The sequence below is a fragment of the Ranitomeya imitator genome, chromosome 6 (genome assembly GCF_032444005.1).
Source record: "Ranitomeya imitator isolate aRanImi1 chromosome 6, aRanImi1.pri, whole genome shotgun sequence".
Classification (NCBI taxonomy): domain Eukaryota; kingdom Metazoa; phylum Chordata; class Amphibia; order Anura; family Dendrobatidae; genus Ranitomeya; species Ranitomeya imitator.
Genome location: NC_091287.1, coordinates 533,027,773 through 533,316,130, shown reverse-complemented (window position 1 = coordinate 533,316,130; position 288,358 = coordinate 533,027,773).

Sequence of the window (288,358 nt, the reverse complement as noted above, 5' to 3'; positions counted from 1 at the left end):
GCACACCAGACAAATCTAATGCGAGAAAAACGCAAGAAAAACCAAGGAAAACATGCTTTTTTTCTGCAGCCTTATTCCTGTCAATTGATCAGGTTTTGCTGCAGAAAAAACACTGAAAAAACGCCTTTGTACAGCATATTTTTTCATGCATGCAAATTTCGAGGACCCATGTGACTAGAGGCACGGCGATCCATTCACGTAATGCGACTGCACATATCGCACTCCTCTAAGGCTGACCGACCCCATATGTCTTGCTGTTTACCATGATCACATATGTGCCCATGCAGTCTCAGGAGCTGAATGCGCCATTTCCTTTCGGTCCTACTATCTGCTGCTTCCTGGGTTTTCAGTGCCAACGTGTTATATGAACCTCAGCAGCGGTATCTTTGTCTTTATGGGGTATTGCAATATTATCTGATATGGCTTCTACAGTATACAGTATACTGCCCTGGAGATACATTGTTGTGGCTGCTCCCAGGCTCTCTAGGGTTAATCTCTAATCTTTTTTCCTTTCCGTTCGATTGAACGCTGCGGTTCCTGTGATTAACGTGGAACGTCAAAGCAGTTCCTGTGGTATTTGCTCATAAATGAATTTGGCAAAGACTCAATAGTCGGTAAAAGCTGCACTGTTTGTTTAACGTGTCCTAAAATGCACTGTCACCTTACGTGCGGTGGAGCTGAATGGGCACGAACCTCAACTCACAATGAAAATATTAGCGAGGAACTATTTTTGCTTGCTGTCGGCACCCCGATAATTTTTTTTTTCGAGAAGCGCCGGAAAAAGACACTTCTGATGTATGTGTGGTGCCCCTGAGGGTCCAGTCGCCACAGAGGTACTGCACCTCATCCAGAGGTGTTGTGCACTAGCCAGGACACTAACACCCAACACACACCATTACAGTCGGGGCACCTGGGCGTACCCTTAGGGAGCAAAGAAAGGGGGTAAAACCACACAGATACGAATAATCCACAGATGGTAAGTATAATAATAATTTGGTAAATCCAAAAAATAAAAAGGAAATAATTTGTGAAGTGTGGTTTAATAGGCAGTGGAGACCACTACATTACAAAGAAAAAACACCAAACCCAGAAAAAGAAACTAAAGAAGAGAGAGAGATACAAACAAGGAGTTCATATAGGTGTATCTTTATTGAAGTAGCAGCAAGTCAAATTACAAAAAATGACAATAATATATAAAAATTAAATACAAAAAAAATATATAAAAAAAGAAGTGCAACACGAGACAACCAATAAGGTACAAAATGATTAATTTACATAGAAAGGCCTGATATTTTTTATATATTATGCCATATGTCCGGAATAAAGATGATAAAACCGATCTCAGGACGTAAAAACGGTGAACAAGAAATACTTGTTAAAATATGTATATATTTTATAAAAAAAAGCAAGTGATAAACAGCTGTATAGTGCAATATCTAGCAAAAAATAAAAAATATAAAGTGCATAGGTGCCACAGCAAAAAAAGGGGGAAGGGGGACAGTCTATGTTGGTAAAGCACAGAAGTCCCACAGTGTGTTCAGAAGAATGTGGCTGATGCCTGTGACAAATGTCACAAAATAACCGCTGTGTAGCAGTATTGCCTATGAAGCCAATAAAGTGAAATAGTGCCACAACTAAAAAGAGGGGGAGGGGGAATAGCGATGTGAATATAACACAGCTATCCCAAACGTACCATAGATCAAAAGGAGGTAAAATTGTTGTAATGGTCCGGACATATAAAGTACCTTATAAAATTGGTGTCAGCGTGCACACGCGCCCCGACGCGCGTTTCGGTAGAGATTCCTTCGTCAGGGGGAATGTCCTCATCTCAGACTGTATAGGACTGGGTGGTGGGGTAGGTAGGAAAAGGGGAGGAGCTTAGAAGGCGGGAAGGACAGTGTTGAGGAGTAGTTAGTCCTTGGAGACCGAAGGAAGTGAAGAGTGTATCTGAGGAGAGAAGTGTGAGAGAGAGACAGAAAGAAGCTCACGGGAGGACAGAAGGGGTCCTAAGGGCATGTGAAGTGCAGAAGCCACCCATGGAGCCCGCATCCAGACTGACCAGTGTAAGGCGGAGGGACCAGGTCACAGTCAGAGGACCGGCCTCAATTTAGTGGAAAATCTTCAAGGTTCAGCTAAGAAACCGGAGGCTATGACATCTGTAAGAGTCACAGCAACATCTACCCATAGCTGGCTAAAAAGGCAGCCGTATAGTTTCCAGAGGACCCAGAGGACGTCGCCCGACCAGGTTCGTGGCTGCTGGCTTGGGACATTGTGAGTGAGACGCTGGGCAGGAGAGGTGAAAGCCAGTGTAGCGAGACGACCAAAGAAAGACTTAAGTGAGGAGTCCTGGAATAGTGCACCCCAATTTACCTGGGAGTTTTCTGGGCCACTGACCTAGCGAACACAGCACCCAGCTGGCGTTTGCAGACTGGTGAACTGTGAGTAAAAGTGGAAATTGCACCCTGCTGTGTCCTTCGAGTTATTGCTGCGTCACCTACCCAGCATTACTAGAGCTGTGATCTTAACACTTAACCCTACAACTGCCCTGGGGTTAGCTCTACCTGTGGAGAGTTGCACCATCTTTGCTGTGCCACCATCGCCCCAGAGAATCTGACCGCAGAGTTGTAGTCAAAATGACTATACCAGTAGTCCTAGTGTTAATTGGACGCCGAGAGCCATGGACCAGGTCACCGCTGCCGTGACTTCCCCTTTAAGAACTGTGCTGACCCGGTTCCGAGTACCCCACAGCCCTATGGGGCACTCCATATGTAATAAAAACAGCTTATGACATTGCAAAACATGACCACTGTTGTCCTTAAACAGAGATACTTTGGTTTTTGTGGGCATCCATGGCAGCCATTATTGGGGTATTTATGGCCAGCACTAGTGAGGGCATCTATGGCAGGTATTAATAAGATATTTGTGGCAAGTACTAATGTTGGCATCTATGGTTGGCACTCAGAGTAGCTTGACCACCTTACTTTCTTTAGGAACAGTTAGAGATAAGTGGGATATACATTCTTTTCCCCATTTTGTCCAACATGATATCAAGATCTGATGCCTAGAGTATCTTCTGATGCTTCCACTCCAGACCTCCTGCTGTGACAGCGTTGCAATCCTTGGCCAAGGCTAGCCCTTTCCCAGAGTGGCCTCAGACTCGGTACTGATATGCCAGGCAGTATGGTAGAGAGTCGCTACTGTCTGGCCTGCAATGACAAAGGCTGGGACCAACTGTATTGCCAGAGATATTGGCACAACTGGAAATGGAGTGATTTCCCATGCGATTCAAAATCTCCAACCTCATTAAAAACTATTCCAGTTTTGACGTCCTACCTTAAGGACCCCATCAACATTAAAATCAGCTAAACCCACTGATTTCTGAGGAACAAGGCTTCACCAATTAAGGTCAGTTTGGGTCTCCTGACTTTCCCTCAACTGATGATGTTGGAGGAGAGAAGGATTTGGAGATAACCTGCCACCAGAGGTGTCTGGACATCTGCTTACTCTAATCTCTACCCATTCAAAACACATGAATGCTCAATCGAGCCAAACGAAGTTGGGGTAGGTACCAGAAGGCCAAGAAAGAGCATTGAGGCCCACATTTGTCATCTGACTGCCTAATGTGTATAGAGGATTCTCCCTGATGGATGATGCAAAAAGAGATCATGGGACACACGTTAAAATATAAACACTTGATCATTTTGTTTTGAAGGGAGATAAACTGCAGACAGAAATGTTGAACCCTTCTGCCTATAGAAAACACATAAACACTTGGCTGAGACGAGAGTCTGCTGACGGCATAGCTGCCAATATTTTTGGAGACGTTTAAACCACACAAAACAAAACCCCTCTAGGTAATGCTTCTCCTCCATTGGGATAATGCCCACCCTTTTTTCTGAGAAAATTGGAAAATTGCCAATTATGGTATGGGGGAGTTGGAGAACATTGGTGGCGGCCAAAAGTAGAGTTCGGCTGCCTTCAATGTAAGATGTGTGTGCATGATTAATTTTATTTATGTACTAAATACAAGAAAAAACCTTAGGCACAAGGATATATCTAAACCTCTAGAATTCACAAGATAGCCAAACATGAAGCAAAGCATTTGATAAAGAATCTCATACCTCAAAATCTCAAAAATGACCAATTATTGGATTGACAAAGCTATGGTAAGGTGGATTCATAGCTGGCTCATTGATTGTACTCAAAGAGTGGTAATAAATGGTTGCACATCCAATTGAAATAGTGTTTCAAGTGGGGTACCCCAAGGCGCTGTCCTGGCCCCAGTGTTGTTCAACATTTTTATAAATGATCTAGATAAGGGAGCTGAAGGTAAACTAATCAAATTTGGAGAAAATGCAAAGCTAGGAGGAATAGCTAACACTAGAGAACACAGAGAAAGGATTCAGAAGGATCTAGATGAGCTTGAACAATGGGCAGTGACTATCAGAATGGTATTTAACGGAGAAATGCAAGATTCCACATCTAGGCAAGAAAAACGAAACTTAGATCTACAGAATGGGAGGAATAGAACTAAGCAACAGCACGTGTGAAAAAAGTCATGGGTATACTAATAGATCACAGACCGCACATGAGTCAACAGTGTGATGCAGCAGCAAAAAAGGCAAACACAGTTCTGGGATGTATTAAGAGAAGCATAGAGTCTAGATCACGTGAAGTAATTATCCCCCTCTACTCCTCCTTCGTCAGACCTCATCTGGCATACTGTGTCCAGTTCTGGACACCACATTTTAAAAAGGACATTGAAAAACTGGAGCAAGTTCAGAGAAGAGCTACCAGGATGGTGTGCGAACTGCAAAGTGTGTCTAAGATGGTTTAGTGATTCTTGCATTGAGCAGGGGGTTGGACACAATGACCCTGGAGGTCCCTTCCAACTCTAACATTGTATGATTCTACTAAGTAATGAGAAGAAGGGAGTAAATGAAGGTGAAAGATTCTGATTACTTAGTGCAGATGGATAACCGGGTGCCAAAAAGCAGTTCTCCATAATCTCCAAAATGGAGGACATAATTTACTTGTTTTCCACAAATGAATGATTTTGGAAACCAAATTCTGTAGCTGCTAAAATTTCAACTTTTTGCTACAATTGGTGACTTTTGCTGAACTTTATGCCAGTTTTGCCTTTTTCCCACAATACATTGGACTGGAGTCGACTCGTTACACATCGGTATAAAAATGTTTTTGTTGCAGAGATAATGAAGAAAAGCTTCTTTCATTCCAACAGAGAGAAATGTGAGAATTTTTCCAACCTAAATTACCGCGCTCATTGCTTTGTTTTTCTTTTCTACATGATTTACTTAGAAGAAATTATCCAGAGGAACCGGATTCAGGTGTAATTACTATGAACTCTAAATACCTGCTTTTGTCATTAGGAATTAATGGCCGTTGCCACTAAGCCTCGATGTGACCTTATCTTCACAAAGGCTGGCTATTCATTACAATCTATTGCCATCATTCACTGGTTAATCCCTTTGATCGCTGGTCGGAGTTATTCACCTGCAGCGTGTCATCGTGACATCTTGGAGTAGTTTTCTTTTTGGGAATGTTTTTGTTTAGCTTATATACAATGGCAGCTTACATCTCCATTTCACAAGACTTGGCTTTAATCCTCCTTAAAATTATGAAAACGTAGAAATTATGTTAGAAATATCTCTGTCCTATTAGGTCAAAAGTCATTTACGCCATAAATCCTGTAATAGGACATCTCAGCTTTTTATGGGGCCTTGGGACATAAGCCATACAGAATTTGGCTACCAAATCCACAAATTCATGCGCGCTGCCTATCAATTATTTCTAGTAGGAGCGCCAAAGATCAGCCGACCGCTGCACTCGGCAATCTCCGATGTTCCCACGAAGAATCAATGAAGAAGCAGTGCGCATGATCGACCTCTGCTCCTTTCAATGGTTCTCGGAATGGGTGGGATGACAATGGCTGGACCCCAAAAATCATTAGGCTATCAACTATCCTGTCAATTGGGGTTAAGTTTTAAACTTGAGAAAATCCCTCTATAAGAGTCTTGTGAAAAAGGGTTCCTAGAAATCCTCGGTTTGCGATAATTGTGCAGGGTGAACTACTCGTTCGTTGGGTGAAATTATCTTTTGGTTTGCCCAAAAGATCGTCATTCTCGGCAGCAAATCATCCTGTGCACTCAGGTCCTGCACTGCCGAGAACAATGGCAGTTCTGCCTGTGAAGACCGGTTTATTTTTTTTATTGTCCTTCTACTCGATTTTGAGTCATGACGACTTGATGGATGAATGCTTTGTAGGAAGATCGATCTTGTGTAAGTCTAGATAGGTCCACCAGGGTCTTCTCCTCCGTTATCTTGATTGTATTAAGCCATCAGGTTCCCGGTCTTCCTCTTTGCCTTGTTCCTTCTATTCTTCCGACCATGATGTCCTTCTCCAGTGATTGCTCTCGTCATATGTTGAGTCCAAAGTAGACAAGTCATAGCTTGGTGATCCTTGTTTCGAGTGACATGTCTGGCTTGACTTGTTCCAAAATTGATCTTTTTTTTCTTCTTGCCATGCATGGTATTGATAACATCCTTCTCCAGCACCACACATCGAAGGCATCAATTCTTCTCCTAAGCAAAGAAAATTGGCTATTAAACGCAAACAAGTAGCTAATCCGTGGTCGTTTAGCAGCTCCTGTCGGTTCGAATAATTTGGCTTTTTGAGTGCAATGCAAATTCTAAAAAGTAAAATTCAATAGAGTACTTCTACGGCTGGAGCTACAATCGGTGACTACACCTAAACTGAGCTGCCTATTGCAGTCTATGGAGGTTTTGAATCCTTTTGTTTCATCAGAGTCTTAAGGATTATCAGTGCTCATCAGGAACACTCATTTCATGATAATCTTGCAGGGGAACCAGGCTGACGATTACCTAGTGAAGGAGAAAATTTTTCTTTTGTTGAGTGAAATTATTTTTTAAGCTTGCTTAAAAATCATTGTTCTCGGCAGCACTTCATCCTGTGTAAACAGCACATGTGCTGGCGAGAACAATGACAGTCTACGTGCCCTCAACAATCTATTACAGATCAGTGCGCATTGTTGATCGCGGTCTGCCAGTGTGAACATCGCAGATCGTTTAGTTCCTCCAGTCGGTTTGTGTAAATGGACCCTTCTACTTTTCGGCTTTTATTCTCCTGGATATGAGAAAAACCTGAGCAGGATGTCAGTGCACACAGAGGGGAAATATTTCCATTTCTGCAAGAATTGGATAATTATAAGTTACGTGTAAGTCCTACCCGTAGACTGGAGTGAAACATGGAGTCACACCTACGACTAGACACATCATAGACAATTCTTGCTTCTCCAGCAGCTGCATCGTCTGTCTGCAGCTTCCTCCTCGGTGACTTTTATAGGATAATACTGACAAGTTGATGACTACTTTATTTGCCCCTCTGGTTAGATCTTTTCATGGGAGTCAATAATTTATAAATATTGACCCAACAGATACAAAATAATCCGGGATGTAAATTCTGATATTTATGATCGTCTGCGCAACTCCTGGGAGATAAATCTGTTGAGATAGACGCTAATAAAATCCAAGTTCTAATAAAACTGTAAATCACAAAACTTCAACTTGTAAATATCGCTTTTTTGGACAAACAACAATTACGAACACTATAACATGCCCTTCATGATTGGCAGCTCTGAGCCCAGACTCCACATGTCACATAATTATAAGACATGGCTGCTAAAAAAAGAAAAATATGGATGTGGCAGTGCGTTCCTGAAGATTAACAATTTTGGCCAGTGACTTCGTGCCGCTGGTCCAAACTGTGCACTCTTCTATGCTGTAAGCTGTGCCTGAGTAGCAACCAGCAATCTGGTCAACTTCAAAGCAGTGTTTGTAGGTGCACACTGCTTGCCTAGGTAACCGGCCACCTCCAAAGAGTTGGTGTTAGGTTCACTAGGTGAGGTGGATTCTCAAAGCCCTAGTTCCAGGTGGCCACATGGGCCACTGGCGTTGGTGCAGCAGACAGTTGGTTGAGGCATGTGGAAAACAGGTAGCAGATGTATGAGAAACTGCAGGCAGACAGAAGTCCTGAAACAGGTAGCAGAGGTCCTGGAGATTGCAGACAGGTAGCAGATTTCCTGGGGACTGCAGACAGGGAATGGAGGTCTTAACGGCTGCAGACAGGTAGCAGAGGTCCTGGAAGACCGGGAAGAGGTAGAAGAGGTACTGGAAGCTGCAGGTGGACAAGAGATGTCCTGGAAATTACAAGGTGGACATATCGGTGAGTTCCTGGAAGACAGGGAACAGGTGTTAGGGCTAGCGGAACGCACCAAATAATAAACCAGATAGAGTATGGTGCGTTCGCAGCCCGGGGTCCACCGTGCAGAGATGGAACCTGCTGCTAAGTAATGACGGACAATATGGCGGTACTAATAATATACACACGAGGGTTAAACCTCACCCTGCGTGAAGGAAGCGATCCTGTTGCGTCACAGGACCGCGGTACCGCACATAGAGCGCGAGCAAGTAGTCAGCGAACTTAACCCCAACTGGAATTGAAGTCCGATTAGACCCTTGCTGGCACAACACCGCAACTGGGTGTATAAGGAAACTTAATAATAATATATAAGCACAAGAGTGCGTGCGATGCCGCACTGACGGACGCCACTAACCACCCAGGCTTGGGTATGGAAAGCGCAAGGCAAGCGCACGGCGCCGTACTGGCGGACACAGCAACTGGACGCTGTGATGTGTGTTACGTGCAGATGGCAAGTCGGGCGCTAGATAGCTACCATCATCCGCAAACAGTCAACAACACTAGGGAGGGATATTTAGGAGCTTTCATCCTTCGACATACATCCATCTACACACACACATAATATCAAAGACTATACTAGCGCATGGCCGTGCGGTCATGCGCAGTTTATATAGCTGCAGCACAGGAAGTGGCTACAGAAGTTCTGCCCTTCCAAGACCTGCCAAAAGGACCAATGGAATGTGCTGCAGAGCCTGAGCACCTGACCCTCGATCTCCAACGGGAGATCTCGCCCTGGGCATGCTCAGTGTGTGCAGACAAGGACTTAGTCCCAGAGAAGTCCGCTCGCTGCTGACCAGCACTAGCTTTAATGGCAGAAGCTGGAGAAGCAGCAGTAACTCTTAGTACAGAGTGAGACCGAGCAAGACGCTGGGACCGACGTCCCTGCTGAGCAGACTCCGCTGCGGCTGGATAAGAATGGGAGACCGCAGCGGAGATGGCTCGAGATTCCCCCTGTGCAGAAGCGGAAACTCGAGACCTAACATTACCCCCCCTCCTAGAGCCCCCCCCTCCTTGGGCCTCGCTACGCTCGAAGGCAGCAATGAGCTGTGGGGCCCGAATGTTCTCAGCAGGCTCCCATGACCTGTCCTCTGGACCATAACCCTTCCAATCCACCAGATAGAACTTTTTGCCACGTACCACCTTGCACCCCAAAATAGCGTTCACCTCGTAATCGTCCGTAGACGAACCCGATGTCCCGGCAGATGACTCAGAAAACCGGGACATGTATACGGGTTTCAGGAGGGACACATGAAAGGTGTCGGTGATACCCAAGCGTGGAGGAAGAGCCAGACGGTAGACCACAGGATTAACCTGTTCGAGGACCTTGAAGGGACCCAAGTAGCGAGGAGCAAATTTAGTGGACTCAACTCGCAGCCTGATGTTACGGGCGGAGAGCCACACCAAGTCGCCAGGAGCAAAGGTCGGAGCGGGACGCCGATGAGCATCAGCGGAGGACCTCATTCTCTCCTTGGAGGCCCGAATGGCATCCTGTGTGCGGTCCCAAATGTCCTGTGCCTCCGCAGCCCAGTCTGCCACCCTGGAGTCAGCAGAAGACAGAGGCATGGGCACAGGAACACGCGGATGTTGGCCGTAATTTAGGAGGAATGGAATTTGACCGGTGGAGTCGGCTATGGCATTGTTAAGCGCAAACTCTGCCCACGGTAGCAAGGATGCCCAGTCATCCTGCCTGGCAGACACAAAATGTCGTAAATATGTGACCAAGGTCTGGTTGGCCCTCTCTACCAACTCATTCGTCTCGGGATGATATGCCGAAGAGAGATTCAACTCAACACTAAGTAGACGACATAGCTCTCTCCAGAATCGAGACGCAAACTGGGGACCCCGGTCACTAACAATTTTGTCTGGCATACCGTGTAGGCGAAAGATATGTTTGATGAACAAGACAGCCAACGCCCGTGCAGAAGGTAGCCGTGGAAGAGGCACCAAATGCACCATTTTGGAAAAATGGTCGGTAATCACCCAGATAATGGTGCAATTACGAGACTTGGGTAAGCCCACCACAAAGTCCATCCCGACCATCTCCCAGGGCCTGTCCGCCACCGGCAGAGGGTAAAGCAAACCAGCTGGCCGTTGCCGAGGAGTCTTGTTCTTGGCGCAAGAGACACATGCCCGAACATACTCTGCGACATCACGAGCCATATGCGGCCACCAGTATGTCCTCGCCAGTAACTCAGATGTCCTCTTGGAACCAAAATGTCCACCCACCCTGGACGAGTGTGCCCAAGAGAGAACCTCCGGTCGTAAACTGGATGGAACAAAAGTTTTGCCCGGAGGCACAGACTCTAGCGAAACCGGAGCCACAGTTCTCAAGCTCTCGGTGGGGACAATAAGCCGAGGCTCCTCCTCCTCCTCCGCAGAAGACACAACGGAGCGAGAGAGAGCGTCGGCCCGAATGTTCTTCTCCCCAGGAAGAAAATGGAGGGTGAAATGAAACCGGGAGAAGAATAAGGACCATCTGGCCTGGCGAGAATTCAACCGCTGGGCTGTCTGCAGGTATACCAAATTTTTATGGTCTGTGAAGACTTGGAAGGGAAAACGTGCTCCCTCCAAGAGATGTCTCCACTCAGAGAAAGCCAACTTCATGGCTAGCAACTCCCTGTCCCCGATGGAATAAATCCTCTCTGCTGGTGAGAAGGTCTTGGAAAAAAAGAAGCAAGGATGCTTCCGACCTTGAGCATCCTTTTGGAAGAGGACTGCTCCAGCACCAACAGAAGAGGCATCCACCTCCATGATAAATGGCTTATCAACATCGGGGCGATGTAGGATGGGAGCGCTAGCGAAGTGTGACTTTATAGAGTTAAAGGCCTTGGAGACCTCCTCAGACCACAATTTGGGATTTGCCCCCTTCTTGGTGAGGGCAACCAAGGGAGCTACCAAAGTTGAGAAGTGCGGAATGAACTGGCGGTAATAATTAATTAACCCCATAAAGCGCTGCACCGCTTTAAGAGAATGGGGTTCCTGCCAGTCCATCACAGCCTGTAGTTTGGCAGGATCCATAGCCAATCCCTGGGCAGAGATGATGTAGCCTAGGAAAGGTAAGGACTCCTGCTCGAACATACACTTCTCCAACTTGGCATAGAGGGAGTTTGCCCGTAGGAGGTCGAAGACTTTGCAAACATCTCGCCGGTGGGAGTCTATATCTGGAGAGTAGATGAGAATATCATCCAGATAGACTACGACCGAGGTGGAAAGCATATCCCGGAAGATATCGTTCACAAAGTCTTGGAAAACGGCTGGGGCATTACAGAGCCCGAAGGGCATCACCAGATATTCATAGTGCCCATCCCTGGTGTTAAAAGCCGTCTTCCATTCGTCCCCCTCACGGATGCGAATCAGGTTGTAAGCACCCCGCAGATCTAACTTAGTAAATACCCTAGCTCCCCGAAGCCTGTCGAAGAGCTCAGAAATCAAGGGCAAAGGATACTTATTCTTCACGGTGATAGCATTAAGACCCCTGTAGTCTATGCATGGACGCAATTCCCCATTCTTCTTCTGCACGAAGAAGAACCCTGCCCCAGCAGGTGACACTGACTTCCTAATGAATCCTCTTGCCAGATTTTCCTGGATGTACTGTGACATTGCCTCCGTCTCCGGGAGAGATAGTGGATAGACTCGACCCCGGGGAGGCTCAGCACCAGGCAAGAGATCAATAGGACAGTCATAGGGGCGATGGGGCGGAAGGATCTCCGCCGCCTTTTTGGAGAACACGTCTGCATAAGACCAATACTGCTTGTGGAGAGAGGATAGATCTGCGGATACCTCTGTAGTAGCAACCTGAACGCACTCCCTCTGACACCTACCCCCACAAGATTCGCCCCATCCCAGAATTCTGCCTGAGGACCACTCGATATGAGGAGAGTGGTACAGTGGCCAAGGTATTCCCAACAGGACCTCATCAATTCCCTCAGGAATGACGAGCAGAGATATAATCTCTTGATGAGATGGCGACATGGACAGAGAAAAAGGGATGGTCTGATGTGTTATCTGTGAGGGCAGTGTTGACCCATTCACCACTCGTACCGTTACTGGTTGAGCTAGCATAACCAGAGGTATTGCGTGACGTTGGGTGAAGGCAGAAGACATGAAATTGCCCTCCGCCCCAGAATCCACGCAGAGCTCTACCGAGTGGGAGAATGAGCCTATAGTAATTGTCCCCTTAAAGGACAATTTAGAGGCAAACGTCGCCGTGTCTAGTGTACCTCCACCTACTACCACTAGACGCTGACGTTTCCTCGACCGCTGAGGACATCTGGTGGCTAGATGTCCTGACTGCTGGCAAACATGACAGACCTTGAGTGCACAAGCGGTCCGGGACTTAGATCCCGCTTGTGACACTTCCCTGGCCTCATGTGACTCAGGTACCAGGACCGGAGATTCCAGAGGTTTGGTGAAGGTAGGAGCCAACCGAAACCTCTGCCTACACTGGGCTCGCTCTAACCTCCGCTTGTTAAAACGGAGGTCAATTCGAGTGGAGACAGTTATTAACTCCTCCAGTGTGGCAGGAATCTCCTTAGTGGCCAGAGCGTCCTTAACGTGGTCAGCCAGGCCCCTCCAAAATATGGGGATAAGAGCTCTATCCGACCAATCCAGCTCAGAAGCTAACGTGCGGAATTGGACGGCAAAATGACTGACCAAGGACTCACCCTGAGTTAATGCCAGCAGTTGGAGCGCAGTATCATGGGTGACTTGAGGTCCTAAAAAGACCTGTTTCAGAGTGCTCAGAAACAGCGGAGCACTCTGCACCACAAGATCGCCACGCTCCCACAGCGGCGTAGCCCATTCCAATGCCCTGTCCGACAAAAGAGACACTATAAATCCCACCTTAGCCCGCTCTGTGGGAAAACGTGCAGCCAGGAGCTCGAGGTGAATAGAGCACTGACTGACAAATCCCCTACAAAATTTGCTATCACCAGAAAATTTTTCTGGCAGCGGGAGGCGAGAAAATGTCGGAACAGGGGTGGCAATGGACAAGGTTGCTGCAGCCACGCTTGCAGCCTGTACAGCAACTGCGGTAACATCCACAGCTGAGGTTGCGCTCTCAAGAGCTGCCAACCTACCCTCCAGCTGCTGGATATACCGCAGGGATTGCTGTTTGTCCGTCATTACTAGCCAGACCCTGGCGCTAGTATAATGTTAGGGCTAGCGGAACGCACCAAATAATAAACCAGATAGAGTATGGTGCATTCGCAGCCCGGGGTCCACCGTGCAGAGATGGAACCTGCTGCTAAGTAATGACGAACAATATGGCGGTACTAATAATATACACACGAGGGTTAAACCTCACCCAGCGTGAAGGAAGCGATCCTGTTGCGTCACAGGACCGCGGTACCGCACATAGAGCGCGAGCAAGTAGTCAGCGAACTTAACCCCAACTGGAATTGAAGTCCGATTATACCCTTGCTGGCACAACACCGCAACTGGGTGTATAAGGAAACTTAATAATAATATATAAGCACAAGAGTGCGTGCGATGCCGCACTGACGGACGCCACTAACCACCCAGGCTTGGGTATGGAAAGCGCAAGGCAAGCGCACGGCGCCGTACTGGCGGTCACAGCAACTGGACGCTGTGATGTGTGTTACGTGCAGATGGCAAGTCGGGCGCTAGATAGCTACCATCATCCGCAAACAGTCAACAACACTAGGGAGGGATATTTAGGAGCTTTCATCCTTCGACATACATCCATCTACACACACACATAATATCACAGACTATACTAGCGCATGGCCGTGCGGTCATGCGCAGTTTATATAGCTGCAGCACAGGAAGTGGCTACAGAAGTTTTGCCCTTCCAAGACCTGCCAAAAGGACCAATGGAATGTGCTGCAGAGCCTGAGCACATGACCCTCGATCTCCAACGGGAGATCTCGCCCTGGGCATGCTCAGTGTGTGCAGACAAGGACTTAGTCCCAAAGAAGTCCGCTCGCTGCTGACCAGCACTAGCTTTAATGGCAGAAGCTGGAGAAGCAGCAGTAACTCTTAGTACAGAGTGAGACCGAGCAAGACGCTGGGACCGACGTCCCTGCTGAGCAGACTCCACTGCGGCTGGATAAGAATGGGAGACCGCAGCGGAGATGGCTCGAGATTCCCCCTGTGCAGAAACGGAAACTCGAGACCTAACAACAGGTAGCAGAGGTACTGGAAGCCACAGGTGGACAAGAGATTTCCTGGAAATTACAGGGTGGACATATAGGTGAGGTCCTGGAAGACAGGGACCAGGTAGAAAATGAACTGGAAGCTGCAGGTGGACAAGAGATGTCCTGGAAATTACAAGGTGGACATATCGGTGAGTTCCTGGAAGACAGGGAACAGGTAGCAGAGGTACTGGAAGCCACAGGTGGACAAGAGATTTCCTGGAAATTACAAGGTGGACATATAGGTGAGGTCCTGGAAGACAGGGAACAGGTAGCAGAGGAACTGGAAGCTGCAGGTGGACAAGAGATGTCCTGGAAATTACAAGGTGGAAATATCAGTGAGTTCCTGGAAGACAGGGAACAGGTACCAGAAGACATCCTAAAAGCAGCAAGCGGACACATGGCAGAAGTCCTGGAAGACCAGGAAAAGGTAGCAGTGGTACTGTAAGCCACAAGCAGACAGGAGATGTCCTGGAAGGTGGACATGCCGAGACAGATGCTCAACTGCAGATTTTTAGTAAATCGTATTTTCAGTAAATATTTGTAATTTTAAAGTAAATTGCAAAGTTGCTTTTCTTTTACAAATAATTTGCAAATTTTGACCTTTAAAGGGACACTGTCACCTGAATTTGGAGGGAACAATCTTGAGAATTGAAGTTCATTTTCTGTCCTCCATAGTAAACGCCTGTGCAAAGCAATCTTGCCTTGCCCAGGCGTGTACTATGAAGGACAGAGAATGAACTTCAATCCAATATTGCAGCCAGCATGCAGCCAGCGGGTAAGGAAAGGGTGAATCAAAAACCCCAAAACCCCGCCTCCATGGCTGAAGATTGTTCCCTCCAAATTCAGGTGACAGTGTCCCTTTAATAAGTTGAGACACCCCCTTTAACACATTGCAGTAATAGCCAGCCATGATCACAAGTGTGCACATACACAATGAACAAGCATCTAGATTAAATTTAGGAATGCAATAATCAGTTCTTTTCCTTGCAGAAGACAAGTTACACCAGCAAATCTCCGGAGCACACTCGCACTAATGCATTTCCTTTCTTAATCCTTTTCTATTCATTTGATCCTATTTTGGCTCATATTACAATTAAAACTGAGGAATAGATATGGAAATCTTCAATTTTTATCTCAGGAGCTCAGTCATGTCCCCGTCCTCTCAAACTCTGTGCCTGATTGTAAGACAACTGGCTGCAGCAGGAGCCTCTCCCCTCTGCCTGTCTGTGCTAGGACAAATTATGTTTATGCCTTTTAGCCTACCTTCGGATCATCAGAATGAGCTCACTAGCGGATAGTCAGTTAACTCATTCTTCACGTCAGAAATACACAGTGCAGCAGAGACTATAAAAGGCACACAGCGCAATATTTTTATAGCATCTGTTTGCAAAAATAACTTTACATTACCCAAAAAAATAATAATAATTGTCCCAAAAGTAGGACAATCCCTTTAATAAAAGGGATCCTCTGTTCAGGAGACTTATCACTTGGCCAGAGTAGAGAGTGGTTACAGAGACAGTATCTCACCCTGTGTCACGAATCTAAAACTCATGGTGTCCTAAGGACCGTGTGAGTGACAGCTCAGCCATCCTAAAGGGTCATGGGCATGCTGGACCGTTAGTATTGTGATTGGAAGCCCAGCTGTCCAATCTGGCTGGGCCTGTGGGGTTTCCTACAGGTGTCACCCATTCAAGATGACTACCTGGCTGTTTAGCTGACTGGCAGTGGTCAGATCATTGCAAGTTGCAGCCTTGCTCGGTGGTGTGATTCTCTGTACTCTGTGTTCTGATTTCCTAATCTTGGTCTCCAGACCTTGGATTTGCCTTTTGACTACTCGTTTTGTATTACCATTTTTGCCTTCGACGCACTCTGCCTTTAGTTACCTGATCCAGACTTTGCCTCTGACCATCCTCTTGTCTTATCCCTTTTGTCCTTGATGCACCTTTCTGGCTTTTGACCTTGGACTTCTTGACTTCCCCGCCTTGGGGCTTGCCCATGAGAAATGACTCAGGGTCACCCCCTGGAGGCCCTATCCTGCATTACATACACAACCCATTGATGTTAATGGATGCGTTGTAATGCTTCATTTCCCCTGCGGAGGTGCTGCAGGAAAACAGAACACACAGATTCTGCACAGAGTACAGTTTTTTTGATCAGCTTTATCTTTTTTATTTTTTTTAAATGTTATGTATTCAAAATGAATCAGCACGGAAGTCACTTTCAGGGTTTGTTATTATTGTTATTGTAGTTGTTATTAATGACTGTTATTAAACAGTAAAAATCCAAATATTTCCATCCTTTTATCAGTTGCTACAGAGACAGCAAAGCAAATAATATGATATTGCAGCATTTTTTGGCATGTTTTGGTGCCAGTTATCTCCGGCAACTCTTGCAATTAGTTTTATTGCTCTGTGACAAGTCAGCACTATGAGCGGAACACGTGCGCTGCGTGTCACATTTACATTGCAGCACCGCAGTACGGTATAGTCACTTTTGACTTCTATTTAGACATTGCATAACTTTGACACTGCCCTGATAATTAGGATGATGAATTATCAGGCCTCGTTATTACAACATATGAAACAGATTTAACCCTGGGACAGCGGCCCAGAAAAGTGATGCGATAGTAAGTAAAAGGTGATGGAGCCGAGCTGAGCCGCCTGAGTGTGGCCCGTCATGGCCACAACTACAACTCATCAGAACTTTCTAGACTTCTATAGACACATAAGCAGCCGTGTGTTTGGGATGTAAAGTGATCTTCCAGCTCAGATTTCTGCTTCTGCTATTCCCAAGTGCTGCTGCCGCTTCCTCTCTGTTCAAAATGGCCGCTGCAATCAATCGATGAGCACAATGGTAAGTCTGAATCATACCACCGATAAGGGCAGTGCTGACGTCATCGACACTGGTCCACTCAATGGCAGTAGACATGCGGTGGAAGTGTGCTTCAGATATTCCACTGTGCTGCCTTTGTAGATGTGAGCATCAAAAAAGGAGAAGACCAGGTAAAGCATTAGTTATTTATAGAGAAAAGTAGGCTGGAGGAACTCTTTTAAAGCATAATGTAAGGGCAAAGAGCCTGATTCCGGAGATGCGTCACTTGCTCAGCAATTTTCTGTAGTTTCAGTATAATCAGTATTTTATCAACAGGAGATTATCACTGCGATACTAGGTGACATGTGCCAGATTGTCCAGCTAATCTGTGTAACCCCGCCCCCACCACTGATTGGCTGCTTGCTGACAGTGTACTCAGGAAGCTGCCAACCAGTGGTGTGGGCAGGGTTATACACAGCTCATCATTACGAGCACTGCAACATCTGCAACAGGGATTATATCAACACTGCACCAAACAGCTCAGTAAGTGACACATCGCTGGAATCAGGGTCTCTGCCCCTACTTTATGCATCCCTCAGATTACATAGTAAAAACCTGATGACGGATTCCCTTTATATTGATTTTTGAACTTCTCGTCTATCTAAGTCAGTCTGGAAAGGTTTTTGCTTCTGACCACTATAACATAATTTAATAGGGCAGATTTCCAATGTGTATTGGGAGAGGTTTATGGCAAATTAGATGGTGGCCCGATTCTAACGCATCGGGTATTCTAGAATATGTATGTCCACGTAGTATATTGCCCAGCCACGTAGTATATTGCCCAGCCACGTAGTATATTGCCCAGCCACGTAGTATATTGCCCAGCCACGTAGTATATTGCCCAGCCACCTAGTATATTGCCCAGTAACGTAGTATATTGCCCAGCCACGTAGTATATTGCCCAGTAACGTAGTATATTGCCCAGCCACGTAGTATATTGCCCAGCCACGTAGTATATTGCCCAGCCACGTAGTATATTGCCCAGCGACATAGTATATTGCCCAGTGACGTAGTATATTGCCCAGCCACGTAGTATATTTCCCAGTGACGTAGTATATTGCCCAGTCACGTAGTATATTGCCCAGCCACGTAGTATATTGCCCAGTCACGTAGTATATTGCCCAGCCACGTAGTATATTGCCCAGTCACGTAGCATATTGCCCAGTGACGTAGTATATTGCCCAGTCACGTAGTATATTGCACAGCCACGTAGTATATTGCCCAGCCACGTAGTATATTGCCCAGCCACGTAGTATATTGCCCAGCCACGTAGTATATTGCCCAGCCACCTAGTATATTGCCCAGTAACGTAGTATATTGCCCAGCCACGTAGTATATTGCCCAGTAACGTAGTATATTGCCCAGCCACGTAGTATATTGCCCAGCCACGTAGTATATTGCCCAGCCACGTAGTATATTGCCCAGCGACATAGTATATTGCCCAGTGACGTAGTATATTGCCCAGCCACGTAGTATATTTCCCAGTGACGTAGTATATTGCCCAGTCACGTAGTATATTGCCCAGCCACGTAGTATATTGCCCAGTCACGTAGTATATTGCCCAGAAACGTAGTATATTGCCCAGTCACGTAGCATATTGCCCAGTGACGTAGTATATTGCCCAGCCACGTAGTTCACGTAGTATATTGGCCAGTCACATAGTATATTGCCCAGCTATGCACAGAGCCACGTAGTATACAGCACAGAGCCACGTAGTATACAGCACAGAGCCACGTAGTATACAGCACAGAGCCACGTAGTATACAGCACAGTCACGTAGTATATTGGCCAGTCACGTAGTATGCACCATATTCCTGTTAAAAAAAAGAATTAAATATAGTTACATACTCACCTCCTGGAGCCTCCGGATCGAAGCGGCCGGTTCTCGATGCTTGTCGCGCGCTCCAGTCTGAAGATTGCATCGCGGTCTCGCGCGATGATGACATAGCGGTCTTGCGAGACCGTACGTCCTCATCTCGCGAGACCGCAATGCATGCAGCGGTCACCGGGGCGTCGTGCGGAACGGAAAAGGCCGGTTCCTGATCCGGGGGGCCACCGGAGGGTGAGTATGTAACTATTTTTTATTTTTTTATTATTTTTAACCTAAGATATTTTCACTATTCATGCTGCATAGGCAGCATGAATAGTAAAAAGGTGGTCACACAGGGTTAATAGCGGAGGTAACCGAGTGCGTTACACCACGGTCAACGCTGCCATTAACCCTGTGTGAGCGCTGACCGGAGGGGAGTATGCGGACGCCAGGTACTGACTGCAGGGAGGAAGGAGCGGCCATTTTCTTCCGGACTGTGGCCGTCGCTGATTGGTCGCGGCAGCTATGACAGGCAGCTGCCGAGACCAATCAGTGAATGAATAACCGTGACAGAAAGACAGACAGACAGATGGACAGACGGAAGTGACCCTTAGACAATTATATAGTAGATTAACTCGATTTGAGAGAGGATTGTGGCATCATATTGTAGCCGAAAATAAATTTACAGCCATCGTTATTAAGGGTAACATCTTCGAAAGGGTTTACGAATATCTCACTGTATTAAAAACTTCAGAGAGATGGAGGATGGTGGAGATTAGACTGGTGGCCGCTGAGTCGTTGGGACTAATGAGTTAACGGCCGACTGATAAAGCTGAGGCGAAGCGTCAAGAATCCCCGCGATGGAACGTGGTGTAATGACTCGCTTGTAAAATGTTACCGAAGCCATACTGGTTGTGGAGGAATCAGCGATGTCCACATGTACTAATGTTGATGCTCCTCTTACTGGACCATTATATTCCCAGATGTGACCCGATAGCGGGACGACCATTGTGAATATTTGGCAGTAGTAAGCACTCATTCATAAAGTTAAAAGCCTGTGATAATGGCGACGCTCGTGAAATAAAACTTATCAGCCGTCTTGTTGTAAACTATAAACTTTAGTGGGAAGCAAAGACGAGAGTTCCACAAGGACAGGGAAACAGCAGTGTGAGACTTAAAGGCGATGTCCATTTTGAAGATTCTCTGGGTAGGTGCACCAAAGTCTTGTTCTGCACTGCCGGTTGCAATCAATGGTGTATTTACTTTTGGTTCCTCTCAGGGAGCTGTGTTTGTGCCCTTGGTGGGAGGGACCCCTGGTATAAATAGTGCCTAACTCTCTTCTTCAATGGAACTGCAGTTTTAGTAAATGAGAGGGGTGGGAAATGGCCTGAAGGTCACTTAAACTAGTGTCCACTCCTGGAAACTTCTTCTTAGGAGACACAGTCTACAGAATAAAATAACAAAAAAGTGCATACATCACTCCAGGCCTAGAGCTTCTCATACAGCCAAATCAGATCTCTTGATTTGCACTGAGGAAGCGCAACACCCCGAAATATGTGTCTACAAATTGAGCTTCTGGTTTGGCTTTGTGACAAGGGTCAATAAAGGCTCGATATTAACTTTTAGGATCGCTACTTCCAATGGATAGCATTAGAGATCAAGTCCTCTTTCTCTCTAAAGATACAATATGCATATTTAATTTCCAAGAGGAATACGGTTTATAAGTCTCCTTACATTGGCATCGCAGGAATGTCACTCCTCACAAGGAGAAATGTTGTCCCTTAGATCAAGGGCCTCTCATACAGCAAAGTTAGGCCTCTTGATTTTTACTGAAGAGGAGCAACACCCCGAAACATGTGCCTGCAAACTGAGATCTGGTTTGGCTTTTATCTTAAGTCATGTGACAAGGCTCGTTAAAAGGGTCCATATTGACCTTTAGGATTGCTACTGCCAAACAGTGACACTGGAGTTCAAGTCCATTTCTTCTCTGAAGAGACAATTTGCTTGTAAGGCCGATCACTTGCCTCAGTGCTGAAAGAACTTCCCCAAGGCACACACTTTCTGGTCTCTTCTTCATTCTTCTCTGCTAGTTCAGGTGCCGACTAGGCGTTGACGTTGATGTAAAGTCCCAAGTGGTCCTCATCACGTCATAAGTAACCTCGAAGCCTGGATGGAGGCCTGAAGTGCCAAAGAAGAGTGAAGAGGAGCCAGAGCATGATATTTTACCGTTTTTCAACCTTAACTTGCCCCTTCTGTCTATTATGCTTTGGAGTCGGAAGGTCTTAGAATATAATAAATGGCTTTTCAAGGCAATTGGGGCACTCATTTGACCAAAGGAATAAAGAATTTGTCCGGTTTAGAAAAGTGGAGAATGGTTACGAAGTGCGTCTTGCCTTATACACACAACCCGCTAATATGAAATGACTCTGTGTAATGCTTCATGTCTCCTGCGGAGGCGCTGCAGGGAAAATGAACACTTCCTGTCAGTTTTTCCTACAAACTACAGCAGAATGCTCGCTGGGGATCCCAGTAGAAGGACACTTTGCGATCTGTTAACCCCTTAACCCCCAAGGGTGGTTTGCACGTTATGGACCAGGCCAATTTTTACAATTCTGACCACTGTCCCTTTATGAGGTTATAACTCTGCAACGCTTCAACGGATCCCGGTGATTCTGACATTGTTTTCTCATGACATATTGTACTTCATGATAGTGGTAAAATTTCTTTGATATTACCTGCGTTTATTTGTGAAAAAAATGGAAATTTGGCGAAAATTTTGAAAATTTCGCAATTTTCCAACTTTGAATTTTTATGCAATTAAATAACAGAGATATGTCACACAAAATACTTAATAAGTAACATTTCCCACATGTCTACTTTACATCAGCACAATTTTGGAACCCAAATTTTTTTTTGTTAGGAAGTTATAAGGGTTAAAAGTTGACCAGCAATTTCTCATTTTTACAACACCATTTAGGGACCACATCTCATTTGAAGTCATTTTGAGGGGTCTATATGATAGAAAATACCCAAGTGTGACACCATTCTAAAAACTGCACCCCTCAAGGTTCTGAAAACCACATTCAAGAAGTTTATTAACCCTTCAGGTGCTTCACAGGAATTTTTGGAATGTTTAAATAAAAATTAACATTTAACTTTTTTTCACAAAAAATTTACTTCAGCTCCAATTTGTTTTATTTTACCAAGGGTTACAGGAGAAAATGGACCCCAAACGTTGTTGTACAATTTGTCCTGAGTACGCTGATACCCCATATGTGGGGGTTAACCACAGTTTGGGCGCATGGCAGAGCTCGGAAGGGAAGGAGCACCATTTGACTTTTCAATGCAAAATTGACTGGAATTGAGATGGGACGCCATGTTGCGTTTGGAGAGCCACTGATGTGCCTAAACATTGAAACCCCCCACAAGTGACACCATTTTGGAAAGTAGACCCCCTAAGGAACTTATCTAGAGGTGTGGTGAGCACTTTGACCCACCAAGTGCTTCACAGAAGTTTATAATGCAGAACCGTAAAAATAAAAAATCATTTTTTTTCACAAAAATTATCTTTTCGCCCCCAATTTTTTATTTTCTCAATGGTAAGAGAAGAAATTGGACCACAAAAGTTGTGGCACAATTTGTCCTGAGTACTCTGATACCCCATATGTGGGGGTAAACCATTGTTTGGGCGCATGGGAGAGCTTGGAAGGGAAGGAGCGCCGTTTGACCTTTCAATGCAAAATTGACAGGAATTGAGATGGGACGCCATGTTGCGTTTGGAGAGCCACTGATGTGCTTAAACATTGAAACCCCCCACAAGTGACACCATTTTGAAAAGTAGACCCCCTAAGGAACTTGTCTAGATGTGTGGGGAGCACTTTGACCCAATAAGAGCTTCACAGAAGTTTATAATGCAGAGCCGTAAAAATAAAACAAAAATTTTTTCCCACAAAAATAATTTTTTAGCCCCCAGTTTTGTATTTTCCCGAGAGTAACAGGAGAAATTGGACCCCAAAAGTTGTTGTGCAATTTGTCCTGAGTGCGCTGATACCCTATATGTGGGGGAGAACCAGCGTTTGGGTGCATGGGAGGGCTCGGAAGGGAAGGAGCGCCATTTGGAATACAGACTTAGATGGAATGGTCTGCAGGCGTCACATTGTGTTTGCAGAGCCCCTAATGTACCTAAACAGTAGAAACCCCCCACAAGTGACCCCATATTGGAAACTAGACCCCCCAAGGAACTTATCTAGATGTGCTGTGAGAACTTTGAGCCCCCAAGTATTTCACTACAGTTTATAACGCAGAGCCGTGAAAATAAAAAATAAAAATTTCCCCTCAAAATTATTTTTAGCCCCCAGTTTTGTATTTTCTCGAGGGTAAAAGGAGAAATTGGACCCCAAAAGTTGTTGTCCAATTTGTCCTGAGTGCGTTGATACCCCATATGTGGGGGGGAACCAGCGTTTGGGCGCATGGGAGGGCTCGGAAGGGAAGGAGCGCCATTTGGAATACAGACTTAGATGGAATGGTCTGCAGGCGTCACATTGTGTTTGCAGAGCCCCTAATGTACCTAAACAGTAGAAACCCCCAACAAGTGACCCCATATTGGAAACTAGACCCCCCAAGGAACTTATCTAGATGTGTTGTGAGAACTTTGAGCCCCCAAGTGTTTCACTACAGTTTATAATGCAGAGCCGTGAAAATAAAAAATCTCTTTTTTTCCCACAAAAATTATTTTTTAGCCCCCAGTTTTGTATTTTCCCAAGGGTAATAGGAGAAATTGGACCCCAAAAGTTGTTGTCCTATTTGTCCTGAGTACGCTGATACCCCTGGGTTGGGGTAAACCCCTGCTTGGGCACACGGGAGAGCTCGGAAGGGAAGGAGTACTGTTTTACTTTTTCAATGCAGAATTGGATGGAATTGAGATCGGTCGCCATGTCGCGTTTGGAGAGCCCCTGATGTGCCTAAACAGTGGAAACCCCCCAATTATAACTGAAACCCTAATCCAAACACACCCCTAACCCTAATCCCAACGGTAACCCTAACCACACCTCTAACCCAGACACACCCCTAATCCTAATCCCAACCGCAAATGTAATCCTAACCCTAACTTTAGCCCCAACCCTAACTGTAGCCCTAACCCTAACCCTAGCCCTAACCCTAACCCTAGCCCTAACCCTAGCCCTAACCCTAGCCCCAACCCTAACCCTAGCCCTAACCCTAGCCCTAACCCTAGCCCTAGCCCTAACCCTAATGGGAAAATGGAAATAAATACATTTTTTTAATTTTTTAATTTTTCCCTATCTAAGGGGGTGATGAAGGGGGGTTTGATTTACTTTTATAGTGGGTTTTATAGCGGATTTTTATGATTGGCAGCCGTCACACACTGAAAGACGCTTTTTATTGCAAAAAATATTTTTTGCGTTACCACATTTTGAGAGCTATAATTTTTCCATATTTGAGTCCACAGAGTCATGTGAGGTCTTGTTTTTTGCGGGACGAGTTGACGTTTTTATTGGTAACATTTTCGGGCACGTGACATTTTTTGATCGCTTTTTATTCCGATTTTTGTGAGGCAGAATGACCTAAAACCAGCTATTCATGAATTTCTTTTGCTTGAGGCGTTTATACCGTTCCGCGTTTGGTAAAATTGATAAAGCAATTTTATTCTTCGGGTCAGTACGATTACAGCGACACCTCATTTATATCATTTTTTTATGTTTTGGCGCTTTTATACGATAAAAACTATTTTATAGAAAAATTAATTATTTTTGCATCGCTTTATTCTGAGGACTATAACTTTTTTATTTTTTTGCTGATGTTGCGGTATGGCGGCTCGTTTTTTGCGGGGCAAGATGACGCTTTCAGCGGTTGCATGGTTATTTATATCCATCGTTTTGATCGCGTGTTATTCTACTTTTTGTTCGGCGGTACGATAATAAAGCGTTGTTTTTTGCCTCATTTTTTTTTTTTTTCTTACGGTGTTTACTGAAGGGGTTAACTAGTGGGACAGCTTTATAGGTCGGGTCGTTACAGACGCGGCAATACTAAATATGTGTACTTTTATTGTTTTTTTTTTATTTAGATAAAGAAATGTATTTATGGGAATAATATTTTTTTTTTTTCATTATTTAGGATTTTTTTTCTTTTTTACACACTTGGAAATTTTTTTTTTTACTTTTTTACTTTGTTCCAGGGGGGGACAATACAGATCGGTGATCTGACAGTTTGCACAGCACTCTGACTGATCACCGATCTGTCAAACAGCGCTGCAGCAATTGCCTGCTCTGAGCAGGCACTTGGTAAGCCACCTCCCTCCCTGCAGGACCCGGATCCGCGGCCATCTTGGATCCGGGACTTGCTGCAGGGAGGAGGTAAGAGACCCCCGGAGCAACGCGATCACATCGCGTTGCTGCAGGGGTTTCAGGGAAGCCTGCAGGGAGCCCCCTCCCTGCGCGATGCTTCCCTGCACCGCCGGCACATCGCGATCATGTTTGATCGCGGTGTGCGGGGGTTAATGTGCCGGGGGCGGTCCGTGACCGCTCATGGCACATAGTGCCGGATGTCAGCTGCGATAGGCAGCTGACACCCGGCCGCGATCGGCCGCGCTCCCCCCGTGAGCGTAGCCGATCGCGCTGGACGTAATATTCCGTCCTTGGGAATTAAGGCCCACCCCACATGGACGGAATATTACGTCCAATGGCAGAAAGGGGTTAATTGTCTAGGGGCACGTCTAAAAAGTTTTGCTCTAAGCGGAGATCTCCTCTAAGCAATGGTTTAATACTACAACCCCTGGGAAAAATTATGGAATCACCGGCCTTGGAGGATGTTCATTCAGTTGTTTAATTTTGTAGAAAAAAAGCAGATCACAGACATGGCACAAAACTAAAGTCATTTCAAATGGCAACTTTCTGGCTTTAAGAAACACTAAAAGAAATCAAGAACAAAAAATGTGGTAGTCAGTAATGGTTACTTTTTTTAACACGCATAGGGGAAAAATTATGGAATCACTCAATTCTGAGGAAAAAATTATGGAATCATGAAAAGCAAACAAACAAAAAAAAAACCCTCCATCACATCACTAGTATTTTGTTGCACCACCTTTGGATTTTATTACAGCTTGCAGTCTCTGAAGCATGGACTTAATGAGGGTCACACAGGACTCTTCATCAATCTGGCTCCAACTTTCTCTGATTGCTGTTGCCAGATCAGCTTTGCAGGTTGGATTCTTGTCATGGACCATTTTCTTCAACTTCCACCAAAGATTTTCAGTTGGATTGAGATTCGGACTATTTGCAGGCCCATGACATTGACCTTATGGGTCTTTTTTCATGGAATGTTTGCACAGTTTTTGCTCTATGGCAGGATGCATTATCATCTTGAAAAATGATTTCATCATCCCCAAACATCCTTTCAATTGATGGGATAAGAAAAGTGTCCAAAATATCAACATAAACTTGTGCATTTATTGAAGGTGTAATGACAGCCATCTCCCCAGTGCCTTTACCTGACATGCAGCCCCATATCATCAATGACTGTGGAAATTTGCATGTTCTTTTGAGGCAGTCATCTTTATAAATCTCATTGGAACGGCACCAAACAAAAGTTCCAGCATCATCACCTTGCCCAATGCAGATTTGCGATTCATCACGGAATATGACTTTCATCCACGATTGCTTTTCCTTAGCCCATTGTAACCTTGTTTTTTTCTGTTTAGGTGTTAATGATGGCTTTCGTTTAGCTTTTCTGTATGTAAATCCCATTTCCTTTAGGCGGTTTCTTACAGTTCGGTCACAGACGTTGACTCCAGTTTCCTCCCATTCGTTCCTCATTTGTTTTGTTGTGCATTTCCTGTTTTGGAGACATATTGCTTGAAGTTTCCGGTCTTGACGCTTTGATGTCTTCCATGGTCTACCAGTATGTTTGCCTTTAACAACCTTCCCATGTTGTTTGTATTTGCTCCAGATTTTAGACACAGCTGACTGTGAACAACCAACATCTTTTGCAACATTGCGTGATGATTTACCTTCTATTAAGAGTTAGATAATCCTCTCCTTTGTTTCAATTGACATCTCTCATGTTGGAGCCATGATTGATGTCAGTCCACTTGGTGCAGCAGCTCTCCAAGGTGCGATCACTCCTTTTTAGATGCAGAAAAACGAGCAGATCTAATTTGATGCAGGTGTTAGTTTTGGGTATGAAATTTTACAGGGTGATTCCATAATTTTTTCCTTTGAATTGAGTGATTCCATAATTTTTTCCCTATGCTTGGTTAAAAAAAAGTAACCATTACTGACTACCACATTTTTTGTTCTTGATTTCTTTTAGTGTTTCTTAAAGCCAGAAAGTTGCCATTTGAAATGACTTTAGTTTTGTGCCATGTCTGTGATCTGTTAACAACTGAATGAACATCCTCCAAGGCCGGTGATTCCATCATTTTTTCCAGGGGTTGTATAATCTTTAAAAAAGAGAATAAATTGCATAGTCATTTTTGTATTAATCTTTTTTCCAGTTTTATTACATTTCATATTTTATTGTTATTTCTTTTCCTTATTTTTTTCATTTTAAAACTAACAGATTAGCCAGAAAGTAAAAAGTTCTGTATCTCCTCTGTGCAACCTCTGGGACCATGTGAAATATACAGAAAGCCGTCATTGCCTAATATTGTAGGAAGGAAAGAAAAAAAATTCTCCGAATCCAGTTGTCTCTGCTTGTCATGTAGGAGAACAAGCTGCGTTATTTCCAAGAAACAGAATCCCGGCTTTGAAGCTTTGTGTGAGATACAGAAGTCCCAGTGTGTCAGCCTGACAGATATGACATATTTCACATGTTTCGTTACCCGTCATGCGGCCTTATCCACCGTATACTCAGAAAACCTCAATTAAATCACTATTATTTATTGCGCTACAGAAATATTTGCTCATATTTTTTATACCCTTGTCCCCTTGAGGTTCGGAGCAGGAAATATCCGGACGCTTTCGAGCAAAAGATATTGAGAATATTCAGAATAATTCCAATCACGTCACACCTCCCTGGACTGGCATTAAAGGGGTTGTCAGATTCGGACAATCGGCAGCGATCAGTTGAAAAAGAACGTGGAAAAATAGCGTTTGATTTCCCAACAGCACCACTGCAGGAGAAAAGAGGAATTGCACAGTTCCAAAAAAAAAAAATGAATTTGTGTGTGATGGAACAACATCAACTTCCTTCTTCTAGCTACTCTCTCAGGCTGAAACATGCGACCAAAAAAAAAAAAGCATCCAGTTTTATTTCTATTAATTTATTGCTTGCCTGAGTTTTCCGCTTTTTGTTTTTTTTTCTTAATCCGCCATACGGTTTAAGAGATATGGGCCTTTTTTATTTAATACTTTTTTTAACCAAAGATACTCAGGGGCGTGTCTTTAGGTTGATTTACATATTTATCATGCAAGCCACGCCCCTTTAATAAAAATTAGCACTGAATAAAAAATCCCATATCTCTGGGGCCCATGGCATATTTGCAAAAAACAAACCCTGTTTTCTCAGCGGTAGATGTAGCAGTGATCAGAATGCTAATGTATTTAAACTACAGTAAACTGCTGAGCAAGTGACACATCACTGGAATCAGGGTCTCTGCCCCTAAATTATACTGTTCTCAGATTAAAAAGCAAAAACTTGCTGACAGACACTAACATTCTCAGGAATGTGGGAGGTCAAGATCACCCTCAGAGGTCACATTGGTGTAGTACCATAACCAGGCCGAAAAAAAAAGTCCCCTAGCCATTCTAACTGCAACAACTTTTCTCTAATGTTCCTCTGTTGCACATGGCAGAACTCTGGATGACAAGTCTGTGCAGCATGGAGAGGCAGTATGTTGTAAAGCTGGTAAAGCATACTGTGACTTGACTTCTCGTGTGCATGTAAGACTACATACAGGCGCTTCTCACAAAATTAGAATATCATTAAAAAAAATGCAAAAAGTGAAACTCATGTATTGAGAATTTCAAGTGTTTATTTCTGTTAATGTTGATGATTATGGCTTACAGCCAATGAAAACCCAAAAGTCATTATCTCAGTAAATTAGAATACTTTATAACACCAGCTTGAAAAATGATTTTAAAATCTGAAATGTTGGCCTACTGAAATGTATGTACTGTAAATGCTCAATACTTGGCTGGGACTCCTTAATTACTCCATCAATGCGGCGTGGCATGGAGGTGTCAGTGACTGCCTTCTGGACATCTGTCAAGTTAGAGTCTTCCCCATGATTGTGGAGCTACTTTAACAGACTAAGGGACCTTTGTGAATGCTTAGAAAGCTTTTTAAGGTGTTTTTTTTATTAATTATTTTAATTTACTGAGATAATGACTTTTGGGTTGTCATTGGCTGTAAGCCATAATCATCAACATTAACAGAAATAAACCCCACTTGAAATAGATCACTCTGTAATGACTCTATAGAATATACGAGATTCACTTTTTGTATTGAAGAACCGAATTAAAATAACTTTTTGATGATATTCTAATTTTGTGAGAAGCACCTGTGTATATACACTTTTGCTTAATTCTTTTCTGTGCTGTCCTCTTGGAAAAAATGAAAGAAAAAAATAAGAAAGAAATAATAAACAAAAAAAAAAAAAGAAGAAAAATGATTACAGTTGAAAGTGATGATCCCGGACAAACAGGCGAAAACACCCAACACTCAGGCAAATATGGAGGGATTTACTGTGCGCAAACATTTGCTTTTCCGCCTTTCTCCCCGGGATTAGCTGTACAGTATTATTATTATTGCTGTCCTATACGTGGGTGTGAATATGAATAAATATACAGCAGATATCGGAGGAGATTACAAAGGGCTGACATCGGCGGCGCTGAATTATTGAGCGTTAACTCGGATAATTCAACCTCGGAAAGTCAGCGAGTACGGAAAGAAACGCCTTATAACAGAATTATAGGGCAATGCTTTATCTTTATCCTCTGAAAGCCCCACAATGTCACTCCCAGGCCGCTCCATTTGCATTATTTCTAGACAACATTTGCAGGAGAACAGGCCAGAGATGTTATTTACTGCAAATTTTCAGTTCCACATTAACCCTGATTTTTGCATTTTTTTAATGCTTTCTATTTATGCGTTTTCTATTTTTTGTTTTTGTTGTATTTTTGACACAAAAATAGAAAAAAAAAAGTCCACTTAGGCTGGTTTCACATTTGCATTTTTTGCCGCTGCGTTTTAGCGCAAAAAAACGCATGTGTTTTTTTTCCTATACTTAACATTAAAAACGCATGCGTTTTTTTGCATGCGTTTTGACGACGCATGCGTCGTTTCTACGCTTGCGTTTTGTTGCAGAAATGCAACATGTAGTAATTTCTAGCGGCGTTTTTTTGCCGCAAAAAACGCATGCTTTTTTTGCGGCAAAAAAACGTATTGCTGTCTGTTAGGAATCGAGTTTCCTCTGCTGCACAGGGGGAATCTCGATCCGTCTCCGCTGCGGTCTCCCATTCTTCTCCAGCCGCAGTGGAGTCTGCTCAGCAGGGACGTCAATCCCAGCGTCTCGCTCAGTCTGACTCTGTGGGAAGAGTTACTGCTGCTTTTCCTGCTTCTGCCATTGAAGCCAGTGCTGGGCAGCGGCGAGTGGACGTTTCTGGATCTAAGTCCTGCTTTTCTCTGTCTGAGCATGCCCAGGGCAGGATCTCCCGTTGGAGATCGAGGGTCACATGCTCAGGTACTGCAGCACATCCCATTGGTCCTTTTGGCAGGTCCTGAAAGGGCAAAACGTCTGTAGCTGTTTCCTCTGCTGCAGCTATATAAACTGCGCATGACCGCACGGCCATGCGCTAGTATTGTCTTGTAAATATGTGTCTGTGTTGTGAGTGAAAGTCGCTCTTTAAATAACCCTCCCTATTGGATGACTGTTCGCGGAAGGTGTATGTTTGCTATCTAGCGCCCGACTTATCCAACAGCACGTAACACACATTACAGCTACCTATTGCTGTGTCCGCCAGTACGGCGCCGAGCGCTTGCTCTGCGCTTTCCTGACCCAAGCCTGGGTGGTTAGTGGCGTCCGTCAGTGCGGCACCGCATGCACTCTTGTGCCTTTATATTATTATTATAGTTACCTAACACACCCAGTTGCGGTGTAGTGTCAGCAAGTGGTCTAATCGGACTTCAATCCTGAGTCTTGGGGTTGTGTTTGCTGACTTCTTGCTCGCGCTCTATGTGCGGTACCGCGGTCCTGTGATGCAACAGGGTCGCTTCCTTCACGCTGGGTGAAGTTAACCCATGTGTGTATTCTTATAGTACCGCCATGTAGTCCGTTCTTACTAGCAGCAGGGTTTTCACCTGCACGGTGGACCTCGGACTGCGAACGCACCTAGTTTCATATCTCCTTTTACTTGGTGCGTTCCGCCAGTCCCTAACAGAATACTAGCGCCAAGGTCTGGCTAGTAAATGGCGGACGATCAGTGTATACAGCGGTACATCCAGCAGTTGGAGGGTAGGTTGGCGGCTCTAGAGCGTGCAACCTCAGCTGTGGACGTTACTGCTGTCGCTGTTCAGGCTGCAAGTGCAGCTGCAGCCAGTTTGTCCACTGCCACCCCTGCTCCGACCTTATCCCGTCTCCCGCTTCCAGACAAGTTTGCTGGTGACAGTAAGCAATGTCGGGGATTCGTGAGCCAGTGCTCCATACATCTCGAGCTGCTGGCTGCACGTTTTCCTACGGAACGGGCGAAAGTGGGATTCATTTTATCTCTTTTGTCGGGCAGGGCGTTGGAGTGGGCAACGCCGCTTTGGGAACGTGGTGATCGTGTGGTACAGAGTGCTCCTATCTTCCTGGACGCTCTGAGGCAGGTCTTCTTGGGACCCCGTGTCACCCACGATACCGCGCTCCAATTGTTGGCAATTACTCAGGGTTCGTCCATGGTCAGCCAGTTCGCCATCCTATTCCGGACTCTAGCTTCTGAGCTGGAATGGCCGGATAAAGTCCTTATTCCGGTGTTCTGGAAAGGACTGGCAGATCATGTAAAGGACGCCTTGGCCACCAGGGAGATTCCTGCCACACTGGAGGAGCTTATTACTATTGCTACCCGCATCGATCTCCGTTTTAACGAACGGAGGTTGGAGCGGACCCAGTGTAGGCAGAGGTTTCGGCTGGCTCCCACCTTTGCCAAACCTCTAGAATCTCCTGTTATGGCGTCCGACTCCCATGAGGCCATGGAGGTTTTTCGAGCGGGACCTAGGTCTCAGACCGCTCGAGTACCTGTGGTGTGTAAAAATTGCCAGCAACCGGGACATTACGCTAATAAATGTCCACAGCGGTCAGGAAAACGGTCGCGTCTAGTGACCATTGGAGGAGGTTCACTGGACACAGCGGCATTTTCCTCCAAATTGTCCTTTACAGGGACAATCCTGTTAGGCACATCCACTCTTACAGTAGAGCTTTGTGTGGATTCAGGAGCAGAGGGAAATTTCATGTCTTCTGCTTTTGCTCTGCGCCACGCAATACCTCTGGTTATGCTTGCCAAACCAGTAACTGTTAGAGTGGTGAATGGGTCGACACTTCCGTTACAGATCACACATCAGACTGTCCCTTTCACGTTAGCCATGTCCCCATCCCACCAGGAGATTATTTCCCTTCTTGTCCTTCCCGAGGGAATGGATGAGATTCTGCTGGGAATACCCTGGCTCCGTTTCCACTCCCCACATATTGAGTGGACCTCTGGGAGGATATTGGGTTGGAGTGAATCCTGTAAGGGCAGATGTGTGAAAGAGTGCATTCAGGTTTCCACTACTGAGATACCCGCAGATCTCTCTAGTCTCCCCAAATACTATTGGTCCTATGCAGACGTCTTTTCCAAAAAGGCCGCAGAGATCCTTCCGCCTCACCGTCCCTATGACTGTCCTATAGATCTCTTGCCTGGAGCAGAACCTCCTCGGGGACGTGTCTATCCTCTCTCTCTCCTGGAAACGGAGGCTATGTTCCAATACATCCAGGAGAATTTGGCAAGAGGGTTTATTAGGAAGTCAGTGTCACCAGCAGGGGCAGGGTTCTTCTTTGTACAGAAGAAGAATGGAGAATTGCGTCCTTGCATAGACTACAGGGGTCTTAACGCCATCACCGTTAAGAATAAGTACCCGCTGCCTCTGATTTCTGAGCTTTTTGATAGGCTACGGGGAGCTAAGGTATTTACCAAATTAGACCTGCGGGGAGCTTATAACCTGATTCGCATCCGTGAGGGGGACGAATGGAAGACGGCGTTTAACACCAGAGATGGGCACTATGAGTATCTGGTGATGCCCTTCGGGTTCTGTAATGCCCCAGCCGTTTTCCAAGACTTTGTCAACAACATCTTCCGGGATATGCTTTCCACCTCAGTCGTTGTCTATCTGGATGATATTCTCATCTTCTCACCAGATATTGACTCCCACCAGAGAGATGTTGGCAGAGTCTTCGACCTCTTACGGGCAAACTCTCTTTACGCAAAGTTGGAGAAGTGTGTGTTTGAGCAGGAGTCTTTACCTTTCCTGGGCTATATCATCTCTGCCCAGGGATTGGCTATGGATCCTGCCAAACTACAGGCTGTGATGGACTGGCAAGAACCCCATTCACTTAAAGCGGTGCAGTGCTTTATGGGGTTCATTAATTATTACCGCCAGTTCATTCCCCATTTCTCAACTTTGGTAGCTCCCTTGGTAGCCCTCACCAAGAAGGGAGCAAATCCCAAAGTGTGGTCTGAAGAGGTCTCCAGGGCCTTTTCTTCTACTAAGTCTCATTTTGCTAGCGCTCCCATCCTACATCGTCCCGATGTCGATAAGCCATTTATAATGGAGGTGGATGCCTCTTCCGTTGGTGCTGGAGCAGTCCTCTTCCAAAAGGATGCTCAAGGTCGGAAGCATCCGTGCTATTTCTTCTCCAAGACCTTCACACCACTTGGTGTGGCTCTCCGCCCGTAACATCAGGCTGCGAGTTGAGTCCACTAAATTTGCTCCTCGCTACTTGGGTCCATTCAAGGTCCTCGAGCAGGTTAATCCTGTGGTCTATCGTTTGGCCCTTCCGCCACGCCTGGGTATCACCGACACCTTTCATGTGTCCCTCTTGAAACCCATGTATATGTCCCGGTTTTCCGAGTCATCTGCTGGGACATCGGGTTCGTCTACGGACGATTATGAGGTGAACGCTATTTTGGGGTTCAAGGTGGTACGTGGCAAAAAATTTTATTTGGTAGACTGGAAGGGTTATGGCCCCGAGGACAGGTCCTGGGAGCCTGTTGAGCACATTCGGGCACCGCAGCTCATTGCTGCCTTCGAACGTAGCGAGGCCCAAGGAGGGGGGGGCCCTAGGAGGGGGGGTAATGTTAGGAGTCGAGTTTCCTCTGCTGCACAGGGGGAATCTCGATCCGTCTCCGCTGCGGTCTCCCATTCTTCTCCAGCCGCAGTGGAGTCTGCTCAGCAGGGACGTCGATCCCAGCGTCTCGCTCAGTCTGACTCTGTGCGAAGAGTTACTGCTGCTTTTCCTGCTTCTGCCATTGAAGCCAGTGCTGGGCAGCGGCGAGTGGACATTTCTGGATCTAAGTCCTGCTTTTCTCTGTCTGAGCATGCCCAGGGCAGGATCTCCCATTGGAGATCGAGGGTCACATGCTCAGGTACTGCAGCACATCCCATTGGTCCTTTTGGCAGGTCCTGAAAGGGCAAAACTTCTGTAGCTGTTTCCTGTGCTGCAGCTATATACACTGCGCATGACCGCACGGCCATGCGCTAGTATTGTCTTGTAAATATGTGTGTGTGTTGTGAGTGAAAGTCGCTCTTTAAATAACCCTCCCTATTGGATGACTGTTCGCGGAAGGTGTATGTTTGCTATCTAGCGCCCGACTTATCCAACAGCACGTAACACACATTACAGCTACCAGTTGCTGTGTCCGCCAGTACGACGCCGTGCGCTTGCTCTGCGCTTTCCTGACCCAAGCCTGGGTGGTTAGTGGCGTCCGTCAGTGCGGCACCGCACGCACTCTTGTGCCTCTATATTATTATTATAGTTACCTAACACACCCAGTTGCGGTGTAGTGTCAGCAAGTGGTCTAATCGGACTTCAATCCTGAGTCTTGGGGTTGTGTTCGCTGACTGCTTGCTTGCGCTCTTTGTGCGGTACCGTGGTCCTGTGATGCAACAGGGTCGCTTCCTTCACGCTGTGTGAAGTTAACCCATGTGTGTATTCTTATAGTACCGCCATATAGTCCGTTCATACTAGCAGAAGGGTTTTCACCTGCACGGTGGACCTCGGACTGCGAACGCACCTAGTTTCATATCTCCTTTTACTTGGTGCGTTCCGCCAGTCCCTAACAGCTGTCTATGTAAACGCATGCATTTTTAAGCACATGCGTTTGCATGTGTTTTTAAACGCATGCGTTTCAATAGAAAAACACAAGAATACACACTGATAAGCAACCCCCCAACCCTAACCCTAAGGGATCCTAACCCTAACCCTAATCCTAAGGGTTAGGGTTAGGATCCCTAGGGTTAGGGTTAGGATCCCTAGGGTTAGGGTTAGGGTTAGGATCCCTAGGGTTAGGGTTAGGGTTAGGATCCCTAGGGTTAGGGTTAGGATCCCTAGGGTTAGGGTTAGGGTTTTTTTCACCACATGCGTTTGCGTTTAAAACGCTGCGTTTTTAAACGCAAATGTGAAACCAGCCTTACCCATCAATGAAGAGACAATGCCGAGGAACTTGGGTTGCCGCTGGATGCATTAGAAAGGAAAGAAGGGAATTCCAGGATCCGAATCTTCAGTAAAAGCACTTTTTATGGGCAATGCTGGGGTCCTGGGTTCAAATCCCACCAAGAACAACATCTGCAAGGAGTTTGTATCTTCTCCCAGTGTTTTTGTGGGTTTCCTCCGGGTTATCCGGTTTCCTCCCACACTCCAAAGACATACTAATAGGGAATCTACATTGTGAGCCCCGACAGGTACAGTGATGATAATGTCTGTAAATCGCTGTGGATTTAAGTGAGATAAATAAATAACTAAATATTAAAAAATAATTTAAAAAGTGGCTGATTCAGTACCAACATTTACTACCAAACGCGTTTCAGACTTCTGTCATTAATATGCAACAATTGCATACAGCTGTCTGAAACGCGTTTGTTAGTAAATGGCGGTAGTGGATTTGCCACTTTTTTAATTATTTTTCAATAAAGAGTATACTTTTACTGAATATTCAGATGCTTGAATTCCCATCTTCGCGTTTTTTAACACTTTTTTTCAGTACAAAACTAAATCTTATAAAAATTGCACGTAAAATACACATTTGCAGCTTAAGTGTAAAATCAAAGTTCTTCTGTTCTATAACAAGCAATTTTAAAAACTCTGCTTTACCCCCATTAACCCTCAAGCCTGTTTTCTCCTTCTTGACCATGCCATATTTTACAGTTCTGACCAGTGTCACTTTGTGTGGTAATAGCTGGAACACTTCAACGGATCCCGCTGATTCTGAGATGGTTTTTTCATGACATGTTGTACTTCATGAGAGTGGAGAAACGTATTCGATATGACTTGTGTTTATTTAAAAAAATCTGAAATTTAGCAAAAATTCGAAACATTTAGCAATTTTCAAACTTTTCATTTTTATGCCCTTAAATCAAAGAGTTATGTCACACAAAATACAGTATATACTCGAGTATAAGCCGACCCGAGTATAAGCCGACCCCCTTAATTTTGCCACAAAAAACTGGGAAAACTTAATGACTCGAGTATAAGCCTAGGGTGGGAAATGCAGCAGCTACCGGTAAATGTCAAAAATATAAATAGATACTAATAAAAGTAAAATTAATTGAGACATCAGTAGGTTAAGTGTTTTTGAATATCCATATTGAATCAGGAGCCCCATATAATGCTCCATACAGTTCCTGATGGCCCCATAAGATGCTCCATATTAAAATATTCCCCATATAATGTTGCACAAATGTGGATTATGGCCCCATAAGATGCTCAATACATATATTTGCCCCATATAATGCTGCACATGGCCCCATACAGATATTTGCCCCGTATAGTGCTGCACATGGCCCCATACAGATATTTGTCCCATATAATGCTGCACATGGCCCCATAAAATGCGCCATACAGATAATTGCCCCATATAATGCTGCACATGGCCCCATAAAATGCTCCATACAGATATTTGCCCCATATAATGTTGCACATGGCCACATAAGATGCCCCATACAAATATTTGCCCCATATGCTGTTACTGCGATTGAAAAAATAAAAAATGACATATTCACCTCTCAGGCCCCCGGCACTTGCTATACTCACCTTTCCCGCCCCACCGCCGACCGCCGCTGTGTCTTCCCCGTCCTCTGCACTGACGTTCAGGCAGAGGGTGGTGCACATTAATTGCGTCATCGCGCCCTCTGACCTGAGCGTCACTGCAGAGGACGCAGAAGACACAACGGTGCCGACGGTGTAACGGGGAGCAGGTGGATATAGCGCACTGAGTTATACTCACCTGCTCCTGGCGCAGTCCCTGCACATCTGTTCCCCGGCGCCGGCAACTTCTTCCTGTAGTGAACGGTCACATGGTACCGCTCATTACAGTAATGAATATGCAGCTCCACTCCTATGGGAGTGGAGTCGGGTCCATATTCATTAGTGTAATGAGTGGTACCATGTGACCGTTCACTACAGGAAGAAGCTGTCAGTGCCTGGAGAACCAGGGACCGCGCTAGGAGCAGGTGAGTATGATTACACAGCTCCGCTCCCCCTTCCCTGCTGACCCCTGGGTATGACTCGAGTATAAGCCAAGAGGGTTACTTTCAGCCCAAAAAAGTAGGCTGAAAATCTCGGCTTATACTTGAGTATATACGGTAGTTAGTAAATAACATTACCCACATGTCTACTTTACATCAGCACAATTTTTGAAGCATAATTTTTTTGTTAGGAAGTTAGAAGGGTACAAACTTGACCAGCGATTTCTCATTTTTCCAACAAAATTTACAAAACCTGTTTTTTAAGGACCACATCACATTTGTAATGACTTTGAGTTGTCCGTACGACAGAAAATACCCAAAAGTAACACCATTCTAAAAACTGCATCCTTCAAGGTGTTCAAATTCTCATTCAAGATGTTTATTAAAGGGAACCTGTCACCCCCAAAATCGAAGGTGAGCTAAGCCCACCAGCATCAGGGGCTTATCTACAGCATTCTGGAATGCTGTAGATAAGCCCCCGATGTATCCTAAAAGATGAGAAAAAGAGGTTATATTATACTCACCCAGGGCCGATCCTGGTCCCGGTCCGGTCCGGTCCGATGGGCGTCACGGTCCGCTCCGGCGCCTCAAATCTTCATCAGATGACGTCCTCTTCTGGTCTTCACGCTGCGGCTTCGGCGCAGGCGTTCTTTGTCTGCCCAGTTGAGGGCAGAGCAAAGTACTACAGTGCGCATTCGCTGGGCCTCTCTGACCTTTCCCAGCGTCTGTGCACTGCAGTACTTTGCTCTGCCCTCAACAGGGCAGACAAAGTATGCCTGGGCCAGAGCCGCAGTGTGAAGACAGCAAGAGGACGTCATCCTGTGACGATGGGAGGCCCCGGACCGGACCGCGGCGCCCATCGGATCGGAACGCCTGCCCAGGTGAGTATAATCTAACTTCTTTTTCTCATCTTTCAGGATACATCGGGGTCTTATCTACAGCATTACAGAATGCTGCAGATAAGCCCCTGATGCCTGTGGACTTAGCTCTCAGCTCACCGTCGATTTTGGGGGTGACAGGTTCCCTTTAACCATTCAGGTGCTTCACAGGAATTAATGGAAGATGGAAGGAAAAAATTAACATGTAACATTTTTCACAAAAAATTTAAATGTATACCTTTTTTTCTTATTTTTCACAAGGGTAACATGAGATAATGGACCTCAAAATTTGGTGTACAATTTCTCCTGAGCACACCGATACCCCATATGTGGGGGAAAACCCCTAATTGGTCACATGGCAGAGTATGGAAGGAGCGCCGTTTGACTTTTTGAACGCAAAATTGTCTGGAATAGCGCGGTGGCACCATGTAGTGTTTGGAGAGCTCCTAATGTGCCTACACAGTGTAAACCCCCCACAAGTGACCCCATTTTGGAGACTGGACTCCTTAAGTAACCTATATAGATGTTTGGTGACCCTGAGCCCCTGAGATGTCAGAACAGTAGAAACCCCCCACAAGCGACATCATTTTACAAGCAACATTCCCCAATGAATTCTTCTAGGGGTACAGTGAGCATGTGGACACCACATGTGCCTCATAATTTTATACAATTGGGCGGTGAAGAACATTTTTACCACTAAAATGTTGTTTTAGCCACAAGTTTTTAATTTTTATAGGGGCTAATAGAAAAATGTGTACCTCAGTTTGTTGTAAAAAATACTCCTGAGTACGCCAACACTATACATGTAACCTTGGATAATACTTTAGAGGCACAGTTCAAAGCTCAGAAGGGACGGAGCGCCTTATTACAGTGCAGATTTTACTGCTATGGTTTACGGGTGCAACAACCTACTAGGACAGCCCCTAAATTGCAGACAGCAGAATCCCTCAAAAGTGACCCAATTTTACAAACTACACCTGTCAATGAATTAATCTAGGGGTGTAGTGATCATATTGACACTATAGGTGTCACAATTCATTTTTGGATTCATGACAGCTCTGATTCTGCTATAATTTAAACATAGATTTTTTCCTTTTGAGCCAACAAGGGTTAAGGTCAGTTTCTTTGCTGGCAGCTGGTTTGTTGTTGGTCAGCTGATGTGGGTGATGACCGGACCCGCCATCCTTTAAATTGTCACATTATGCATCATCGGACTGTTAGTAATAGAGTTTCTATGAAGACCAGCCAAGGAGTTTGTTGCTCCCTGGTGCCAGTGATGTATCTTCTGCTTTTGTTGAGTTCAGGTTCCAGGTGAGGCTGGAGCTAAGTATTGGTTTCCCTTTCCTTGTCTGTCTCGTGCTGGTCTCTTCCCCTGTATTGCTACCAGCTGCAGTGGAGAGACCAGCATTCTTGCCAGCCAGTGTACTAGCCAGGGTACCATGAGGTGACAGCTAGGGACTAGGCATGTGACGCGGTGGAGGGAAGGACCCACATAGGGCATTAGGGGGGCTTAGGGATAGGCACAGGTTGGAGTCAGGAGGTGCCCATCCCTCGCTCCCTAATGTTAGGGCCTTCCTCTCCCTTTTTCCATTCCGTTGTTTGTGTATGTTGTGTTATATGCCAGACATACCCATCCCGAGCATGACAATAGGTGTGTGACAAAATTTTATACCATTGGGCAGTGAAAAAAAATACATTTTTGCAACCAAAATTTTGTTTTAGCCCCAGATTTTATATTTTCAAGCAAGCAGGTGGGTAAAAGTGGCACCAAAATTTGTTCCATAATTTCTGTTGAACGTGACAATACCCCATATGTAATAGTGAAATAAAATGACGGTCTAAGGAGCGCTAGGAAATACTGGACACAGGTGATTTGGGTGAATCCACAATGCGTTTCAACGGTACCCCATCTTCATCAGGTAGAGACTCCACTTGATGAAGACAGGGTACCGTCAAAACGCTTTGTGGATTCACCCAAATCATCTGTGTCCTGTATTTCTTAGAGCTACTTAGACCGTCATTTTATTTTACTATTACATCCATCCACCATTGGAGCCACACGACTGGAGCTGCAGGGGAATATTCATCTAGCCGAACCATCTGCCTCCTATGCGCTCCCCTGAGACCGCAATTCACCTAATATCCCATATGTGGCTGTACAGTACTGCTTAGCCATATGGTGAGACTCAGGAGGGACAGAGTGCTGTTTGCCTCCTTGAGCACAGATTTTTCTAGAATAGTTTGTCGACACCATATTTCCAAGCCCCTAAGTGCTAGAAGAGCATAAGTTTCCCTCAAGTGACCCCATTTTGAAAATTATACCCCTTTGAGAATTTATATACAAGTGTAGTGATGATTTTGACTCCATGAGTGTTTTCCAGAAACAAGCAGCAGTGGATGTCCGGCGCCCCAGGGTCCTCGTCATCGCAGTGGTATTGCTTTCCTCTCGTGGAGAGTGATGCTACGTTTGGAGGCAAGGAAGGATAACTGCATCCAGGTATCACAAACATGCAACACACATTCACACTCCAGGCCACCAGGGGGAGCTTCTGCTCCTATTTATTAGGTCACTCCCTATATATATATATATATATATATATATATATATATATATAAATATATATATATATATATATAACTGGTAGTCTGTAGGGAAAGTCAGTCAGTTCCAGACAGAAGTTGGTTGCTGGCTGAGCTCAGCTCAGTTAGTTCCAGACAGTAGTCTGAGGAGGACATAGAGTCCACGGAGCTGTGCATGCCCTCAGAGCTGCAGCTCCCAGACAGAGACATTTAAAGGCAGAATTGTATTGCAGGGAGCATGAAGGAAGTCGAAGCAAAGGAGAGGATAACAGAATGGGACCAGCCCCGCTCAGACTGCCTCCTTCTGAGGCGCAAAATCCCGGTAGCCGGAACACAGAGGGAGTAAGGACCTCTACACCTTATTTCAGAGACCAGCAGGACAGCTAATTGCAGGTTACCTGTCCGCACCTACACTCAGGAGGCACGGTGACACCCACAGAGCTGGGTTATCTAAGAGACCCTATAAACAGGCTCAAGTCACCAGTCATGCGGGTTTTGTCCTATCCTATATGGGGGACAGAGAGAAAGAAACATTGCATCTGTGAGACCCTTATGTGAAGCCATAGACAGTAAGGGATTACACCACCGCAGCCCAAGGAAAGGCTACTGATTTCCATCTGGACAGGGGGACTCTGGATTTGCCTCCAAACCAGCCAGACTCTGCCTTCCCTGTGGTCTGGTGCCCTGGACTGTAGATGCTGAAGTCGTCAGTAAAGGTAAAGAGACTGCAACCTTGTGTCCTCGTTCTTCTCTGCGCCTCTCACCATCCACCATCTACACACCGGGAAGCCCTGGGGACATACTTCTCCTGTGGGAAGGTATACCATCTAGCTGCCATAACATCACCCCAGTGGACCCCTTAAAGCAGCGTCGGTCACCCTGACCGAATACCACAGGTGGCGTCACGAACATAAACTTTATCCCTGTAGAGACCTTTCCCTTTTACATGGGCGCCCAGGGCCACGGACCGGGTGACAGCCACCGTGACATCCCCCTGTGAAACAGCAGGACCCAGTACCGAGTACCCCTTGCCCGCGGGGCGAATCAGATGTTGCTGAGTAAAAATTGTAAATGGTCATTGTAGTACCCAGTACGTTGTAATGCCCAGTGCATTGTAGTGACAGGAACATGATAGTGCCCAACTCATGCTTCTGGAGACATGCACCTGTATATTAGGCAGACTCTCATCGCTACAAAATGCCAAACATGTGGACGCTAAATGTGGTTTAGGCACACTGGGGCTCAGAAAGGAGCGGTCATTTGGATTTGGGAGTGCAGAATTCATTCGATTTCTTTTTGGAGCAAGGAGCCATTTTGCTTTTACAGAGCCTTTATGCTTCCAGTATTGTGGAAGTCCCCTATATTTCCATTAACAAATGACAGACCTGAGTGGAGACTTGATTTTTTCTGTATTGATTTGAAGTTTTTGTTGAGATGTTTACATAGCATTTATGATCACATTTATCCAGCGCACTACGCTGAGCACTTATATCTAGGCTTCCATCTAAGTCTCCAAGTGACATGATTCAGATGAAACCCCTGAAGGATCCATTCAATAGAATGAGGCAGCAGAGTTACTCTCTCTTAAGGTACCTTCACACATAACGATATTGTTAACGATATCGTTGCTATTTGTGACGTAGCAACGATATCGTTAATGAAATCGTTATGTGTGACAGCGACCAACGATCAGGCCCCTGCTGGGAGATCGTTGGTCGCTGAATAAAGTCCAGAACTTTATTTCGTCGCTGGACTCCCTGGAGACATCGCTGGATCGGCGTGTGTGACACCGATCCAGCGATGTCTTCACTGGTAACCAGGGTAAACATCGGGTAACTAAGCACAGGGCCGCGCTTAGTAACCCGATGTTTACCCTGGTTACCATGCTAAAAGTAAAAAAAAACAAACACTAGATACTTACCTAACGCTGTCTGTCCCTGGCGCTGTGCTCTGCACTCCTCCTGTACTGGCTGTGAGCCGGAGAGCAGAGCGGTGACGTCACCGCTGTGCTTTCCGGCTCCCAGCCAGTACAGGAGGAGAGCAGAGAAGCAGAGCGCAGTGCTGGAGGACAGACAGCGGTAGGTAAGTATCTAGTGTTTGTTTTTTTTTACTTTTAGGATGGTAACCAGGGTAAACATCGGGTTACTAAGCGCGGCCCTGCGCTTAGTTACCCGATGTTTACCCTGGTTACCGGCATCGTTGGTCGCTGGAGAGTGGTCTGTGTGACAGCTCTCCAGCGACCAAACAGCGACGCTGCAGCGATCCGGATCGTTGTCGGTATCGCTGCAGCGTCGCTTAATGTGAAGGGGCCTTTACTCGTCTGACCGCTGTTCAGTGTTGTCCTTTTTTCATAGGTGCACAAAACTGTGGCCAACAAAACTTTTATACACACCTAAGAAGATGGACACCACCAGATCACAAGTGATCTGCCTCATTATATTGAATATTTCACCGGTGGTTCGGTCTGAATCATGTCTTTCAGAGATTTACACGAAAACCCCGCTGTAAGTGCTCACCGTAGAGCACAGGATGAATGTGAGCCAAGCCTTCCAAGATCTCAGGGAGGCAGGAAGAACAAATTAACAGCAGGTGAAGAATTGGTTTTATTTATTTTTTATGCTGTTCCTCATACGGTATAAGTGATAAGTCTATTTAATTATTTGGGGCTGTGCAATTACAGTGATGCCAGATTTATATTTTTTTATGCTTGACACTTTTAAACAATAAAAACTATTGCTTTTATTGTTAGATTTGATCGCTTTCTTTTATGATTTTGCCCGACGTTGCCATTTCCATGTGTGGTTCTACCATTACTCCCAAGCTACATGCCTGCTGTCTTGGAGTCATCCTTGATTCAGAGCTTTCATTTACCCCCCACATCCGATCACTGGCTCGCTCTTCTTATCTGCATCTCAAAAACATTTCTAGAGTTCGCCCTTTTCTTACTTTCGACTCTGCAAAAACTCTTACTGTTTCTCTTATTCATTCTCATCTGGACTATTGTAACTCTCTACTAATTGGTCTCCCTCTTACCAAACTCTCCCCACTCCAATCTGTCTTGAATGCTGCAGCCAGGATCATATTCCTCACCAATCATTACACTGATGCCTCTACCCTGTGCCAGTCATTACACTGGTTACCCATCCACTCCAGAATCCAGTACAAACTTATTACCCTCACCCACAAAGCACTCCATGGCTCAGCACCACCCTACATCTCCTCTCTTATTCCTCCCACTCCCGTTTCCAAAACTTTTCACGTGCTGCACCAATTCTTTGGAATGCACTACCCAGGTTAATATGATTAATCCCCAATCACCACAGTTTTAAGTGTGCCCTAAAAAAACATTTGTTCAGACTGGCCTACCGTCTCAATGCATTAACCTAACTATCCCTGTGTTGGCCATTCAAAATTTTTACCATAACCAGGTTCCTCGCATCACGTTCTCATACGTTTAAGCTTTTAATAGCCCTCTGTGTCTGTATTGTTACATACTTAGGCTGATTACTGGCTCAAGCAGCATTACATGAGCACCCAATTCTTACACTATGGCTGGTCTGAACAACGAAAGCAATTGTTACCATCCACCTCTCGTATCTCCTCTATTTCCGCATAGATTGTAGCTTGAGAGCAGGGCTCTCATTCCTCTTGGCATCTGTTTTGTTCTATGTGTTTATTGTTATGCCATAATGTCTATTGTATGTACAAGTCTGTTCTGAATGGCAATTCAGTATCACAATGGACATGGAGGTCAGAGCACATACAGTGATCTGACAATAACCCAAAATAACAGAACGAGCTCTGAGACGTGGGAACTCTGCAGACCGCAATCCCTGATCCTCTCCAAACACAACTAGAGGCAGCCGTGGATTGCGCCTAACGCTCCCTATGCAACTCGGCACAGCCTGAGAAACTAACTAGCCTGAAGATAGAAAAATAAGCCTACCTTGCCTCAGAGAAATACCCCAAAGGAAAAGGCAGCCCCCCACATATAATGACTGTGAGTAAGATGAAAAGACAAACGTAGGGATGAAATAGATTCAGCAAAGCGAGGCCCGATATTCTAGACAGAACGAGGATAGGAAAGATAACTTTGCGGTCTACACAAAACCCTAAAGAAAACCACGCAAAGGGGCAAAAAGACCCTCCGTACCGAACTAACGGCACGGAGGTACACCCTTTGCGTCCCAGAGCTTCCAGCAAAACAAATAGACAAGCTGGACAGAAAAAATAGCAACAAATAGCAAAGAAGCACTTAGCTATGCAGAGCAGCAGGCCACAGGAATGATCCAGAGAAACACAAGTCCAACACTGGAACATTGACAGGAAGCATGAATAAAAGCATTAGGTGGGGTTAAGTAGAGAAGCACCTAACGACCTCACCAGATCACCTGAGGGAGGAAACTCAGAAGCAGCAGTACCAGTTTCCTCCACAAACGGAAGCTCCCAGAGAGAATCAGCCGAAGTACCACTTGTGACCACAGGAGGGAGCTCTGCCACATAATTCACAACAGTACCCCCCCCTTGAGGAGGGGTCACCGAACCCTCACCAGAGCTCCCAGGCCGACCAGGATGAGCCACATGAAAGGCACGAACAAGATCGGGAGCATGGACATCAGAGGCAAAAACCCAGGAATTATCCTCCTGAGCATAACCCTTCCATTTAACCAGATACTGGAGTTTCCGTCTTGAAACACGAGAATCCAAAATCTTCTCCACAATATACTCCAATTCCCCCTCCACCAAAACCGGGGCAGGAGGGTCAACAGATGGAACCATAGGTGCCACGTATCTCCGCAACAATGACCTATGGAAGACGTTATGTATGAAAAAAGAATCTGGGAGGGTCAGACGAAAAGACACAGGATTAATAACCTCAGAAATCCTATAAGGACCAATGAAACGAGGTTTAAACTTCGGAGAGGAAACCTTCATAGGAATATGACGAGAAGATAACCAAACCAGATCCCCAACACGAAGTCGGGGACCCACACGGCGTCTGCGATTAGCGAAACGTTGAGCCTTCTCCTGGGACAAGGTCAAATTGTCCACTACATGAGTCCAAATCTGCTGCAACCTGTCCACCACAGTATCCACACCAGGACAGTCCGAAGACTCAACCTGTCCTGAAGAGAAACGAGGATGGAACCCAGAATTGCAGAAAAATGGCGAAACCAAGGTAGCCGAGCTGGCCCGATTATTAAGGGCGAACTCAGCCAAAGGCAAAAAGGACACCCAGTCATCCTGATCGGCAGAAACAAAGCATCTCAGATAGGTTTCCAAGGTCTGATTGGTTCGTTCGGTCTGGCCATTAGTCTGAGGATGAAAAGCCGAGGAAAAAGACAAGTCAATGCCCATCCTACCACAAAAGGCTCGCCAAAACCTCGAAACAAACTGGGAACCTCTGTCAGAAACGATATTCTCTGGAATGCCATGCAAACGAACCACATGCTGGAAGAACAATGGCACCAAATCAGAGGAGGAAGGCAACTTAGACAAGGGTACCAGATAGACCATCTTAGAAAAGCGATCACAGACCACCCAAATGACTGACATCTTTTGAGAGACGGGAAGATCTGAAATAAAATCCATAGAGATATGTGTCCAAGGTCTCTTCGGGACCGGCAAGGGCAAAAGCAACCCACTGGCACGAGAACAGCAGGGCTTAGCCCGAGCACAAATCCCACAGGACTGCACAAAAGAACGCACATCCCGCGACAGAGATGGCCACCAAAAGGATCTAGCCACTAACTCTCTGGTACCAAAGATTCCAGGATGACCAGCCAACACCGAACAATGAACCTCAGAGATCACTTTATTTGTCCACTTATCCGGGACAAACAGTTTCTCCGCTGGACAATGATCAGGTTTATTAGCCTGAAATTTTTGCAGCACCCGCCGCAAATCAGGGGAGATGGCAGACACAATTACTCCTTCCTTGAGGATACCCGCCGGCTCAGATAAACCCGGAGATTCGGGCACAAAACTCCTAGACAGAGCATCCGCCTTCACATTTTTAGAGCCCGGAAGGTACGAAATCACAAAGTCAAAACGGGCGAAAAACAGCGACCAACGAGCCTGTCTAGGATTCAAATGCTTAGCAGACTCGAGATAAGTCAGGTTCTTATGATCAGTCAATACCACCACGCGATGCTTAGCTCCTTCAAGCCAATGACGCCACTCCTCGAATGCCCACTTCATGGCCAGCAACTCTCGGTTGCCCACATCATAATTCCGCTCAGCAGGCGAAAACTTCCTGGAAAAAAAAGCGCATGGTTTCATCACTGAACAATCAGAACCTCTCTGCGACAAAACAGCCCCTGCTCCAATCTCAGAAGCATCAACCTCGACCTGGAACGGAAGAGAAACATCGGTTGACACAACACAGGGGCAGAAGAAAAACGACGCTTCAACTCCTGAAAAGCTTCCACAGCAGCAGAAGACCAATTGACCAAATCAGCACCCTTCTTGGTCAAATCGGTCAATGGTTTGGCAATACTAGAAAAATTGCAGATGAAGCAACGATAAAAATTAGAAAAGCCCAGGAACTTTTGCAGACTTTTCAGAGATGTCGGCTGAGTCCAATCATGGATGGCTTGGACCTTAACAGGATCCATCTCGATAGTAGAAGGGGAAAAGATGAACCCCAAAAATGAAACCTTCTGCACACCAAAGAGACACTTTGATCCCTTCACAAACAAAGAATTAGCACGCAGGACCTGAAAAACCGTTCTGACCTGTTTCACATGAGACTCCCAATCATCCGAGAAGATCAAAATGTCATCCAAGTACACAATCAGGAATTTATCCAGGTACTCTCGGAAGATGTCATGCATAAAGGACTGAAACACTGATGGAGCATTGGCAAGTCCGAATGGCATCACTAGATACTCAAAATGACCCTCGGGCGTATTAAATGCAGTTTTCCATTCATCGCCTCGCCTGATTCGCACCAGATTATACGCACCACGAAGATCAATCTTGGTGAACCAACTAGCCCCCTTAATCCGAGCAAACAAATCAGATAACAAAGGCAAGGGGTACTGAAATTTAACAGTGATCTTATTAAGAAGGCGATAATCTATACAAGGTCTCAGCGAACCATCCTTTTTGGCTACAAAAAAGAACCTTGCTCCTAATGGCGACGATGACGGGCGAATATGCCCCTTCTCCAGGGATTCCTTCACATAACTGCGCATAGCGGTGTGCTCAGGCACGGATAAATTAAACAGTCGACCCTTTGGGAATTTACCACCAGGAATCAAATTGATAGCACAATCACAATCCCTATGCGGAGGTAGGGTATCGGACTTGGGCTCATCAAATACATCCCGGTAATCAGACAAGAACTCTGGAACCTCAGAAGGGGTGGATGACGAAATTGACAAAAATGGAACATCACCATGTACCCCCTGACAACCCCAGCTGGACACCGACATGGATTTCCAATCCAATACTGGATTATGGGCTTGTAGCCATGGCAACCCCAACACGACCACGTCAAGCAGATTATGCAACACCAGAAAGCGAATAACCTCCTGATGTGCAGGAGCCATGCACATGGTCAGCTGGGTCCAGTATTGTGGCTTATTCTTGGCCAAAGGCGTAGCATCAATTCCTCTCAATGGAATAGGACACTGCAAGGGCTCCAAGAAAAACCCACAACGCTTAGCATATTCCAAGTCCATCAAATTCAGAGCAGCGCCTGAATCCACAAACGCCATGACAGAATATGATGACAAAGAGCAGATCAAGGTAACGGACAGAAGAAATTTTGACTGTACCGTACCAATGGTGGCAGACCTAGCGAACCGCTTAGTGCGCTTAGGACAATCAGAGATAGCATGAGTGGAATCACCACAGTAGAAACACAGCCCATTCAGACGTGTGTTCTTGCCGTTCAACTCTGGTCAAAGTCCTATCGCACTGCATAGGCTCAGGTTTAAGCTCAGGTAATACCGCCAAATGGTGCACAGATTTACGCTCACGCAAGCGTCGACCGATCTGAATAGCCAAAGACATAGACTCATTCAAACCAGCAGGCATAGGAAATCCCACCATGACATCCTTAAGGGCTTCAGAGAGACCCTTTCTGAACATAGCTGCCAGCGCAGATTCATTCCATTGAGTGAGCACTGACCATTTTCTAAATTTCTGGCAATATACCTCTATCTCATCCTGACCCTGACAAAGAGCCAGCAAATTCTTTTCTGCCTGATCCACTGAATTAGGCTCATCGTACAGCAATCCGAGCGCCAGGAAAAATGCATTGATATTACTTAATGCAGGATCTCCTGGCGCAAGAGAAAATGCCCAGTCCTCAGGGTCGCCGCGCAAAAAAGAAATAATAATCAAAACCTGTTGAACTGGATCACCAGAGGAACGAGGTTTCAAGGCCAGAAATAACTTACAATTATTTTTGAAACTCAGAAACTTAGTTCTATCTCCAAAAAACAAATCAGGAATAGGAATTCTTGGTTCTAACATAGATTTCTGATCAATAGTGTCTTGAATCTTTTGTACTCTTGCCGAGAGCTGATCCACAAATGAAGACAGACTTCTAATGTCCATCGCTACACCTGTGTACTGAACCACCCAAATGTCTAGGGGAAAAAAAAGACACAACACAATGCCAAGAAAAAAAAATGGTCTCAGAACTTCTTTTTTCCCTCTATTGAGAATCATTAGTACTTTTGGCTTCCTGTACTGTTCTGAATGGCAATTCAGTATCACAATGGACATGGAGGTCAGAGCACATACAGTGATCTGACAATAACCCAAAATAACAGAACGAGCTCTGAGACGTGGGAACTCTGCAGACCGCAATCCCTGATCCTCTCCAAACACAACTAGAGGCAGCCGTGGATTGCGCCTAACGCTCCCTATGCAACTCGGCACAGCCTGAGAAACTAACTAGCCTGAAGATAGAAAAATAAGCCTACCTTGCCTCAGAGAAATACCCCAAAGGAAAAGGCAGCCCCCCACATATAATGACTGTGAGTAAGATGAAAAGACAAACGTAGGGATGAAATAGATTCAGCAAAGCGAGGCCCGATATTCTAGACAGAACGAGGATAGGAAAGATAACTTTGCGGTCTACACAAAACCCTAAAGAAAACCACGCAAAGGGGCAAAAAGACCCTCCGTACCGAACTAACGGCACGGAGGTACACCCTTTGCGTCCCAGAGCTTCCAGCAAAACAAATAGACAAGCTGGACAGAAAAAATAGCAACAAATAGCAAAGAAGCACTTAGCTATGCAGAGCAGCAGGCCACAGGAATGATCCAGAGAAACACAAGTCCAACACTGGAACATTGACAGGAAGCATGAATAAAAGCATTAGGTGGGGTTAAGTAGAGAAGCACCTAACGACCTCACCAGATCACCTGAGGGAGGAAACTCAGAAGCAGCAGTACCAGTTTCCTCCACAAACGGAAGCTCCCAGAGAGAATCAGCCGAAGTACCACTTGTGACCACAGGAGGGAGCTCTGCCACAGAATTCACAACACAAGTCCCCTCTAAAATGTAAAGTGCTGCGGAATATGTCGGCGCTATAGAAATAAAATTATTATTATTATTATGATTAAAATTGTTGATATAGTTCCACCTCTGTAGTGTTAGAGTTGTGCCCTACCAAAAAAACTCCTCTGAGTGCCTTCCAACATATTGTACAGGACATATCATCAAAAGGCTGAAACCTTCCCAGCCTATTAATATCAGCCCCCAGCTGTCTGCTTTACTTTAGCTGGTTAAGTCTGAGTTCAGCACCGGACACCAGGTGTTCAGTGCAAACCCCAAACTTTACGGTTGGGGGTTCACTCATCCCTACTCTGGAGTACAAAATGCAGTTCTGGCAAGAGAAATGTTATGCAAATAGGAGGACAGGTATCTTTTATTTCATTCATTTAATGTTGATTCATAACACATTATAAAGTCCTAAGACTTTACCAAAGACTGGTTCCCGCAACCTCCATTCATTCTTACATTACTCCTACTGAACCTCTCGAACACTGCCATGTTACTAATGATTTGAAGCTTTTTGTTTGTTTTCATGACGGGTTCAGTTCCATTAGGCAAATGAGCAATTCTCTTAAAGTAGAGCGAGACTCTTTGTTCCTAAAAAAAATACCATCTATCAATGCAAAAGTTCTTGGCAGTCCGGACTTATCTATCAGTCAATGACAGCTCACAATATTAAAATTATGATTTGTGAGTCCCCAGCTGGCCCTCTATAATTCACATCAAGCATGTAGAATTTGCAAAAACTAATTCAATTTCATAGAAGAATTTGGATCTGTAAGGAATCTAGTCTAGGTATAAAGTAAAGCTATTGTCCATCACTACTAATACAATGGATTCACTGGGGTGCATATGGATAGACTATGGGGGGGCATGCATTATACTATATGGAGGACTATGGATAGTGCATTATACTATATAGAGGACTGTATGGTGCATTATACTATACAGAGGACTGGGGGTGGATTTTACTATATGGATGACTGGGGGTGTATTATGCTATATGAATAATTGGGGATAAATTTTACTATATGGGGAAGTATGGGATGTATTATACTATATGGTGGGGTGCATTATGCTATATAGAGGACTGGGAGGTACATTATACTATATGGAGGAGTATGGGGTGCATTATACTATACAGCGTACTGCGGGGTACATTATGCTATATAAAGAACTGGGGGGTGCATTATACTATTTGGAGCACTGGTGGGGTTTCTATATGGAGGACTATGGGGTTCATTAAAACATATGAAGGAATATGGAGTACACTATGTTATATGGAGGACTATGGGGCTATGGAAGTGCATTATGCTATATGGAGGACTTTGGGAGTGCATTATACTATATGAGAGGACTACGGGGTGTATTATACTATATGAAGTACAAAGGTGATGCAGTACATTTATGGAGGGCTATTGGAAGTCTATCATACTACATGGAGAACTATGGAGGGCGAATAATAATATGTGGAGAACTATGAGGGATGTAAAGAGGACTATGGGGTGCATTATACTATAATGAAGACCATGGGGGTGCATTATATTAAATGGAGGTCTATGTGCGGTATATCTTACTACATGGAAAACTACGGGGTGGGGGGGTTCCACTTTAGTATATGGAGGACTATGGGTGGTGCATTTTACTATATGGAGGACTATGTGGGGCATCATACAATATGGATGATTTGGGGGGATCATTATACTATATTGAGGACTATGGAGGTGCATTACACTTTATGTAGAACTGGGGGTGCATTACACTATATGGAGGACTATGGAGAGTGCATTATACTACATGACGGACTGTAGGGTGCATTATACTATATGGGGGACTGGCGGTTGTATTACACTATATAGAGGATTGCGGTATGCATTGTGCTATATGGAGGACTAGGTGGTGCATTTTACTATATGGAGATCAATAGGGGTGTATTATATTACATTAAGGAGTATGGGGACATTATACTATATGATAGGATATGTGGGGGCCATTATAATATTTGGAGGGCTATGTGGGAGCCATACTTTGTCGAAGGCGGGTTAAGTAGAGGGTACAGTAGGGTCATCATACCGTGCATGTGGAGGGTGCTGTGGAGGAATTCACTGTTGTGACAAAATACAGTGTTTGTGGGGAACTTTTTTTTGCATCATACTCTATGAGTGCAATCAAAGGAGAAACAAGCACTTCAGTAAGAGGATAATTATTTTGCGAGGGCTGCAAAGTTGTGAGCTATGCTCTTCTGTGACCCTGTCAAGCACATATTTTTTGGGTTGATGGGGAAATTAGAACTTCTCATATTGAGATTCCTATGTGTTCGTTTGGGTAGAACGGCAACAGAAGGAACAAACGGGAGTCAGGGATCAGAGAAAACAGTTAAATGGGTTGTCCTGTCAAAGGAAATTGATGTTCTATCCTTATAGTAGATCATCAATATCAGATTGTGACGTTCTGCCAAGCACTGCAGAACATCTACTAAGCGGTGGGCGTCAAAGATGTCTGGCCCCACCAATCTGATATTGATGGACCTATCTTAAGGATAGAACATCATTAGCTTCTGATAGCAATTGCAGAATTGAGAAAATCACAAAGTATAATTTCGAGTTGGTGATGGTAAAGCAGATTTGACTCAGTCATAGCACAGCTGTGACAAAATTTATTGTAGAGCTGGTTCTCATGCAGCAGAGTTAACCATGAACCAATGTCTCCAAACCTAACCTGTAATTTGTGAACAGTTTTGCCACTTTTATGATTTCCTGCAACACTTGGGTTGTGGAGAAGTATGATCAAAATAAAACCTTTTCCTCAAAGAGAGAAAGCTCCTTTCAAGACATGCCTTTACGAAGAGTTGCTATATGAGTCAGTGCCGAATGGTTTTGGCACCATTTTTAGCCTTGAGGGTGCACTGTACAGATGTAACCTAGGCTCTGTCCATACTTGTGTTGAAGTTACCATTTATAATGGAAACCATAACACATTGATGAATCTGTCATACCACAGATACCATCAACATTTATCACTTATCCACAGGATAGGTGATTGCTGGAGGTGCGACCACTGGGATTCCTACTGATCTTGAGAATGGGTGTCATAAAGTTCCCTGAGTGATTGGTGTGCCTGACCTCACTCTATTCACTGTCCATCAGACTGATGAAGATAGCCAAGCTCTATCACTGTCAGTATGATTTCCCCAGGTAGAACATTCCAGAAACCAGGTACAGCATAAGAAAAGTCTTGGAGACAGAAGGAGAAAGTCTAGATTATGGAGAATTTGAAGGAGAGATTTGAAGGAGAGATATAATTAAAGAAGTAATGTGATATTCATTCCAGCTAGAATAGTTTGATTTAGTCGGCAAACTCCATTTCTTCAATTTAAAGTTCGGCATAAAATAATGTACCCTGATTGCCAGGAAATTACATTTATTATGCTTCCCTGGACTCCAAAACATAAACATAGTAAATAGAGGGGAGGGAAGGGAGTCAAAACATAAAATAAAAAAACACATTATATTCACTTCACTTGTACTAGCAGCCTTCACCTGTCCTTACATTGCACCCGTCGCCGCTCCCTAATTTTTCACATGGATTTCTTTGATTCTACCAATGCTGTGACCCACTCATTCCCACGTCATTGACATCATACCTCATGTCACTGTGGGGGCCCTCACCACCAGATGAACCAAAAAGACCCTTTGCTAAAGACCGGGGAGCAGCTGAGGCAGCGTAAGCAGTCAGGTAAGGGACTAGGACAAGTAATTATCTTTTTTTTTCTCATTATAACATCTTTTTAGCTCATGCAAAAACTAGAAAAATGGCAAAATTCATACAATTTATACCTGAAAAATTTCATAATGAATTCAATTCAATTGATTCGCTCATCTCTTTCCAGTGATGTGAGTATGCAAATGGTTACACGGATGATAGTGGAAACTGAGGTTCAATTCTCTACAAACCCTACAAGTATCAGCATCCGTGTGCCACATCAGTGGTCTCTATCAAGTAACTACCATTACCAGCAGACCTTGAGATCCTGGTGGTAGTTTCGCAACAGCTGACAAGCGACAGGTTTGGAGAGGGCTGCACATTAGAAGGAAGCCACTGTGCTGTGCATTCGCCCATTGATTCGTACTGTTACCAATAAATTGTAAACCCTGCGGAGTTCTGTCCATCAGACGGTGTAATCCTTACATTGTAACAGCCTCTTGTGTAATCGCAATATCCTTCTTTGCAGTAGGGCCAAGTTTAGGAGAATACGAGGGAAGGGTTCTGGCATTTTTCCACAATGTACAAAGTGTACAGTCAAGTTTTAACAAGAATTAGTTTTGATCTTTCCTCATTCCTAATGTCAATTTGAATTGTCTAGCGAGGGAGCACTAGGAGAAAGGTAATTGTAATTTGGCCGCCCCCGATCTTTGCATTCGTTGCGGTGTGTAATCGAGTATTGTTTAGTGACAAAATCTTCTACATGTTCTCAGGAATATTAAGTTATAGAGGATTCACTGCTGCCAGAGGAGGGTTTTCGAAAGTTTTTGCTTCAAAAACGAAAAAAACTCAAAAATGGACCTGGCTCTTGTTCTGCCATTTCACATGTTAATCGTTCTTTGGTTTACCCATTACATAATTTGGAATTGTGAAACCAAAAAAAGATTTATGTCTAATAAAAAGAAAAAAAAACATAGTTCAATGGGTCGTCTTCTACTGTCAAGCACAAAAAGTACTTTTCTCTTGGCAATGGACTTCCATATCCAAGAGTCATATCCCCTAGGAGACCATACAAGGAGAAGTTGGTCAGCCACAATGCCTGGGCAAGTCCTGTCCGAACATCCATCCACAGAGAACAGAGGAGCTAGGGTGTGCCAAGAAAACTTTCATTACTACATTACTCCACCTTCAAAAGCCAGAGCTGTTCACAGTGGACAGGAAGGGGCTTCGATTCCTGCTACTTGCCCTAAATTCTTATCCTCCTATCAGAATGGTGCAACAGAAATCTGAACTCATCTGACCAGGCTATCCTTCTCCACTGCTCAGTGATACAATGATTTAGTGCGAAACGCTGTTTTTATGGGGCCCATTTTTTACTTAAAAAAATCAATAAAATATTAACTTTATTTGTGTAGGCAATGGGTTATCTTAGCTCAATATAGTTGACTTTTTGGAATAGAATTTTTAAAGAGGGCCAGTCACTTGCTCAAAAAATTAGAGTTGACTACATTGTAAAAAAAAAAAATCCATGGTCTTCTCTGATTCTGACGGTCTTTTTAGTTTTGCAATGTATTACTCCATTGCAGAGATATTCACATTTGTTGCTTTTGGAGCACAGCATGTGAAATCTCTGTTTGCAGTCCATATAGATGTTTCTTCAGAGTCTATCTATCTATCTATCTATCTATCTATCTATCTATCTATCTATCTTTCTATCTATCTAAGTACAGTATCTATCTATCTATCTATCTATCTATCTATCTATCTATCTATCTATCATCTATCTATTGTCCATCATCTATCTATCTAATATCCATCATCTATCTATTATCTGTTTATCTATCTATCATCAATCTATCTATCTATCTATCCATCATCTATCTATCTATCTATCTATTATCTATCATCTATCTATTATCTATCTATTATCTATCTAATATCCATCATCTATCTATTATCTGTTTATCTGTCTATCATCGATCTATCTATCTATCATCTATCTATCTATCTATTATCTATCTATCTATAATCTATCTATTATCTATCTATCTATAATCTATCTATTATCTATCTATTATCTATTATCTATCTATAATCTTTCTATTATCTATCTATCTATCTATCTATTATCTATCTATCTATAATCTATTATCTATCTATTATCTATCTATTATCTATCTATCTATCTATTATCTATCATCTATCTATCATCTATCTATTATCTATCTATTATCTATCTATAATCTTTCTATTATCTATCTATCTATCTATCTATCTATCTATCTATCTATCTATCATCTATCTAACATCTATCTATTATCTATCTATTATCTATCTATAATCTTTCTATTATCTATCTATCTATTATCTATCTATAATCTTTCTATTATCTATTATCTATCTATTATCTATCATCTATCTATTATCTATCTATTCAGCCATCCATTGATATGTTGTAAATATACATATTTATACACTTCCTATAATCTTCTGTAGTCAGTTCCTTTTCATTACCTTCTTACATGGAGTCTGTAAACACATGAAATATTTTACTTTGATGAATTCACTCACTCAGTATGCAAAATCCTATGTAAAATGACCTTTTTATTTTGGGGCCCTTGATACATATTCCAATTTTTTTTGTTAATTTCCACTACAATAGCTCTGTGTATTAATAAATGATGCATAGAGAAGACATATGCGCCTAATTTTGAGCATTAACAGCGCCATAAATCCAGGTAACAGTCCTCTCGGGAATCGCGGTGGTGTAATTTCCTCTTTTTCTCTTGTTATTCAACCATTTTAAATTAATAATGATACCAAATGGTCGTTCAAAGTTAAAGGGAGGGAGAGGATGAGTGATGGCGGCCGTAGTGAAAGTTCACATGTCGTGATAGTGTCTCAGATCGGATTGTTACTATATGTGATCCATTTTATCAGATGATTGAGAATGTTGTGGGTCTTTCTGGTATCCATAGGATAAGTGGTAAGTTACGGATTGATTGGCATCTGACTGCTTGGACTGACACTGAACCCAAGAACTGGGGCTCTGCAGAGCAGCGGACATCGAGCATGTGCACTCCCGCTCCACAGAAACCAAAGTACTGTGCCCCCTTTGACCATGTCTACCAGTTTCCAAGGCCCTTTCCACTTTTGTGTAATCACGTGGCACCTGGATGGCAGATTCTGAGAAAAAATGGTGACGGGGCACAGCAATACACCAAAACCTTGTGACTTCATTGTCAGGTTGGTGGAGGCACTAGTGGTCAAACCTCTACGATCATTAAGTAATGAAGGAGCTGAAGTTGGAGCTTTCAGAAAAGTTTGGTTTTCCGACTCCATGGTTCTGTTTTTATGTTGATTTGTAAAGCCATCAACATGCGATCGGTGGAGTCTAATGTCATAGATCAGTCGTGCCCAACACAGTGACGCATTCATCCATGCAACGGTGGTGGCTCAGACACAATCACTGAGTCAACAACGCGGCTCTACCCATGGATTTATTGGGTGAATTACTGGGTCCTTCATGACTACAGTATTGAAGAGTTGTCCGATGTGTACACAGCAATACTGGGAAGTCCCTCATGTAATGGCAACCTCTCCATATCACCTTTTTTTGCGTGCCTACTGGCTGCCTCCACACTGTCAAATATTACATCCATGAACCCTTATCCAATGGCCAAAGTATTGAGAATTAGAACAGATAGGTGGGCAAGGTGTTCATGGCCCCTGAAAGAAATCCTCCTCCATGGTCTAGCTTCAGCTCCATCGATCCACCCTACTCCGCCAATTCTCAACCTGATGCCCACTTTTACTGCCTCCAACCCAGCCTTTGCCATCATGCTGCACCCCACTCCGTCTCTTTCTTCTCTGACAGTTGGGTTTCTTGGGGGTCAGACACCCAACAATCTAAGTGGATATTAGAATGGAAGGAATCGCTTCAACGTGAATCGAATTTGCCTAAAATTTCACAACAAACTTGGATTTGATTCAAAGGGGGGGTATAAAACCAAAAATAATGGTTGGCCTTCACCTTGTTTCCACAGTTCCCCAATTGATCATTCCGGTATCGTGTTCATTCAGGCCACTAGTCTTCACGCCCCCTTAATTCCTGAATGTATTATTTGCATTGTGCTTACTAAACAAATTATCTGTATCTTGAATTAAGGAGCCTATTCTGCAGTTTTACCAACAAATCCTTTTCCCGACCATCCTATTTCAGATTGTTAAAGCCAGCTGCTGGGAAAGAAATGACACGAGCAACATAGATCAGGAATCTAGAGCAGGTTTTCTGCCAAAAAGGGAACAAAGATTGTGTAGTCGTCTCCCCGGCGGATGCATGGTGTCTGATGGACAGACGCTGCTGGCATCTGAACTTCATACATTTCTATGGGGTCATAACGGATGACCGTTACTCTGCACATTATCCACTCAGCGCTCCTTTACTTTGTCTTTCTCTATCAGCATCGCATTTTGACATTTTCTGCGTCTATTTGACAAGTTCCCCAGTCTTATTAGAGTATGTTAAAAGGACAGCCCGAGTTTGTAACGAACCCAGCAATCATCTGATCATCGTGAATCAGGAGTCAGAAACAACCGATCTAGAATGCCCACCAGGGCCGTGGGGTATACGGTACTGGGTCCGGTACTTAAAGGGATGTGTAACGGTGGCAGTGACCTGGTCCGTGGCCCTGGGCACCCATGTAAAAGGGAAAGTCTTTAAAGGGGTTTTATGAATAAAGTTTGTGTTCGTGACGCCACCTCTGGTATTCGGTCAGAGGTGACCGACGCTGCTTAAAGGGGTTCTCTGGGGTGATGTTGTGGCTGCAGGGATGGTATGCCTTCCCACAGGTGAAGTTGAATCCACAGGGCTCCTGGTATAGTAGGGACAGGTGGTTGGCGGTAGAAAGAAACGGAGGACACAGGGTTGCAGTCTCTTTACTTTTTTACTGTAGAATTCAGGCAGCCACTGTCCATGGTACCGGATCACAGGTGTCGATGGTCCGGCCGGCTTGGAAGCGAATCTGGAATCCCCCTTACCAGGTGGAGTTGGAAGTCTTCCTTCTTGCGGTATCATGTAGTCCCTTGCTGCCTTAGGCCTCACACAAAGTCCTCACATGTTCTCTCTGTCCCCTTTTAGGTAGGACACTACCCGTACGACAGTTAGCTCGAGCCTTTTTACAAGATCTCTAACACGACTCGGGCTCTATTTGCTACTGTGTCCTCAGGTGTTAATGGTGGACAGGTAACCTAAAATCAGCTGTCTGCCAGTTTCTGCCGTGTGGCATAAAGTTAACCCCACAACCTCGGTCTTCTGGCTACCGGTATCTGCGCTCAGCATGTAGGAAGCCCAGTCGCAGCTTCTCTCTCTAGCTCTTCACTCTCCTGTGTTTCTTCTCCCTCTCAGTCTCCTACAGACTGCTCTGCTTTCTTTTTCCTTCCCAGGAGCCACAGAATCATTCATCTCCATGGCCCCAGCTTTCCTTCCTCCCTCTTCGCTCTCCTCTCACCATCTGTGTAACTCCAACTGCCTAGCAACTGCCTAGCAACTGACTCCTCCTCACGACCAGAGAGAGCAGCTTCCCTGAAGTTGGGTGTAGAGCTCCATCTTCTGGCCTGGAGTCAGAACAGTGTTGCACGTGCTGAATACCTGTCAAAGGGATCCTTCCTCGAATCCAAGCATGAAATCACTCTCCCCATGAGGAAAGCAATGCCACTGTAACAATCGGTTACCTGGGGTGTTACAGATCCATCTAGATGCTATCTGTATCTTCCACCACATACGTGAGAACTCGGCCAAGTGTAAGGTGGCGCATAGTGGCTAGCCGTTGGCAAGGTACTAATCTCCTGTTCCTCGGCACATTTCATGAAGGTTGGGGTCCTGGCTGGGTGTGTGGACTTTGTCTATGGAGCGCTATGCCCTTGTAGGCAGTATGATGCTGATGGCTTTGGCTGGCCAGGAACAGGTCTTGTGAAGTTCAATGATGGGAGACGACCACTTTAAAACAAACTTTTTTTTACTGAACAATAACTTAGTGGGTATTATCTTCAACAGATAGCAAGTGAATAACTTCATGAACACTTAGTGCATGGAACATCTTCATAGACATTCCCTCGGTCCTTCCCAGAATGACTCAGTTCTGCCTCACTCATTCCTATATCTTTTTCACCACTACCCTGCACAGTACTTCAGAAACTTCCCTCGACCCCAACAACGGCATTACAGTCAGTAAGAGAGAGTCCTGTAATTTAATCCTTTTCCCCTTAGGGGAGCTACTTTGCCCTTATGGCCATTACTGAGCTTATCTGCTCGCCAATGCCTTGGAACTACCACCCGGGGCACTCTCTTTGTTTCACCTTCCCTGCTGTGACCAGTCTCCTTACCTCCTGGGCTTGCACACTCAATTTTAGTCTAGAAGGCTTCGTAGCCCAAACCTCATCTCCTTTTTGTCGCTTTCTCTTGTCTCTTCACTGGATCATGCTATCTCTCCTTTCTGTCTCCTGTCACTTTAGGGACACCCATATGCGGCATTGATGAGTAATCAGACCAATGGTCTTCTCTAGCTGCAAGCTAGGTCCTCTCTGATCTTCCTACATTACGCCTTCCTCTCTGGGCTAGTCCCATCTCTTAACTCTATCCATACCTACTCACTACCTGTTGCTGGGCAGATTACAACACCAACACTTAACAACCATACCATACTACACACTGTACTCATGTCTTCAAGGGGACACATGGGCAGTTTGTACATCTCCTTACGCAAGAGTTCATATGTTTTCAACAACAAGAGAGGAGAATGCTGCAATGAGATATGCCTTCTTTCCCCCTTAAAATAATAGGGATCAACCATTGAAACGCCAGCCGCCTAAGTCTTCTCTTTTCGAAATAATATCTGGGTGGGGAAGCTCCGTTACACATCAGATGGCCGGCCGATCCTGCGGAAATCAACAGATTCAGCTGACTTTCATCTAATGTGTTTGGGGGGTCTTAAGTGATGTGCCATTTTTAATGAGTACAAGTCACTTGCTCAATAAATTTGAATTAAATACCTTGTAAAAATCCCTGAGCTACCCTGATCCTGCTGCATTTCTCCATTGCAAAGATATATACATGTGTTGGTTTTGGAGCACAGTATGTGAAATTAAAGACCAACTGGGTATTTCTTCAGACTTCTTTGGGGAATGCACTTTCACCTGTCCATCCCAGATGCCGCCAATTACAGCTAGAAGAGACAGGGAGGGAGGGACAAAATCGTAAACCCCCGGAGAAAACTCTGAAGAAATGTCCAGTTGGTCTGTAAGAAGAGATTTCTCATATTGCACTTCATAAGACATGTAAATTTCTAAATTTTTTGAGTGAGGGACAGGTCCTGTTTATATGGCGACTGGCGAGTTGATTTTGTGATACTTATAGTACAAAAAGGCAGGAGGTGGTTGCCCACACATACGTGGGATGCCAAGCAATCTAGTCACAAGGCATGCTATAACCGGCAACTCTTTGCCATGATGAGAAAAATAATGTGATGCTTGGATGGTCCCAATGTAATGGACAGTGGCTTAACTAGAGTCTGAAGGGCCTGTCACAAAATTTGTACCTGGACCCCCACATGCATGTTGGTCAGATGTACTGTATAGGCCCATGGAGCATTCTAGATCCTATAGAGACACGCATGTTCACCCCAGATGTCCCAGATCCTGTAGTAATGTCTCCAATCCTGGCCCCTTCGTGCCTCCCAACATTAGTTCCTTCCTGTAATAATATGCCCTTTTAGTAATAATGTCATCCATCCTGGGCCATTCATAGTATAATATCCACCCACCCATGGGCCCCTCCCAGTAATAATGTTTACCATTCTGGGTCCCTTCCTGTAATAACATCCCTTATCCTCGGACCCTTCCTGTAATAATGTCCCTCATACCGGACTCCATCCTGTGATAATGTTCCCTATCCTGGACCCCTTCTTGCAGTAATGTCACCCCTTCTGGAATAAAGTTCCCCACCCTGATATTATGTCCTCCATCCTGTGCCCTTTCCAGTAATAATGTCCCCTATACTGGTTCCCTTCCAGTAATAATGTCCCCCATCCTGGGTCCCTTCCAATAATGTCTATTGCACTGGGCTCTTTTCTGTAATAATGTCCTTCATCCTGGGCTCATTCTTGTAGTAATGTCTCCCATCCTGGTGTAATGTCCTCACCTGAGCCTCTTCCTGGTTTAATGAATCCTATACTGGTTTAATGTCCTCCATCCTGAGCCTCTTCTTGGTATAATTTCCCCCATCTTAGGCCACTTACTATTATAATGACTCCATTCCTGGTCCTTTTCTGTAATAAAGTCCCCCATCCTTAAGCCTTTTGTAATAAAATGTCCCCCATCCTGGGCCCCTTCCTGGCACAATATCCTTCCATCCTGGGCCCTTCTTGGTATAATGTCACCCATACTGGGCCCCTTCCTGGTATAATGTCCCCCATACTGGGCCCCTTCCTGGCACAAAATCCTTCCATCCTGGGCCCTTCCTGGTATAATGTCCACCATTCGGGGCCCATTCCTGGTAAAAGGTCCTCTGTCTGCCACAGAACATTTAAAAAAAAATGAACAATTCTTCTTGCCTTCCTCCACTCCCACGATGTGTGGCGTGACGTCCTCTACCATAGCTGGCGCAGAGGCAGGCAGCTGACGTTGGAGCGCTTACCAAGGCGCAAGACGCCAACGCCATGCACCACCTGTGACAGGCACGTAGACGTCAGCTGCCGGCCTCTGATTGGCTGGCTCCATGTATTGCCACTTCCTGCAAGGACCCGTTCACGGTCACGCCCTCTGCGACCATGACCGTTTCGCCCCTGATAATGTGGCCACCACCTACCATGTTCCATTTATATGGCTTGTGTCTTTTTATGCGGCAGAGAGGTTTTTGGGCGCTCATCACCCCCCTATAGTTATACCCCAGAAATCAGAGATTTCTCGCTGTTATCAGCCATAAATTTTCCTTATTGTTCCACATATCTGTGACCGATATAAGCAGCTCTTAGTATAAGTCATCTTACTACGAGGTCCCCAGTTTGGGTTTATTGTCCCTTTAACTCTGTGTTTCGCACTTTCCTGCCTTATTCCATTCATTTTCTAGGCAATATTACAGCTAATTGCTTTTACGTGTTATTTTGCACCTACAGGCAATGTTTGCCTGACGTAATTACCGGACTGAATAATTTATGTTCTGATCGGTCGGGTCTTTTAATTATTGTATTCTGTATCTGACGAGCAAAGCAAAACCGCTGTTACTTTACTCTCTGCTCCGCTGGGCTTTATTTTTTTGCTGCATCGCCAATATAAAAAATCTTCTCGGTTCTCAAGGACGGAGGAATTTTCAGATCTATAGTTTACGGCATGTTGCCTATATTACCGGCTATCTCTACAGTCTGTTGGAGGTGGTCTGTTTATTAGCTCAGCGCTTACAAGTTCTTTACTATAGAGCTAGTAAGTGCTGCACAGAAGAGTCTCCATCCGCTCCTCCGATTCTGCAGTGCAAAGCTGGCATCATTGGCGAGTGCACAGTGAGCCAGTGACCCAACCATCCGCTTGTTGTAGCTGTCAGTCTTCAGTAGGGCACTGCCCATCCCACCCAAACAGGAAGTAGGAAGGCAGTAGAGACGTGCCCTCCTGAAGACAAAACCTTAAAAGAAACCCAAATAAGAAATAAATGTTTTTGAGATTAAATGTATTTATTTATTTTTTTATGTTGGCAATGTTTTTCTTTCTATACTTTTTTCTATGCTTTTCTTACTATCTGCATTAAAAAAAGAAATTTTGCAATTCTCACAATGGCCACTGGGGATTATTTTAGACTCTAACTTTATGTTACTTCTGGAAATATAAATGTACATTAAACGCAATGTATTTTGTATTAAAGCATCTAAGGAGTGGAGGAGGTGAGCTGTGACATCACCTATTGTGAATGGTGGATCCTGCATCATCTACTGTATATAGAGGTTTTATCAGTCATTGTACAGGAGGAGGAGGTGAGCTGTGACATCACCTATTGTGAATGGTGGATCCTGCATCATCTACTGTATATAGAGGTGTTATCAGTCATTGTACAGGAGGAGGAGGTGAGCTGTGACATCACCTATTGTGAATGGTGGATCCTGCATCATCTACTGTATATAGAGGTGTTATCAGTCATTGTACAGGAGGAGGAGGTGAGCTGTGATATCACCTATTGTGAATGGTGGCTCCTGTGTTATCTACTGTGTGTAGAGGTGTTATCAGTCATTGTACAGGAGGAGGAGGTGAGCTGTGACATCACCTATTGTGAATGGTGGCTCCTGTGTTATCTACTGTGTGTAGAGGTGTTATCAGTCATTGTACAGGAGGAGGAGGTGAGCTGTGACATCACCTATTGTGAATGGTGGATCCTGTGTTATCTCCTGTATATAGAGGTGTTATCAGTCATTGTACAGGAGGAGGAGGAGGTGGTGAGCTGTGACATCACCTATTGTGAATGGTGGATCCTGTGTTACCTACTGTATATAGAGATGTTATCAGTCATTGTATAGGAGAAGGAGGTGAGCTGTGACATCACCTATTGTGAATGGTGGATCCTGTGTTACCTACTGTATATAGAGGTGTTATCAGTCATTGTATAGGAGAAGGAGGTGAGCTGTGACATCACCTATTGTGAATGATAGATCATGTGTTATCAGCTGTATATAGAGGTGTTATCAGTCATTGTACAGGAGGAGGTGAGCTGTGACATCACCTATTGTGAATGATAGATCATGTGTTATCAGCTGTATATAGAGGTGTTAGCTGTAATTTTAATCCTGTCTGTGATGATTGGTAAACTGCTGTAAACTCTTCCTGAAAATACGGAAAGTTAGTCGAAAGTATAAAAAGTGTCAAAATGGTACAGGATTACTATGTTTTTCAATAAGATCATAATATGAAAAAAAAGAAAATAATGGCGATTAAAAAAAATAATAATAATATAAAAACTTGATTTAACAATAGGTCAATTTTCTGAAAACCCATTTCTCTTACAAATAGCAAATAGTAAGTTGTGGCCCCGGAGCTTGACATTAAGACTGAGTATATAACTCTACTAACTCCATAGATGGGATTTACAGAGAGAATATTGTAACTGTGATTAGTATATTCAGGAAGCCACCGGTGAAGCTTTCTGGACCCCCCTTTACAATATTCCTCCTCCTGCTATCCTCAGGGCATTTGTTGTGCTCCATCACGGCACCAGCCATGGGCTGCATGTGATGCATAGGCCATTCATGGTGCCGGCATCCCTCCGCTGAGTGCACACAGTGCTCTGTTGTTTCCCAATTTGCCCCGGCTCATTTATGCCTTCGTCACAGCTGGTTGTGAACGGCTGTTGCATCTCCCCATGCTGTCATCCAATACATTCCAGCCAAAGCCAAAGCTGCCCATTGTCTTGGCTCGTGACGCCTGCTAAGTCACACTTCCCCCTTGGGGTCTTTTGTGAGTCCCTCGGGGTACATCTGTTACACAGATCAGTTCATTTGCCCAAAAGCAAACAGATGATCGCCAACATGACTTCAACACTGGTTCCCTGTGTGTAAAATGGAACAGCACCCTCTAAAAAGCAGGAATAAAGCCCCCAGAGGTGCGAAAAGCTTCATCCGTATGTCACAGAACATTAGCCAGTTTCCTAGAAGAAGCGACATCAATTCTCGTGTATTATAACTAAAGAAAAGCCTGGAATTCAATGCCACTTGATCTGATAATCCAGAACATTTGATAACTCAGCCCTGATATATAATTTACAGGTGCTGTGAATCGCCGTCAAAGGAGCGCTAGGAAATATCGCAGGGGATGAATTCTTTATTCCACAAAACATTTTGATGGCCACAACCTTCTTCATCAGGTGGCAACAAGTTCCATCCCTCCCAGAGGGCTCACGGCAGGAGCCGCCATGGACTTATCGCCAATTTTATCCATTAACTCCTTCTGGCCCTGTCCTCAGCGCTCCCTAGAGACTATATTTCTTATTCTCCCCTGACATATAATTTGTCATAATCGCATCAAATTGTCAATAATTATTAGTGATAGGCGAACCCGTGGTCCGCCGGGTTCAGCTGAATTTTAAAGAAAAAAGTTTGGTTTGGGTACCAGAAGTTCTGGCGTTTCCCACGCTGTCATCTGTATGACAGAGCTAGAAACACCGACTCTGATCAGCAGTGATGTTACACAGCGCTGCGCTGTAACACACATAACAGCATGTGAATTAGCAGCTGCGACTGGTGGTAAAAAGGTTACCGCTGGTCACAGGCATCAGCTGCTGAGAGTAATACTCTCATCATCGTACTCCTGGTCTTGCTGAGAGAAGTGAGAACAGGCGACACTGATGAGAGTATTCACCAGCCATCGCATATCCATTTATCTAATAAATTAAACCAAAAAAATGGACTGTGGGTCCCCTGTATTCTTGATAACCAGCACCTATATGGCTGGTTATCAAAAATAGAGGGGTTCCAACACGTTTTTTTGAAAAATTTAAAATAAATAATAAAAATAGGAGTGAGGTCCCCGCATTTTTGATAACCACTCCTGTTAGGTCTCGAGTTCCCGCTTCTGCACAGGGGGAATCTCGAGCCATCTCCGCTGGGGTCTCCCATTCTTATCCAGCCGCAGTGGAGTCTGCTCAGCAAGGACATCGGTCCCAGCGTCTTGCTCAGTCTCACTCTGTACAGAGAGTTACTGCTGCTTCTTCAGCTTCTGCCATTAAAGCCAGTGCTGGTCAGCAGCGAGCGGACTTCTCTGGGACTAAGTCCTTGTCTGCACACACTGAGCATGCCCAGGGCAAGATCTCCCGTTGGAGATCGAGGGTCATGTGCTCAGGCTCTGCAGCACATTCCATTGGTCCTCTTGGCAGGTCTTGGAAGGGCAAAGTTTCTGTGGCCACTTCCTGTGCTGCAACTATATAAACTGCGCATGACCGCACGGCCATGCGCTAGTGTACATTTGCTTACGTGTGTTTGTTGTGAGTGCAAGTCGTCCTTGGATACCCCTTCCCTATTGAATGTCTGTTCGCGGAAGGTGTATGGTTGCTATCTAGCGCCCGACTTATCCTACAGCACGAATCACACATTACAGCGTCCAGTTGCTGTGACCGCCAGTACGGCGCCGTGCACTTCCTCTGTGCTTTCCTTACCCAAGCCTGGGTGGTTAGTGGCGTTCGTCAGTGCGGCACCGCATGCACTCTTGTGCCCTAATATTGTTATTTAGCTTCCTTACACACCCAGTTGTGGTGTTGTGCCAGCAAGGGTCTAATCGGACTTCAATCCTAGTTGGGGATGAGTTCGCTGACTACTTGCTCGCGCTCTATGTGCGGTACCGCGATCCTGTGACGCAACAGGATCGCTTCCTTCATGCTGGGTGAAGTTTAACCCACGTGTGTATACTTATGAGTACCACCATATAGTCCGTCATTACTTGGCAGCAGGTTCCATCTCTGCACGGTGGACCCCGGGCTGTGAACGCACCATACTCTATCTGTCTTATTATTTGGTGCGTTCTGCTAGCCCTAACAACTCCAGCCAAGCTAAAGCAGACAGCTGGGGGATGGTATTCTAATAATGGGAAAGGGTCGTGGATAGTTGCCCTCCCCTGAATAAAAATAGCAGCCCGCAGCCACCTCAGAAGAGGCATATCTATTCAATGTGCCAATTCTGCTGCTTTGCCCGGCTCTTCCCACTTTCCCTGGTGCACAAGCAAGTGAGGTAATAGTTGCGGGGTTGATATCAGCTGTTTAATGGCTGCTGACATCAAGCCCAGGAGTTAGTAATAGAGATGCATCTATCAGACAGCCCCATTACTAACCCCATAGTCAAATTTAACAAAGACATAGACAGAGTAAAGTCCTTTAAGTAAAATATCATACAGATCCCTTAATGTGAAATAAAAATTCCCTGACCCTCTTTTACCCATTTACTCACCAAAAAATAAAAATAAAACAGCAAAGTTATACTTACCTTTCCACTGATAATCCACTCATGCCCATGATCCATGACAATCCGGATAGTTTGGTCAGCTGCCACATCGGGTCAGCTGCAACCTCTCACCATGCCAGCCGGGAGACACTGAGAAGAGCATGAGAATACGGCTGCAGTGATTGGCAGTAACCTTAATGACATCACCAGCTCAGTGTGTTTTGGCTGCTTTATTTAAATAATTCAAGGAACGGTGTGTGGACCCTTTATTTTTAATAACCAGCCAAGATAAAGTTGACAGCTCAGGATTGTAGCCCTCAGCTGTAGGCTTTGCCTATGATGGTTGTCAAAAATATACAAGACCCCACTCATGCCATAACTTGACACACAGGAAAAGCTTGTTTATTGGCTGCCTTTCAAAAAGCTTTGTTCGAGCTGGTGAACCCGAACAGTAACGTGGACTTCCAGGAGAAGTCCGTGTTAGGGGTTCATGCATGGACACTAGGTGTTTGGTACAGACCCCGAACATTACCATTCGGGTTTGCCCAGCTGTAACAATTATCTATGAATGATAATAGAATGTATGTGATGATCCAGCATGAAACCAAGCTGAATTACAGAGATTTTACTGCATTAAATACTTTGACTTCAAGATTACCATAAACATGAGAATTTTGTTGAAGATGCAGTCAATTTTGTAGCTGATGTCTAAGATCTACAACATAATGTCAGTGAATCCCTCAAAGTTTGGCTGGATATGTCGATAAACCTTGATGCCTATAGTGACCCATACATTCCATAATTAATTGTTTGCCATATTTCTATTGTACGAAGAATATAACTACTATAATACTGCCCGATATGTCCAAAAATATCACTGCCATAATACTCATTCTATGCAAAAGAATATAACTACTATAATACAGCCCCCAATGTGCAAGAATTATTATTATTATTATTATTATTATTAGGAATATCTACTATATAATTGTCTAAGGGTCACTTCCGTCTGTCTGTCTGTCCTTCTGTCACGGTTATTCATTTGCTGATTGGTCTCGCCAGCTGCCTGTCATGGCTGCCGCGACCAATCAGCGATGGGCACAGTCCGGAAGAAAATGGCCGCTCCTTACTCCCCACAGTCAGTGCCTGGCGTCCGCATACTCCCCTCCAGTCAACGCTAACACAGGGTTAATGCCGGCGGTAACAGACCGCATTATGCCGTGGGTAACATTACCGCAGCTATTAACCCTGTGTGTCCCCAACTTTTTACTATTGACGCTGCCAATGCGGCATCAATAGTAAAAAATGTAATGTTAAAAATAATAATAATAATTTTAAAAAAAGCTGCTATACTCACCCTCCGTAGCCGCTCGCGCCGGCCGCCAACTTCCATGGCAGGTTCCGGTGGCAGAAGGACCTGCCATGATGTCACGGTGACCGCGACGTCATCACAGGACCTGCGCTCGGTATGACCTGGGACCGGAAGCTGCCGTGGACTACAAGGGCTCCCTCAGAAAGGTGAGTATATGTTTATTTTTTTATTTTTTAAACTGTTACAAACCTGGCTGGGCAATATACTATGTGACTGGGAAATATACTACGTGACTGGGCAATATACTGCGTCACTGGGCAATATACTACATCACTGGGCAATATACTACGTGACTGGGAAATATACTACGTCACTGGGCAATATACTACATCACTGGGCAATATACTACGTGACTGGGAAATATACTACGTCACTGGGCAATATACTACGTGACTGGGCAATATACTACGTGACTGGGCAATATACTACGTCACTGGGAAATATACTACGTCACTGGGAAATATACTACGTCACTGAGCAATATACTATGTGACTGGCCAATATACTACGTGACGGGGCAATATACTACGTGACTGGGCAATATACTACGTCACTGGGAAATATACTACGTCACTGGGCAATATACTATGTGACTGGCCAATATACTACGTGACGGGGCAATATACTACGTGACTGGGCAATATACTACGTCACTGGGAAATATACTACGTCACTGGGCAATATACTACGTGACTGGGCAATATACTATGTGACTGGGCAATATACTACGTGACTGGGCAATATACTACGTGACTGGGCAATATACTACGTCACTGGGCAATATACTATGTGACTGGCCAATATACTACGTGACGGGGCAATATACTACGTGGCTGGGCAATATACTACGTCACTGGGAAATATACTACGTCACTGGGCAATATACTACGTGACTGGGCAATATACTATGTGACTGGGCAATATACTACGTGACTGGGCAATATACTACGTCACTGGGAAATATACTACGTGACTGGGCAATATACTATGTGACTGGCCAATATACTACGTGACTGGGCAATATACTACGTGACTGGGCAATATACTACGTGACTGGGCAATATACTACGTCACTGGGAAATATACTACGTCACTGGGCAATATACTACGTGACTGGGAAATATACTACGTCACTGGGCAATATACTACGTGGACATGCATATTCTAGAATACCCGATGCCTTAGAATCGGGCCACCATCTAGTAACTACTATAATACTGCTCCTATGTACAAGAATATAACTGTTATAATAATGCTCCTGTGTACAAGAATATAACTACTATATTACTGCTCCTATGTACAAGAATATAACTACTATAATACTGCCCCTATGTACAAGAATATAACTACTATAATACTGCTCCTATGTACAAGAATATAACTATTATAATAATGCTCCTGTGTACAAGAATATAACTACTATAATACTGCTCCTATGTACAAGAATATAACTATTATAATAATGTTCCTGTGTACAAGAATATAACTACTATAATACTGCTCCTATATACAAGAATACAACTACTATAATACTGCTCCTATGTACAAAAATATAACTACTATAATACTGTCCCCTGTGTACAAGAATATAACTACTATAATACTGCCCCCTATGTACAAGAATATAACTACTATAATACTGCTCCTATATACAAGAATATAACTACTATAATACTGCTCCTATGTACAAAAATATAACTACTATAATACTGTCCCCTGTGTACAAGAATATAACTACTATAATACTGCCCCCTATGTACAAGATTATAACTACTATAATACTGCTCCTATATACAAGAATATAACTACTATAATACTGCCCCCTATGTACAAGAATATAACTACTATAATACTGCTCCTATATACAAGAATATAACTACTATAATACTGCCCCTATGTACAAGAATATAACTACTATAATACTGCTCCTTTATACAAGAATATAACTACTATAATACTGCTCCTATATACAAGAATATAACTACTATAATACTGCCCCTATGTACAAGAATATAACTACTATAATACTGTCCCCTGTGTACAAGAATATAACTACTATAATACTGCCCCTATGTACAAGAATATAACTACTATAATACTGCTCCTATATACAAGAATATAACTACTATAATACTGCTCCTATATACAAGACTATAACTACTATAATACTGCTCCTATATACAAGAATATAACTACTATAATACTGCTCCTATGTACAAGAATATAACTACTATAATACTGTCCCCTGTGTACAAGAATATAACTACTATAATACTGCCCCCTATGAACAAGAATATAACTACTATAATACTGCTCCTATGTACAAGAATATAACTACTATAATACTGTCCCCTGTGTACAGGAATATAACTACTATAATACTGCTCCTATGTACAAGAATATAACTAATATAATACTGCCCCCTATGTACAAGAATATAACTACTATAATACTGTCCCTATATACAAGAATATAACTACTATAATACTGCCCCATATACAAGAATATAACTACTATAATACTGCCCCATATACAAGAATATAACTACTATAATACTGCTCCTATATACAAGAATATAACTACTATAATACTGCCCCTATGTACAAGAATATAACTACTATAATACTGTCCCCTGTGTACAAGAATATAACTACTATAATACTGCCCCCTATGCACAAGAATATAACTACTATAATACTGCTCCTATATACAAGAATATAACTACTATAATACTGCTTCTATGTACAAGAATATAACTACTATAATACTGCTCCTATATACAAGAATATAACTACTATAATACTGCCCCCTATGTACAAGAATATAACTACTATAATACTGCCCCCTATGTACAAGAATATAACTACTATAATACTGCTCCTATGTACAAGAATATATCTACTACTAGATTGTGGCCCGATTCTAACGCATCGGGTATTCTAGAATATGCATGTCCCCGTAGTATATGGACAATGATGATTCCAGAATTCGCGGCAGACTGTGCCCGTCGCTGATTGGTCAAGGCAACCTTTATGACATCATCGTCGCCATGGCAACCATTATGACATCTACGTCGATACTGTGCCCGCCGCTGAATCAGAAATGTGGGATGTCTACGTCCTTTATGACATCATCGTGCCCGTCGCTGATTGGTCGAGGCCTGGTGGCCTCGACCAATCAGAGACGCGGGATTTCTACGTCGATACTGTGCCCGTCGCTGATTGGTCGAGGCAACCTTTATGACATCATCGTCGTCATGGCAACAATTATGACATCTACGTCGATACTGTGCCCGTCGCTGAATCAGAAATGTGGGATTTCTACGTCCTTTATGACATCATCGTCGCTGTGCCCGTTGCTGATTGGTCAAGGCCTGGCGGCCTCGACCAATCAGACGCGGAATGTCTACGTCCTTTATGACATCATCGTCGCTGTGCCCGTCGCTGATTGGTCGAGGCCGCCAGGCGCGGGATTTCTACGTCGATACTGTGCCCGTTGCTCAGAGACGCGGGATTTCCAGGACAGACAGACAGACAGACAGACAGACGGAAAAACCCTTAGACAATTTTATATATAGATGGTTGCCAAAGTGACGAAGATGTCATAATAAGTTGCCATGGTGATGATGATGTCAGAATGGTTGCCATGGCGAAGATGATGTCATAATGGGTATATGGGCCTGGCGGCCTCGACCAATCAGAGATGCGGGATTTCCTGGACAGACAAACAGACAGACAGACAGACGGAAAAACCCTTAGACAATTATATATATAGATAGATAGATAATACTGCCCCTATATACAAGAATATAACTACTATAATACTGCCCCATATACAAAAATATAACTACTATAATACTGCTGATATATATAATAGTAAATCTTGGTATTAGCTTGAGAAGGATTTAGACATCTATTTGCTGTGATCAGTGGATCCCTAACACCTACGAGTAATAAAGCTAAATGACCCTCTGGACCCTTCGTATTTGAGGTTTCTAGCAGATCTTATAACGTTTTGTAAGATGAAAAACACGCACACCAATTACCGTAGAATGTGCACCCTGTACAAAGAACCAAAACATGGACCAAAATAGAGGACATTTTAAATGACCCTTGTACACAATGCAGATATCATACATCAAAGTAAAGGCCGGCAGTTCATTCCGAGGGCGAGGATTGTTTTCAGATGAAAGTGAAATGCTATAGATGGAATATCTATATTTATGACACTGTTGCTGGAAGTGAGCCTTGGGTTTTATATCGTTTCACAAAGGCAGTTATGTTATTACAGGAAATCATGTCCTCTTGTTATCTTTATGGATGAAATGAAACCTTAGATATATTAGGTGTTGGTTCCACCTTCCATATTGCATCTGTGGCAATATGGTGCCTCACCTGAATCGCCCTGTTATGATGGGTATCACCAGATGGTGAGTCTTGAAAATGACTGGTGGCAATGTGGTGCCCTGTATCTGTTCATGGAGGAGACACATGTGCTCTCTCCAGGGACAGTGCTGAGAAGGATCAGGTCATCAGCCCCTAGGCCATCCAGGCTTCCAGATTAGGGTGGTAAGCTGAGGTTCTGTGTGGTTTTCATAACCATCAGTAAAGTTTTTTTTCCCAGGAGCTCCATAGCAGCAGAGAATCGGTGAGGGATTGCGCAAGAACAAACATGTGCTTCACATAGGATTCACGCTGCCGGCTGCCGCGAGAGAAAACACAGTGAGTAGTTGGCTGTACTGGAAGTTTCAGACTCCAGGAAACCTTTGTCCCAGGAGGGACTAGAGCAGCAGGGAGTTCATACTGAATCACAGCAGAGAGAGATAATTCCCATCATACAGAGCAGACTGTATACCTGGTGAGAGTTGTATTCCATCCTCTGAAACTGCATGTGGACTGCAGTAAATGGTAAAGTGACTTTCCCTGTCTCCTGCCTTATTACTCTGCACCATCTACTTCCATCACTATCCCTGGGGGCCAGCCCTAGTTGGAGGGGGTTAAACACCTGCACTGCCAACATCACCTACCCCCCAGGGATCATCTGCAGTGCCGGCCATCTTACAGCCGGACACTCCAACTAGCGTCACAAACTCTTCTTTTTTAATTTTTGTTTTCCTTTTTATCTTTTTATTTGTAACCCCTATTTCACTGTCTCCAGAGCACAGGCACCGGGCACGACTGCCATCCCCGTGACCCTCTGAATCCAACGCTGCCCGGCGACCTGAGTACCCCGCTCTGGGCGATACAGCAACATCCATGAAAATAAGAGATTGCTGATTTTAGATATAATTCAAGATTTCCTGGGTAGAGCAACATGTAGATCAGAGCCGAGGCAACATGTGTGCCTGGGGAAAGTTTGAATGAACACCTTGAATATTTTGTTTTGTCAAAGTTGCCAAATGGATGAATAGATGCAGATGCACAATGTTATATCTGACTCTTATACTCAATTCATTAAAGGAGTTTGCACATGAACAAAGTACATTTTAAATAATAAATCTTGGAATAATAATAAGTTCCACTATTGTAAATGTACTCCTGCTGTCTACTGTGTTATGGCTGTGTCTAGCCATGCAGGGACATGGTCTGATCATACCTCATCTCCTATGTAGGGAAGCAAGCAAAAGAGTACACAGACAGGACAGTACAGGATTGCATGACAGTATACAGACAGGGGCAGTACAGGATTACATGAGAGTATGTAGACAAGACAGTATATGATCGCATGAGAGTATTCAGAGAGGACAGTACAAGAACACATAAGAATACATAGATTAGTACAGGATCAGATGAGAGTACACAGACAGGACAGTACAAATCACATAATATTATACAGACAGGACAGCATAGAACCACATGAGAGTATACAGTCAGGACAGCGTGGGATCACAAGAGAGTGTACGGACAGGACAGCATGGGATCACATGAGAGTATACAGACAGGTCAGCATGGGATCACATGAGAGTATACAGACAGGACAGCATGGGATCACATGAGAGTATACAGACCGGACAGCATGGGATCACATGAGCGTATACAGACAGGACAGCATGGGATCACATGAGAGTATACAGACATTACAGCATGGAATCACAAGAGAGTATACAGACAGGACAGCATGGGATCACATGAGAGTATACAGACAGGACAGCATGGGATCACATGAGAGTATACAGACAGGACAGCATGGGATCACATGAGAGTATACAGACATTACAGCATGGGATCACAAGAGAGTATACAGACAGGATAGTATGGGATCACAAGAGAATATACAGACAGGACAGCATAGGATCACATGAGAGTATACACACGGGATGGTACAGGATCACATGATAGTATACAGACAGGACAGTACAAATCATATGAGATTAGGCAGACAGGACAGCATAGGACCGCTTGAGCATATACAGACAGAACAATACAGGAGTACATTAGGGTACCGTCACACAGTGGCACTTTGATCGCTAGGACGACACGATCCGTGACGTTCCAGCGATATCCTTACGATCTCGCTGTCTGACACGCTACTGCGATCAGGGACCCCGCTGAGAATCGTACGTCGTAGCAGATCGTTTGAAACTTTATTTCGTCGCAGGATCTCCCGCTGACATCGCTGAATCGGCGTGTGTGATGCCGATTCAGCGATGTCTTCACTGGTAACCAGGGTAAACATTGCGTTACTAAGTGCAGGGCCGCGCTTAGTAACCCGATATTTACCCTGGTTACCAGTGTAAATGTAAAAAAAAAAAACACTACATACTTACCTTCCCGGTGTCTGGTCATGTCCCTCGCCTTCAGCTTCCCGCACTGACTGGTGAGCGCCAGCCAGCCGTAAAATACAGCGGTGACGTCACCGCTCTGCTTTCCGGCTGTCCGGCGCTCACTGTCAGTGCAGAGAAGCACAGCGCCAAGGGACATGACAGGAATGTAAGTATGTAGTGTTTTTTTTTTTTTTAAGTTTACGCTGGTAACCAGGGTAAACATCGGGTTACTAAGCGCGGCCCTGCGCTTTGTAACCCGATGTTTACCCTGGTTACCAGGGGACTTCGGGATCGTTGGTCGCTGGAGAGCTGTCTGTGTGACAGCTCTACAACGACCAAACAGCGACGCTGCAGCGATCGACATCGTTGTCATATCGCTGCAGCGTCGTTTTAGTGTGACGTACCCTTAGAGTATGCAGACAGGAAATTACAGAATCAAATGAGAATATACAGACAAGACAGTAGAGGATTGCATGAGAATATATAGACAGGACAGTACAGGATCACATGAGAGTATACAGACAGGACAGTACAGGATCACATGAGAATATATAACCAGGACAGTACAGGATTGAATGAGAGTATACAGAGAGGATAGTGCAGGAACACATGTATAGAGTATACAGACAGGAAATGAAAGAAGTCTAGCAAACAAAATGGATGAACAGGAGACTCTTATGATGGTCACAGAATATGATATGGTGGGCATCACAGAAACCTGGCTTGACGAGAACCATGACTCATTAACAAACATAGAGAGTTAAGATACCGTCACACTAAGCGGCGCTGCAGCGATACCGACAACGATGTCGATCGCTGCAGCGTCGCTGTTTGGTCGCTGGAGAGCTGTCACACAGACAGTTCTCCAGCGACCAACGATCCCGAAGTCCCCTGTAACCAGGGTAAACATCGGGTTACTAAGCGCAGGGCCGCGCTTAGTAAACCGATGTTTACCCTGGTTACCAGCGTAAACATAAAAAAAACAAACACTACATACTTACCCTCCGTGTCTGTCCCCCGGCGCTCTGCTTTCCTCTGCACTGTCAGCGTCGGCCAGCCGGAAAGCAGACACCGCTGTGCTTTCCGGCTGGCCGGCGCTCACAGCCAGTGCAGGGAAGCAGAGCGCCGGGGACAGACACGGAATGTAAGTATGTAGTGTTTGTTTTTGCGGCCCTGCGCTTAGTTACCCGATGTTTACCCTGGTTACCAGTGAAGACATCGCTGGATCGGTGTCACACACGCCGATCCAGCGATGTCCACGGGAGATCCAGCGACGAAATAAAGTTCTGGACTTTGTTCAGCGACCAACGATCTCCCAGCAGGGGCCTGATCGTTGGTCGCTGTCACACATTACGATTTCCTTAACGATATCGTTGCTACGTCACAAAAAGCTTTGATATCGTTAACGATATCGTTATGTGTGAAGGTACCTTTACACTACATTTAGAATTGACAGGAAAGATAAAAAAGGTGGAGGGGTGTGCATCTTCGTGAAGTCCACATTAAAACCTGTGCTCAATGAAGACATTGGGTGGAGTTACAGCAATGTAGAGTCACTATGGGTAAATGTACATCGGGATGGCAATAATGGAAAGCTGCTAATTGGAGATTTCTACAAGCCTCCCAATATAGCTGAACAGGTAGAGGATGAAATGCTGCAGCAAATTAAAAAGGCAGAAGACAGTAATAAGGTTCTTATCATGAGGGATTATAACTATCCAGACATTCAATGGGTAAATACCACACAGTATACCCTTATTTTATCTAGAAATTTTTTTTTTATATATTCAACCCTATATCCAGAAGAATAATGTGAGATAGGTTAGTGATTAGGGTGTACTGTGAAAAAACAGTGATAACCACTGCAAAGAAGCGACCAAACACCGAACCACCATGGAATATGGAATCACCAGATAGTCAAAAGACACGGGAATATTGCGAAATATGCCTTTATTTATCAAACTGGCAACAATACAAATACTAAAAAAAGTATAATAAAAGATATTTTCAAAGTTACCGCAGGGACAGGATTCCACAATAGTCGTACTCAGCCAAATAGCCTTCCAAAAATTTTTTTGGGGAAATACATACTTTTAATTGTACATATCATAAAGTGCAAGAGGTATCAAAAATGAAGTAAAATTAATTCCATAAAAAATGTGCACAAAATACGTGCAAAATTTACATAGAAGGAGGCTCAAAAAACATTATATAAAAAGTGCCCAGGAGTGCAAGATACAAAATAAAATACAATACTAGCGCACACAAATCGCAATAAAGTTGTGTTAACAAGTGCCCAGGTGCATAGACCTCTATGAAGGTCCAAAACCATGTGACCAATAACAAGGATTATGATGGTACAATATATTACTTATATATACCTGGGGGGTAGGCTGAGACCTGGACCTGCGGGCGCCCGACGCGCGTTTCGGTGGTATATCCTTCGTCAGGGGGATAGAAGGATATACCTCCGAAACGCGCGTCGGGCGCCCGCAGGTCCAGGTCTCAGCCTACCCCCCAGGTATATATAAGTAATATATTGTACCATCATAATCCTTGTTATTGGTCACATGGTTTTGGACCTTCATAGAGGTCTATGCACCTGGGCACTTGTTAACACAACTTTATTGCGATTTGTGTGCGCTAGTATTGTATTTTATTTTGTATCTTGCACTCCTGGGCACTTTTTATATAATGTTTTTTGAGCCTCCTTCTATGTAAATTTTGCACGTATTTTGTGCACATTTTTTATGGAATTCATTTTACTTCATTTTTGATACCTCTTGCACTTTATGATATGTACAATTAAAAGTATGTATTTCCCAAAAAATTTTTTTGGGGGGGCTATTTGGCTGAGTACGACTATTGTGGAATCCTGTCCCTGCGGTAACTTTGAAAATATCTTTTATTATACTTTTTTTAGAATTTGTATTGTTGCCAGTTTGATAAATAAAGGCATATTTCGCAATATTCCCGTGTCTTTTGACTATCTGGTGATTCCATATTCCATGGTGGTTCTGTGTTTGGAGACATTCAATGGGACATAGAATCTTCTGGTTGTGCTAAAAGCCGCAATTTCATATTCACAGTTCAGGACAATTACCTCTTTCAGCTGGTTGATGAATCAGCCAGGGGAGGAAATCAAATGGATCTGGTTCTGTCAAATAAGCCAGATACAATTTCATATCTACAGGTCAGGGAGCATTTGGGAAGCAGTGACCATAAGGCTTCTTTTACACTTGCCTTGTTTTTGTGGCCCGTTTTTGCGAGCCCAATAGATTTCTATGGGGCCCCAATAATGGGCCGCAAAATTTGTCGGAGCTCCATACACCGTATGGCCGTGAGGGCCATATTTACGGCCATGAAAAAAATATCAAGCCTGCTTGATATTTTTCACGGCTTACAGACACGGCCCCCATTGAAAATCAATGCAGCAGCAAAAACAACGGAAGCTTGTTTTTGCGGCGCACCGTAAAGAATGTATTTGCAGAATGCAAATTTTTTCCCCTACTTTTTCCCTACTATTCGAAACCAGAAAAACGGCGATCCGCAAGATTTTTGCGGCAGACTGTGAAAATTATGGTAAGATGACCAGCAAAAAAGGCCGGCAAAAATGGGCCGCAAAAATCACGGCAAGTGTAAAAGACTTTTTTTCTCCACTGTGTCTTAGCACACAAATCTCCAAGGGTGACCAAACTTTTGCATCGACCCATTTTCCTTTTTGTAATTTTTAAAATGTAAAAGATAAATAAATTTGAAAAAATAAATATATCTAATATATAAAGCTGAATGTGTGTGTGTATGTATGTATGTATGTATGTATGTATGTATGTATGTATGTATGTGTGTATGTCCGGGATTGGCATCTGCACCGTTGCAGCTACATCCACAAAATTTTGCACAGTCACACGTCTGGACCCAGAGAGCGTCATAGGATATGTTGTGAGGCGAAATTTTAACCCCGCGCGTTCCAATTCACCAAACAATTTTGCCCCTATCTACATAATGGGGAAAAAGTGAAAGGAAAAGTGTTGGAGGCGTCGCAGCTACAGCCACAAAATTTTGCACAGTCACACGTCTGGACCCCCGAGAGCGTCATAGGCTACGTTGTGAGGTGAAATTTTAACCCCGCGTTTTCCAATTCACAAAACAATTTTGCTGCTATCTACATAATGGGGAAAAGTGAAAGGAAAAGTGTTGGAGGCAAATTGACAGCTGCCAGATGTGAACAAGGGGGACTTAAAGAGTGAAAGCGATGGCGCCAAAGAGTATATACCGATCAGTTGCTAAGGTGGGGCCCCGACATGGGATACTCACCACACACGGGGATATGAACACACACAAAATGCGCCACACACTACCACGTGCTTGAACACATATTACCCTCAGCACATACAGTGGGGCAAAAAAGTATTTAGTCAGTAATTTACATTATAGGTAGACCTCAACTATGGGAGACAAACTGAGAAAAAAAAATCCAGAAAATCACATTGTCTGTTTTTTTATCATTTTATCATTTTTTTTGCATATTATGGTGGAAAATAAGTATTTGGTCAGAAACAAACAATCAAGATTTCTGGCTCTCACAGACCTGTAACTTCTTCTTTAAGAGTCTCCTCTTTCCTCCACTCATTACCTGTAGTAATGGCACCTGTTTAAACTTGTTATCAGTATAAAAAGACACCTGTGCACACCCTCAAACAGTCTGACTCCAAACTCCACTATGGTGAAGACCAAAGAGCTGTCAAAGGACACCAGAAACAAAATTGTAGCCCTGCACCAGGCTGGGAAGACTGAATCTGCAGTAGCCAACCAGCTTGGAGTGAAGAAATGAACAGTGGGAGCAATAATTAGAAAATGGAAGACATACAAGACCACTGATAATCTCCCTCGATCTGGGGCTCCACGCAAAATCCCACCCCGTGGGGTCAGAATGATCACAAGAACGGTGAGCAAAAATCCCAGAACCACGCGGGGAGACCTAGTGAATGAACTGCAGAGAGCTGGGACCAATGTAACAAGGCCTACCATAAGTAACACACTACGCCACTATGGACTCAGATCCTGCAGTGCCAGACGTGTCCCACTGCTTAAGCCAGTACATGTCCGGGCCCGTCTGAATTTTGCTAGAGAGCATTTGGATGATCCAGAGGAGTTTTGGGAGAATTTCCTATGGTCTGATAAAACCAAACTGGAACTGTTTGGTAGAAACACAACTTGTCGTGTTTGGAGGAAAAAGAATACTGAGTTGCATCCATCAAACACCATACCTACTGTAAAGCATGGTGGTGGAAACATCATGCTTTGGGGCTGTTTCTCTGCAAAGGGGCCAGGACGACTGATCCGGGTACATGAAAGAATGAATGGGGCCATGTATCGTGAGATTTTGAGTGCAAACCTCCTTCCATCAGCAAGGGCATTGAAGATGAAACGTGGCTGGGTCTTTCAACATGACAATGATCCAAAGCATACCGCCAGGGCAACGAAGAAGTGGCTTCGTAAGAAGCATTTCAAGGTCCTGGAGTGGCCTAACCAGTCTCCAGATCTCAACCCTATAGAAAACCTTTGGAGGGAGTTGAAAGTCCGTGTTGCCAAGCGAAAAGCCAAAAACATCACTGCTCTAGAGGAGATCTGCATGGAGGAATGGGCCAACATACCAACAACAGTGTGTGGCAACCTTGTGAAGACTTACAGAAAACGTTTGACCTCTGTCATTGCCAACAAAGGATATATTACAAAGTATTGAGATGAAATTTTGTTTCTGACCAAATACTTATTTTCCACCATAATATGCAAATAAAATGTTAAAAAAACAGACAATGTGATTTTCTGGATTTTTTTTTTCTCAGTTTGTCTCCCATAGTTGAGGTCTACCTATGATGTAAATTACAGACGCCTCTCATCTTTTTAAGTGGTGGAACTTGCACTATTGCTGACTGACTAAATACTTTTTTGCCCCACTGTATTTCACCACACATACACCAACCTCGCCACATAAAAGTCGAAACACAAAAGTCACCGCTCAAAACTCGCCACGCGCAAAACTCGCCACATGCATAAACTAGGCTCACGCAAAACTCGCCACAAGTGCAAAACTCACCTCATGGAAAACTCGCCACACGCAAAACTTGAACACGCGGAAAAATTGCCACATGAACAAAAGTTGCAACACATGCAAAAGTTGCCTCACACAAAACTTGCGCGTACTCAAAAGGCACCACACATAAAACTCGCCACGCGCAAAACTCGCCATGCGCAAAACTTGTTGCACACAACTTGCTACACTAACCTGTCACATGCAACTCGACACACAAAAAGTTGCTACACGCATGTTGCCACACAAAACTCATCTCACAAAAGTCGCTACATGCATGTCGCCAAACGCAACTCAACACACACAACTTGACAAACGAAACTTGCCGTAAAACCTGACCTCACCTCCTTACTTACCAAAATCCCGCACTGTCTGTCTGCTATTTAAGCCTTCTTTTCTGCTTGCTTTCTACAACTGAACATGGACAAAACAGAATCCATCATCTTTCCCCCATCTCACTCTACCCCTCCACCAGACCTATCCATCAATGTCAATGGCTGCTCACTTTCCCCAGTCCCATACGCCCGGTGCCTCGGGGTGATCCTCGACTCTGCCCTCTCTTTCAAGCCACATATCCAAGCCCTTGCCTCCTCTTGCCGTCTCAAACTCAAAAATATTTCCCGGATCCATGCTTTCCTTGACCGTGACACCGCTAAAACGCTAGTGCATGCCCTTATCTCCCGCCTCGACTATTGCAACCTCCTGCTCTCTGGACTCCCCTCTAGCACTCTGGCACCACTCCAATCCATCCTACTGCCCGACTAATCTACCTGTCTCCCCGCTATTCCCCAGCCTCTCCCCTATGTCAAGCCCTTCACTGGCTTCCTATCGCCCAGAGACTCCAGTTCAAAACCCTCACAATGACATACAAAGCCATCCACAACCTGTCTCCTCCATACATCTGTGACATGGTCTCCCGGTACCTACCTACACGCAACCTCTGATCCTCTCAAGACCTCCTTCTCTACTTCCCTCTCATCTCTTCTTCCCACAACCACATCCAAGACTTCTCCCGTGCTTCCCCCATACTCCGGAACTCTCTACCCCAACACATCAGACTCTCGCCTACCATAGAAACCTTCAAAAAGAACCTGAAGACTCACCTCTTCCGACAAGCCTACAGCCTGCAGTGATCCTGAAGTTACTGAACCACCGCACAACCTGCCCTACCCTCTCCTAGTGTTTCATCACCCATCCCCTGCAGACTGTGAGCCCACGTGGGCAGGGTCCTCCCTCCTTATGTACCCGTGTGCCTTATTTGCTCATGTATAATGTATTTGTCTATATTTGCCCTGTATTCACATGTAAAGCGCCATGGAATAAATGGCGCTATAAAAATGTATAATAATAATAAAATAATAAAACACACACAAGTATGGTATTATCCTTCAAAAATAAAAATCTGATTAATAAGCAGACAAACTACAAGAGCAACAAATGTACCATATAGGAAATACGGCAGCTGTCAGTCACATGACCTGTCTATTATGTGTATGTGTGAGCTAATATATACTGCCAGGGGGAGGGCTTCCTGTTGGCTGGGGATTTATCAGGCTGCCAATTTAGCTTACAAATACTGAGGTAAAAATACTAAGCAAATAACTTGTGAACGAGGTATAATACAGGAGGAGATGACACACAGGTATATACTATATACAGGGGAGATGACACACAGATATATACTAGGTACAGCAGAGATGACACACAGGTATATACTATATAGAGGAGGAGATGACATACAGGTACATACTATATACAGGAGGAGATGACATACAGGTATATACTATATACAGGAGGAGATGACACACAGGTATATGCTATATACAGGAGCAGATGACCTACAGATATATACTATATACTATATACAGGAGGAGATGACATACAGGTATATGCTATATATAGAAGATGACATACAGGTATATACTATATACAGAAGGAGATGACACACAGATACAGTATATACTATATACAGGGGAGATGACACCCAGGTATACTCTATATACAGGAGGAGATGACATACAGGTATATACTATATATAGAAGGAGATGACATACAGGTATATACTATATATAAGAGGAGATGACATACAGGTATATACTATATACAGGGGAGATGACACACAGCAGGTATATACTATATACAGGGGAGATGACATACAGGTATATACTATATACAGGAGATGACATACAGGTGTATACTATATATAAGGGAGATGACAAACATGTATATACTGAGGTGGAAATGAGAGGTGCTGGCTGCAAGGGTGCTGTATCTATTATAGCCAGCGCCGCACTCAGGCAGTAAGTACAGCCACCCCAGCACAGCCACAGCCACCCCCAGCACAGCCACAGCCACACACAGCCGCCCCCAGCCACAGCCACAGCCACCCCCAGCACAGCCGCCCCCAGCACAGCCACAGCCACACACAGCCGCCCCCAGCCACAGCCACGCACAGCCACCCCCAGCACAGCCACAGCCACAGCAGCCCCCAGCACAGCCGCCCCCAGCACAGCCACAGCCACACACAGCCGCCCCCAGCCACGCACAGCCGCCCCCAGCACAGCCACAGCCACGCACAGCCTCCCCCAGCACAGCCACGCACAGCCGCCCCAGCACAGCCACGTACAGCTGCCCACAGCACAGCCACGCACCGCTGCCCCAGCACAGCCGCCCCCAGCACAGCCGCCCCCAGCACAGCCACAGCCACGCACAGCCACCCCCAGCACAGCCACAGCCACAGCCGCCCCCAGCACAGCCACAGCCACGCACAGCCGCCCCAGCACAGCCACGCACAGCCGCCCCCAGCACAGCCACAGCCACGCACAGCCGCCCCCAGCACAGCCACGCACAGCCGCCCCCAGCACAGCCACGCACAGCCGCCCCCAGCACAGCCACGCACAGCCGCCCCCAGCACAGCCACAGCCACGCACAGCCGCCCCCAGCACAGCCACGCACAGCCGCCCCCAGCACAGCCACGCACAGCCGCCCCCAGCACAGCCACGCACAGCGGCACCCAGCACAGCCACCCGCACCCAGCACAGCCACCCGCACTCGGGCAGTAGAGCCGAAGAGAGAAAGATGGGAGCAACATATGGCAGAAAGGAAACAGGAACAGGCAGAATGGGTGCAGCACATTACAACAGAATGGGGACACAGGATGGGAACAGCACATGACAGAATGGTTGCGCACCATGGGAGCAGCACGTTACAGAATGGGGGTGCACGATGGGAGCAGCATATGACAGAATGGGGGCGCACACATGACAGGATGGGGTGCAGGATGGGAGCACATGACAGGATGGGGTGCAGGATGGGAGCACATGACAGGATGAGGGTGCAGGATGGCAGCACATGACAGGATGGGGGTGCAGGATGGGAGCACATGACAGGATGGGGGTGCAGGATGGGAGCACATGACAGGATGGGGACGCAGGATGGGAGCATATGACAGGATGGGGACACAGGATGGAGCAGCACATGACAGGATGGGGGTGCAGAATGGGAGCAGCCCATGACAGAATGGGGGCGCAGGATGGGAGCAGCACATGACAGGATGGGGGTGCAGGATGGGAACAGCACATGACAGGATGGAGACCATATACTAATATAAATGTTCGCCATCCGGGCGTAGAACGGGTTCAATAGCTAGTATATATATATATATATATATATATATATACAGTATATATACATATATTGTGAGGCTGTGGCCTCTGATACAGCTAGGGGGTGCTGTTTGTTCTCCCCAGAATGTGCATGCAGACGGATGAAGTCCATAGGTGTGCATGAGAGTCACGGATCTCCGGTCCGGGTTTTCCAGGTGGCTGAAGGCCACAGGTTTGTGTGTGTTTAAAAGCCCTGCAGTAAGGGGTATGGGTGTGTCAGGCCATGCAGGCCGTGTCAGGTGTCTGGCCAGGAGAAGCCTGGTGTGCGAGATGCACGTCAGAGTCAGTCTGGTGTGTGCTGGTCTGCCGAGTGCATGGAGGCCAGCAGAGCCAGCACCCAGGGCAGCTGATAGCCTGGCATCCGCAGCGTACACAGAGATGCAAGTCGTCCATGGTACTGGTCTCGGATGTGGACAGTCCTGTGCCCGGAGGTGGATATCCTGTGCCCGTAGGAGTCGGATGTGGATAGTCCTGTGCCCAGAGGTGGATGTCCTGTGCCCGTAGGAGTCGGATGTGGACAGTCCTGTGCCCGGAGGTGGATATCCTGTGCCCGTAGGAGTCGGATGTGGATAGTCCTGTGCCCGGAGGTGGATGTCCTGTACCCGAAAGAGGACTAGCATGTGTAACGATTGTAGACAGGTGGATATGGTGCCCAGCTGCTATCCGGAGGATATCCTGAACTGTGTACGACTGTGTGAGTGATGAGTCTGTAAGAGACTGTGATACAGCGATGCTGGACACCCACGAGAACTAGTCAGAGGAGGGCTGGCGTGTGTAGTGTCTGCAACATATGAGGCTGTGTGTACGGAGACGTATAGAGACTGTGAGATGGCGTGTGGTCACCCAGGGAAACTGGACAAGGGAAGTCTTGCCTGTGTAGGGACCACAAATCTAAAGCCATGTGATATGATGCATTACTTTGAACTGGTGTAAACTGATCACTGAAGTTATATGCAGTTATGTGAATTGGACTTTAATGCTATGAAGAAACACATTAAAAGAGACTTTTGTGTTTGAATTTGTGGGTTACTGCTTCTTCACTGCGTACGAAGCTGCTGCAGCTTTACAATATATATATGTATATGTATATATATATATATATATATATATATATATATATATATATAGTAGAGAAAAGGAACAGCACAGCACTTATACTTATCTTCGGGTGCAGGGCCCCAAGCAACCAGTCCAACGATTGCACCAGGTTCACAGAGACTCAAAAAAGAGGCAGCACTCCATTACTTTAGTGAAAAAATGTGGAAGGTTTAATCGACCCACATAGCCGGGCGACGTTTCAGCTCCATCTGAGCCTTTATCAAGCAGTGGGTAACCATACCTAGTGTCTATTTATATGTGTCTCAACAAGTAACATTGGAATTAATGTATTATTTGTTGAGACACATATAAATAGACACTAGATATGGTTACCCACTGCTTGATAAAGGCTCAGATGGAGCTGAAACGTCGCCTGGTTATGTGGGTCGATTAAACCTTCCACATTTTTTCACTAAAGTAATGGAGTGCTGCCTCTTTTTTGAGTCTCTCTCTCTCTATATATATATATATATATATGTATATACACATGGTATAAAACTACGGTTCCAAAGTTTAGGGTCACCCAGACAATTTTGTGTTTTCCATGAAAACTCATATTTTATTAATCAAATGAGTTGCCAAATGAATTGAAAATCTAGTCCAGACATTGACAAGGTGGAAAAAAAGATTGTTATTTGAAATAATATTTTTCTCTTTCAAGCTTTACCTTTGTTACAGAATGCTCCTTTGCAGCAATTCCAGCGTTGCAGACCTTTGGCATTCTAGCAGTTAATTTGCCGAGGTAATCTGGAGAAATTTCCCCCCCATGCTTCCAGAAGCCCCTCCCACATGTTGGTTTGGCTTGATGGGCACTTTTTGTACCATACGGTCAAGCTTCTCCCACAACAGCACAATGGGGTTGAGCTCTGGTGACTGCGCTGGCCGCTCCATTACAGATAGAATACCAACTGCCGGTTTCTTCCCTAAATAGTTCTCACATAATTTGGAGGTGGCTTTGGGTCATTGTCCTGTTGTAGGATGAAATTGGCTCCAATCAAGCGCTGTCCACAGGGTATGGCATGGCGTTGCAAAATGGAGTGAGAGCCTTCCTTATTCAAAATCCCTTTTCCCTTGTACAAATCTCCCACTTTACCAGCACCAAAGCAACCCCAGACCATCACATTACCTCCACCATGCTTGACAGATGGCGTCAGACACTCTTCCAGCATCTTTTCAGTTGTTCTGCGTCTCACAAATGTTCTTCTGTGTGATCAAAACACCTCAAACTTGGATTCGTCTGTCCATAACACTTTTTTCCATTCTTCCTCTGTCCAATGTCTGTGTTCTTTTGCCCATATTAATCTTTTCCTTTTATTAGCCAGTCTCAGATATGGCTTTTTCTTTGCCACTCTGCCCTCAAGGCCAGCATGCCGGAGCCGCCTCTTCACCTGGGCGGGCGGTCCGATCCGGTGGGCGTCGGGGTCCGGTCCAAGGCCTCCCATCTTCGTACGCTGACGTCCTCTTCTTGTATTCACGCTGCGGCTTCGGCGCAGGCGTTTTTTGTCTGCCCTGTTGAGGGCAGAGCAAAGTACTGCAGTGCGCAGGCGCCGGGCCTCTCTGACCTTTCCCGGTGCCTGCGCACTGCAGTACTTTTTTCTGCCCTCAACTGGGCAGACAAAGTACGCCTGCGCCAGAGACACAGCGTGAAGACAAGAAGAGGACGTCATCTGACGAAGATGGGAGGCGTCGGACCGCAACACCCATCAGACCGGACCGGGACCGCCCCTGGGTGAGTATAATCTAACCTTTTTTTCTCATCTTTTAGGATACTCTGGGGGCTTATCTACAGCATTCCAGAATGCTGTAGATAAGCCCCTGATGCTGGTGGGCTTAGCTCACCGTCGATTTTGGGGGTGACAGGTTCCTTTAACTGTTCACAATAACAGTAATTTTGGCCAGGGGTGCACAAACTTTTACATGCCACTGTATTAGGAATTGGCACAGCTTAGTGAATCCATTTAGTAAAAAAAGACCATATAAAGATCGACATTTGTATAGAAGAAGACGTTATTCTACTTATGAGTTGTGAACTGCGATGAGCCACAAGCGCCTACGTCCTAATTGCCATTTACGCCTCCGGCAAGATCTCTTTTATTACAGGTAGTAAAAGAAGACTCGTCGTCACAATGGCTTCTTATAAACCGTCTTTTACAATTGTTTAAACTGTGAATATAAAATATTTAACGCTCCGTATAATTCACAGTATTCAGCAGCACCAGGTCCTCGGAAGGACCAGACACTCTCCATGGTGCTGAGAGCGGAAAGCTGGACAAGGTCCTACACTGAGATTTACCACAGCTGGGAACTTCTTTCCATTTTTTGGATTTTAATTCACTAATTTTTATGGGTTTCAGATTGAAACAAATAAAACTTTAATAAAATAAAATGCATTGTAGCCAAAAAAAGTCAACAAATAGTGTGACCCCATTCAGGGCAGGGCACTGTGTAACCTCATATAATGCCAGCCAAAGTGTGCTTCACACAGTACCGGTGACTGTGTCTTCTATGCAGTGTCAATCGTAGTGTGCTCCATACAGTGAGTGACTGTCAGAGTGAGCTCTACACAGTATCAGCCGCTCTTGGAAGAACTCCACTACACATTAACAGTTCCCATCAAACACCAGGTCATATACATAGCCAGCAGCTTTTGTTTTGGCTAAAGGATTTTTACATCACCATGACTAGGTTTATTTTTCTTTAAGGGAATTTGTCACATACATTTTTAAAAATGACCAATAATACCACATACAATGAACAATTACCACCACATCAAGAACAGACAGCATATTACCACCACATAGTGACCGAATACTACCACATATAAGAGAGAAACACTGCCACACCATGACCAGACCACAAATTACCACCACATAGGGATGAATAATACCCCATACAAGGCACAAATACTGCCACACCATGACCAGACCACATATTGCCACCAAATAGTGACTGAATAATACCTCATACAAGGGACAAAAACTGTCACACCATGACCAGGCCACATATTACCACCACATAATGACTGAATAATACAACACACAAGGGGCAAATACCGTCACACCATACATATACTACATATTACCACTACAATACTGATCACTAATAAAAAAAAACACAATTCTAATACTGCCATAAGTGACATTATACAGATTGGCTTTGTATATAGTATACAGTATATAGTGTAAGTGTACAGGTAACACACTGGCTCATTTGTGACGTCTCTAGTTGAAGTATTTCATCTTCACTTTTCTTTTTCATCCAGCACAGACCACCATATCTTCTTCCAGCCAGGACTCGTCTCTGCAGAAAATAAGACATAGTCACCTAGTGCACCACTTCCAGAGCAGATTTCCCACTTTTTCTCCAACTTTTACACTACTCAGCTGAATACAAACGTGCATCCACAATTAATGTATAATTAGTTATTATGCAATTCATCATTGCAAATATAAATTGCAATCCATTATTGTGCCTCCCTCTAACTATAAATAGCCACTTTCACCATCCAATAAATATAAAAATTAATTAGCCCCTGTACTCTTTCCCCAATTCATTATCAGTCACACGCTTGCATCATCAACGACCCCCACTCTGTACCTCGCGCTCTCCCAATTCATTATATTTACATGCCCACCTCTGCCCCAATTCACTATGCAATGTCCTCTCTCTCACTTCATCTCATCATTTGCTCTCCCTCACCCTCAGTTTATCATTATTTGCTGCCCCCACCTTTAATTCATCAGCATTTGTTGTACCCCAGTCTCAATACATCATCATTTACTCCCTCCCCCCTCAATTCTTCATCATTTGCTTTCCCCCACCCACTATTCATTATCAACTGCACTCCCTCACCCTCAGTTCAGCATTATTTGGTCTCCCCCACACTTAGTTCATTGCTCACCCCACCTTCAATTCATCATTTGTTCTCCCCACTCCCACCTTCAATTCATCATTTGTTTTCCCCACCTTCCACCTTCAATTCATCATTTGTTTTCCCCACCTTCCACCCTCAATTCATCATCTGCTCCCACCAGACCCATTTAATTTATTTTGTTAATTAAAAAAATCCCCCCACTTTGCCTTTTCTCACCGAGCGCCATACACCAGTAAGGGCAGTAACGCCCTGATGGCAGAGACCCAATCAGTATTTCTCCCAGTTTCAGGCATAGATTAACCTCACATTGTGCCAGCCATAATTAGCAAGATTGCCAACCAAAGCCCACAGTCCGCGCCCCAGTCCTCTTGACGATACATATGAATTGGGTTTTTCCCAAATCACATATTTAGGGAATGTCCATAAATTCCTGAAAAATGCAGTCCTCTCTCTAGGACCTACACTTTTCTATGAATAAAGAGGTGGTTGCACATGGGCAGCTCTTTCCATTAATATCTGTGGGAGTTCCCATGAAATTATTTTCGCAATTCCTAAGCATATGAGAGGCACATGTGGCACAAGAAGGAGCTCTATTGTCAAGAAATGAGACCAGCATAATTACATAGGTTGGGCACCTCTTGAGTTCGGCATTCCACAGTCTGACTGCTCTAACTGTAAAGAACCCTTTACTTTTATCTGCCGGAATTTAATTTCCTCCACACGTAATGTGTGTCCTCTGGTCCTTTGGAAGATCCTTGGAAAAAATAAATGATGTGCTAGTTCTTTTTTATTGACCACACGTGTATTCATACATATAAATGAGATTTCTTTTTTCTAAGCAGTACAAGCCCAACTTTTCCAACCTCTCATCCACAGGAGAGGCCTCCATCCCGTGTAATAATCTAGTTGCATTTCTAGTTGCCTATTGAACTTTCCAATATTCGTTTTAAAATGTGGAGCCCAAAACAATTTCCAGGAAAGTGAATTAAGAGTTTTGATGAGGATTTTGGAGTGGATCTGAGAAAAAAGTCTTCAAAAACCTCAGTGAGAACATAGCCTAACTACCTCAAATAAATCCCTCCACCCCAATAGCAGAGCAACATTTACCATTTACTTACCTGTGTCCATTGACCGCCTTTATCTTCTTCATTGTGGCATTTTGTCACGAGGATGATATTTATTGGGACCCTTGCAGGATTTGGGACTGTGGAACAATGAGGATGAAGACAGAACTAATGATGCATGGTGGGGCTGGCACTGTTATTGGGGGTGAGTTGGACTATGGAGTTGAGCTGTATGCCTACTACCAATACCAAAATTACTTGAAACTGAAGCATTTTTTTACAGTGGGCCCAAATCAAAGAGCAGTCCTTGGCTGCCGGACCAGAGCCCTGCAACCCTTCTCCTACCTGCAGCTCTCCGGCACCTTTAAGTAGCATTGCAACAATTGACATGCTAATCAGAAGATGCACCAGAGATCCTGGTATCTAGGAGGTGGTTCACAGGGCTCTGGTCCAGCGGCCACAGACTACCAACATGGCCAAATCTTTTTGCTCAACTCTAGTCAATTGGCTAAAAATGTGGTAATTTCCGTACAAATTCCACCTCCAGTTGAGTAATGCAGCATCAGAGATGTTCTACAGGCCTTCATGTCCTTTAAATAGCAGCTTCATTAATCCATGCCTCACATTTCCCCTTCAGTTTAGTTCAAGGCCATGACCTGTTGTAGAGTCTCTGCTTATCGGAAACCTACTTCCATCCTGTTCTTTGTTACAGCCCGGAGTAAACAGTGGGAGGCAGGAGCTCAGGAAAGTGATCTTGGCCTTGTCATAGACGCTGGCCAAAAGGGATCAGCTGAGAGCTCAGCAGTGGAGGAACATGGAGGAAATGACCCTATACAACGAGAACAACAAGCAGATAAATGTCGGGAACAATCATTGACCCGTAGAGCATAATTATCGTCTGCTCTTTGGTTGATACAAGCCGGAATATGATTTTTTGTCAAATAATTTTTTTTATACTATATCTATGTATTTTTGCCTAAAATGCATTTTTCCAATAGAGTCTCATTAAGCATTTTGGCTTCTACAGCCTCCATGTGTCACAATACAATTGTGATACCCCCACAAAGTATGATGCCTCCACTTTGCCCGCCACACAGTTATGTCCTAACATTTCCTCCAAAGAGTGTAATGCCTTCAAAGTACCCACCCACAACAAAGTATGATGTCTCCACAGTGCGAAACAGACAATGATGTCCCTACAATCCTCACTCACACAGTGTGATCTGCCCACACTGCCAAACACCCAATGTTGTCCTGACAGTCCCCATACAGTATAATACCTCCAAATTGCCCACCCACAAAATATGATGTGTTCACAGTGCACAACACACAATGATGTCCAGACAGTCCACCATACAGTATAATGCCCCCAACATGCCCACTTACAAAGTGTAATGTCCCCACATTGCCCAACACACAATGATGCCCTGACAGTCCACCATATAGTATAATGCCCCCAAACTGCTCACCCATAAAATATGATGTGTTCACAGGGCACAACACACAATGATGATCCAACAGTCCCCCATCTATATATATAATTGTCTAAGAGTTTTTCCGTCTGTCTGTCTGTCTGTCTTTCTGTCTGTCTTTCTGTCTGTCTGTCCTGGAAATCCCGCGTCTCTGATTGCGGCCTCGACCAATCAGCGACGGGCACAGCGACGATGATGTCATAAAGGACGTAGAAATCCCACGTTTCTGATTCAGCGACGGGCACAGTATCGACGTACATGTCATAATGGTTGCCATGGCGACGATGATGTCATAAAGGTTGCCTCGACCAATCAGCGACGGGCACAGTCTGCCGCGAATTCTGGAATCATCATTGTCCATATACTACGGGGACATGCATATTCTAGAATACCCGATGCGTTAGAATCGGGCCACAATCTAGTACAGTATAATGCCCCCAATGTGCCCACTTACACAGTGTAATGTCCCCACAGTGCCCAACACACAAAGATGTCCTGACAGTCCCCCATACAATATAATGCCCCCAAAGTGCCCACCCACAAAGTATGATGCCTCCACTGTGCCCAACACACAATGATGTCCAGACAGTCCCCCATACAATATAATGCCCCCAACATGCCCACTTACACAGTGTAATGTCCCCAAAGTGCCCAACACACAATGATGTCCTGACAGTTCCCCATACAATATAATGCCCCCAAAGTGCTCACCCACAAAGTATGATGCCTCCACTGTGCCCAACACAAAATGATGCCCATGCACACAGTATGATCCCTCCTCACACACAATTTTGCCCCATCCACAATTATTTCCACCACAATGCCCACACACATATTACGATGCCCCAAGCACCCATTCTGGGACTGCCCCATTGAATCCAGGACAGTTAAGAAGTATTCAGGTGGACTATTGAAATTTATTTCCAATTTTCCATGCCTTTCACAAGCCAAAAGGAAACCATGTAGATTACCATTGGAAGACAATAAACTGATTGTGGAGCTATAAATCTCAGTTACCTACAAAGTCAAGGAAATGGACTGAAATATGAATTAGGCTTCATTCGCCTCCTTCTTCCTGCAGTTTGGACAGCCAAGTTGTGATTTCATAAGAACTGAGAATTGAGATGTAATTTCCTCGAATATCTTTCTCCTGCACGGAGAACAATGGCCGTCATGTAATCGATGCTTGAGCTTTATTAGAACGTCTGTATCTTTGTCTTGGGGTCATTAGAAGGTTTTGCATTTACTGACTTGTTTCTCTTGATTTGCACTTTCTTCCTTCTAGTCAATAGATCCTGACATAATAGGAAATGTAGGAGCTAATTGTGGATGCAGAGCAGAAATGTGCTTTATCACGGGTACTTGACCCTAAATGTAGGAGGAAATTGGTTAACACCGGCACACGGACAGTCACAGGGACGGCAGAAAATATAATGGCATGGCCAAGTTTTTACTATAAAGCAATAGTTCCTTGTTCATTTATTATGATGCAATGGGGACATTGACTATCATGGTCAACTACATCTTGCTGTCCACTTCCAGTTGGCATAAACGACCAAAGTGATGCATAGCAGAGCACACTGCAACATTATACAGTGGCATGTAAAATTTGGGCACCCCTAGTCATAATTACTGTTATTGTGAGCAGTTAGGGAAGTTGAAGATGAAATGATTTCTAAAGGCCTTAAAGTTAAAGATGACACATTTCCTTTGCAATTTGGTGGGGGTATATATATATAAATATATATATTACATTTTGAAAATTACACAAGGAAAATGGGCCAAAGCAAAAATGTGCACCCTTAGAGATTTGTGTGTTTAGATAACTTTGACCAAGGTTTCAGACCCTAATTAACCTATTAGGTCAGGGGCTTGGTCATTATGATCTTTAGAAAAGGCCAGGTGATGCAAATTTCCCACTCAAACTCAACCTCCTCTAACCTTGTGCCAAAAAACACACAAAGCAATGGGTTCTTATAAGCAGCTGCCTAGCACTCTGAAAATGAAAATGGTGGAGGCCCACAAAGCAGGAGAATGCTATAAGAAGATAGAAAAGCATTTTCAAATTGCACTTTAATCAGTTGAAAATGTAATTACGAAATGGCAGTTATCAGGAACAGTGGAGGTCAAGATAAGGTCTGGAAGACCAAGCAAAATTTCAATGAGAGCTGCTCCTTGGAATTCTAGAGAGGCAAATCAGCACCCCTGCTTGACTGCAAAAGACCTTCAGAAAGATTTAGCAGACTCTGGAGTTGTTGTACATTGTTCTACTGTTCAGAGACACAGGTAAAAATATGGCCTTTATGGAAAAGTCATCAAAAGAAAACCTCTCCTGTGTTCTCTCCATAAACTTCCGCATCAGAAGTATGCAATGGAACATCTAAACAAATTCAATGGTTCTGTTGGAGCATATGCCTGAATCCTATTTTGAGGGGTTCAGAACCACTGAATATAGGGCCAAACCCCGCCTTATGTGCATAAAATGCTGTACAGACCCATCCAGTTTAGGCTGCAAAAATTTTTAAAAAATGTAAAAAATGTTGTGGGATTTTATGTCAAATTCTGCACAATTTTTTTATCATACATGTTCAAAGACAAAATTACACATCAAAAGAGCCATGACAACTTGGTGGATGAACAATCTATTGGAAGTTCAATCTTGTGCAAGTCTAGATAGGTCTAACAGGGTCTTCTCTGCCGTTATATTGATAATATGAAGCATTGGGTTTCTAGTCTTCCTCATTTCCTTGTTCCTTCTATTCTTCCAACCATAATGTCTTTAATGGGGGGGCACAGGGGCAGTATGTTGTGGGCCAGAACTGAGTTCACTGTGCCCTAAAACCCCTCTTCTAAACAAGAGTCTGTCAGGTGTAGGGTGTTCCTTCAAGAGTACCTTCTACCTTTCCGTCCATGTGATTGGGTCTGGCTATAGCTTCAGACATTACAGGAGACCTTTTGTCCAGGTTAATACATTCAGGTTTACTGTGCAATTTGGTTACATACAGCTGCAGCATAGAGAATCCTTCTATATTATTTCAAAACACTCTTTTTCTGTGATTCCTTTGTATCTCTATTCATTCTGCACCCACACACATACTGTACACCATTTGAAAGGTAAACTTGCCCCCTTCAGCAAGAAAATAGCGAAACAAACCACACATCCATGATGTGATCACAAAATACAGTTTAAACATTAATTTTCATAAAACTGCAGTAAGGAAAAACTACCTGCAGGTGGCACCACACTACCCCAAAGCACAATACCACAAAGCTGAAACAAATCCTAAGATTTGCCTTGGGGGCATTCCAGCTTGCCAAACTCCTTGCCCAGCCGATTTCAGGCATGTACATATAAAATATTTGCTACATATGTGGAAGTAGAATAAAAGTAAAACTTTACCTGTTCAAGACTTCAGCTTTAAAACTGAAGATATAAATGAATGCAGCCTAAAAGGGATCTGACAGGTTCTGAACAATCAGATTTTCCGTATTATTGGACAGTCATTGAAAAGTCTATCTAAGGTTGCAGCTTATTGGTGACCTCTGATTCCAAGTAAAAAACTGCAGCGTTGACATAACTCAGACTGTACATTGTTTCCCGATGGGAGAGATTGGTGGAAACAACCTTGCAAAAATGGAAAAAAAATTCCAACCGTAGGGAAAAAAAGGTACAATAATCTGCAGATATTACTTTTTTTTAAAGGGATATTCCCAATTATACAATAGTAAAAAAACACAGAAGTGACACCTTATTAATATGTGTGATAATAAAATAATATCTATTCTATATTCTCTTCAATATAAATAAAAGGTCACCAACAGTGCCATGATTCTAGTGGAAAACCACTAGAAAAACAAAAAAAGCTCTAACCCCGAAAGTAGAACCAATGAGAAAGTGACAGGGAATGAAGTATAAAAGTCAATTTTTATTGGATAGCAGTAGTGACAAGAATATTAAAAAATATTTAAAAAATATATAGAACGATATAATCCAAAAAAATAGTACATATGTGCACAATTCAAGCTGCACATGACAAGGTAGGCCGAATCATGATAAAATATCAAAGAGTAAAATGGCAATCTGTGGCATATGCACACAAGGAGTGAAAAACAGGTGTATACTAAATAGCCTATACAATATAATATAAGCATAGGAAAAATCCTCAAACAACGTGTAAAACAATGGTAGAAATTTATCAATAATAAAGTGCTAAGTGCAGTGAACAAATTACCACCTAAGGGGCTTGATGTGCAATATGCTGAAGAAAAACAATCCGATGCAAAGTGCTATGTGCAAATGCTATAGGGATGCCAGTTACTCACAATGAATGAAGGGAATATTCCCAGGCCACCAGCAGCGAGATGATGTGCACCCCGACGCGCGTTTCAGACACGCAGTCCTTCGTCAGGGGGTGTGGCCTCGACCAATCAGCGACGGGCACAGGCCAGCCGGCCTCGACCAATCATAGACTGTGCGCGTCGCCTGGCGGCCTCGACCAATCAGCGACGCGGGATTTCCAGGACAGACAGACAAACCCTTAGACAGTATATATATATATATATATACTAGATTGTGGCACGATTCTAACGCATTGGGTGTTCTAGAATATGCATGTCCCCGTAGTATATGGACAATGATGATTCCAGAATTCGCGGTAGACTGTGCCCGTCGCTGATTGGTCGAGGCAACCATTATTACATCATTGTCGCCATGGCAACCATTATGACATCTACGTCGATACTGTGCCCGTCGCTGAATCAGAAACGCGGGATGTCTACGTCCTTTATGACATCATCGTCGCTGTGCCCGTCTCTGATTGGTCGTGGCCTGGCGGCCTCGACCAATCAGAGACGCGGGATTTCCAGGACAGACAGACAGACAGACAGACAGACGGAAAAACCCTTAGACGATTATATATATAGATATATATATACTAGATGGTGGCCCGATTCTAACGCATCGGGTATTCTAGAATATGCATGTCCCCGTAGTATATGGACAATGATGATTCCAGAATTCGCGGCAGACTGTGCCCGTCGCTAATTGGTCGAGGCAACCTTTATGACATCATCGTCGCCATGGCAACCATTATGACATCTACGTCGATACTGTGCCCGTCGCTGATTGGTCGAGGCGAATTCGCGGCAGACTGTGTCCATTGCTGGTTAGTCGAGGCAACCTTTATGACATCATCGTCGCCATGCTGTGCTCGTCGCTGATTGGTCGAGGCCTGGCGGCCTCGACCAATCAGAGAAGCGGGATTTCCAGGACAGACAGACAGACAGAAAAACCCTTAGACAATTATATATATAGATGTCAGTGACACACATACCTCTCTGTGTTCATCATCTCATTAAATACATTTACATTTGACCAGCTTGATATTCCTGAAATTGCCTACGCCCCGTACAACCAATTTGCAAAAATTGTGCATGGGCCAACTAATAACACATAGTCCCATGTTAGTGATATTTCCTTTGTTTCGTAGCCTGTCAGTTGCCTCCTTTCTGCCCAACTTGTCCCTTGCCCAACTGTCCTAGCTGGCCTTAGGGACCCTTCTCCTGGCATAATAATTTTCTTGTGGATTACAATCTTTTCCTTTCTCTGCGTCCCGGCCCGACATTTTCCGCACAAGGGGCACAGGGGTATGACTGTCAATAAGCCTTCTGGACCTCAAGCCCAAGACTGTTCCGGTGTCCAGGTGAAACTTAGAACTTGTCCTCACGCTGTGGGGAAACCTGGATTGACAGCACTCATTCAGCTTAACCGCATCTGCCTCCTCTTGCACCTCGTTAAACTTTCTTGCCTAGCTTGGCTCTCCACTCCAGTCTCTTTCACTGACTAGACCCCACTCTGGACTTGTACTTGTACTGAGTCCTAGACTCTGACTCTGACTGCCCCTCTTAACCTGGAAAATTTTCTTATAAAAATTGGTCTAACCCTTCCCAAACTGTAGGCGAGTCCCAACTCTATTAACTATCTAATTCCTAGTGTAGTGCAAGCTATATTCCTGTACTAAGTGTGGTTCACCTAGTGGACAGACCTCCCTCATTCCCAGGGACGGCTTTAGGAAAAGCCTGTAGGAGAACCGAACACACAACCCTGGCCATAGGGATATAAGGGATATAATAAAACCCTTTTTATCACACATATAAATATTCAAACATCAACATCGGTATACCAAGTTAGAAAACAACCTCATAACAACCCCCTTGTTGCCACAAAGTTTTCATCAACCCTGCCTCCCCCATACATCTTCTCCAGTGATTGCTCTCTTCGTATGATGTGACCAAGGTAGACAAGTTGTAGCTTGGTGCTCATTTCTTCCAGGGACATGTCTGGCTTGATTTGTTCCAAAATTGATTTCCTTGTTCTTCTTGCCATCCATGTTACTGATAACATCCTTCTCCAGCCCTACAATTCGAAGGAGTAGATTCGTCTTCTGTCTTGTTTCTTTATCGTCCAGGTTTTGCATCCATATGTTATCGCAGAAGACACCTGACAATGTACGAGCTGTGTTTTCATCTCCAGTGAAATGTTCCTCGATTCGAAGACCTTGTCCAGTGACTTCATTGATGGTTTGCCCATAGCTCTCCTCCCATTGACTTCCCGTTTCGTCACTGCATCTTGAGAGATTGTTGATCCAAGTAGGTCGAGGCCCTTTACAACTTCCAGCTCATCGCCGTCCATTTCAAATGAGTCCCGGTTGTACCTGGCAATAGTCAATATCTTTGACTTCTTTTTATTGAGTAGCAGTCCAATGTTCAAGCTTTCCATCTTGACACTTCATAATATTTTATTTGGCTTTTTCAGGCACTATGTTTTCCTTTATATTGAACTTTGATTTGGTTATAAGTCAGCTCCGACAAAGACGGAGAAGAGATCAACAAACTCTCTACTAAGACTGTTAGAAAACGATCACTGATGGATTCTCAGTTACTGAATTCTGTAGTCAGCAATTGGCAGTGCAACACAGTGTCTATAGAAAGCAAATGGTGCAAGGCAAGATTTTCATAAAACCCAGTTGCGAAAATTATTTTTTAGCCCCAAATATAATGCAGTTCAGCAAAAAAAAAAATTGTTCTCAAAAGTGGACAAACCCACCCCTCCGTCTCTTTAAGGACACTTTAAACAGAAAGTTGATAAAAATTGACATAAGAAGACAACAAAATAATGAAATACGTCAGACGAGAAAGATAAAGTTTAATCAGAAATGTCTAAAATTTGGATCTTGCGCCAGAGATTTAAGAAAATAAATAAATGTTTAAAAAGTGAAATAAAATTTGGCACCATAGTAAATATATTGGGGCAGTGTTTGTCTCCAGTGTTTGCCTTGTCATTTTACTCATTTGGTTGCAGATTACAACGGATTAAGGGATTATTTCTACGAACAATTAAAAAAAAAAATTAAATATAATAAAAAATTGCTAATGGCTTTTTCTTCCCTATTTACTTTATTTACTTCTTTGATTGTCTATTGACCCTGTTTGGTAATCAGAGAAGTACAGAACATCCCGGACATCGACATCATTGATTTATGCGCTGGCAACTGCTCTTTAAAGATGAGCAATGTCTGAACGGTCCCATCTGGCTCGGCAGAAGTCTTCATTCCATATGGCTCAGTCCTGGGGACTCGGCACTTTGTAAAACAATAGTCATCCTCCTGCCGAGGTAGAGATGTATTAGCGCCCCGCTGAGATAATTGACTGCAAAATCAGTTAGATTGCTAACAGGACGGTGATGAAAGGACGACTGTGCGGGGACTATTGGCATGTGGTCAACTCAGACCACAAAAGAGTCAATGACGGCATTGTTTTTTCAACTGGCCTTTTTGTGTGTGTGTGTGCTTTTATACCTATAACCTTTCCATCGGCAATTTTTATGTTTTTTTTCTTTTTATGGATGTCTCTTTGGACTATATTATATCTGTGACATAAGACCCCATAAACACTAGATAAAAGTCTACCCAATCCAACGGTTGTGGCAGGACCAGATAATCTGATGTGCATGGGGATCTCCCGACTCTCTCCCAACATATGAGGACAGTTGGAATTTCAATGGTGTTTATTCGAGAGAGGTGTCTACAGGGCCCATGAAAAAAGGGGTATGCCGACACCAAAACCTTTGCTCGCTGGATGTGAGGGCCATCACCGTACGGCACAGAGAGCCATTAGCTCACTGCGCTGAAATGGCGATACAGACCGCTGACTTTGCCGGCAGCTGACGTTGGCGTGCCCTTGGGGGCAGTGTAATATGTCAATTTCATGCGCCCACCCCCTTTTACGACTATGATAGAGCAGGAAGAGGAAACACTGGAAATCGAGAAAGGAAAGAAGAACCTTTTTTTTTTAATGTGTTGGAGAGGAACGCCAAACAGGGGACATCGTAATATAAAGGGGCCTGGATGGGGGACATCATTAAATGAAAGGGTTTAGGTAGGGGACATCATTACATGAAGGGGCCAAAGTAGGGGAAATCATTAAATGAAGTGGCCTGGGCAGGAGACATCTTTAAATAAAGGGGCCTGGACGGGGATCATCAATAAATGAAGGGGTCTTAATGGAGAACAGCATTAAATAAAGGGGCTTCGAAGGGGTACATCATTAAATCAAAGTAACTTGGCTAGGACATCATTAAAAGAAGGTGACTGGATGGAGGACATCATTAGCTGAAGAGACCTGGACGTGGAACATCCTTAACTAGAGAGCTGTGGACGGGGGACATCATTAAATAAAGGGACCTGGGAGGGGATATCATTAAATGAAGGGGCTGGGCAAAGGACATCATTAAATAAAGGGGTCTGGATGGGGGACATTATTAAGTTAAGGTGGGGACCATTAAATGAAGGGACCTGGGTGGGAGCCATTTCAAGGGTCATGGATGGGGGACAATCATTAAATGAAGTGGCCTTGATTGGAGACTGGACAAAAGACTTTCTGAAATAAAGGGGGCAAGATTGACAACATTATTAAGTAAAGAAGCCAAGATGGGGGACATTATTACAACACTGGGGCCAAGATGTTGCACATAATTACAGGATGGAGGACATCACAGGAAGGAGGCCAGAGAAATTAACATTTTAATAGAATAAAGAGACATTATTAATGTGGCCAGGACAGATTATGTTATTACAGGATGGGTGATAATATTACTGTGTTGGGGGTATTATTGCACTTTTGTTCTTCATCTGGTGCAGTGTGAAAGTGAGGAAAAATTGTGGAGGTTGCTGTAAAACTGACCAGTCACATATGTGTGTTTTACTTCCTGCAGATATAAGTCCTTGCTAGAAGAACTGTTGCATGCTCGCCACTCAGTATATAAAGGCGATACAAAGGAAACATACTTTTTTTTGAATCATTGAGGAAATCTTACTCAGGGTGACAATTAATTATAATTCTTCACAGTAGAGGGGAGGTAACAGTTTACAGACACACAGCTATGACACAGTTCTTAGCTGAAGTTGATCATAGGGGTTTTATTCAAGTTTCTTTTCATCACACAGAATCACTTCTCTTCATGCAATGCTTCATCAACATATATGAAAGTCTCTTCACGGATAATTTCTTTTCACACACAGTGACTTAAGCTAAGCCGAACTGTGCCTTGCTCATGCAATGAGGTGGGGTTAGGGGGATAAGTCTGGTGCTGCAGCTCTCTCAGCTTTATCTTGAGGTAATAAAGATGCTCCTGCCTGTCCTGACTGCTTCTATGATAACAGCAATCATTTTCCAGGAAGAACTGGTCTACGCAACTTGTCTGATTTCAGTCTGACAAGAGACTCTCTTACACACACACCTTACTCTTGGATCTCCTGGACACAGTAGCAACTTTCCCAGTATCCCCTGGGGCTGAGCTAACCACTTCCTCTCTGCTATAACCATTTTAAATGTCATAGTTGCTGGATGATTCTAAGTTAAACATTGTTCATTTATCATTCAATATTAAAACATTAACATCAAACTTATCCTAACTAACTCTTGCTTGTAGATCTCCTTCGAGAAGTAAAACAACTTAAACAATCAGCATCTCCTCAGCTGTAGCTTTTCGTCTATCTTCAACCAGCTAAAGTTAACTAGTCTAAAGTATGAGATGAGCGAACCTTTCAAGGTTTGGTTCGGTTTGCCGAACGTCTCAATGTTCGCCGAACATGTTCGCCAAACGGTTTGACGAACGTCCCCGAACCTCATAAGATTCAATGGGAGGCCAAACCAAACGTATACTCAAAACCTTAAGGGGTGACAAAAAGCTTCCCAAACAGATAAAATTACAGGCAGACACCATGAAAAGTGGCATCAATTAACCCACAGTAGAAATTTGCTAATGGCACAGCAGCAGTCAGCCATGGGCCATGCATGAGGTATCAGGGCCTGACCCAACATTTACAGATTGGAATTGAAGTTTCAATGAGGACCTGGTGGTTAAGGGAGCGGTGTAAGTCTTCTTAGCTGGGAGCCCTGATACCTCATGCAACACCTCGAAATATTTTTTTTCCCAGCCACATTCAGGTGGCTCAAACATCAGTTTTATACAGTAATATTGGTAGAAAAATGTAAGCGAAGTAACACAGGTAGTTGAGTGAAAGTAAGGAAAGGCCTGCCTGTCTGGGAGCCCTACTTACACGGGCAACTCACCAGATGGAGAGCGAACTTGAATTCTCCACATTTCAAAAAGATATTGTCACACACCACTAAAGTGGCAGCAATTTATATAGAGTGGAAGCAGTGTAATAGGCCTCTGACACCCCTTCCACTACAGGCAACCCGCCAGACGGAGACCCAATATGGAGTCTCCACATTTCCAAGAATCATTGTCACACACCACTAAAGTGGCATCAATTTCCACAGAGCGGAAGCATGGTAATAGGCCTCTGACCCACCTTGCACCACAGGCAACCCGCCAGATGGAGACCCAATATGGAGTCTCCACATTTCCAATATTTTTTGTCACACACCACTAAAGTGGCATCAATTTCCACAAAGTAGGAATAGTATAATGGCCATCTGCTGTTTTTCTATGAGATTCATATATTTTATCCGTAGAGTTTTTTTTTAATGGGGAGAGAATCAAACACATATATCTTTATAGGATCTAGAATGCCACAGAGGCCCATACAGCAGACCACCAGGCTGGTGGAGATCCAGCCCCAAAGTTTGCACTAGGTGTTTTGGACTCTAGTTATGCCACTTGGTATATGCCAGTGGCTTTCTCCTCTCTCCCCATTGAAAATATAAGAATGTTTGGCTCTTTTGAGGAGTTTGGAGAGATAACTGGATGGCAGCTATCCCATCTGTACGAACAGCCACAGGCCGGTCACACACGCATGAAATCACTGTTGGTGAATGCCTATTCCAACTGACATCAATTTTCCCCTCTCCGACATAAACAGAAATTATTAACTTAACCCCTTTCTGCCAGCTGACGGAATAGTACGTCAGCTGGCAGATCCCCCGCTTTGAGGTGGGCTCCGGCAGTGAGCCCACCTCAAAGCCGCGACATGTCAGCTGTTTTGTACAGCTGACATGTGCGCGCAATGAGCGCGAGCGGAATCACGATCCGCTCGCGCCCATTAACTAGTTAAATGCTGCCGTCAAGCGCTGACAGCGGCATTTAACTAGCGCTCCCGGCCGCGCGACTGGATGTGCTCGCACCGCTGACCCCCGTCATATGATCGGGGGTCAGCGGTGCATTGCCATAACAACCAGAGGTCTCCTTGAGACCTCTATGGTTGTTGATGGCCGATTGCTTTGATCGCCACCCTGTGGTCGGCGTTCAAAGTACACCTGCCTTTCTGCTACATAGAGGTGATCTGTACTTCACCTCTATGTAGCAGAGCAGATCGATTTATGCATGCTTCTAGCCTCCCATGGAGGCTAGTGAAGCATGCCAAAGTAAAAAAAAAAAAGTGTTCAAAAATATTAAAAAAATAAAAAATATGTAAAAGTTCAAATCACCCCCCTTTTGCCCCAATCAAAATAAAACAATAAAAAAAATCAAAAATACACATATTTGGTATCGCCGCGTTCAGAATCGCCCGCTCTATCAATAAAAACAAAGGATTAACGTGATTGATAAATGGCGTAGCGAAAAAACTAATCAAAACGCCAAAATTAGGGTTTTTTTGGTCGCCGCAACATTGCATTAAAATACAATAAGGGGCGATCAAAAGAACGTATCTGCACCAAAATGGTATCATTAAAAACGTCAGCACGGCACACAAAAAATAAGCCCTCACCTGACCCCAGATCACGAAAATTGGAGACGCTACGGGTATCAGAAAATCTCGCAATCTTTCTTTTTTTTTTTTTAGCAAACTTTGGAATTTTTTTTCACCACTTAGATAAAAAAATTAACTTAGACATGTTTGGTGTCTATTAGCTCGTAATGACCTGGAGAATCATAATGGAAGGTCAGTTTTAGCATTTGGTGAACCTGGCAAAAAAGCCAAACAAAAAACAAGTGTGAGATTGCACTTTTTTTGCAATTTCATCACACTTGGAATTTTTTTCCCGTTTTGTGTTACACGGCATGGTAAAACCAATGATGTCGTTCAAAAGTACATCTCGTCCCGCAAAAAATAAGCCCTCACATGGCCAAATTGAAGGGAAGGAGTGGAGCTAAAAACGGAAATGAAAAAACGGAAAAAGCTCCGGGGGTGAAGGGGTTAACCGGACATAGATCTTTATTTCCATAGGGATAGAGGACTAATCTGTAGGAGCAAAGAATCAGACATATTAGGATCCAGAATGTTCTATCCTTTTATTCCATGACGTGACCCATCTAGGAAGAGTCAGTCCCGTGAAATACTCAATGGACCCATTTGACCAGTAGTGTTCGACACAACTGCCAATGAAGCTAAAATATAAATTAAGACTCCAGGAATAGTTTAGAAAGAGTCTTAAGGTTCTCATACACCTTCAGCTGAACGCTATGCACGCTCGCTTTGGTCGACCATGCATGTGGTTTTTTGTATAAAGAAAGGAGAATGCTGGATCCTTCCACCATCTGCCGTCTACACATTCGGTGGTTGTCAGACACCTTAAATATCAGTGTGTCCGGCCACTTAATGTGTATGTCATCGTATGCTTGTGACGGAGCTGTTCTGCCATGTTATGATTATGAGTGTATATGATTTGGTAATACTAATGATTTATGGTCACATCCTGGGAAAATAATGAAGTGTAGGATGTTGATAGAAATATTTCCAGGCATGATGTGACTCGTAGTTACTCGGGACTTGGGGTGGTTCCCATGCTAAAATAATTAATCTGGATTAACTCACCGGTTCCACACTAATTACTCAGGATTTTACATGTGGTACTCTATGTACATTGTAAAGCCTATAACAAATCCAATAGATTTCGGATGCCAATTCTAATGGGTGGGAAGTGATATTATGACAGATCCTGGGACATTTACACAGCGCAGGTTGATCTGTCAGGTTTTTGCCGGAAATTAAAATTAAGGCAGTTTTTGTAGCAACTCTTTTAAAACGAGTTTATTTTTCGCATCTAACACACTTTGGGGCAAATTATTAAAATGTCACTTGGTATAAATAACTGTAGCCCAGTTCTCTTCCCTGTATTTCCTTAAGAGTTATTTTCTCTGATGAAGCCCCCATCAGACTGTTTGGGACATCTGGAAGAATGATTGTCCTTAGAAGAAAAGGTGATGCTATCAAGAGTCCTGTGTCTGCCATAAGTAAGCTTCCTGAGACCACTCTTGTAGGGGTTTTCATCCGTTGAGGTGGCTTCCTCACAATTTTGCGTAGAAACACGGCCATGAATAAAGAATGGGATCCAACCTACCTCCAAGAACAAGGTGGTGATGCTGCTTTGTCCATCATGATGGAGACCAAGTCACAAGTCAAAACCGATAGTTAAGTGACTCGGTGAGAAAAACATTCACATGTTGGGCCAATGGCCAAGAAACGTCCTATTGAAAACCTGTAGTCAATTATGAAAAAGCGGGCGGACAAACAAAAACCCAAAAATCATGATAAACTCCGAACACTGATGGTGGTCGTCGTCCTTCAGGATTTGACCCATAAAATGATACCCAGTTTCTGCGAAGGGCAGAAGAAAAATAAGGGTCAACACTAAATAAAAAGTAAAAGTTTTAAAACTTTTAGAATGTTTATAATTGTACTTCAGCAACCGTAGAAACATCCGACTAAAAGATCAAAAAACACCGAAACGGCAAAACCAAAATTTGTGTCAGTCTCAAAACTTTTGGCCAGGACTTTACATTTTTTATCAGTTTTACTTTCTCAATCTTAACAGTTATGACTCGTCCACTATGATTCAGCAGTTCAAGGAAAATCCTTTATGTGTTTTATCTGTCAAATAAAAATGAAAAAGAAACTATTGAGCTGAATATTCCATTTATAAAAATATCAAATGTCAAAATACACATGTCGGTGATAAATTCCTCATCTCCTACTTTCTCTTAATCCAGTGTATTATTTATCGGCACTCTGTGTGACGCCACCGTCCTCTCATTCCCACGCCTGCTATGTTAGTTTTGTATTACACAAATCTCATTCCTCAATCAGACTTTCTTGTCCAATCTTGCAAAATCTTCCCTCTCCGGACTGCCAGCATTTTTAAAAAATTATTAATACATTCTAAAATGTTTCCGCATTGGCCACCAATGTAGTACAGGAATATGTAGAGAAATAATGGTCATCGTAAAGAGTGAGTGACAACCGGGGAGAGAAAGGGGAATTATCGGCGCGCATCGGTGACATCATGGACAACTACGCTGTAAACACGGGATGCGGTGCACAGAAGTTTTCTTAAACTTTTGGCCCAACTAATGATGTAAAGCTACTCTTGGAGCCAATTGTAAGTTGCAGTTTTTCAATACTTTCAGACCCCATAAGTTGGAACCTACTGCTAAAACGTGACATTCAGTGCAGTCAGGGGTGCAGGTTCCAAATAGTAGGTGATTACTCTAGGAAGCCAGGGGTGTATTAGTAGCAAAGATGCTAAACGGAGCTCCAGAAGACACCAGTAGACTGGGAGTCCTGTAGTAAATGGTTATGCTCGTAGGGTGCCACACTGTGGAGAACATATTTACAGGCTGCACAGAGCATTGAATCAGATTATTGGGTGTTATTAGCACATTGGTTCCATTTTTAGAGTGCTTGTAATGGGAGGAGTCACATTCACTAAGTGCTTCTACTGGAGGAGTCACATTTATGGAGTGCTTTTAGTGGGAGGAGTCACATTTTTAGAGTGCTTTTAGTGGGAGGAGTCACATTTATAGAGTGCTTTTAGTGGGAGGAGGCACATTTATAGAGTGCTTTTAGTGGGAGGAGTCACATTTATAGATTGTTTGTAGGAGGAGAAGTCAAATTTATAGAGTGCTTCAAGGAGGAGAAGTTACATTTATATATTGCTTGTGGGAGGAGGAGTCACATTTATAGAGAGCTTGTAGTGGGAGGAGTCACATTTATAGATTGTTTGTAGGAGGAGAAGTCAAATTTATAGAGTGCTTCAAGGAGGAGGAGTTACATTTATATATTGCTTGTGGGAGGAGGAGTCACATTTATAGAGAGCTTGTAGTGGGAGGAGTCACATTTATAAAAAAGTTTTAGTGGGAGGAGTCACATTTATAGAGTGCTTGCTGGAGAAGTCGAGAAGTCACATTTGCTTGTAGGAGGAGGAGTCACATTTATAAAGTGCTTTTATGGGAGGAGTCACAATTGTAAAGTGTTTACAGTGGGCGGAGCCATGCTTACATACTGCTGTCAGTGAAGGAGTCATATTTATAGAGGGCTTTCAATGGGAGAAATTATGTTTATTGAATACTTGCAATGGGAGGAGTATTGAGTATTTACAGTAGGAAGAGTCACATTTATAGTGGGAATATCTGGGCAAATCCCCATAGGTACCCAACATTTTAGCATTGCTGTTTGAGTGTCAGACATACAAAGACTTCTGAGCAAGTAAATATGTGTATATAAAAAAAGGAAATAAAAAACACTTGGGCTTGGGTATGTTTCTGTATGGGCCTCTATTTTTAATGACTCTTTCCCATCATTACAGAGGTAATGTAATACTGTATCTACATTCACAAAAATCAATGGAGAGGTGCATGAGCGGTCTTGATCGTGGCCATGGGACATGTCAGGCCTTGGGGTCAGGGTACTCCCATTCTTTAAATAGTTTTTTGTCCCAGTGACATAACTTGCATCTATCAGATATTTATGGCATATCAATTGTGCTGGCTACTCAATGCTGTAAAAAACCACCACACATAACTATATCAATAAAGATATACACTATATTTTAGGCATACCAGGTGAGATGTATCCACTAGGATGGCAAGTTGGGGCACACACACAGACTGAGAGCGATGGTACAACAGTGAAGACCAGAAAAGCAGTCTATGGTGGACAGCAAGCAAGCAGGCTGAGTAGAAATCACTGAAGTGAATAGTCTCTCAATAATTGTTTGTAATGCTTATGGCAAACGATAGGTTAGCCAGCAGTTCTGAACAGAAGATACAAGTTGTAGAAACATAGGAGAATGCAGAGATGATTGCAGAGTTATGTAAATGATCTCTACATCACAGTTGCAGCCAACAAAATTTGTTTATCTAGCAGGTCTGAGGAGTAGTATATACAAATTGCAGACGCACATGAGAATGTAGAGTCGATTGCAGTGTCATGTAAATAGCCTCGAAATATCAGTTTGTAATGCTTACAGCAAACAATTGGTTATCCAGCAAGTCTGTGGAGCAGTAGAAGCAAATTTAAAAAAACACAGGAGAATGCAGAGATGATTGCAGCATAATGTGAATAGTCTGTAATTAACAGTTCGTAAAACTTACAGCAAACAATGGTTTAACCAGCAGGTCTGAGGAGTAGTAGATGCAAGCTGTAGACATCAAAGGAGTTTGAAGAGAAGACTGGCTGGTATAACTGGATCATGGCAAATTGAAAACCAATAGCAAACACTGACTAGATACTCAGATACCTCATGTGTGTCTAAGTGGACCATAGAAGACACTGGATGATGAGGTCAATGAGAACGCTAATAAACTTGTGAAATCCAGCGTGGAGCACAGCAAATGGTGGTAGCCATACGAGAAGGTAGAGGAGCCCAACCATAGTCAAGAAAGGTGTGTAAAATTAGAAGTTCTGAGAAGTCTAAAGAAATCTTCTAAAATATATTTTACACATGCTATCAGTTTTATAACACCTTGTTGACTGAAGCAGTATTTGGAGCCCCAATCTATTTTTGGCACGGGCAAAACTGTCTAAATTCCGCCCCATGGCTCTGCTGCGTTTGCATCTCATCAAAAAATGGTTACACTAGTTTTACTTGGTATCTGAGAAGTTAAAGCAGCATTGACTATCATACAACTTGGCCAGTTGTCAAGGAAGACTTTGTTTCCCCCTTCAAAGAACAATGGACCTTCTGCTGAATTGTCATCCGAGTGCCATAACTAATTACCAAATATGAAAATCTGGAAGACCTTGGGTTATTGCATGAGTATAAAGCCGATGCAGGAGAGGGATGACAGATGTCCTCTTCTTTTATAGGAGTCCTCAGATACCCTCAAACTTAAGAAAACCAACAATGAACATCAGATCCACTTGTCATCGCCCTTTTTTTTCCATCTTCTTACCTAATAGTCAAAGTCTTAGTAATAGTAATGATCAAATGTGCAGAATGTCTCTGCTGTCATTACTTTAGCATGGGAACTCAATCTGATGTGTGCAAATAAACGTCTTTCGTTAAGCGGCGTCTTTGCAAGTTGTTTCCATGTCATAATGTACTCCTATCTTTAAATGAAACCCAAGCTCTTCTGGCTCTTTGTGAGATTCTAGAGATGGATTATTAAAAGGACGGTAACATGAAATTTCATGAAGGGTACTTAGCGAAAAGCTGATCTATTTTGCTGTAAAATTGTAGATTCTTGACATAAGGCACAAAAGTGAATCGAGCAATCTGTCAGCGCAGGAACAGGCAGCCTAATTTGCCCTAACTGCCAACATTCTTCCTTTTCAACGATCTGACAACTTCTGTCAAGTGTTAAGCTTAGAACGTAAACAAGTAATACAATGGGCAACATTTGGTTTTTATGAAGTTCTTGGGAATAACACTTAGCTGTAGTAAGGAATACGGGTCAGTCACCTGAAAAGAGGGCTAAGGATCTGCACCTGACGTTCATCTCCTTCTGCACCACCGATGGCCATTGAATTTCCTCTAACAAATGAATATCCCGTTTCTAGAACTTGACCACAAGTCCCATGTAGATGCACGTCCCTGTGACAATTTTTTCATTAGGGCTTGAGAACTTCTTGTGACATCTTTGTGTCACCTTCTACGTTCGGTGGACTAGTTAACACACCTCTCTCCAATGTTGGCCAGGTTTCCATGCTTCGGAAATTACCCACCACAATCTCAAAGTCGTTTCCCACCTTTGGTCTCCATTTAACCTCTTTAAATAGACCAGATTTTCTGTAACAGGTTGACATTTCATCATATAGTTTTCATACTGTTCTTCAAAATGATCCTATTAAAGAAAAATTTACAGTTAGGGCATCAATCGAAAATTAGAAATCTACCCCATAAAAAATTGATTTTATTAATTCTTGTTAAAAGCAACCAACCTGTGGTTCCACATTAAAGAAAATGACACCCAGTGAAAACCTTTTGGGGTTTTTTTTGGGAGTCCCTAGTCTGGTGCCTATACTTGCACCTTCCTGACTGCGGAGGTTGGCACCCTTGTTGTGAATTCCGCTCTTGGGCTCCCTCAGGTGGTTGTAAGTGGCACTTTTGTGAGTTCTGCTCTTGGGCTCCCTCCGGTGGTTTTAAGTGGAATGGCTGCTCCTTGGATTTAGTAGTCTGCAGCTGCTTCCACTAATTGTCTTTCTGCTCGGCTTTTATTCCTGGCTCTTCCCTTCAGCCAGTGCCACTTGTCAATGTTTCCTGGCTGGATTCACATCTCGGCTTGGATTTCCCTGGTTTCCTGACCAGCTCAGCAAGATAAGTCCTGGCTTTGCTCATTTCAGTCCACATGTTGTGGAATTATTGTTCTGTGCATTCTATATTTTGTCCAGCTTCTCAGTATGGATTATTTCTGTTAGCTGGTAGCTCTGGGAAGCAGATTTACCCTCCACACCTTTAGTCAGGTGTGGAGATTTTTAGTAAACTCTGCGTGGATTTTTGTAGAGTTTTATTACTGACCGCACAGTATCCTTTCCTGTCCTATCTATCAAGCTAGACTGGCCTCCTATGCTAAAATCTGATTTCATTTCTGCGTATGTTATTTTCCCCTCCTCTCACCGTCAATATTTGTGGGGGGCTATCTTTCCTTTGGGGATTTTCTCTGAGGCAAGATAGGTTTCCTGTTTCCATCTTTAGGGGAAGTTAGATCTTAGGCTGTGCCGAGGGGTCTAGGGAGCGTCAGGTACCCCCACGGCTATTTTTAGTTGCGCTGCTAGGTTCCGGGTTTGCGGTCAGTACAGATACCACCTCCTTCAGAGCTTGTCTCATGTTGTTCCTAAACCACCAGATCATAACACACCCTATGGGAAATGTATTGGCGCCCCCGCTCATCGATGACTGCCCCTAATGGCCCTAGATATCTTTTTGATGGTCCAGGTATTCCCTCCCACTATGTATATATGTATTTAAAGGGCACTTCTATATCTAGACAATTGTCACTCCTACCACTAGGGAGACCTTTCTTCAAAATGATCCTACCTCAAAAGACCATTTTCAATGCAACTTCAAAGAGGTTTTATATATTAAATATTACACTAAATGACCATTTAACCTCACTGACCCAAAACTGCCATACCATACACAAATAATACCACTATAAAATACCTAAATAACGATAATATTGATGTGACGGTCCCGGGTGGTCTAGGGCAGCAATGGGATTCTTTATAAAGTCCTTGGTGTTCTAAGGCAGTAAAAGCATTATTTGTAAGTTCCTGGTTGGCTAGGGTAGTAAAAAGTATATTTATAAAGTCTCTGATGGTCTTGAGCAGTGGATGATTGTCCTTGGTGGTCTCGAGTAGTGAGGGGAATATGCATAAATTTCCTGATGGTCTTGAGTAGTGAGGGAATTATTTATAAAGTCCCTGGAGGTCTTTAACAGTGAAGATATTATTTAAATACTAGATGTTGGCCCGATTCAAAAGTATCGGGTATTCTAGAATATGCATGTATGTATGTATGTTGCGCTGTCAGTGGTGTTTAAATCCCACACTAATATCGCTGATTGGCTGATATCCGAGACAGACAGACAAATAGACCCTTAGACAACACAATGGCGGCACTTGACAGCAGTGGAGGACAATGATGATTCCCGAATTTGCGGCAGACTGTGCCCGTCGCCAGCCGGCCTCGACCAATCAGAGACTGAGCCCGTTGCTGATTGGTCGAGGCCTGGCGGCCTCGACCAATCAGCGACGCGGGATTTCCAGGACAGACAGCCAAACCTTTAGACAATTACCGTATATATATATAGATTCCGTGGTGGTCGTGAGCAATTAGGGGGTTAGTTATAAAGGCTCTGGTGGTCTTGAGCTGTGAGGAAATTATGTATTAAGGTCCTGGTGGTCTTGAGCAATGAGAGGGTTATTTTATCAGTTCCCTGGTGGTCTTGAGAAATGATGTATGCAGTTTCTGGTGGTCTTGAGTAATGAGGGGGTTATTTATCAATTCCCTGGTGGTCTTGAGAAATGATGTATTAAGTTTCTGGTGGTCTTCAGCAATGAGTGGGTTATTTATCAATTCCCTGGTGGTCTTGAGAAGTGAAGAAATTATGTATTAAGTTACTGGTGATCATGAGCAATGAGTGGGTTATTTATCAATTCCCTGGTGGTCTTGAGAAATGATGTATGCAGTTCCTGGTGATCTTGAATAATTAGGGGGTTATTTATCAATTCCCCAGTAGTCTTGCGAAGTGAAGAAATTATGTATTAAGCTCCTGGTGGTCTTGAACAATTAGGAGATTATTTATATATTTCCTGGTGGTCTTGAGCAGTGAAGAAATAATTTATTGAGTGCTTGGTGGTGATGAGTAGGGTTGAGCGAAATGGGTCGTTCATTTTCAAAAGTCGCCGACTTTTGGCAAAGTCGGGTTTCATGAAACCCGATCCGACCCCTGTGCGGGGTCGGCCATGCAGTACGCGACTTTCGCGCCAAAGTCGCGTTTCAATGACGCGAAAAGCGCCATTTCTCAGCCAATGAAGGTAAACGCAGAGTGTGGGCAGCGTGATGACATAGGTCCTGGTCCCCACCATCTTAGAGAAGGGCATTGCAGTGATTGGCTTGCTGTCTGCGGCGTCACAGGGGCTATAAAGGGGCGTTCCCGCCAACCGCCATGTTACTGCTGCTGATCTGAGCTTAGGGAGAGGTTGCTGCCGCTTCGTCAGAAGCAGGGATAGCGTTAGGCAGGGTCCATTAACCACCAAACCGCTTGTGCTGTAGCGATTTCCACTGCCCAACACCACCTTCGGTGTGCAGGGACAGTGGAAGCTACATTTTTTTTTTTCCTCAGCGCTGTAGCTCATTGGGCTGCCCTAGAAGGCTCCCTGATAGCTGCATTGCTGTGTGTACGCCGCTGTGCAAACCAACTGCTTTTTTCAAAGCACAAATCCTCTTGTTCCTTCCTTTCTGCACAGCTATCTTTTTGGTTTGTACACACTTTTTATTTAATTTGTGCATCAGTCCACTCCTTATTGCTGCCTGCCATACCTGGCTGAGATTACTGCAGGGACATAGTAATTGAAGGACACTCCCTGTTTTTTTTTTTTTGTGGGAGATTAAGATTGACATTTCTGCTAGAGTGCCATCCCTGTCTGTGTCATCTCTCACTCAGTGGGTCATAGAAAGCCTATTTATTTTTTTGCTTGATTTTGGTTATAAAATCTACCTGAAAAAATCACTACATCAATCAGTGGGAGATAAATATTGGCCTCTGGGCTTGTGTGCCACTCCTGACTCCTGTGTGCGTCATCTCTCACTCAGTGGGCCATAGAAAGCCTTTTTTTGTTTTATTTGTTTTCTAAATTCTCCCTGAAAAAATCATTTTATTTTATTTGGTTTCTAAATTCTTCCTGAAAAAATCATTTTATTCTATTATTTTTTTTTCCTAAAGTCTCCCTTAAAAAAAAAAAAAAATCAAATCAGTGGGAGATTAATATTTACATTTGTGCTTCAGTGACAGTCCTGCGTGTGTGGCATCTCTCTCATTTGTTGCCACCAACAACAGAGTGTGTAACATTGTGCCTGATTTTCGTTGTGGTCTCACTCACCTGTAAAGGGGTAGCTAAATCATACTGAAGTTATAGCTCACCGTGTAATTTGTGTGACAGCAACAAATACCGTTAGTTTGTTTACGTTTTTAAAACAATGAGGAAGTATGGTGGAAGAGGTCGTGGCCGGGGGCGTTCATTGTCAGCTGGTAATGAGGGTAGTGGTAGTGGTGGAGCATCAGCTGGTCGTGGGAAAAAAAATATTGCACCTAAGTCTGGAGCTGTGGAGCCAGGTTCGTCGTCTGGCTACACAAGGCCTCGAACGCTCCCTTTTCTGGGAGTAGGAAAACCGCTTTTAAAGCCGGAGCAGCAAGAGCAAGTTTTGGCTTATCTTGCTGACTCAGCCTCTAGCTCTTTTGCCTCCTCTCGTGAAACTGGTAAATGTCAAAGCAGCGCGTCGTTAGTGGATGTTCACGGTCAGGGACAAGTCGCTTCCTTGTCCTCTTCAGCAAAAACAACAACAGAGAAGTATGCAGCAGGCGACACAACGGGTTACTCCATGGAGCTCTTTACACATACCGTCCCTGGCTTAGAAAGTGAAGCAGTTAACAGTCCATGCCCATTACAAGTTGAATCTGACATGGAGTGCACTGATGCACAGCCACAGCCAGACTACTATGCTGGTCCTTTGACTCAGACCACAACATTGCCCTCGCAGGGTGCTGATCAAGAATCAGACCCTGATGAGACTATGTTGCCCCATCACGAACGCTATACCACCGACCGACACGGTGAAGTTGCACACGAGCTACAAGAAGAGGTAATAGATGACCCAGTTCTTGACCCTGATTGACAGCCATTGGGGGAACAGGGTGCAGGCGGCAGCAGTTCTGAAGCGGAGGAGGAGGGGCCGCAGCAGGCATCAACATCGCAACAGGTTCCATCTGCCGGGCCCGTATCTTGCCCAAAACGCGTGGCAAAGCCAAAACCTGATGGAGGACAGCGTGGCCATCCGGTTAAAGCTCAGTCTGCAATGCCTGAAAAGGTATCCGATGCTAGAAAGAGTGCAGTCTGGCATTTTTTTAAACAACATCCAATTGATCAGCGCAAAGTCATCTGTCAAAAATGTTCAACTACCTTAAGCAGAGGACAGAATCTGAAAAGTCTCAATACAAGTTGCATGCATAGACATTTAACCACCATGCATTTGCAAGCCTGGACTAACTACCAAACGTCCCTTAAGGTTGTAGCACCCTCGGCCAATGAAGCTAGTCAGCAACGCAACATCCCTTCCGGCAGTGTAGGGCCACCATTTTCCGCACCACCTGCAGTATCTGTGCAGGTTTCTTTGCCAGGCCAAAGCAGTCAGGGTCAGGGAATCACCAGTTTCGTAGTAGGAAACACTGCATCTAGGGCACCGGTGGCAACAATACCATCTCCCACCGTCTCTCAGTCTGCCATGTCCACCGGCACCCCCGCTAGTTCCACGATCTCCAGCTCTCCAGTCCAGCTCACCCTACATGAGACTATGGTTAGAAAAAGGAAGTACTTAGCCTCGCATCCGCGTACACAGGGTTTGAACGCAAACATAGCTAGACTAATCTCGTTAGAGATGATGCCCTACCGGTTAGTTGAAAGCGAAGCTTTCAAAGCCCTGATGGACTACGCTGTACCACGCTACGAGCTACTCAGTCGACACTTTTTTTCCAGAAAAGCCATCCCAGCCCTCCACCAGCATGTTAAAGAGCGCATCGTCCATGCACTCAGGCAATCTGTGAGCACAAAGGTGCACCTGACAACAGATGCATGGACCAGTAGGCATGGCCAGGGACGTTACGTGTCCATCACGGCACACTGGGTAAATGTGGTGGATGCAGGGTCCACAGGGGACAGCAAGTTTGGGACAGTTCTGCCTATCCCACGGTCTAGGAAACAATTGGCTGTAGCCGTTCGCACCCCCTCCTCCTCCTCTTCGTCCTCCTGCAGAAGCGAGAGCTCGTCCACAGACCGCAGTCGCACAACCACTCCATCCGCAGCTGCCACTGTTGCACACCAGGTCTCCCATTATGGGGCAGCTACTGGCAAACGTCAGCAGACTGTATTGGCTATGAAGTGTTTGGGCGACAACAGACACACCGCGGAAGTTCTGTCCGAGTTCTTGCAGAAAGAAACGCAGTCGTGGCTGGGCACTGTAGATCTTGAGGCAGGCAAGGTAGTGAGTGATAACGGAAGGAATTTCATGGCTGCCATCTCCCTTTCCCAACTGAAACACATTCCTTGCCTGGCTCACACCTTAAACCTGGTGGTGCAGTGCTTCCTGAAAAGTTATCCGGGGTTATCCGACCTGCTCCTCAAAGTGGGTGGACTTTGCTCACATATCCGCCGTTCGCCCGTACACTCCAGCCGTATGCAGACCTATCAGCGTTCTTTGAACCTTCCCCAGCATCGCCTAATCATAGACGTTGCAACAAGGTGGAACTCAACACTGCACATGCTTCAGAGACTGTGTGAACAGAGGCGGGCTGTTATGTTTTTGTGAGAGGATACACATACACGGGCAGGCAGTAGGATGGCAGACATGGAGTTGTCACTTGTCAGGTGTGCAGTGGTCGAAGATTCAAGACATGTGTCAAGTCCTTCAGTGTTTTGAGGAATGCACACGGCTGGTTAGTGCAGACAATGCCATAATAAGCATGAGCATCCCCCTAATGCGTCTGCTGATGCAAAGTTTGACGCACATAAAGGATCAGGCGTCTGCAGCTGAGGAAGAGGAAAGCCTTGATGACAGTCAGCCATTGTCTGGTCAGGGCAGTGTACAGGACGAGGTAGCGGGCGAAGAGGAGGTGGAGGATGAGGAGGATGATGGGGATGAGTATATTTTTAATGAGGAAGCTTTTCCGGGGCCACTGGAAATTGGTGGCGCGGCAAGGCCGGGTTCTGGTTTTTTGAGGGACACAAGTGACGTGGATTTGCCTGAAACTGCCCCTCAACCAAGCACAACCGCAGATTTGAGAACTGGAACTTTGGCCCACATGGCGGATTATGCCTTACGTATCCTCAAAAGGGACACACGCATAACTAAAATGATGAATGATGACGATTACTGGTTGGCCTGCCTCCTTGATCCTCGCTATAAAGGCAAATTGCAAAATATAATGCCACATGAGAACTTGGAACTAATATTAGCAACCAAACAATCAACTCTTGTTGACCGTTTGCTTCTGGCATTCCCTGCACATAGCGCCCGTGATCGTTCTCACACGAGCTGCAGGGGGCAGCAGGCCAGAGGAGTTAGAGGGGCAGAAATCAGAAGTGGCGTTGGCCAGAGGGGTTTTCTGACCAGGTTGTGGAGTGATTTTGCTATGACCGCAGACAGGACAGGTACTGCAGCATCAATTCAAAGTGACAGGAGACAACATTTGTCCAGTATGGTTACAAACTATTTTTCATCCCTTATCGATGTTCTCCCTCAACCGTCATTCCCATTTGATTACTGGGCATCAAAATTAGACACCTGGCCAGAATTGGCAGAATATGCATTGCAGGAGCTTGCTTGCCCGGCAGCTAGTGTCCTATCAGAAAGAGTATTCAGTGCTGCAGGTTCAATACTAACAGAAAAAAGGACTCGTCTGGCTACCCAAAATGTAGATGATCTAACCTTCATTAAAATGAACCACAACTGGATTTCGAAATCTTTTGCCCCACCTTGCCCGGCTGACACCTAGCTTTCTTATGAAAAGGTCTTGCCTGTGGACTATTCTGAATGCCTTTTCCAATCTCGTAATTTTCTGCACCTGATTGTCCAGCATACGACATGTTTACACCTCACTAAATGGCCAAACTCCCCACACGGGGCCGTGGTATCGACACTCGGCGACAGCACCCGTGAGAGTGCAGTTTGTCTGAAGAGGTGGGTGAGCCCGCTTTTGGTCGACAGCACTGCCACTGGGTCCCTCCTAGTACAATAAAGTGTCTCTGGCGGTGGTGGTGTGCACCCAACGTCAGACACACCGTTGTAATATGAGGGGCCCTGGGCCTGTACCGCCGGCCACAAGACAGTTTCCCCCCACCCCAGCTCAAACAGTGCTCTACCACTTGCAAAATTATCTCACAGCTCCACCAATGTTTAGTCTATGCGCTGACATCCTTCAATGCCTGCCACTGACAATACCATTGTATTGACATTTTTGTTATGTTAGGCCTTCGATGCCTGTCTGTGGTCACTCCTTCCACTAGGCCTCCACTGACCACACCACTGCTGCCCGTGTACCCCTGGAACCAATTTAAAATTGCCTACAGCCATGTGTTATTATTTTAGGCCTTCGATGCCTGTCTGCGGTCACTCCTTCCACTAGGCCTCCACTGACCACACCACTGCTGCCCGTGTACCCCTGTAACCAATTTAAAATTGCCTACAGCCATGTGTTATTATTTTAGGCCTTCGATGCCTGTCTGCGGTCACTCCTTCCACTAGGCCTCCACTGACCACACCACTGCTGCCCGTGTACCCCTGTAACCAATTTAAAATTGCCTACAGCCATGTGTTATTATTTTAGGCCTTCGATGCCTGTCTGCGGTCACTCCTTCCACTAGGCCTCCACTGACCACACCACTGCTGCCCGTGTACCCCTGGAACCAATTTAAAATTGCCTACAGCCATGTGTTATTATTTTAGGCCTTCGATGCCTGTCTGCGGTCACTCCTTCCACTAGGCCTCCACTGACCACACCACTGCTGCCCTTTTACCCCTGGAACCAATTTAAAATTGCCTACAGCCATGTGTTATTATTTTAGGCCTTCGATGCCTGTCTGCGGTCACTCCTTCCACTAGGCCTCCACTGACCACACCACTGCTGCCCGTGTACCCCTGTAACCAATTTAAAATTGCCTACAGCCATGTGTTATTATTTTAGGCCTTCGATGCCTGTCTGCGGTCACTCCTTCCACTAGGCCTCCACTGACCACACCACTGCTGCGCGTGTACCCCTGTAACCAATTTAAAATTGCCTACAGCCATGTGTTATTATTTTAGGCCTTCGATGCCTGTCTGCGGTCACTCCTTCCAATAGGCCTCCACTGACCACACCACTGCTGCCCGTGTACCCCTGTAACCAATTTAAAATTGCCTACAGCCATGTGTTATTATTTTAGGCCTTCGATGCCTGTCTGCGGTCACTCCTTCCACTAGGCCTCCACTGACCACACCACTGCTGCCCGTGTACCCCTGGAACCAATTTAAAATTGCCTACAGCCATGTGTTATTATTTTAGGCCTTCGATGCCTGTCTGCGGTCACTCCTTCCACTAGGCCTCCACTGACCACACCACTGCTGCCCGTGTACCCCTGTAACCAATTTAAAATTGCCTACAGCCATGTGTTATTATTTTAGGCCTTCGATGCCTGTCTGCGGTCACTCCTTCCACTAGGCCTCCACTGACCACACCACTGCTGCCCGTGTACCCCTGGAACCAATTTAAAATTGCCTACAGCCATGTGTTATTATTTTAGGCCTTCGATGCCTGTCTGCGGTCACTCCTTCCACTAGGCCTCCACTGACCACACCACTGCTGCCCGTGTACCCCTGGAATAATTTAAAATTGCCTACAGCCATGTGTTATTATTTTAGGCCTTCGATGCCTGTCTGCGGTCACTCCTTCCACTAGGCCTCCACTGACCACACCACTGCTGCCCGTATACCCCTGTAACCAATTTAAAATTGCCTACAGCCATGTGTTATTATTTTAGGCCTTCGATGCCTGTCTGCGGTGACTCCTTCCACTAGGCCTCCACTGACCACACCACTGCTGCCCGTGTACCCCTGTAACCAATTTAAAATTGCCTACAGCCATGTGTTATTATTTTAGGCCTTCGATGCCTGTCTGCGGTCACTCCTTCCACTAGGCCTCCACTGACCACACCACTGCTGCCCGTGTACCCCTGGAACCAATTTAAAATTGCCTACAGCCATGTGTTATTATTTTAGGCCTTCGATGCCTGTCTGCGGTCACTCCTTCCACTAGGCCTCCACTGACCACACCACTGCTGCCCGTGTACCCCTGGAACCAATTTAAAATTGCCTACAGCCATGTGTTATTATTTTAGGCCTTCGATGCCTGTCTGCGGTCACTCCTTCCACTAGGCCTCCACTGACCACACCACTGCTGCCCGTGTACCCCTGTAACCAATTTTAAATTGCCTACAGCCATGTGTTATTATTTTAGGCCTTCGATGCCTGTCTGCGGTCACTCCTTCCACTAGGCCTCCACTGACCACACCACTGCTGCCCGTGTACCCCTGGAACCAATTTAAAATTGCCTACAGCCATGTGTTATTATTTTAGGCCTTCGATGCCTGTCTGCGGTCACTCCTTCCACTAGGCCTCCACTGACCACACCACTGCTGCCCGTGTACCCCTGGAACCAACATCAGAAAATATAAAAATAAGTATTTTGCTTATAAAAAAGAAAATACTGGAGAGATATCAAATGCAGACATTTTAACATTAAAAACAAACACATACAACGAAAATCTGGTACAGTACTAAAAATGGCCACCAGCTACAATAACTTTCTCCTGCAAGTAGTTAACTGAAAGGTTTTTTCAATTTTAAACACAGATATGGAATCCACCGAGTGTTGTCCTGTCGCGTCTTCTTTATATTATTGCCAAGAAGATGCAAAACAATGAAAATAATAAAATCATTATTTACCAAAAAAATAGAGTAAGTCAAAACCACATTGCAAATAAACATTCATTACAAATAAAGAAGCAGGGCGCGTCCGAGGGTGAGTATATACCTAATAAGAATATAATCACCCTCGGACGCGCCCTGCTTCTTTCCGACAGCCTTCCTTCCTAAGAATCAGCCCTTCCGTGGTGTAGAGAGAGGGTTTGTTACACTCCAAGGTGTTCCCCAGGTTGCCTTTCCTGAGCTTCGATCTTCCGGCTCTCGTTTAGTAGTTGTTGGAAACTACGCTGCATTAGGCCTACAAATTGGGTATGGGGTGTAGAGAGATGGTGTGTTCCACTGTAGAGAGATGGTGTGTTCCACTCCAAGGTTCCCCAGGTTTCCTCGCCAATGCTTCGATCATCATACTCTCGTTTAGTAGTTGTTGGAAACTACGCTGCATTGGGCCTACAAATTGGGTATGGGGTGTAGAGAGATGGTGTGTTCCACTCCAAGGTGTTCCCCAGGTTGCCTTTCCTGAGCTTCGATCTTCCGGCTCTCGTTTAGTAGTTGTTGGAAACTACGCTGCATTAGGCCTACAAATTGGGTATGGGGTGTAGAGAGATGGTGTGTTCCACTCCAAGGTGTTCTCCAGGTTGCCTTTCCTGAGCTTCGATCTTTGAGAATGAACTTCAATCCAATATTGCAGCCAGCATGCAGCCAGCGGGTAAGGAAAGGGTGAATCAAAAACCCCAAAAACCCCGCCTCCATGGCTGAAGATTGTTCCCTCCAAAAGCAGGTGACAGTGTCCCTTTAACTTTAGACCGTATAGAGATCATTTCATCTTCAACTTGCTTGACTGTTTACAATAACAGTAATTTTGACCAGGGGTGCCCAAACTTTTAATTGCACTTGTATATTTTTCATCCTACAAAAACATATATATATATATATATATATATGTATATATATATATACCTGTATATATATATATATATATATATACACACAGGTATATATAGGTATGCGCTGGAAAAATAGCAGAAAGGAATGGCAAAAATAGGAAAGTCCTTTAAAAATAAATTGCCACTTATAAAATGTCCCAATGTTGTAGTCTAGTACCTAAAGCACCGCGGGTATATCCCCGGTGTGCTCCCTTCATATAGCCAAGGAGCTCATGAAAGACACTTAAAAAGTTTTCCTACCTCCGTTGCTGGCTGGAAGTCTGTTCCTATTCCAAAGGCATTCAGGCATAGAAAAATAATGTGAACAGGTGGCTGCCCCGGCCGGCGGCAAGCCACCACCAACTGGCCTCCGAGTGGAGACGGGATCCTGCAGAGCCGACGCCGCGTGTGATAGCAGCGGTGAGTACACGCGGTGCGCAGGACCTGCGTGACGTAGTTTGTCACGTGACCGTAACCCCCAGGGGAGTGAGTGCGAAGTGCAGCTAGGACCAAACAACCGATGCGTTTCGGAGACGCCTGTCTCCTTCCTCAGGGTCCCAGGGTATTTTTCATCCTGGTACACATATCCCTTATCCTGGTATATATATTCCTCATCCTGGTACACGCTCCCTGTTCTGTTGCTGTTCTTTAATGTATAGAAAAATGTATAGAAAAAATGAACCTTTATACTCACCAAGGGCCTACATAGAAGTCATGGGGCCCCATAGCAGAAGTATAATGTACTCCCTATAGTCCTCCATATAGTATATCATACAACCTGTAGCCCTTCATATAGTATAATACACCCTCACAGTCCTCAATATAATATAATGCACCCCTCATAGTCCCTCATACAGTATAATGCCTCCCATGGTCACCCATATAATATAATTCACCCTATAGTCCTCCATATAGTATTATCTATCCCATAGTCCTCCATAGAATTTAATGCACCCTATAGTCCTCCATGTAGTATAATCTAACCCATAGTCCTCCATATAATATAATACACCCTATAGTCCTCCATATAGTATAATCTACCCCATAGTCCTCCATATAATATAATACACCCTATAGTCCTACATGTAGTATAATCTACCCCATAGTCCTCCATATAATATAACACACCCTATAGTCCTCCATATAGTATAATCTACCCCATAGTCCTCCATATAATATAATACACCCTATAGTCCTACATGTAGTATAATCTACCCCATAGTCCTCCATATAATATAACACACCCTATAGTCCTCCATATAGTATAATCTACCCCATAGTCCTCCATATAATATAATACACCCTATAGTCCTACATGTAGTATAATCTACCCCATAGTCCTCCATATAATATAACACACCCTATAGTCCTCTATATAGTATAATCTACCCCATAGTCCTCCATATAATATAATGCACCCTATAGTCCTCCATATAGTATAATCTACCCCATAGTCTTCCATATAATACACTCTATAGTCCTCCATATAGTATAATCTACCCCATAGTCTTCCATATAATACACCCTATAGTCCTCTATATAGTATAATCTACCCCATAGTCCTCCATATAATATAATGCACCTCCACATATAATGCACAGCCCATATTCCTCCATATTAGTTTAACACAGCAGATATCCCTCATATAATATAATGCACAGCTTTTCTCCTTGAATATGTGCCGAACATAGGACACAACGTTAACACTAAAAGTTCATCTGCTCTGTCTGCCCTAGTGGCCCATGTGAAAAATGGGAATATTCCAGGATTATTTTGTATATATTTTTAAACCAATAATCTGTAAAAACCCTAGTCCATGCCCTCATCATCTCCTGCCTCGACTGCTGTAACCTCCTGCTCTGTGGCCTCCCCTCTAACACTCTCGCACCCCTCCAATCTATTCTAAATGCTGCTGCCCGACTAATCCACCTGTCCCCCCGCTATTCCCCGACCTCTCCCCTCTGTCAATCCCTTCACTGGCTCCCCATTACCCAGAGACTCCAGTACAAAAGCCTAACCATGACATACAAAGCCATCCACAACCTGTCTCCTCCATACATCTGTGACCTCGTCTTCCGGTACTTTCCTGCCACAACCTCCGATCCTCACAAGATCTCCTTCTCTACTCCCCTCTTATGTCCTCTTCCCACAATCGCATACAAGATTTCTCTCGCGTATCACCCCTACTCTGGAACCCTCTACCACAACACATCAGACTCTCGCCTACCATCGAAACCTTCAAAAAGAACCTGAAGACCCACCTCTTCCGACAAGCCTACAACCTGCAGTAACCACCGATCGACCAAACCGCTGCATGACCAGCTCTATCCTCACCTACTGTATCCTCACCCATCCCTTGTAGATTGTGAGCCCTCACGGGCAGGGTCCTCTCTCCTCCTGTATCAGTTATGACCTGTATTAAGATTATTGTACCTGTTTTTATTATGTATACCCCTCCTTACATGTAAAGCGCCATGAAATAAATGGCGCTATAATAATAAATAATAATAATAATAGTATATATAGCCCAAAAAAAGAAAAAAAAAAGAGTTTATGATAAAAATTGGCTTCAAACATACATTCTTCTCATTCCTACGTATTTTTGCCTTGTCACTTATGTTTTCACCCTGGAGCAACATGAATACTTCTGAAATATTAATTTATTTCCTGCTGCCAAGCCTCAAGCATCAAGAGGCAGCCAGCTTTGTGCAATTAGTGACCTCTAGTTAAAGGGGTTAGCTATTGCTGGGGAGTGATTCTTCGAAGTGAATTTTCCCCTTTTATATATATATATATATATATATATATATATATATATATACCGTATATATATATCTGTCAGAGATCAGTTTTTTTATATATATTTTAGTGTCACATTTTCTGCTTAGTCAAATGATAAAGCTCTGGATGCTTGAACTCCCCATTAGGGGGAGCAAAGGAGCTTAAGACATACTGGTATACATTGAATAAAAGCGATTTTGCTAAGTAAGCTACAGGCACTGTCAAGTCGATGCTGTTACACTGATTAAAATTATACCTGGGTGATGAAATCCGCCTTGTGGTTTTTAATCTTTATTTGCAGTTTTCAGTTAATGAGATTCATATGCTTCGGGGCAGGGCTGTGGGAGGGGCTATGGGCAGGACTGTGTTTTTCTTGCACTGCATTCATGTACTGATAGTAGTTGTGGTGCAGCATTCATGTAACGATGTTGGCTCTGATGCTGCATTCATGTACTGATAGTAGTTGCGGTGCAGCATTCATGTAATGATGTTGGCTCTGATGCTGCATTCATGTACTGATAGTAGTTGTGGTGCAGCATTCATGTAACGCTGTTGGCTCTGATGCTGCATTCATGTACTGATAGTAGTTGTGGTGCAGCATTCATGTAACGATGTTGGCTCTGATGCTGCATTCATGTACTGATAGTAGTTGCGGTGCAGCATTCATGTAACGATGTTGGCTCTGATGCTGCATTCATGTACTGATAGTAGTTGTGGTGCGGCATTCATGTAACGATGTTGCCTCTGATGCTGCATTCATGTACTGATAGTAGTTGTGGTGCGGCATTCATGTAACGATGTTGGTTCTGATGCTGCATTCATGTACTGATAGTAGTTGTGGTACGGAATTCATGTAACGATGTTGGCTCTGATGCTGCATTCATGTACTGATAGTAGTTGTGGTGCAGCATTCATGTAACGATGTTGGCTCTGATGCTGCATTCATGTACTGATAGTAGTTGTGGTGCAGCATTCATGTAACGATGTTGGCTCTGATTCTGCATTCCTGTACTGATAGTAGTTGCGGTGTACTGTAAATCAATTGCGGATCTGCTGCGTTTCTACAGATCCGCAATTCTACCCTAAGACTGGCAATTCTGATTGCCAAAGGTGAGCATAAATAGTGGAGGGGAGTGGTCAACACTGAACAGCTGAGCCCATCAATGTAGGAAAGCTTCAGAGACTCTCAGCTGAACAGATTTAACCCCCGCACTGCTTGCAGAAACCTGCACTGTTTAGTATGATGATGAAATACCGTATTTTTCTGACCATAAGACGCACTTTTTTTCCTCCAAATTTGGGAGGAAAGTGTGGGTGCGTCTTATGGTACGGATGTAGCATGTGGGGAGGGGGCAGCAGTGAGTGGGATCGCACTGTTATCCCACTTCAGGATGTCCCCACTGCCCAGAATCAGCGCTGGAGAAACCATGTGCTCCCGATGATTAAGTGCAGTGAATATTCATTAGCGGCTCGCGCCCACCTATCAGCTGAGCGGTGAGCCGGGAGCAGCAAATGCTTAAGCAGGGACACACATGGCTTCTCCAGCGCTGATTCCTGCAGCAGCTGGGCAGGTCCGTGTGTCTGGGGGAGAGGAGGCAGCAGCAGGGGCCAAGGGAGAGAGGAGATAGCTGCATACCTGCCTGCCATGCCTGGGCTGGACGCTGAGTTCTGTGCAGGAGGACCTGGGATGATGTCAGGAGTGGGCGGGCTGGAGCATCACATGGCAGCTCAGAGCCCTCCCTCTTCTTGACATCATCACAGGTCCTTCAGGCTCTCCAGTCTCCACTAGAATCTGCAGCTTCCTCATAACCTGTGCTGTGGAAAGGAAAGAGGGACTGCTCTGTGTACAGTAATGGGATGCTCCAGCTTTAACCTCACCATAGTGTGGCTGGCTGCCACATTTAAGAGGTTAGTCTTTACAAAACACAATAAAGCACTCTGCCACTCCTTTGGTGAACTATAACTCCTAGCATGTCATAGGATCTGCAGGACATGCTGGGAGTTATAGTTCTCCCATGGGATTTTAAAGCAGCACTCCAGTGTTATTTTGCAGTGCTGGAGTGGTGCTTTAAATATAAGCCCTGTGCCCCCATTCTTATACTCACCCTCCAGCATCTTCATACAATACTTTACCGACATCACACTGGTCCCGCAGCTTCCAACATAATAACATACTATTATATATAATAACACCACATATAATAGTATGTAATTTATGTTATTAAATATTTTACCACATTTTTTAGCTTCAAATATTTTTTTTCCCTATTTTCCACCTCTAAAACCTGGGTGCGCCTTATAGTCCGGTGCGTCTTATAGTCCGAAAAATACGGTACTTCTAATCAGTGCAGAAGTGTGTGGAATCAGACGCCGTGGCCTTCTGGCCCCTCTCTGTTGTGGTATACTAGTGAGAATACCCGTGCTCAAGCTATCAGACAATTACATCTTCAAATACCCTAAGTGGACAATTAAATATAATAAAAAAGTGAAAAGAAATGTTTTTAAAAATATGAAAACAATAAAAAAATAAAAGTTTAAAATCACCTCCTTTTTGCTTCATTAAAAATAAAGCAATTTAAAAAAATACAGATATTTGGTATTTCTGCGTTCGTAAAAGTCTAATCTATGAAATGATAAAATAAATTATTATGATCGTTAAACAGCGTAAAGATAAATGCAAAATTACATGAAAATGCAATTAGAGGCGAACAAAACATTGCATCTTCCCCAAAATGGTATCATTAAAAACATTTGCTCAGGATGTAAAATATAAGCCATTACACAGCCCCATATTCCGAGAAATGAAAATCGTTACGGGCCTTGGAAAATGGCGACAAAAGCAAATTTTTTTCTTATTTCCAAATTTCTAAATAAAAATAAAATATATATATATATACATGATTGGTATCTGTGTACTCAGACTGACCTAGAGAATCATATTGCAAGATCATTTAGATCGAAGGTCTAAACATTAACTAATCTTTTTTTAATAAATATGATTCAGTAAAAAAAAAATATTGCAAGATCAGTCTTACTGTACAATGAACAGGGTAAAAAAATAAATAAATAAAAAACAATTGTGGAATTGCACTTTTTTTGCAATTTCAAATTTTTTTTCCCGCTTTTCAGTGCACCACATGATACAATGAATGGTGTCATTCAAAAGTGCGACAAAAAATAAGCCCTGATACGGGTATGTGGGCAGAAAAATAAAAAAAAAAGTAATAGATGCTGAAAGAAGGCGAAAAAAAAATAAAAAAAATTAAATAGGCTTAGGGTGCACCCTGAAGGGGTTGAAGAGGAAAGCTGTTATCAACCCCAGTGGAAATCTAGTATTATATGACAACCATTATATACTTTACAATAAAAATCAGTACACCCAGTGGCGCATTGTTATCTAATTGCTTAGAATAAGCCATCGCATGAGTTAATTTGCAGAGGAAGGAACGAGCGGCGACACTTGAACCCAGGTGCCGAGTAATTGGTAGAAAAATTTGCCGAAAGAAAAATGTTCCTGTCCTCTAGATCTCAAAAGAAATTTTTTTTTTCTTTCTAACAGTCGGATTAAAAAAATAAATAAATAAAAATCTTCAATTGGTTTAATTTTCTTGAAAATCAAAAGCGAGAGGAATAAGAATGTGTGAAATGCTGAGCTTGACAGATTTATGTCTTTTTCCACCTCAGTAACGATGTAACTATGTAATTAAAGCCGAGAATCTGGTAATATAGAATTTCATGTGGAGTCAGCAGTGTGATGTAAGGACAGCTCCGGGCTGAGGCTGCACAGGATGAGGTAGGCCGATAAGGAGGATTAATGGCCGGCCGCCCAGCCGCTCCCGAGATGGCAGTGATGAGGCCAAAAAGACGCTCGTCCTTTTAAATGGTAATATTTGGCTTCGCTAATATTAGCAGTGTCACACCGAGGGCTAAAATACCGGAGAAAATATTATCAGACGTATTCCAGATTCTGAGTAATGGCGCGCACAGGTAAATATGATGGCAAAAAAAATAAATAAATAATAAAAGAAACAATATCTTGATTAAAAATTGTGTACCGTTTTGTCTATGCAGCTTTATGTATTTTTATAGCTAAGTTTTAAAGGACTTTTATATTGATGGCCTATCCCTAGAAGGAGTCATTAATAACTGATTGGTGGGAGTGCGACACCGGGCACCACTGCTAATTAGCTGATCCCGAAATCGGTGGCGCCCAGAAGTGCTCAGATTCTTATATTTCCAAGGCTTGTCCTGCACCCAAGCTTTAAGGGGTTGCCCATGACTTTCGCATTGATGGCCTATCCTTAGAAGTGGTCTTTAATGTCTGATCGGTGGGGGTACGGCACCCTGCACCACTGATGATCAGTTGTTCCTGGTGGCGGCAGCCACCAGAAGAGTTCAGTTGAGGAACTGCATGGCTTTCTCAACTGTATAGTGGCCCTATACTGGGTGCTTTCTCCACTCCATATCTGAATCAATAGAAGGCTTATGTGTAGTATCCAGCGGTGGTCACTATATAGATGATGGGGCTGCAACTACACAGCACCGAGAGCAGCTGATTGTCAAGGATGCCAGGTGTCGCACTCCCACCGATCAGATATTGATGACCTATTTCAAGGGCCAAATTGCCATCCTGAACTAATCCCAAGGGCCGTAATTTTTTTAAAAGTAGTAGTTACATGAATACATCATTATAACCACTATTAGTGCATTAATACATCACCAGAACCAAATTTTGGGTATTTGAGACAGATTTTGAGAGTTTCAGATCAGTTTCTGTTTCAAAACAATCAGTGTGAACATACGCTAACTTAAGCTAAGTTCTTTGGAGCAGAAGCTAAAATCCTACTCAATCTCAAATCTCTTAACTTTCAACACTTTTTACGCTTTGAAATAGCCATGAAACACATTATAGATTGCTACATATGGACAAGATCAGAACCACTGTTAGCACACGAGTGCAGCACCAGAACCACTATCAGTACATGAATGCAGCATCAGAGCCAACATCGTTACATGAATGCTGCACCACAACTACTATCAGTACATGAATGCAGCATCAGAGGTAACATCTTACATGAATGCCGCACCACAACTACTATCAGTACATGAATGCAGCATCAGAGCCAACATCATTACACGAATGCTGCACCACAACTACTATCAGTACATGAATGCAGCATCAGAGCCAACATCATTACACGAATGCTGCACCACAACTACTATCAGTACATGAATGCAGCATCAGAGCCAACATTGTTACATGAATGCTGCACCACTACTACTATCAGTACATGAATGCAGCATCAGAGCCAACATCGTTACATGAATGCCGCACGACAACTACTATCAGTACATGAATGCAGCATCAGAGGTAACATCGTTACATGAATGCCGCACCACAACTACTATCAGTACATGAATGCAGCATCAGAGCCAACATCATTACACGAATGCTGCACAACAACTACTATCAGTACATGAATGCAGCATCAGAGCCAACATCATTACACGAATGCTGCACCACAACTACTATCAGTACATGAATGCAGCATCAGAGCCAACATTGTTACATGAATGCTGCACCACTACTACTATCAGTACATGAATGCAGCATCAGAGCCAACATTGTTACATGAATGCCGCACCACAACTACTATCAGTACATGAATGCAGCATCAGAGCCAACATCGTTACATGAATACCGCACCACAACTACTATCAGTACATGAATGCAGCATCAGAGCCAACATCGTTACATGAATACCGCACCACAACTACTATCAGTACATGAATGCAGCATCAGAGCCAATATCATTACACGAATGCTGCACCACAACTACTATCAGTACATGAATGCAGCATCAGAGCCAACATCATTACACGAATGCTGCACCACAACTACTATCAGTACATGAATGCAGCATCAGAGCCAACAGCGTTACATGAATGCTGCACCACTACTACTATCAGTACATGAATGCAGCATCAGAGACAACATTGTTACATGAATGCCGCACCACAACTACTATCAGTACATGAATGCAGCATCAGAGCCAACATCGTTACATGAATACCGCACCACAACTACTATCAGTACATGAATGCAGCATCAGAGCCAACATCGTTACATGAATGCCGCACCACAACTACTATCAGTACATGAATGCAGCATCAGAGCCAACATCGTTACATGAATGCTGCACCACAACTACTATCAGTACATGAATGCAGCATCAGAGCCAACATCGTTACATGAATGCTGCATAACTACTATCAGTACATGAATGCAGCATCAGAGCCAACATCGTTACATGAATGCCGCACCACAACTACTATCAGTACATGAATGCAGAATCAGAGCCAACATCGTTACATGAATGCTGCACCATAACTACTATCAGTACATGAATGCAGCATCAGAGCCAACATCGTTACATGAATGCTGCACCACAACTACTATCAGTACATGAATGCAGCATCAGAGCCAACATCGTTACATGAATACCGCACGACAACTACTATCAGTACATGAATGCAGCATCAGAGCCAACATCGTTACATGAATGCTGCAACACAACTACTATCAGTACATGAATGCAGCATCTGAGCCAACATCGTTACATGAATGCTGCACCACAACTGCTATCAGTACATGAATGCAGAATCAGAGCCAACATCGTTACATGAATACCGCACGACAACTACTATCAGTACATGAATGCAGCATCAGAGCCAACATCGTTACATGAATGCTGCACCACAACTACTATCAGTACATGAATGCAGCATTAGAGCCAACATCATTACACGAATGCTGCACCACAACTACTATCAGTACATGAATGCAGCATCAGAGCCAACATTGTTACATGAATGCTGCACCACTACTACTATCAGTACATGAATGCAGCATCAGAGCCAACATCGTTACATGAATGCCGCACCACAACGACTATCAGTACATGAATGCAGCATCAGAGGTAACATCGCTACATGAATGCCGCACCACAACTACTATCAGTACATGAATGCAGCATCAGAGCCAACATCGTTACATGAATGCTGCACCACAACTACTATCAGTACATGAATGCAGCATTAGAGCCAACATCATTACACGAATGCTGCACCACAACTACTATCAGTACATGACTGCAGCATCAGAGCCAACATTGTTACATGAATGCTGCACCACTACTACTATCAGTACATGAATGCAGCATCAGAGCCAACATCATTACATGAATGCTGCACCACAACTACTATCAGTACATGAATGCAGCATCAGAGCCAACATCATTACACGAATGCTGCACCACAACGACTATCAGTACATGAATGCAGCATCAGAGCCAACATCATTACACGAATGCTGCACCACAACTACTATCAGTACATGAATGCAGCATCAGAGCCAACATTGTTACATGAATGCTGCACCACTACTACTATCAGTACATGAATGCAGCATCAGAGCCAACATCGTTACATGAATGCCGCACCACGACTACTATCAGTAAATGAATGCAGCATCAGAGCCAACATTGTTACATGAATGCCGCACCACAACTACTATCAGTACATGAATGCAGCATCAGAGCCAACATCTTTACACGAATGCTGCACCACAACTACTATCAGTAAATGAATGCAGCATCAGAGCCAACATCATTACACGAATGCTGCACCACAACTACTATCAGTACATGAATGCAGCATCAGAGCCAACATTGTTACATGAATGCCGCACCACAACTACTATCAGTACATGAATGCAGCATCAGAGCCAACATCGTTACATGAATACCGCACCACAACTACTATCAGTACATGAATGCAGCATCAGAGCCAACATCGTTACATGAATGCCGCACCACAACTACTATCAGTACATGAATGCAGCATCAGAGCCAACATCGCTACATGAATGCCGCACCACAACTACTATCAGTACATGAATGTAGCATCAGAGCCAACATCGTTACATGAATGCCGCACCACAACTACTATCAGTACATGAATGCAGCATCAGAGCCAACATCGTTACATGAATGCTGCACCACAACTACTATCAGTACATGAATGCAGCATCAGAGCCAACATCGTTACATGAATGCTGCACAACTACTATCAGTACATGAATGCAGCATCAGAGCCAACATCGTTACATGAATGCCGCACCACAACTACTATCAGTACATGAATGCAGAATCAGAGCCAACATCGTTACATGAATGCTGCACCATAACTACTATCAGTACATGAATGCAGCATCAGAGCCAACATCGTTACATGAATGCTGCACCACAACTACTATCAGTACATGAATGCAGCATCAGAGCCAACATCGTTACATGAATACCGCACGACAACTACTATCAGTACATGAATGCAGCATCAGAGCCAACATCGTTACATGAATGCTGAACCACAACTACTATCAGTACATGAATGCAGCATCAGAGCCAACATCGTTACATGAATGCTGCACCACAACTACTATCAGTACATGAATGCAGAATCAGAGCCAACATCGTTACATGAATACCGCACGACAACTACTATCAGTACATGAATGCAGCATCAGAGCCAACATCGTTACATGAATGCTGCACCACAACTACTATCAGTACATGAATGCAGCATCAGAGCCAACATCGTTACATGAATACCGCACGACAACTACTATCAGTACATGAATGCAGCATCGGAGCCAACATCGTTACATGAATGCCGCACCACAACTACTATCAGTACAAGAATGCAGCATCAGAGCCAACATCGTTACATGAATGCCGCACCACAACTACTATCAGTACATGAATTCAGAATCAGAGCCAACATCGTTACATGAATGCTGCACCACAACTACTATCAGTACATGAATGCAGCATCAGAGCCAACATCGTTACATGAATGCCGCACCACAACTACTATCAGTACATGAATGCAGCATCAGAGCCAACAGCGTTACATGAATGCTGCACCACAACTACTATCAGTACATGAATGCAACATCAGAGCCAACATCGTTACATGAATTCTGCATCACAACTACTATCAGAACATGAATGCAGCATCAGAGCCAACATTGTTACATGAATACCGCACGACAACTACTATCAGTACATGAATGCAGCATCAGAGCCAACATCGTTACATGAATGCTGCACCACAACTACTATCAGTACATGAATGCAGCATCAGAGCCAACATCGTTACATGAATACCGCATGACAACTACTATCAGTACATGAATGCAGCATCAGAGCCAACATCGTTACATGAATGCCGCACCACAACTACTATCAGTACATGAATGCAGCATCAGAGCAAACAGCGTTACATGAATGCTGCACCTCAACTACTATCAGTACATGAATGCAGCATCAGAGCCAACATCGTTACATGAGTGCTGCACCACAAGTACTATCAGTACATGAATGCAGCATCAGAGCCAACATTGTTACATGAATGCCGCACCACAACTACTATCAGTACATGAATGCAGCATCAGAGCCAACATCGTTACATGAATGCTGCACAACTACTATCAGTACATGAATGCAGCATCAGAGCCAACATCGTTACATGAATGCCGCACAGCAACTACTATCAGTACATGAATGCAGCATCAGAGCCAACATTGTTACATGAATGCTGCACAACTACTATCAGTACATGAATGCAGCATTAGAGCCAACATCGTTACATGAATGCCGCACCACAACTACTATCAGTACAAGAATGCAGCATCAGAGCCAACATCGTTACATGAATGCCGCACAACAACTACTATCAGTACATGAATTCAGAATCAGAGCCAACATCGTTACATGAATGCTGCACCACAACTACTATCAGTACATGAATGCAGCATCAGAGCCAACATCGTTACATGAATGCCGCACAGCAACTACTATCAGTACATGAATGCAGCATCAGAGCCAACATTGTTACATGAATGCTGCACAACTACTATCAGTACATGAATGCAGCATTAGAGCCAACATCGTTACATGAATGCCGCACCACAAATACTATCAGTACAAGAATGCAGCATCAGAGCCAACATCGTTACATGAATGCCGCACAACAACTACTATCAGTACATGAATTCAGAATCAGAGCCAACATCGCTACATGAATGCCGCACCACAACTACTATCAGTACATGAATTCAGAATCAGAGCCAACATCGTTACATGAATGCTGCACCACAACTACTATCAGTACATGAATGCAGCATCAGAGCCAACATCGTTACATGAATGCTGCACAACTACTATCAGTACATGAATGCAGCATCAGAGCCAACATCATTACACGAATGCTGCACCACAACTACTATCAGTACTTGAATGCAGCATCAGAGCCAACATCGTTACATGAATGCTGCACCACAACTACTATCAGTACATGAATGCAGCATCAGAGCCAACATTGTTACATGAATGCCGCACCACAACTACTATCAGTACATGAATGCAGCATCAGAGCCAACATCGTTACATGAATGCTGCACAACTACTATCAGTACATGAATGCAGCATCAGAGCCAACATTGTTACATGAATGCCGCACCACAACTACTATCAGTACATGAATGCAGCATCAGAGCCAACATCGTTACATGAATGCTGCACAACTACTATCAGTACATGAATGCAGCATCAGAGCCAACATCGTTACATGAATGCCGCACAGCAACTACTATCAGTACATGAATGCAGCATCAGAGCCAACATTGTTACATGAATGCTGCACAACTACTATCAGTACATGAATGTAGCATTAGAGCCAACATCGTTACATGAATGCCGCACCACAACTACTATCAGTACAAGAATGCAGCATCAGAGCCAACATCGTTACATGAATGCCGCACCACAACTACTATCAGTACATGAATTCAGAATCAGAGCCAACATCGTTACATGAATGCTGCACCACAACTACTATCAGTACATGAATGCAGCATCAGAGCCAACATCGTTACATGAATGCTGCACCACAACTACTATCAGTACATGAATGCAGCATCAGAGCCAACATCGTTACATGAATGCTGCACAACTACTATCAGTACATGAATGCAGCATTAGAGCCAACATCGTTACATGAATGCCGCACCACAACTACTATCAGTACAAGAATGCAGCATCAGAGCCAACATCGCTACATGAATGCCGCACCACAACTACTATCAGTACATGAATTCAGAATCAGAGCCAACATCGTTACATGAATGCTGCACCACAACTACTATCAGTACATGAATGCAGCATCAGAGCCAACATCGTTACATGAATGCTGCACAACTACTATCAGTACATGAATGCAGCATCAGAGCCAACATCATTACACGAATGCTGCACCACAACTACTATCAGTACATGAATGCAGCATCAGAGCCAACATCGTTACATGAATGCTGCACCACAACTACTATCAGTACATGAATGCAGCATCAGAGCCAACATTGTTACATGAATGCCGCACCACAACTACTATCAGTACATGAATGCAGCATCAGAGCCAACATCGTTACATGAATGCTGCACAACTACTATCAGTACATGAATGCAGCATCAGAGCCAACATCGTTACATGAATGCCGCACCACAACTACTATCAGTACATGAATGCAGCATCAGAGCCAACATCGTTACATGAATGCTGCACCACAACTACTATCAGTACAAGAATGCAGCATCAGAGCCAACATCGTTACATGAATGCCGCACCACAACTACTATCAGTACATGAATGCAGCATCAGAGCCAACATCGTTACATGAATGCTGCACCACAACTACTATCAGTACATGAATGCAGCATCAGAGCCAACATCGTTACATGAATGCTGCACAACTACTATCAGTACATGAATGCAGCATCAGAGCCAACATTGTTACATGAATACCGCACGACAACTACTATCAGTACATGAATGCAGCATCAGAGCCAACATCGTTACATGAATGCTGCACCACAACTACTATCAGTACATGAATGCAGCATCAGAGCCAACATCATTACATGAATACCGCACGACAACTACTATCAGTACATGAATGCAGCATCAGAGCCAACATCGTAACATGAATGCCGCACCACAACTACTATCAGTACATGAATGCAGCATCAGAGCCAACAGCGTTACATGAATGCTGCACCACAACTACTATCAGTACATGAATGCAGCATCAGAGCCAACATCGTTACATGAATGCCGCACCACAACTACTATCAGTACATGAATGCAGCATCAGAGCCAACATCGTTACATGAATGCCGCACCACAACTACTATCAGTACATGAATGCAGCATCAGAGCCAACATCGTTACATGAATGCTGCTCCACAACTACTATCAGTACATGAATGCAGCATCAGAGTCAACATTGTTACATGAATACCGCACGACAACTACTATCAGTACATGAATGCAGCATCAGAGCCAACATCGTTACATGAATGCTGCACCACAACTACTATCAGTACATGAATGCAGCATCAGAGCCAACATCATTACATGAATACCGCACGACAACTACTATCAGTACATGAATGCAGCATCAGAGCCAACATCGTAACATCAATGCCGCACCACAACTACTATCAGTACATGAATGCAGCATCAGAGCCAACAGCGTTACATGAATGCTGCACCACAACTACTATCAGTACATGAATGCAGCATCAGAGCCAACATCGTTACATGAATGCTGCTCCACAACTACTATCAGTAAATGAATGCAGCATCAGAGCCAACATTGTTACATGAATACCGCACAACAACTACTATCAGTACATGAATGCAGCATCAGAGCCAACATTGTTACATGAATACCGCACGACAACTACTATCATTACATGAATGCAACATCAGAGCCAACATCGTTACATGAATGCTGCACCACAACTACTATCAGTACATGAATGCAGCATCAGAGCCAACATCGTTACATGAATACCGCACGACAACTACTATCAGTACATGAATGCAGCATCAGAGCCAACATCGTTACATGAATGCCGCACCACAACTACTATCAGTACATGAATGCAGTATCAGAGCCAACATCGTTACATGAATGCTGCACAACTACTATCAGTACATGAATGCAGCATCAGAGCCAACAGCGTTACATGAATGCTGCACCACAACTACTATCAGTACATGAATGCAGAATCAGAGCCAACAGCGTTACATGAATGCTGCACCACAACTACTATCAGTACATGAATGCAGCATCAGAGCCAACATCGTTATATGAATGCTGCACCACAACTACTATCAGTACATGAATGCAGCATCAGAGCCAACAGCGTTACATGAATGCTGCACCACAACTACTATCAGTACATGAATGCAGCATCAGAGCCAACATCGTTACATGAATGCTGCACCACAACTACTATCAGTACATGAATGCAGCATCAGAGCCAACAGCGTTACATGAATGCTGCACCACAACTACTATCAGTACATGAATGCAGCATCAGAGCCAACATCGTTATATGAATGCTGCACCACAACTACTATCAGTACATGAATGCAGCATCAGAGCCAACATCGTTACATGAATGCTGCACCACAACTACTATCAGTACATGAATGCAGCATCAGAGCTAACAGCGTTACATGAATACTGCACCACAACTACTATCAGTACATGAATGCAGCATCAGAGCCAACATCGTTATATGAATGCTGCACCACAACTACTATCAGTACATGAATGCAGCATCAGAGTCAACATCGTTACATGAATGCTTCACCACAACTACTATCAGTACATGAATGCAGCATCAGAGCCAACATCGTTATATGAATGCTGCACCACAACTACTATCAGTACATGCATCCAGCATCAGAGCCAACATCATGACACGAATGCTGCACCACAACTACTATCAGTACATGAATGCAGCATCAGAGCCAACATCGTTATATGAATGCTGCACCACAAGTACTATCAGTACATGAATGCAGCATCAGAGCCAACATTGTTACATGAATGATGCACCACAACTACTATCAGTACATGAATGCAGCATCAGAGCCAACATTGTTACATGAATGATGCACCACAACTACTATCAGTACATGAATGCAGCATCAGAGCCAACAGCGTTACATGAATGCTGCACCACAACTACTATCAGTACATGAATGCAGCATCAGAGCCAACATCGTTATATGAATGCTGCACCACAATACTATCAGTACATGAATGCAGCATCAGAGCCAACATCGTTACATGAATGCTGCACCACAACTACTATCAGTACATGAATGCAGCATCAGAGCCAACAGCGTTACATGAATGCTGCACCACAACTACTATCAGTACATGAATGCAGCATCAGAGCCAACATCGTTATATGAATGCTGCACCACAACTACTATCAGTACATGAATGCAGCATCAGAGCCAACATCGTTACATGAATGCTGCTCCACAACTACTATCAGTACATGAATGCAGCATCAGAGCCAACATCGTTACATGAATACCGCACGACAACTACTATCAGTACATGAATGCAGCATCAGAGCCAACATTGTTACATGAATACCGCACGACAACTACTATCATTACATGAATGCAGCATCAGAGCCAACATCGTTACATGAATGCTGCACCACAACTACTATCAGTACATGAATGCAGCATCAGAGCCAACATCGTTACATGAATACCGCACGACAACTACTATCAGTACATGAATGCAGCATCAGAGCCAACATCGTTACATGAATGCCGCACCACAACTACTATCAGTACATGAATGCAGTATCAGAGCCAACATCGTTACATGAATGCTGCACAACTACTATCAGTACATGAATGCAGCATCAGAGCCAACAGCGTTACATGAATGCTGCACCACAACTACTATCAGTACATGAATGCAGAATCAGAGCCAACAGCGTTACATGAATGCTGCACCACAACTACTATCAGTACATGAATGCAGCATCAGAGCCAACATCGTTACATGAATGCTGCACCACAACTACTATCAGTACATGAATGCAGCATCAGAGCCAACAGCGTTACATGAATGCTGCACCACAACTACTATCAGTACATGAATGCAGCATCAGAGCCAACATCGTTATATGAATGCTGCACCACAACTACTATCAGTACATGAATGCAGCATCAGAGCCAACATCGTTACATGAATGCTGCACCACAACTACTATCAGTACATGAATGCAGCATCAGAGCCAACAGCGTTACATGAATGCTGCACCACAACTACTATCAGTACATGAATGCAGCATCAGAGCCAACATCGTTATATGAATGCTGCACCACAACTACTATCAGTACATGAATGCAGCATCAGAGCCAACATCGTTACATGAATGCTGCACCACAACTACTATCAGTACATGAATGCAGCATCAGAGCTAACAGCGTTACATGAATGCTGCACCACAACTACTATCAGTACATGAATGCAGCATCAGAGCCAACATCGTTATATGAATGCTGCACCACAACTACTATCAGTACATGAATGCAGCATCAGAGTCAACATCGTTACATGAATGCTGCACCACAACTACTATCAGTACATGAATGCAGCATCAGAGCCAACATCGTTATATGAATGCTGCACCACAACTACTATCAGTACATGCATCCAGCATCAGAGCCAACATCATGACACGAATGCTGCACCACAACTACTATCAGTACATGAATGCAGCATCAGAGCCAACATCGTTATATGAATGCTGCACCACAAGTACTATCAGTACATGAATGCAGCATCAGAGCCAACATTGTTACATGAATGATGCACCACAACTACTATCAGTACATGAATGCAGCATCAGAGCCAACATTGTTACATGAATGATGCACCACAACTACTATCAGTACATGAATGCAGCATCAGAGCCAACAGCGTTACATGAATGCTGCACCACAACTACTATCAGTACATGAATGCAGCATCAGAGCCAACATCGTTATATGAATGCTGCACCACAATACTATCAGTACATGAATGCAGCTTTAGAGCCAACATCGTTACATGAATGCTGCACCACAACTACTATCAGTACATGAATGCAGCATCAGAGCCAACAGCGTTACATGAATGCTGCACCACAACTACTATCAGTACATGAATGCAGCATCAGAGCCAACATCGTTGTATGAATGCTGCACCACAACTACTATCAGTACATGAATGCAGCATCAGAGCCAACATCGTTACATGAATGCTGCACCACAACTACTATCAGTACATGAATGCAGCATCAGAGCCAACATCGTTATATGAATGCTGCACCACAACTACTATCAGTACATGAATGCAGCATCAGAGCCAACTGCGTTACATGAATGCTGCACCACAACTACTATCAGTACATGAATGCAGCATCAGAGCCAACTGCGTTACATGAATGCTGCACCACAACTACTATCAGTACATGAATGCAGCATCAGAGCCAACATCGTTACATGAATGCTGCACCACAACTACTATCAGTACATGAATGCAGCATCAGAGCCAACATCGTTATATGAATGCTGCACCACATCTACTATCAGTGCATGAATGCAGCATCAGAGCCAACATCGTTACATGAATGCTGCACCACAACTACTATCAGTACATGAATGCAGCATCAGAGCCAACATCGTTACATGAATGCCGCACCACAACTACTATCAGTACATGAATGCAGCATCAGAGCCAACATCGTTATATGAATGCTGCACCACAACTACTATCAGTACATGAATGCAGCATCAGAGCCAACATCGTTACATGAATGCTGCACCGCAACTACTATCAGTACATGAATGCAGCATCAGAGCCAACATCGTTATATGAATGCTGCACCACAACTACTATCAGTACATGAATGCAGCATCAGAGCCAACATCGTTACATGAATGCCGCACCACAACTACTATCAGTACATGAATGCAGCATCAGAGCCAACATCGTTACATGAATGCTGCACCACAACTACTATCAGTACATGAATGCAGCATCAGAGCCAACATCGTTACATGAATGCTGCACCACAACTACTATCAGTACATGAATGCAGCATCAGAGCCAACATCATTACACGAATGCTGCACCACAACTACTATCAAAACATGAATGCAGCATCAGAGCCAACATCGTTACATGAATGCTGCACCACAACTACTATCAGTACATGAATGCAGCATCAGAGCCAACATCGTTATATGAATGCCGCACCACAACTACTATCAGTACATGAATGCAGCATCAGAGCCAACATCGTTACATGAATGCTGCACCACAACTACTATCAGTACATGAATGCAGCATCAGAGCCAACATTGTTATATGAATGCTGCACCACAACTACTATCAGTACATGAATGCAGCATCAGAGCCAACATTGTTATATGAATGCTGCACCACAACTACTATCAGTACATGAATGCAGCATCAGAGCCAACATCGTTATATGAATGCCGCCCCACAACTACTATCAGTACATGAATGCAGCATCAGAGCCAACATCGTTACATGAATGCTGCACCACAACTACTATCAGTACATGAATGCAGCATCAGAGCCAACATCGTTATATGAATGCTGCACCACAACTACTATCAGTACATGAATGCAGAATCAGAGCCAACATCGTTACATGAATGCCGCACCACAACTACTATCAGTACATGAATGCAGCATCAGAGCCAACATCGTTATATGAATGCTGCACCACAACTACTATTAGTACATGAATGCAGCATCAGAGCCAACATCGTTACATGAATGCTGCACCACAACTACTATCAGTACATGAATGCAGCATCAGAGCCAACATCATGACACGAATGCTGCACCACAACTACTATCAGTACATGAATGCAGTGCAAGAAAAACACAGTCCTGCCCCTAGCCCCGCCCACAGCCCTGCCCTGAAGCATACAAATCTCATTAACTGAAAACTGCAAATAAACATTAAAAACCACAAGGCGGATTTCATCACCCAGGTATAATTTTAATCAGCATAACAGCACCGACTTGACAGTGCGTGTAGCTTACTTAGCAAAATCCCTTTTATTCAATGTATACCAGTATGTCTTAAGATCCTCTGCTCCCCCTAATGGGGAGTTCAAGCATCCAGAGCTTTATCATTTGATTAAGCAGAAAATGGGAAACTAAAATATATATTAAAAAAACTGATCTATGACAGATATATATATGTGTGTGTGTGTGTGTGTGTGAAAATTCACTTCGAACAATCACTCCCCAGCAATAACTAACCCCCTTAACTAGAGGTCACTAATTGCACAAAGCTGGCTGCCTCTTGATGCTTGAGGCTTGGCAGCAGGAAATAAATTAATATTTCAGAAGTATTCATGTTTCTCCAGGGTGAAAACATAAGTGACAAGGCAAAAATACGTAGGAATGAGAAGAATGTATGTTTGAAGCCGATTTTTACCATAAACTCTTTTTCTTTTCTTTTTTTTTGGCTATATATACAAAATAATCCTGAAATATTCCCTTTTTTCACATGGCCCACTAGGGCAGACAGAGCAGATGAACATTTTGTGTTAACGTTGTGTCCTATGTTCGGCACATATACAAGGAGAAAAGCTGTGCATTATATGAGGGATATCTGCTGTGTTAAACTAATATGGAGGAATATGGGCTGTGCATTATATGTGGAGGTGCATTATATTATATGGAGGACTATGGGGTAGATTATACTATATGGAGGGCTATAGGGTGTGTTATATTTTATGGAGGACTATGGGGTAGATTATGCTGCATATAGGACTATAGGGTGCATTATATTATATGGAGGACTATGGGGTAGATTAAACTATATGGAGGACTATAGAGTGTATTATATTATATGGAGGACTATGGGGTAGATTATGTTACATGTAGGACTACAGGGTGTATTATATTATATGGAGGACTATGGGGTAGATTATACTATATGGAGGACTATAGGGTGTTTTATATTATATGGAGGACTATGGGGTAGATTATACTACATGGAGGACTATAGGGTTTATTATATCATGTGGAGGACTATGGGGTAGATTAAACTATATGGAGGACTATAGAGTGTATTATATTATATGGAGGACTATGGGGTAGATTATGTTACATGTAGGACTACAGGGTGTATTATATTATATGGAGGACTATGGGGTACATTATACTATATGGAGGACTATAGGGTGTGTTATATTATATGGAGGACTATGGGGTAGATTATACTACATGGAGGACAATAGGGTGTATTATATCATATGGAGGACTATGGGGTAGATTATACTATACGGAGGACTATAGGGTGCATTAAATTATATGGAGGACTATGGGGTAGATTATACTATATGGAGGACTATAGGGTGTGTTATATTATATGGAGGACTATGGGGTAGATTATACTACATGTAGGACTATAGGGTGTATTATATTATATGGAGGACTATGGGGTAGATTATACTATATGGAGGACTATAGGGTGTGTTATAGTATATGGAGGACTATGGGGTAGATTATACTACATGGAGGACTATAGGGTGCATTAAATTCTATGGAGGACTATGGGATAGATTATACTATATGGAGGACTATAGGGTGAATTATATTATGTGGATGACCATGGGAGGGATTATACTGTATGAGGGACTATGAGGGGTGCATTATATTATATGGAGGACTGTGAGGGTGTATTATACTATATAAAGGGCTATAGGTTGTATGAAATACTATATGGAGGACTATAGGGAGTACATTATACTTCTGCTATGGGGCCCCATGACTTCTATGTAGGCCCTTGGTGAGTATAAAGGTTCATTTTTTTCTATACATTTTTCAATACATTAAAGAACAGCAACAGAACGGGGAACGTGTACTAGGATGAGGAATATATCTACCAGGATAAAGGATATATATACCAGGATGAAAAATATACAAGTGCAATTAAAAGTTTGGGCACCCCTGGTCAAAACTACTGTTATTGTTAACAGTTAAGCAAGTTTAAGATGAAATGATCTCTAAAAGGTCTAAAGTTAAAGATGACACATTTCCTTTGTGTCCATGGGGGAGGGATGTATTCCATTTCTTACATGAGACAGTATTAGTCCATCAATGCTTTTCTGTCCATGAATTTTAATGAATTTTTGTTGCCATAAAGCGCACACTTTGCACCCTGTCAATGTCAGGTGCCAGCAACTTTCTACACTCCAACTCACAGCACTCTCTGCTAGCCGCACAGGCATGATCCACAAGAGCTGTGTTTCGCACTTGTCCCGGCTAGGGTGGGCTCGACTACCTTCTTCTATGGCCGCCACCCACTGATATGCTACAGGTCGGGTTTTAAATTGTAAGGTGCTGGAGGGCGGTAGTCGTGGGTGAGCTACTCCATATGACCCTGACACTTTTCAGGAAAATCTTGTCCCAGTCCCAATGTACTGTCACGTTTAGTGCTCGTTACACTCAATTACATGTCGCAGGCCTCAGCTGTCCCCAGGTCTTCAACTTCAGGAGTCATCGCACATGAATCAGGGGACACCCAGCTCGTTTGAAAACATAGAAGTTTACTCGGCAGTTGAAGTGCACCAGATTGTAACATGCAGCATAGGGCACAACAGTCTCCATTTCCTGTTTCCTTAGTACAGTACATTTACAGCATTTCTATCCATTCTCCCTGGACTATCCCTACATTAACTGATCCTGTCATCCCCAGGGATTCCCAGTTCAGTTCCTCAGTATACCCGAGATGAGCTACCTTTCCAACACGTGGTTCCACATCCATCTTCTTCTGTGCGGAAGGGGTTGAGGTGTTCTCCATAGCACCTTTTTAAAGACGTGAGCTCTGGACGTTGCAGGACTGTCCGTAGGGAATTTTGTAAGGCCTCATATCACCCAGTACAATATGTACTCATTTCTGCTATAGGCCCAATGGACCTTGAACTTGACCTTGTCACACTAGCTAATGAATTATAACAATCCAGGAAACACAAATAAACGCATGACACTAATATATATAGTGTGTGTGTGGACTGTACTGTCGCATTACTGCCCCTGAAGACAATAATCGTGTCATGTGAATTCATATATATATATATATATATATATATATATATATATATATATATATATATATATATATAGTCTTCAGGGGCAGGAACGTGACAGTACAGTCCGCACCCTGACATCATCTAGCTTGAACTCATAAAGCCCATTGAAAACACACCTGTGTCTTAGTACACTCCCTGACAGAAGTTATGTCGCTTATCCATGTTATCTAAATAAAACCTTATAACCTGACGTTAAATTCATCCATTGGTTGTATAAATTATTCTTTTGAAAGCTGAAACCTTCCGAAATGTGGTTTAGGTTAAGAAAATAAATGGCATCAATGCAGAAATATTGATCAGTTAATGAACACAGAATGGTCAGATTTTGGCAAGACAAAAGTTTTGTCTCCTGGTCATATAATGCACTCAATCTTAGTTTACATTCTCACCTGTGCTCAGTAAATGATCAGTTAATTAGTGTGTGTATAAAAAGAAACCCAGCACACCAGACCTTCACTTGATCTGCAACTTGAGCTCTGACAACATGCCAAAAATCCACACTGCAACCAAAGCCTGGATTATCAAGAGGCTGAAGACCAGATCCACTGCAGAGGTGGCTGGCTCCTTTAATGTGTCTCAGCGTCAAGTGCAAAGAATTAAAAAAAGATTTGAAGAGACTGGAGATGTGTTTGACAAGCCCAGGTCCGGCAGACCCCGCAAGACAACTGCTCAGGAGGAACATTTGTTGGTTAGAAAATCCAAAGCAAGCCCCTCTTCCACTGCAACAGAGCTCCAACAGGCCTGGTCACCTCAAATCCCTGTTTCAACTAGAACAGTGTGTGTATAAAAAGAAACCCAGCACACCAGACCTTCACTTGAATGGCAACTTGAGCTCTGACAACATGCCAAAAATCCACACTGCAACTAAAGCCTGGATTATCAAGAGGCTGAAGACCAGATCTACTGCAGAGGTGGCTGGCACCTTTAATGTGTCTCAGCGTCAAGTACAAAGAATTAAAAAAAGATTTGAAGAGACTGGCGATGTGTTTGACAAACCCAGGTCCAGCAGACCCCGCAAGACAACTGCTCAGGAGGAACGTTTGATGGTTAGAAAATCCAAAGCAAACCCCTCTTCCACTGCAACAGAGCTCCAACAGGCCTGGTCACCTCAAATCCCTGTTTCAACTAGAACAGTTTGTAGGATTCTGTCTCAATATGGCCTCCATGGTCGAATCAGTGCCTAGAAGCCAGCACTAAACAAAAGGCAAATAAAAAAAGTGTGGCATTTGCAAACTTTCACAGCCTGCTAAACAGATGAACGCTAGAAAAGGGGCAGAAGGTGGATTTCTCTGATGAATCTTCAGTAGAATTACACTACAGCAGCCGCAAATACTGCAGAAGACCTACTGGAACCAGTATGGATCCAAAATACACCCAGAAAACAGTTACATTTGGTGGTGGAAAGATCATGGTCTGGGGTTACATTCAGTATGGGGGTGTGCAAAACATTTGCAAGGCGGAAGGCAAGAAGTATTAGCTACCTCTTATATTCCAAATCATAAAGGGGTCAAATTCTGCAGCAGGATGATGCTCCATCTCATACATCCATCTCTACAACAAAGTTCCTCCAGGCAAAAAAGGTCAAGGTGCTCAAGGACTGGCGAGCCCAGTCACCAGACATGAACATCATTGAGCATGATTGGGGTAGGATGAAAGAGGAAGCTTGGAAGACAAAACCAAAGAATCTAGATGAACTCTGGGAGGCATGTAAGACTGCATTCTTTGCTATTCCTGATGACTTCATTAATAAATTGTATGAATCATTGTTGAACCTCATGGATGCAGTCCTTCAAGCTCATGTAAGTCACACAAAATATGAAATATGACTCTAATAGCACCACAACTTCATTCACCAATGTTATGCAACATATATTTGTATTTTAAGTTAATTATTTGCTTGAATATCACATTACTTTCTGTGGGCGTCAAAACTTTTGTCTTGCCAAAATCTGACCATTCTGTGTCCATTAACTGATCAATATTTCTGCATTGATGCCAATTTATTTCCTTAACCTAAACCACATTTCGGAAGGTTTCAGCTTTCAAAAGAATAATTTATACAACCAATGGATGAATTTAACGTCAGGCTATAAGCTTTTATTTACACCACATGGATAAGCGACATAACGTCTGTCAGGGAGTATTTTTAAACTCTAGATTTTTCTAGTGCAACACTATCCGTTCACATTCTGCAATCTCTTGCAAATCTCCTGTGATTTCTGCACACTCTCTCTCCTTCTGGTTACCCCTCTGCACACCATCTTCTGGCATATCAAACGGTTACTGGACACTCTCCATCTTGTGCGTTTATCCTTGCAAAACTCATGTGGTTGCTCTGCCTTCATCGATGTGCTACTTTGGACTTTTCATTTCTCCTCACTTCGTGGTTTATAGTGTCCTCCAAGTCCTAACTCTCTCATGCACCCTTGAGCCAACTGTGGCAATACCCTGGGTCCTCACTAACCTACTTTGAGTATTTGCCTTACCAAAAATATGCCCAACAAATAGATGCCTATTCTACATAAACAGCTGAGAAGCTCCCGGAGTGGAGCTGAAACAAAAGGAAATTTGCACTTCTGGAACAGTTCGTGATCGGTGTGCTGGGAGCTCTGTCATCAGGTAGAGCCCCGGCGTCCAAGTAGACATTCAGAGTGTGGGAAACAGGGAATAGAGGAGAACATGGAGTTGGTGCAGTGTATAGAGGACTCTGGAAAATGAGACAAAGCTGCAGTCAGATACCTCCCAAGAACCCATGCGAGAAAGCTAGTACATTGGCATCAATATGTCCCAAGCAAGTTTTTTTTAATCTAAAAAATATCTAAAGAAAAGGAAAAATAATCTAATGATTTATTCTCTATAAAAAAATTCTGTTATATTGAGCCTCTCTGTCTGTATAATACATTCTGTACAGTAATTAAATGTCGGATCAGACGGTGGGATACATCAGAGAATAACAATGAGTCTGATCACATCTCGATGGCGCAGACCACAGACATTATCTGTTATTGAATTGCAAATTTCAGATGTTCAACAACATTGATTTTCCCGGTAAAGTTATATGAGGTAAAGTGCTGGGAGTGGCGCAGGCACTCCAGCGAGCCAGGACCGTGATTACGGATTAATGACTATTGAGCTTGGAAGAGGGGGGATTCCGTAATGTGACATAAACGGCACTATGAGATCCATCGGAGGAAGACGCTGAATTTTCATGAGCAAATATCGACATCCTTGTTCTTCTCCGCATTGCTGCATCCACAGTAATATAAACAGCATGGCCTGAAAATACCGAGAGGTTGTGTCTGCTTCATGGCCGGCTGCCATCAGCTGTTTGGGGGGTGAGGATTCCCTTCTTATCATTAGCTAAAGACGAGGTACCAGTATTTCTCCAAAAAGGTTAGACATTATAGATCTGTTTTTAATATTTCAATGTAGAAAACCCCCCAAACCTTCTGAATGAATAGGACGATGGTGCACATGGGTGACAACTGCTCCATGCCCCGTTTATTGGAGCAGTGGCCTCTAGAGACGAGTGAATCAGTCCCAGGCAAATTGAATTTGCCTCAAAATAAACACAAAATTTGGACCCGTCACTTGTTTTATGCCCTTTGTTTGGTCCTCCATTCCACTCCCTTGTCCTCTTCTTGCTCTGGCCTCTTCCTGCATCTTCGCTCTTCTTCTGGTGACAAATAGGCCTCTGATGTCACAATGTTTGTCACCCAAGGCGCTAACTAGGCATATTGTGACATCATAAAGAGCATGATGACATCAGAGGCGCAGGGTGAAGATGCAGGAAGAGGACGTGGTGCACTGTCCTAATATCTGTGCGGAATGAATTGTAGCACCAGGTTCTATGCAATATTTCTTCTCATAGCATTTCTTGACTTAGAGCATCCGAGTTCTCCACCTTTGGGTGCTTGAGGAGTTAATTTTGAAAAAAAATTACAATCATGTTTTCTTTAGCGGTATATATTACAAATCCACTAGTGGGAATTACACAAATATAGCAGTTTAGATTCTCACATATCCCTGTACCCAGAGGAATGTGCAATGTTCAGCAAAGTGCAGCAGTCAAATCACCTCTGGCTGCTGCGCTCTGCCCTCTGAACACTTGGGCTAAGTTTAGACTATGAGTTTTTTACTCTGCATATTTTCTTAAAAAATTCTAGTAATCCATTTTACTTAATAAGTACAGAAATTCTACATTATCAAAAACTTTACCAAACACTCATCATGGGAACGTAGCCTTATTGTGTGGCTTTGTCAGTTGACTTGCTGCCTGTGCAGGCGAGTGCGCTCAATAGGGTTGTATTTAGTGAAGTGCGAACGTCCTGGGATAAGGTGTTTTCTGAGCATGCTTGGGTGCTAACCAAAGTGATTTTGGCGTGCTTAAAACATATGTTCGAGTCCCTACACCTGCTTGTCTCGCGGCTGTTTGACAGCTGCAACACATGCAGTGATTGCCTAACAAACAGGTTGTCGAACAGCCGCGGGGACTAGAACATGTTTTTCGAACACTCCGAAGACACATGGTTAGAACCCGAGCATGGCGGATAACACCTTATCCCAACACGTTCACACATCACCATTATCACCATTGTGAGACTGTTGCTGCATTGTTTTTGCCATGATTTTCCATATAGGCCAGATTTGCCTAGTATACGATTTAGGCCACAGTCACAAGTTCAGTATTTGTTCAGTAATTTACATTCGTATTTGTAAGCCAAAACCAGGAGTGTGAGAAAAATGCAGAAGTGGTGCCCATGTTTTTATTATACTATTATCTATTATCCTGTGATTGTTCCATTCCTGATTTTACAAAGACTGATGTAAATAATGACCAAAAACTGAACATGGCCTAATAGTTGTCCTGTGGACTGATTTTCCCTCCTGAGCTGTGAATGTCTGCAGCTCCTCCACAGTGACCATGGGCCTCTTGGCTGCATCTATAATTAGTACTTTCATTTCATGGGATGTCAGTTTAGGTGGATAGCCATGTCTTGGTAGGTTTGTAGTTATGCCATACTCCTTCCATTTTTAGATGATGGTTTGAACAGTGCTCCATGACATGTTTAGAGCTTGGGTTATTTTTTTTTATAACCTAACCCTGCTTTACTCTTCTCCACATCTTTATCCCTGACATTTCTGGTGAGCTCCTTCATGTTCATGATGCTGTTTGATCCATAATGTTCTCAAACAAACCTTCACAGAACAGCTGTAGTTACTGTAAAGTGAGAAGAAATAACACCCATATGGACTCAATTTACTACTGAAGTGACTTCTGGAGGCAATGGATTTGATTTAGGGGTATCAGACTACTGGGGGCTCAATACAAATGCACGTCCCAATTTTCAGAGTTATTTGCTTAAAATCATTAGAAAGCTATGCATTATTTCCTTTACACTTTACAAATACTTGCTACTTTGTGTTGGTATCACATAAAATCGCAATATGATGCATTTAAGTTGGTGGGTGTAACTTGTAAGGTGTGAAAATGTGGAATAATTTGCAGGGTATGAGTAGAAAGAATATATATTTTTTTATGTTTTTTACATCTTTTATTAGTCCCTTTAGGTGACTTGAACTTGTGATGTCATGCAATTCCATGGTAGGTACTGAAGCTTTCAGAAGGACCCCGCTAGTTGTGTCAGACCATTGGAACCCTGTGATTGCATTACGTGGGGGAATGGAGATTTGATCGATTTACAGACTCACAGTTGCATTCCTGGAGGCCCTTAATGGCACCATCATGCTAGAAATTTAAGAGGTTAAATAGATGCAATGGGAACCAGGTCAGGATGCATCAGTTGCTCTTGGGTACTGACTATGGAATACAGACTGCACTCGTAAGGTACAAATCAGGCTCGGCAAAGCTGAGCTGACCCCACTCCACATAGTGATATGACACGGAAGTTGTACATATACACCAGCCTGCGCTAAGGGGTTAAGCAATAAGATGCTTTTTGATTATATATTTAATTTCTGTTTTGGAATCCCCCAGTCAATGTGAGACCACCCTCTTACTGCTTCCTGTTCTCTCTAGCTTACTTGTCAGTAGAGTTGAGCGACCTTGACCTTTTTCGAGTCGAGCCAGGTTTCGCGAAACCCGACTATCTCAAAAGTCGGGTCGAGTGAAATCGGCCGATTATGACGTAAAGTCGGGATCGACCGAAACACGAAACCCAATGCAAGTCAATGGGGCAGCATAGTCGGCAGTGAGTGGGGGCCAGGAAAACACCTAGAGTGCCCATTTTAATGTCAAAACCATCCATTCTTCTTAATGAAGCTTGTCAAGCGTAATTTACCTTATAATAATTGGAAGGCATTTGAAATTGGGGGTCATTTGGCTAAAGTTGTGGTGGGTAGGGCTGGTTCAAGTAATTAGTGGGCCCAGGAAATCTGGACCACGTCATGGCAGTGGAGCAGGGAGAGGTAAGTATTTCAACTTTGCAAGTGCTGTGAACCTGAGCAAGCAGGGGGGGCCCACTCGTTGGCATTGGCACTGGCACAGGGCCCCTCAAAGTACAGCGGTGTGTTTGCACGGCGGGGGCGCCTCCCACCGGCAGCAACACTTTTGCGTACTATGAGAGGCCCTGTGCCAGTGACGTCGCCAACTAGTATTCCTCCCCCCACCTGATGAAGGAACCTGCACTTTCATCTGCACCTTCCTCTTTGTCCCCGTGTAAGGTGGTATGGTATGCGGGAAGAGCAACCTGACTTTCAGCAGGGTCACAATGTTGTTGTGTAGCGTGCACGGGGAATGTTGCGTTATGGGTCAATGTACCAGCAGACTCATCTATCACTGGCTGGGCAATGGGCAGGATGAGGAGGAAACACAGATATAGGCCCAAAGAATAAAGTTGGCTAAATGCAGTTCAAAATTGGTAACACAGGAATAACCAGGAGGCATTGCAGTGGAGGACAACTGGAATGAGAGGCTGACACAGAGAGTAGGCCCAAATCAGTAAGTAGTCGAAATGCAGTTCAAAATTGGCAACCGTAGTAAACAGGCGGCACAGCTTTGTTCAGTGGAGGAGAACAGCAAGGAGTGGCAGACACCGATAGTAGGCCCCAACCCAACTAGTAGGCCAAATGCAGTCTAACATTAACAACTACTTAACGAGCGCCTGAAAACGGAATTTCAGGACAGGAAACCAGGAGAACAGCAAGGAGCGGCAGACACCGATAGTAGGCCCCAAACCAACTAGTACGCCAAATGCAGTTGTTCCATTTAACCACAATTTAACGAGAGCCTGAAGATAGAAGCTCAGGAAAGGCAACCTGGAGAACACCTTGGAGTGGAACACACCATCTCTCTCCACCCCATACCCATTTTGTAGGCCTAATGCAGTGTAGTTTTCTACAACTACTAAACGAGAGTCGGAAGACCGAAGCAATGGCAAGGAAACCTGGGGAACACCTTGGAGTGTAACACACCATCTCTCTCCACCCGATACCCAATTTGTAGGCCTAATGCAGTGTAGTTTTCTACAACTACTAAACGAGAGTCGGAAGACCGAAGCAATGGCAAGGAAACCTGGGGAACACCTTGGAGTGTAACACACCATCTCTCTCCACCCGATACCCATTTTGTAGGCCTAATGCAGTGTAGTTTTCTACAACTACTAAACGAGAGTCGGAAGACCGAAGCAATGGCAAGGAAACCTGGGGAACACCTTGGAGTGTAACACACCATCTCTCTCCACCACGGAAGGGCTGATTCTTAGGAAGGAAGGCTGTCGGAAAGAAGCAGGGCGCGTCCGAGGGTGATTATATTCTTATTAGGTATATACTCACCCTCGGACGCGCCCTGCTTCTTTATTTGTAATGAATGTTTATTTGCAATGTGGTTTTGACTTACTCTATTTTTTTGGTAAATAATGATTTTATTATTTTCATTGTTTTGCATCTTCTTGGCAATAATATAAAGAAGACGCGACAGGACAACACTCGGTGGATGCCATATCTGTGTTTTAAATTGAAAAAAACTTTCAGTTAACTACTTGCAGGAGAAAGTTATTGTAGCTGGTGGCCATTTTTAGTACTGTACCAGATTTTTGTTGTATGTGTTTGTTTTTAATGGTAAAATGTCTGCATTTGATATCTCTCCAGTATTTTCTTTTTTATAAGCAAAATACTTATTTTTATATTTTCTGATGTTGGTTCAAGGGGTACACGGGCAGCAGTAGACAGGTCAGTGGAATCCTAGTGGAAGGAGGGACCGCAGACAGGCTTTGAAGGCCTAACATAATAAATTGGGCTGGCTGTAGGCAATTTAAAATTGGTTCCAGGGGAACACGGGCACCAGTGGCCTGGTCAGTGTAGTAGTAGTGGAAAGAACAGGCCGCAGACAGGCTTCGAAGGCCTAACATAACAAAAATTGGGATGTAGGCAATTTACAATTGGTTCCAGGGGAACACGGACAGCAGTAGACAGGTGAGTGGAGGCCTAGTGGAAGGAGGGACCGCAGACAGGCTTCGAAGCCCTAACATAATAAATTGGGCTGGCTGTAGGCAATTTAAAATTGGTTCCAGGGGAACACGGGCAGCAGTAGACAGGTCAGTGGAGGCCTAGTTGAAGGAGGGACCGCAGACAGGCTTCGAAGCCCTAACATAATAAATTGGGCTGGCTGTAGGCAATTTAAAATTGGTTCCAGGGGAACACGGGCGGCAGTAGACAGGTCAGTGGAGGCCTAGTGGAAGGAGGGACCGCAGACAGGCTTTGAAGGCCTAACATAATAAATTGGGCTGGCTGTAGGCAATTTAAAATTGGTTCCAGGGGAACACGGGCAGCATTGGCCTGGTCAGTGTAGTAGTAGTGGAAAGAACGGGCCGCAGACAGGCTTCGAAGGCCTAACATAACAAAAATTGGGATGCAGGCAATTTACAATTTGTTCCAGGGGAACACGGACAGCAGTAGACAGGTCAGTGGAGGCCTAGTGGAAGGAGGGACCGCAGACAGGCTTCGAAGCCCTAACATAATAAATTGGGCTGGCTGTAGGCAATTTAAAATTGGTTCCAGGGGAACACGGGCAGCAGTAGACAGGTCAGTGGAGGCCTAGTGGAAGGAGGGACAGCAGACAGGCTTCGAAGCCCTAACATAATAAATTGGGCTGGCTGTAGGCAATTTAAAATTGGTTCCAGGGGAACCCGGGCAGCAGTAGACAGGTCAGTGGAGGCCTAGTGGAAGGAGGGACCGCAGACAGGCTTCGAAGCCCTAACATAATAAATTGGGCTGGCTGTAGGCAATTTACAATTGGTTCCAGGGGAACACGGGCGGCAGTAGACAGGTCAGTGGAGGCCTAGTGGAAGGAGGGACCGCAGACAGGCTTCGAAGCCCTAACATAATAAATTGGGCTGGCTGTAGGCAATTTAAAATTGGTTCCAGGGGAACACGGGCAGCAGTGGCCTGGTCAGTGTAGTAGTAGTGGAAAGAACGGGCCGCAGACAGGCTTCGAAGGCCTAACATAACAAAAATTGGGATGTAGGCAATTTACAATTGGTTCCAGGGGAACACGGACAGCAGTAGACAGGTCAGTGGAGGCCTAGTGGAAGGACGGACCGCAGACAGGCTTTGAAGCCCTAACATAATAAATTGGGCTGGCTGTAGGCAATTTAAAATTGGTTCCAGGGGAACACGGGCAGCAGTAGACAGGTCAGTGGAGGCCTAGTGGAAGGAGGGACCGCAGACAGGCTTCGAAGCCCTAACATAATAAATTGGGCTGGCTGTAGGCAATTTAAAATTGGTTCCAGGGGAACCCGGGCAGCAGTAGACAGGTCAGTGGAGGCCTAGTGGAAGGAGGGACCGCAGACAGGCTTCGAAGCCCTAACATAATAAATTGGGCTGGCTGTAGGCAATTTAAAATTGGTTCCAGGGGAACACGGGCGGCAGTAGACAGGTCAGTGGAGGCCTAGTGGAAGGACGGACCGCAGACAGGCTTCGAAGCCCTAACATAATAAATTGGGCTGGCTGTAGGCAATTTAAAATTGGTTCCAGGGGAACACGGGCAGCAGTGGCCTGGTCAGTGTAGTAGTAGTGGAAAGAACGGGCCGCAGACAGGCTTCGAAGGCCTAACATAACAAAAATTGGGATGTAGGCAATTTACAATTGGTTCCAGGGGAACACGGACAGCAGTAGACAGGTCAGTGGAGGCCTAGTGGAAGGAGGGACCGCAGACAGGCTTCGAAGCCCTAACATAATAAATTGGGCTGGCTGTAGGCAATTTAAAATTGGTTCCAGGGGAACACGGGCAGCAGTAGACAGGTCAGTGGAGGCCTAGTGGAAGGAGTGACCGCAGACAGGCTTCGAAGGCCTAACATAAGAAAAATGTCAATACAATGGTATTGACAGTGCCAGGCAATGAAGGATGTCAGCGCATAGACTAAACATTAGTGGAGCTGTGAGAGAAAATTTTGCAAGTGGTAGAGCACTGTTTGACCTGGGAGGGGGGACTGTCTTGTGGCCGGCGGTACAGGCCCAGGGCCCCTCATATTACAACGGTGTGTCTGACGTTGGGTGCGCACCACCACCGCCAGACACTTTATTGTACTATGAGGGACCTAGTGGCAGTGCCGTCGACCAAAAGCGGGCACACCCACCTCTTCAGACAAACAGTACTCTCACGGGTGCTGGCGCCAAGTGGCGATACCACGGCCCCGTGTGGGGACTTTGGCCATTTAGGGAGGTGTTAACATGTCGGATGCTGGACAATCAGGTGCTGCAAATTACGAGATTGGAAAAGTCGTTCAGAATAGTCCACAGGCAAGACCTTTACATAGGAAAGCTAGGTGTCAGCCGGGCAAGGTGGGGCAAAAGATTTCGAAATCCAGTTGTGGTTCATTTTAATGAAGGTTAGATCATCTACATTTTGGGTAGCCAGACGAGTCCTTTTTTCTGTTAGTATTGAACCTGCAGCACTGAATACTCTTTCTGATAGGACACTAGCTGCCGGGCAAGCAAGCTCCTGCAATGCATATTCTGCCAATTCTGGCCAGGTGTCTAATTTTGATGCCCAGTAATCAAATGGGAATGACGGTTGAGGGAGAACGTCGATAAGGGATGAAAAATAGTTAGTAACCATACTGGACAAATGTTGTCTCCTGTCACTTTGAATTGATGCTGCAGTACCTGTCCTGTCTGCGGTCATAGCAAAATCACTCCACAACCTGGTCAGAAAACCCCTCTGGCCAACGCCACTTCTGATTTCTGCCCCTCTAACACCTCTGGTCTGCTGGCCCCTGCAGCTCGTGTTAGAACGATCACGGGCGCTGTGTGCAGGGAATGCCAGAAGCAAACGGTCAATAAGAGTTGATTGTTTGGTTGCTAATATTAGTTCCAAGTTCTCATGTGGCATTATATTTTGCAATTTGCCTTTATAGCGAGGATCAAGGAGGCAGGCCAACCAGTAATCGTCATCGTTCATCATTTTTGTTATGCGTGTGTCCCTTTTGAGGATACGTAAGGCATAATCCGCCATGTGGCCCAAAGTTCCAGTTCTCAAATCTGTGGTTGTGCTTGGTTGAGGGGCAGTTTCAGGCAAATCCACGTCACTTGTGTCCCTCCAAAAACCAGAACCCGGCCTTGCCGCGCCAACAATTTCCACTGGCCCCGGAAAAGCTTCCTCATTAAAAATATAATCATCCCCATCATCCTCCTCGTCCTCCTCCTCCTGTTCGCCCGCTACCTCGTCCTGTACACTGCCCTGGCCAGACAATGGCTGACTGTCATCAAGGCTTTCCTCTTCCTCAGCTGCAGACGCATGATCCTTTATGTGCGTCAAACTTTGCATCAGCAGACGCATTAGGGGGATGCTCATGCTTATTATGGCGTTGTCTGCACTAACCAGCCGTGTGCATTCCTCAAAACACTGAAGGACTTGACACATGTCTTGAATCTTCGACCACTGCACACCTGACAACTCCATGTCTGCCATCCTACTGCCTGCCCGTGTATGTGTATCCTCCCACAAAAACATAACAGCCCGCCTCTGTTCACACAGTCTCTGAAGCATGTGCAGTGTTGAGTTCCACCTTGTTGCAACGTCTATGATTAGGCGATGCTGGGGAAGGTTCAAAGAACGCTGATAGGTCTGCATACGGCTGGAGTGTACGGGCGAACGGCGGATATGTGAGCAAAGTCCACGCACTTTGAGGAGCAGGTCGGATAACCCCGGATAACTTTTCAGGAAGCACTGCACCACCAGGTTTAAGGTGTGAGCCAGGCAAGGAATGTGTTTCAGTTGGGAAAGGGAGATGGCAGCCATGAAATTCCTTCCGTTATCACTCACTACCTTGCCTGCCTCAAGATCTACAGTGCCCAGCCACGACTGCGTTTCTTTCTGCAAGAACTCGGACAGAACTTCCGCGGTGTGTCTGTTGTCGCCCAAACACTTCATAGCCAATACAGCCTGCTGACGTTTGCCAGTAGCTGCCCCATAATGGGAGACCTGGTGTGCAACAGTGGCAGCTGCGGATGGAGTGGTTGTGCGACTGCGGTCTGTGGACAAGGTCTCGCTTCTGCAGGAGGACGAGGAGGAGGAGGAGGGGGTGCGAATGGCTACAGCCAACTGTTTCCTAGACCGTGGGCTAGGCAGAACTGTCCCAAACTTGCTGTCCCCTGTGGACCCTGCATCCACCACATTTACCCAGTGTGCCGTGATGGACACGTAACGTCCCTGGCCATGCCTACTGGTCCATGCATCTGTTGTCAGGTGCACCTTTGTGCTCACAGATTGCCTGAGTGCATGGACGATGCGCTCTTTAACATGCTGGTGGAGGGCTGGGATGGCTTTTCTGGAAAAAAAGTGTCGACTGGGTAGCTCGTAGCGTGGTACAGCGTAGTCCATCAGGGCTTTGAAAGTTTCGCTTTCAACTAACCGGTAGGGCATCATCTCTAACGAGATTAGTCTAGCTATGTGGGCGTTCAAACCCTGTGTACGCGGATGCGAGGCTAAGTACTTCCTTTTTCTAACCTTAGTCTCATGTAGGGTGAGCTGGACTGGAGAGCTGGAGATCGTGGAACTAGCGGGGGTGCCGGTGGACATGGCAGACTGAGAGACGGTTGGAGATTGTATTGTTGCCGCCGGTGCCCTAGATGCAGTGTTTCCTACTACGAAACTGGTGATTCCCTGACCCTGACTGCTTTGGCCTGGCAAAGAAACCTGCACAGATACTGCAGGTGGTGCAGAAAATGGTGGCCCTACACTGCCGGAAGGGATGTTGCATTGATGACTAGCTTCATTGGCCGAGGGTGCTACAACCTTAAGGGACGTTTGGTAGTTAGTCCAAGCTTGCAAATGCATGGTGGTTAAATGTCTATGCATGCAACTTGTATTGAGACTTTTCAGATTCTGCCCTCTGCTTAAGGTAGTTGAACATTTTTGACAGATGACTTTGCGCTGATCAATTGGATGTTGTTTAAAAAAATGCCAGACTGCACTCTTTCTAGCATCGGATACCTTTTCAGGCATTGCAGACTGAGCTTTAACCGGATGGCCACGCTGTACTCCAACAGGTTTTGACTTTGCCACGTGTTTTGGGCAAGATACGGGCCCGGCAGATGGAACCTGTTGCGATGTTGATGCCTGCTGCGGCCCCTCCTCCTCCGCTTCAGAACTGCTGCCGCCTGCACCCTGTTCCCCCAATGGCTGCCAATCGGGGTCAAGAACTGGGTCATCTATTACCTCTTCTTGTAGCTCGTGTGCAACTTCGTCTGTGTCACCGTGTCGGTCGGTGGTATAGCGTTCGTGATGGGGCAACATAGTCTCATCAGGGTCTGATTCTTGATCAGCACCCTGCGAGGGCAATGTTGTGGTCTGAGTCAAAGGACCAGCATAGTAGTCTGGCTGTGGCTGTGCATCAGTGCACTCCATGTCAGATTCAACTTGTAATGGGCATGGACTGTTAACTGCTTCACTTTCTAAGCCAGGGACGGTATGTGTAAAGAGCTCCATGGAGTAACCCGTTGTGTCGCCTGCTGCATTCTTCTCTGTTGTTGTTTTTGCTGAAGAGGACAAGGAAGCGACTTGTCCCTGACCGTGAACATCCACTAACGACGCGCTGCTTTGACATTTACCAGTTTCACGAGAGGAGGCAAAAGAGCTAGAGGCTGAGTCAGCAAGATAAGCCAAAACTTGCTCTTGCTGCTCCGGCTTTAAAAGCGGTTTTCCTACTCCCAGAAAAGGGAGCGTTCGAGGCCTTGTGTAGCCAGACGACGAACCTGGCTCCACAGCTCCAGACTTAGGTGCAATATTTTTTTTCCCACGACCACCTGATGCTCCACCACTACCACTACCCTCATTACCAGCTGACAATGAACGCCCCCGGCCACGACCTCTTCCACCAAACTTCCTCATTGTTTTAAAAACGTTACCAAACTAACGGTATTTGTTGCTGTCACACAACTTACACGGTGAGCTATAACTTCAGTATGATTTAGCTACCCCTTTACAGGTGGGTGAGACCACAACGAAAATCAGGCACAATGTTACACACTCTGTTGTTGGTGGCAACAAATGAGAGAGATGCCACACACGCAGGACTGTCACTGAAGCACAAATGTAAATATTAATCTCCCACTGATTTGTTTGTTTTTTTTTAACAGGGAGACTTTAGAAAAAAAAAATAATAAAAAAAAATGATTTTTTAAGGAAGAATTTATAAACCAAATAAAATGAAATGATTGTTTCAGGGAGAATTTAGAAAACAAATTAAAAAAAAATAGGCTTTCTATGGCCCACTGAGTGAGAGAGGACACACACAGGAGTCAGGAGTGGCACACAAGCCCAGAGGCCAATATTTATCTCCCACTGATTGATTTAGTGATTTTTTCAGGTAGATTTTGGAACCCAAATCAAGCAAAAAAATTAATAGGCTTTCTATGGCCCACAATTGGAGAGAGAGAGAGAGATGGCACACCCAGGAGTCAAGACTGGCACACAAGCAGAAAGGGCAATATTAATCTCCCACTGATTTGATTTTTTTTTTTTTCAGGGAGACTTTAGAAAAAAAAATACAAAAAAATGAATTTTTCAGGAAGAATTTAGAAACAAAATAAAATAAAATGATTGTTTCAGGGAGAATTTAGAAAACAAATAAAAAAAAATAGGCTTTGTAGGGCCCACTGAGTGAGAGAGGATGCACACAGGAGTCAGGAGTGGCACACAAGCCCAGAGGCCAATATTTATCTCCCACTGATTGATTTAGTGATTTTTTCAGGTAGATTTTGGAACCCAAATCAAGCAAAAAAATTAATAGGCTTTCTATGGCCCACAATTGGAGAGAGAGAGATGGCACACCCAGGAGTCAAGACTGGCACACAAGCAGAAAGGGCAATATTAATCTCCCACTGATTTGATTTTTTTTTTTTTTTTCAGGGAGACTTTAGAAAAAAAATACAAAAAAAAAGATTTTTTCAGGAATAATTTAGAAACCAAATAAAATAAAATGATTTTTTCAGGGAGAATTTAGAAAACAAATAAAACAAAAAATAGGCTTTCTAGGGCCCACTGAGTGAGAGATAACGCACACAGGAGTCAGGAGTGGCACACAAGCCCAGAGGCCAATATTTATCTCCCACTGATTGATTTAGTGATTTTTTCAGGTAAATTTTGGAACCCAAATCAAGCAAAAAAATAAATAGGCTTTCTATGGCCCACAATTGGAGAGAGAGAGAGAGAGATGGCACACCCAGGAGTCAAGACTGGCACACAAGCAGAAAGGGCAATATTAATCTCCCACTGATTTGATTTTTTTTTTTTTTTCAGGGAGACTTTAGAAAAAAAAAATACAAAAAAATGAATTTTTCAGGAAGAATTTAGAAACAAAATAAAATAAAATGATTGTTTCAGGGAGAATTTAGAAAACAAATAAAAAAAAAAATAGGCTTTGTAGGGCCCACTGAGTGAGAGATGACGCACACAGGAGTCAGGAGTAGCACACAAGCCCAGAGGCCAATATTTATCTCCCACTGATTGATTTAGTGATTTTTTCAGGTAGAATTTAGAACCCAAATCAACCAAAAAAATAAATAGGCTTTCTATGGCCCACTATTTGTGAGAGAGATGGCACGCTCAGGACTGGCACACAAGCCCAGAGGCCAATATTAATCTCCCACTTTTTTTTTTTTTCCAGGGAAAATTTATAAACCCAATAAAAAAAATAATAAATAGGCTTTCTATGGCCCACTATCTGAGAGAGAGAGATGGCACGCTTAGGACTGGCACACAAGCCCAAAGGCCAATATTAATCTCCCACTGATTGATTTAGTGATTTTTTCAGGTAGAATTTAGAACCCAAATCAAGCAAAAAAATTAATAGGCTTTCTATGGCCCACTGAGTGAGAGATGGCACACACAGGAGTCAGGAGTGGCACACAAGCCCTGAGGCCAATATTTTTCTCCCACTGATTGATGTAGTGATTTTTTCAGGTAGATTTTAGAACCCAAATCAAGCAAAAAAATAAATAGGCTTTCTATGGCCCACTGAGTGAGAGATGACACAGACAGGGATGGCACTCTAGCAGAAATGCCAATCTTAATCTCCCACAAAAAAAACAAAAAAAAAAGGAACTGTCCTTCAATTACTATCTCCCTGCAGTAATCTCAGCCAGGTATGGCAGGCAGCAATAAGGAGTGGACTGATGCACAAATTAAATAAAAAGTGTGGACAAACAAACAAGATAGCTGTGCAGAAAGGAAGGAACAAGAGGATTTGTGCTTTGAAAAAAGCAGTTGGTTTGCACAGCGGCGTACACACAGCAATGCAGCTATCAGGGAGCCTTCTAGGGCAGCCCAATGAGCTACAGCGCTGAGGGAAAAAAAAAAAAAGGAGCTTCCACTGTCCCTGCACACCGAAGGTGGTGTTGGGCAGTGGAAATCGCTGCAGCACAAGCGGTTTTGTGGTTAATGGACCCTGCCTAACGCTATCCCTGCTTCTGACAAAGCGGCAGCAACCTCTCCCTAAGCTCAGATCAGCAGCAGTAACATGGCGGTCGGCGGGAACTCCCCTTTATAGCCCCTGTGACGCCGCAGACAGCAAGCCAATCACTGCAATGCCCTTCTCTAAGATGGTGGGGACCAGGACCTATGTCATCACGCTGCCCACACTCTGCGTTTACCTTCATTGGCTGAGAAATGGCGCTTTTCGCGTCATTGAAACGCGACTTTGGCGCGAAAGTCGCGTACCGCATGGCCGACCCCGCACAGGGGTCGGATCGGGTTTCATGAAAACTGACTTTGCCAAAAGTCGGCGACTTTTGAAAATGAACGACCCGTTTCGCTCAACCCTACTTGTCAGCTTTACTGTGTAGAATAGGACAGAATGAGCAGTCATACCGTTATCAGGCAAAGATAGGGAGCTGTTGACTTCGGTAATACTTTACTATCAAAAGTAACATTACGTATGAAAAAGACTATGTTTGCGAGTATTCCAGTCCTTTTATGGTCCCTGGTCTTTCTTGAAATCCACCCGTCATTGTGAGACCAGCCTTTCACTGCTTCCTATTCTCTGCAGATTACTTGTCAGCTTTAGGCTGGTTTCACATTTGCATTTAAAAACGCAGCATTTTAAACGCAAACGCATGTGGTGAAAAAAACGCATGTAAATGCGGTAAAACGCCATGTGTTTTTAGACGAATGCGTGTTTGCATGTTTTATTACAAATGCGGTGTTTACATGCGTTTTTTCATGCGTTTGCATTTTTTAAACGCATGAAGAGAAGTGTGTGACAGCTTGCCAATCATCAAAATCAACAAGAAAACCCACTATAAACAGAAATAGCTAGGGTTAGGGTTAGGGTTTGGATCCCTAGTAACCCTAGGGATCCTAACCGTAACCCTAACCCTTACCCTAACCCTAAGGGATCCTAACCCTAACCCTAACCCTACCCCTAACCCTACCCCTAACCCTACCCCTAACCCTAAGTGATCCTAACCCTACCCCTAACCCTAACCCTAACCCTAAGGGATCCTAACCCTAACCCTACCCCTAACCCTACCCCTAACCCTAACCCTAAGGGATCCTAACCCTAACCCTAACCCTAACCCTTAGGGTTAGGGTTAGGGTTAGGATCCCAAGGGTTAGGGGTAGGGTTAGGGTTAGGATCCCTTTATCAATTTTATGGTGTGGGGTAGCTTATCAGTGTTTTTTCTTGTTTTTTTATAAAAACGCATGCGTTTTTAACGCAACCAAACGCATGTGCTTAAAAACGCATGCGTTTACATAGACAGCAATACGTTTTTTTGCCGCAAGAAAACGCATGTGTTTTTTTGCGGCAAAAAAACACCGCTAAAAATTACTACATGTTGCATTTCTGCAACACAACGCATGCATACAAAAGACGCATGCGGCGGCAAAACACAGAAAAACGCATGCAAAAAACGCATGCGTTTTTAATGTTAAGTATAGGAAAATTTTGTGCTAAAACGCAGCGGCAAAAAACGCAAATGTGAAACCAGCTTTACTGTGTAGAACAGGACGGAATGAGCAGTCATACCCTTATCATTTAAGTGTGGTGAGCTGTTGACTTCTGTTATACTTTCCTACCAAAAGAAGCATTACATATAAAAAAAGGCTGCGTTTGAAAGTTCTCAGTTAATTTTTTTTTGGTTCTTGAGAACTGGGATCAAAAAGTGTATTGAAATCTACGAGATTCCTCTGACGATTGCCTCCCATTGATAAAGCCCACAAACTGCCATGATGTGTATACAGACAGCCCAAAGAAGAAGTGTTTGACTCCAAAATGTTGCCCCCAAGCAAAAAAGTTCTGAAAAAAAATACTATAAAATAAATAGTAAAAAATAAATAAAAAAACATAAACACATTATAACTTTTCTATAAACATAAAACTAATGTTCCTTTCATTTCTTTGCATCTTTCACAAGAGTGTGCAGCTCTGGGGGATAATACCAGCTAGCAATGATTCATGATGACTTTCCTCACCTGTCGGAGACCATAAGGTCGGGTTCACCAGGGAGCTGATAAGATGACCTGCCCGTTATCACACATTAAAGGAGCTGCTGCTTTCATGTGAAATAAAACCAAATATGCAGCTATGTATGTCACACAGATAAGATTAACAGCCGGCTGCTCCTACAATGAAGGAAAGGCACCTATGGCCACCAAACAACATTTTGGCTGGAAAAGACACATTTTGGTGACATATTGAAAAATTATCCAAAGCCCGTTATGCGAGTATGGTAGTAATCATACTGTATATTGTCAGTATGCAATTAAAGTCCACTTCCTTCTGTATCCTACCACAAATCTTTATCGTTCATGAATAGAATTCCAAAAGTGCAGTGAAGACTGACACAGGAGAGAGGAAGCAGTATGTCACATGACAATGCCATTCACTTTCCCCCAAAGTGATTGGACGCTGGATTTCCAACGTACCCAATTCTCTCCCCCAACATCATCTTTCGAGAAAGAGTCAGGAGGTCTACATAGACCTCAGATGGTTATCCGGTCCTGCCGAAATGAGAGAGTTCATCTAACTTCGATATAATGGGTCTTAAAAGGGTTTTCCATTTTATTTGTTTAAAATAAATTAACTGTGCATTACCCACCCCTCATGAGTGTTCAAGGCTGCTCCCGGTGTCTGTCATTGTCTGCAGCGTTAACATCATTCTACAGCCAAAAAATGACCCCAGAAGGTCCGAGCAACATTTGCCGTCAATGCGATGTCAACGGAACGTCAGCAGACACCAGGAGCAGCAAAGGAAACTCAGTGCTGGACCTGGGAAGGGTGATTAAGGCACAGGTGTTTTTTCAATGCAAACTGTAGTCGGGGAACAGTGGTTTTTTTCCCCCCCAAACTGGGAAAATCCCTTTAAGGCTTGATAGTAGTGATGGTTGAACAAAGCCTCACCAGTATCGTGCATGAATACCATGCCAAGAAATGCACGTCCAGAAACATCACGTTGCTTAACGGTCAAATGGTCATTGTCATCTTCTTATTAAAAGCAATTTTTCAGTTCTGTTTTAATACATGCTGCATCTGTTCACCAGATATATTTCCTTTCTTATATACTCTTCTGGCCAGCCCCCTTTACAATCAGTAAGGAGTAACATAGTCAGTGCTTACAAGCTCTTTCTTACCGAGCTTGTTTGCACGGCACTGGGCCCGGCCAGCATTGTACAGTAAAAACGGTATGTTGCCAGCTCTCCCTTGTGGTGGCTACAAAATGACGGAAACTAACACTATGACTATGGGGAAATTTGAAGCTCAAAATTATATTTTAATCAGCAAAAAATAGAAAATAAATGGTAGATATTCAATTTATCGTTCCCCTGTAAATAGCAGCTCATTACAAAAGGTTGTTGAAGCTAGACTTCCTAATATTCCCTTAGATGGCAGACCGTGGATGACTTCTTTTAAGGGCATAGATAAATCTTATTAGGTTATGGGCTTAAAACAGCAGCTTCTCTTCCTCTCTGCCCTGTTGATGGGGCGGGACTGCCGACATCATGCTGATTGACAGCCGACTCCCCGCTGCTTAACTGCGGGGAGCCGGCTTTCAATCAGGATGACATCATTAGTTCCACCACGTGAACAGACCAATCCGGAAGAGACAGAACTGCTCTGTTAATGTGGAGCAAATTAATTATAGGCAGGAGTGGCCAGTAACTGCTCAGTGCCAGTGCCAGGTAAAACAGGCAGGTAGTTAACAACTACTTTTAGATATATAGTAATAGAAATTAGTCATGGATAACACTCCTAGGGCTCGATCACACTTGCGATGAAATTGGACTAATGCAATCAGATTTTTTTTAAAAATCGGATTGCATTCAGACCAATTCTTTCAGCAATTCAGTGATCATCTGTGATTTTTTTATCAGCTCAGATCGAATTACAATTAGACTGATAAAAAAAAGCAGCATACTGCGAGTGGATGGTAATTTTCGAATTGCAATCTCCAGTACAAATCAATGGGTGCGAGAAACAAATCACACTGCACTCAGACCATGAACGTGGCGTTCGATTTTCATGCACCCATCTCCTAGAAAACCCAACATTTCATTAACCGAGTAGAGTAAATTCTATGTGTGACCCATCAGAACAGAATAGATAAATAAACATATACATAGAATAGATAGAAAGTGGTCAGTCACATATATAATTAGTGTGGTGCATGTGTGGTTTAATGTTCATAGATTTAGCAAATAATTAAATAATTTGTAGAAAAAAATGGCATGGTGTCCACTGAAATTTTAATATCAGCTGGGGGCAGATTTTTATATGATGAATACGACGATATATTTTTTTTATTCTTTTACAGGGGACATGGGCATCAGAGGATTATCTTCATGATGGACAGGTGAGGGATATGGTTGTTTATTATTTTTAATCTTTTACAGGGGACATGGGCTTCAGTGGATTAGGCATTAAGGTAATAATAACTTTGTCTTTTATTTTTTATTTAAAAAAGGTGTAATTGTCTTTATTTCAATTAAAGGACTTTATTCAGCATTTTTTTTTATTTACAATATGACTAAGGGGTTTGTAATGGGGGCATCTTATAGATGCCTCTCTATTACTAACCCCTGGATCCTTGGCTTAATGTCAGCTGACAATACAAAGCTGAGATAATCCCCAACACTATTACTACACTTGCCTCCACAACAGGGCAAGTTGAAAGCGCAGAAGTTATGAGTCAGAATTGGTGCATCTTATGGATGCACGGTTTCTAGAGTAGATGGGAGCTGATGTCTTTCGTCTGGGAGAGGTTCAGTATGCATGGCCTCTTCTAAACCTATTAATATTAGCTTCAGCTGTCTCTCTAGCCTTTGCTGGTTATTGATTATAGGGGGGACCCCCACATCAATTTTGGGGGTGTATCTCCCCTATAATAACCAGTAAAGGCTAATCAAACAGCTGTGATTTGATATTAATAGCCTAAGAACCATTATGGCTATCGGCCCTTTCTCAGAATATTAACATCAGACCCCAGCTGTCGGCTTCCCTCTGCTGGTTATGAAAATTACAGTAGACCCCACATTGTTTTTTTTCCTTTATTTTTTTTATTTATTAACAAGTATAGTAAAATACACAACCAGGGTAACTTAATTATAGGGGTGCTCCACAACTTCTTTTGGGGGTCTTCCATTTTAATAACCAGTAAAGGCTTAGTATACAGCTGTGAGCTGATATGAATAGCTTGGGAAGCTCAATATGTATTGCCCCCTTTCCAAGCTATAAACAGCTGCCTCTACCTGTCCTCTTTCCCTCTGCTGGTTATTAAAATTTCAGGGGATCCCATTCCATTTTTTCTGCAATTTATTAATTTAATAATTAAAGACATGTACAGTAAGCTACACACACTGTACTAATTATGTGAGTGAACACATATTTCTATATCTATCTATCTATCTATCTATCTATCTATCTAAGAATATTTACTTTGAAAACTATCTTTAAATTACAGAGAATTACTCTATGTAAAAGCTAATGTTAAAATTGCATTGCATATGGATTGCATACGCATATCATTCGGATGTCATACAGATGCTAGGTGAGAAAAATTGCTTTGTATTCCCATGACACTCTTCCTACTTTTCTGCATCAATATTGGACCAAATTTTTAAATGCCTGGAACACACTATAAGCAACCGCCAGCACATGTGAGAAAGACTTGGCTTTACTGTACTGATAGATCACAGACTGCACATGAGTCAACAGTGTGATGCAGCAGAAAAAAATGCAAACAGTTCTGGGATTGAGAGATCACGTGAAGTAATTATCCCCCTCTACTTCTCCTTGGTCAGGCCTCATCTGGAATACTGTGTCCAGTTCTGGGCACCACATTTTTAAAAGGACATTGAAAAACTGGAGCAAGTTCAGAGAAGAGCTACCGGGATGGGGAGGTGTTTGCAAAGTGTGTCCTACGGGGAACAGTTAAAGGATCTGGGAATGTTTAGCTTGCAAAAAAGAAGGCTAAGAGGAGACTTAACAGCTGTCTACAAATATCTGAAGTGCTGTCACATTGTAGAGGGATCGTCCTTATTCTTATTTGCACATTTAAGCAAGAGAAGCAATGAAATGAAACTGAATGGGAGAAGATACAGATTAGATATTAGGAAAAACTTTTTGACAGCAAGGGTGATCAATGAGTGGAACAGGCTGCCAGGAGAGGTGGTGAGTTCTCCTTCAATGGAAGTCATCAAAGAGAAGCTGGACAGACATCTGTCTGAGATGGTTTAGTGAATCCTGCATTGAGCAGGGGTTGGACACGATGACCTCGGAGGTCCCTTCCAACTCTAACATTCTATGATTCTATTTTTCATCTCGAATGAGCCCCCGATGTACCATGACAGTTGTGGATGAGACTTTAAATAATCCAGATACCAAAGCAACTCAATTGTTTAGCCTCTTCATCTGCCGCTGCTTGCTCCTTTGGTTCATGAATGGCACTTGTGACTAGGAAATCGGAAATTAGTCCTCAGCTGTGAATTGAAAGAACAAGGTGAGACAATTGCTAGTTTCAGTTCTCACAATATTCTGGTGATGGTTGTGTCTATATGAGGTTGTGACTACAATGTAGCTGAAGGTCTGAAGGTCGCCTCCTCAGCTTTACAGCTTGCAATAAACTCACTTTCATGTGAAATATGTGTCTTGACGTTAACGCTTGTGTGTCCATCATGCGAATTCACAAACAGTGATATTTTTGCTACTCATTGTACATAACAATGCCTTGCTAAATGCACAGTGTGACAGGTGAATGGATATAATTTCATATCTGCCTTGTGACCTGCATTTAATGTGTTGTAAACCTTTGAAATTGGACAATGAAGCCTTTGTTTGACCGAAAAAAATCTGCTCCTTCCGTTCAGGCAGGGTGGAATTATACACGGTATACCCATATCAGAGCAGTCCTAACTAATGTATGCAATCCCTATCTGATGTATTTAAAAACCTGATCATCTGTATATTACCTGTGTGAACAGGGTTCAGAGAGGAAAAATCCATGTGTGCATACAGGGTAGAACAGCTTTTGTGCAGATAGCCCAAGAGGAGTGGTGGAACTCCCCAGTCTCGTAGACACAAGAGAACAATTATGGAAACAGGAACACATGGGCTACTTGCACAGTGAACAAGTCTGTAAGAACATGTTCACACACCACCAAGAAACCTGAAGACACAAAAGAGAATAGTAAAACCAAAAACACTCAGTTTGAAAAAATGTTTGCAGTAATCCGCAAGTGCTAGTAAAAGATGTAAATAACAGGGTATTTGGTTGATACGTTTTTTGCAAAAAATGTATACTAAGCTGCTCTACCAATCTTCACGGTATACCCATATCAGAGCAGTCCTAACTAATGTATGCAATCCCTATCTGATGTATTTAACCCTTATCCGGCTGAATAGGTACAATTGTAACTATTCCGTTTTAAAATTGCAATAACTTTTTTTTGAAAAGACGTAGACGGCTGAAATTTCGTGACATCTCTACATTTTTGGTCCAGAATATATTGGCCAAATTTCAATAAAATATCTCCACCCGCTTCCGAGATAAGGGGTCGAGATCTTTTTGCATCCATAACAAGCTGCATAGGTACAAATGTACCTCATATATTTTGAATGAAGATAATGCAAGGGAAAAAGCATAAATTTTTTTTTAATGATAATGCTATTTAACTATTATAAACAAGTAAAAAACTGTTCATTTACATTATAAAAGAAAATGTAAGAAACTTTTTTTTATTGATTTTCTTTGCAAGTAATGCATGTTGGCTTTGCTACAGAGTGTTCATCGCAAATGGGTTTCACACAAACCACACAAGACTTTCTAGTCTTGCGTTGTTTTCGCCTCAGGTCTCTGCAGACATAGCAACTACCAACAACAGGGGAGGGTCCACGACTACCATGAGGTATTTTGGGGCCAGCTGCTGGCTGCGATGCTACCACAATGCATCGTCCAAGCACCATTTCTACTGCACCTCGAAGAAAATGGTTTCTCATTATCATTTTGTTTGTACTACGATCTTCAATTGCAATCATACACAGCTGATTTGCGAGATCTTTCAGGAACTTTCTTCGTTGATCCTTTGCCCTGAAGCTTGGATTGTGTTCTCTGTAGATGATGTAGGATGCTAACCCACTGACATCAATCATATTGTAGAAAAATGCCAAAGTCCAACGTGATGTTCGTCGTTTCACAGTGTACTCTCCCAACATTTTATCCATAACATCAACGCCACCTTTTGTTATGTTGTAGTATTTTATTATCTCTGGCTTGGCTGCTAGTGTCTCTTCAACTTCTCCCGTCATGTGCATAGATGATAGAAGCACGACTGATTTGTTCTTCTTTGGTACATATGAACAGACTGTTGCATCATGATTGTAGGCAAAATTTGTCGAGTATACAGGCCTTTCTTTGGCAGGCTGCATGTTGTTAGGTAGGAACCTTTTGTTTTTTCTCACTGTACAACTAGTGTCATGTTCCAGGAGTTCAATACCTTAGCTAGTTCCATGGTTGTAAAGAAGTTATCGGTGGTGACATTTCTTCCAGAGCCTTTATACGAGCTCACTAGGTCCAATACTGTTCGTTCTCCAATGTTTACTTGTCGAGGACCATCAGTTGGTTTCCCAGTGTAGAGCTGACCTTGTAAAGGGTAGGCATTTGATGAGTCACAAGCCCAGAAAATCTTTATGCCATATTTAGCTGGTTTTGAAGGTATATACTGGGTAAATTTAGTATGACCTCTAAATGGAAATAATTGCTCGTCGACGGTGATACAATGATATGGCTTGTAGGCTCTCTCCAGATTACTGTTCAGCATTGTCCAGATGTCCCGTATTGGTGCAGCTTTATCTGTTTGCACACGTTCTGCACGTGTATTTTCGTTGTCAAACCTGATAAATCTGAGTATCATCTTGAAGCGGTCACGAGACATGGCTGCACCTATAAGAGGCAGAGCAGCAACATTCCACATTTCCTCCAGATTCTCTTTGTTGGCTCTGTGCACACCAGCAGCAATCAGTATGCCCAAAAATGCATGAAGTTCAGTTTCAGTAAATTGCTTGAATGTTTTTTGTGGTGGCCGTTTGGAAGAATCAGGAAAACGTTGTACCAGTTCGTTGTTGTAAGCATCACAAACTCTCTTGGCCTTTCGATTCGTTTCCCGTAATATGATGTCACACATCTCGGGAGTCATGATGGACTTGAATAGCTCTTTTGCTGTATATAGGTTGCTGATTGCTGCAGGGCCACCTCTTTGTCGTAGGACATTACGAGATTTTGTTTGTGCATTTGGCAGTGGATTAGAATGTGTAGAAATGTGTGCTCACAGCAATGAGATGAACAGCAAAATGGCTAATGAGAGGAGGGAGGCAGGAAGACAAGTAGAAGCCACTCCCAGTTTGAATTAACTTAATTGACAGCAACATAAGTGACCAGTAACAACACTGAACAATAGATATCAGCATAACATTTGTAGCTGAATGAACTTTAGTTTCTGAAACCAAGTAAAGTCTTCCCACAGTGGAGGTATATGTGAAGGTACAATTGTACCTATGCAGCCTGTTAAGGTTGTAAAATTATGCAGCCTGACAAGGGTTAAAAACCTGATCATCTGTGTATTACCTGTGTGAACAGGGTTCAGAGAGGAAAAATCCATGTGTGCATACAGGGTAGAATTATAGTATAACACGCAATTCTTGGAATGTGCAACCTTGGGGACGCTTTATAGTCTCAGCTCCTTGATCTTTGCCGACAAGCGTTACGTTAAGACATTCGCAACTTTGACTTTTATCATGGTCGGGTTTATTATACAGTCTAACAGGTGGAAGAGATAAAAATTCTGCTAATTCAAGGAAGTTCATAGAAACCTTTATTGATAGATCACAGAGGAAACGTAGTGAATTAATGGTAAAGGGTAGTTAATTTATGGACAATTTTACCAGGAATCACAACTCTTGCTGCACAGACGTATACAACAGGTCCTTCACCCAGATACATATCTTAGGGGCTGAGAAGGGACAGCTAGAGATGGCTCTCAAACATAATTGTCAACTTTTACAGCCCTCCAAAATACTTATGGCACATGATGACAGGTGCTGAAATCTTTATCCTTAACCATGTCCTCTTTTTCCTGTACTAGTGTGCCATCTGTATGCACGTATTACAGTTGACAATACAAAGCTGACATCAACCCCAACCCTATTACCCCACTTACTACTGCCCCAGGGCAAGTCAGAAGAGCGAAGGCCAGGAGCCAGATTTGGCGCATCATATCGATGCACCATTTCTGAGGGTGCTAAGGGTTGATGTTGGTAGCCTGGAAGGGGGGCAATATCTCTGGCCCCTTCCTAGGCTGTTAATATCAACCCACAGCTGTCTGTTTAACCTTTGCTGGTTTGAGTTTATAGGGGGACACTATGTCATTTTTCTTCTGGGGTCCCCAGTAAATTCACCAGTAAAGGCTAAGCAAGCTGTGAGCTGTGAGCTGTTATTAATAGCCCGGGAACCTTTGCGGACATTGTTCCTTTTCCCAGATTAGTAACATCAGCCCCCAGCTGCCAGCTTTCCCTCTGCTGGTTATGAAAATTACGCAGGAGCCCACGACATGTCTGTGAGTTTTTCACACGGACACATGGTTCATTTGAAAAACCCGACATGTGCGCACCACAAAAAAGGGACGTGTAAAGGATGTTTTATAGTATCCCCTGTCCTGGGTCTCTTCCTGTTATAATGTCCCCCTTCCTAGGCTCCATCCAGGCATAATTTCCCCTGTCCTGAACTGCGTACTGTAACAACCTTCTCCATCCTGGCCCTTCCTGCAACAATGTCTCCCACATTATGGGTCCTTTGCTGGTATTCTGTCAGCCTTCCTATGGTAATGTCCGCCACCCTGGGCCCCTTCTTGGGATAATGACCCCCATCTTTGATCTCTTCCTTGTATAATGATCCCATCCTGGACCCCTTACTGGTATAATATCCGTTTTGTTTAAAAAAAAAAGATTTTTCTTACTTCCTTCGCTTCCGCAATGTGTGGTGCCTTCTTCTGCAGCTTACTTCGGTGTGCCAGCATGGGCAGTGCATAATGTTACTGCCATGACATGCTTGTGATTGGCTTGCCAGCATCAGCTACAGGCCTTTAATTGGCCAGTGGTATATATTACATCAAGCTGAAGCTGAAGTGGGCACTGGCGATGGTGGGTGCCTCACCTGCATGGCCCTGGTCACAGACACACTCCCGGCAACCGCTATCGTTACACCTCTGATGGCAAGCATATACCAAAAAGTGACAATGCATTTCTCATGTAATCATAAGTCATAGTCACCCTACCTGGTGCCTAATGAGCTTTAAGTCTTTAATTCACCTTCTATGACTTTGCTGTCTGGGAAAATAGGAAAGCAGGAGTGAAATGGTTGAGGATATCTACTTTTGGGGCCATTTTTTTACCTAAATTAATATAACCTGAGCTAAAAATCACTTCTCCAATTGGATCACATTAAACATTTTGCCCTGTTTGCTTTCTGTAGCCTCTGTGTTGCCCGCTCTAAAGTTGGCTGCAGAATGAGTCAACTAAGAATCTATCATTCAGCTGGCTATGACGGCTTTCTAACGCTTTTACCTGTCTTTTTCTGAGCTCCTCTCAGCTGAATTATGATCACAGACCACATCAGTGACCACTCTCCCTGCCATCGGACTAACACTGCATGCAGCTGCCCCAGAAAAGGCGCATCTACAAGTTACACCAATTCTGATGCTTTACTCATCTCTTCCCAGTTGCCCTGTGGCTGTTGCAAGTGGGGTAATATTAATATTTGTGGGGTTGATGTCACCTTTTGTATTGTGAGGTGACATCAAGCTCAGCGGTTAGTAATTGACACCGGGATTCAGCTATGAACTCCAGTGAGTTTTCTCATGGGAGCTTAGTGCTAGACTCTAACAGAACGTAAACCGGAATATGGGGAAAGGGGTCACTGATGGGACTGCTCTCCATATCATCTGAATCATCTTGGGACATTCTGGATATCTTCACTTTGAACAGGGGAGTATCATGGCTGTTTATTATTTTCATTTTTTTCTTTTACAGGTGACAATGGCGTCAATGGAATGGACATAAGGCGAATATAACTTTGTTTTGTTATTTTTAAATAAATTTGTAAAACAGGTGTGGATTTTTATATCAAATAAAAGACTTAATTCTGGGTGATTTTTTATTTAAAATATGACTATGGGGTTAGCAATGGTTAGGCATCTTATAGACACCTCTCCAATACTAACCGCTGGGCTTCATGTCACTTCACAATACAAAGGTGACATCAACCCCAGAAAAATTAACCCACTTGCTACTGCCGCAGGGCAAGTGGGAAGAGCCAGACAAAGAGCCATAATTGGCGCATCTAATAGATGTGCTTTGTTTGTGGCATCTGAGGGGTGCTGGTTTTAACCTGGAGGGGTGCAATATCAATGGCAATTTACGAGCCTGAGAATACCAGCCCCCAGCTGTCTACTTTAGCTTGGCTGGTTGTAAAAAATGTAGGGGACCCCATGCCATTTTTTAAAATTATTTATTTAAATTATTTAAAAAAACTTTCATGGAGAACCCTGTGTTCTTGATAACCAGCCATGAGAAAGCTGAAAGCTGAGGGTTGTAGCCTGCAGATCTCAGTTGGTTCTCAAAAATAGAACAGACCCCATGCCATTTTAAAAAAATATATTTATAGCGCAGTGAGGCAAACAAAGGATTTTCGGACCCCCCATTAATCTGAATTGGGTCCAGGTTCCAGAACAGCACCCGAACCAAATTTTTTGATGTCTGTAATAATTCGCTGCATCTGACTTACTCTAAATACACTTAAATAAAGGGGAAGAGGAGAGTATGCTGTAATACTGCCAAAAAATAATAACATGAACGGAATATAAAAGAATGACATAAAGCTGTCCACAGAATACTGACTACTGCAGCAGGGCAGACACAAATCTATCAGACTCCGCCCTCAATTCCGCTAACAGGAAGTTACACACGAGCAGCCAATCAGCAGCCAGTAGAACATAACTGCCATTTCCTGTCTCTACAAACAATGCGGAGTCTGGCAAAAGGCTTCTTGCCCCCTCTGTGTAGTCAGTTTAGCTATTGGCTGAAGCCTTTTGTGATATGTCCCATTTGGACATCAGGACATAATAGAAGGGGTCTTCCAATCGGGACCCTTCTCTATGAGCTAGAAAAAGCCCCAATCTTGAGTTCTGGCACTATTCTTGTATTATAGGGAAACGTATTCATCAGAGTGGCCACCATGTAATGCTATATGCACAATGCTGGTGCAATAAGTTGATTGCCCCAGTGGTGACAATCTGGAAGGAATTGTCTCTGAAGGGCCCACCCCTTTAAGGGGTTATTTCAAAATTGATTGATAGATATTATTAGATAGTGATTGGGAATACAAGCACTTTTGTAACTAACTGCTTATTAAAATTTGCTGCCATTCTCGATATATAAACACTATTATTTTGTTTACAGCTCGTTGCCTTGGAGACCGACCACCACTGCTGTCTAGATTGCAAACACTGCGCTGAAGTTGGGCAGGATTAGGAGGTGACAGCGTCTCTCCAAAAATTCTTGTCCATCTTCAGAACAGTAAGTAGTATTGCACACGTTCTGCTCTCTTGCAGCGGTGGTCGGTCTCCAAGGTAACAAGCTGTAAACAAAATAAAAGTTTTCATTTTGCGAGAACGGATGAAAATTTTAACAAGCAGTAAATTGCAAAATTGTGTGTATTGATAAACTCTATCTGACGACACCCATCGATGAAGATGGGAATGAGTCTTTTAAAGTTGGTTTATAGAGAAAAGCGTCAGGAACTGCTTGTTTTTTTTTACGGGTAAGGGAAAATAGCAGCTTTATAGAGCATCACTGAGTCGGACAAAGTACGGCAATGCATTGCACAGATAGCTCACTGATTTTATTGGTGTAATGATTAATATCTCCTGTAGGGGCGCTATAGGGGAATTAACACTTTTTACAATGTTCTCTTATGGATAGGATCACTGGGGTCTCACCAGCAGGGCACCCTGTGATGGGAATTTTGGCGGGGGACCTTTTTAATAAAAAGTGACTATCAAAAGAGGACAACCCTTACGTGCTGACTAAATGGAAGGGGAAAGTCATCTTGGTGTCATAATATACCAATATACTATAATTTTATTAATACAGTATATTTTTATAATATAAAAAGGTAATTTTTGTATCATTGTACTAAGTTATTGTGATTTTACTAACAGTTATCGTAAACAACAGCTCGGCTCTGCTACATCATAGAAACTCAGCTTCAGCCGAATGAAGGGTTAAGAACTTTCATAACATGAAACATTGGGGGAAAGTCTCCTATGAAACATGTATTGTCTAGATAGTTGCCGGCTTTCATTCAAGCACTGTAAAGCCATTCTGAACATGATATTTGAAGTGCTTCCATTGATTGCACTAAACCCTCTCACCATTGTCAGGCATGTGACCTCAGGTCTAATATGTGGGTGGAGGACTGGAGTCTTCTTGTTACGCCGTAGGATATTGTTTTACACGTTCCAGAGCTGATATTATTATATAATAAGAATGGTAATGATAATAATGAAAAAGAAAATTAGATAGGAAACTTGTGTAACCTTTTCAGAGACTTACCCTGGGTTATATGCAGGACATAGATATATTCTTGTATATAGAGGGACATATTATAGTATATTCTTATACATAGAAGCAGTATTATAGTAGTTATATTCTTGTACATAGGGGCAGTATTATAGTAGTTATATTCTTGTACATAGGGGCAGTATTATAGCAGTTATATTCTTGTACATAGGAACAGTATTATAGTAGTTATATTCTTGTACATAGGGGCAGTATTATAGTAGTTATATTCTTGTACATAGGGGCAGTATTATAGTAGTTATATTCTTATACATAGGAGCAGTATTATAGTAGTTATATTCTTGTACATAGGGGCAGTATTATAGCAGTTATATTCTTGTACATAGGAACAGTATTATAGTAGTTATATTCTTGTACATGGGGCAGTATTATAGTAGTTATATTCTTATACATAGGAGCAGTATTATAGTAGTTATATTCTTGTACATAGGAGCAGTATTATAGTAGTTATATTCTTATACATAGGAGCAGTATTATAGTAGTTATATTCTTGTACATAGGAACAGTATTATAGTAGTTATATTCTTGTACATAGGAGCAGTATTATAGTAGTTATATTCTTGTACATAGGGGCAGTATTATAGTAGTTATATTCTTGTACATAGGAACAGTATTATAGTAGTTATATTCTTGTACATGGGGCAGTATTATAGTAGTTATATTCTTGTACATAGGAGCAGTATTATAGTAGTTATATTCTTGTACATGGGGCAGTATTATAGTAGTTATATTCTTGTACATAGGAGCAGTATTATAGTAATTATATTCTTATACATAGGAGCAGTATTATAGTAGTTATATTCTTGTACATAGGGGGAGTATTATAGTAGTTATATTCTTGTACATAGGGGCAGTATTATAGTAGTTATATTCTTGTACATAGGGGGAGTATTATAGTAGTTATACTCTTGTACATAGGGGCAGTATTTAGTAGTTATATTCTTGTACATAGGGAGCAGTATTATAGTAGTTATATTCTTGTACATAGGGGCAGTATTATAGTAGTTATATTCTTGTACATGGGGCAGTATTATAGTAGTTATATTCTTGTACATAGGAGCAGTATTATAGTAGTTATATTCTTGTACATAGGAGCAGTATTATAGTAGTTATATTCTTGTACATAGGAGCAGTATTATAGTAGTTATATTCTTGTACATAGGAGCAGTATTATAGTAGTATATTCTTGTACATAGGGGCAGTATTATAGTAGTTATATTCTTGTACATAGGGGGAGTATTATAGTAGTTATACTCTTGTACATAGGGGCAGTATTTAGTAGTTATATTCTTGTACATAGGGAGCAGTATTATAGTTGTTATATTCTTGTACATAGGGGCAGTATTATAGTAGTTATATTCTTGTACATGGGGCAGTATTATAGTAGTTATATTCTTATACATAGGAGCAGTATTATAGTAGTTATATTCTTGTACATAGGAGCAGTATTATAGTAGTTATATTCTTATACATAGGAGCAGTATTATAGTAGTTATATTCTTGTACATAGGAACAGTATTATAGTAGTTAAATTCTTGTACATAGGAGCAGTATTATAGTAGTTATATTCTTGTACATAGGAACAGTATTATAGTAGTTATATTCTTGTACATGGGGCAGTATTATAGTAGTTATATTCTTATACATAGGAGCAGTATTATAGTAGTTATATTCTTGTACATAGGAGCAGTATTATAGTAGTTATATTCTTATACATAGGAGCAGTATTATAGTAGTTATATTCTTGTACATAGGAACAGTATTATAGTAGTTATATTCTTGTACATAGGAGCAGTATTATAGTAGTTATATTCTTGTACATAGGGGCAGTATTATAGTAGTTATATTCTTGTACATAGGAACAGTATTATAGTAGTTATATTCTTGTACATGGGGCAGTATTATAGTAGTTATATTCTTGTACATAGGGAGCAGTATTATAGTAGTTATATTCTTGTACATAGGGGCAGTATTATAGTAGTTATATTCTTGTACATGGGGCAGTATTATAGTAGTTATATTCTTGTACATAGGAGCAGTATTATAGTAATTATATTCTTATACATAGGAGCAGTATTATTGTAGTTATATTCTTGTACATAGGAGCAGTATTATAGTAGTATATTCTTGTACATAGGGGGAGTATTATAGTAGTTATATTCTTGTACATAGGGGCAGTATTATAGTAGTTATATTCTTGTACATAGGGGGAGTATTATAGTAGTTATACTCTTGTACATAGGGGCAGTATTTAGTAGTTATATTCTTGTACATAGGGAGCAGTGTTATAGTTGTTATATTCTTGTACATAGGGGCAGTATTATAGTAGTTATATTCTTGTACATAGGAGCAGTATTATAGTAGTTATATTCTTGTACATAGGAGCAGTATTATAGTAGTTATATTCTTGTACATAGGAGCAGTATTATAGTAGTTATATTCTTGTACATGGGGCAGTATTATAGTAGTTATATTCTTGTACATAGGGAGCAGTATTATAGTAGTTATATTCTTGTACATAGGGGCAGTATTATAGTAGTTATATTCTTGTACATGGGGCAGTATTATAGTAGTTATATTCTTGTACATAGGAGCAGTATTATAGTAATTATATTCTTATACATAGGAGCAGTATTATAGTAGTTATATTCTTGTACATAGGGGGAGTATTATAGTAGTTATATTCTTGTACATAGGGGCAGTATTATAGTAGTTATATTCTTGTACATAGGGGGAGTATTATAGTAGTTATACTCTTGTACATACAGGGCAGTATTATAGTAGTTATATTCTTGTACATACAGGGCAGTATTATAGTAGTTATATTCTTGTACATAGGGGGAGTATTATAGTAGTTATATTCTTGTACATAGGGGCAGTATTATAGTAGTTATATTCTTGTACATAGGGGCAGTATTATAGTAGTTATATTCTTGTACATAGGAGCAGTATTATAGTAGTTATATTCTTGTACATACAGGGCAGTATTATAGTAGTTATATTCTTGTACATAGGGGCAGTATTATAGTAGTTATATTCTTGTACATAGGGGCAGTATTATAGTAGTTATATTCTTGTACATACAGGGCAGAATTATAGTAGTTATATTCTTGTACATAGGAGCAGTATTATAGTAGTTATATTCTTGTACATACAGGGCAGTATTATAGTAGTTATATTCTTGTACATAGGAGCAGTATTATAGCAGTTATATTCTTGTACTTATGGGGCCGTATTATAGTAGTTATATTCTCGTACATAGGGGCAGTATTATAGTAGTTATATTCTTGTACATACAGGGCAGTATTATAGTAGTTATATTCTTGTACATAGGAGCAGTATTATAGCAGTTATATTCTTGTACTTATGGGGCAGTATTATAGTAGTTATATTCTTGTACATAGGGGCAGTATTATAGTAGTTATATTCTTATACATAGGAGCAGTATTATAGTAGTTATATTCTTGTACATAGGAGCAGTATTATAGTAATTATATTCTTATACATAGGAGCAGTATTATAGTAGTTATATTCTTGTACATAGGAGCAGTATTATAGTAGTTATACTCTTGTACATAGGGGCAGTATTTAGTAGTTATATTCTTGTACATAGGGAGCAGTATTATAGTTGTTATATTCTTGTACATAGGGGCAGTATTATAGTAGTTATATTCTTGTACATAGGAGCAGTATTATAGTAGTTATATTCTTGTACATAGGAGCAGTATTATAGTAGTTATATTCTTGTACATAGGAGCAGTATTATAGTAGTTATATTCTTGTACATGGGGCAGTATTATAGTAGTTATATTCTTGTACATAGGGAGCAGTATTATAGTAGTTATATTCTTGTCCATAGGGGCAGTATTATAGTAGTTATATTCTTGTACATGGGGCAGTATTATAGTAGTTATATTCTTGTACATAGGAGCAGTATTATAGTAATTATATTCTTATACATAGGAGCAGTATTATAGTAGTTATATTCTTGTACATAGGGGGAGTATTATAGTAGTTATATTCTTGTACATAGGGGGAGTATTATAGTAGTTATACTCTTGTACATAGGGGCAGTATTTAGTAGTTATATTCTTGTACATAGGGAGCAGTATTATAGTTGTTATATTCTTGTACATAGGGGCAGTATTATAGTAGTTATATTCTTGTACATAGGAGCAGTATTATAGTAGTTATATTCTTGTACATAGGGGGAGTATTATAGTAGTTGTATTATTGTACATAGGGGCAGTATTATAGTAGTTATATTCTTGTACATAGGGGCAGTATTATAGCAGTTATATTCTTGTACATAGGAGCAGTATTATAGTAGTTATATTCTTGTACATACAGGGCAGTATTATAGTAGTTATATTCTTGTACATAGGGGCAGTATTATAGTAGTTATATTCTTGTACATAGGGGCAGTATTATAGTAGTTATATTCTTGTACATACAGGGCAGAATTATAGTAGTTATATTCTTGTACATAGGAGCAGTATTATAGTAGTTATATTCTTGTACATACAGGGCAGTATTATAGTAGTTATATTCTTGTACATAGGGGCAGTATTATAGCAGTTATATTCTTGCACTTATGGGGCAGTATTATAGTAGTTATATTCTTGTACATAGGAGCAGTATTATAGCAGTTATATTCTTGTACTTATGGGGCCGTATTATAGTAGTTATATTCTTGTACATAGGGGCAGTATTATAGTAGTTATATTCTTGTACATACAGGGCAGTATTATAGTAGTTATATTCTTGTACATAGGAGCAGTATTATAGCAGTTATATTCTTGTACTTATGGGGCAGTATTATAGTAGTTATATTCTTGTACATAGGGGCAGTATTATAGTAGTTATATTCTTGTACATACAGGGCAGTATTATAGTAGTTATATTCTTGTACATAGGGGCAGTATTATAGCAGTTATATTCTTGTACTTATGGGGCAGTATTATAGTACAAGGCAAGGCAAGTCTTTATTGTGCAACCACCACAACCCCTTTGTATACCAGACCAATGCCCAAACCCCATAACCTCCCTATCCAACATCACTGAAGGGGGACATAATTGTCTCCTCTCCAAATCCCACCTCACCACCTGTGCGCTCGACCACATCCCATCCCACCTCCTCCCCAACCTCACCACCACACTTATCCCATCCCTAACCCACCTCTTCAACCTATCACTAACTTCTGGCACCTTCCCCTCTGCGTTCAAACATGCCACAATCACGCCTATCCTTAAAAAGCCAACCCTCGATCCAACTGCTATGTCCAGCTATCGCCCAATATCGCTGCTCCCATTTGCTTCCAAACTCCTGGAGCAGCACGTCCATGCTGAACTCTCCTCCCACCTCTCATCTAACTTGTTGTACGACAATCTACAATCTGGTTTCCACCCCCATCACTCAACTGAGACTGCCCTGACCAAAATCACTAACGACCTACTTACCGCCAAAGCTACTGGACAATACTCTGTACTCCTCCTTCTAGACCTGTCCTCTGCTTTTGACACAGTTGACCACTGCCTCCTACTGCAGATGCTCTCCTCCTTTGGCATCAAAGACCTCGCCCTATCCTGGATCGCCTCGTACCTTTCCAACTGCACATTCAGCGTCTCCCACTCCCATACTACTTCCTCATCCCACCCTCTCTCTGTTGGAGTCCCCCAAGGCTCTGTTCTAGGACCCCTACTCTTCTCAATCTATACACTTGGCTTGGGACAACTCATAAAGTCCCATGGATTCCAGTACCACCTCTATGCTGATGACACTCAGATCTACCTCTCTGGCCTAGACGTCACCGCTCTGCTGTCCAGAATCCCAGAGTGCCTATCAGCCATATCCTCCTTCTTCTCCTTTCGCTTCCTCAAACTCAATGTGGACAAATCTGAACTCATCATCTTTCCTCCATCCCACAAATCTTCCTTACCTGACCTATCTATCGCAGTCAATGACATCATGCTTTCCCCTGTACCCGAAGTCCGCTGCCTCGGAGTAACCTTCGACTCTGCCCTGTCCTTCAAACCACACATCCAAGCTCTTTCCACCTCCTGTCGCCTCCAGCTCAAAAATATCTCCAGGATCCGTCCTTTCCTCAACCCCCAATCTACTAAAATGCTTGTTCACGCCCTCATCATTACCCGCCTTGACTACTGCAACATCCTTTTCTGTGGCCTCCCTGCTAACACCCTTGCACCTCTCCAGTCCATCCTTAACTCTGCTGCCCGACTAATCCATCTCTCTCCTCGCTACTCCTCCGCTTCCCCCCTCTGCAAATCTCTTCACTGGCTCCCATTCCCTCAGCGTATCCAGTTCAAATTGCTAATACTGACCTACAAAGCCATCCACAACCTGTCTCCTCCATATATCTCTGAACTAATCTCTCGATATCTTCCCTCACGTGATCTCCGGTCCTCCCAAGACCTCCTTCTCTCCTCCACACTTATTCGCTCCTCATCCAATCGCCTCCAAGACTTCTCCCGAATAACCCCCATCCTCTGGAACTCTCTGCCCCAACACGTCCGACTATCAACCACAGTCGGATCCTTCAGACGGAACCTGAAAACTCATCTCTTCAGGAAAGCCTACAGCCTGCACTGACACCGCTGCTGCCTCATCACTATCGTAGCTACCGCCTCACCAACACCGGAGCTACCGCCTCACCAACGCCGGAGCTACCGCCTCACCAACACCGGAGCTACCGCCTCACCAACACCGGAGCTACCGCCTCACCAACACCGGAGCTACCGCCACACCAACACCGGAGCTCCTGCAACCCTCAACCTACTGTCTCCTTCCACATAATCCTGTAGAATGTAAGCCCCCAAGGGCAGGGTCCTCGCCCCTCTGTATCAGTCCGTCATTGTTAGTTTGTTTACTGTATGTGATATTTGTAACTTGTATGTAACCCCTTCTCATGTACAGCACCATGGAATCAATGGTGCTATATAAATAAATAATAATAATAATAGTAGTTATATTCTTGTACATAGGAGCAGTATTATAGTAGTATATTCTTGTACATAGGAGCAGTATTATAGTAGTTATAATCTTGTACATATTAGCAGTATTATAGTAGTATATTCTTGTACATAGGAGCAGTATTATAGTAGTTATATTCTTGTACATAGGAGCAGTATTATAGTAGTTATATTCTTGTACTTATGGGGCAGTATTATAGTAGTTATATTCTTGTACATAGGGGCTGTATTATAGTAGTTATATTCTTGTACATAGGGGCAGTATTATAGTAGTTATATTCTTGTACATAGGGGCAGTAATATAGTAGTTATATTCTTGTACTTATGGGGCAGTATTATAGTAGTTATATTCTTGTACATAGGGGCTGTATTATAGTAGTTATATTCTTGTACATAGGGGCAGTATTATAGTAGTTATATTCTTGTACATAGGAGCAGTATTATAGTAGTTATATTCTTGTACTTATGGGGCAGTATTATAGTAGTTATATTCTTGTACATAGGGGCTGTATTATAGTAGTTATATTCTTGTACATAGGGGCAGTATTATAGTAGTTATATTCTTGTACATAGGGGCAGTAATATAGTAGTTATATTCTTGTACATAGGGGCAGTATTATAGTAGTTATATTCTTGTACATAGGGGCAGTAATATAGTAGTTATATTCTTGTACACAGGAGCAGTATTATAGTAGTTATATTCTTGTACATAGGGGCAGTATTATAGTAGTTATATTCTTGTATATAGGGACAGTATTATAGTAGTTATATTCTTGTACATAGGGGCAGCATTATAGTAGTTATATTCTTGTACATAGGGGCAGTAATATAGTAGTTATATTCTTGTACATAGGAGCAGTATTATAGTAGTTATATTCTTGTACATAGGAGCAGTATTATAGTAGTTATATTCTTGTACTTATGGGGCAATTTTTATTATAAAAACCAAACATAAATACAATTATAATAAAAACAAAAATCACCCAGAATTACAAGAATTACAAAACACAATTCACTTTGGTCATATATACACAAGTACTACATAATCAGATCATATTGATACATAAATTAAAGTGTCCACACCTGGAGGTAGAAGAAAATTAAACTAAACAAAACAAACAAACAAACAAACAAAAAAAAAAGTCATATCATATTTTCTAACTGAATTTAACATTCCTCCATAGCTTAATATTTCTCGTACTCCTTCCAACTTCTAGCGATTTTATCCACCGGAGTTCTGACATAACCTGAGCAGCCGCAGCGGTGTGATCGAACAGCTCATTGTGCAGTGACACCCGGGTTCTCATGTGCCAATGATAGTATTTAATGACGCTTATTATAATGTACATCGTCTCTCTGTCGATGTTACTAACAGTGGAGGGGACACCATAGATTATGTCAGAATACTTTAGCGTCCGCAGTCTGGGGATTCTTAGATTATCAGACACTTCCTCCCAGATCTTCCTCCCTCCCCAGCAATCACATATAAAGTGCTCCATAGTCTCCTCCTGCTGACAACCAAGGGGACAATTCCGATCGGCGACACTCAAGTGTTTCAGGTTCCCCCTGACAAAGAGCCGACTATGCAGTGAAAGCCAAGTGACATCAAACAGTTTAGGAGGAAGTCTTTTCCCGTTTAGGAACCTAAGGCTTTCCTGCAGGGTGGTGGTGACACAATCTCTCAGGGCCAGTGGAGAGTAGAAGAAAGTCCTACATACATGAGCATACAGGTCTCTTCTCGTACTGCTCTCAATGTAAGACTTCTCCAGTCCCCACCTCCTAACACACTTCAGACCATAGTCCAGATACTGGGGGAGGTGGTCACCTGTCCATCTCCTCCTCTTGAGACTGCCGCCTCGCACCCAAGATTCTGCAAAAGGCAATATCCAGTACCTGATACTATTTACCCACAGGGAGCTACTGTTTGAGTCCATGTTCCCAAAATTTACCTTTAGAAACAAGGAGTCAAAGAAAACCCTTGGATTCAACATATCCAGCCCACCCTCTCTCCGCCGTAGGTACGTTATTCCCCTCTTTATTAGATTCAACCTATTCCCCCACAAGAGCTGGAAGAACAGGCTGAAGAGCCTCGCTGAGAAAGATTCTGGCAAAGGGAAAATGACAGAGACATACAAGAAAACAGGGACCAAATAAGTCTTCAACATTGCGACCCTTTCTCTGTAGGTCAGCCTCCAGTTCTTCCATCGCTGAACCTTTGCATTTCCGGTTTCCAATTTCTCCTCCCAATTTAGCGTGGCATTATCATCCCTTCCAAATTTAACCCCTAGGATCTTAATATGGGTGGAGGCTTTGGCAAACTGCCGCAGATCATAGCTGGGATCAGTATCTAATGTCCACAGAGCTTGACTCTTCTCAAGGTTGACCAGAGACCCGGAGGCCTCTGAGTAACTTCTGATAGACGCAGATAACATCTGCACCTCTCGAGGATTAGAGATCACCAACGTCACATCATCCGCATAGGCAACAACATTCAGAGGCTGGCAATGGGGGACCGGCACCCCCTGAAAATCACACTCCTGCAGTGACCTCAGAAACGGGTCTAGGGCAAAAACATACAGGAGCGGACTCAGTGGGCAACCCTGTCTCACCCCTGCCCCAACTCCAAAACTGTCACCCTGCCAACCATTAATCAGAGGAAAGCTCACTGCCTCTCTGTACAATGTCTTCAGCCAATCCACAAATTGTCCCGGAATACCGTACTTTGACAAAGTGGCCCACAGATAGTCATGATCAACCCTGTCAAAGGCTTTAGCCTGGTCCAGACTAACAATATATTTCCCACACCGCAGAGCTTTACATCTCTCAAACATCTCCCGTATCGAGATGACTGCTCCAGAGATGTTCCGCCCTTTTACTGTGCCAAACTGAGAGCCTGCCAACAGTGCTGGGGACAAACAGACTAATCTAGAAAACAGGATCTTTGCTAGAATCTTCCTGTCCACATTCAAGAGGGCAATTGGCCTCCAGTTCTTGATGTCGCTTGGCTCTTTACCTTTAGACAGCAGAATCAACGAAGACACTCTCATGGATGGAGGCATCAGGTGATTTTCTAGACAACTTTTATACACATCCACGAGGATTGGAGCCAGGAGGTCTCTGAATTTCCTATAAAATTCTGCTGTTATGCCATCTGGACCTGGTGCCTTCTTCAGATGTAATTTATCAATAGCCTCCTTAACTTCCTCCACCGATAATTCTGCTGTCAAAGGAGAAAAGTCCAGATCATTAGTATCAGGCGCAGGAGTTGCCTCCAAGAATTGAGCCATCTTATCTTTATCCAAAACTTTCCTCTGAAACAAGTCAGCATAGTAAGATCTCACCACCTCCAGGATACCCTCCCGTGAATCCTGCAATACACCCTGGAAGTCAGTGAGACCCATGACCATCTTTTTTACTACCCTCTCCCTGCAATTCTCAAAGGGATCAGGGGCCCCTAAAGACCCATAATCCCGTTCAAGAACCAGGGAGGTATACCTACTATACTGATACTGCCTTATCTCAGATTTCAGTCGGTCGATCTTCACTTTGTCATCCCCGCCCGCCGAATATAGTGACTCCAATTCTTTACGCAGCTTTAGGTACTGGCTGTACTTATTCCTCCCTTTATTAACTGACAGTCTCTTTAAGAGGGATCTGATATCCTCCTTGACGTCCTCCCACCAGTCGGTCATGTTGTCATAGAAGTCAACCCTATCTAGATGAAGCTGGATAAGGGAGTAGACACGACTCTGAGCATAAGCATCATCCAGGAGACTGGAATTGAGCTTCCACAACCCTCTACCGATCTCCGGACGGTTAGAGGTCCCCAGACAGAAGCACAAGGCGAGATGATCAGAGTAAGGGACGACCTTCTCACTCAGGGTGTCAACAGCCTCAGTAGGACTCACAAAAGCAAAATCTATCCTACTGCTCCTGTTGGAACATGTATATGTGAATTTTGGCTGTCGACCTCCCTGTGCGAAAATGTCAGTCAGTCCAGACTGCATTATAATGTTATGTAGGACCTTACCGTCCCTGGTCACTGTCCTGCCCGAGGACCTGTCACCTGATGTCAGTATGGCATTAAAGTCCCCTGCCATCACCACCGGAAGGGAAGAGGTAAGGCTTAACGTTATTAAATAGCTGGATCCTGTCAGTCACTGTCTGTGGCCCATAGATGTTAATAAGCCGGAGTCGCCTCCCATGAATAGTGACTTCCAGGACCAAACATCTTCCCATGACCACCTCCGTCATCCTATGCACAGTCACATCATTGGTGTTAAACAGGACAGCGACTCCGGCGTAAGGCTCCACAGCCAGTGACCAGAAAGAAGGACCGCACCGCCATTCCCTCTCAGCCTCTCTCATAAGCCCCTGAGATGTCAGTCGTGTCTCCTGCAGGAAAATGACATCGGTGTCCAGATGTGTGAGATGTTCATACACCACATGTCTCGTCCTCCTTGCCTTAATACTGTTAACATTACTTGATGTTAGTGTTAATGAGAACCCCGCCATCACAACACAATAGAGAAGGAGCACAGTAACTGCCATCATCATGAGTCAGGGATGTTCTGTCCACCACCGGTGTCCATGTCAGACTCTACCCGAGGGTCTACAGATAAGGGCTTCCGCTTTGACGGAGGGTGCTCCTCTATGTCCCTGTCACACTCTGCATCAACTTTCCTCAACTCTGTCTCATAATCGTCATTATTAGACTCAGATAAAACTCCATACTTGTTGGACACAACCATCACTCCTGCAGAATTCTGAACCTTCTTAGTAGCACTCTGACGGGCGTCATATTCTGCCTCAGGTTTACGGGAGGACGTGCTCTTTTTCTTCCTTTTATTATGATTAACACTCCAGTCATCAGATTCAGACAGTGATGCTGAAGGGGGGGCTACCTGAGGCTGCTGGACCTCCATGTTCCCCTCTGCACCCTCTATACCCTGCTTCTCTGGTGTTACATGAATGGACTCCTGGTGGGCATCTGGGCTGGTCACCATCTCTCCTGAAATTAAATCCTCCCCCTCATCCTCATCCTCCTGAGCCTTTGCCCCTGCTAGTACAGCCTCATCAGGGAAGACTCTGCAGATATTATGCCAGGCGTCTGGACAGTCCCTGTGAGGGTGGCCCATCTTACCGCAGAGGTTGCACCTAACATCCCGGCAATCCACAGCGACATGGCCGATATCCCCGCACAGGCTGCACTTCACCACAGTACAGGCGTTGGCCAGATGACCTTTCCCACCACATTTAAAGCATTTCCTGGGCTGCCCGGGGTAATAACATCTTCCCTTCTCCCTCCCAATGAAGAAGGAGTTGGGTAAATGGGCAGTAATATTATTAAATTGCCGCAGTTTAACCACAGCTTTCCACCCCATTGTCCAGATACCATCCTCATCTCTGACCTTGGAGAGTCCAGAGGCGAGGTCACAGTGTCTCCGGAGCCACACCTCGATGTCCTGTGGGGGAACGGCCTCATTCCAGAAGGTGATATTTACTGTGACAGTGTCCGGCCTGGAGATAGGAACCAATATAAACTTATTCCAGCCTTCAGCGTCTCTGAACCTGGGGTAATTGGACCAGAACCTGTCCAGGTCACACTGCAGCTTGAAGCTGACCTCATAGCCCTGTCTGTCCAGAAGATTGGACACCGCCAGTATCTCGTTTACCACAAACCCCATCTGGCCGCATAGCAGCTCTCTCACCACATACCTGCGCTGTGGCAGATCCTCCTTGGCACCTATGTACTTAAACCGCACCACATTAATGCGCTTAAATGTCTGGCCGGTATACCTGGCGCTGGAAGTGAAGGATGGGGCGCCGCGGCTCCAGGCATTCCTGGGGGGCACCTGCCGGGCCACACTGGGCCGACTGACAGGGAGAGGGTCTGCAGCAGGGGGGGCTGTCACACCTTGTGGACTGGATGGTAACGGGGGATAGTCACACATATCATGCATATTATTATTAGCAGCATCATTATCAGACAGTGCCACGTTCATGACAGAATGTGAAGCCTCCCCAACCCCCGACCCCATGGGCACAACATCACAAGCCCCAGTCTGTGCCTCAGCCTCAGCCTCGGCCTCATCAGCACAAACAGTCTCACAAACACTGTCCTGCTCCTGCATGGGGCATTCTGGGACCTGTGGTGCCTCTGCTGGAGTCTGAAGTGTATGATCTTGTTCACACTCAGCTGCCTCAGCAGCACAAACAGTCTCACAAATACAGTCCGGCTCCTGCGTGGGGCATTCTGGGACCTGTGGTGCCTCTGTTGGAGTCTGAAGTGCAAGCTCCTGTTCACACTCAGCTGCTTGCTGCTGCACTTTTTTTCCTTCCTGGAAGCAGAAGCGGGCAGCCTGTAACACTGGCCGTGTCCGCTGCTGGGGGGTCCCAGTCTCTACAGCACAGTCCTGCTTGTAGGAGGCGAACCGCTCCCGGTTCCTGTAGGTCTCCGCCAGGGGCCCCATGCCCTCCAGCACAGATTCAATGTCCTGCACCACACTTGCCAGCTGCACCCCCAGTATGTTCAGCCTCAGGTCATACACATCATTACTGGCAGGATTAGTGGTCTTTAGACTATAGATAAAGTCGACTTCCATTTGCAGCGCTTTTTTTTGCTGCTGTAACTCACCCAGTTTCCTGACAAGTCCCGGTATCTCGTCCGCTAGCTGCAGCTCGGGTGCACGCGCCGGCTGCACAGGTTTTGCCTTCACCACGGGTACAGGGGCTTTGAATACAGTCTTGTGCGGTTCCACCACAGATGGTTTTGTGGCTCCTCGGGTGGATGCCGGCTCTGCAGCAGGTTTATCGCTGCCACCTGATTGTGACCGGGTGCGTCCTGACAGCGCCACACTGCCATGTTGCTGCAAGTTCTCCTGGATAGTCTGTCTTTCCAAAGACGTCCGTCTCTGCCTGGATGCAGGAGAGGTGATCTGCACACCTGAGAGTGATTTCACCTGTGCCTCAGGCAGGGGCTGCTTACTGACCGGGGAGTTACAAGACTTCATACTGTGCTGTGGAACATCACTCACCAACACTTTACCTTCTGGCTTCTTTGCCGGGCTTGGAGTAGATTTTCCTCCCAAAACTTTACTTGCTAGTTTTTCTTCCTTCACAGAACTGCTGCAGCTTTGGCCGCTGCATTCACCGGTCTCACAGTGGCTTTGGGATTAGCATTCCCATTCAGAGAAGCCTGGGAGCCTTGTCCCAGTGTAGGCCGAGAAGCCTGGGCCTTGACTGGGGAGCTTCCCCGCCCAGGGTGGCCCCTCCCTGGGCTTGCTCCAGACATCAGGAGAGCTACCAACACACAACCTCACAGCTAGGAGGCAGTATTATAGTAGTTATATTCTTGTACATAGGGGCAGTATTATAGTAGTTATATTCTTGTACATAGGAGCAGTATTATAGTAGTAATATTCTTGTACATAGGGGGCAGTATTATAGTAGTTATATTCTTGTACATAGGAGCAGTATTATAGTAGTTATATTCTTGTACATAGGAGCAGTATTATAGTAGTTATATTCTTGTATATAGGGACAGTATTATAGTAGTTATATTCTTGTACATAGGGGCAGTAATATAGTAGTTATATTCTTGTACATAGGGGCTGTATTATAGTAGTTATATTCTTGTACATAGGAGCAGTATTATAGTAGTTATATTCTTGTATATAGGGACAGTATTATAGTAGTTATATTCTTGTACATAGGGGCAGTAATATAGTAGTTATATTCTTGTACATAGGGACAGTATTATAGTAGTTATATTCTTGTATATAGGGACAGTATTATAGTAGTTATATTCTTGTACATAGGAGCAGTATTATAGTAGTTATATTCTTGTATATAGGGACAGTATTATAGTAGTTATATTCTTGTACATAGGGGCAGTAATATAGTAGTTATATTCTTGTACATAGGGGCTGTATTATAGTAGTTATATTCTTGTATATAGGGACAGTATTATAGTAGTTATATTCTTGTACATAGGAGCAGTATTATAGCAGTTATATTCTTGTATATAGGGACAGTATTATAGTAGTTATATTCTTGTACATAGGGGCAGTAATATAGTAGTTATATTCTTGTACATAGGGGCTGTATTATAGTAGTTATATTCTTGTACATAGGAGCAGTATTATAGTAGTTATATTCTTGTATATAGGGACAGTATTATAGTAGTTATATTCTTGTACATAGGGGCAGTAATATAGTAGTTATATTCTTGTACATAGGGACAGTATTATAGTAGTTATATTCTTGTACATAGGGGCTGTATTATAGTAGTTATATTCTTGTACATAGGGGCTGTATTATAGTAGTTATATTCTTGTACATAGGGGCAGTATTATAGTAGTTATATTCTTGTACATAGGGGCAGTATTATAGTAGTTATATTCTTGTATATAGGGACAGTATTATAGTAGTTATAATCTTGTACATAGGGGCAGTAATATAGTAGTTATATTCTTGTACATAGGAGCAGTATTATAGTAGTTATATTCTTGTACATAGGGGCAGTATTATAGTAGTTATATTCTTGTATATAGGGACAGTATTATAGTAGTTATATTCTTGTACATAGGGGCAGTAATATAGTAGTTATAATCTTGTATATAGGGACAGTATTATAGTAGTTATATTCTTGTATATAGGGACAGTATTATAGTAGTTATATTCTTGTACATAGGGGCAGTATTATAGTAGTTATATTCTTGTATATAGGGACAGTATTATAGTAGTTATATTCTTGTACATAGGAGCAGTATTATAGTAGTTATATTCTTGTACATAGGAGCAGTATTATAGTAGTTATATTCTTGTATATAGGGACAGTATTATAGTAGTTATATTCTTGTACATAGGGGCAGTAATATAGTAGTTATAATCTTGTATATAGGGACAGTATTATAGTAGTTATATTCTTGTATATAGGGACAGTATTATAGTAGTTATATTCTTGTACATAGGGGCAGTAATATAGTAGTTATATTCTTGTACATAGGAGCAGTATTATAGTAGTTATATTCTTGTACATGGGGCAGTATTATAGTAGTTATATTCTTGTACATAGGAGCAGTATTATAGTAGTTATATTCTTGTATATAGGGACAGTATTATAGTAGTTATATTCTTGTACATAGGGGCAGTATTATAGTAGTTATATTCTTGTATATAGGGGGCAGTATTATAGTAGTTATATTCTTGTACATAGGGGCAGTATTATAGTAGTTATATTCTTGTACATAGGAGCAGTATTATAGTAGTTATATTCTTGTACATATGGGGCAGTATTATAGTTGATAATTTCTCTGGATTGGCCTGACTTGTGCTCACTAGTACTGATGACACTGGCATAGTGCACAATCTGAACGAAGACATGTTCCTTAATGATTTGAATCGCACATTATATTGAAGAACAGCTCATCCTTGAGACAATATTACTGCTGTCAGGCAGCCAAGTCTATGTCATTGATGAGAGATAGGGGCTGACAGATCTATTTAAGAGACTCTATTTTCTCTTGTTCAGTGCAGTTTTTTTTTTTTTTTTTTGCTGTCACAAAAAAGGTGATGTTTAATCTCTTTATTTGAAAAGAACAGAGAGGAAGGTTTATTGAGTAACATTCGGCGATGAGCACTCATTTTAGTTGAAACCAAATACTGAAGCCAAATTATACTCGATACCTTGAAATGTGGTATAATGTCTAGTATCGCTCTTTACTCCATGTCACTTACAAGCTAGCTGAGATATGGAGTATGTTGGATCTTATCACTGTAGAACTCATTTATTCTTTCTGTCTGGCTGTAAAACGAACACTGAGGATTCGGAATCAGCTTCATCAGCTCTGTAGGAAGCAAACAGCATCTCCTATCTCAGCTTCTTGGATCCCCCTGAGTAACAGAGGACAGAAGGGGATACATTTACAATGATTTTCTTATTGCTTAAAAAAAAAATGAAGTAGCTTTGTAATCAGCTTGCTGAAAAATACCTGATTTGTGTTTACAGCTCCTATGCAGACTGATGCATCCCCATGGTAACAGACTACAAAATGTAACTGTGTAGTCTGATCTTGCAGTCATGTGGGATGCATTGCTACATCTCCAAAAATAAATAATCAGCCCTTAATTGTAGCTTGTGCCTGAAGCGCGTCAGCAATATTCATGTCTCCTGTTTGTGGACTCCCTCTCTTGATATAAGTTTTTAAGGTCGACCAGGACCATCGAGTCTCAAAAATCCATCCAGTTCCTTTGTGACTTTCTTATCCTCAGAGTCACAGTGCAGCTCTATTCACTTATCTATTGATGCAGAGTAGCCGCATAGAACGACTTTTGCCAGTGCCGAAATGGCCATATAGCCTCAGCTAACAATGCATAACTGCAGAATCAGAGTTTTTTTGTAGTCTGTAACCATGGTTACATATAGTTTTGCAAAGGAGCTGCAAACACAAATTCAGTATTTTCTATCCAGGCTGCTGAATAGTTGCTTAATTTTTGTTTTTTACATATTTCTTTTAGGATAGTGAAAGGAGTTAAAAAAATACTTTAAGACACACTTCTCCATGACCCTCCCCACCATAGGTCCTCTGATCAGCTCCTCTGTATTCTCTTTTCTGTCTTTTGCTGATTTCTTCCATTCTCCATTAAACGGAATCTGACAGCAGGATTTTGCCATGTAATCTGAGAGAAATATGATATTAGGACAGAATCCCACTTCCCAGCGATGTGTCACTTATTAGGCTGTGTTTTACAGTTTTAATACAATTAGTGTTTTATCAGCAGGAGATTATCGCTACAGGACTAGTTGTCTCATGCCAGGTAGTCCAGCTAATCTGTATAACTCCACCCCCCGCCACTGATTGGCAGTTTGCTGACAGTGTACACAGGAAGCCTCCAATCAGGGGTTTGGGCGGGGTTATAGACAACTCAGCATTCTGAGCACTTGTAGATTTACAGCAGAGTAAACAGGGATTCTATGAAAACAGCACCAAGGAGCCCAGTAAGTGATATATCGATGGAATCAGGGCCTCAGCCCCTACTTCATGCTGCTCTCAGATTACATAGCAAAAACCTGATCACAGAGCCTCCAAAGTGGCCACATATGATCAAGTGGGAGAAATGAAGTCACCCTTACAGAAGACCGGAAGTACTATTTTACCTTGGTATCTGGGGAGACCTCAGAGCATAAGAAAAACATCTTTGCAAATGGAGCACTATTTATTCGGGCTCGATCAAATCTATAGGACGATTCGAGAAAATCTGCCCAAAAGAAATTTGGGGGAATTCGCTTACCTGTCATTGTGATCAGACCCGGGCCCTGCTGTTTAAGAGGACCCAAAGGTTTCTCCTATGTGAGGAGTCCAGTACAAGTTGGCAGGCCCAGATATTGCTTTGAGTCCCAGGACCTTCCAGTTACCCCTCTGACGCTAACTGCCGTTGTGAATGGTGCTCTGTACGATGCTCTCCGCAGTACCCAAATATTACCGTAATAAAGTGCTCAGATAACATCGGCACTAGACACCAAAATATCATTTTTCCGATAGCTTTCCATAACTTTGGACACAAAGAGTAGGAATGCCAATATCTGAGTGCCCAGGGCCACCTCTTTCGTAAAGGCTGGAGTTAAACGAATTTCCCATAATTAGATTTGTAAAATTCAGTGATGGAGAGAATAAATGTGGTGTGAATCAAATCCATTGGGAACAGGTTAAAAAATAATGAAGTCTTGGGCGCCCCTAATTCCGGTCTTGCCATTCGGTCCTTGGTTCTGGTCCGCTTTAGTCTTCTTCTTTTGGATCTTCTTGGTGGGCACCGCCAATTACTAAACCCTACCTACTGTAGTCATGAGTGTGCGATGCTAGTCATTGATGTTAATGACGTGCGTCGCCCCCTACATTACCATGTGAAGCCTAGTCAGGGGCCGCACAGCCAAGGGATGCAGAAGAAGTAGATCGAAAGGACAGGGCAGGGAGCCGCAGTGGAGCAACAGGAATGGAGAAGACTATGGAGCGGTGAATAGAAGAGTTTATCGCAAACCCTAGGGATCCTAACCCTAACCTTAACCCTAGGGATCCTAACCCTAACCCTAGGGATCCTAACCCTAACCCTAACCCTAGGTATCCTAACCCTAACCCTAACCCTAGGGATCCTAACCCTAATCCTAACCCTAACCCTAGGGATTCTAACCCTAACCCTAACCCTAGGGATCCTAACCCTAATCCTAACCCTAACCCTAGGGATCCTAACCCTAACCCTAGGGATCCTAACCCTAACCCTAGGGATCCTAACCCTAACCCTAGGGATCCTAACCCTAACCCTAGGGATCCTAACCCTAACCCTAACCCTAGGGATCCTAACCCTAATCCTAACCCTAGGGATCCTAACCCTAACCCTAACCCTAGGGATCCTAACCCTAATCCTAACCCTAACCCTAGGGATCCTAACCCTAGGGATCCTAACCCTAACCCTAGGGATCCTAACCCTAACCCTAGGGATCCTAACCCTAATCCTAACCCTAACCCTAGGGATCCAAACCCTAATCCTAGGGATCCTAACCCTAATCCTAACCCTAAGGGTACCGTCACACACTGCCATTTCGATCGCTACGACGGTACGATTCGTGACGTTCCAGCGATATCGTTACGATATCGCTGTGTCTGACACGCAGCAGCGATCAGGGATCCTGCTGAGAATCGTACGTCGTAGCAGATCGTTTAGAACTTTCTTTCGTCGCTGGATCTCCCGCTGTCATCGCTAGATCGGTGTGTGTGACACCGATCTAGTGATCTAGCGATGCGATCTAGCGATGCGTTCGCTTGTAACCAGGGTAAACATCGGGTTACTAAGCGCAGGGCCGCGCTTAGTAACCCGATGTTTACCCTGGTTACAAGCGTAAAACTAAAAAAAAACAAACAGCACATACTTACATTCTGGTGTCCGTCAGGTCCCTTGCCGTCTGCTTCCCGCACTCAGTGACTGCCGGCCGTAAAGTGAAAGCAGAGCACAGCGGTGACGTCACCGCTGTGCTGTGCTTTCACTTTCACTTTACGGCCGGCAGTCAGTGAGTGCGGGAAGCAGACGGCAAGGGACCTGACGGACACCGGAATGTAAGTATGTGCTGTTTGTTTTTTTTTACGCTGGTAACCAGGGTAAACATCGGGTTACTAAGCGCGGTCCTGTGCTTAGTAACCCGATGTTTACCCTGGTTACCCGGGTACCTCGGCATCGTTGGTCGCTGGAGAGCTGTCTGTGTGACAGCTCCCCAGCGACCACACTACGATTTACCTACGATCACGGCCAGGTCATATCGCTGGTCGTGATCGTAGGTAAATCGTATAGTGTGACGGTACCCTTACCCTAGGGATCCTAACCCTAACCCTAGGGATCCTAACCCTAATCCTAACCCTAACCCTAGGGATCCTAACCCTAATCCTAACCCTAACCCTAGGGATCCTAACCCTAACCCTATCTATTTCTGTTATTAGTGGGTTTTCTAGTTGATTTTGATGATTAGCAGCTGTCACACACTTCTCATCATGCGTTTCAAAAACGCACACGCAGGAAAAAACGTATGTAAACGCGTAAAAACGGCACGTTTTTTTTACCACATGCAAAAACGCATGCGTCTAAAAAACGCAGCGTTTGCACGCATTTACATGCGTTTTTTCACCACCTGCGTTTGCGTTTAAAACGCTGCGTTTTTAAATGCAAATGTGAAACTAGCCTTATCTGTCTATTTCTGAGCTGATTTGTAACCCTAGAACACATAAAAATTGAACATGAATGAAAAAAAAGAGCCTGGAAAAGCCAAATGGTGAAAATTTTTAATGAAAACTAAAAATGCAAAAATGATTTTTTTTATCCCTAAAAACAAGCAATTAAGCTCCAAAAAAAAAAAAATTTAAATATCCTTAAAGGTGCGGAACCCCTATTGATTCGCCTGAATTCATAAAAAGGAAACGACAAATGAGTCAAATCGATTTGTCAGATTTCCCTTTGATTTAGCGACTTACCTGACTTTAAACCTGATAATTACCTACATGATCCCCACGCAGGCGAGCACATCACACGGTTTGCCAATTTCACTTCCCAGGGCGATGTTTTTACTTGCGTTCTGATTATTATTATTTTTTTTTTCATTATTTCGAAACAGAGATGACATTCCTCTGTGTGGGGGCGAGAAAATTATAGGAACACTCCACCGGCAATAATAATACTAATAATACTTGGGAGTGACTCTGTTTCATAGTTGTGAGATTAACAAACCCCCGGAGGTGGCAGGAAAGCCTCGCTGCAGACACATGTATGGATCACGGGGCTTATAGAGCGGGGAAAGTCATTTATTTGACAGGAATGTGTGGCAAGGGTTGCTGAGCCGAATAATGACCATGAAATATCTGATTATCTTCTCCATGTTCACCCCGTTCCCTTTAATTCGCCTGATACAGGTTGTCATTTGCGGAATGAAATGTCGGGTGGGTGTCAGATTTGGTCTCCTTGGCTTGGAGTGTCCATAGAGATGTGGAGTATCCTACTGTACAAGTGTACCCCGCACAAGGCAAGTCATGGTGGTCTTACCTACACACACACAACTAAGGACCCCTGTACAGAAACAGCGTGCAGCAGACCCCATTACTTACATTCATTTATATTTTTACATTTTCTCATATTCCAAACAAATAATGTCTGTATTTTTTTTCTAGTATCTCTGAAAAATGGGCAAATTGGTAATATCCCTGGTGGGCTAGGGTAGAGCAGATAACAATAATTGTATCTCTGGCGGGCTAGAGAAATGATGAGGTTAATTGTAATATCCTTTATGGTCTCAGGAAGAAAAGAGATTACTTTCTTTTTATCTGGTTTCAGGTGTGATTTTCACCTGTTACTTGCCACAGGTGAGTTTGAACGAGCATCACATGCTTGAAACAAAGTTGTTTACCCACAATTTCGGAAAGGTGCCAACAATTTTGTCCTGCTCGTTTTTGGGGTTTTGTGTGAAATTATGTCCAATTTGCCTTTTTTTCCTTAGTTTTTTTTTTTTCTTGTTCCAATATACACAAAGGAAATAAACATGTGTATAACAAATCATTAACAAATCATGTGTAATAGCAATAATTCTCTGGGAAAATACTTTATTTTCTGGAACAATTTCAAGGAGGCCAGCAGTTTCGGCCACAACTGTATATGTCTTGCAGCATATAGGTCTTACAGTATATATAGGCCTCTCAGTATTCAGTAGATATAGGTCTGACAATATATGGAAGTCTAGCGGTATATAGATCTCACAGTACATAGATCTCGCATTATATACAGTAGGTACTGCAGTATACAGTATATAGAGGTTTTACATTATGCAGTACATATAAGACTCACAATATATAGAGATTTAGCAGTATACAGTATATATAGATCTCACAGTATATGAGTGTTGCATTATATATAGGTGTCTCAGCATATACTGTATATATGTCTCACAGAATATATAGGTCTGGTATTTACAGTAGGTATAGCAACATACAGCACATAAAGGTCTTGCAGTATATATAGGTCTTGCAGTATTTAGGGCTCACAGTATATAAAGGTCTCGCAGTATATACAGAGGGGGAAATAAGTATTTGATCCCTTGCTGATTTTGTAAGTTTGCCCACTGACAAAGACATGAACAGTCTATAATTTTAAGGGTAGGTTAATTTTAACATTGAGATGTAGAATATCAAAAATAAAATCCAGAAAATCACATTGTATAAATTATATAAATTTATTTGCATTTTGCAGGCAGAAAACGTATTTGATCCCCTACCAACCATTAAGAGTTCTGGCTCCTACAGACCAGTTAGACGATCCTAATCATCTCTTTACCAGCATTAAAGACAGCTGTCTTACATGGTCACCTTTATAAAAGACTCCTGTCCACAGACTCAATTAATCAGTCAGACTCTAACCTCTACAACATGGGCAAGACCAAAGAGCTTTATAAGAATGTCAGGGACAAGATCATAGACCTGCACAAAGCCGGAATCAGCTACAAAACCATTAGTAAGACGCTGGGTGAGAAGGAGACAACTGTTGGTGCAATAGTAGGAAAATGGAAGAAATACAAAATGACTGTTAATCAACATTGATCTGGGGCACCATGCAAAATCTCACCTCGTGGGGTTTCCTTGATCATGAGGAAGGTGAGAGATCAGCTTAAAACTACACAAGTAATGATCTCAAGGCAGCTGGGACCACAGTCACCAAGAAAACTTTCGGTAACATATTACGCCGTAAGTGTTAAAATCCTGAAGTGCCGGCAAGGTCCCCCTGCTCAAGAAGGCACATGTGAAGACCCATCTGAAGTTTGTCAATGAACACCTGGATGATTCTGTGAGTGATTGGGAGAAGGTGCTGTGGTCAGTGGAGACAAAAATTGATCTCTTTGGCATTAACTCAACTTGCTGTGTTTGGAGGAAGAAAAATGTTGCCTATGACCCAAAGAACCCACAGTCAAGCATGGAGGTGGAAACATGTTTGTGGGGGTGTTTCTCTTCTAATGGCACAGGACTACTTCACCGCATCAATGGGAGAATGGATGGAGCCATTTATCGTAAAATCCTGAGTCACAACCTCCTTCCCTTCACCAGGACATTAAAAATGAGTCATGGCTGGGTCTTCACACAAGACAGTGACCAAAACATGCAGCCAAAGCAACAAAGGAGTGGCTCAAAAAAAAGCACACTAAGGTCATGGAGTGGCCTAGCCAGTCTCCAGACCTTAATCCCATTGAAACCTTATGGAGGGAGTTAAAGCTCCAAGTTGCCAAGCTACTGTTAGGGCTAGCGGAACTCACCAAGTAATAGGGTGATAGATACGAGGTGCGTTCGCAGTCTGGGGTCCACCATGCAGAGATACCTGCTGCAAGTAATGGTGCATGGACACTGATCTCATACATGGGTTAAACTTCACCCCATGTGAAATTAAAGCGAGCTCTATTGATCACAGAGTCAAGCTGTACACAGGGACTAAAACCCTAAAAAGTTGTGCTTGCTCTGGAACTCTTCTGAGCTAACCGCACACATGAAGGAACCAGATGCTAAGCCAAGGGTAATTGCCCCCACTGACACTAGCTGCCTGCATGAGTGTACAGCCCCAGACTCACACCACTTATATGCAGTGTGGCAGAGTATCCACTGGCAACTGCCAAACACAAATGATACTAGTGCATGGCCGTGTGGCCATGCAAACCTTTTATAGCTGTAGCAGTTCAGGACCTTCCTAGTGGACCAATAGGAGCTGCTACAGGACCTGAGCGTGTGACCCCTGACCTCCAATGAGAAGTCTTCCCCTGGGCATGCTCAGGAGGAGAAAAGCAAGACTTAGTCCCAGGAGCACCTGCTCGTCGCCGAACAGCACTAGTTATAATGGCTGAACCTGTAAAGGCAGCAGTAACCAAACTTGCAGTATCTGTCCTGGCCAGGCGCTGAGACCGACGTCTCCGCTGAGCAGGCTCCACTGCGGCTGGAGAAGAATGGGAGACCGCAGCGGACATGGCTCGCAATTCCCCCTGTGCAGCAGCAGGAACTCGACGCCTAACAGCGACAGCCTCAAAATCTTAATGATTTAGAGATGATCTGCAAAGAGGAGTGGACCAAAATTCCTCCTGACATGTGCGCAAATCTCATCATCAATTACAAACAACGTCTGACTGCTGCGCTTGCCAACAAGGGTTTTACCACCAAGTATTAAGTCTTGTTTGCCAGAGGGCTCAAATACTTATTTCTCATTGCAAAATGCAAATACATTTATATAATTTATACAATGTGATTTTCTGGATTTTATGTGTGATTTTCTATCTCTCAATGTTAAAATTAACCTACCCTTAAAATTATAGACTGTTCATGTCTTTGTCAGTGGGCAAACTAACAAAATCAGCAAGGGATCAAATACTTATTTCTCTCACTATAGATGTCACAGTATATACAGTAGGTGTTGCAGTATATAGGTCTCCCAGGATATAAAGGTCTTGCAGTATATACAGTAGGTCTTGGACTATATAGGTGACTGTCTTGCAGTACACTGTGTGCAGAATTATTAGGCAAGTTGTATTTTAGAGGATTATTTTTATTATTGATCAACAACTATGTTCTCAATCAACCCAAAAAACACATAAATATCAAAGCTTAATATTTTTGGAAGTTGGGTGGGTTTTTTTAGAATTGGCTATCTTAGGAGGACATCTGTTTGTGCAGGTAACTATTACTGTGCAGAATTATTAGGCAACTTAATAAAAAACAAATATATTCCCACCTCACTTGTTTATTTTCACCAGGTAAACCAATATAACTGCACAAAATGTAGAAATAAACATTTCTCACATGCAAAAACAAAATCCAAAAAACATTAGTGCCCAATATAGCCCCCTTTCTTTATGATGGCACTCAGCAGCCTCCATCCATAGATTCTGTCAGTTGCTTGATCTGTTTACGATGAACATTGCGTGCAGCGGCCACCACGGCCTCCAGACACTGCTCCGAGAGGTGGACTGTTCTCCCTCCCTGTATATCTCACATTTTATGAGGGATCACAGGTTCTCTATGGGGTTCAGATCAGGTGAACAAGGGGCCATGTCATTATTTTTTCTTCTTTGAGACCTTTACTTGCCAGCCACGCTGTGGAGTAGTTGGAGGCATGTCATGGAGCATTGTCCTGCATGAAAATCATGTTTTTCTTGAACGATACCGACTTCTTCCTGTACCACTGCTTGAAGAAATTGTCTTCCAGAAACTGGCAGTAGGTCCGGGAGTTGAGCTTCACTCCATCCTCAACCCGAAAAGGTCATCTTTGATGATACCAGACCAGTACCCCACCTCCACCTTGCTGGCGTCTGAGTCGGAGTGGAGCTCTCTGCCCTTTACTGATCCAGCCTCTGGCCCATCCATCTGGCCCATCAAGAGTCACTGTCATTTCATCAGTCCATAAAACCTTTGAAAAGTCAGTCTTAAGACATTTCTTGGCCCAGTCTTGACGTTTTATCTTATGTTTTTTTGTTCACAGGTGGTTGTTTTTCAGCCTTCCTTACCTTGGCCATGTCCCTGAGTATCGCACACCTTGTGTTTTTTGATACTCCAGTAACGTTGCAGCTCTGAAATATGCAAAACTGGTGGCAAATGGCATCTTGGCAGCTTCACGCTTGATTTTCCTCAATTCATGGGCAGTTATTTTGCGCTGTTTTTGCCCAACACGCTTCTTGTGACCCTGTTGGCTGTTTGCCATGAAACGCTTGATTGTTCGGTGATCACGCTTCAAAAGTTTGGCAATTTCAAGACTGCTGCATCCCTCTGCAAGACATCTCACAATTTTGGACTTTTCAGAGCCTGTCAAATCTCTCTTCTGACCCATTTTGCCAAAGGAAAGGAAGTTGCCTAATAATTAAGCACACCTTATATAGGGTTCTGATGTCATTAGACAACACCCCTCCTCGTTACAGAGATGCACATCACCTGATTTACTTAATTGGTAGTTGGCTCTCAGGCCTGAACAGCTTGGAGTAGGACAACATGTATAAAAAGTATAATGTGATCAAAATACAACTTGCCTAATAATTCTGCACATGGTGTATATAGGTATCACAGTATATACAGTAGGTCTCGCAGTATATATAGGTCTCACAGTATAGACTTCATGTCTTGCAGTATATACAGTTAGGTCCATATATATTTGGACAGAGACAACATTTTTCTAATTTTGGTTATAGACATTACCAGAATGAATTTTAAACAAAACAATTCAGATGCAGTTGAAGTTCAGACTTTCAGCTTTCATTTGAGGGTATCCACATTAAAATTGGATGAAGGGTTTAGGAATTTCAGCTTCTTAACATGTGCCACCCTGTTTTTAAAGGGACCAAAAGTAATTGGACAATTGACTCCAAGGCTATTTCATGGACAGGTGGGGGCAATCCCTTCGTTATGTCATTCTCAATTAAGCAGATAAAAGGCCTGGAGTTGATTTGAGGTGTGGTGCCTGCATTTGGAAGGTTTTGCTGTAAAGTAAACATGCGGTCAAAGGAGCTCTCCATGCAGGTGAAACAAGCCATACTTAAGCTGCGAAAACAGAAAAAACCCATCCGAGAAATTGCTACAATATTAGGAGTGGCAAAATCTACAATTTGGTACATCCTGAGAACGAAAGAAAGCACTGGTGAACTCATCAATGCAAAAAGACCTGGGCGCCCACAGAAGACAACAGTGTTGGATGATCGCAGAATAATCTCCATGGTGAAGAGAAACCCCTTCACAACAGCCAACCAAGTGACCAACACTCTCCAGGAGGTCGGCGGATCAATATCCAAATCTACCATAAAGAGAAGACTGCATGAAAGTAAATACAGAGGGTTCACTGCACGGTGCAGCCACTCATAAGCATCAAGAATAGAAAGGCAAGACTGGACTCTGCTAAAAAACATCTAAAAAAGCCGCACAGTTCTGGAAGAACATTCTTTGGACAGATTAAACCAAGATCAACCTCTTCCAGAATGATGGAAAGAGAAAAGTATGGCGAAGGCGTGGTACAGCTCATGATCCAAAGCATACCACATCATCTGTAAAACACGGCGGAGGCAGTGTGATGGCGCGGGCATGCATGGCTGCCGGTGGCACTGGGTCACTAGTGATTATTGATGATGTGACACAGGACAGAAGCAGCCGAATGAATTATGGGGTATTCAGAGCCGCCATACTGTGTGCTCAGATCCAGCCAAATGCAGCAAAACTGATTGGTCGTCGTTTCATACTACAGATGGACAATGACCCAAAACATAAAGCCAAAGCAACCCAGGAGTTTATTAAAGCAAAGAAGTGGAATATTCTTGAATCGCCAAGTCAGTCACGTGATCTCAACCCAATTGAGCAGCATTTCACTTGTTAAAGACTAAACTTCAGACAGAAAGGCCACAAACAAACAGCAACTGAAAACCACCGCAGTGAAGGCCTGGCAGAGCATCAAAAAGGAGGAAACACAGCATCTGGTGATGTCCATGAGTTCAAGACTTCAGGCAGTTATTGCCAACAAAGGGTTTTCAACCAAGTACTAAAAATGAACATTTTATTTAAAATTATTTAATCTGTCCAATTACTTTTGGTCCCTTTAAAAACAGGGTGGCACATGTTAAGGAGCTGAAACTCCTAAACCCTTCATCCAATTTTAATGTGGATACCCTCAAATGAAAGCTGAAAGTCCGAACTTCAAGTGCATCTGAAATGTTTTGTTTAAAATTCATTATGGTAATGTCTATAACTAAAATTAGAAATATGTGGTCTCTGTCCAAATATATATGGACCTAACTGTATATAGGTCTCGCAGTATATAGGTGTCACAGTATATACAGTAGGTCTAGCAGTATACAGTATATACAGGTGTTCTTTACATTATGCTATCCTCATATCTCTATGTCCACAGTTACCAGAACACCGACATGTACAGAATGTTTCCGTATTTCTGTACCAAGATCATTTGTTATTCATTTACTTAGACTTTTTGCAGTTTCCTGACCTGAAAGTGCACAGTGTGATGGTCCTATGCTGCCATCTATTCCCTTATCTCTGTATGTCCTGCGCAATACCTGGAGCCCCCCACAGGTCGGGTGCGGTATTGCTGATGACTGATAGTAATGGAGCTGATTTAGAACACTGTTCATCCAGTGATACCTGGTGCATGATTGGAGTGGCAGAAGTAACAACTACGAGGGCTATTGAGGCACTTATGGTGATAGATCATCAGGAGCAGTGGGTGAATGGGCAAGTGCAAGAAAACCAAAAAGGAATTCTTCACTTTTGAAAATTTATTTTTGTTAGAAGTGACAATACGCTAGGCTGTGGAAATGAGACAATCTTTCTAGGTTTGTTTCTGGTAGAAGCGCTCTAATAAAATTTGTTCAGAATAGGGTTTGCCCTGAAAATGTGTTTAATAGGCTCTAACATTTTAGGGGTTCAAAATAATAAAAGATTATACTCACCTGTCCTAGAATCGCTCGTCTAAGCTAAGATGATCCTCATTAACCAGTTGTAAATTGTTGGAGAATCTAGAATCCAGTGTTCATTTCTTCTGCAGCTCCCCCACAGGACAAATAAAGGATTACATGCCGCTCATGTGTTTTGTAGATGTTTTGGGTTATCTACATTAAAAGATGCTCTTTGTGTTGGCTAATAAGGATCCTTGTTGCAGGAGATGTCAATTGCCTAAGAAGTAATCCGTTTGGTGCTGGTTAGACTGAGGTTCAGAGGCGATGGGATTTTCTGGTCTACTCCATTAACTTTTGCAAGGAAGTAATGGGAATAGAGCCAAGGATCATCACAAGAAAACCGTTCAAGCTACGAAAGGCAAGAGGATTAGGTGGTAGTGCAATTGGTAACACAATGGGTACCAGGAGTCAGTAAATGGGAAAGGCCAGTGCAAAATACTAGAACAAGATCTAGATCAGGATCAGGGTCAATTAGGAGTCAGACTCAACAAAGAGAGAATTGATAAGCACACAAGTGAGATGGATCCTCCAAACCCAAGACCCGGGTGGGCACATGGGTCTCATGCATCAGTGCAGCAGGCAGGTGAGGCATGCAAGTGTGGCACCCCTAGGGGTATTTGCCACAAAAATAGTTACTGACAGTAAGTACAAATACTAAAATAGCAAGACTGCACTACCACCTCCGGCCAGAAGGGGGAGCTCCAGAGACTCCCCTTGATCCATTCTGGTCTGAGAGAAGAACTGGCAGTTGGGCTAAGGAGCTGAAAGTGAGAGGTCATACAGTTGAATCTCTAACAGCCCTGTGACTGTTACCAGGCCTAAATCACCGGCCTGAGGAGAAGAGGGATAGAGAAAAAGGACATTGTGAGAACCGGGTAGCATTAATCACTACCCAGAACAGGCGCAAAGACGGATACCGGATCCGTGGCTGTATTCATTATATATAATACAGCAACCGGAAAAACGTGAGGTGATATCAGCTTCACTAGGGCCGGACGCAGCAACAGACACAGAGTTCAGCGGTACTCCCAGAGGGGGTAAACCGATAAAAGGACTCGGGTTGCCCGTCGAACCAGGACCCGGAGGGGACAGATTGGGCCGGCAGCCAGTTCACATACAGCAGCAGGGCCACACAGAAATTGCGCACAATAAGAGGCGAAGACCCCGGCAGGGTCAAAGTAACTCAGAGTTCCCATACAGACTCCGGTGACAGGACTGGTTGTAAATCCTTTTATGTCAAAGTAAACTGGTTAAACGTTTCAGTGCCTCAGTCTTTCATTTGGACAATAGCCATCTATCCAGGATCGGGATCGTCACCGCTGGGAGAACCTGCTGCTGATCAAGTAAGTGCCTGTCCCCTCATGATACCCCTTACACTGTGCATTGCCTGAGGCCACAGCACCGGGTCAAGCCACCCGTGACATCCCCCTCAAGAGACAGACTCCATTGGTCCGGTGCTGGGTATCCCGGTCTCCTGGGCGTCACAATTGGCGTCACGAACAGGATCTAGCCAGCCCGTATACCGGGTATTGTGTGCCGTGATTGGAGCCCAAAACTGTGAAAACTGGGATGAAAAATCTTGAAAATTGACTTTATTAAAGAAAAATCCATTCCCCATTGAAAACTATTGAAAGTGACTTTTCCCCATTGGTTATAATGGAGTTAAGATGGCCGCCATCCCCTGAGGTAATCACCTCATAACCGTTAGGCGCGAGACTGTTAATTGAGCTACGCCATTACCTGAGCCCCAGTCTAACTGAAAAACTTCAGAATCCGCCATTACAGAGCGCGCGGCCGGCAGGAGCAGCAGGGGGCGTGTCATTGTGGGCGGCACCAAGCTGAGCGCTCTGACATCAGAGCAAGGGGAAAATCGATCCTGCTGCACAGCGGAACGAATCTACACTATCCCGACGGAAGCGGAGGACCGGAAGGGTCCGGATTAACTAAGGGGGCACAGTATGTCGCAGCACGGAGACGCCGCAGCACCCGGCAACGCTAATGCAGCTGAAAGACAGAGTGTCAATAGAGAGTCCGGCAGCGCAGCGGTGCAAGGAGTGGCGCCCATCATGCCGGTGCTGATGCCATATACCCCGGGTGGCCCGTGGCTTCCAATGTATGAAGGTGAGCCTAATACCCTTGACGATTTCAGAGAAAAGATGCTGGCCCATTTTGACATGTTCCCCATGGGTGAAGTTCAGCGTGTTAGTCTCCTGATTATGCAGTTAAGTGGCCATGCTAAGCGAGAAGTCACAGCATGGGCAGCTGATCTAAAAGGCACTGTTGAACGCATATTTGCTGGATTAAAAGCTACATTTGAAACCACGGCCAGCAGCAAAGCTAAAATACGATTCTTTAATTGCAAACAAAAAGCTAATGAGGGCGTGAGAGACTTTGCCTTAAACCTGCAGGAAGCCCTTAAATCACTTACACTGGCTGAACCCATTTTTAACACCGGAGCGGATAAACTGCTAAGAGATCAATTTATTGAGGGACTCTACACCCCTTCTCACCGGGGGCATGTGAGCATGCTTGTTTTTAAGAACCCTGAATTGACATTTGCCCAATTAAAGGAGAGCACTATACGTCTCCAGCTGGCAGAGGCACCTCGGGATCAGGATCCTGCGCAACCCATGGCAGAGGCACCTCAACACAGGGAGTGCCAGTGACATCAGCTATGTCTGGGGCCATTGCTAAGCCCCTGGGGCCCAGTACTAATGAGGCTCTTCAACAAAAGCTTGACTCTTTAACTGATGTTGTTGCTTCAATGGCTAAAACCATGCAGGACATGAGAGGACACAAGATGGAGTTGGCAAACTGTAGAGAGGATGTTCCATGGATGAGACCCCGGAGATACCCGACATGGAGAGGACGACCCCGCGACCGCTACCAACCGGATGGACAGCCCATTTGCCGCCATTGCCAGCAGCCGGGCCACTTTGCACGAGATTGTGATTTAAACGGGAATCCCCTGGGAATGCGGGCCGCTTCGCAGGAATGAACTTTCAAGGCCCAACACCCTGGCACGACAGGTACATCGGAGGACGACCCATTATCCCTATCGTGCTGGACGGAATTCCCCTCAACGCTTTGCTGGACACAGGTTCCCAGATTTCATCTATACCGTATGTCCTTTATAAGAGGTGCTGGGCTGATGCAGATATTGATAAAGGGCCCTCTGATGTTGAACTAGATATATGGGCCAGTAATGGTAAGTTGGTACCGAAACTAGGATTCAGGGAGATGACCATAAAGATTGGTAAAGTAGAACTGAAGAAACAGGGTATAATTGTTGTTGATGTTGACCGGCGGAACTGTGAACCAACTGTATTGATAGGAATGAATGTGTTAGAGAACTGCTTTTCCGAAGTCATTTCTGTCTTACAGCAAATTGCTGAAACTGCCCAATCCTGCCAGCAGAGAGTTCTCCGGAGGGAAATAAAAGTATTGATGTTAAGGCAACAGGTAGAAGTTGCAGGTGGAGAAATCGGCAGTGGGAGGGTAAGTGACCCAACGTCTATTGTAATCCCACCAAAAACAGAAATGCTGGTATGGTGTAGAGCAGCCATTGGTACTAAGGGACGAGATTATCAAGCCTTAATAGAACCAGTGTACACCGACAGCAGGCCCACTATACTGACAGCACGAGGGATAGTCGAGGTACACCGGGGACGAGTGCCGGTACGACTTTTGAACTGTGGAGAGGAAGAGGTCACTTTGCCAAGGTATGCTACAATGGCAAAGCTATATACTGTTGACAACAATGCCATCACAACCATTGAGCCCTTAGAACCAACCTGTCAGGTGGAAGGCAATGGCTCAGATGGAGAAATGGAGGATTGGTGCCAACAGCTACACGTGGGCATAAATTCAACACCTACCCATCAAAAACAAGGGGTGTATAGGCTAGTGACGGAATATGAACAAGTCTTCAGTAAACACCCATTGGACTTCGGACGGATAGAAGGGGTAGAACACACAATCCCCACAGGTGACCATCCCCCAATAAAAGAAAGATATAGACCCATACCGCCCGCTCACTATCAATGTGCAAAAGATATGCTGAGGGAAATGAAACAGGCCGGGGTAATAAGAGACAGCTGTAGCCCCTGGGCGGCCCCTCTAGTGATTGTCAAAAAAAAGGACGGAACCATGAGAATGTGTGTAGACTACCGGAAGATTAATAACATCACCCATAAAGACGCCTACCCCTTGCCTAGGATAGAAGAGTCCTTAACTGCTTTGAAATCTGCTAATTATTTTTCCACCTTAGACTTAACAAGCGGGTATTGGCAAGTCCCTGTGGCTGAGAGAGATAAGGAAAAGACGGCATTCACCACACCAATGGGTCTATGTGAATTTAATCGCATGCCGTTCGGACTCTGCAACGCATCCGGTACCTTCCAGCGGCTGATGGAATGCTGCCTCGGACACAAGAACTTCGAGACCGTCCTCCTGTACCTAGATGATGTGATCGTCTACTCAAAGACTTACGAACAACACTTAATAGACCTGGCAGAAGTGTTCGAAGCCTTATCCAGGTATGGCATGAAAGTCAAGCCATCCAAATGTCACCTTCTCAAGCCAAAGGTACAGTACCTGGGACACATCGTGAGTTCGGAGGGAGTAGCACCAGATCCCGAGAAAATAAGCGCCATAAGGGATTGGCCAAGACCTACCAGCGCAAAAGAAGTGAGACAATTCCTGGGATTGGTGGGTTACTATCGCAGATTTATAAAAGGATTTACCAAGTTGGCAGCACCCTTGCAAGACACCTTGGTAGGGCAGACGAAGAAACCTTCAAACCGAAACCCTCCTTTTCAGTGGAACGACGAAAGGGAAGACTCCTTTGAACAACTAAAGAAGGCACTAACCGGAGAAGAGGTTCTGGCATACCCAGATTACCATCAACCTTTCATCCTCTACACCGATGCCAGTAATGTGGGACTAGGAGCGGTGCTGTCACAAAAGCAAGAAGGTCGGGAGAAAGTCATCGCCTTTGCAAGTAGAAAGCTCCGGCCTACTGAAAGAAATTCAGAAAATTACAGCTCCTTCAAATTGGAACTACTGGCAGTAGTTTGGGCTGTGACGGAGCGTTTCAAACACTATCTGGCCGCTGCAGAATTTATTGTCTATACTGACAACAATCCGTTGACCCACCTGGACACAGCCAAATTAGGTGCGTTAGAACAGCGATGGATAGCCCGGTTATCTAATTACAACTTCATAATCAAGTATCGAGCAGGTCGCAAGAATGGAAATGTCGATGCCCTATCCCGGATGCCACACTTGAGAGATGTAGAAGAGGAAACGGGGGAGCTTGAAGAAATTGAACTACCAGCCTTCCATCGTCCCAAGGCAAAACATCATCAGTCAAGTACCTATCAGAAACAACAAGAGGTGAATTTTAATCCGTTAGCACACCATAGATGGGCTGACACCCAAGACAGCAATCCGGCTGTGAAGTTGGTGAAGGAACTGTTGACTGAGCAAAGTGCATATCCCGATGAGGATGCCCCAGAAGAGACGCATCAACTCTGGAAAGAGAGAGGCAAAATGTTCCTGTATCAAGGGAAGCTCTGTAGAAGATACACCAATCCGAAAACACATGAATTGGTTTGGCAGATTATTGTGCCTAAACAAGATGTGAAGATGGTCCTCGAAGCTTACCATAATGGTGCTGGTCACTTCGGTTGGAAAAAGTTAGAAGTACTTCTAAGAGAAAGATTTTATTGGGTCGGGATGAGAAAATCAATCGAACAGTGGTGCAGAAATTGTGGCCCGTGCAACCTCAGAAGAAACGATCAAAAGAACCAAAGAGCACCACTGCAGCCCATAATCACCAAACAACCACTTGAACTTGTAGCCATGGACCACGTGAAGTTGACACCAAGCCGGTCCGGCTATGTCTATGCCTTGACCATCGTGGACCATTATTCACGTTTCTTGGTAGTAGTACCTGTAAAAGATCTGACAGCAAAAACAGCAGCCAAAGCGTTCCAAACGTACTTTTGTAGACCCCATGGATATCCGGAACAGGTTCTCACCGACCAAGGTACAGCCTTTGAATCAGAGATCTTCAGAGAATTCTGTAATATGTATGGTTGCAAAAAGATCCGGACGACGGCCTATCATCCACAAACAAACGGCTTATGCGAGAAGATGAACCATATTGTAATAGACCTACTAAAGACTTTACCTGAGACAGAAAGGAATCAATGGCCAGAGAAATTGCCTGACTTGGTGGATCTGTATAATCATGTCCCGGTGAGCTCCACCAACTGCACCACAGCTTACCTTATGCGTGCAAGACCCGGCCAATTACCAATCGATCTAGAAATGGGAATTCTGAAACCAGACGCAGAAGTTCAAGACTCCAATTGGGATATCATACGGCAAAAGCAGTATCGCCAAGTGCAAGAGAGTGTGGAAAGAAGCCTTCAGCAAACTAGAGAAAGACAAGAGCGAACTTTCAACCAGAATGCTCTAGCGACCCCATTAAGACCGGGTGACCAAGTGCTCAAGAGAAATCGTCGAACCAATAAACTGGACAATCAGTGGGAAGCCGTACCCTACACAGTTTTACCAACAAGAGTGGATAATCCTAAAATGTGTCTCATTAGCAAAAATGGAGGCTTAACATCTGTACTAGTGTCAAGAGACAATCTTAAATTATGTCCGGAAGCATTGAAAGAGCCAGACGTTGTCCAGCCAGAACCAGAAGTTATTCAACCCATACAGGTTCAACCAGTAAAGGAAAAAGAAGAGGAAGTGTATCACACCTGTATAGGAGACTTTCCCAAAACCCTACTAACATACCATGGTGCAGTAGTGGTTCCCATGGTGGCCTTTTACCCAACACCGAACCCAATACCAGAAGTCCCAAGACAGGAAGAGGCTGACCCCGTACTACAGGAGGTTCCAGGCCAGGAAGAACAGATTCCTGGTCAGAGTAATCCCATTCACGGTGGACTTGCCAACTCCATAGTCGTGGAATTATCTTTAGCAGAGCGGGCAGATACTACATCCGCAGTAGACAGTAGTACACCACATGAAGAGACACCGCTATTACGTAGATCACAGCGTAGTACCCAGGGTCAATTACCGGCCAGGTATGCAGATTACCAACTATAAAGCTCATAATGTGAATTGTATATATGTTATGCCGTATATAGTTAAACAGAAAATGTAGTATAGTCATTGTTATCAGTCTGCAACGTTTAAGCCCAGTGCCTACAGAGACTTGTCTGTATGAACTTATTGCATATTCTTGAACTTTTTATTAGCCCGGAGGCACTAAATCAAAGCTCCGGAAAGACTGCTTTTTGAACTTTGCTTTTTGCTCTTTTTGAACTTTCTTTAGACTTTATATTGATAACTCCGTTGGAAAAATGGAACTAAATTCCTGGACACTAAGTACAGTGCCTTTCCTAATACCTTCAAGGATAGAACTGTATTAATGGACGCTATTTGAAGTGACTTTTTACAGAACTCTATTTTTGTTTCCTTGAGTGGTTTTTGTAACTTTTCATTTTTAAGACTCTGTACATATTAATTGTTATTTCAAAATGTTATTGTCCCACAGTCCCGGAGTACTGTTCTTAACTAAGGGGGAATGTGGCACCCCTAGGGGTATTTGCCACAAAAATAGTTACTGACAGTAAGTACAAATACTAAAATAGCAAGACTGCACTACCACCTCCGGCCAGAAGGGGGAGCTCCAGAGACTCCCCTTGATCCATTCTGGTCTGAGAGAAGAAATGGCAGTTGGGCTAAGGAGCTGAAAGTGAGAGGTCATACAGTTGAATCTCTAACAGCCCTGTGACTGTTACCAGGCCTAAATCACCGACCTGAGGAGAAGAGGGATAGAGAAAAAGGACATTGTGAGAACCGGGTAGCATTAATCACTACCCAGAACAGGCGCAAAGACGGATACCGGATCCGTGGCTGTATTCATTATATATAATACAGCAACCGGAAAAACGTGAGGTGATATCAGCTTCACTAGGGCCGGACGCAGCAACAGACACAGAGTTCAGCGGTACTCCCAGAGGGGGTAAACCGATAAAAGGACTCGGGTTGCCCGTCGAACCAGGACCCGGAGGGGACAGATTGGGCCGGCAGCCAGTTCACATACAGCAGCAGGGCCACACAGAAATTGCGCACAATAAGAGGCGAAGACCCCGGCAGGGTCAAAGTAACTCAGAGTTCCCATACAGACTCCGGTGACAGGACTGGTTGTAAATCCTTTTATGTCAAAGTAAACTGGTTAAACGTTTCAGTGCCTCAGTCTTTCATTTGGACAATAGCCATCTATCCAGGATCGGGATCGTCACCGCTGGGAGAACCTGCTGCTGATCAAGTAAGTGCCTGTCCCCTCATGATACCCCTTACACTGTGCATTGCCTGAGGCCACAGCACCGGGTCAAGCCACCCGTGACATCCCCCTCAAGAGACAGACTCCATTGGTCCGGTGCTGGGTATCCCGGTCTCCTGGGCGTCACACAAGAGTCAGACAGGCAAAGGTACAGGAGACAACAGGTGAACAGGAGATTGAGAGACTGGAAGCCGCAGGTAGTCAAAGCACATTCTGGAGACAGGTTGCAGAGAAGACAGGAGACGTGAGTTTTTGGAAGCCACGGCAGCCAGGAGATATCTTTGAGATCGTAGACAGATTGTAGAGATACGGAAGGCCGCAGGCAGACAGGAGACTGAATGACTGGAAGCCGCAGGCAAATAGGGGATGTCCTGAAGACTGCAGACAGGTTGCAAAGATGCTAAATAATAATAATAATCTTTATTTATATAGCGCCAACATATTCCGCAGTGCTTTACAGTTTAACAATTTCAAACACAAAAGTCATAAGTAACAATGTTAACAATACAATAATTAAAGCAAAATAAGACGACCCTGCTCGTGAGAGCTTACAATCTACAATGAGGTGGGGGAGATACAAAGTACAGGTGTGTATTTACAATGATGTATTTACAATGATGATCCAGCCATCTTCAGGGGGTGGGGGATAGATGGAGATAGTGAATGGGCTACACACACACATAAAATGACTGATTAGGGAACGTGATAGGCTGCTCTGAACAAATGTGTTTTGAGGGAGCACCTAAAACTATGCAAATTGTGAATGGTCCTAATATCTTGGGGTAGAGCATTCCAGAGGATTGGCGCAGTGCGGGAGAAGTCTTGGAGTCGGGAGTGGGAGGTACGGATTAGTGCAGAGGTTAGTCGAAAGTCATTTGCAGAGCACAGTGGTTGGTTAGGCCGATAGGCAGAAATGAGGGAGGAGATGTAAGGGGGTGCTGCACTGTGCTAAAGACCGCAGGCAGACAGGTGACTGAGGGACTAGAAGCCGCAGGCAGCCAGGAGATGTCTTGGAGATCGGAGACAGTTTGCAGAGGTACTAAAGGCCACAGGCAGACCAAACACAGGAGGACTAAAGTTTAGTATATAAACGTGTGCACAGCTTATAGTGTGTGGTGCCCAGGTAGGTTCCAACATCTTTGTAATATATAATAAAACCTGGCACTCAACTTATATTATGAAAGCGAATTTATTTGTCAGCAACCAAACGTTTCGGTCATTAATCTGACCTTCATCAGTTACGTATAGTAAGTGGTGTTTATAATAGGTGCATGCCCATGTGGGCAAAAGGAAAATAGCTTCCCTGGTCTATATGAAGTGTTGTGAATTCTGTGGCAGAGTTCACTCCTGTGGTCACTAGTGGTACTTCGGCTGATTCTCTCTGGGAGCTTCCGTTTGTGGAGGAAAGTGGTACTGCAGCTTCTGAGTTTCCTCCCTCAGGTGATCTGGTGAGGTCGTTAGCTGCTTCTCTACTTAACTCCACCTGATGCTTTGATCCATGCTTCCTGTCAATGTTCCAGTGTTGGACTTGTGTTTCTCTGGATCATTCCTGTGGCCTGCTGCTCTGCATAGCTAAGTGCTTCTTTGCTATTTGTTGCTATTTTTTCTGTCCAGCTTGTCTTTTGTTTTGCTGGAAGCTCTGGGACGCAAAGGGTGTACCTCCGTGCCATTAGTTCGGTACGGAGGGTCTTTTTGCCCCCTTTGCGTGGTTTTCTTTAGGGTTTTGTGTAGACCGCAAAGTTATCTTTCCTATCCTCGTTCTGTCTAGAATATCGGGCCTCACTTTGCTGAATCTATTTCATCCCTACGTTTGTCTTTTCATCTTACTCACAGTCATTATATGTGGGGGGCTGCCTTTTCCTTTGGGGTATTTCTCTGAGGCAAGGTAGGCTTATTTTTCTATCTTCAGGCTAGTTAGTTTCTCAGGCTGTGCCGAGTTGCATAGGGAGCGTTAGGCGCAATCCACAGCTGCCTCTAGTTGTGTTTGGAGAGGATCAGGAATTGCGGTCGGCAGAGTTCCCACGTCTCTGAGCCCGTTCTATTATTTTGGGTTATTGTCAGATCACTGTATGTGCTCTGATCGCTATGTACATTGTGTTACTGAATTGCCTATCATAACAGTACAGGAAGCCAAAAGTACTAATGATTCTCAATAGAGGGAAAAAAGAAGTTCTGAGACCAATTTTTTCCTTTGCACTGTGATTTGTCTTTTTTTTCCCCTAGACATTTGGGTGGTTCAGGACACAGGTGTTACAATGGACATTAAAGGTCTGTCTTCATGTGTAGATCAGCTCACGGCAAGAGTTCAAGATATTCAAAATTTTGTACCGAGAATTCCTATTCCAGATTTGTTTTTTGGAGATAGAACTAAATTTCTGAGTTTCAAGAATAATTGTAAACTATTTCTGGCTTTGAAACCTCGCTCCTCTGGTGACCCAGCGCAACAGGTTAGGATCGTCATTTCTTTTTTGCGTGGCGACCCTCAGGACTGGGCATTTTCTCTTGCGTCAGGAGATCCTGCATTGAGTGATATCGATGCGTTTTTCCTGGCGCTTGGATTGCTGTACGATGAGCCTAATTCAGTAGATCAGGCAGAAAAAAATTTGCTGGCTCTTTGTCAGGCTCAGGATGAGATAGAGCTATATTGCCAGAAATTTAGAAAATGGTCCGTGCTCACTCAATGGAATGAATCTGCGCTTGCAGCCATTTTCAGAAAGGGTCTCTCTGAAGCCATTAAGGATGTCATGGTGGGATTTCCTATGCCCGCTGGTTTGAATGAGTCTATGTCTTTGGCCATTCAGATCGGTCGACGCTTGCGTGAGCGTACATCTGTGTACCATTTGGCGGTATTACCTGAGATTAAACTTGAGCCTACGCAGTGTGATAGGACTATGACCAGAGTTGAACGGCAAGAACACAGACGTCTGAATGGGCTGTGTTTCTACTGTGGTGATTCCACTCATGCTATCTCTGATTGTCCTAAGCGCACTAAGCGGTTCGCTAGGTCTGCCGCCATTGGTACAGTACAGTCAAAATTTCTTCTGTCCGTTACCTTGATATGCTCCTTGTCGTCGTATTCTGTCATGGCGTTTGTGGATTCAGGCGCTGCCCTGAATTTGATGGACTTGGATTATGCTAAACGTTGTGGGTTTTTATTGGAGCCCTTGCAGTGTCCTATTCCATTGAGCGGAATTGATGCTACACCTTTGTTCAAGAATAAGCCTCAATACTGGACCCAGCTGACCATGTGCATGGCTCCTGCACATCAGGAGGTTTTTCGCTTTCTGGTGTTGCATAATCTGCATGATGTGGTCGTGTTGGGGTTGCCATGGCTACAAGCCCATAATCCAGTATTGGATTGGAAATCCATGTCGGTGTCCAGCTGGGGTTGTCAGGGGGTACATGGTGATGTTCCATTTTTGTCTATTTCGTCATCCACCCCTTCTGAGGTTCCAGAGTTCTTGTCTGATTACCGGGATGTATTTGATGAGCCCAAGTCCGATGCCCTACCTCCGCATAGGGATTGTGATTGTGCTATCAATTTGATTCCTGGTAGTAAATTCCCAAAAGGTCGACTGTTTAATTTATCCGTGCCTGAGCACACGGCTATGCGCAGTTATGTGAAGGAATCCCTGGAGAAGGGGCATATTCGCCCGTCATCGTCGCCATTAGGAGCAGGGTTCTTTTTTGTAGCCAAGAAGGATGGTTCGCTGAGACCGTGTATAGATTACCGCCTTCTTAATAAGATCACTGTTAAATTTCAGTACCCCTTGCCATTGTTATCTGATTTGTTTGCTCGTATTAAGGGGGCTAGTTGGTTCACTAAAGGTACCTTCACACATAACGATATTGTTAACGATATCGTTGCTATTTGTGACGTAGCAACGATATCGTTAATGAAATCGTTATGTGTGACAGCGACCAACGATCAGGCCCCTGCTGGGAGATCGTTGGTCACTGAATAAAGTCCAGAACTTTATTTCGTCGCTGGACTCCCTGGAGACATCGCTGGATCGGCGTGTGTGACACCGATCCAGCGATGTCTTCACTGGTAACCAGGGTAAACATCGGGTAACTAAGCGCAGGGCCGCGCTTAGTAACCCGATGTTTACCCTGGTTACCATGCTAAAAGTAAAAAAAAACAAACACTAGATACTTACCTACAGCTGTCTGTCCTCCAGCGCTGCGCTCTGCACTCCTCCTGTACTGGCTGTGAGCCGGAAAGCAGAGCGGTGACGTCACCGCTCTGCTTTCCGGCTCCCAGACAGTACAGGAGGAGAGCAGAGAAGCAGAGCGCAGCGCTGGAGGACAGACGGCTGTAGGTAAGTATCTAGTGTTTGTTTTTTTTTACTTTTAGCATGGTAACCAGGGTAAACATCGGGTTACTAAGCGCGGCCCTGCGCTTAGTTACCCGATGTTTACCCTGGTTACCGGCATCGTTGGTCGCTGGAGAGCTGTCTGTGTGACAGCTCTCCAGCGACCAAACAGCGACGCTGCAGCGATCCGGATCGTTGTCGGTATCGCTGCAGCGTCGCTTAATGTGAAGGGGCCTTTAGATAGATCTTCGTAGTGCGTATAATCTGGTGAGAATCAGGCAAGGCGATGAATGGAAAACTGCATTTAATACGCCCGAGGGTCATTTTGAGTATCTAGTGATGCCGTTCGGACTTGCCAATGCTCCATCAGTGTTTCAATCCTTTATGCATGACATCTTCCGTGAGTACCTGGATAAATTCCTGATTGTGTACTTGGATGACATTTTGATCTTCTCGGATGATTGGGAGTCTCATGTGAAGCAGGTCAGAACGGTTTTTCAGGTCCTGCGTGCTAATTCTTTGTTTGTGAAGGGATCAAAGTGTCTCTTTGGTGTGCAGAAGGTTTCATTTTTGGGGTTCATCTTTTCCCCTTCTACTATCGAGATGGATCCGGTTAAGGTCCAAGCCATCCATGATTGGACTCAGCTGACATCTCTGAAAAGTCTGCAAAAGTTCCTGGGCTTTGCTAATTTTTATCGTCGCTTCATCTGCAATTTTTCTAGTGTTGCCAAACCATTGACCGATTTGACCAAGAAGGGTGCTGATTTGGTCAATTGGTCTTCTGCTGCTGTGGAAGCTTTTCAAGAGTTGAAGCGTCATTTTTCTTCTGCCCCTGTGTTGTGTCAACCAGATGTTTCTCTTCCGTTCCAGGTCGAGGTTGATGCTTCTGAGATTGGAGCAGGGGCTGTTTTGTCACAGAGAGGTTCTGGTTGCTCAGTGATGAAACCATGCGCTTTCTTTTCCAGGAAGTTTTCGCCTGCTGAGCGAAATTATGATGTGGGCAACCGAGAGTTGCTGGCCATGAAGTGGGCATTCGAGGAGTGGCATCATTGGCTTGAAGGAGCTAAGCATCGTGTGGTGGTATTGACTGATCATAAGAACTTGACTTATCTCGAGTCTGCCAAGCGCTTGAATCCTAGACAAGCTCATTGGTCGTTGTTTTTTGCCCGTTTTGACTTTGTGATTTCGTACCTTCCGGGCTCTAAAAATGGGAAGGCGGATGCTCTGTCTAGGAGTTTTGTGCCCGACTCTCCGGGTTTATCTGAGCCGGCGGGTATCCTCAAGGAAGGAGTAATTGTGTCTGCCATCTCCCCTGATTTGCGGCGGGTGCTGCAAAAATTTCAGGCTAATAAACCTGATCGTTGCCCAGCGGAGAAACTGTTTGTCCCTGATAGGTGGACGAATAGAGTTATCTCTGAACTTCATTGTTCGGTGTTGGCTGGTCATCCTGGAATCTTTGGTACCAGAGAGTTAGTGGCTAGATCCTTTTGGTGGCCCTCTCTGTCGCGGGATGTGCGTACTTTTGTGCAGTCCTGTGGGATTTGTGCTCGGGCTAAGCCCTGCTGTTCTCGTGCCAGTGGGTTGCTTTTGCCCTTGCCGGTCCCGAAGAGGCCTTGGACACATATCTCTATGGATTTTATTTCTGACCTTCCCGTTTCTCAAAAGATGTCAGTCATTTGGGTGGTCTGTGATCGCTTTTCTAAGATGGTCCATCTGGTACCCTTGTCTAAATTGCCTTCCTCCTCTGATTTGGTGCCTTTGTTCTTCCAGCATGTGGTTCGTTTGCATGGCATTCCAGAGAATATTGTTTCTGACAGAGGTTCCCAGTTTGTTTCGAGGTTTTGGCGAGCCTTTTGTGGTAGGATGGGCATTGACTTGTCTTTTTCCTCGGCTTTCCATCCTCAGACTAATGGCCAGACTGAACAAACCAATCAGACCTTGGAAACATATCTGAGATGCTTTGTTTCTGCTGATCAGGATGACAGGGTGTCCTTTTTGCCTTTGGCTGAGTTCGCCCTTAATAATCGGGCCAGCTCGGCTACCTTGGTTTCGCCGTTTTTCTGTAATTCTGGGTTCCATCCTCGTATCTCTTCAGGAAAGGTTGAGTCTTCGGACTGTCCTGGTGTGGATACTGTGGTGGACAGGTTGCAGCAGATTTGGACTCATGTAGTGGACAATTTGACCTTGTCCCAGGAGAAGGCTCAACTTTTCGCTAATCGCAGACGCCGTGTGGGTCCCCGACTTCGTGTTGGGGATCTGGTTTGGTTATCTTCTCGTCATATTCCTATGAAGGTTTCCTCTCCTAAGTTTAAACCTCGTTTTATTGGTCCATATAGGATTTCTGAGGTTCTTAATCCTGTGTCTTTTCGTCTGACCCTTCCAGATTCTTTTTCCATACATAACGTATTCCATAGGTCATTGTTGCGGAGATACGTGGCACCTATGGTCCCATCTGTTGAGCCTCCTGCCCCGGTTTTGGTGGAGGGGGAATTGGAGTATATTGTGGAGAAGATTTTGGAATCTCGTGTTTCAAGACAGAAACTCCAGTATCTGGTTAAATGGAAGGGTTATGCTCATGAAGATAATTCCTGGGTTTTTGCCTCTGATGTCCATGCTCCCGATCTTGTTCGTGCCTTTCATGTTGCTCATCCTGGTCGGACTGGGGGCTCTGGTGAGGGTTCGGTGACCCCTCCTCAAGGGGGGGTACTGTTGTGAATTCTGTGGCAGAGTTCACTCCTGTGGTCACAAGTGGTACTTCGGCTGATTCTCTCTGGGAGCTTCCGTTTATGGAAGAAAGTGGTACTGCAGCTTCTGAGTTTCCTCCCTCAGGTGATCTGGTGAGGTCGTTAGCTGCTTCTCTACTTAACTCCACCTGATGCTTTGATCCATGCTTCCTGTCAATGTTCCAGTGTTGGACTTGTGTTTCTCTGGATCATTCCTGTGGCCTGCTGCTCTGCATAGCTAAGTGCTTCTTTGCTATTTGTTGCTATTTTTTCTGTCCAGCTTGTCTTTTGTTTTGCTGGAAGCTCTGGGACGCAAAGGGTGTACCTCCGTGCCATTAGTTCGGTACGGAGGGTCTTTTTGCCCCCTTTGCGTGGTTTTCTTTAGGGTTTTGTGTAGACCGCAAAGTTATCTTTCCTATCCTCGTTCTGTCTAGAATATCAGGCCTCACTTTGCTGAATCTATTTCATCCCTACGTTTGTCTTTTCATCTTACTCACAGTCATTATATGTGGGGGGCTGCCTTTTCCTTTGGGGTATTTCTCTGAGGCAAGGTAGGCTTATTTTTCTATCTTCAGGCTAGTTAGTTTCTCAGGCTGTGCCGAGTTGCATAGGGAGCGTTAGGCGCAATCCACAGCTGCCTCTAGTTGTGTTTGGAGAGGATCAGGAATTGCGGTCTGCAGAGTTCCCACGTCTCAGAGCTCGTTCTATTATTTTGGGTTATTGTCAGATCACTGTATGTGCTCTGATCGCTATGTACATTGTGTTACTGAATTGCCTATCATAACAATGGAGACTAGGTATGCATTAGGCAGCCGCAGGCGTGTGGTGTGGAGGATGCGGTGTCCATCACTAGTCTAGCGGTGGACACCGCGTCCTCCACGCCACACGCCTGCTGCTGCCTAATGCATACCTAGTCTCCACATAGACCAGGGAAGCTATTTTCCTTTTGCCCACATGGGCATGCACCTATTATAAACACCACTTACTATACATAACTGATGAAGGTCAGATTAATGACCGAAACGTTTGGTTGCTGACAAATAAATTCGCTTTCATAATATAAGTTGAGTGCCAGGTTTTATTATATACAGGAGGACTAAAGTCTTAGTACCAAGACACACAACAGGTGTGTGTCTTGGTGAGCCTTGTGTAAGCCCAGGCAGATGATCACATTAGATCAAGCAGGGTCATCTGTAAAGCCCACCGTGGAGGACAATAGAGTTTAGCGGACCAGGATGAAGGACGCAAAGCTCATATCTGAGACAGGTGTGCAACAAGAATAAGAGCCAGGAAAGGGTATGGACTTCCTGGCTTTGGAAACTTATTGCTCTCCAGGCCAACTTGCCTGACATCATCAAGAAGAGTTGGTTGATTGGAAAAGCAGTTATGCCCACCAAAGAGAGAAAAAGAGGGAAGAACACTGCCACAATTGGGACCATCGGATAAAGCAAAAAGTTGCTGGGTGCCACAAAACCTGCCTTCATGGGCAAGGTGAGCAATATCTTGCATCTTTGTTGATTAGAGACTTATGCACTTATTACTACTACAAGATGACTTCCTGACCCTGACGAGCCACCACGTTTCTGCACAGAACCACCCATACCTGATATGCTTGCAAACAGAGCACAAACGCAAAAAGGAAGACAGATTCGCTTTAAAAAAAAAAAAAAACTTCCTGCCAAATAAATTTTATTATGGTATTTGAATTTTCATTGGAGCCAAACCGAGAAGACGTCTTTACATAAAACAAGGCGGACGATGACTGAGCTCCGCTGATAAAACATTCCATGATTTGAATACATTTTCCTAAGTGTATTGACGTCTGTGCTTTCTCTAACCCTTATGAATGGGCAATATTTACTTATTTTGCACAAGGTACAAGACTGAACTCGCGGGGCCGGTGACTCACACGATCACATCCTCAAACCGTGTTTGAACACAGAAGAATTTATAGCCATGAGCTCTCGGTAAAATCAATGAAAATTGGAGGAGAATTTATTTTCTCCGGCAGATGCTGCCTGATTAACACAAAGAGGTCGGATGTTTACACATGATAGCAATGTGATTAAGGATTAGATTAATGTATGGAACTTCATTTATTGTCATGACACAAGTTCATAGTCTTAACGCACCTGTGAAGAGATTTGACCCTGGTCACAAAACATTGACTCCTAATCCTGTAATAAGGTCCTTCAGGCAAGGACTCCAGTCTTTGCCTAATGAAGCAGGGTGAAATTATTAAGTTTGTGTTCACATTGACTTCTGGTGCCTGTGTAGTAAAACTCAGTGTACTTTCTATGTTTGCGTAGTGCAAAGTAAGGTCAGGCATGCGCAAAAATATAGAAAGGCTTAACTGGGATAAACTTGGATTCTGGGTACGGCGTTCCGAATTTCTTGACTTTTTATACAGTATATGGATAAAAGTGTTGGGACATGTCCAAGTCCCACCTACAGGATCTTCTGAGACCTTCATAGACATTAATATGGAGTTGCCCTCTCTGCAGATAAAACGGCTCCGGCTCTTCTCCGAAGACTTTCTACAAGATTTTGAAGTCCTCTGTTGGAATTTTTGCCCCTTGATCCAAAATAGCTGTGGTGAGGTCAGACACTGATGGTCGGGAGAGGTCAGGCTCATAATCTCCAGTCTACTTCATCCCAAAGGTGTTTAATGGGGTTGAGGTCTGGTCTCTGTTCTTCCTCCCCAAACTCCTCCATCCATGTTTTTATAGACCTTGCTCACTATTCACAGTCATGGGGAACAGAAAAAGGCCTGCCTCAATTTGTTCCCACAAAGATGGAAGTTGCGAAATATCTTGCATACTGCAGTATTAAAATTTCAGTAGGACTCATAGCATTGTCCCTCTTTTACCAAACTTTCTCAATGCAGTCAGGTGGGTAAGGTTCTCCTGGCTTTCACCAACCCCAGATTCACCCATCAGACGTCAAATATTGAAGTGCAATATGTCAGTGCACAGAACACGTTTCCTCCCGAGTCCAGTGGTGGCGGCTTTACACCACCAAATCTTATGCACAGTATTGTGCATGGTGATGTATGGCTGTATGCAGCTGCTCGGCCGTGTTTGTGCTGATACCAGAGGAGGTCTGGACTCTGCAGTTATGGGGTCAGCAGAGCGTTGGTGACTTCTCTGCCCTCTGCTCCTCAGCACTCAGTGGCCACCGCTCTGTAACGTTATGGGGTCTCCACTTTGTGGCTGAGTTGCTGCGGTTCCTTTCACTTCTCAATAATATCACTCACAGGTGATGGTGGAAGATTTCGAAGGAAGAAATGTCATGAATGGACTTGTTGTAGCGATGGCTCCTATCACTGGCATCTGTGAGCTCCGCACTACTGGTGTTTCCAAAGCTGTCAAGGCCTTGATGTGAATTCTGACATATTAATGCAAGTTCTTTTATATCATGACTTCAAAACTTGTGCCAAAACCTAGTCAGCACCAGAAGCCTCGGCAAAGAGTGAAGAGGAAACCGACACCGGATTGGAGTAGACACCTGTGCCATCTGTATCAGTGCCTGCCCTTCCCTCATCTTCTTCTATCACCATGTGACGTCGTGCTTTTAATACAGATGACACAGTTCAAGTTTTGTGTTCTGTGGGAATTGTAGTCCCATCTATACTGGGAGAAATAGAGTTAACTACTTTGTGGTTTGGGTGGATCTGCAAGTTATTTAAGCTCCTGAGATCCTGCTGTCCACTCCCAGTTTTATTGTGTCACTTGCCTTGCTATTCTCCCAGCGGACAGTCCCGACTTTTGACCTCGGCTTACTTTTTGACTATTCTCATTCTTTGTGTTTTTGTCCCTACACCGACCTCCTGATTCTGACCGGGCTACCCGACTATTTTCTTGCTTCTGGTTCGCTCCTCCGGCCTGAGATTTTGAAAGCAATCTACTGGACCTTGTTTTGAGTGCACGTCCCTGTACAGGGGGGTTAAAGGGTGAAGGCCGGGCTTGCTCTGAAATCCGCCAGATGGAGTGGCTTGCACCAAGCCTGTCCTAGATAGCCATTTTGAATCTGCGGCCTCTGATAGACGTAACAGTGTTTTAACTCATTTCTGGCCCATATATATCCAGAAAAAATGTTATCCCTTTCAATCAAATTCTTGAAAATTTCAATTAGCTAAAATCCACAAATTTTGGGACAATTTAAGCAACTTCGACGTTTGTAGAACCAACTAGCGAGTAGTTTTTATTTTATAACATTTTCAGCATTTTTTCCATTTTTCGATAACCCTGTAACTAGCCCCAGAAAGGAGGGACCCCATTTAACATTTGTGTTTGCTTACGCAAGGCCCCCCGTGATAAACCACAACAAAACCAGCCTTAAAACAACACTGTGGTCTGTGACCGTGCCGAGCGGGAGCTAAACGTAATCTTCAAACGTCCTCGATCACATGGGCACAAAAACACTGAGCAGACAAAACCGAATGTCAGTGTTCCAGACTGTTGCTCCTATTGTCGTGTGTTCCTTTCATGGTAAATGTAGCAGCAGGTCAGCCCTATTGGCAGATCTTGTTACCTTTCTGCCGGCGATGTGACGGATGTGCTTACTTTATGACTAAGGATTGACCTGCAGTTTATTGTTTGATGAGAGAGAACAAAAAAAAATAAAAAAAGCGGATGTTTGATTTTCCTCTCGACTCATCCAGCGGCGCTGATAGAAGCTGCGCCGATATCACACTTGGAGCTAAATAAACAGCGTGACCTTGCTGTAAAATTAGAAAAAGGCTTATATATCTGGAAAGAGTGCATCTGGGTGAAGCATTAGTGGGCGCCAGGAGTTACGCAGGGACATCCTGTATCATTTATCCACCCTGACACACTACTACTTCCACATTGAGAGCCGAGCAATAGAAGGATGAGCGGAATATATTCTTCTAACTAGATAAGTTTAGTTATTGCAGTTTTCAAGGTAAATTTTGCAGATGAGTGAAATATTTAAATTTTTTATTTGCCAATTTTGTGGAATTTTCCCCCCCCCCCCAAAAAAAAAATTGCTTCTTAGCAAATCGATTCATTGAGAATTTAAACCACTGCAAAGTGTCCAATTGCCCGGAAAGATGCGTGGAACAGTCGGACCATGCATGGAACACCCGGACCATGAGCTATCCCGTTCAAACTCTTTAATGCAAACATAGCATTAGGAACTTCAAAGTGACGTCATCATACATTATATACAGAACTGTTCTCCACTGCTGTCACACACCGTCAGTTTCTTCTGTGCTTTTTGACTATCTCTCCATATCGTTGTGAACTGTGACATCCTCACACTATCCAGAGTCACCATAATTGGCTGCTGCATTCCCTGCTTCTGCTTTTAAACAGGCTATGAAAGTTCATCCAGATTGATTGCGCTAGTGATATAGTAACATAGTAACATAGTAACATAGTTAGTAAGGCCGAAAAAAGACATTTGTCCATCCAGTTCAGCCTATATTCCATCATAATAAGTACCCAGATCTACGTCCTTCTACAGAACCTAATAATTGTATGATACAATATTGTTCTGCTCCAGGAAGACATCCAGGCCTCTCTTGAACCCCTCGACTGAGTTCGCCATCACCACCTCCTCAGGCAAGCAATTCCAGATTCTCACTGCCCTAACAGTAAAGAATCCTCTTCTATGTTGGTGGAAAAACCTTCTCTCCTCCAGACGCAAAGAATGCCCCCTTGTGCCCATCACCTTCCTTGGTATAAACAGATCCTCAGCGAGATATTTGTATTGTCCCCTTATATACTTATACATGGTTATTAGATCGCCCCTCAGTCGTCTTTTTTCTAGACTAAATAATCCTAATTTCGCTAATCTATCTGGGTATTGTAGTTCTCCCATCCCCTTTATTAATTTTGTTGCCCTCCTTTGTACTCTCTCTAGTTCCATTATATCCTTCCTGAGCACCGGTGCCCAAAACTGGACACAGTACTCCATGTGCGGTCTAACTAGGGATTTGTACAGAGGCAGTATAATGCTCTCATCATGTGTATCCAGACCTCTTTTAATGCACCCCATGATCCTGTTTGCCTTGGCAGCTGCTGCCTGGCACTGGCTGCTCCAGGTAAGTTTATCATTAACTAGGATCCCCAAGTCCTTCTCCCTGTCAGATTTACCCAGTGGTTTCCCGTTCAGTGTGTAATGGTGATATTGATTCCCTCTTCCCATGTGTATAACCTTACATTTATCATTGTTAAACCTCATCTGCCACCTTTCAGCCCAAGTTTCCAACTTATCCAGATCCATCTGTAGCAGAATACTATCTTCTCTTGTATTAACTGCTTTACATAGTTTTGTATCATCTGCAAATATCGATATTTTACTGTGTAAACCTTCTACCAGATCATTAATGAATATGTTGAAGAGAACAGGTCCCAATACTGACCCCTGCGGTACCCCACTGGTCACAGCGACCCAGTTAGAGACTATACCATTTATAACCACCCTCTGCTTTCTATCACTAAGCCAGTTACTAACCCATTTACACACATTTTCCCCCAGACCAAGCATTCTCATTTTGTGTACCAACCTCTTGTGCGGCACGGTATCAAACGCTTTGGAAAAATCGAGATATACCACGTCCAATGACTCACCGTGGTCCAGTCTATAGCTTACCTCTTCATAAAAACTGATTAGATTGGTTTGACAGGAGCGATTTCTCATAAACCCATGCTGATATGGAGTTAAACAGTTATTCTCATTGAGATAATCCAGAATAACATCCCTCAGAAACCCTTCAAATATTTTACCAACAATAGAGGTTAGACTTACTGGCCTATAATTTCCAGGTTCACTTTTAGAGCCCTTTTTGAATATTGGCACCACATTTGCTATGCGCCAGTCCTGCGGAACAGACCCTGTCGCTATAGAGTCACTAAAAATAAGAAATAATGGTTTATCTATTACATTACTTAGTTCTCTTAGTACTCGTGGGTGTATGCCATCCGGACCCAGAGATTTATCTATTTTAATCTTATTTAGCCGGTTTCGCACCTCTTCTTGGGTTAGATTGGTGACCCTTAATATAGGGTTTTCATTGTTTCTTGGGATTTCACCTAGCATTTCATTTTCCACCGTGAATACCGTGGAGAAGAAGGTGTTTAATATGTTAGCTTTTTCCTCGTCATCTACAACCATTCTTTCCTCACTATTTTTTAAGGGGCCTACATTTTCAGTTTTTATTCTTTTACTATTGATATAGTTGAAGAACAGTTTGGGATTAGTTTTACTCTCCTTAGCAATGTGCTTCTCTGTTTCCTTTTTGGCAGCTTTAATTAGTTTTTTAGATAAAGTATTTTTCTCCCTATAGTTTTTTAGAGCTTCAATGGTGCCATCCTGCTTTAGTAGTGCAAATGCTTTCTTTTTACTGTTAATTGCCTGTCTTACTTCTTTGTTTAGCCACATTGGGTTTTTCCTATTTCTAGTCCTTTTATTCCCACAAGGTATAAACCGCTTACACTGCCTATTTAGGATGTTCTTAAACATTTCCCATTTATTATCTGTATTCTCATTTCTGAGGATATTGTCCCAGTCTACCAGATTAAGGGCATCTCTAAGCTGTTCAAATTTTGCCTTCCTAAAGTTCAATGTTTTTGTGACTCCCTGACAAGTCCCCCTAGTGAAAGACAGGTGAAACTGCACAATATTGTGGTCGCTATTTCCTAAATGCCCAACCACCTGCAGATTTGTTATTCTGTCAGGTCTATTAGATAGTATTAGGTCTAAAAGTGCTGCTCCTCTGGTTGGATTCTGCACCAATTGTGAAAGATAATTTTTCTTGGTTATTAGCAGAAACCTGTTGCCTTTATGGGTTTCACAGGTTTCTGTTTCCCAGTTAATATCCGGGTAGTTAAAGTCCCCCATAACCAGGATCTCATTATGGGTTGCAGCTTCATCTATCTGCTTTAGAAGTAGACTTTCCATGCTTTCTGTTATATTTGGGGGTTTGTAACAGACCCCAATGAGAATTTTGTTGCCATTTTTCCCTCCATGAATTTCAACCCATATGGACTCGACATCCTCATTCCCTTCGCTAATATCCTCCCTTAAAGTGGACTTTAGACAAGACTTTACATAGAGACAAACCCCTCCTCCTCTCCGATTTTTACGATCCTTTCTAAACAGACTGTAACCCTGTAAGTTAACTGCCCAGTCATAGCTTTCATCTAACCATGTCTCGGTTATTCCCACTATGTCAAAGTTACCTGTAGATATTTCTGCTTCTAGTTCTTCCATCTTGTTTGTCAGGCTTCTGGCGTTTGCGAGCATGCAGTTTAGAGGATTTTGTTTTGTTCCAATCTCCTCACTGTGGATTGTTTTAGAAATGTTCTTACCTCCCTTCTGAGTATGTTTTCCTGGGTCGTCTTTGTTCGAGTCTAATGTTTTTCTTCCCGTCCCCTCTTCTTCTAGTTTAACGCCCTCCTGATGAGTGTAGCGAGTCTTCTGGCGAATGTGTGTTTCCCAGGTTTGTTGAGGTGTAGTCCGTCTCTGGCGAGGAGTCCATCATACCAGTAATTCACACCGTGGTCCAGGAATCCAAATCCTTGTTGTCTGCACCATCGTCTTAGCCAGTTGTTTGCATCAAGGATCCTGTTCCATCTCCTGGTGCCATGCCCGTCTACTGGAAGGATAGAAGAAAAAACTACCTGTGCATCCAGTTCCTTTACTTTCTTCCCCAACTCTTCAAAGTCCTTGCAGATTGTCGGTAGGTCCTTCCTTGCCGTGTCATTGGTGCCAACATGTATCAGAAGAAATGGGTGGACGTCCTTGGAGCTGAAGAGCTTTGGTATCCTATCGGTCACATCCTTGATCATCGCACCTGGAAGGCAGCATACTTCTCTTGCAGTTATGTCCGGTCTGCAGATGGCTGCTTCGGTGCCTCTCAGTAGTGAGTCTCCCACCACCACCACTCTTCGTTGCTTCTTGGCACCCCCCCATAATGATAGTTTCAGGGCATTATGTGGAAGTCTGGCCGCCTTGTCTGGATGATGGAATCTTCTGTTTTTTGTTAGATGATGGAATTCACCGAATTCAGCAAATTCCTAAAAAACTATTTGAAGGGATCCTGACAGGTCCCCCATGCCCTACAACCCAGCAGCATTCTACCTATGTATGAGCAAATTCCCTGCCTAATCGGCCATGTATAACATTATTGAGTGAAAACAAGGTACAAAAAAAAAAGCATTTATAATGTCCATGTTTCTTATGCTAATTAGGGCTTTGACTAGTCTTTGGGGGGTTGGAGGCATGGGGGGCCTGACAGGTTCCCTTTAACATCAAATCAATTTACTCATTGCCCTTTTTTACCTTTTATTTTGGCTCGAGAAATCTTTAGATGAGTAGTGCAAGATGGCTAGCTTTGAAAGTATGTATTTTTGTCAGGTGTTGTTTAGGCTTATTGTGTCTGCACAAAATGCATAATATTGTCATGAGGAATCGGAATGTTAATGATTTTAAGCCTGAAGTTCATCTCTTAATCTTGTATGATGATAAGGTATGAAAGTCAATGGAAGCTTCACTGGCTATAAAGATATATTCATTTTCTGTTCTGCACATGCTGCCTATACAGTGGTATGTAAAAGTTTGTGCACCCCTTGAAAAATTACTGCTATTGTGAACAGTTAAGTAAGATGAAGATTAAATGATCTCTAAAAGGCTTAAAATTAAAGATTACACATTTCCTATGTATTTTAGGCAAAAAAAAAAATATATATATCTTTTCATATTTTACTGTTTAAAAATTCTGAAAAGAAAAATGGGCCGATGCAATAGTTTGGGCACCCTGCATGGTTAGTACCTAGTAGCACCCCCTTTTGCAAGTATCACAGTTTGTAAATGCTTTTTGCAGCCACACAAGAGTCTTTAAGTTCATGTTTGAGGGATTTTCAACCATTCTTCCTTGGAGAATTCTTCCAGTTCTGTGAGATTCCTGGGTTGCCTTGCATCTTCTGCTATTTTGAGGTCTAGCTACAGATTTTCAATGATGTTCAGATCAGGGGACTGTGAGGGCCATTGTAAAACCTTCAGCTTGCAACTTTTGAGGTTGTCTGTTGTGGATTTTTACATGTGTTTAGGATCATTATCCATTTGTAGAAGCCAACTTCCTCTTTTCAACTTCAGATTTTTTCAGATGGTGTTATGTTTCCATCAAGAATTTGTTGAAATTTTATTGAATCCATTCCTCCCTCTACCTGTGAAATGTTCACTGTGCCATTGACTGCAACACAACCCCATTGATCCACCTCCATGCTTAATGGTTGGTGAGATGTTATTTTCCTTAAATTCTCTGGCCTTTTTTTTCTCCACACATACAAGCATACAGATCACTGTGGCCAAAGAGTTCTATTTTAACCTATTTGGTCCACAGGACTTGTTTTCAAAATGCATGAGGCATGTTTAAATGTTCTGTTGCACAATTATGAAGCTGAATTTTAGGTGCAGGATACGTTTTCTTCTGATGACTCTTCCATGAAAGCCATATTTGTGCAGGTGTCTCTGAACAGTAGAACAATGTCCCACAACTCCAGAGTCTTCTAAATCTTTCTTAAGATTTTTTGCAGTCAAGCTGGTGTTCTGATTTGCCTCTGTAGCAATCCAAGGAGCAGCTCTCACTGAAATTTTGCTTGGTCTTCCAGACCTTATCTTTACCTCCACTGTATCTGGTAACTGTCATTTCTTAATTACATTTTGAACTGAGGAAAAGGCAACTTGAAAATGCTTTGCTATCTTTTTATAGCCTTCTCCTGCTTCGTGGGCCACCCCATTTTCATTTTCGGAGTGCTAGGCAGCTGCTTAGAAGAACACATGACAGTTGTTTTTGGGCACTAATTAGATTAGAGGCAGCTGGGTTTTATAAAGTTGGAAAATTTGCATCACCTGGCTTTTTCTAAGGATGATAGTAAACATTGCATCAACCCACTTTCCTTTTTGTAATTTTGAAAATGTAAAAAATGATTATACCGTATTTTTCGGACTATAAGACCATAAGACGCACCCCAAATTTGGGGTGAAAATTGCAGAAAAAAAGATTTTTTATAAGATGGGGGTCTGTCTTATTGTCCGAATTTAAGATATCTTATCTGAGGGCAGGCGGTGGCAGAGCAGGGTCACAGGAGGCATGTTGTCTGGAGAGGTGCCGTGATGCTGAGGCGCGGTGGGCGGCACGGCATGCACCTGAGCAGGGTCCCTTCCTGCTTAGGTGGGCAATGCCATGGCCTGCTGTCCATTGGGGGGTCGCGGCAGTGCTGTGGTGGCGGCAGATGTGTGGTCACTTCCTCAGGTGAAGTGATGCCATGGCCCGGTATCCAAGGTGAGTAGCAGAGCTGTGTTAATCACCAGTTTCTCGGTGGCCACGGCCATCTTCCTGAGGCCACGCGTCCGCAGATTGAGTACTCTGCTTCCCAGGGCTTCAGGAAAATGGCTGCGGGAGGCCGCGCATGCGCAGATGGAGATTGCGGCGTCCATTTTCCTGAAGCCGAGATCCCAATCTGCGAACTCGGCTTCAGGAAAATGGCCGCTGCGATCTCAATCTGCGCACACGCGGCCTCCCACGGCCATTTTCCTGAAGCCCCAGGAAGCAGAAAACTCAATCTGCGCACGCGCGGCCTCAGGAAGATGGCTGCCGCCACCGAGAAAGCCGTGACTCACCCAGCTCTGCTGCTCTCCTTGGATACCGGGCCGCAGCATCACGTCACCTGTGGAAGGGACCCTGCTCACGCCATACCGCTCACCGCTCTTCATCATCCCCGCACCTCTGCCGCCACCACACTGCCGGTAAGCCTGCATCCCAACTATAAGACGCACCCCCCATTTTCCTCACAGTTTTTTTTTAGGAAAAGTGGGTCTTATAGTTGGAAAAATACAGTATATATATTTATGTTTTTTTGTCTAAAGTGCAAAGGAAATGTGTCATCTTTAACTTTCGGCCTTTTAGAGATCATTTCATCTTCAACTCGCTGAACTGTACACAATGATAGTAATTTTGACTAGGGATGCCCATACTTTTACATGCCACTGTATATCCATGTGCAATGTGTGAAAATATGATAATATGCATGAGTTACACAGATTTAAAATTATATTTCTGATTAAGTGTTTTTTTAGTCGGGCGCTTGTCACAAGTTTACCGCGACAGAGAGGAGTCCGAAGACCGCAGCGTCTGATTTCTCCTACTCCTGCACTGATTAGTAGCACTTCACCTTCATATTAAATGGTGAAGTTTCTTTTAGCAGTGGAGGGGTTAATCTGCTCAGTTGAGAGCTCCTGGTGTGCACTCCATGTAAATCCAGTTAGGTAGTGTTCACTTTATTGTGACACCATTCCATGCAGACTGGCATTCCTACTGGATGGTGTGCACTCAGTGATGACCTATTTTGATGGTGTCCACATTTTGGTGACCCAATATGATACAATGTTCTCTCTGGTAATTTTATTGGATGGTGTGCACTCTTTTATAAGCTATTGTGACACTATTTGATGCAGTTTTCTGACTTATGGAATGGTGTGCACTCAATGATGGCCTAGTTGGATGGTGTCCACTATAGGATGACCCTATGGGACACAGTTTCCTCCCTGCCAATCTTATTGGATAATGTGCATTCCATGATGACCTAGATAGATGTTCACGCTGTGGTGGCCCCATGGTATACAATTTTCTTTCTGGTATTTTTTTGGATGGTTTATACTCCATGATGGTCTAGTTTTCTCCCTGGAAACATGGGACATAGTTTTTGTCCTAGTAATCTTATATTAATAACTTAGTTAGATAGTATTCACTCTATGGTGACCTCGTGGGACACAGTTTTCTCTCTAAAAATTCTACCAGGTTATGTCCACTTCAAGATAACCTACCTGGATGGTGTTTAATCGATGATGACTCCATAGGATGCATTTCTCTCCATGATGTCCTAATTGGTTGGTGTCTACTCTATGGGATGTAGTTTTATTTCCGGTAATTCTATTGGATTGCATGCCATGAGCCATGATGACCTAGTTTGATGACAAGCAGCCTATGATGATACTATGGGATGCAGTTTTCTCCCAGGTAATCTTACTGGACGATGTGTATACCTTGATGACCTAGTTGGATGGTGTCCACTTTATGGCGACCACATTGGGTGCAGTTTTCTAACTGGATTTCTTACTGGATGTTGTGCATTGGTTGATGACCTAAATGGATGGCGTCCACTCTGTGATGGCCACCATGGCATACAATCTTCTCCCTGGTATGCCTATTGAACGGCTTACACTTCATGATGGCTTTGTTTCCTCCCTGCTTTCATTGGGTGTAGTTTTCTCTCTGTTAATCTTATTGGATTGTGTGGGGACCTAGCTGTAGGGTGTCCACTCTGTGGTGATGGTGACCCCATGGCATACTACATTCTCTCTTCTTATCTTATTAGTATACACTCTATGATAACCTATGAGGTACAGACTATGGTGACCCCCCACAACACGTAGCTTTTTTCATAGCAATCTTATTGGATGGTGTGCACTCCATGATTACCTAGTTGGATTATGTTCACTCTGTGGTGACCCCAAGGGATGTAGTTTTCTGCTTAGTCATCTATGGGGTTGGTGCGTACTCCAAGATAACTTAGATAATGTCCATTCTACGGTGATACCATTGGGTGCTGTTTTCTCCATGGCAATCCTTTTGGATAATGTGTACTTCATGATGACTTGGCTGTATGGTGTCTACTTTATGGTGACCCCATTGGATGAAGTTCTCTGACTGGTATTCTAACTGGATAGTGTGCATTCAATGATTACCGAGATGGATAATGTTCACTATCAAGTTGCCCCACTGAATCGAAATTTCTTCCTGATGTTCTTGATAGATGATGGTTGCCCCATGGGATACTATTTTCTACCTGTTTGTCTTATTAGTGTGCACTCCATGACTACCTCTCTAAATAGTGTCCCCTCTCAGTATCCCATTAGACACAGTTTTTGCCCTGAAAATCCACTTCATAATGACCAAACTGGATGGTGTTCAATCTATGACATTACTGCTACATCTGCCTCTATTGTTCCAACTGGATCGCCCTGCTGCACAGTCCTTGCTGCAGAAGAAGTTTAATGTGGATCAAAGGCATCGAGAACTCACCTCACAAAGAAAAAAACACCTTTTAATTAGAAGGGAACATGAGGTTCTACTAAACCAATGCTAGTACAGTGTTAAATAACTCTCTCAAAGCATAAACCACTTGGAATCAGTTAGGTTGTGTTCACACATTGCGGTTCTACTACAATGGGGATGAAAAATGTTGCTTGGTCTTAATGTGTGAACACAGTCTGAGGTTTCAGATTGTTGGAGTTTAGTTGTGTTTCTGAGTTAATATGGGGTTCAGGAGGGAGAAGAAGTGGCTGGTAAACGGAGAAAGAAGCATATTTATCTGAATGGATGTATTACAAAGCTTCTTGCATTCTCTTGTACCATCATAGAATCATAGAATGTTAACGTTGGAAGGGACCTCCAGGAACATCGTGTCCAAAACCTGCTCAATGCAGGAGTCACTAAACCATCTCAGATAGATGTCTATCCAGCCTTGGTTTGAAGACTTCCATTGAAGGAGAACTCACCACCTCTCGTGGCAGCCTGTTCCACTCATTGATCACCCTCACTGTCAAACTTTTTTTTTCTAATATCTAATCTGTATCTTCTCCCTTTCAGTTTCATCCCATTGGTTCTCGTGTTTCCTTGTGCAAAAGAGAATAATGATGATCCCTCTACAATAGAATATTAGAATGTTGATGTTACAGGAACTTTTGATGTACATTGAGCTATTTCATGGGTAAAATAAGACTTTTTAAAACTTTTTTTAAGTTTGGAAAAACTTTTCCATAACAATAATATTTTTGTTCCTATCATTTGAGTGTCTCATATATTGAAATTTGAAATCCAGTTAGTAATTTTCTCCCTGCCCCATCTAGGAGGAGCGGCACAAAATGATGACTTTCCCTCTGCACAAATAATCAGACAGTTTTCGGCAGCATTCCTCGGGACACTAGGAAATTCCATGTGAGGAGGGGTTTCCTCTGAAGGGTTTTGTCCATTGTGACTTTTGCAGGAAAATCCTTTTCCCCTCAACGAAAACAGTTTTTATGAATGAAATAACAAGATCACGTGACTTTTTATCGTCCTGTCAATCATACCGCGCTTCCGGTGAAAGTCAGGGCGACGTTATGCTGCACGGTGAGACAGCGAGCATCCGGTCATCTCATCACCCTCTCCAGATATAATATAGAGACTGAAAGTCACGGAAGGGAAATATATCATCTATACAGGATACTTGCAGAACTTGTCACTGTATGGCACTATTCTATATGGGCACCATTACTCACAACAAACAATGCTACATTTGGTTTTGACTTTATGGATGTGCTCAAATTAAGAAATATAAAAACACAGTCTTTAAGAGAAGAGAACCAAGAAGATCCAATGTGACGGCAAGAAGAAAAGAGCTGCGGTACCATGACAGTCATACTATTCCTTGTGAACAGCCTAATCTCTGGCTTTACATCCTGTATTGTACTCCAGAGCTGCACTCACTATTCTGCTGGTGCAGTCACTGTGTACATACATTACATTACTGATCCTGAGGTATATCCTGTATTATACTCCAGAGCTGCACTCACTATTCTGCTGGTACAGTCACTGTGTACATACATTACATTACTGATCCTGAGTTACATCCTGTATTATACTCCTGAGCTGCACTCACTATTCAGCTGGTGCAGTCACTGTGTACATACATTACATTACTGATCCTGAGTTACATCCTGTATTATACCCCAGAGCTGCACTCACTATTCTGCTGGTGCAGTCACTGTGTACATACATTACATTACTGATCCTGAGTTACATCCTGTATTATACTCCTGAGCTGCACTCACTATTCAGCTGGTGCAGTCACTGTGTACATACATTACATTACTGATCCTGAGTTACATCCTGTATTATACCCCAGAGCTGCACTCACTATTATGCTGGTGCAGTCACTGTGTACATACATTACATTACTGATCCTGAGTTTCATCCTGTATTATACCCCAGAGCTGCACTCACTATTCTGCTGGTGCAGTCACTGTGTACATACATTACATTACTGATCCTGAGTTACCTCCTGTATTATACTGCAGAGCTGCACTCACTATTCTGCTGGTGCAGTCACTGTGTACATACATTACATTACTGATCCTGAGTTACATCCTGTATTATACCCCAGAGCTGCACTCACTATTCTGCTGGTGCAGTCACTGTGTACATACATTACATTACTGATCCTGAGTTATATCCTGTATTATACTGCAGAGCTGCACTCACTATTCTGCTGGTGCAGTCACTGTGTACATACATTACATTACTGATCCTGAGTTATATCCTGTATTATACTCCAGAGCTGCACTCACTATTCTGCTGGTGCAGTCACTGTGTACATACATTACATTACTGATCCTGAGTTACATCCTGTATTATACTCCAGAGCTGCACTCACTATTCTGCTGGTGCAGTCACTGTGTACATACATGACATTACTGATCCTGAGTTACATCCTGTATTATACTCCAGAGCTGCACTCACTATTCTGCTGGTGCAGTCACTGTGTACATGCATTACATTACTGATCCTGAGTTACTTTCTGTATTATACTCTAGAGCTGCACTCACTATTCTGCTGGTGCAGTCACTGTGTACATACATTACATTACTGATCCTGAGTTACCTCCTGTATTATACCCCAGAGCTGCACTCACTATTCTGCTGGTGCAGTCACTGTGTACATACATTACATTACTGATCCTGAGTTACATCCTGTATTATACCCCAGAGCTGCACTCACTATTCTGCTGGTGCAGTCACTGTGTACATACATTACATTACTGATCCTGAGTTATATCCTGTATTATACCCCAGAGCTGCACTCACTATTCTGCTGGTGCAGTCACTGTGTACATACATTACATTACTGATCCTGAGTTATATCCTGTATTATACTGCAGAGCTGCACTCACTATTCTGCTGGTGCAGTCACTGTGTACATACATTACATTACTGATCCTGAGTTTCATCCTGTATTATACTCCAGAGCTGCACTCACTATTCTGCTGGTGCAGTCACTGTGTACAAACATTACATTACTGATCCTGAGTTACATCCTGTATTATACCCCAGAGCTGCACTCACTATTCTGCTGGTGCAGTCGCTGTGTACATACATTACATTACTGATCCTGAGTTACATCCTGTATTATACCCCAGAGCTGCACTCACTATTCTGCTGGTGCAGTCACTGTGTACATACATTACATTACTGATCCTGAGTTACATCCTGTATTTTACCCCAGAGCTGCACTCACTATTCTGCTGGTGCAGTCACTGTGTACATACATTACATTACTGATCCTGAGTTTCATCCTGTATTATACTCCAGATCTGCACTCACTATTCTGCTGGTGCAGTCACTGTGTACATACATTACATTACTGATCCTGAGTTACATCCTGTATTATACCCCAGAGCTGCACTCATTATTCTGCTGGTGCAGTCACTGTGTACATACATTACATTACTGATCCTGAGTTACATCCTGTATTATACCCCAGAGGTGCACTCACTATTCTGCTGGTGCAGTCACTGTGTACATGCATTACATTACTGATCCTGAGTTACATTCTGTATTATACTCTAGAGCTGCACTCACTATTCTGCTGGTGCAGTCACTGTGTACATACATTACATTACTGATCCTGAGTTACATCCTGTATTATACCCCAGAGGTGCACTCACTATTCTGCTGGTGCAGTCACTGTGTACATGCATTACATTACTGATCCTGAGTTACATTCTGTATTATACTCTAGAGCTGCACTCACTATTCTGCTGGTGCAGTCACTGTGTACATACATTACATTACTGATCCTGAGTTACCTCCTGTATTATACCCCAGAGCTGCACTCACTATTCTGCTGGTGCAGTCACTGTGTACATACATTACATTACTGATCCTGAGTTATATCCTGTATTATACCCCAGAGCTGCACTCACTATTCTGCTGGTGCAGTCACTGTGTACATACATTACATTACTGATCCTGAGTTATATCCTGTATTATACTGCAGAGCTGCACTCACTATTCTGCTGGTGCAGTCACTGTGTACATACATTACATTACTGATCCTGAGTTACATCCTGTATTATACCCCAGAGCTGCACTCACTATTCCGCTGGTGCAGTCACTGTGTACATACATTACATTACTGATCCTGAGTTTCATCCTGTATTATACCCCAGAGCTGCACTCACTATTCTGCTGGTGCAGTCACTGTGTACATACATTACATTACTGATCCTGAGTTACATCCTGTATTATACCCCAGAGCTGCACTCACTATTCTGCTGGTGCAGTCACTGTGTACATACATTACATTACTGATCCTGAGTTATATCCTGTATTATACTGCAGAGCTGCACTCACTATTCTGCTGGTGCAGTCACTGTGTACATACATTACATTACTGATCCTGAGTTATATCCTGTATTATACTCCAGAGCTGCACTCACTATTCTGCTGGTGCAGTCACTGTGTACATACATTACATTACTGATCCTGAGTTACATCCTGTATTATACTCCAGAGCTGCACTCACTATTCTGCTGGTGCAGTCACTGTGTACATACATTACATTACTGATCCTGAGTTACATCCTGTATTATACTCCAGAGCTGCACTCACTATTCTGCTGGTGCAGTCACTGTGTACATGCATTACATTACTGATCCTGAGTTACTTTCTGTATTATACTCTAGAGCTGCACTCACTATTCTGCTGGTGCAGTCACTGTGTACATACATTACATTACTGATCCTGAGTTACCTCCTGTATTATACTGCAGAGCTGCACTCACTATTCTGCTGGTGCAGTCACTGTGTACATACATTACATTACTGATCCTGAGTTACATCCTGTATTATACCCCAGAGCTGCACTCACTATTCTGCTGGTGCAGTCACTGTGTACATACATTACATTACTGATCCTGAGTTATATCCTGTATTATACTGCAGAGCTGCACTCACTATTCTGCTGGTGCAGTCACTGTGTACATACATTACATTACTGATCCTGAGTTATATCCTGTATTATACTCCAGAGCTGCACTCACTATTCTGCTGGTGCAGTCACTGTGTACATACATTACATTACTGATCCTGAGTTACATCCTGTATTATACTCCAGAGCTGCACTCACTATTCTGCTGGTGCAGTCACTGTGTACATACATTACATTACTGATCCTGAGTTACATCCTGTATTATACTCCAGAGCTGCACTCACTATTCTGCTGGTGCAGTCACTGTATACATGCATTACATTACTGATCCTGAGTTACTTTCTGTATTATACTCTAGAGCTGCACTCACTATTCTGCTGGTGCAGTCACTGTGTACATACATTACATTACTGATCCTGAGTTACCTCCTGTATTATACCCCAGAGCTGCACTCACTATTCTGCTGGTGCAGTCACTGTGTACATACATTACATTACTGATCCTGAGTTACATCCTGTATTATACCCCAGAGCTGCACTCACTATTCTGCTGGTGCAGTCACTGTGTACATACATTACATTACTGATCCTGAGTTATATCCTGTATTATACCCCAGAGCTGCACTCACTATTCTGCTGGTGCAGTCACTGTGTACATACATTACATTACTGATCCTGAGTTATATCCTGTATTATACTGCAGAGCTGCACTCACTATTCTGCTGGTGCAGTCACTGTGTACATACATTACATTACTGATCCTGAGTTACATCCTGTATTATACCCCAGAGCTGCACTCACTATTCTGCTGGTGCAGTCACTGTGTACATACATTACATTACTGATCCTGAGTTTCATCCTGTATTATACTCCAGAGCTGCACTCACTATTCTGCTGGTGCAGTCACTGTGTACATACATTACATTACTGATCCTGAGTTACATCCTGTATTATACCCCAGAGCTGCACTCACTATTCTGCTGGTGCAGTCGCTGTGTACATACATTACATTACTGATCCTGAGTTACATCCTGTATTATACCCCAGAGCTGCACTCACTATTCTGCTGGTGCAGTCACTGTGTACATACATTACATTACTGATCCTGAGTTTCATCCTGTATTATACTCCAGATCTGCACTCACTATTCTGCTGGTGCAGTCACTGTGTACATACATTACATTACTGATCCTGAGTTACATCCTGTATTATACCCCAGAGCTGCACTCATTATTCTGCTGGTGCAGTCACTGTGTACATACATTACATTACTGATCCTGAGTTACATCCTGTATTATACCCTAGAGGTGCACTCACTATTCTGCTGGTGCAGTCACTGTGTACATGCATTACATTACTGATCCTGAGTTACATTCTGTATTATACTCTAGAGCTGCACTCACTATTCTGCTGGTGCAGTCACTGTGTACATACATTACATTACTGATCCTGAGTTACATCCTGTATTATACCCCAGAGGTGCACTCACTATTCTGCTGGTGCAGTCACTGTGTACATGCATTACATTACTGATCCTGAGTTTCATTCTGTATTATACTCTAGAGCTGCACTCACTATTCTGCTGGTGCAGTCACTGTGTACATACATTACATTACTGATCCTGAGTTACCTCCTGTATTATACCCCAGAGCTGCACTCACTATTCTGCTGGTGCAGTCACTGTGTACATACATTACATTACTGATCCTGAGTTATATCCTGTATTATACCCCAGAGCTGCACTCACTATTCTGCTGGTGCAGTCACTGTGTACATACATTACATTACTGATCCTGAGTTATATCCTGTATTATACTGCAGAGCTGCACTCACTATTCTGCTGGTGCAGTCACTGTGTACATACATTACATTACTGATCCTGAGTTACATCCTGTATTATACCCCAGAGCTGCACTCACTATTCCGCTGGTGCAGTCACTGTGTACATACATTACATTACTGATCCTGAGTTTCATCCTGTATTATACCCCAGAGCTGCACTCACTATTCTGCTGGTGCAGTCACTGTGTACATACATTACATTACTGATCCTGAGTTACCTCCTGTATTATACTGCAGAGCTGCACTCACTATTCTGCTGGTGCAGTCACTGTGTACATACATTACATTACTGATCCTGAGTTACATCCTGTATTATACCCCAGAGCTGCACTCACTATTCTGCTGGTGCAGTCACTGTGTACATACATTACATTACTGATCCTGAGTTATATCCTGTATTATACTGTAGAGCTGCACTCACTATTCTGCTGGTGCAGTCACTGTGTACATACATTACGTTACTGATCCTGAGTTATATCCTGTATTATACTCCAGAGCTGCACTCACTATTCTGCTGGTGCAGTCACTGTGTACATACATTACATTACTGATCCTGAGTTACATCCTGTATTATACTCCAGAGCTGCACTCACTATTCTGCTGGTGCAGTCACTGTGTACATACATTACATTACTGATCCTGAGTTACATCCTGTATTATACTCCAGAGCTGCACTCACTATTCTGCTGGTGCAGTCACTGTGTACATGCATTACATTACTGATCCTGAGTTACTTTCTGTATTATACTCTAGAGCTGCACTCACTATTCTGCTGGTGCAGTCACTGTGTACATACATTACATTACTGATCCTGAGTTACCTCCTGTATTATACCCCAGAGCTGCACTCACTATTCTGCTGGTGCAGTCACTGTGTACATACATTACATTACTGATCCTGAGTTACATCCTGTATTATACCCCAGAGCTGCACTCACTATTCTGCTGGTGCAGTCACTGTGTACATACATTACATTACTGATCCTGAGTTATATCCTGTATTATACCCCAGAGCTGCACTCACTATTCTGCTGGTGCAGTCACTGTGTACATACATTACATTACTGATCCTGAGTTATATCCTGTATTATACCCCAGAGCTGCACTCACTATTCTGCTGGTGCAGTCACTGTGTACATACATTACATTACTGATCCTGAGTTATATCCTGTATTATACTGCAGAGCTGCACTCACTATTCTGCTGGTGCAGTCACTGTGTACATACATTACATTACTGATCCTGAGTTACATCCTGTATTATACCCCAGAGCTGCACTCACTATTCCGCTGGTGCAGTCACTGTGTACATACATTACATTACTGATCCTGAGTTTCATCCTGTATTATACCCCAGAGCTGCACTCACTATTCTGCTGGTGCAGTCACTGTGTACATACATTACATTACTGATCCTGAGTTACCTCCTGTATTATACTGCAGAGCTGCACTCACTATTCTGCTGGTGCAGTCACTGTGTACATACATTACATTACTGATCCTGAGTTACATCCTGTATTATACCCCAGAGCTGCACTCACTATTCTGCTGGTGCAGTCACTGTGTACATACATTACATTACTGATCCTGAGTTATATCCTGTATTATACTGCAGAGCTGCACTCACTATTCTGCTGGTGCAGTCACTGTGTACATACATTACATTACTGATCCTGAGTTATATCCTGTATTATACTCCAGAGCTGCACTCACTATTCTGCTGGTGCAGTCACTGTGTACATACATTACATTACTGATCCTGAGTTACATCCTGTATTATACTCCAGAGCTGCACTCACTATTCTGCTGGTGCAGTCACTGTGTACATACATTACATTACTGATCCTGAGTTACATCCTGTATTATACTCCAGAGCTGCACTCACTATTCTGCTGGTGCAGTCACTGTGTACATGCATTACATTACTGATCCTGAGTTACTTTCTGTATTATACTCTAGAGCTGCACTCACTATTCTGCTGGTGCAGTCACTGTGTACATACATTACATTACTGATCCTGAGTTACCTCCTGTATTATACCCCAGAGCTGCACTCACTATTCTGCTGGTGCAGTCACTGTGTACATACATTACATTACTGATCCTGAGTTACATCCTGTATTATACCCCAGAGCTGCACTCACTATTCTGCTGGTGCAGTCACTGTGTACATACATTACATTACTGATCCTGAGTTATATCCTGTATTATACCCCAGAGCTGCACTCACTATTCTGCTGGTGCAGTCACTGTGTACATACATTACATTACTGATCCTGAGTTATATCCTGTATTATACTGCAGAGCTGCACTCACTATTCTGCTGGTGCAGTCACTGTGTACATACATTACATTACTGATCCTGAGTTACATCCTGTATTATACCCCAGAGCTGCACTCACTATTCCGCTGGTGCAGTCACTGTGTACATACATTACATTACTGATCCTGAGTTTCATCCTGTATTATACTCCAGAGCTGCACTCACTATTCTGCTGGTGCAGTCACTGTGTACATACATTACATTACTGATCCTGAGTTACATCCTGTATTATACCCCAGAGCTGCACTCACTATTCTGCTGGTGCAGTCGCTGTGTACATACATTACATTACTGATCCTGAGTTACATCCTGTATTATACCCCAGAGCTGCACTCACTATTCTGCTGGTGCAGTCACTGTGTACATACATTACATTACTGATCCTGAGTTTCATCCTGTATTATACTCCAGATCTGCACTCACTATTCTGCTGGTGCAGTCACTGTGTACATACATTACATTACTGATCCTGAGTTACATCCTGTATTATACCCCAGAGCTGCACTCATTATTCTGCTGGTGCAGTCACTGTGTACATACATTACATTACTGATCCTGAGTTAAATCCTGTATTATACCCCAGAGGTGCACTCACTATTCTGCTGGTGCAGTCACTGTGTACATGCATTACATTACTGATCCTGAGTTACATTCTGTATTATACTCTAGAGCTGCACTCACTATTCTGCTGGTGCAGTCACTGTGTACATACATTACATTACTGATCCTGAGTTACATCCTGTATTATACCCCAGAGGTGCACTCACTATTCTGCTGGTGCAGTCACTGTGTACATGCATTACATTACTGATCCTGAGTTACATTCTGTATTATACTCTAGAGCTGCACTCACTATTCTGCTGGTGCAGTCACTGTGTACATACATTACATTACTGATCCTGAGTTACCTCCTGTATTATACCCCAGAGCTGCACTCACTATTCTGCTGGTGCAGTCACTGTGTACATACATTACATTACTGATCCTGAGTTATATCCTGTATTATACCCCAGAGCTGCACTCACTATTCTGCTGGTGCAGTCACTGTGTACATACATTACATTACTGATCCTGAGTTATATCCTGTATTATACTGCAGAGCTGCACTCACTATTCTGCTGGTGCAGTCACTGTGTACATACATTACATTACTGATCCTGAGTTACATCCTGTATTATACCCCAGAGCTGCACTCACTATTCCGCTGGTGCAGTCACTGTGTACATACATTACATTACTGATCCTGAGTTTCATCCTGTATTATACCCCAGAGCTGCACTCACTATTCTGCTGGTGCAGTCACTGTGTACATACATTACATTACTGATCCTGAGTTACCTCCTGTATTATACTGCAGAGCTGCACTCACTATTCTGCTGGTGCAGTCACTGTGTACATACATTACATTACTGATCCTGAGTTACATCCTGTATTATACCCCAGAGCTGCACTCACTATTCTGCTGGTGCAGTCACTGTGTACATACATTACATTACTGATCCTGAGTTACATCCTGTATTATACTGCAGAGCTGCACTCACTATTCTGCTGGTGCAGTCACTGTGTACATACATTACATTACTGATCCTGAGTTATATCCTGTATTATACTCCAGAGCTGCACTCACTATTCTGCTGGTGCAGTCACTGTGTACATACATTACATTACTGATCCTGAGTTACATCCTGTATTATACTCCAGAGCTGCACTCACTATTCTGCTGGTGCAGTCACTGTGTACATACATTACATTACTGATCCTGAGTTACATCCTGTATTATACTCCAGAGCTGCACTCACTATTCTGCTGGTGCAGTCACTGTGTACATACATTACATTACTGATCCTGAGTTACCTCCTGTATTATACTCCAGATCTGCACTCACTATTCTGCTGGTGCAGTCACTGTGTACATACATTACATTACTGATCCTGAGTTACCTCCTGTATTATACCCCAGAGCTGCACTCACTATTCTGCTGGTGCAGTCACTGTGTACATACATTACATTACTGATCCTGAGTTACATCCTGTATTATACCCCAGAGCTGCACTCACTATTCTGCTGGTGCAGTCACTGTGTACATACATTACATTACTGATCCTGAGTTACATCCTGTATTATACCCCAGAGCTGCACTCACTATTCTGCTGGTGCAGTCACTGTGTACATACATTACATTACTGATCCTGAGTTACATCCTGTATTATACTCCAGATCTGCACTCACTATTCTGCTGGTGCAGTCACTGTGTACATACATTACATTACTGATCCTGAGTTACATCCTGTATTATACCCCAGAGCTGCACTCACTATTCTGCTGGTGCAGTCACTGTGTGCATACATTACATTACTGATCCTGAGTTACATGCTGTATTAGACTCCAGAGCTGCACTCACTATTCTGCAGTAACGTCGTTTGTCTCTCAATCCAGAAATAGTTTCTATCCAATTAATTGATTCAGGATTTAAGAAATGTTACAATGGATGGAAATTGAAATTGATAAAATTGATAAAACAATTCTTCACACCTAGGATTATGTTTTCGATTACCATGATGATCACCACCAGCCATCGGCGACACCTTCACTAGACACGTCCAGATAGAGTTTTCACCTTTCGCACACTTTTCCCGCCGTATGCAGTGTCACCGTCCGTATCGACGCTCTGGTTACTGCTGATTGATGGCGCACAGCGAGTGACAGGAGCACATACTCCATTATGTGTGGGACACAAAGCGCAGCGCGCTGGGAACTTCTAGTGTGTCACCACTTTTCTTGGCAGGAAACTTTTCTTGTGAAGACATTTTTGTGGTTTTCTGATAATAAATAGTTCAATATCATTAGTAACTTTGATCAAAAGTGTCAGTTAAGTTTGTTTCCGCCAGTCAATATGTGTCAGGGAAGGTACAAGCTGTCACTTATGTCATTGTTCCATGTGTCCAGGTGTCAGGTGTTTTGCCCCATCATATTATTTGCTTGGCCAGATCTAATTAAAAGCATTAGGGTTCGTTCACATTGAGTATTTTTGCTGAATTTTTTAAGAGGAAACTACGCAGAAACTTCAGGGTTCTGGTTCGGGTACTGTTTTTAAATGTTTGTCTGAGGCCACCGGACCAGAACATCCAAGGGTTAACCCATCATTAATTTTAAGGAATTTTGAGTTTTTGAGGAGGTTTTCTCATTTTACGTATAAAGGCATGGCCGAAAAAGTTTTCACAACCTTGAAATTGTTTCATAAAATAAAAGTATTTCTCCCCCAAAATGATTTATATTTATTTGAATTTATATTCGTATTTATTTTGTTACACGCATGTTTATTTTTTTTGTGTTTATTGGAACAATACAAAACCCCCAAAATGGGCAGAACAAAATTGTTGGCACCTAGTCAAAATTGTCAGTAAACAACTTTGTTTCGGGCATGTGATGCTCGTTCAAACTCACCTGTGGCAAGTAAAAGGCGTAGGCAATATGATAATCACACCTGAAACCAGATAAAAATGGGAGAAGTTGACGCAATCTGTGTGTGTGTCACAATAAGAATAGAAAGAGAAGAGAACTGTCCGAGGACTTGAGAACTAAAACAGTTGAAAAATATCAGCAATCACAAGGTTACAAGTCCATCTCCTGAGATATTGATGATCCTTTATTCATGGTGTGCAGCATAATCAAGAAGTTTACAACAGCAGAGAAAAATTGATGAAAGCTTGCAATGCAGGATGGTCCAGATGGAGGATAAGCAGCCCCAATCAAGCTCTAACGAAATTCAAGCCGTCCTGGAGGCTCAGGGTGCATCAGTGTCAGTGCGAACTATCCATCAACATTTGAATTAAATGCTATGTCAGTAGACCCAGGAGGACCCCACTGCTGACAGGCATTAAAAACTAGTCTTCAGTTTGCCAAAATCCTTCCTGAAAAGCGTCTTGTGGACAGATGAAACCAAGAGAGAGCTTTTTGATAAAGCACATTATTCTACCATATACTGAGAATGGAGTGAATTCTACAAAGAAAATAACACAGTACCTACAGTCAGATATGGTGGAGGTTCAAAGATGTTTTAGGGTTTTGCTGCTTCCAGCGCCTAGGGTGCCTTGACTGTGTGAAAGACATCATGCGATCTGAAGATTACAAAAGGATTTTGGTTTGCAATGTAGTGCCCAGTGTCAGAAAGCTGGGTTGATGTCCTAGGTCATGGGTCTACCAGCAGGACAAGGACCCCCAAACATACTTCAAGAATCACCCAGAAATGGATGGAATCAAAGCGCTGGAGAGTTCTGAAGTGACCAATGAGTCTGGATCTAAATCCCACTGAACACCTGTGGAGAGATCTTAAAACTTCTGTTGGGAGAAGGCGCCTTCAAGTATGAGAGACCTGGAGCAGTTTGTAAAAGAAAAGTGGTCAAAAATACCAACAGAAATATGTAAAAATCTTCTTAATGGTTATAGGAAGCGATTGCAGTCATTTATTCAAAACGGTGTGCAACCAAATATTAAGTTGAGGTTGTGTTACGAGTGTGTCACATCCCCTTGGGAGATCTGGGGTTAGAAAGTCATTATGTATTGTGAATCGCAGGTCATCCATGTAGCCTATGTGTTTCATGTCTCACGTTAAATGGATTTCATTTCCTTGGATGCTGAAGAGGTTAATGACCTTTTCTACGCTGGCTAGAAACATGCAGCTCCATCTCCCAGCTGCTCCTGATCTTGTCATTCCCTCTTTCTATAAAAACTGGCCAGACTTTCTCTTCTTTGCCAGTGAAAGTTCTACTTCCTGGTTCCTTGGAATTGCTGTGCTGAGTTGAAGATTGTTTGTTGCTGCTGGAGATTGTTGCATGGTGTTTTTTGGGGGTATGCTTTTCTCCTTGTGCTATTCCTATTTGGTTTGTCCTCCTCTTCCTTGTATACCTCTGCTTTTGATGAATGTTTTTTGTATGTTAGTGGCTTTTCTGTTATCCCTGTTTGTCTTGTGTGTTGATACATCTCTGTCCCGGGCATCCTGGGGGATTAATAGGTCCGGTCAAAAATGACCGGAGCAGTACAAGTGTATAGTGGAAACGAACAAAACATCAGGGTTAAGTGGGGACAACTTAGGATATAATAGTTGAACAGTGAGGAACGAGGCCCAAGCCTCTTCACCTAAAGAGGTACCTTTGGGAACAGAGATAGTTAGGGCCACAGCCCGAGGGACAGTGAAGGGGACAATTTCCCTTCTTAATGTACAGGCTGCCAACATTTTTGTCTGGCCCATTTTTGGGGTTTCGTGAGAAATTATGTGCAACTTGCCTTTTTTGTGCTGTTCGAATACACACAAAGAAAATAAACATGTGTGTAACAAAACATGAGTAATTGGAACTATATATATAATCCTGACAGCGTACTCCGTGCGCACTGTGAGGATGCACAAGTCTGCCGTCACTTAGATTGACTGCAGACTTGAGCCCCAAACCTGGACAACCCCATTAATAATAACAGTTCTAAAATAATAAAACAAAAGAAGAAAAACGAAACGAAAAATAGGAAGATAAAGAAATGCTCAAAACGCGTCTAGTCTTTAAAAGGTGCGGGACCGTATCTGACCCTTAAGATTTTTCTAATATTTTTTTTTATTCTTAATTTAACGTTTGTCTGTGAGATATATTACAAATTCTTTCTTAACTTTTCAATCATTTACCGAAAAAGGAGCGTTGCTTATATTATATTTAATGGGAATAGATTATTTTAAATAAAAGAGCATTTTTTTTTATTTTCCAGTCCCATGGAGAACAGATGGGCAATGAGTTGATATTTTGCAATCTGCTCTGTACAAGAGTTACACCCAAGGATGAATAATAGACTCTTCATTATGTGAACAGTTTTTTAAAAAAAAAAATTAGTATTAAAATAACAACAGTGCCCCCTACAGGTCGTCCGTGAGCTTACCCATACATTGATGTTAATTGATAACAATGTGCTGTGACATAATATTACTTAATTATTCTAACGCTGCTGAATTCTGCACGCGCTGATGAATTTACAAACAGTTATGTAAATATTATTATCCAGGCGGCTTCTGCTGGTAATGGTATCACTACTCATTAATATTACTAATTAGTTCTGATATTTTAATAAATTTATAGAAGGAAGGTCCAGTGCTTTACTCTTAGCTTGGAAATATTTCCTTTTTTATTTTAATTACTGCAAAATCGTTAAGAAAGTACAAATCTTGGGTGGTGTACAAACTTTCCTTTTGGAAAGTGTTACACTGTAGCATTTACAGCTTTCTAAGCATTTTTTGCTCCCTTGCTTAAAAAAAAGGAAATTAAAAAAGCAACTTTGTGAAAAGTTTTAATAAAAAAATAAAATCTCTTACCGTATTTGGTACACAGCTCCTATGTAGACTTATGAGTCTCTAAGATTTAAGACTAAAATATTAATTTGCCTATCCCTATTTCATTAAGGAATGTATGTATACAATTGTCTAAGGGGCACTTCCGTCTGTCTGTCCCGGATATTCATTGGTCGAGGCCAGCCAGTAGACAAAAGGGCAGGGGAGGCCAGGAAGTATGCAGAGCGAGTCGCCGCCCACTCCATACAGGCCCGACAAGAAGCGCTGTAAAGAGGGCGGAGTCGACTGGGACGATGGGTGCTGTTGGGCCTACCGCGGCAAAAAGCCAGGGACTAAATTAGAGGCCGCGGGTCGCGGCCAGCCAATACAGGCCCGGCCAGAAGCGCTGCAAAGGGGGCGGAGTCACCATGAGGAAGGCGGAGCCACCCGGGACCATGGGCGCTGTTGGGCCTACCGCCGCCAAAAGCCGGGGACTAAATTTGCGGCCGTGGTCAGCGATGACGGCCGCGGTTATTTATGATGGCTGCAGCACATGCGGCGGTGACAGCTGCGGAAGGAAGGTGTGTATATACTCTGTGGCTGTGCAATATACTACTTGGCTGTTCAATATACTACGTGTCTGTGCTATATACTATGTGGCTCTGTGCTGTATACTACGTGGCTCTGTGCTGTATACTACGTGGGCTGTGCAATATACTACGTAGGCTGTGCAATATACTACGCGGGCTGTGCTATATACTACATGGGCTGTGCTATACACTACGTGGGCTGTGCTGTATACTACGTGGCTCTTGGCAATATACTACGTGGCTCTGTGCTGTATACTACATGGGCTGTGCAATATACTACATGGGCTGTGCAATATACTACTTGGGCTGTGCTATATACTACGTGGGCTGTGCTATATAATACGTGGGCTGTGCTGTATACTACGTGGCTCTGGGCAATATACTACGTGGGTTGTGCAATATACTACGTGGGCTGTGCAATATACTACGTGGGCTGTGCTATATACTACGTGGGCTGTGCTATATACTACGTGGGCTGTGCTGTATACTACGTGGCTCTGGGCTATATACTACGTGACTGGGCAATATACTACGTGACTGGGCAATATACTAAGTGGCTGCGCAATATACTAGTAAAATGTAAAGTAAAATGTTTATTTTTACACTAGATGGTGGCCCGATTCTAACGCATCGGGTATTCTAGAATATGCATGTCCACGTAGTATATTGTCCAGCCACTTAATATATTGCCCAGTGACGTAGTATATTGCCCAGTGACGTAGTATATTGCACAGCCACGTAGTATATTGCCCAGCCACGTAGTATATTGGCCAGTCACGTAGTATATTGCCCAGCCACGTAGTATATTGCCCAGCCACGTAGTATAAAGCACAGAGCCACGTAGTATGTTGCACAGCGACATAGTATATTGGCCAGCCACGTAGTATATTGCCCAGCCACGTAGTATACAGCACAGAGCCACGTAGTATATTGTCCAGCCACGTAGTATACAGCACAGAGCCACGTAGTATATTGCACAGCCACGTAGTATACAGCACAGAGCCACATAGTTTATTGCCCAGCCTTGTAGTATACAGCACAGAGCCACATACTATATTGCCCAGCCTTGTAGTATACAGCACAGAGCCACGTAGTATATTGCCCAGCCACGTAGTATACAGCACAGAGCCACGTAGTATATTGCACACCCACGTAGTATACAGCACAGAGCCACGTAGTATATTGCACAGCGACGTAGTATATTGCACAGCGACGTAGTATACAGCACAGACACGTAGTATATTACCGAGCCACGTAGTATATTGCACAGCGACGTAGTATATTGCACAGCGACGTAGTATACAGCACAGAGCCACATAGCATATTGCCCAGTGACGTAGTATATTACCGAGCCACGTATGTCACAGGTTAAAAAAATAAAAAATAAACATACTCACCTAACGATCCGAGGGCCCCTTGTAGTTGAACATACTCACCATTCTGGTCGCTGCTCCTCAGCGTCCCGTCTCTCCGCCTCCTGGGATCCAACGGCGCTGTGCAGATGGGCGCGCGGCTGCCGCCATCTTGCGTTCCCAGAATGCTTTGCGAAATTACCCATATGACTTAGCGGTCTCGCAAGACCGCTAGGTCTTCTGGGTAATTTCGCAAAGCATCGCTGGGAAAGGAAGATGGCGGCAGGCGCGAGCGGCTCAGCGGACAACGGAGGGTGAGTATAGCAGGTTTTTGTTTTTTTTACTATTTTTAACATTACTTTTTGTACTATTGATGCCACATAGGCAGCATCAATAGTAAAAGGTTGGGGACACACAGGGTTAATAGCGGTGGTAACGGAATGGGTTACCCGCGGCATAACGCGGTCCGTTACCGCCGGCATTAACCCTGTGTTAGCGGTGACCGGAGGGGCGTATGGAGCGGGCGCCGGGGATACTGACTGCGGAGAGCAAGCAGCGGAGCGCCGGGGACACTGACTGCGGGGAGCGGAGCGCCAGGGACACTGACTGCAGGGAGCGGAGCGCCGGGGACACTGACTGCGGGGAGCGGAGCGCCAGGGACACTGACTGCAGGGAGCGGAGCGCCGGGGACACTGACTGCGGGGAGCGGAGCGCCAGGGACACTGACTGCAGGGAGCGGAGCGCCGGGGACACTGACTGCGGAGAGTAAGCAGCGGAGCGCCGGGGACACTGACTGCGGGGAGCGGAGCGCCAGGGACACTGACTGCAGGGAGCGGAGCGCCGGGGACACTGACAGCGGGGAGCGGGGAGTATGGAGTGGGCGCCGGCCACTGACTGCGGGGAGTATGGAGTGGCCATTTTCTTCCGGACTGTGCCCGTCGCTGATTGGTCGTGGCTGTTTTGCGGCGACCAATCAGTGACTTGGATTTCCATGATAGACAGAGGCCACGACCAATGAATATCCGTGAAAGACAGACAGACAGAAGGACAGACAGACGGAAGTGACCCTTAGACAATTATGTATATAGATTCCACATTGCTTTAGATCTCGTGCAGCACCTGAAGGGTTAATAAACTTCTTGAATGTGGTTTTGTGCACCTTGAGGGGTTCAGTTATCAGAATGGTGTCGCTTTCGGGTATTTTCAGCCATATAGACCCCTCAAACTCACTTCAAATGTGAGGTGGTCCCTAAAAAAATGGTTTTGTAAATTTTTTGGGAAAAATGAGAAATCGCTAGTCAACATTAACCCTTATAACGTCCTAACAAAAAAAAAATTATGTTTCAAAACAATTGTGCTGATGTAAAGTAGACATGTGGGAAATCTTATTTATTAGCTAGTTTGTGTGACACCACTCTCTGGTTTAAGGGCACAAAAACTAAAAGTTTGAAAATTGCTAAATTTTTTAAACTTTTTGCCAAATTTGTTTTTATTTTCATAAATAAATGCAAGTCATATCAAAGAAATGTTACCACTAACATGAAGTACAATATGTCCCAAAAAAACATTTTCAGAATCAGTTGGATGCGTTGAAGCGTTCCAGAGTTATAACCTCAAGTGACAGTGGTCAGAATTGTAAAAAATGTGTTTGGTCATTAAGTACAAAATTGGCTCTGTCACTAAAGGGTTAAAATGTAAAATATTATATTATTTTTTCCTTATAATATCATTATTGTGACATTGCTTTCATTTGCCCATATTTCTTTTCTTCGTAGAGTTATTAGATGAGTCCTCGGTGCTGGTAATTCCATAAACACGTTTATAGCTCATTGTGGTCTCCCAGCTGCTGTCAATGACTGGAGGTTACAGATACCAAACTGCGTGAATCATAGAATGGAGAGAAATGTACGGAATATGTCACATATGAGAAACATCATATGAAGGAAAAAAAGGATGACTCCAAGGTGTATAGCTGGGGATGACACTTTTCAAAAAACATTTGACTGAAAAAAAAAATGATCGCCAAAATGGACACTAATACAATGTGCGGCAGATGTTTAGAAATTGCAGAAAAAACTTTGGAAGAAAGTTATATGCAGGAAAACTTCTCAAGGTGTCGCATGAAGTTTGAAAAATTAGGATCATCACTAAATAAAAAAAATTGTCTAGAGCTGCAAATTCCACTTTATGCCATTCCCCTGCCTATTTAAAAAGCTGCAATTTATAAATCTGATTTAGACCTATTTTCATAACTAAACAAGTCCACTTTGATATCATCTTATTAAAAGTAGTAAGAGTGGATAAAAATGTCGCAAATCATTACAAAGTAATATAACTACCATAATACGGCCGCCTGTGTACAATAGAATAACTACTATAATACTGCTCCTATGTACAAGAATATAACTACTATAATACTGCCCCTATGTACAAGAATATAACTACTATAATACTGCCCCTATGTACAAGAATATATCTACTATAATACTGCTCCTACAGTATGTACAAGAATATAACTACTATAATACTGCTCCTATGTACAAGAATATAACTACTATAATACTGCCCCTATGTACAAGAATATAACTACTATAATACTACCCCTATGTACAAGAATATATCTACTATAATACTGCTCCTATGTACAAGAATATAACTACTATAATACTGCCCCTATGTACAAGAATATAACTACTATAATACTGCTCCTATGTACAAGAATATAACTACTATAATACTGCCCCTATGTACAAGAATATAACTACTATAATACTACCCCTATGTACAAGAATATATCTACTATAATACTGCTCCTATGTACAAGAATATAACTACTATAATACTGCCCCTATGTACAAGAATATAACTACTATAATACTGCTCCTATGTACAAGAATATAACTACTGTAATACTGCCCCTATGTACAAGAATATAACTTCTATACTACTGCCCCATGTACAAGAATATATCTACTATAATACTGCTCCTATGTACAAGAATATAACTACTATAATACTGCTCCTATGTACAAGAATATAACTACTATAATACTGCCCCTATGTACAAGAATATAACTACTATAATACTGCCCCTATGTACAAGAATATATCTACTATAATACTGCTCCTATGTACAAGAATATAACTACTATAATACTGCTCCTATGTACAAGAATATAACTACTATAATACTGCCCCTATGTACAAGAATATAACTACTATAATACTACCCCTATGTACAAGAATATATCTACTATAATACTGCTCCTATGTACTAGAATATAACTACTATAATACTGCCCCTATGTACAAGAATATAACTACTATAATACTGCTCCTATGTACAAGAATATAACTACTGTAATACTGCCCCTATGTACAAGAATATAACTTCTATAATACTGCCCCATGTACAAGAATATATCTACTATAATACTGCTCCTATGTACAAGAATATAACTACTATAATACTGCTCCTATGTACAAGAATATAACTACTATAATACTGCCCCTATGTACAAGAGTATAACTACTATAATACTGCCCCTATGTACAAGAATATATCTACTTTAATACTGCTCCTATGTACAAGAATATAACTACTATAATACTGCCCCTATGTACAAGAATACAACTACTATAATACTGCCCCTATGTACAAGAATATAACTACTATAATACTGCTCCTATGTACAAGAATATAACTACTATAATACTGCCCCTATGTACAAGAATATAACTACTATAATACTACCCCTATGTACAAGAATATATCTACTATAATACTGCTCCTATGTACAAGAATATAACTACTATAATACTGCCTCTATGTACAAGAATATAACTACTATAAAAACTGCCCCTATGTACAAGAATATAACTACTATAATACTGCTCCTATGTACAAGAATATATCTACTATAATACTGCCCCTATGTACAAGAATATAACTACTATAATACTACCCCTATGTACAAGAATATATCTACTATAATACTGCTCCTATGTACAAAAATATAACTACTATAATACTGCCCCTATGTACAAGAATATAACTACTATAAAAACTGCCCCTATGTACAAGAATATAACTTCTATAATACCTCCCATATTATTATTATTATTATTATATATTTATATAGCACCATTAATTCCATGGTGCTGTACATGTGAAAAGGGGTTACATACAGGGTTATAGATATCGTTAACAGTAAACAAATTTACAGTGACAGACTGGTACAGAGGGGAGAGGACCCTGTCCTTGCGACTTACATTCTTCAGGATAGTGGGGAAGAGACAGGAGGTTGGTGTGCTGCAGCACTGGTGGTGGTGAGGTGGCAGCTCGGGTGGTCGTGGCGGCAGCTCGGGTGGTCAGTGACGTGGCCGCAGCTCGGGTGGTCGGTGACGTGGCGGCAGCTTCGGTGGTCGGTGACGTGGCGGCAGCTCGGGTGGTCGGTGACGTGGCGGCAGCTCGGGTGGTCGGTGACGTGGTGGCAGTTCGGGTGGTCGGTGACGTGGCGGCAGCTCGGGCGGTTGGTGATGTGGCGACAGCTCGGGCGGTCGGTGACGTGGTGGCAGCTCGGGCGGACGGTGACGTGGTGGCAGCTCGGGCGGTCGGTGACGTGGTGGTAGAATGGTTATTGCAGGCTGTAGGCTTTCCTGAAGAGATGGGTTTTCAGGTTCCGTCTGAAAGATCCGAGGGTGGTGGATAATCGGAAGTGTTGAGGCGTGGAATTCCATAGGATGGGTGATATTCAAAAGAAATCTTGGAGGCGGTTGTGTGAGGAACGAATAAGTGTGGAGGAGAGTAGGAGGTCTTGGGAGGATCGGAGATTACGTGAGGGAAGATAGTGGGAGATTAGTTCAGAGATATAGGGAGGGGACAGGTTATGGATGGCTTTGTAGATCAGTGTTAGTAGTTTGAACTGGATTTGTTGGGGAATTGGGAGCCAGTGGAGGGATTTGCAGAGGGGTGAAGCAGGGGAGTAGCGAGGAGAGAGGTGGATTAGCCGAGCAGCAGAGTTGAGGACAGACTGGAGTGGTGCAAGGGATTTAGCAGGGAGGCCACAGAGGAGGGTGTTGCAGTAATCGAGGCAGGAGATGATGAGGGCATGCACAAGAGTTTTAGTAGATTGTGGGGTGAGGAAGGGACGGATTCTGGCAATATTTTTGAGTTGGAGGCGACAGGAGGTGGCAAGGGTTTGGACGTGTGGTTTGAAGGACAGGGCAGAATCGAGAGTTACCCCGAGGCAGCGGATTTCAGGTGCGGGAGAGAGCGTGATGCCGTTTACTATAATAGATAGTTCAGGTAGGGGGGATACGTCAGATGGGGGAAAGATGATAAGTTCAGTTTTGTCTACATTGAGTTTTAGGAAGCGAGAGGTGAAGAAGGAGGATATGTCTAACAGACACTCCGGGATTCTGGACAGAAGAGAGGCGACATCTGAGCCAGAGAGGTAGATCTGAGTGTCGTCCGCTTATAGGTGGTACTGGAAGCCATGGGACTTTATGAGTTGTCCTAGGCCAAGGGTATAGAAGGAAAAAAGTAGGGGCCGTAGGACAGAGCCTTGAGGGACTCCAACAGAGAGAGGGCGGGATGAGGAGGTAGTGTGGGAGTGAGAAACACTAAATGTGCGGTCGGAAAGGTCTGAGGCAATCCAGGACAGGGCAAGGCCTTTGATGCCGAGGGAAGAGAGAATCTGTAGCAGTAGGTGGTGGTCGACTGTGTCGAAAGCCGAGGACAGATCGAGAAGAAGGAGGATGGAGAACTGTCTGTTAGCTTTGGCTGTGAGTAAGTCATTAGTAATTTTGGTCAGAGCAGTTTCGGTGGAGTGATGGGGGCGGAAGCCAGATTGGAGGTTGTCTGTTATGATCTGGTGGCCTAGGAGCAGCATGAGACGTACTCTGGAGAAGGTGGTACCTGTACTGACCGCAAAACCTGAACTTAGCAGCGCAACTAGAAGTAGCCGTGGGGGGTCCCTAACACTCCCTAGACCCCTCGACACAGCCTAAGAACTAACTACCCCTAAAGACAGAAGCGGGAAAACTATCTTGCCTCAGAGAAAATCCCCAAAGGATAGACAGCCCCCCACAAATATTGACTGTGAAAGGAGAGGGAAATAACATACGCAGACATGAAATCAGGATTTAGCATAGGAGGCCATGCTAGCTAAAAAGGAAGAATAGGACAGAGTACTATGCAGTCAGTATTAAAACACTAGAAAATATCCACCACAGAAAATACAAAACACGACATCTGACTAAAGACATGGAGGGTATATCTGCATCTCCAGAGACACAGCTTGGCTGCAAAAAATCCTTCACAGACAAAGCTGGACAAGACAAAACATGAAAATGCACAGAACTATAAGGTCCACAGCAGGTGGACAGCAAAAACTAGGCCAGAACTTATCTTTGAAGAAATGAACAGCAGAACAGGAGAGACCAGGTATGGATGTGAATCCTCCAAAAACAATGGACAACTGGCACTGACTAAAGGATAAAGCAGGACTTAAATAGCCCAGCCCAAATTGCAAAAAATGGATACACCTGATAAATGCTGCGATCCAACTACCGCAGCACTACCACTCATAACCACCGGAGGGAGCCCAAGAGCAGAATTCACAACAGTTGTCAAGGAGAGAGTTAGATGAGAGGTGGGAGGAAAGTTGACCATGTACATGCTGCTCAAGGAGTTTGGAAGCAAACGGGAGCAGTGATATGGGGCGATGGCTGGGCATAGCAGTTGGGTCATGGTTAGCTTTTTTGAGGATGGGTGTGATGGTGGCATGTTTGAAGGCAGAGAGGAAAGTACCAGAAATAGCGATAGGTTGAAGAGATGGGTTAGGGCTGGAATGAGCGTGTTAGTGAGGTTGGGGAGCAAGTGGGAAGGGATGGGGTCAAGTGCACAGGTGGTGAGGTGTGATTTGGAAAGGAGGTGAGTAAGTTCTCCTTCAGTGATGTTGGAGAGGGAAGTTATTGCGGAAGGACAGAGGTCTGGTATATGGAGTGGTTGGGGTGGTGGAAAAGTAAAGGTTTGCCTTGTTTGGTCGATCTTGTTTTTGAAGTAGGTGGCAAAGTCCTCAGAAGAGATTAGGGGAGTTGGAGGTGGCAGTGGTGGGCGGAGGAGAGAGTTAAATGTGCTAAACAGTTGTTTTGGGTTGTAGGATAGTGAAGATACAAGTTTAGTGAAATAGATTTGTTTAGCAGAAGTGAAGGCTAGTTTGAAGGCAAGTGTAGCTTGTTTAACATAGTAACATAGTTAGTAAGGCCGAAAAAAGACATTTGTCCATCCAGTTCAGCCTATATTCCATCATAATAAATACCCAGATCTACGTCCTTCTACAGAACCTAATAATTGTATGATACAATATTGTTCTGCTCCAGGAAGACATCCAGGCCTCTCTTGAACCCCTCGACTGAGTTCGCCATCACAACCTCCTCAGGCAAGCAATTCCAGATTCTCACTGCCCTAACAGTAAAGAATCCTCTTCTATGTTGGTGGAAAAACCTTCTCTCCTCCAGACGCAAAGAATGCCCCCTTGTGCCCGTCACCTTCCTTGGTATAAACAGATCCTCAGCGAGATATTTGTATTGTCCCCTTATATACTTATACATGGTTATTAGATCGCCCCTCAGTCGTCTTTTTTCTAGACTAAATAATCCTAATTTCGCTAATCTATCTGGGTATTGTAGTTCTCCCATCCCCTTTATTAATTTTGTTGCCCTCCTTTGTACTCTCTCTAGTTCCATTATATCCTTCCTGAGCACCGGTGCCCAAAACTGGACACAGTACTCCATGTGCGGTCTAACTAGGGATTTGTACAGAGGCAGTATAATGCTCTCATCATGTGTATCCAGACCTCTTTTAATGCACCCCATGATCCTGTTTGCCTTGGCAGCTGCTGCCTGGCACTGGCTGCTCCAGGTAAGTTTATCATTAACTAGGATCCCCAAGTCCTTCTCCCTGTCAGATTTACCCAGTGGTTTCCCGTTCAGTGTGTAATGGTGATATTGATTCCCTCTTCCCATGTGTATAACCTTACATTTATCATTGTTAAACCTCATCTGCCACCTTTCAGCCCAAGTTTCCAACTTATCCAGATCCATCTGTAGCAGAATACTATCTTCTCTTGTATTAACTGCTTTACATAGTTTTGTATCATCTGCAAATATCGATATTTTACTGTGTAAACCTTCTACCAGATCATTAATGAATATGTTGAAGAGAACAGGTCCCAATACTGACCCCTGCGGTACCCCACTGGTCACAGCGACCCAGTTAGAGACTATACCATTTATAACCACCCTCTGCTTTCTATCACTAAGCCAGTAACTAACCCATTTACACACATTTTCCCCCAGACCAAGCATTCTCATTTTGTGTACCAACCTCTTGTGCGGCACGGTATCAAACGCTTTGGAAAAATCGAGATATACCACGTCCAATGACTCACCGTGGTCCAGTCTATAGCTTACCTCTTCATAAAAACTGATTAGATTGGTTTGACAGGAGCGATTTCTCATAAACCCATGCTGATATGGAGTTAAACAGTTATTCTCATTGAGATAATCCAGAATAACATCCCTCAGAAACCCTTCAAATATTTTACCAACAATAGAGGTTAGACTTACTGGCCTATAATTTCCAGGTTCACTTTTAGAGCCCTTTTTGAATATTGGCACCACATTTGCTATGCGCCAGTCCTGCGGAACAGACCCTGTCGCTATAGAGTCACTAAAAATAAGAAATAATGGTTTATCTATTACATTACTTAGTTCTCTTAGTACTCGTGGGTGTATGCCATCCGGACCCGGAGATTTATCTATTTTAATCTTATTTAGCCGGTTTCGCACCTCTTCTTGGGTTAGATTGGTGACCCTTAATATAGGGTTTTCATTGTTTCTTGGGATTTCACCTAGCATTTCATTTTCCACCGTGAATACCGTGGAGAAGAAGGTGTTTAATATGTTAGCTTTTTCCTCGTCATCTACAACCATTCTTTCCTCACTATTTTTTAAGGGGCCTACATTTTCAGTTTTTATTCTTTTACTATTGATATAGTTGAAGAACAGTTTGGGATTAGTTTTACTCTCCTTAGCAATGTGCTTCTCTGTTTCCTTTTTGGCAGCTTTAATTAGTTTTTTAGATAAAGTATTTTTCTCCCTATAGTTTTTTAGAGCTTCAATGGTGCCATCCTGCTTTAGTAGTGCAAATGCTTTCTTTTTACTGTTAATTGCCTGTCTTACTTCTTTGTTTAGCCACATTGGGTTTTTCCTATTTCTAGTCCTTTTATTCCCACAAGGTATAAACCGCTTACACTGCCTATTTAGGATGTTCTTAAACATTTCCCATTTATTATCTGTATTCTCATTTCTGAGGATATTGTCCCAGTCTACCAGATTAAGGGCATCTCTAAGCTGTTCAAACTTTGCCTTCCTAAAGTTCAGTGTTTTTGTGACTCCCTGACAAGTCCCCCTAGTGAAAGACAGGTGAAACTGTACAATATTGTGGTCGCTATTTCCTAGATGCCCGACCACCTGCAGATTTGTTATTCTGTCAGGTCTATTAGATAGTATTAGGTCTAAAAGTGCTGCTCCTCTGGTTGGATTCTGCACCAATTGTGAAAGATAATTTTTCTTGGTTATTAGCAGAAACCTGTTGCCTTTATGGGTTTCACAGGTTTCTGTTTCCCAGTTAATATCCGGGTAGTTTGAAAGCGGTGAAGTTGTCTGGCAGGCATGTTTTTCTCCAACGCCGCTCAGCGATCCTGGATGCTTGTCTTAGTTTTTTGGTGAGGTTATTATGCCAGGGTTGCCTATTGATTTGTCACACTTTGCCATGCATGAGAGGGGCGACTGAGTCTATGGCTGATGTGAGGGTGGAGTTATAGAAAGCAGTGGCGCTATCCATGTTGTGGAGTGAAGATGTGGAGGACAGGGGTAGAAGAGAGTCTGAGAGTCTGTGCATGTCTAAGTGTGCAAAGTTTCTGCGAGGATGTGGTACTGGCTGGATGTGGGGGGCAGGTGAGGAGGACAAGGATGAGAAGGTGAGCAGATTGTGATTAGATAGGGAGAAGGGAGAGGTTGTGAGATTAGATAAGGAACAGAGGCGGATGAAGATGAGGTCTAGTGTATGTCCGTCTGTGTGGGTGGCTGTGGAAGACCACTGAGTAAGTCCAAAGGATGAGGTAAGGGCCAGGAGCTTGGAGGCTGCCGGCTGGCAGGTGTCAGTAGGGATATTAAAGTCACCCATTATGATGGTGGGGATGTCAGCAGAGAAAAAGTGAAGAAGCCAGGTGGAGAATTGGTCAATTAAGGCAGTGGCTGAGCCCGGTGGTCGGTATATGACAGCCATTTGGAGATTGGAGGGAGAGTAGATACGGACAGAGTGAACCTCGAAAGAAGGGAGGTTAAGGGAGGGTGGGGGTTGGATAGGGTTGAAGCAGCAGTTTTTGGAAAGAAGTAAACCCACTCCTCCGCCATGTCTGTTGCCAGAGCGAGGAGTGTGAGTAAATTGGAGGCCACCGTAGCTCAGTGCTGCAGGCGAGGCAATGTCAGAGGGCATCAGCCAGGTCTCAGTGAGGGCCAGGAAGGAAAGGTTGCGGGAAGTGAAGAGATCATGGACCATGTGGAGCTTGTTGCAGACAGAGCGGGCATTCCAAAGTGCCCCAGAGAGAGGAAGCAGGGGGGTGGGAATCAGCGGCACAGGTTTTAAGTGAGAGGGATTGCGATAGTTTCCCATAGTGTGAGAAGGATAGGGGTGAGGATTAGTGGAGTGAAAATAGTGTGGGCAAATGTGAGTATGGTTAAATAGCAGGGGAAGAAAGGAGATGCAATTAAAATTAGGATACAGTGTTTAGTCTTACCGTCTGGCCGATTCCTGGACTATTTCTGGCATATTTCTGATGATACACTTAAAGATGTCACTTGAAATGATGTCACATCTGACTAAAGCCCATATGTACAAGACTATAACTACTATAATACTGCCCCTATGTACAATAATATAACTACTATAATACTGCCCCATGTACAAGAATATAACTACTATAATACTGCCCCTATGTACAAGACTATAACTACAATATTACTGCCCCTATGTACAAGAATATAACTGTTATAATACTGCCCTATATGCAAGAATATAACTGCTATAATACTGATCCTATGTACAAGAATATAACTACTATAATACTGCTCCTATGTACAAGAATATAACTACTATAATACTGATCCTATGTACAAGAATATAACTACTATAATACTAACCCTATGTACAAGAATATAACTACTATAACACTGTTTCTTTGTACAAGAATATAACTACTATAATACTGCTCCTATGTACAAGAATATAACTACTATAATACTGCTCCTATGTACAAGAATATAACTACTATAATACTGTTCCCTATGTACAATAATATAAGTACAATAAACTGCCCCTATATACAAGAATATAGCTACTATAATACTGTTCCCTATGTACAATAATATAAGTACAATAAACTGCCCCTATATACAAGAATATAGCTACTATAATACTGCCCCTATGTACTAGAATATAATGTACTACTATAACTAGATCTGAACACTGGTGGCTCAGTGGTTAGCACTTCAGCCTGGCAGTGCTGGAATCCTGGGTTCAAATCCCACCAAGGACAACATCTGCAAGGAGTTTGTATGTTCTCCCTGCGTTTGTGTGGGTTTTCTCCTGGTACTTCGGTTTCCTCCCACACTCCAAAGACATACTGTTAGGGAATTTAGATTGTGAGCCCCAATGGGGACAGTGCTGATGAGGTCTGTAATGCGCTGTAAAATTAATTATATACAATTATTAGGTTCTGTAGAAGGACGTAGATCTGGGGATTCATTATGATGGAATATAGGCTGAACTGGATGGACAAATGTCTTTTTTCGGCCTTACTAACTATGTTACTATGTTACTGTAATACTGTTCCTATGTACAAGAATATAACTACTTTAATACTGCCCCTATGTACGAGAATATAACTACTATAATACTGCTCCCTATGTACAAGACTATTACTTCTATAATACTGCTCCTATGTACAAGAATATAACTACTATAATACTGCCCCTATGTACAAGAATATAACTACTATAATACTGCCCCTATGTACAAGAATATAACTACTATAATACTGCTCCTATATACAAGAATATAACTACTATAATACTGCTCCCTATGTACAAGAGTATTACTTCTATAATACTGCTCCTATGTACAAGAATATAACTACTATAATACTGCTCCTATGTACAAGAATATAACTACTATAATACTGCCCCTATGTACAAGACTATAACTACTATAATACTGCTCCTATGTACAAGAATATAACTACTATAATACTGCTCCTATATACAAGAATATATCTACTATAATACTGTTCCTATGTACAAGAATATAACTACTATAATACTGCCCCTATGTACAAGACTATAACTACTATAATACTGCTCCTATGTACAAGAATATAACTACTATAATACTGCCCCTATGTGCTAGAATATAACTACTATAATACTGCTCCTATGTACAAGAATGTAAATGCTATAATACTGCTCCTGTGTAAAATATTATAGCTACTATAATACTGTGCTTACATGTAAAAGAAGGAAATTGCTATAATACTGCCTTTCATGTATAAGAATATATAAGAAAAATTTTGAGGACACCAGAAGAAGAGTTATTTATATTTGTCATGCTGAAAAAAGTTACATAACTGTGTTTGGGCTTGACCAATCCACAGTCAAGGAGATTATGGACAAACAGTGGAATTTCAAGACCATTACTGTCCCAGATAGTGCTTGACCAACAGAGATCACACCAAAAGCAAGGTGTATTATAGTCTGCAAGGTCAAAAAGCAACCTGTCACCCCCAAAATCGAAGGTGAGCTAAGCCCACCAGCATCAGGGGCTTATCTACAGCATTCTGTAATGCATTCTGTAATGCTGTAGATAAGCCCCCGATGTATCCTGAAAGATGAGAAATAGAGGTTATATTATACTCACCCAGGGGTGGTCCCGGTCCGGTCCGATGGGCATCGCGGTCCGGGCTGGGGCCTCTCATCTTCATATGATGACGTCCTCTTCTTGTCTTCACGCTGCTGTTCCGGCGCAGGCGTACTTTGTCTGCCCTGTTGAGCAAAGTACTGCAGTGCGCAGGCGCCGGGGGTGACAGGTTCCCTATAAGGTAATTTGTAAACAACTAAAGGCCTCAATCACATTGCCTAATGATAATGTTATGCTGTGCATGGCAATATTGCAAGGAGAGCGCCACTGCTCTTCAAATCTAATACTGTTGGCTGTTTTCCATTTGCTAAAGATCACCTGCTCAATCTACAAGGCACTTGGGGGACTGTTTTGTGGATAGATGAGCCCTAAACAGAGCTTTTTAAAAAAAATAAGTATTATGTTTGGAAAAGAAAACCACAGCATTACAGCATAAGTACGAGGACAGGCCAAGATGGCTTCCCATAATTGATGGAACAATGAATCCTGAATTATTCCAGCAAATTCTAAAAAAAAAATGTCTGGACGTCGGTCCATGAGCTGAGTTCGAAGAGACTATGGGACATGGAGTAAGACATCGACACAAAGAGCAAAAGTCGTTCTACAATAGAATGGTTAAACAAGAATAAAGTCAAAGTTTTGGAACGGACAAGTCAAAGTCCTGACAGAAATGTTGTGGAAGTGCAATGGGCGAGCAGCCATGACTGAGGGTCCGCTCCACACCCCTCCATGCTGCAGGAAAATGTAGATCCTGACTGAGTGTGTGTGCTGTTACCTTGGCGATATGCCTCTGCAGACCACCTGATGCCATTTGACAAGACGGACCTGGACCAGATGGAATGAGGGAGAGTCCGAAAATAAACTTTTCTTTACTGAACAACTTGATGAGAAGTTTGCACATCACATAGCAGGCACAAGGCAGGAACTTCACAACTACACGTGGCTGTACATTACTTCCATTGCATATTACATAGGTTCAGCAAACCATTATGGAAGCTGCCTTCCTCCACTGTGTAGACCGCTTGGGTCGAGGTCGGTCACTTAAGCCCCTCACAACTAGTCTCAAATTCCAGTGGATTCATGAGGACCTCACTGGCTGAGGTATGTTGGTATGACTCCTCACTAGTGCACTCAAAGTCCATTTGATGAAAGCCGCTCACTCCTTGGTGTGTGATTGCGCCTCCAACTCCCTGTAGGAAACCTCATGTCCCAGCCTGGCCATCTTCCCCTCTATAACCCCCAGGTCTGGCTATCTTCTTATCTAATATAGATAACATTGGCTTTTGACCCCCTTGCCTGAGATAAGAAATCCTTCTGCCACTTAGTCTTTGTTTCCTTCAGAACATGCTATCCGATTATGGTCTCCCTTCTTTGTACACAAACACCCGTTTCAATGCAGGTCTTCAAACAACAAGACCATAGGTCCTTTCCCTTCTCAATTCTCTTGCCTAACAGCTTGATAACAGGAAACCGAGTGTCCTATGCCAAATTAACTTATCCCATCATGGGCTAGTCCCAATAGTTAACCCTGTCTGCAGCTAATTTACTGTTGCAGAGGACAACCCAGATAAAACAACACTTAAATCTTAGCAATGAATTATGTAACCATAAAACCTTCAAGGTGGAGTGGGTAGCTTCTCCACTCCTTTACAGAAGGAGCGAGCAGTTCATGGGAGTAAGCCGGCCAACATAACAGAAGTGAAGCTGTTTTGTAGGGAGTAATGGGCTAAAATTCCTCCAAACCAAAAGTTCACATTCTTTTACCAATCACAGACTCACTCCTCATTGAAATATCACAGAATCTAATATTTTTGCCTTATTGATTGGGTGCTCTATCTATTTGTAGGACTCCTGTGGAGACCTTTAGTTTTAGGTCAAAAATATGTTTTAAAAAATCCATTCATTTCACTTCTTTAGGAAGTTGTGAGCAACTTTGTATTTTTCTCTAGGGACGGTCTGAACCTTTCTGCATTAGAGATGGAAAATCGAGTGGCTTTGCTTGTCATCGGGATGATGCGCTCATAGAAATCACAGTTTACTGAAGATGAAAGACATTTTATAGAAGAAAACATACATTGTCAGCGGGCGATACGCTGAATTACAGGACAACAGGGTGAGATGCGAGCTCACCCACGGCCAGCGGATGTAATGCATTTCATGGCGGTGAATCATCCTCCCATTGCTTCACATTGCTTCATGGGATTCTCTGCAGCTGTCGTGCCCTCGTGCCAGGATCATGAGGGCAGCAGTGTCACAGCGACAGCCTGAGGCCATGCAGATCAGTGTTCGGTTACATGATAACTTTGCTTTATTGAAGAGGCTGATGTGCTACATTGTTTTCGTGTTTTTGCAGTTGCTTGTTTCTATTTTTTTTCAACCTCTTCAGAATCTTCAATTTAAAGTATTTTTATTTTGGCATAGTTTTTGTACCTTTTTGGGGTGACCTTTTGGCTGAGTGTTTTTAATTTGAAAGGGATATTTCAGAATCTAAAGTTATCCCCCATTCAGAGATGTAGCTGGAGGGGGTCTACATCCAAGTAGACCCCTACCTAGGTAACCGCTGATTACAGCTACGGTGGCGCAGCCTAATCGTGGGTATAGGGGAAACTCAGTATATGATCCTGTTATAACTGAAAAAAAAAACTTTACAAAAAGACCGACACTGATATTACCGCCATACGGTGAGCATATAGTGGAGAAATTATAGTGCAGTTATAGGTGGTGACTTACAGCTGTCGTTATTTCTGATGGAATCGTTCACTTTTCCCGTCTATTCCATCTGGCCCAGACCGACACGACAACTTCTCCAGCCAGGACTCATCTGCATAGAATACAACAAATACATATTTCACTTCTCATATTTCCAGCACGTCGCCAACTATTCCCAACCTGCACAAACTCCTCATCCTACTAGTACCCCAATACTGAGCCGCTGCTGCCGTATGTCCCTATTACTGCACCTGATACCCCAGTACTGAGCCGCTGCTGCCATATGTGTCCCTATTACTCCACCTGATACCCCAAAACTAAGCCGCTGCTGCCGTATGTGTCCCTATTACCACACCTGATACCCCAATACTGAGCCGCTGCTGCCGTATGTGACCCTATTACTGCCCCTGATACCCGATACTGAGCCGCTGCTGCTGTATGTGACCCTATTACTGCTCCTGATACCCCAATACTGAGCCGCTGCTGCCGTATGTGACCCTATTACTGCTCCTGATACCCCAATACTGAGCTTCTGCTGCCGTATGTGTCCCTATTACTGCACCTGATACCCCAATACTGAGCCGCTGCTGCCGTATGTGTCCCTATTACTGCACCTGATACCCCAATACTGAGCCGCTGCTGTCGTATGTGTCACTATTACTGCACCTGATACCCCAATACTGAGCTGCTGTCGTATGTGTCACTATTACTGCACCTGATATCCCAATACTGAGCCGCTGCTGCCGTATGTGTCCCTATTATTGCACCTGATACCCCAATACTGAGCCGCTGCTGCCATATGTGTCCCTATTACTGCACCCGATACCCCAATACTGAGCCGCTGCTGCCGTATGTGTCCCTATTAGTGCACCTTATACCCCAATGCTGAGCCGCTGCTGCCGTATGTGTCCCTATTACTGCACCTGATACCCCAATACTGAGCCGCTGCTGCCGTATGTGTCCCTATTACTGCACCTGATACCCCAATACTGAGCCGCTTCTGCTGTATGTGTCCCTATTACTGCACCTGATACCCCAATACTGAGCCGCTGCTGCCGTATGTGTCCCTATTAGTGCACCTTATACCCCAATGCTGAGCCGCTGCTGCCGTATGTGTCCCTATTACTGCACCTGATACCCCAATACTGAGCCGCTGCTGCCGTATGTGTCCCTATTACTGCACCTGATACCCCAATACTGAGCCGCTGCTGCCGTATGTGTCCCTATTACTGCACCTGATACCCCAATACTGAGCCGCTGCTGCCGTATGTGTCCCTATTACTGCACCTGATACCCCAATACTGAGCCGCTTCTGCTGTATGTGTCCCTATTACTGCACCTGATACCCCAATACTGAGCCGCTGCTGCCATATGTGTCCCTATTACTGCACCTGATACCCCAATGCTGAGCCGCTGCTGCCGTATGTGTCCCTATTACTGCACCTGATACCCCAATACTGAGCCGCTGCTGCCGTATGTGTCCCTATTACTGCACCTGATACCCCAATACTGAGCCGCTTCTGCTGTATGTGTCCCTATTACTGCACCTGATACCCCAATACTGAGCCGCTGCTGCCGTATGTGTCCCTATTACTGCACCTGATACCCCAATACTAAGCCGCTGCTGCCGTATGTGTCCCTATTACTGCCCCTGATATCCTAATACTGAGCTGCTGCTGCCGTATGTGTCCCTATTACTGCCCCCGATACCCCAATACTGAGCCGCTGCTGCCGTATGTGTCCCTATTACTGCACCTGATACCCCAATACTGAGCCGCTGCTGCCGTATGTGTCCCTATTACTACACCTGATACCCCAATACTGAGCCGCTGCTGCCATATGTGTCCCTATTACTGCACCTGATACCCCAATACTGAGCCGCTGCTGCCGTATGTGTCCCTATTACTACACCTGATACCCCAATACTGAGCCGCTGCTGCCGTATGTGTCCCTATTACTGCTCCTGATATCCCAATACTGAGCCGCTGCTGCCGTATGTGTCCTATTACTGCCCCTGATATCCCAATACTGAGCCGCTGCTGCCGTATGTGTCCCTATTACTGCCCCTGATATCCTAATACTGAGCCGCTGCTGCCGTATGTGTCCCTATTACTGCCCCTGATATCCTAATACTGAGCCACTGCTGCCGTATGTGACCCTATTACTGCCCCTGATATCCCAATACTGAGCCGCTGCTGCCGTATGTGCCCCTATTACTGCACCTGATAACCCAATACTGAGCCACTGCTGCCATATGTGTCCCTATTACTGCCCCTGATACCCCAATACTGAGCCTCTGCTGCCGTATGTGACCCTATTACTGCCCCTGATATCCCAATACTGAGCCGCTGCTGCCGTATGTGTCCCTATTACTGCACCTGATACCCCAATACTGAGCCGCTGCTGCCGTATGTGTCCCTATTACTGCCCCTGATACCCCAATACTGAGCCGCTGCTGCCGTATGTGTCCCTATTACTGCACCTGATACCTCAATACTGAGCCGCTGCTGCTGTATGTGTCCCTATTAGTACACCTGAAAACCCCAATACTGAGCCGCTGGTGCCGTATGTGCCCCTATTACTGCACCTGATGCCCAAATACTGAGCCGCTGCTGCCATATGTGTCCCTATTACTGCACCTGATACCCCAATACTGAGCCGCTGCTGCCGTATGTGTCCCTATTACTGCACCTGATACCCCAATACTGAGCCACTGCTGCCGTATGTGTCCCTATTACTGCACCTGATGCCCCAATACTGAGCCGCTGCTGCCGTATGTGTCCCTATAACTCCACCTGATACCTCAGTACTGAGCCGCTGCTGCCGTATGTGTCCCTATTACTGCACCTGATGCCCCAATACTGAGCGGCTGCTGCCGTATGTGTCCCTATTACTGCACCTGATGCCCCAATACTGAGCCTCTGCCGTATGTGTCCCTATTACTGCCCGTGATACCCCAATACGGAGCCGCTGCTGCTGTATGTGACCCTGTTACTGCCCATGATACCCCAATACTGAGCCGCTGCTGCCATATTTGTCACTATTACTGCACCTGATACCACAATACTGAGCCTCTGCTGCTGTACGTGTCCCTATTACTGCACCTGATACCCCAATACTGAGCCTCTGCTGCCATATGTGTCCTTATTACTGCACCTGATACCCCAATACTGAGCCGCTGCTGCCATATGTGTCCTTATTACTGCACCTGATACCACAATACTGAGCCACTGCTGCCATATGTGTCCCTATTACTGCCCCTGATATCCTAGTACTGAGCCGCTGCTGCTGTATGTGACCCTATTACTGCCCCTGATATCCCAATACTGAGCCGCTGCTGCCGTATGTGTCCCTATTACTGCACCTGATACCCCAATACTGAGCCGCTGCTGCCGTATGTGTCCCTATTACTGCCCCTGATACCCCAATACTGAGCCGCTGCTGCCGTATGTGTCCCTATTACTGCCCGTGATACCCCAATACGGAGTCGCTGCTGCTGTATGTGACCCTATTACTGCCCATGATACCCCAATACTGAGCCGCTGCTGCCATATTTGTCACTATTACTGCATCTGATACCACAATACTGAGCCACTGCTGCCGTATGTGTCCCTATTACTGCACCTGATACCCCAATACTGAGCCGCTGCTGCCATATGTGTCCTTATTACTGCACCTGATACCCCAATACTGAGCCGCTGATGCCGTATGTGTCCCTATTATTGCACCTGATACCCCAATACTGAGCCACTGCTGCCGTACGTGTCCCTGTTACTGCACCTGATATCCCAATGCTGAGCCGCTGCTGCCGTATGTGTCCTTATTACTGCACCTGATATCCCAATACTGAGCTGCTGCTGCCATATATGTCCTTATTACTGCACCTGATACCCCAATACTGAGCCGCTGATGCCGTATGTGTCCCTATTATTGCACCTGATACCCCAATACTGAGCCACTGCTGCCGTACGTGTCCCTGTTACTGCACCTGATATCCCAATGCTGAGCCGCTGCTGCCGTATGTGTCCTTATTACTGCACCTGATATCCCAATACTGAGCTGCTGCTGCCATATGTGTCCTTATTACTGCACCTGATACCCCAATACTGAGCCACTGCTGCCGTACGTGTCCCTGTTACTGCACCTGATATCCCAATGCTGAGCCGCTGCTGCCGTATGTGTCCTTATTACTGCACCTGATATCCCAATACTGAGCTGCTGCTGCCATATGTGTCCTTATTACTGCCCATGATACCCCAATACTGAGCCGCTGCTGCCATATTTGTCCCTATTACTGCACCTGATACCCCAATACTGAGACTCTGCTGCCGTATGTGTCCCTATTACTGCACCTGATACCCCAATACTGAGCCGCTGCTGCCATATGTGTCCTTATTACTGCACCTGATACCCCAATACTGAGCCGCTGATGCCGTATGTGTCCCTATTATTGCACCTGATACCCCAATACTGAGCCACTGCTGCCGTACGTGTCCCTGTTACTGCACCTGATATCCCAATGCTGAGCCGCTGCTGCCGTATGTGTCCTTATTACTGCACCTGATATCCCAATACTGAGCTGCTGCTGCCATATGTGTCCTTATTACTGCACCTGATACCCCAATACTGAGCCGCTGATGCCGTATGTGTCCCTATTATTGCACCTGATACCCCAATACTGAGCCACTGCTGCCGTACGTGTCCCTGTTACTGCACCTGATATCCCAATGCTGAGCCGCTGCTGCCGTATGTGTCCTTATTACTGCACCTGATATCCCAATACTGAGCTGCTGCTGCCGTATGTGTCCCTATTACTGCACCTGATACCACAATACTGAGCCTCTGCTGCCGTATGTGTCCCTATTACTGCCCCTGATACCCCAATACTGAGCCGCTGCTGCCGTATGTGTCCCTATTACTGCCCCTGATATCCCAATACTGAGCCACTGCTGCCATATGTGTCCCTATTAATGCACCTGATACCCCAATACTGAGCCGCTGCTGCCATATGTGTCCTTATTACTGCACCTGATACCCCAATACTGAGCCACTGCTGCCGTATGTGTCCCTATTAATGCACCTGATACCCCAATACTGAGCCGCTGCTGCCGTATGTGTCCTTATTACTGCACCTGATACCCCAATACTGAGCCACTGCTGCCGTATGTAACCCTATTACTGCACCTGATACCCCAATACTGAGCCACTGCTGCCGTATGTAACCCTATTACTGCACCTGATACCCCAATACTGAGCCTCTGCTGCCGTATGTGTCCCTATTACTGCACCTGATACCCCAATACTGAGCCGCTGCTGCCATATGTGTCCCTATTATTGCACCTGATACCCCAATACTGAGCCGCTGCTGCCGTATGTGTCCCTATTAATGCACCTGATACCCCAATACTGAGCCGCTGCTGCCGTATGTGTCCTTATTACTGCACCTGATACCCCAATACTGAGCCACCGCTGCCATATGTAACCCTATTACTGCACCTGATACCCCAATACTGAGCCACTGCTGCCGTATGTAACCCTATTACTGCACCTGATACCCCAATACTGAGCCTCTGCTGCCGTATGTGTCCTATTACTGCACCTGATACCCCAATACTGAGCCTCTGCTGCCGTATGTGTCCCTATTACTGCACCTGATACCCCAATACTGAGCCGCTGCTGCCATGTGTGTCCTTATTACTGCACCTGATACCCCAATACTGAGCCGCTGCTGCCGTATGTGTCCCTATTATTGCACCTGATACCCCAATACTGAGCCACTGTTGCCGTACGTGTCCCTGTTACTGCACCTGATATCCCAATACTGAGCCGCTGCTGCCGCATGTGTCCTTATTACTGCACCTGATACCCCAATACTGAGCTTCTGCTGCCGTATGTGTCCTTATTACTGCACCTGATATCCCAATACTGAGCTGCTGCTGCCGTATGTGTCCCTATTACTGCACCTGATACCACAATACTGAGCCTCTGCTGCCGTATGTGTCCCTATTACTGCCCCTGATACCCCAATACTGAGCCGCTGCTGCCGTATGTGTCCCTATTACTGCCCCTGATATCCCAATACTGAGCCACTGCTGCCATATGTGTCCCTATTAATGCACCTGATACCCCAATACTGAGCCGCTGCTGCCATATGTGTCCTTATTACTGCACCTGATACCCCAATACTGAGCCACTGCTGCCGTATGTGTCCCTATTAATGCACCTGATACCCCAATACTGAGCCGCTGCTGCCGTATGTGTCCTTATTACTGCACCTGATACCCCAATACTGAGCCACTGCTGCCGTATGTGTCCCTATTAATGCACCTGATACCCCAATACTGAGCCGCTGCTGCCGTATGTGTCCTTATTACTGCACCTGATACCCCAATACTGAGCCACTGCTGCCGTATGTGTCCCTATTACTGCACCTGATATCCCAATACTGAGCTGCTGCTGCCGTATGTGTCTCTATTACTGCACCTGATACCCCAATACTGAGCCACTGCTGCCATATGTGTCCCTATTAATGCACCTGATATCCCAATACTGAGCCGCTGCTGCCAAATGTGTCTCTATTACTGCACCTGATACCCCAATACTGAGCCGCTGCAGCCATATGTGTCCCTATTACTGCCCCTCATACCCCAATACTGAGCCGCTGCTGCCCTATGTTTCCTTATTACTGCACCTGATATCCCAATACTGAGCTGCTGCTGCCGTATGTGACCCTATCACTGCACCTGATACCCCAATACTGAGCCGCTGCTGCCAAATGTGTCCCTATTACTGCCCCTCATACCCCAATACTGAGCCGCTGCTGCCCTATGTTTCCTTATTACTGCACCTGATATCCCAATACTGAGCTGCTGCTGCCGTATGTGACCCTATCACTGCACCTGATACCCCAATACTGAGCCGCTGTTACTGTATGTGTCCTGTTGTGAATTCCGCTCTTGGGCTCCCTCCGGTGGTTGTAAGTGGCACTTTTGTGAGTTCTGCTCTTGGGCTCCCTCCGGTGGTTTTAAGTGGTATGGCTGCTCCTTGGATTTAGCTGTCAGCAGCTGCTTCAAACTGATTGTCTATTCTGCTCGGCTATTTAGCCTGGCTCTTTCATTCAGCTTGCGCCACTTGTCAATGGTTCCTGGTTGGATTCACATCTCTTTGGATTTCCCTGTTATCCTGACCAGTTCAGCAAAGCTAAGTCCTTGCTTGCTCTTTTCTGTCCACAGGTTGTGGACTTATCCGTTCTGTGCTTTCTATGTTTGTCCAGCTTGTCAGTATGAATTAATTCAGTTAAGCTGGAAGCTCTGGGAAGCAGATTTACCCTCCACACCTTTAGTCAGGTGTGGAGATTTTTGTAAACTCTGTGTGGATATTTTGTAGTGTTTTATACTGACCGCACAGTATTCCATCCTGTCCTATCTATCTAGCTAGACTGGCCTCCTGTGCTCATCCTGGTTTCATTCTGTGTATGTCTTTTCCCTCTCCAGTCACAGTCATTACTTGTGGGGGGCTATCTATCCTTTGGGGATTTTCTCTGAGGCAAGATAGTTTTTCTGTTTCTATCTTTAGGGGTAGTTAGATCTTAGGCTGTGACGAGGTGCCTAGGGAGTGTCAGGAGCATCCCACGGCTACTTCTAGTGTTGTGTTGAGCTTAGGGACTGCGGTCAGTACAGTTACCACTTCCTTCAGAGCTCGTTCCATGTTGCTCCTAAACCACCAGAACATAACAGTGTCCCTATTACTGCACCTGATACCCCAATACTGAGCCACTGCTGCCGTATGTGACCCTGCTACTGCACCAGCTGTGTGGTTCAAAGCAGAGATCCTCCTACCGCTCCACATAACAATGGCATCCACTGTGCCCCTCTGCATAATTTTAATGTCTATTTTGTGCCCTCACATTTGCTCCAACACTGTATAATGGAACACAGTTTATGACAGCCCCCACAGTAGCTCCCACTTTGTATATAGGCACCCATACTGTATGATAGCCCCCACAGTAGCCTTCAAACTGTACAATCGTCCCCACATTGGCTCCCACACTGTATGTAGGCCCTCCTCACTGTATGATTGTGCAGCGCCCCAGAGACCTGGTCGTTGCAGTAGTATCGCTCTGCCACTAAGGGGAGTGATGGTACGTCTGATGGCACTAAAGGAGTTCATCTGACCAGGTATCACCAGCACACATTACACTTCACACTCTGGCCACTAGGGGGAGCAAAAGGCTTTATTTATTGGGCCACTCCTCACACTGGTAAAACTAGGGGTTGGATAGGAAGTTAGTCAGAAGCTGACTGGGTTTTGTCCAGGCAACATCCCGTGGCAGGGGGTGTTGCGGGGAAGATTCAGGGGGGTCCCTGTCAGGCTTGGGAACCTGGCAGATACCTAGCGACTAGAACAGAACGTTACGGAACCGCACCTGCACCACCCGCGGCGGTATCCTAAGAAAGAGACACGAAGCGAAGGATATTGTGGACAGTGAGAAATGAGATCAAGCACAAAGGAGAGCCAGTAGGAATCGTGCCTGGAGAATGGCAACATCCTACTGAGGCGCGTAGCCTGTTGCCAGAACACCGAGGAAGTAACTGACTCTCTGCCTTACTTCAAACTCCGCAGGACAGTTAATTATAGGTTGGCTGTCTACCTTACATCACCTAAGCAGACATAGGGGGCAACACGTGGAGAGGGGCGTCTCTAGGGTCCCGAAAGAACTCCGAGCCTACCCGTCAAACGGGTGCGTCCTAGCCATAACATACCTGGGGGACGGAGAACTAGAAAGAACTGGAACGAATTAGAAAGAACGAGAATAGAAGTTGTGAGGACTATCCCGAATGCTCAGCAGGGAAGCACTACAACACACAGGCACTAGTGGTGGGCAACGATTTCCAACTGCAAAGGGAACTCTGGATGTGCCTTCGGACCGGCCGGTCTCAGACAGCCCTGTTAACTGTGCTCTGGATTGCGGGTTACCGAGTAACCTGTGGCCCTGTGTCTGGGGGCGCTCCAACTGCTCACACAGTAGCCTTAAAACTGTACAATGAGCCCCGCATTAGCTCCCACACTATAATTGCCATGACAGTAGTCCCCACGTGGTATAATGGCCCCAATATAGGCTCCAAACTGCTAATTGGCCCCCGCATTAGCTCTCACACAGAATAATGGCCGCATTTTAGCATCCACAATGTATAATAGCCCCCCACATAGGTCCAATGTATGAAGGGGCCCCCCACAGCAGACTCCACATTGTATGAGGGCCCTCCATACTTTATGATGCCTCCACAGTCCCACCACATGTTTTAAACCAATTAAAAAACATCCTATTCTCACCTAATCCAGGATCCTGACACGTCATCGCATTCACAAAACATCACCATCCCAGCGCGGGACTCTGAAATCCTGTTCTTACGCTGGCGAATCACCTGCAGGTCTGCGTTCTATAGAACAGATAACGGTAGTGTCGGGAGATCATATTATACTGGTTACACCTCCTTTCATTGAAAACAATCTCTGAAGGCAAATTCACAGGGAGATCTACGTCCGGCCCATAGAAGATCTTAACAGTTAATTTACATATTGAGAAAAAAAATGGAGATCTAAGACATCGGATTTCGGATATCAGGGTATGATTTTATTTAGCTTCCTATGACCTACATGTTCATACAGACGGTGATCTTACTGACACATTCCCTTTAATAGAACATGTTGGCAGCAAAAGGAGTCTTTGTTCTCAATCCAAGGGTGTGTCACCTGACGTATATTTAAAAGGGAGATTTCCGAAGAATTGTATGTGTATTCCAGTTTTATTAGAGACAGAGCAATTATACCAGAGACTACATACACTTAAAGACATTACATCAGTTCAGCCAGATACAAGAGGGCTGCCAGCAGAAGGGATGTAATAAGCATTAATGGGGGTTTTCTTACTTAACGAGTTATCATCTATTCAAGGGCACCAGCACTCCATTTATTGTCTATAGGACTGTATTTATCCACCCAGAGATCACCGAGTGATCTCCTACCCATCTTACTGTGATCCGAGTGTCATCTTACTGTGATCCGAGTGTCATCTTACTGTGATCCGAGTGTCATCTTACTGTGATCCGAGTGTCATCTTACTGTGATCCGAGTGTCAACCTACTGTGATCCGAGTGTCATCTTACTGTGATCCGAGTGTCATCTTACTGTGATCAGAGTGTCATCTACCTGTGATCCGAGTGTCATCTTACTGTGATCAGAATGTAATGTTACTGTGATCTGAGTGTCATCCTACTGTGATCCGAGTGTCATCTTACTGTGATCCGAGTGTCATCTTACTGTGATCAGAGTGTCATCTACCTGTGATCCGAGTGTCATCTTACTGTGATCAGAATGTAATGTTACTGTGATCTGAGTGTCATCTTACTGCGATCCGAGTGTAATCTTACTGTGATCCGAGTGTAATGTTACTGTGATCCGAGTGTCATCTTACTGTGATCCAAGTGTCATCTTACTGTGATCCAAGTGTCATCTTACTGTGATCCGAGTGTAATGTTACTGTGATCCGAGTGTCATCTTACTGTGATCCGAGTGTCATCTTACTGTGATCCGAGTGTCATCTTACTGTGATCCGAGTGTCATCTTACTGTGATCCGAGTGTCATCTTACTGTGAGTGTCATCTTACTGTGATCCGAGTGTCATGCTTTTGTGATCCGAGTGTCATCTTACTGTGATCCAAGTGTCATCTTACTGTGATCCGAGTGTCATCTTACTGTGATCCGAGTGTCATCTTACTGTGATCCGAGTGTCATCCTTCTATGATCCGAGTGTCATCTTACTGTGATCCAAGTGTCATCCTTCTGTGATCCGAGTGTCAGCTTACTGTGATCCAAGTGTCCTCTTTCTGTGATCCGAGTGTCATCTTACTGTGATCCGAGTGTCATCTTACTGTGATCCGAGTGTAATGTTAATTTGATCCGAGTGTCATCTTACTGTGATCCAAGTGTCATCATACTGTGATCCGAGTGTCATCTTACTGTGGTCCGAGTGTCATCTTACTGTGATCCGAGTGTCATTCTTCTGTGATCCGAGTGTCAGCTTACTGTTATCCGAGTGCCATGCTTCTGTGATCCAAGTGTCATCTTACTGTGATCTGAGTGTCATCTTACTGTGATCCGAGTGTCATCTTACTGTGATCCGAGTGTAATGTTACTGTGATCTGAGTGTCATCTTACTGTGATCCAAGTGTCATCTTACTGTGATCCGAGTGTAATGTTACTGTGATCCGAGTGTCATCTTACTGTGATCCAAGTGTCATCTTACTGTTATCCGAGTGTCATCTTACTGTGGTCCGAGTGTAATCTTACTGTGATCCGAGTGTCATCTTACTGTGATCCGAGTGTCATCCTTCTGTGATCCGAGGGTCATCTTACTGTGATCCAAGTGTCATCTTATTGTGATCCGAGTGTCATCCTTCTGTGATGTGTCATCTTACTGTTATCCGAGTGTCATCTTACTGTGGTCCAAGTGTCATCTTACTGTGATCCGAGTGTCATCTTACTGTGATCCGAGTGTCATCCTTCTGTGATCCGAGTGTCATCTTACTGTGATCCAAGTGTCATCTTACTGTGATCCAAGTGTCATCCTTCTGTGATCCGAGTGTCATCTTACTGTGATCCGAGTGTCATCTTACTGTGATCCGAGTGTCATCTTACTGTGATCCAAGTGTCATCTTACTGTGATCCGAGTGTCATGTTACTATGATCCGAGTGTCATACTTCTGTGATTCGAGTGTCATCTTAAGGTACCGTCACATTAAGCGACGCTGCAGCGATATAGGCAACGATGCCGATCGCTGCAGCGTCGCTGTTTCGTCGTTGTGTGGTCGCTGGAGAGCTGTCACACAGACAGCTCTCCAGTGACCAACGATGCCGAAGTCCCCTGGTAACCAGGGTAATCATCGGGTTACTAAGCGCATGGCCGCGCTTAGTAACACGATGTTTACCCTGGTTACCATTGTAAATGTAAAAAAAAAAAACCACTACATACTTACATTCCGGTGTCTGTCGCATCCCTCGCTGTCACCTTCCCTGCACTGTCTAAGCGCCAGCCGTAAAGCAGAGCGGTGACGTCACCGATGTGCTCTGCTTTACGGCCGGCTGGCGCTGACAGTGCAGGGAAGCAGAACGCCGGGGGACGCGACAGACACCGGAATGTAAGTATGTAGTGTTTTTTTTTTACATTTACACTGGTAACCAGGGTAAACATCGGGTTACTAAGCGCAGCCCTGCGCTTAGTAACCCGATGTTTACCCTGGTTACCAGTGAAGACATCGCTGAATCGGCGTCACACACGCCGATTCAGCGATGTCTGCGGGAGATCCAGCGACGAAATAAAGTTCTGGCCTTTCTGCTCCGACCAACGATGTCACAGCAGGATCCAGATCGCTGCTACGTGTCAAACACAACGATATCGCTATCCAGGACGCTGCAACGTCACGGATCGCTAGCAATATCGTTGTTAAGTTGTTCAGTGTGAAGGTACCTTAACTATGATCTAATTGTCATCTTACTGTGATCCGAGTGTCATCTTACTGTGATCCGAGTGTGATCTTACTATTTTTGCTTTGGGGTAGATTTGGGGCATTTTTCAGGTCCCCAAAAAAAATAATTAAGTAAATTCTCTTTTTTTTGTGGCTTTTATTTGAATTACCAAGAAAAAAACGACAATGAAAAACCACCATAAAAAAGTAGATTTTATATTTAAAAAAAGCAAAAAAAATGTATGTGAATCTGCCTCTAACCAGCAACATTATTAAGAAAAATGCAACATTTTTTATGGTTTGTTTCTATGCATTTTTTTGCTTCTATTCTTGCGGTAAATTAAAACACAAACTAACTTAAAAATCAATGCTGACAGATGTTATATGGCAATCTATAAGGAATAATAAAATGCCATACAAATAGTTTCAGTAGAAAAAGAAGATTGATGTTTCAGAGTAGTCCGTGTTGCTGTATGAAGGAAGCAGTTCCATAATGGAAAAGTCATAATAGTTTTTATTTTTACGCCTTTCGTGCTCACCCCGAGCTCTACTAACTCTAATAAACTACATAGTACAATCAGTATAACAGGAAGAGGGGGGTTAAATACTTAAGAAAAACCACCAGTACTTAAAAAAGGAAGCACCCACCTGGACGTGAATGGATTGTTAACATTGTAAAGAAAACTAATGTTGCCATAAAAAGTCAAAACTAGGGATGAGCGAACACGAACTGTAATGTGTGTCTTTTTATTTTTAAATACAGTGTTAGCAATGGGGGTGCCTGTTAGATGCCTCTCCATTAATAACCCCTGGCTTGATGCCAGCTGACATTGCACAGCTGACATCAACCCCAAAAACTGTAACCCTGATTGCAAACACACCAGGGCAATTGGGAAGAGCTGAGGCTAAGTGCCAGGATTCTAATGGATCCACCATTTCTGGGGCAGCTGAGGGCTGGTCTTATTAGGCTGGAGAGGTGCCAAAATCCATGGACTTTACCAGCCTACTAAGGCCGGCGTCACACACAGCGTAAAACAATACGGTCCGTATATTACGGCCGTAATACGCTGAAAAGTCCCGAAAAAAGTGGTCCGTAGCTCCTCCGTAGGCAGGGTGTGTCAGCGTTTTTTGCGCATGGCATCCTCCGTATGTAATCCGTATGGCATCCGTACTGCGTGGTTTTCTCGCAGGCTAGCAAAACCAACATACCGCTATAGAAGTGATCCATGTGTCCCAAAAAGAAAAGAAAATATATATATACTGTCTATATATATATATATATATATATATATATATATATGTGTCAGTAGACACATATATTAGAGAGAAAAGCCGGTAATTCAGTGCGGTGTACAGTAAAATCACACTGACAGCTTACAGTAGAATAGGTAGAATAAATGTGTACACATAGAATAGGTATATATATATGTCAGTGAGACACATATATGTATATATATTAATATTTATTCCAGCGCTAGACAGCTTGAAAGCCGGTAATTCAATTACCGGCTTTTTCCTTCTCCTTCCTAAAACCCGACATGATTTGAGACATGGTTTACATACAGTAAACCATGTCTTCTCTCCATTTTTTTTGCAGATTCCACACTACTAATGTCAGTAGTGTGTATCTGCAAAATTTGGCCGTTCTAGCTCTTAAAATAAAGGGTTAAATGGCGGAAAAAAATTGGCGTGGGCTCCCGCGCAATTTTCTCCGCCAGAGTAGTAAAGCCAGTGACTGAGGGCAGATATTAATAGCCTGGAGAGGGTCCACGGTTATTGGCCCCCCCCCTGGCTAAAAACATCTGCCCCCAGCCACCCCAGAAAAGGCACATCTGGAAGATGCGCCTATTCTGGCACTTGGCCACTCTCTTCCCATTCCCGTGTAGCGGTGGGATATGGGGTAATGAAGGGTTAATGCCACCTTGCTATTGTAAGGTGACATTAAGCCTAATTAATAATGGAGAGGCGTCAATTATGACACCTATCCATTATTAATCCAATTGTAGTGAAGGGTTAAATAAAACACAAACACATTATTTAAAATTATTTTAATGAAATAAAAACAATGGTTGTTGCAGTATTTTATTCAACGCCCAATCCAGTCACTGAAGACCCTCGTTCTGTGAGTAAAAAAACATAATAAACCAACAATATACTTACCCTCCGCAGATCTGTAACGTCCAACGATGTAAATCCTTCTGAAGGGGTTAAAACATTTTGCAGCAAGGAGCTGTGCTAATGCAGGCTGCTCCTCGCTGCAAAACCCCAGGGAATGAGGCTAAAAATAGATCAATGATCTATATTTAGCTTCATTTGCGGTGAGGCGCCCTCTGCTGGCTGTTCATAGATCGTGGGAAATTACCTAGAAAGCTCCCTGGCTCACAGAACAAGGGTCTTCAGTGACTGGATTGGGCGTTGAATAAAATACTGCAACAACCATTGTTTTTATTTCATTAAAATAATTTTAAATAATGTGTTTGTGTTTTATTTAACCCTTCACTACAATTGGATTAATAATGGATAGGTGTCATAATTGACGCCTCTCCATTATTAATTAGGCTTAATGTCACCTTACAATAGCAAGGTGGCATTAACCCTTCATTACCCCATATCCCACCGCTACACGGGAATGGGAAGAGAGTGGCCAAGTGCCAGAATAGGCGCATCTTCCAGATGTGCCTTTTCTGGGGTGGCTGGGGGCAGATGTTTTTAGCCAGGGGGGGGCCAATAACCGTGGACCCTCTCCAGGCTATTAATATCTGCCCTCAGTCACTGGCTTTACTACTCTAGCGGAGAAAATTGTGCGGGAGCTCACGCCAATTTTTTCCGCCATTTAACCCTTTATTTTAAGAGCTAGAACGGCCAAATTTTGCAGATACACACTACTGACATTAGTAGTGTGGAATCTGCAAAAAAAATGGAGAGAAGACATGGTTTACTGTATGTAAACCATGTCTCAAATCATGTCGGGTTTTAGGAAGGAGAAAGAAAAAGCCGGTAATTGAATTACCGGCTTTCAAGCTGTATAGCGCTGGAATAAATATTAATATATATACATATATGTGTCTCACTGACATATATATATATATATATATATATATACCTATTCTATGTGTACACATTTATTCTACCTATTCTACTGTAAGCTGTCAGTGTGATTTTACTGTACACCGCACTGAATTGCCGGCTTTTCTCTCTAACAGCGCTGCGTATTTCTCGCAAGTCACACTGCTTGTCCGTGTGTAATCCGTATTTTTCACGCTTCCATAGACTTTCATTGGCGTATTTCTTGCGCAGTACGGTGACAAACGCAGCATGCTGCGATTTTGTACGGCCGTAGAAAGCCGTATAATACTGATCAGTAAAATACGGCAAATAGGAGCAGGGGCATAGAGAATAATTGTGCCGTATTTTTTGCGAGTTTTACGGACGTAGATTCTGCGCTCTTACGTCCGTAAAACTCGCAAGTGTGACGCCGGCCTAATATAAGCCAACAGCTGTCTACTTTCACTTAGCTGGTTATTAAAAACTAGCTATTGAACCCGTTCTACGCCCGGGTGGCGAGCATTTATATTGGTATATGGTCTCCATCCTGGTATGTGCTGCTCCATCCTGTGCCCCCATCCTGTCATGTGCTGCTCCCATCCTGCGCCCCCGTTCTGTCATGTGCTGCTCCCATCCTGCGCCTCCATTCTGTCATTTGCTGCTCCCATCCTGTCATTTGCTGCTCCCATCCTGCGCCCGTTCTGTCATTTGCTGCTCCCATCCTGCGTCCCCGTTCTGTCATTTGCTGCTGCCATCCTGCGCCCGTTCTGTCATGTGCTGCTGCCATCCTGCGCCCGTTCTGTCATGTGCTGCTGCCATCCTGCGCCCGTTCTGTCATGTGCTGCTGCCATCCTGCGCCCGTTATGTCATGTGCTGCTGCCATCCTGCGCCCGTTCTGTCATGTGCTACTGCCATCCTGCGCCCGTTCTGTCATGTGCTGCTGCCATCCTGCGCCCGTTCTGTCATGTGCTGCTCCCATCCTGCGCCCGTTCTGTCATGTGCTGCTGCCATCCTGCGCCCGTTCTGTCATGTGCTGCTGCCATCCTGCGCCCGTTCTGTCATGTGCTGCTGCCATCCTTCGCCCGTTCTATCATGTGCTGCTGCCATCCTTCGCCCGTTCTGTCATGTGCTGCTGCCATCCTGCGCCCGTTCTGTCATGTGCTGCGGCCATCCTGTGCCCGTTCTGTCATGTGCTGCTGCCATCCTGCGCCCGTTCTGTCATGTGTTGCGGCCATCCTGCGCCCGTTCTGTCATGTGCTGCTGCCATCCTGCGCCCGTTCTGTCATGTGCTGCGGCCATCCTGCGCCCGTTCTGACATGTGCTGCTGCCATCCTGCGCCCGTTCTGTCATGTGCTGCTGCCATCCTGCGCCCGTTCTGTCATGTGCTGCTGCCATCCTGCGCCCGTTCTGTCATGTGCTGCTGCCATCCTGCGCCCGTTCTGTCATGTGCTGCTGCCATCCTGCGCCCGTTCTGTCATGTGCTGCTGCCATCCTGCGCCCGTTCTGTCATGTGCTGCTGCCATCCTGCGCCCGTTCTGTCATGTGCTGCTGCCATCCTCCGCCCGTTCTGTCATGTGCTGCTGCCATCCTGCGCCCGTTCTGTCATGTGCTGCTGCCATCCTGCGCCCGTTCTGTCATGTGCTGCGGCCATCCTGCGCCCGTTCTGTCATGTGCTGCTGCCATCCTGCGCCCGTTCTGTCATGTGCAGCTGCCATCCTGCGCCCGTTCTGTCATGTGCTGCTGCCATCCTGCGCCCGTTCTGTCATGTGCTGCGGCCATCCTGCGCCCGTTCTGTCATGTGCTGCTGCCATCCTGCGGCACCATTGTATTATATGCCCCCCGCTCCAGTGTGTATGCCCCCGAATGCTGCTGCCA